Raw genomic sequence first — 288,358 nt, forward strand, 5'->3', positions numbered from 1 at the left:
CCTGGGCTACAACCTTATCTTACTGGTGATTTCTTTTTTCCTGCTTCAGGCTGCCTTCCTGAATAGTGTGGGGTTTAAAATAATTTTTGCTCAACTTTCTCTAATTAAAATATAGATCGGTATCACCAACCTAAATAATAGAATGGTCCCTTTTAAAAGAAATTCTGAGCTCTTAGAAAGATTATGAATACCTGTACTCATCACTAGCACATACAAAATAGAAAATTGATCAAGGAAGTTCCTATGATAAGAAAATATGGCAATAAGTGGCAGAAACTACTGATGAAATGGTGGTAAGGTCCAGTCTCTTGGACATAAATAACCACATAAAAGGAACAAGCAGGAAAGGCAAAAATTGGCAATGATCAATGCAGAGTCAAAAAAACACAAAAAACACAAGCAGGGAGTCTAAAGGGGTGGATGGTGGAAAGGAGATGGAAGAATCTAGAAATAACCCAAATTTCTGGAAGTGAGAGAAGGTAAGTCGGATAGAATCAGTGTTGCTGGTCTTTCCTAACAAATAAAAGGTCACCACCTTCACCATATTTTTTTCCAGAAATTTAGACTCAGTCTATGGAGAGTCTTTGTTTTGCTTGACTTTTCCTCCATGGGAGCGTATCTTTAATTTTGTTATGGTGGATGGGAACAGAAAATTCTCCGAACAGAATTGTGACATGTTTTCATGGTAGATTTAAGTGGGGCAAAAATCGTTAGTCCAAATTGATTCTTAAATTATTAAGTTGTTTGACTCTACAGCTTATATGGACGAAGTCAGAATTGGTGAAATATGGGTGAGAACACCATCCCCACCCCCTACTCCCCCCACCCCACCTCCCCGCCATGAATAGTACAAATGGATTGAGCATTGGGATAGAGATTGACAAGAGCCCAAAGGGTGTAGCTAACATTTTCTCAAGTATTTCAGCTTTGGCCGCCCTGGACCTCCTGGGGGGATCCCAGAGATTTTTCCAGAAAAAGCGAAAAATAAAGGTAAGCCAAAAGAAGAAATGAGGTAAAAGTTACCCCTAATCTCTGTTTCAGGGAAAACTTATGGTAGATTTTCAGAGTATATATAAAACAACGACAAAATCAGATCGTATTATTCATATTATCTTACACAGTATTTAAGCTGAGATATGACATTGTAGATACTTGACCACTTTTTGACCTTACCAAAAAATATGGCAATTCATAGATGGGTGAGCTGAAAAGCTTTTTCACTCAGGGATATATCATGAACCTCTTTCCTTTCCAATAAATAGGCAACCAAATCCATTTTTGGTGGTTTCAAATATGGTTTAGGAACTGTATGAACAAGTGTTCTCTGAAGGTTCTGAGTGTCTCAGCTCTTCTCAGGATTGGATTTAGAACCACACACAGATTTCACAGTAGAGTTAATCTATGTTGGAGAAAGTTTGTTAAACGTGGACTTAAAAACGTCATTCATTATTTTTTCCTCCTGCACCGAAATGGTAGCTTTCTTCCTACTGATGCATACACCCCTTCACACATCACGACTGAAAGCTTGCACGCTTTAGACCAGCTTCTCCACTTCTGGCAAAGGAGGGGTATAATGAGTGAGAATGTGCCTTAAGAAGGAGGCATGCAAAGATACCCAAATGACCTAAGTGCTACCTACTCAAACAATGACAATGACCACAAGCAACGCACTTAAAAACAACGCGAACAAAACGCCAAACCAACAAGTCACAAAACATCAAACACCAATAAAGCGATAAAGCCTGTGGTATGGAATTCAGAGACAGGCCATTTCTTTAGGGGCTTTGGGTGAAGAATGTAGTTGGTGGAACAGCCCGATTGTGGGCCCTGTTACGATTTGTGGGGCTAGGATCCCAACGTTGTATCTTTAAGACTCAAATTCTTAGGGTGTCTGAGCTCCCAGAGGAATATGTAACTGTTAATTTATTTACATCTACTTTATTTCCAATATTTCTTTTTCCTGTCAAATGCCAGGTGAGGCCTCATAGCTGCTTCTTCTAAACCTCCCTTGTTTTGCAGGGTTTTTGGGTTTTTTGTTTTGTTTTGTTTTGTTTCCCCACGGACTGTTATGAGGACCAGAAATGCCCATCTTCTCTATAGATGAATGCATTTTCTTTTCCCTTTCAAGAATCCTAGAGGAAAATTTCCTCCTCTTTTAATTATTCAGTTTTTGAGAACAGTTTTTGAAACTTGCTTTGCCATTGTAATCACTTTACATTTGCTCGCTCATGTGACTCAACTTTGTTCTCCTTTCTTGCGTTCAAAATTAATACACAGAGATTTTAAAAGCACACCAACAAAAGCAAATACACTTTAATGCTATGCTCCCCCCCCACCCTCCAGTTCTTACAAACTCAGGTCTTGTAGGGTTAGCTGATCTCTGGGTTTTATTATTTTCCCTCCCTTTTCTTTCTTTAAAAAAAAATGCATGGAAAGTAAAAGTTTATTGGGGGCAAAGAGGTTCAATGACGATTTTTCCCTCCAACAAATTAATCTTGTATAACCTGCGTTAGAAAGGCCATTTTTAAAAAGAGGAGGAAATACTCATTGGAGCCTTATTTGGAACTCTTGTGGGTTTGAGTTCACATTTGCACCGGCCAGAGATTTTCAATTAGCAGTGCCTTAGGAAACGGGGACCCCTGCCTTTGTCAGTGTCCTGTGCAAGAAGAAGGGCAAATAGATTGGAAATGGTCTCTTCTGGCTCAAGCTCCTGGGAAAATGTAACAGGTGTTACAGCTCAGCTGGGTGTGAGATTTATGAAAAAAGCCCACTCAGACTTTGCCCATAGAATTCTGCTTTCTAGCCAGGGCTTCAAGTAGGAAGAAACTAATGCCTTCATTACCATCTCAATTCTGGGAAATGCCTGGTCCAGACCTGAATCATTAAAGGAAAGGTATAGCACTCTGGGTGACCTTGCGAGATCAAAATGTTATTTAGAGCAATTCCATTAGTCAGAGCCATAAGCCCAAAAGAACACACCCTTTAACCATAACGCTTTGGCCCTAAAGGGAGAAAACAAAAACACAAACAAAAACAAAACGAATCCATACGGCAAAGGAGGGGGAAAGAAGAAAAGAACCCCACCAGATTCTGTAATCATCATGCGACACTATTTCCCCCCCTCTCTTTGAAAAGCCTTCACTTCCAGCCCTTCTTCCCCCTCACTCTTGTTGTGACACATTAAATGGCTCTTGTCGCTTTCCCATTTCCAGTGGATTATAATTGGGGGGTGAGATGGAAGCCAGGAATGATGTCAAATTTCCAAGCAGAGGAAGGTGAAATAAATCTCTTCAGTCCAAATAGTACTTAATAGCTCTAACAGTAGTACTGCTTAACTGGGGGCAATTAACAGTACATTTTTTTATTAGATAATTGCCTCTTTTATTCATCTGCAGTGGGAAAAACGTGGCACATGTGAGTCTGTCTCCTGTCCTGTTTATCCCTGCAAACAATCCTTCCTGGTCCTTGTGTTGCGTTTTTATTTGACGTTGCTATTCCGCGGAGAAAGGACTTGGCCAGTGGAAATGCAATTTGGGTAACCTTCTCACAGTGTCTTTATCTCTAAATGCCAGGCCCCTCCTGGGGGGTCCTCCACCCCCATATGACTCATTTGTATTATGTTCTCACACGCTCTGCTTTCCAGAACACCTTTGAGGGGGGGGAAGAAAAGCAAGTCCAAAGACAGATTGTTTATAAGGCCCAAGCTTTAAGGCTGCAAACTTGTTTCAGAAAAGCAAGGAGCTCTTTCCTACAACCCCATTCCTGAGAAAATCAACTTCACATTTAAGTCTCTAATTCACAGTCTCTCTTACGAAGTATGTGGTGGTGCCTCCCTGGTAGATCTGAGACCCTCAGTGGCCTGGGGGACATGCGGACTTTTGAACTGGAGCGCGTCACCTCCAAGAAAGCATTAGGCTGGATTGTTCCGAGTCTGTAGGCATGAAAGGGACTACGGGCGTTTGAGCAAAGTCATTTGGATGGCGAGGGCCACAAATACCGCTGAGCATGGCAAAATTACCCCTTAAGGGTTGGAATTCTCGGTCAACATACACCAACCTAGGGTCTGCCCACCACTTCCAGGATTGATTAGGGCTTGAATATAATTGGGGGTGTATTATAGGGACCGTGAAGGGGCCTCTTTAGTAGTCAAAACAAATTGGTTATGATGTTTGGGACGTTATTTCACGACAAGGGCTTTAGGTTAGAGACTGGAATTTTCCTGAAGGAAGTAGAATATATTGCCGAAGAACTATGTCAAAAGAAATCTTGCAGAGACTTCTTAGCATACCTGCAATATTCCTCCACGTCCCTTTTCAGATCTTCTATTTTCTTTTTCATTTTTAGTGTTTATTATTTTATATTTGTGAGAGAGGGGGTGAGCTGTGAGCGGGGGAGGGGCGGAGAAAGAGGGAGACGGAGGATCTGAAGCAGGCCCCCCACCGTCAGCAAGGAGGCTGACCTGGGGCTCAAACTCCGGAACTGGGAGATCCAGACCTGAGCCGAAGTCGCACGCTTAGCCGACTGGGCCCCCCGGGCACCCCTATTTCTCTTTTTCAGTGTAAACATGTATGCATAAGAAGGTTGAAGAATCTTACATGAGTGTTACCGTTTATAAACGCATTTCTCTGCATTATTTCACCCAGCTTTGACACCAGTCGCTGGAGGCAGAAAGGTGAGGAAACCAGACTTCGGAACGTGTTACACCTAAAACCAGATCTCCTGGCAATTGGTCCCATGCCCTTGCATGGACCTGATTCCTGGGGACAGTCTGGTCTTTGGTCACGTTAGCCATCTATGGTTTTGATACTGTCTTAAAATACTGATTAGCACAATTTCACACAGCAATTTTTAATAATTTCTTTATGATGATGGGAAGAAAAAAAATGCCTAAAAAATAGATTTACTTACTAATCCTCCCTTAGACTCAGAAGCAGGGTTTTAAGCTAGAAGATGGTTAAGGATTATTATTAAGGGCACCTGAGCATGAGTAATTCATAAAAAAGCCTAAAAGATTCAAGGCAGTATATGAACGATAGGTAATTCAATGGATAAGGAACTAAGGGTGGGGGAGTGTTAGCTGGAGGAAAATGTTGTAATTGTAAAAAGAAAGTCCTGAAATACACCCTGAAAATGACCAGTATCATTCTGTCTTCCCTACTTCTGGCTGTGGAAATGTAAATATCCTTGGTGAACAATCAGGAAATTTGATCTAAAGTCTTTGCTGAGTTAGCAGAAAGCAGTCACAGGGTGAAATACCCTTGCCTGGGCTGTGAAATCCCCAGTGGAGAAAAAACAAAACAAAACAAAACAAAAAAACAAAAAGAAACTGCAGGAGTCTGGACAACTTTTGAAGGTGCTAAGAGAATCATGTAGCTATGGACAAGCTACAGATGGAAAAAAAAAGCCAAAACACACAAAAAAAAGAAAGAAAAAGAAAAAAAGAAAAAGGAAAAGGAAAGAAAGAGAAGAAAAAGAAAAAAAGAAAAAGGAAAAGGAAAGAAAGAGAAGAAAAAGAAAAAAAGAAAAAGGAAAGAAAGAGAAGAAAAAGAAAAAAAGAAAAAGGAAAAGGAAAGAAAGAGAAGAAAAAGAAAAAAAAAAGGAAAGAAAAAGGAAAAAGGACAACCTGAGATAGAAAAGTAGTTATGCAAAGCTGAGGTAAAATCTGGTTTATAAGATGAACGAATTAGGGTCCCAACTAAATAACATGAATATTTGCTATTTTTTGAATGTGTGCAACATTCCTGGCACTGCATTAGCACAAGGGAAACAGAGCACAAGGAAGACAGAGACCCTGCTTTGAAGGAGGTAAATGAGAGAAAGTTTGTAAAGCATTAAAAATTTCACAGCACTATGGGGTGCCTGGGTGGCTTAGTCGGTTGAGCTTCCTACTCTTGGTATCAGCTCAGATCATGATCTTATGGTTCATGAGTTCAAGTCCTGTGTTGGGCTCTGCCCTGACAGCTCAGAGCCTGCTTGGGATTCCCTCTCTCTCTCTCTCTCTCTCTCTCTCTCTCCTCCCCTACTCATGCTGCTCTCTTTCTCTCGAAATGAATAAACAAAAGAATTGCACAGCACTATTCGTACCAACACAAAGGATTAGTTTGTCGTTGTGTACTGGGATGAGCTTCAGACTGGATTTTGCAGATCAGCTTGCTAATGCTCCCACCCTCATCCTCGGAAGAAGAGGCTCGAGTCTGGCTCACACTGAATGTGCAAGGGTTACATTGTTAACTAAGTGGTAATGAGATGTGGGCGCCATTCCTGCTCTGCCCGATGTTTTGGGCCGGTCATGGAACCTTCCATGGAACCACACAGACCATGTATCTGAGCTACAGAGTAAGCTATCCTTGCATGAGAATCACCTGACCACTTCATAAAAGTGAAAACAATATTGGGGCACCCGTGTGGTTCAGTCAGTTAGGCGTCCAACTCTTGATTTTCGCTCAGGTTATGATCCCAGGGTCATGGGATTGAGCCCCCCACTGGGGCTCCTTGCAGGGTGTGGCGCCTGCTTCAGATTCTTTCTCTTTCTACCTCTGCCCCTCTCCGCCACACTCTCTCTCAAAACAAAACAACACAAAAAGCAGGGAAAACAACATCAATATGAGATTCCGGACGTTTATACTTTTACTAACGATGTGCTATTAAGTAGTGGAAAGCGATGCTACTGGCCAATTATCAGGATGCCAGTCTGATATTTAGAGGTGAGTTTGAGCCTTTTTTTTTTTTTTTAAAGGTATTACTTTATATCTGGCCGGCATGCTCGGTTCGAGTTAGTTTTTATTTTAGAAGTTGGTAGAACCAGGAACCATGCTGTTATTATTAGATATTATTTCTAAGCCGGAATTTTGGTGACATAATATAATGAATGTGAGTCATCTATTTCTCCTTTGTGCTTACTTTATCCTCACTTGCCAATAGAAATGATAAAACAACAAAATCAAACTGCAATTTTTTTCCAATAGCCATTTTATGTTAGTCGACATAGCTTTTCTACAGTTAATATTAGTTCAGATAATGAGGCACAGCGATAAGATCACTTTGTATTTACACAGTGCCTTTTCCTCTGAGGATTACAAAGTGGAGGTTTAAGATGCTGATTAAATTTATATTCCTCTGCAGGTGCACTGCAACATTGTTAATCCCATTTTAAGGATAGATAAACTGAGGTACAGAAGTTAGAAAGTTGCATCCGATATTTGGGGTCTTCTTGATTATATTTTTAGCTTCTTAAACCAACAAGTCTTTTTCAAAGTTTTACTTTCCCCCCACGAATTACAGGAAAAAGTAAGTTACGTTTACATGTCTGGTTTGAGATTTTTCCATTTCTTAAAAATCGGGACAAGATGTTAGGAGGAGTGACAAGTCACAGATTCTTAGAGGAAATGGTTAGATCTCTATTTATTAAAAAGCCACCCAACGTTGGATGAGTTTGAACAACCCAATACATTCATTGGTATTTCCCAGGTGTTAAATGTCTCCTGGGAGGTCACTCTTGGGGGAGGCACTGACGATTCACCTTTTGCCTCAGAATTCTGTCCAGACTCATTTCCTGGAAATATCACTGTACTTTGGATGTGCCCTCATGAATCGAGCTGGGTGTTATTTGCTATCTGGGAGGCTGTTTGTCGGTAAACAGATGGCACTGCGCCTGATGAATAGGTTGTGCTAAATACGGTGTTCATGTTTCTTGTTAATCACAGTCTCAGGGGCGTCTGGGTGACTCCAGCTGTTAAGCCCCCGACTCATGATCTCGCAATCCCGAGTTCGAGCCCTGTATTAGGATCCGCACTGATGGTGTGGAGCCTGCTTGGGATTTTCTCTTTCTCCCTCCCTCCCTCTCTCTCTCTCAAAACAAATAAAACTGAAAAAAAAAAAATTAACAATCTCAGTTTCTCTCTCCATTCTGAATCTGCGAAGGCCCAGGATTCGATAACTGAGAGCCGAGTTCTAGTGGCCTTTGTAGAATCCTGTAGCCAAAGGGATAGGGATTGAAAAGGCCATTTCTTTGGGTTTCTTTCCCCCTAATTCCATTCCCCTTTTCTGCAGCTTTGTGTAAACTTGGCCATTTTAACTGCCTCTCTAGACTGCCTCCAACTGGTAAGTTCTTGGCCTGGTAAGACATTACTAAAACCCAATATACATCATCACAAGACGTGAATGTATAAATGCCTGATATCTTGAGAAGATAAATGCTTTTCCAAAGCATGGCATGATGTGGGGGTCAGGGGTGAGAATTCCATAAAATGTCCATGTAGATTTCATGTACTCTCATCACACACACAGAAATGGTAACTATGTGAGAAGGTATGTTAATTAGCTTGACTGTAGTAAAATCTTTACTATGTGTCTCAAATCATCATGCTGTATGTCTTAGATAAATACAATTTTCATTTAAAAACTGGCCATGTACAAGAAATCTTTGAAAGCTATGAGATTTTCTGTATCCGGTTGTCCTTATTTGAAGATGCAAATATATATACATGGTCTTTATCTGTCCGTTTGCTTCTTCTGGGAACTGTGGGGATACTAGTATCTCAGATATTTGTTTGGAAAACTCATTGCTTAATTTGTGTTATACCCAAGTAAATTAAGCTTTGCTTAAGTGATGCTTTTGGATCAACTTTCTGAGATTACTACTGAAATAATAACCCATTCCTGGGTCTAGATGTGGATCCAAATCTTCCACTCACTGTGTCATTTCCTGTGTATGAATGTCTGGTGTAGCCAGAAGGAAAAGACTGAAAATAAAAAATTCAGAATCACAGATACTTAGAAAACAATGAGAAGTCATAATAGTGGGAATGCAGTAATACAGATAGAGTCCCGTAAAACGGAAGGCTTCCACATTGAAAGAGGAGATGCCAAGATATATGTGAAGTAATGGGAGTTTTGCTGAGACGGCAAAATTGGCAAAGGATATGATCTTTTAGAGTGTCACTTTTGACGATAGTGAAGAGAATTTCATACCCGCTGCAAAACCACATCATGTGTGGAAGGAGCACGCAGCTTGCAACGTGGTGTTCTGGGCTACAGTTCTAGCTTAGAGAACTCCCTGGTTCTGTAATCCTGGAAAGATACTTTTTGACCCTTGGAAATATACTTTATCTGAGCCATTTTTCTGATCTCTACTCTAGGGGAAATAATTCCTACTTGTCTCAGGAGGATTGGGGGAATAAGTGTACCGTATTGTCCTGTCACGTACCGTATAAAATGTGTTTTAATTACTATATCATTTTGGATTTAGGCAAGAGAAGGAGGTACCAAAAGGTGAACGGTACTTAAAGTTTGCTACCAAATGTCAGGGCGCCTGGGGGGCTCAGTCGGTTGAGCGTCCAACTTCGACTCAGGTCATGATCTCATGGTTCGTGGGTTCGAGCCCCGCGTCGGGTTCTGTGCTGACAGCTCACAGCCTGGAGCCTGCTTCGGATTCCGTGTCTCCCTCTTTCTCCGCCCCTCCCCACCCTTATTCTCTGTCTCTTTCAAAAATAAACATTAAAAAAACCCCAAAAACTTGGGGCGCCTGGGTGGCTCAGTCAGTTGAGCGTCCGACTTCAGCTCCGGTCATGATCTCGCAGTTCGTAAGTTCGAGCCCCGCGACGGGCTCTGTGCTGCTGACGGCTCCCAGCCTGGAGCCTGCTGCAGATTCTGTCTCCCTCTCCCACTCACGCTCTGCCTCTCTCTCTCTCAAAAATAAATAAACATTAAATTTTTTTTAAGAAGTTTGCTACCAAATGTGGAAAAATGATTTTATTTCTGTACATTTCCACATATCTTTTTCACCTAGCCAGTAAGTTGTTCCATACCTGGTTACCAATATTTGCTTCATCTACGATGGAAAATAGTTATCATTCAGATTTATAGATACTACTTTCCAGAAGGGGAAAACAGAGTTGGCTTTTGACAACAGAAGACCATCTGAGGGTAAGGAGGGTTCTTATCGGCCTGGCCCTGTTGAGCCCCAGCTGATCTCCTGAGCAGGGCATTTTGAGAAACTGATCACCAAGTTTTGAGAAACTGTCACCAATGTGTGACAGTATGCATGCATAGAAAGTGAACAGTCTTATCCCCAAGCTTCTGGGTTTTTTTCATGTTCATTTCTGAGAGAGAGCCAGAGCGTGAAGGGGGAGGCGCAGAGAGAGAGGGAGACACAGAATCGGAAGCAGGCCCCAGGCCCTGAGCTGTCAGCCCAGAGCCTGACCCGGGCTTGAACCCTTGACCTGTGAGGTCACGACCTGAGCCGAAATGGGTCACTTCACCGACTGAGCCACCCAGGTGCAGCTCCAAACTTTTAACCTAAGTAACTGCGACACTGTGTTCCAATGTATTTCTAAGTTGTTCTGCTTCATGCCAAGCTGGTGGGTAGGAAGGGACTCATTTGTGTGGGGGGTCAAGGGGAAGGGAGGATCAAGTTCTTATCTCTTTCCTCAAAACTCATATGGCAATTGAAAATGTTCTCGTCCTGTTATACTTATCACCTTGAATTCTAGTTGTCCAAGGAACTGTCTTTTCATCCACATTAAGATCGCTCTATATTCTGGAGTCAGAAGGTTCTATCTCTACTGCTTGAGCGAGGGAGAGAAATTCACTGAGCCTCCGTTTCTTCATCTGTGAAACAGGAATAATATTCCCCAGCTCAAAAAGCTGTTGTAAGGATTAGCCGGGATAATGTACGTAAAATACGGCACCTGTTAGTCGTTTCATAATATCAGATTTTTTCTTAAAAAGTGTCATATCGACTTCTTCCCTGTTGCCTCAGTCATGGAGATTCCCAATAAATGTTTGTTAAATTGAAGAATGGTGGTGACTTCCAGAGATCCCCATCTGGGCAGTGGTAGTCTTCCTTTCTCAGTTAAGAAAGGACGATCATTATGAGATGGTTGCTGTGGGTGTTTCTTCGACTGCCATGATTTCCCTCTTGAATGATTCCATGGACTCTCTAGAGTGAAGCAGACAGGGCGGAAAGCCGCTGTGACTCTTGGGCTGGAAACATGCAACGCAGCCCTGAGAACTCTCTGAAAATGCCACGTAAGTGTCGGTAGTGAGTAAAACAAAACACACTCACTCAATGGCACTGAATGCTGCAGCGCCTGAAAAGAAAGATCTGACACAGGCTAGGCTCAAGTTTGCTCACATAATCCCAGCCGTGGACTCCCCACCCACCAGGAAATATGCTCCAAATCCTTCCCAGAAGCACGGCCATCTAACACCATTCAAGAGAGCGGGTATGGATTTGAAGAATCCATACATGTCCAAAGGCTTGGGACAATCTCAAGAGTGGTCTCCTAGAACAGGAGTCCCTGTCTGAGGGTTCAAGAGAGCTCAATCTCAAAACTCATGGAAGCAAATGGAAGTAAATCTGTCAAAGTGTGTTGCAAAGCAAATCAAATTTTCCCGTGAAGCGTAAAGAGACAGGATGGAGTCACAGTGGGAGAGGTCACTCTGTGGGTAGAAAGTGTGGGATGGGAAGTGAGGTGTGGAGGTGATCTGACTTCATAAAGCCTTCTCTGACCTTTGGCTTCTGTTTTCCCTCCTCCAAACAAAACACTCCTAACGTCTCAGGAATTCTTTCAATAGAGAGCCGCAGTGGTCCTTAATAAAAACGTCAGTAGTGGGGCTCCTGGGTGGCTCACTTGGTTATGATTGGACTTCGGCTCAGGTCACGATCTCACGGTTCATGAGTTCGAGCCCCGTGTCAAACTCTGTGCTCACAGCTGAGAGCCTGGATCCTGCTTCGGATTCTGTATCTCCCTCTCTCTCTCTGCCCCTTCCCCACTCATTCTCTCTCTTCCCCCCTCTCTCTCTCTCAAAAATGAATAAACATTAAAAAAATTAAGAAAATAAAATCAAAATTAAGTAGAAGAATCATGAAGCCTGCTGTGATCTGACACCATAGCCAGGAGACTGATTTTTCGATACATCATTAAGGTCCTCAGAATGATGAAGGCAAGGAGAGCACTCAGTATCGAGCATCTGATGCCAAGTGGAATGTTCTAGCTTTATGACACAGCAATTGTTCTCACTATCTTTGCATAGACCCCAGACTTACTCTCAGTGAATGGTTAGGACCCTTGGTGGAATGATCAACGATGTATGATTAAAACTGGTGCAGACCATTGGTTCCATACTCACTTAGGGAAGAACAGAGCACCTGAAAGGCAACTCAGAGCACCTGCAGGGCCAGGTGCCCCACATTTGAAGACAGGACCCAGGTACTAACTGTCCCTACCTGGCCCCTTTTAAAAACTAGCTTAACTACCCAGTAATGCCCCTGTCGGTTTATCTTTTCATCAGAGCGAGTGTCAACCTTAGAATCTGTTCCACTGAAGTGTCTCACGTCTAACAACATCTTTTTTTGTGTGCCTACTCCAAGTTCTGCATAAGGTCCCCTCCAATTTCTCTCCCGGCTGCTGTGTAGGGCTCATCTCCCAAGGTCAGGCCCTGCTGAGGGCCTCTGACTCCAGGACGCCTCCTACCTGTGATCTCTTCTCATGGCTATCTCCTCTTCTCCCGGGGGAAGTCTGTCTACACTCGTGCAGCAAAGTGCATGGTCTTCCTCCTAGACTCGGGGGCGCAGGGAAATATACTTTGTTTTGAAAAGCGAGGTGTTGGTATTTCCTCTACCCCAGAAGCCCGCGCCTCTCAGAAACCCCAGTGACTGAAATTCCTGGGTCTAGGTATGACATGAGTCTGCTGACAAGATTTTTATAATGTAACAGACACAAGAGAGACGATGGGAAATGATCACAGCAGTTGGTGGTTCTGTAAAGCTGTTCGGCATCCTGAGGCTTATGCCTGGCAGTTACCCATCTTTTTGTTTCCTTAAGATGATTATGCAAAACATATCTTTTTGGATAACCGAAACAAAAAAAACCCACAAAACTGCTACATATTTTAAATATTTAATTTTTTTTTTTAACATTTATTCACTTTTGAGAGTGAGAGAGACAGAGCATGAGTGGAGGAGGGGCAGAGAGAGGGGGAGACACAGAATCCGAAGCAGGCTCCAGGCTCTGAGCCATCAGTACAGAGCCCGACGCGGGACTGGAACTCACACACCCCAAGATCATGACCTGAGCCGAAGTCGGATGCCCAACCGACTGAGCCACCCAGGTGCCCCTAAAACTGCTACATATTTTGGAGATAATAGTAAAATTTAAACAAAGTGTGGATTTAATAATATATTTATAATGATAGGACTCATGATAATGATAGGACTCATTATTAACCAGCAATACGCTGTTTAATTTCTCATAATAATCAACATTTGCTACTTATTTACCTTACAATGTAGCAAGCACATCACACACATTAGCTCACTTAATATTTAGAACAAGCCCAGATGGCTATTATGGTTACTATCTTCCTTTTCCAGATTAGGAAACTGAAGTGTATAGGGTTTAAATAAAATGGCCAAGATCTTGCCCCTTGAAAGTTCGCGAGTGGGGTACCTCATTGAGGTATTATAATTGCAGAGCCTGCATCTCTGATAAGCAGGTGGCAGTTGTTCTAAAAGGGTGATTTCAATACTAAAGACAGTTACACCATAGAACAGTAGAGGAAGACGGGAACAAGGAAGTCTATGCCTTGTGACTTATCTTCCTGTAATCTTTTTCTCCCCCAGTTTTACTGAGATACAGTTGACCTATAACATTGTATTAGTTTAAGGTGAGCAGCGTAATGATTTGCTACCTGGGAAATGATTATGGCAAAATAGTATATGCTGCAAAATGACTGCCACAGTAAGTTTGATTAACACCCATCACCTCACATTGTTACATCTTTTTCTTGTGATAAACACTTTTTTAAGTCCTACTTTTATTTTTAGAAATGTTCACATGGACTCAACAGCATTGTTAACTATGGTCACCATGCTGTACGTTACATTTCCAGATCTTGTATGTTGTGTAACTGGAAGTTTGCACCTTTGGAGTCCCTTCACCCATGTCCCCCCACCCCTGAACCCCCCACCTCTGGCAACCACCAATTTACCCTCTGTTTCTATGAATTTGGTTTCCTTAGATTTCACCTGTATGCAAGACAATACAGTATTTATCTTTCTCAGACTTCTCTCACTCAGCATAATGCCCTCAAGGTCTACGCATGTTGTCCCAAATGGCAGCATATTCAACCTTTTCTTCTTTTTTATAGCTGAATGATATTCATACATATATGGATATGTGAGTTATATGCATATGGATGCATATACATATGCATGTGTGTGTGTGTGTGTGTGTGTATATATATATATATATATATATATATATATATATACACATCTCACATTTTCCTTATCCATTCATCTATCAGTGGACACTTTATTTCTATGTCTTGACGATTGTAAATAATGTTGAAATGAACAAGGTGATATAGATACTTCTTTGAGAGAGTGATTTCATTTCCTTTGGGTGTATGCCTAGAAGAGGAATCGGTGGGTCATATGGTATTTCTATTTTTAGTTATTTGAGGACATTCCATAGTGTTTCTCAGAATGGCTGCACCCATTACATTCCAACAGTGCACAACTGTTCCTTTTTCTCCACAGCCTTGCCAATATGTGTTATCGCTTATCTTTTTGATAATAACCACTCCAACAGGTGCGAGATGATGTCGCACTGTGGTTTTGACTTGTATTCCTCTGATGATTAGTGATGTTGAGCACCTTTTTATGTACCTGTTGGGCATTAGGATGTCTTCTTTGGAAAAAAAAAATGTCTGTTCAGATTCTCAGCCTGTTTTAATATAATCTTTTTTTTTTTTTTACTATTGAATTATATGAGTTCTTTATATACTTTGAATCTTAACTCCCCACACCTTATCAGCTATATGATTTACAAATATTTGCCTTGCATCTGGTAGGTTGCATTTTCATTTTGTTGATGGTTTCCTTGGCTGTGTGGAAGCTTTTCACTTTGAGGTAGGCCCACTTGTTTATTTTGGCTTTTGTCACCTTTTGCTTTTGGTCTCACATCCAAAGGGTCATGGCCAAGGAGCTTACCACCTATGTTTTCTTATAGGAGCTTTACGGTTTTCAGTTTGCTTTTACTCATACAGGTATTTAAAAACTCTGGGGTTGAGAAGTCAGTATTCCTAAAGAGGGAGTGATTGATTACAAATCTCTACTCTTCATCAAATTGGGACATTTAAGTACAGTATCACTTGTGTGAGAACATAATGTCACTTGCATGAGCTGTTCTATGACCTCTCCCCTCCCCACTGGGCCACAGCGCTCTGAGAAACAGCGGATGAGATGTATAGGTAGCGGAGGGTAGTGTGTCCAAACCTGGACAGAAGTACATTTAAGTAACGAAAGCAATGCTATTTAGTGGCAAAGGGAAAGAGGCTGAGTAGCAGATTGTTGGAACCCTTCACGGAACCCTGAACTTCCTACCTGTGAGGATGAAGGGATCGTTCTGAAGGACAGAAAACTGGCTTTCTATTTTTTTAGGTTTACTTATTTATTTTGAGAGAGAGAGAGAGAGAGAGAGAGCAGGGGAGGGGCAGAGAGAGGGGGAGAGAGAGAATCCCAAGCAGTCTCTGCACTGTCAGTGCACAGCCCGATGCAGGGCTCAAACCCATGAATCATGAGATCATGACCTGAGCTGAAGTCGGACGCCTAACGGACTGGGACTGAGCCACCCAGGCGCCCTGCCTTTCTATTTTAATTCTGCATATACAATGATGCTTCCTGAAGAGTTTGTTCATTCCTTTAGCTTTGTCCTCAAACGGCAGACCAAGACGAGTCTCTTCTAGATGTGTCATTTTGAGTTAACACCACCCATCCCCACCCCAAATTGGTTCCTATTCTTCCCTCCATCCTCTAACCCCCACCCATCTGTCCCACCATGTAGCATCACATACTAACAATGGGCTTGTACGAGATTTGGAAAGCATGATCCTAAGAAGTATAAGTAATTATGTGTGGTTGTATCGTTACCAGATCACATCCTCCTTTTCTGCTCGGCTTAGATGCTGGAGGGGAGAACACCGTGTCTGTAGTCCAGAGAAGGGAAGCTGATGTGCCCAGCTGGAGCCCTTCCACACAGACCAGATCCTGAACCCGAGCCATAGGAATATTCTGGTTAGAAACAAAACTGTGTAGAAAGCATTGATCAAAAGGACAAAATGGCAAATACGTCTAAGTGGTTGAAATAAGTATTTCTGGTCTCTCTTAAGTACTTTTTCATGGCAGACAGTTGCTATCTAATTGTGGTGTGCTCCCAGGTGGTCAGAAGGAGAAGTAGCTATACTTTAGGAGAGGAGGCCATTGAACGAATAAATAAACTTCTCCTTTCTTTTCTTTTCAGGAATATTTCAGTCGTCTAAGGTTATTTTTTTAAGTTCATTTATTTATTTTGAAGGAGAAAGAGACATAGAGAGTGTGAGTGGGGGAGGGACAGAGAAGAGAGGGAAAAAGAATCCCACGCACTGATGTCGCAGAGCCCAGTGCGGGCTTGAACTCATGAACTATGAGAATATGAACTGAGCCGAAGTTGGACACTTAACCAACTGAGCCACCCAGGTTCCCCTAAACATCTCCCTTTCAAAACTTCCAGAATAACAGGTCACCAGGTATCTATTACATACGTGGGTGTATGTGTATAAATATAAATAATATAAATATAAATATAAATATAATGTAAGTGTGTGTGTGTGTGTGTGTGTGGTCACTTACTTACTCTTTTCCCAATCCTGGACTAAGGAGTAATTTTTTTAGAGAAAGGAAAAGAAAATTCAAAGAAAAATTCCTTTGAATTCTAGAATTTGATTTATCATGAAGTAGAAAAGCCATTTAATATTTTTCTTTCAATTTGATAATACGACTGTCATGAAACCATTGTCTAGTAAAGGCAAAAATTGTACCTACCTAGATTTTGCATATTTGTTCATTGTCGTTCCATGGAAACACAGGTAAACGTTTGGACAGGATTTGAGCAGTGGCTATCTGATATGATGTACGATTTCTTGCTCATTAGTTCATGTATGTTGAGTAGAAAGCCTGTCACTTTCCACAACACGTGGCCACACTGATATTCTGTTGTGTGTATTACATTTATGGAAGCCTTTTTAAAACTCTTTTAGCAGTTTGGAAGTACAAGTCCATATTTCCAAGATTTGGATGATTTCGTCTACTAAATAACCCCCTGATCACTGATCATTTTAATTTTCTTTTGATACTCAAAGAGACTCTTCATAAAAAAGCATCCAAGTAAAAACAAAGTGAAACAAAACAAGAAAAGATTATATAAGAGAAAAAAACATATGCTGAGCATTTTTACGAGAATAATAAGCATGTCTCTGTTAAGAGATTCATTATAATAAAATAGCTTCTTTTTCCCCCCTTCACCTACCGAGACGCTAGCAGTTTGGGACTCCTGAATTATATTACATTTGATAACTTCCTATTGCATTAGTGAATTTCCATTCGGTTATAAAAATTTCCTGATAAAGCCCCATTATTTCTATGGCTATGAGGCAAAGTATAATCTGATTATGTAGCTACTTTTATTATAACTGTAGCTAACGTGATAATATACACCATGTTATTATAGAAATGCTCTGTGGTGTTTTCTCTTTTGAAAAAAGGCAGACAGGCTCAGAGAAGGAACAACAGAAGAGACAAGGAAGACTTGAACAGGTCAACAAAGTATGCCCTTAAAAAGCATGTTGTTCCCACGGTTGTGTAATGCAATTTATTCCCCTGAGAAAGTGAAGAAAACAGGGGTTGTTCTTTTCCTCACAAATCAGGAGACATACCCTGTGCCTGAAATTAGAAATCCCCTCTCCCTTATGTCGAAGATGATGCCTGTCCTGGATAATGAAGGGGTAGACGATGAAGATGAGCTCATTAGACCATTTTAGACTGAGTTCATCACTGAGCCATTCAATTCCAACACATCGGTTGAGTACCCACTGAGTTACAAGTACTATGCTAGATAGTGCATATCTATCTAATATCTAGCATATCTTTCTAATGGTGAAAACACCATCGTCCCTATCTCATGTCTTTTAGTAATTGTCACACAATATAGGGGGAGATGTGTAAATTAACAATTATGATTCAATGTAATAAGTGCATAAAAGAGATATTGACAAAGTGCCTTGACGGTTAAATAGCAGTTCTAGGGGTAACGAGACAGGAGTGAGTTGAGCAGAAAGCAGGAGGTGGTGTTTGTTAGGTGTGTGTGCAAAGGCATTGCGGGGGGCGGGGGGTGGGTGTGACAAGTTAAGGCCGGAGGTGAAGGACATGGCATGCTCTGAAAAATAATTCTGGACTTTATTTTATGGGTTGGGTCGAGGACGTGGTCCCCAGAGATGCAGGTGGTGGTCCACCAAGGAGGAGCAGTATAATAGTTCAAATCTGTGTTTTGGAGAGATGCCCCTGTGCAAAGTGTGTGCAATGCACCAGAGCAGTGAACAGGTGGAAAGAGGAAAGCCAGAGGGGAAGTTTGCAGATGTGAACTAAGGTTATACACCAGCTTCGAGGAAAGGACGGGTTTGCTGTCTGTCTGAGCTAGAATCAATGGAGTGAGGGAAAAATGGGATTCCAGGGGACTGACCTGAGTGACCAGGTAACTAACTGGCCTGTTAAGTGATAAGGGAAAACCTTGGCCTAATGAGCTTCCTTTGGATGCGTTAACTTCTAGGTCACTTCCAGAATATGCAGGTAGACTTGCCCGGGAGGCTGCTTAGATATACACATTTGGAGCTTAGTAGAGATCCTGAACTTCTGAGTTGTCAGTGGATCCGTGGCAGCTAGAGTCTGGGAAGTGGATGAAATTACTGAGGGAAGAAATGGAGGAAAAGGACGAATGAGCTGAGGGGCACAAGGAGAAGGGTTAGTGAGGGAGACTAAGGTCTGGCCGGAGCAGGAGGATGAGGGAAAAGAAGAAAAAGTAAAGTAGTAGCTTGGGGAAGAGAGTTTCCAAATGGAAGGATCCAGCTGTATCAGAGACCCCACGGAGGAGTTAAGAAAAATAAAGATGGAAAGCCCTGGAGATGAACACGTGTGAAAGTTTGCCTCTTTGTGGCCACAGACTCGTCGCCCCGGACTGATCATCTTGGGAACGTCATTTCTTGTGAATGTGAATTATCATTGTTCATAACAATTTCTAAGTGAGGACTTATGGCAGGGTCAGCACAAACCCACCAGCGATGTTACAACAACAACAACAAGACCCGAAATCAAAATCCTTCAATATATGCTGTATTTCTCTTAGGAGTTAACAGTACTGTATAATCTTAGTGGACAAGAGATCAAAACTGGGTGATAAAACCTGAATTAGCAGATAATCTCATTACTTGAAGTGTTTAGGCTACTCAACTTTTCGCAAAAGGAGGCAAATCGTAAGTAAACATATTTCTGCAAAGTTCATGGAAATATACTTTGTAAAATTCCCTTCCCTCCATTGGCTCTATCTATGAGTAAGTCCTGGATAGGTATTGTGAGATGGTATTGAACATAATGCCCCGAAGCACTGAAAAATACTGAGTCATTAAGAAAAAGACCAAATTATGTTTAATTTCCTACACAGTAAGGAAAGAAGATGTAGGCATTTAAGGGAGATTTTCAGTGGAGCTGGAACACAGAGTGTCCGTTTTGTTGACCTCAGGTTAAGCAGAATATAAAATTTACAAGAACCTCTCATTTCTACCCTTCTCTGAGCACTCCAGGTAATTTAATTTTTGTACATGGAAAGAGTAATTACCCAGAGTTGTTTTCTATTCTATGTAGAGAAGTCATATGTGGTCACAGGTATGAAAGTTGTAGGCGTGAAGTGCAGATGGGTGTTCATCGTTGAACATGAATCTCTTTGCGAGTATTATCCAATTCACAGAGAATTACGGAAGCTACTCCAGTGGAGACACTCAGTCATTGTATACCAGCGGCACGTAAGATCATTTTCACTCGATGAGTGGGATTTTCTGTAGGAAAATAGTGTGCTTCATTCTAGAACACTAACAGGCAAACCCCTCCGTGATTGTGCCACTGTGTTTGCTCAGAGCTGTAAGATTGTCCTGGTTAAAATTTTTTGTTTGAGTGCCGACCTTGGAAGTACAATGCCAAACAAATACCTTAGAGAGGAGCTACTTGACTTACGAGTGGATATTGCTTTAGTAATTTGGATAGTATTTTCCTTTACATCAGCTGGCTAATTTGGGTATTTTCCCCTACAGAGGGGTGATTTCCAAGCAAAAAGTTTATGATTGTGAGGCCATCTGATATATTGAAAAGACTATGTGCTTTGGCTCCAAGCAGTTACATATATGAGTAGCTAAAACTCTCAAAATTTTGCTTTCCTAATTTGTAAAACCAGTGTGATACCTATCTACGTCATGGGATTATTCCATGAATCACTATTAATATATGTAAAATACCAGACACATAGCACACCGTATTCAGTAAGTGTTAGGTATTCTTTTTATATGTTCGCTCTTAATGGACCATTAATAATCACATAAACATTCTGCTTATGAGAGGAAAAATATTTGGGGTTAAATATATTAGGATTCGGATATGTTCTTCTCTGCGGAAATGAGATTATGTAATCTCATTGGAGACCATGCAATCATCTGTAGACCATGTTTCTGGTTCTGGTTTCCGATCTGTTGTAGGATACTGACAAATCCTTCACCTGCTTGGGCCTCAAAGTCCTTATTTATAATGTCCAAGATGAACTTCAAGGGCCCTTTCAGATTCAAAATGCTAAGCTTCTATACTCTTTGTATTTAGCCTACATTTCCCAATTTGGGGCTTTCTTTGATGGTTTCCTTCAGCTTTCAAAATCCCTCCCACCTTTAATTTTTTCTCTCGCCTCTGTGACCAGCAAGTATCCCATTTCTCATAGCAGGCATTCTTGAGAGGGTTATCTATATTGGCTGTCTGTACTTCTTTATATTCTGACTTAAACTGTCTACATTTGACCTTCTGTCCACACGTTTCTCACAAGCCACCCTTCTCAAGGTTAAGTGTGATCTCCATCTTGCCAAATCTTTGGTCAATTTTCCATCTTCATATTACTCACACGATCTAGTTAACTGTTCTCTCCTACTGGGCACAATTATTTCTCTCATCTTCCATGCACCATACTTGCTTGATATTTTCTCTGGCTCACTGGACACTATCCCCTGCTGGCTTTTCTTCTTCTAAGTCTCGAGAGCGATGTGTCTAACAGAAATATCACAGGAGCCACATTTATGATTTTAAACTTCCTAGTATTTAATCTTCCCATTAAAAAAAAAAGTAGAAGTCAATGGGTGAAATCAATTTTAAGAACATATTTTAACTAACCCAGTATATCCAAAACATTATTTCAACAATCAGTATGAATAATTAATGAGATACTTTACATTCTTCACAGTTTGGTGGGTTATTAAAAAAAAAAATGTTTATTTACTTTGAGGGAGAGAGAAGCAAGCAGGGGAGAGGCGGAGAGAACGAGAGAGAATCCCAAGCAGGATCCCCACTGTCTGTGAAGAGGCTGATATAGTGCTTCAACGCCGAAATCTCGAGTCGGGCTCTTAACCGATGGAGCCACCCAGGTGCCCCTGGTGGGTATTTTATACTTAATTTGGACTAGCATATTTCAAAAGTTCAAAAACCAAGTGTGGCTACCATATTGGACAGGGGAGCTCTGTGCATTGGCGAGACCCAAGGCTCAGTCCTGGGGGCTCTTCTATTGTCTGTGTACAGTCTTTCTAGGTGATCCAGGTGAGCATATATTATCTGTCTTCTGATTCAGTTATTCCATATTTACTGGGTACCTACTGTGTGCCAAGCTACTGTGTTCTTGATACTAGAGGACACAATAGCGAACAAAGTAGACATAAATCCCCACACTCATAAAAGCCTACTTCCTAGTAAGGGAGAGCAGGCAACAAACAAGATTGCTGAGTTAATTTTGTTGCACAAAAGAAGTGAAAATGCTGCAGCAGAGACAGAGGAGGGGCGCAGGAAGGCAGGAAAATTGGAGGAGCAAAGAAAGGGTCAGATGATGCAGGTTTTTTTGTGTCCCAGACAAAGGACTTCGGCTTTTACTATACTGACAAGGGGAACCGTTAGAAGGCTTTAAGCAAAGGAATCCACAATACGACTCAAACTGTAAAAAGATGGTTGTAGGGGCTGTTTTGAGAATATACGATGGAAGGTCAGGGAGAAACAAGGTGACCAGTAATCTAATGTTGCAGTAATCCAAGCCGAAGAAGACAGAGGCTTTGATCTGTTGCCGGGGAGGTGATGAGAAGGTGTCCCAGTCTGAAAGAAGAGGTTCAGGCCAGATATACGGATACGGGCATCGTCAACACGTACCTGCATTTTGCCAACAGGGAAGCAGCCACTGGCCACGCAGAGCTCTTTCCGTCAATGAATTTCCATTACTTAAAACAGAACAAAAATGCAGCGCCCGTCACGCCAGCTTAGCCTTATTTCGAGGGTTCGACATCTGTGTGTGGTGAGTGGCTACTGCTTCGGACCGCGCAGGAAGATCTGTTGGGTGACACTGATACATTTAGGGTTCTGACCTACTGTCTCTCAAATCGACTGTCTGCTAGATGCCTCCACAGCATAATTCGCCTGTGGTACTGATGTCAGATAAGCGTTGTGTACAAAACCCGGTGAGTAATTCTTGCCTGCAGTCTTCAGCAACCCGGCTTCCCGTTTGCCAGCCTGCTTCAGCTTCATTTCTGCTCTCCCGGTGAATGCAATCACCGTCCGTCCTGCTGCTGTCCCAACCTCGAGGTCATTCCTTAAATCTTCCTGTCCCCGCCGACCTCTGTCACTTCCCGTTCAACAGGCTGACCGGCTCTCCCTCCAAGTCGTATCCTGACCATGACCACCTCTTGCCACTCCTACTTCTAGCATATCATCCTTTGCTGGACAATCCAAACGCCTAAATTAGTGCTTTTCAAGTTTCGCTGTATATTAGAATCCCTTGGGAGTTTAAAGCCGAAACAGAGTAAGAAAAAAATAAAACCCAACAAAAACGTGTGGGCGCTACTCTACGCACCCAGGTGGGGTTTGGCTTTGTAAAAGCTTCCCGGGCGCAACCAGGCCTGAAGACCGCCTTCACCCTATCATCCTCCACCCCTTTCCATGGTCTACTCTTTCACATAGGAGCCAGGGTGACCTTCCTAAATAATACATCGGATCACGTCATTCCCTCTCTTGAAACTCCGGGCGGTGTCTCATTGCCCCGGGAAGAATTTGAAACTCCTGACCCTATGAGATCTGGCACTGCTTAGTTTCTCCGGCCTGCTTCTGCTTGGCTGACCCCCATCATTGTCACCGTCTCTGAGAGGTCCTGCGTCCACCTCGTGGTAACCAGCCCTTTGCGCCCCCTGAACCTGTCCCAATCACCCCCCTTCCCCATGCCCAGGATCCTTTTCTTGATGGAACATATTGCCGGTTGCAGTGATTGTATTCCTTCCTTTCCTTGCCCGTCCATCCCCCTAGCTTGAAAAAAAGCTCCGTGAGAGCAAGGAACTTTGCGGTCTTTTATCCATTTCCTCCCGACAGGAACTGGCTGTCGACAAATCAATATTTTTGAACGCTCCCTTCATTTAATACATATTTTTAAAGATTTCATTTCAGAGTCTTCAGAGAAAAGATAATGACAGCTACGATGAGGATGATAAGGATGATGATGATGCAGGAATTGCTCTGATTTATAAAGAGCTTACTCTGTGCCAGGCTGTGTTTATTCCATCATGGCAACAGCCCTCTGAGATGGAGATCATGCACCCATTTTACAGATGAGAATATTGGGATTGCAACAAGCTAAGTAATTTGAGTAAGACCACCAAGGTGGTAAGTGTGAGAAGCCAAAAGGGAACCTGGGTCTGCCTGAGAACAAGGCCCCGACTCTTCAAACACACACACACACACACACACACACACACACACACACACACTTGCGGCCATTGAATAAATACTTATGAAATAAACAGAACACTTAGTGCTTATGTTGGACAGTTGTCAAACACTGATGCTTTGTTTATGACTAGGAAAAACAATAACCTTCGCCTCACATCCCACCGTTGCCTCTTTCTTGCCCCGTGGGGGACTCCAGGGCTGTCCCTCATTCTTGTCGCCAGTTATTCCTGCAATAAGCAGTCGTAGCCTAAAGAATTCCATCTCCTAGCAGCAACCAGGGTTACTTGCAGCCTCAATGATCTTCTTTTGAGCGTCGGAAAAAATCCCCTAACTTTGTAACACAGCCCAGCGATGCATGAGAAGCCTTTGTCAAACCCTGGGCAGGGGGAAAAGGAAAATAAAAATACCGTTCTCCTCTGGAATGTCTCCTAGGACTAGTGAAAAATGCTAATTCTGACAACAGCACCATCATTTAAAAATCAAAGCACCTTTGAATTATATTAGAAATGAGAAGAAAATGGGAAGTGGTGAAAGAAAATAATTATGTCCTCGGAATCTGGCAATATCTTAGCCCCTCCAGCTCTGCTCTCCTGCTGTATGCCGCCGTAGATACCCTCCCAGGAGGGATTCCCCCCCTCCCCCCCCCCCCCCCCCCCCCCGCCCCGGGTCCGGAGACCTGCTTTGTGTTCAGGTTGCACGAAGAGGGAGAGGGACGCCTGGCTTTTCTTTATTCCCCCCAGAACAGGCTGATGGGAAGTTGGAGCCTTCCTTCCTGTCTTGAAACAGCTCCCACGGTGCGGTGTTTCTATTTCTAATTGCTCCGAGATGAACGTGCAGCCGTGCGCTTTGCAAGAGCAGCCTCGCCTCGACGGGCTCCAGGGCCGAGCGGGCCCGAAGATGTGAATTTCTGCTTCCGGGAGCAAGCAGCTCTGCGCCCCCGGCCGGGCTCGCGTGGCCCCCCGCGCGACGTGGGCGCTTTGGAGCGCGCTTCGGGCAACGGGAGCGGAGCCCGCGGCGCGCTGCCTGTCCCCGGGCACGGCCGGCTCCCACGTCCCCGGCCCCATTCAGGCCGCCGAGGCCGCGCCGCCTCGCTCGGCCCCCAGATTACGGCCCCGGCGGCGCCCCCAGCCGGGGAGCGGGGGGCGGGGGCTGCGCGCCCAGCCTGCGGCCCAGATGGCGGGCCAGCCCCGCGCGGGGACACTTTCTCAGGCTTTCAAAAAGAGCACTTTCTTTCCTGCCTAATATTTAGCTCCTTCAAATGCAAATGGAGAGGTTTCGCTCCAAGGTTAGCATAACAATTATGGGAAAGCTTTAAATCTGATGCGTTTGTTTACACGATGAAAGGCGGGCAGGATCCGCGAGCCGGAGGCCCCGGCTTCTCAGCAACTATTTTCCAACTAGTGAGCTGCAAGTCAATTTGAGATCACAAAGAAAACCAATTTATGTGACGGCGTGGGCTAATTTTGGAGGGAGTTCTCCATTGTTGTCGATGTGCGGGTTTTTTTTTTTTTTTTCTTCTTCTTGTTTTTAAATGACCGCTGCTGAAATAGTGATTTCCCCCCCTCCCCCCTTTTTAACGGTGAAGTCTGGGTGAGGTAATTGGTGTTGGTGACAGGCAGGAAGGTCTTCATTACCCGGGACGGTGGGAACGGGGGTGGGGTGGGCACAGGTAGAGGATTTTCCAGGCACTTGGTGGGGTGTTGGCCCAGCGTGCAGAAAAGTCTCTTTTAGTTTGCTAGAGTTTAGAACATTTTCTTAAAAAAAAAAAAAAAATATATATATATATATATATATATAATCATTTTTCTGCGATTCAGTCTTAGACATTTTCTTTTATTATTTTATTTTATTCTAATTTTTCGTATTTCGACAAGGTGTTGTTAAGTACCACTGATGGGTATCAGACTAAGACTTAAGGGGAATGACATTTTCTCACTATAAGTCCATTCATTTCCAGATGCTGACAGTGAGGCCTGGGCCCGCCCACTGGAGGTGACCCAGATCTGCCTGGAGAAAGGCCTGGTGACCAGCAAGAAAGAAATCTCAGGCCTAGTTTCCTTTTTTAAAACTGTCTCTCTCTCTCTCTTTTTTTTTTTTTTTTTACTCTTAGATGTTCCAGGAGACTTTTCTAGACCTTCCTCCTGGGGCCATCCTCCACCTGTCACTTCGGGAGATGCGGTGAGGTCTCAGCCTCCTAGGTCTTCCTCACCTGAGACCCAAGAGAGACTGGAGACCCTTGGGAGCTCATTAAATCTTTCAGCCGCATTGACAATATATTGGCAAATGCTTCGCGACCCACTAGGATCTACAGTGCCTAGGTATTTAACAACATTATACCATTTGGGGAGTATTTATTGACCAACATACATATGCCGTTATCAATGTTGAGATGAAGCTACAAAACCTCCCCCTTCCCCCTGCAGTGTTTCTACAGATGAGCGGTAATGCGTGTCCTAACAGTGGGACCACAGCAAGCATGTGTGTGCTATTCCTAACAGGTACAAAGCTGTGGTTTGCAACTCGAGTGAGGCCTGGAGTTGCCCGAGGGCCTTGTTAAAACACAGATGGCCGCACGTCCCCTCCAGAGCGTCTGCCCAAGCAGGTCTGAGGTGCAGCCTGGGAATTTCCATCCTCACAAGTTACTTGGGAACGCTGATGCCTTCTTTCCGAGACCAGTCTCGGAGAAGCCCAGCCTAAAAGATTCATAGAAGTGTATAATTGTGAGTGAACCCAACATGATAAAAGAGTTGCCTTTGTACAAGAATAGCTTAGAGGAAAACAATAGCGACTGATGAACCATCCACGCTAGAAATTAAGTGAGATTAAGGAACTATTCTTAAACTTAAATATTTCTCAAATATAGGTGTTTAAAGATTGTTGGCTTGACCTACTTGGGAACTCAAAATGAGTCAGATCTTCCTGAGTAATAGATAAGCGTGTTTTTGTGAACACCATTCAGGTCTGCTAGGCAGGTGAATGGGGTTCCTGAGGGATGGTGGTATATATTTGTTTTCTCATATTGAGACGCTCGAGGTCCGCTGCACTGAACTTGCCCCTTGGCCGTCTTAGCACTCATGCCTCTTTTCTTAATTATCCTACGTCTTGGTTTCTTCCTGAATGTTCTCTTTCCCTGAAATCCTCCTCAGGCTCCTTCTCCTTTGTTAAGACAGCTCTTCAAACCCAACTCCTGAATAAACCTTCAAGACAGAGAGAGATTTTCATGAAAACTTAACCATTAAAAAAAAAAAAACAAAACCTCTTATAACTCCCTTATTTATCTAACCATTTGATATAATTGAACATACTTACTGGCTTATGTTTTAGTGTCTGTATTTGATCTTGGGGTCTTTAATATGTACATTTTCTCTCTGTGTCTCTTTAAGACACAGTGTGAACAAGGGAGGGGGCAGAGAATCTTTTTTTCTAAGTTTATTTATTTATTTTGAGAGAGAGAGCCCTAGCAGGGGAGGGGTCAGAGAGGAGCAGAGAGAGAGGGAGAGAGAATCCCAAGCAGGCTTCGAGCTGTCAGTGCAGAGTCTGACATGGGGCTTGAACTCATAAACCGTGAGATCATGACCTGAGCTGAGATCAAGAGTTGGACACTCAACCAACTGAGCCACCCAGGCTCCTTAGAGAGAGAGGGAGAGAGAAAGAGAGAATCTAAAGCAGGCTTGACCCGTAGTGCAGAGCCTGACATGGGGCTTGATCCCATGACCCTGGGTCATGATCTGAGCCGAAATCAAGAGTTCCCAGGTGCCCCTTCTATTTGACTTTAAATTGCATATCCTATGAGGGAGAGACATTTTATTTATTTATTTATTTATTTATTTAGTGTGTTATTTACTTATTTATTCAAATTCAGGGTAGTTAACAAGTTAATTAACATTGGTTCAGGAGTAGAATGCAGTTACACTTACATATAACATCCGGCGTTCATCCCAGCAAGTGCCCTCCTTCATACCCATCACCCGTCTAACCGCCCCCCCCACCCTCGTCCCCTCCAGCAACCCTCAGTTGTTCTCTGTATGTAAGAGTCTCTTATGGTTTGCCTCAATCTCTGTTCTTATCTTATTTTTCTTTTCTTCCCCTATGTTCATCTGGTTTGTTTCCTGAATTCCACATATGAGTGAAATCATACGATGTTTTAATTCTGAGGTTTCATAGTCACCAGTACAGAGCCACACATAAAGAGACACATAAAAACAAGTTATTTTGATGATGACGTCTCAATTAGGAACTTGACATTAAGTTCGGTTCTGTTTACCTGCTAGGAAAACACGGTTGAAGATAGATCTTCTGTATAAAGTCATACTGTGTTAGCCACTTGACCATGGACACGTGCCATTCAAGTTGCAAGACAAATAGTAACCTGAAATTACAGGAGGAATTTTTCTCAAATCATATTTTTATATGCATTGAGGAAATATAAAGCTCAGGAAATCATATGTAAATTGTTCCGTGAAATAAATGAACCGCTAAAATTGATCTTGGTTGACCAGGTATCATGACATGCCGGAGAACGTTGTTCTGGGGACCAGGTGCTTCCCCCGTGACTAGTTTTGTGATATTATATGTTGCGGGTGGAGGGAGATGCTGTTGAATGTACTTTGTTGAATAAGTCATGCCACCCGTCTTTCAATGACAAGCACGAGGGGTGGGTGATCCTTGGGGTTCTTTCTGGATTACGTGTATAGCATCTGCTTGGATTTCCTTCAACCACATAATGCAAGAGGGTCAGCTCTGGTTTAAACAGGTGCCTCTATTATGATAATATTGTCAACACCTTTTAAAATTATTGTCATCTCCTCTACATATGTTGTAGTCTCCTTGGATTTGAGGAAAATGCTATGTTGATTGTTTTTCATTGTAAAGGAGCCAATTTCTTTGAGCAACTGCTATTTCTACCTGAGCACTCAAGTCATTGAGGAGACATTTAATTTAGGGACGGAGCAGAATTTCTTTACCCTTGCTGTTATCCTGTGTTACAGCTGACTGCTTTAGTGCCAATAAAATGCTAAGGGCTCTGGTTTTTACTGGGCGAAGCACTGAGTGGCAAAGTCATTCCTATTAAATATTAACATCATTTACTAAGAATATAATTAGAAATAAAATAAACTGGCACATAAAATTTGTATCTTAATCATCCTCTGCTCTTGGTTCAGGTGTTGAAAAATTGTTTTCTTCGTCCTAAATATAGAGTTAGGGTTTTAAAAGGATTAAGCTGTCATCCCAGGGAGGCAGTGGACATTTCCACAGGTATCTTAAGAGACTTGAATTTTTTGGAAGTCAAGTGCAGCTCGTGACAAGAAACGTGTGTGTGTGTGTGTGTGTGTGTGTGTGTGTGTCTTTGTTGTGTGGCGGGGAGATGGAGGTGAGAAGCCGATGAGAGAAAGTGGAAAATGAGGAAATAAATGGGGCTCTAGAGTATTTTCTAGTTTTGAAATAAAACTGTGGTTTGAGTCCGGTGGGTCAGTTATATATAAATATAGCGTAGAGGGCAGATATCCAGAAATAACAGATTTTAATCTCCAGAGGGAGAGGGAGAATTAACCAGAGAAGAAGCCTTTGAACCAGGGTACTCCTTTAGCTAAGAATGGTGAGCCTTGAGTGCGCTTATTCCAATGTATTTCTGTTTTATCTACCAATACTCCCGATGGTAGACATCTTCGTTGTTTTCATTGATTTTTGCTGTTATAAATAATGCTACAATGATCATCACTGTGCTTATTTCCTGGTGCAAAGACGTCATATTATCTCTAGGGCATCTTCCTTTTATGATGTATTATTAATTTCTATTCTGCTTGATCTATAATTTTTGTTAGCAAATTAGTAATCCGTAAACTGATACTGTGTATTTTTCTTTCCCACGTAATTTTCTACCCTTCTACTTTTTTTTCTTTTTGAGGGAGAGAGAGGGCGCGGTGGGAGGGACCGGCAGAGGGAGAGAGAGAGACAGAGAATCCTCAGCAGGCTGCACACCCAGCACAGAGTCCGACGCAGGGTTGCATCCTTCCACCCTTAGATCATGACCTGAGTTGGAATCAAACATCAGATGCTTAACAGACTGGGCCACCCCAGTGCCCTATGTTTAAAATCAATTATTAGGAACATTCTCATACAAATCCTATGATGACTGTATGCATTACAAGTAATCATTCTCACTCTGTGACTGGGATTTTCATCCTTTTTTAGGCATCTTTTGATAAACAAGTTCTTAGCTATAAATGACTTACCAATCATTTTCTTTATGGTTTCATTTTTTTGTGTCTTGCTTCAGAAATCCTTTTTCTCAAAAAGACATTGTCACATTCTTTTTATAAAAGTAGTAAGCCCTCGATCAGTCTGAAATTGTTTTTTTTACGAGGTGTGAAGGAGAGATCAGGTTCCATTGTTTGCCCTATGGGAACAACTGGCTACCCCAGCGTGATTTATGAAATAGCTCCCGCTTTTCTGTTGGTGTCTGATGTCACTTCTGTCGTATACTCAGTGTGCACGTTCATCTGGGTCTGTTTCGTGGCTCTCAGTTGTGTAGTGTTAGTTTATTTGACGATACGTGCCCTAATTCTGTGCCGTTTTAATTAAAAACTGGCTTCTTAGTGTTTTGGCAGAGGATAAATTCTCACCTGACTCCTCTTCCAGAGTGTCTTGACCGTTTTTGGTCTTTTGCTCTTTCATGCACACTTCAGAATTAGTGTGTTAATTCCTGTATAAGGCCTCTTCTGAATTTTGGTTGAAATTGCCGTGACTGTGTGGCCCAAACTGGGGAGAAGGGACATTCTCGCCATGTTACCATATTGAATGATGTGGTCTGTAAATATGATAAATCTCTCCATTTACTTACATCTGCCTTAATGTCTTTGGACAAAAGTTGGTAAGTTTTTCCGAAAGGTCTCATGTGACTTTCGTTCTGGATACTTTATATTCGGTGCTACTAAAAATGGCATATTTGAAATAATGAAAGGCTCTACGTGTCGCTGTTGTACAGAAAGGTAGTTGGCTTTTATGTAACAACCACATCTAGCAACTCTGAACTGTCTCACTAAAGTTGGTAATTTATTTGTAGATTCATTTGATTACTTGTAAACCATATGAAAATCATCACACAAGACAAAAATAGTTTTATTTTTTCCTTTCTTTATGGCTTTAACATTTCATTTCCTTTTTCTCTTTTTCTCCTGCTTTTCTTCTTCCCTTCCTCTGTGCACCTCTCCCTTGCTGCCTCCCTTCCAAATCTTTCCTTCTCCTGCTGTATACCTTCCTGACCCCCACTACCCTGTCCAATCATTTTTATTGCACTAGATAGGACCTTAGGGATAGCATTAAATAGAAATACTGACAGCAGGCAAATATACCTTATCCGTGATTTCCAAAGGAATCCTTAACGTTTTGCCATTAAATATGATGTGAGTTGGAAGCTTCATGTGTGCACATGCGTAGAAGACAGCCTTTGATAAGAAGGTTCGTTAGGCCTTTTTGCAGAATGAATGAAGAATGAATATTGAGTTTTATCAAACTTTCGTCTTTTGAGATAATCTTATTTCCTTTGTTACTGTGGTAAATTACGTTAATCAAATTTCTAATATTGAACCAACTATACGTTTCCTGGCTAAACTAAATTGGCATTTAAAGAATTTTAATTGTGTTCAGAAACATAAAATTTACTATTTTAGCCATTTTTATTTTTATTTATTTTTTAAAACATTTATTTGTTTTTAGAGAAACAGAGAGCGTGAGTGGGGGAAGAACAAAGACAGAGGGAGAGAGAGAATCCCAAGCAGGGTTCTTGCTGTTAGCACAGAACCCGACATAGGACTTGATCTCATGAACAGTGAGATCATGACCTGAGCCGAAATCAAGAGTCAGATGCTTGGATACTGAGCCTCCCAGGTGCCCCTTAACAATTTTTAAACGTACCATTCAGTAGCGTGAAGTATGTTCACATTGTTGTGAAACAGATCTCTGGAACTTTTTCATGTTGCCAGACTCTGTCCCCGTTAAATGACTCCCCATGTTCTCCTTCTCTAGGTCGTTGGCAACCCCCATTCTACTTTCTGTTTGCATGAGTTTGACTATTCTGGATACCGCAAGTAAATGGAATCGCAGTGCTTGTGTTTTGTGACTAGTTTATTTCACTGAGCAGAATGTCCTTTAGGTGCATTCATGTTGCAGCATGGGTCAAAATTTTCTTCCTTTTGGGGCACATGGGTGGCTCAGTCGGTTAAGCATCCAACTTCGGTTCAGGTCATGATCTTATGGTTCATGGGTTCGAGCCCCGTGTCAGACTCTGTACTGACAGCTCAGAGCCTGGAGCCTGCTTCGGATTCTGTGTCTCCCCCTCTCTCTGCCCCTCCCCTGCTCGTGCTCTGTGTGTGTCTCTCTCTCTCAAAAAAAAAAAAAAAATTACAAAACATTTAAAAAAGTTTTCTTCCTTTTAAAGATGGAATAATATTCCATTGTATGTACATATCACATTTTGTTTATACATTCATCTGTCTTTGGACTGTATCCACCTCTTGGCCATTGTGAATAGTGCTGCTGTGAATATTGGTTGTGCACACACCTCTTAAGATCCTGCTTTCAGATCTTTTGGATAAATACCCAGAAGCGGAATTGCCGGATCATATGGTAATTCTATTTTTAATTTTTGAGGAACAACTATACTATTTTCCATAGCAGCTATACCATTTAAATTCCTGCTAGCACCGTAAGAGGGTTCCGATTTCTCTCCGTCCTTGCCAACAATTGTTATTTTCTGTTGTATCAATAGGTGCAGTTCTAAGATGTCTGAGATAATATCTTGTGGTTTTGACTTGCCTTTCTCTAATGATTAGTGATCGTAAGCTTCTCTTCATATGCTTGTAGCACATTTGCAGATCCTCTATTCGAGTTCTTCCCACATTTTTAAATCAGGTTATTTGTGAGTTGTTGTTATTGTTGCTGTTGTTTCATTGTAGGAATTCTTTATATATTCTGTGTATTGACCTCTCATCGGATATATGATTTGCAAATAAATATTTTCTTTCGTTTTGTAGCATGCCATTTTCACTCTGTTGATTGTTGTCTCTGATGAAGAAGTTTTTACTTTTGGTATAGTCCATTTTGGCTGTGTTTACTTTTTTTGTCTGTGCTTGCTGCATTTGTTTTCTTTTTTTTTTTTTTAATTTTTTTTTTTCAACGTTTATTTATTTTTGGGACAGAGAGAGACAGAGCATGAACGGGGGAGGGGCAGAGAGAGAGAGAGAGACACAGAATCGGAAACAGGCTCCAGGCTCTGAGCCATCAGCCCAGAGCCCGACGCGGGGCTCGAACTCACGGACCGCGAGATCGTGACCTGGCTGAAGTCGGACGCTTAACCGACTGCGCCACCCAGGCGCCCCTGCATTTGTTTTCTTAATACTTTGTTGAGGGAGATTGTATACCCGTATTTATGAGTGCAATTGGCCTGTAATTTTCCTTTTTTATACTTTCCTCTCCTGGGTTTGTATCAAAATCATACTAGCCACATAAAATAAGTTGAGGAATGTTTCTTCCTTTTATATTTTCTGAAATATTATGTGTAAGACTGGAATTATCCGTCTATGAATAATGACTAGAACTTCCCTGGGCCCGGTGTTTCATTTATGGGGATATTTTAAACTGTTGATTAAATTTATTTAATGGTTTTAAAACTATTCATGTGGTCTAGTTCTTTAGTCCATTCGACAAGATTTATATATATATGTATGTATGTAAATATATGTAAATATATACACATTAATAAATATATTTATAATAATAAATATATATTTATATTTGCATATATACATACATGTATACATATATATTTCCCTAAGAATCTATTTCAATGTTTTTGATAGCATAAAGTAGATAATTTTTTTTTTTTAATTTTTTTTTTTTTCAACGTTTATTTATTTTTGGGACAGAGAGAGACAGAGCATGAACGGGGGAGGGGCAGAGAGAAAGGGAGGCACAGAATCGGAAACAGGCTCCAGGCTCTGAGCCATCAACCCAGAGCCTGACGCAGGGCTCGAACTCACGGACCGCGAGATCGTGACCTGGCTGAAGTCGGACGCTTAACCGACTGCGCCACCCAGGCGCCCCGATAATTTTTTTTTACTACTTTTTAAATGTTTGAAGCACCTGTAGTTATGCACCCTTTCCATTTCCGTATTGTTTATTTGCTCTCTTTTATTACTCAAACTTTCCTGAGGTTTGTCAATTGAATTGGTCTTCTCTCAAAGGTCAGCTTCTGTTTGTGATCCTCTATTGTTTGTTTGTTTTTCCTATTTTATTATTTTCTGATTTTTGTTATTTCACCCCATATACTTTATTCGAGTCCATTCTGTCTTTGAAACTTAAGTTATCTTCTTAGTTCAGTATTTTTTAGCTTTTCCTTCTTTAAAAATACATTTTTTTAATGTTTATTTATTTTTGAGAGAGAGAGAGAGACAGAGTATGAGCAGGGGAGGAGCAGAGAGAGAGGGAGACACAGAATCCAAAGCAGGCTCCAGGCTCTGAGCTGTCAGCACAGAGCCTGACGCGGGACTCGAACTCCCAAGGCATGAGATCATGACCTGAGCCGAAGCCACCCAAGTGCCCCTCCTTTTTAATATAGGCATTGAATGCATTAATTTTCTCTCTGCGTATCATTTTACCAACATCCCTGAGTTACTTAGCATTTTTGTATTGTCTAAGTATATGGTCATTTAAATAAGTTTTCTGCTACTGTTGATTTTTGTGATAATATTATATTTCTATAAAATAACATTTTATGTTTTTGTCAATGTTCTACATGCGGTTTCAGAAAATGTGTATTTTCCAATTGTTAGGAATAATTTTATGTAACTCATAATACTGAGGCTACTATTTATGTTCTGTATTCTTATTCACCTCTTTATTTTTGTTTATTAATGGGGAAGGTTTTGTTTTTAATGATTATTATTTATTTTTGAGAGAGAGAGAGAGAGAGAGAGAGATACAGAGTGTGAGCGACGGAGGGGCAGAGAGAGAGCGAGACACAGAACATGAAGCAGGCTCCATGCTCCAAGCTGTCAGCACAGAACCCGATGCGGGGCTCGAACTCACGGACTGTGAGATCATGACCTGAGCCCAAGTCACACGTTCAACTGACTGAGCCCCTCAGGTACCACTTCGCTTGGCTAATAAATGGATGATGTTCTCTAAATGGGAGCATCATGTCATCTGCATATCATGAAAGTTTGACTCCTTTCTTATCAATTTGGATGCCTTTTATTTCTTTTTGTTGTCTGATTACTGTGGCTAAGACTTCCAATATTATATTTAATAAAAGTGTTGATAGTGGACATCCTTGTCTTGTTCCTGACCTTAGGGGAAAAGCGCTCAGTTTTTCCCCATTGAGCATCATGTTCGACGTGGGTTTTTCATATACGGCTTTTATTATGTTGAGATGCGTTCCCTCTAAATCTACTTTGTTGAGGGTTTTTATTAGGAATGGATGTTGTCCTTTGTCGAATGCTTTTTCCGCATCTGTTGAAATGATCGTATGGTTTTCATCCTTTGTCTCATGAATGTGATGTATCATGTTGATCGATTTGAGAATACGGAACCACCCTTGCATCCCAGGAATAGATCCAACTTGATTGTGGTGAGTGCTAGTATTTTATTAAGGATTTTTCCATCGATGTTCGTCAGAGATACTGGTCCGTAGTTCTTTTTTTTGTCGTGTCTCTGCCTGGCTTTGCTATCAGGGTAAAGCTAGCCTCATAGAATGAATTTGGGAGTTTTCCTTTGTCTTCTATTTTTTTGAATAGTTTGAGAAGAATAGATTTGAACTCTTCTTTAAATGTTTGGTAGAAATCATCTGTGAAGCCGTCTGGTCCTGGACTTTTGTTGGTTGGAAGTTTTTTCATTACTGATTACTGATTCAGTTTCATTCAATTTCATTGCTGGTAATCAGTCTTCCTACTTCAGGTTTGGTGGAGTATATGCTTCTAGGAACTTACCCATTTCTTCTAGGTTGTCCAGTATTCTGTATGTTTAACTTAAGAATCTTGGGGCATCTGGGTGGTTCAGTCGATTAAGTGACCCATTTTGGCTCGGGTCCAGATCTTGTCGTTGGTGAGTTTGAGCCCCACATCAGGCTCTGTGCTAACAGCTCAGAGCCTGGAGCCTGCTTCAGATTCTGTGTCTCCCTCCCTCTCTGCCCCTCCCCCGCTTGCTTATGCCCACTTGTGAGCTCTCTCTCTCTCTCAAAAATAAATAAACATTGGGGCGCCTGGGTGGCGCAGTCGGTTGAGCGTCCGACTTCAGCCAGGTCACGATCTTGCGGTCCGTGAGTTCGAGCCCCGCGTCAGGCTCTGGGCTGATGGCTCAGAGCCTGGAGCCTGTTTCCGATTCTGTGTGTCCCTCTCTCTCTGCCCCTCCCCCGTTCATGCTCTGTCTCTCTCTGTCCCAAAAATAAATAAACGTTGAAAAAAAAATTTAAAAAAAATAATAAATAAATAAATAAATAAACATTAAAAATTTTTTTACAGAATCTTAATCACTCTCTCACTTAATAATATAGTTATTTTAAAATACTTGAAGTCTCATTACTTTCCTATTGCCTTATTTGCTATTATTTTTCAGTGTTTTTCAGACCCCATAAAATAGATGTTATAGTTTTATATATTCAGTGTCCTTTCTTTATTGTTTAGGTAACCCAGGTTTGCTTTTATTTCTCTTCTTGGGTTTCTCACTGTTATTTTCTGTCTTTCAGACTTTCTTTTTCTCTCAGTTTTATTTTTTCGAAATTAAATCCTATTGGTATGTCTTCAGTGAGTCTCTTTTAATAGTACATACTCAAAATTTGCTTGATGCTTTTATTCTGTACACATTCTTAAATTGTAATGTCAGTGAATATAGAATTCTGGCTTGGCATTTATTTTTCCTTAGCGTGTGCTGATTCATTTTGCTCTTTTCTGACTTGTGTCATTACTACTGAGAAGTCAGCCACCTGTCTAATTCTTACTTTCGTTAATTCACCTTTTAACCTCTGGATTGTTTTAAGATAATCTTTTGTCTTTGGTACTCTGCAGACTTTTGATATATGTCCAGGTATGAGTTTCTGTTTATTTATCCTGCTCTGGATATATTGAGAATCTGAGAATTGGCATTTTTAAAAAATTCCAAAACAAACTTTAGCCAATATTTCCTTAAATATTATCTCACCCACATTCTCCTTCTATTTCTTTCTAGTACGCTTATTAATAAATATTAGCTTATCTCTTTTTATCACCCATTACTTCGACCTCTTATATTTTCTCTCTCTTTATCCTTCAGGGCTTTATTCTGCATAATTTCTCCAGATTTTTCTTGCCATGTATTGATTTTGTCTTTAGTTTTCTCTTTCCAGTTGTTTAACTTTTCTATTAAATTTTTATTTTCAACTACTATGTACTTCCTTCTTTTTTTTGTGATTGAATAATTCTTTATGGAAGCATGCCTCTATTTGGAGAAAATTACATATAATACACATATACGTACGTTTTTATAGTTGCTTTTGTAAATAATGGGCTATTTTAATTACTTTCACAAATAATGTACTATGGAATTTACAACAGCTTATTTTATTATTTTTGTTTGGTTGGTTTTTGTTTGTTGTTGTTACTGTTTTAGTTTCAAGGTTTTATTTAAAGGATTCCAGTTAGTTAACGTACAATGTAATGGTGATTTTAGGAGTAGAATTTAGTGATTCGTCACTTATGTGCAACACCTGGTGCTAGTCACAAGTGCCCCTTCTTAATCCCCATCGCCTACTTTACCCATCTCCCTGCCCATCTCCCCTCCTGCAACCATCAGTTTGTTCTCTGGAGTTAAGAGTCTACCTCCTGGTGGGGCACCTGGGTGGCTCAGTCAGTTAAACATCCGACTTCAGCTCAGGTCATGATCTCACGGTCTGTGAGTTCGAGCCCCGCGTCGGGCTCTGTGCTGACAGCTCAGAGCCTGGAGCCTGCTTTGGACTCTGTGTCTCCCTCTCTCTCTGCCCCTCCCCCCACTCACACTCTGTCTCTCTCTCTCTCTGTCTGTCTCTCTCAAAGATAAACAAACATTAAAAAAACCCAGAGCCCGTTTCTTGGTTTGCCTCTCTCTCTCACTTTTCCCTTTGCTCGTGTATTGTGTTTCTTAAACTCCAAATATGAGTGAAATCCCATGGTATTGGTCTTCCTCTGACTTCTTGTGCTTAGCATCTATGTGGTTATTTTTCTTTCTTTTTTTTTTTTTTTCAACGTTTATTTATTTTTGGGACAGAGAGAGACAGAGCATGAACGGGCGAGGGGCAGAGAGAGAGGGACACACAGAATCGGAAACAGGCTCCAGGCTCTGAGCCATCAGCCCAGAGCCCGACGCGGGGCTCGAACTCACGGACCGTGAGATTGTGACCTGGTTGAAGTCGGACGCTTAACCGACTGCGCCACCCAGGCGCCCCTATGTGGTTATTTTTCAAATGCCTCTCATTGTGATCATCTCTTGTCCTTGTGAAACAATCCCAGCACCCTCTATAGTCTCTGTAGTGTCCAGAGGCCTGAATTGTGATTTGTTATTTCTCTGAGGCCTAGTACCTGGTTCAGAAAATGTGTATTTTCTTTTCCGTTGTGGGAATTTAACTTGATTGTGCCTGTTCTAGGAGGTCTAGGTTGAAAATGGTTCCTCTTAGTGAGGCTTTACCTTTGTTTATGCCAGGTTCCCAGAGTCACTGCAATGAAGCCCAACTTAATAATTTTCAGCTTGAGGTTTTCAGAGTTATGCACATAGCATGAATTCCAGCCCGAATGCTGCATGAACTGTGGTTTATGATTATGAAATCTTAGTGGAGACTTTACCCTCTTTATCCCAAGTCAAAAACCTGGTGAGCACATTTGAACACCATCTTCCTTTGTGGGTTTTCTCTTTTTCTCTCTCAGTTTGTTCTTTGCTATCCGTTCACAAGAGGATCTGCTCTAGCTTCTATCCTGGGGCCAACTGTAGGCTTTGTCTCCTACTTCCCATGAAGGTGTGGAACCATATGACGTCATGATTTAGCAGATGGTCTTAAGGGTATTGCTAATTTCAGTGCTTGGCTCACTACAAATTCAAGATTTCTAGATGTTTTCAGCCTTCAGAGATACCGCTCAATTGTTTCTTTGTAAGTTTAGTTATATACCTAAATATTTAGAATATGGATTATACTTTTGCACCTGAAATGGTTTTTTTCCATGATATTTAGTTCTACCGTACACACGCATTTTTTTTTTTTAAAGAAATAAGACACATAGAATTTATGTTGTATGATTCAGAGGAATTCACTAGCTCCTAGGTACTGGTTTAAACAATCACGCTTACAACAAAAACATGTTAAAACAATTTCAACACGAATTTTCTAAACATATTACTGTTATTTCCATTTAGGGGTATAAGCAACTATGACAAGTTTGTTTTCAAGTATTATAGAGAGGGCCCTTTAGAATCTCAGATGTAGCTAGAGGGAAAGCAAAATAAAATAAAACAAAACAAAACAACTAAAACTCTTCCCCGTTTGCTGACCACAAGGAGAACGATGCCCTTATCTGGGCAGGGAAAATCAAGTCCATACACTAGTTCTGAGAATCAAATTTTTATCTGGAATGGTTTTTTGTTTTTTGTTTTTTTAACCACATTTCACGTATGTCTTCACTTTGGTATACTTAGTTTCTAGAACACAGGGAAGGGATAAGAATGACTTTTCCCGGTAAACTCGAATGCCTTGTTTCTTTAAAACTGAAATTGTGGGGCGCCTGGGTGGCTCAGTCGGTTAAGCGTCTGATTTTGACTCAGGACTTCGGCTCAGGTCCATGATCTCAGGGTTCGTGTGTTTGAGCCCCACGTGGGGCTCTGGGCTGACAGCTCGGAGCCTGGAGCTGTTTTGGATTCTGTGTCTCCCTTTCTCTCTGCCCCCCCCCCCACCCCCACTCACACTCTGTCTCTCTCTCTCTCTCTCTCTCTCTCAAAAATAAATAAACATTAAAAAAAAATTAAAATTGACATTGTTTACTCTGAAGACTAGCTCTCACTGCAGGGACTTTTAAGTGTTTACAAATGTTTGCGTTTATTTCTTTATTTGTGGGGGGGAGAAAGAGAAATCACTTGTGACAGAGAAAGTACTTTCACAGTGAAGGAAAAGAAATCCACCATCAGCCTCGCAAAATGGTGTGTATTTCTGATTTTCTTTGAAGCAATTTCAGATGGCTGGATATGTTTATAATGGGTGGCGATTTTTAGTCATTGAAGATAATCTCATGGTTTTTATTAGTTCCTTGGCTTTAATAGGCCATTCAGATAATGCTTTCGCTAATAGTTTTGTTGTTTTCAGAGGGAAAGAGACAACATTTTGTCATTCAAGAAAAGCATATTGCGTCTTAATGATCTATTATCGTAGTGGTTCTTATCTTTCCTTATTCTGCTTCGTGTCTGCCATTTAGAATTCAGAAGATTAATTATTATCTTTATAGAATCAATCATAAAATTCTAGTTTGGCTATATGGGAATCATCTGGTCCTTCGTTCTTTTTGTCTTTTAGGATGACCATATTTTTAGCTTGCATTGGTTTAATAGAAACTATGAGATTCGGTCCAGAAGAAAAAAATATTGATTACTTGGAAAGGTAAAATGCAAAATTATAGTGAACTATTTTATAGTTTGAATTTAGTGGCCTATATTTTTCTTGTTACTGTAACTTTGGTGTTGGAAATGTCAGTCTCTCTTAGACTGGATAGGCTGGCATTGGTAGGATTGGACACACCCATTGCTTTGTTGGAACCTGACCAGTGTGTGTCTGGGGGAATTATGGGATGTTGGTTGTTTTGAATAAAGTATAACTCGGATTCTGGTTTCACTTACCTTTGTAACAGTACATAGTATCCCAGTAAAATTTTGATAATCTAATAAAATACGCAGGTTTTTAATCGGTTGTTCTTTGTTTCTTTTATGAACTGTCCCATTTTTTAAAAAATTTTTTTTTTCAACGTTTATTTATTTTTGGGACAGAGAGAGACAGAGCATGAACAGGCGAGAGGCAAAGAGAGAGGGAGACACAGAATCGGAAACAGGCTCCAGGCTCTGAGCCATCAGCCCAGAGCCCGACGCGGGGCTCGAACTCACGGACCGCGAGATCGTGACCTGGCTGAAGTTGGACGCTTAACCGACTGCGCCACCCAGGCGCCCCTGAACTGTCCCATTTTTAAAAATTTTTAATGTTTATATATTTTTGAGAGAGAGAGAGAGAGAGAGACAGAGCGTGAGTGGAGGAGGGGCAGAGAGAGAGGGAGACAGAATCTGAAGCAGGCTCCAGACTCTGAGCTGTCAGCACAGAGCCCCACACGGGGCTGGAAGTCATGAACCATGAGATCATGAGCCAAAAATATTGCATCTCCAAGCTAACTATATTTATTTATTATTATTTTTTTTATTTGAGAGCGTGTGTGAGTGGGGGGGAGGAGGGGCAGAGAGAGAGAGAGAGAGAGAGAGAGAGAGAGAGAGAGAGAATCTTATGCAGGCTCCATGCTCGGTGCAGAGCCCAGTGTGGATCTCCCTCCCATGGTGCTGGGACCATGACCTGAGCTGAAACCATGAGTCAGACGCTCAACAGACTGAGCCACCTAGGCGCTCCCCCCTCCCCCAGTTAACTATTGTTGTAATCTACACATTGTAGGATCTTCCCTGAGTGACGAAATACACAATAATAAGTAATATCCCAAATAAAGAATAAAGTTTTGATTCTCATGTCTAAATAGATCTAGGTAAGGAAAGTCATAATCCTGATTTTGGAAACTTGCAAAGCAAATTCTTCATCGAGTTTTTGCACCTTCACATGAACATCTATTGTTCGTGTCAGTTTTCTAAGTAGAAAACAAAGTTATTTAGGAAATATGCGGGATTTTCACACAGAGCCCTGTTCAGCAGGAACCTCACGAAGAAAATTCACATTTTGGGTATAGTTCTGTGTATATGGAACTCCGTCATGAGAGAAGTGCATTCTTGGAAAAATACTAACAATATTCAAATAATTTTCAATTTTCTCTTTTTAATGTATTCAACTGGAACTTGTCAGCATTTCAAGGGAAAGAAGTCACTTACTAATTAGTGCTGGAGGTGGTGAGTGAAATAGTGTGTGTGTGTGTGTGTGTGTGTGTGTGTGTGTGTGTGTGTCTGTGTGTGTACAGGAGGAGACAGACATTAAGAAGGAGCAGGCTTTTTCTTTATTTAATTCCCATATTCCCACACTGTTTTTCCCCAATTTATTCTTCTTTGTGATGAACCCTGTCAGATGCATTAATAAGACCTGATTTTTTTTGTGTGTGTGCAGAATCTGGTGTTTATTTAGTTGATTTACAGAGTGCCAAACTGTTGGTTCTAATCTCATTTTATTTATACACCTACTGGATCTTTGATAAAAATGTAGTCTCTTGTCTCTGGACTTTTCCCCAGATTTTGTAAAATATCATAGCGCTTTTAGAATGAATGCGATTTATCATGTGAAGAAGTTCTAAATTAAGGGCTTCTCTAGTCGTAGTGCACGCTGACGAGATCGAGGAAGTTTTGATGACCTCTGGAGTAGGTCAGTGCTTGAGGATTGTAAGAGGCTCGCAAAGCCCAGGGAGAGCTTCTTCCTCAAACTATTGTATTTAAATAGGAAAGGACTGTCATTCAGGCCATCAATAAAACAAAAACCAAAATACAACTAAGTGTTACTGGGTAGGTAAACGATAAGAACTCTCAGGCTTTGCTGGTGGGATGGAGACTTTGGAAATTGTTTGCTTGTGTCTGGTAAAGGTAATCATATGTATACCCTGTGATTCAGTAATTTCACTCTTTTTTAAAATTCTTCTTAATGTTTCTTTATTTATGAGACAGAGAAAGAGCACAAGTGCAAAGGAGACACAGAATCGGAAGCAGGTTCCAGGTTCTGAGCTGTCAGCCCAGAGCCCGGCGCGGGGCTCAAACCCATAAGCTGTGAGGTCATGACCTGAGCCGAAGTGGGATGCTTAACCAACCGAGCCACCTGGGCACCCCTCTGTAATTTCACTTTTATGCATACATCCCCAATATATTCCTATATACGCATCCCGGCATATATCTGACATACCAGACTTTTCACAGCGGCAGTCAATGTATATATTGAATATATATAAATATATTGTATATATATATATATATAGATATATTGTGTATATATGTAAATATATTGTGTGTATATATATATATATATATATAGAGAGAGAGAGAGAGAGAGAGAGTCCAAATGTCAATTTATAATCAAAGAAGCAAGTCAATCATGACATATTTATACATTGGAACAGTATGCAATAATAAAAAATGAACAAACTGCCAATTCACAAAAGAAGGTGGGTCAGTCTTAAAGATATACTATTGAACACCAACAACAAAAAAAGCCAGGCATGATGGGATATATTCTATGTGAATTGAATCACATCATTAAAAACAGGTGTACTTCAACCATATTTTAGGCATATAAAATCATATAACCTCAAAGAAAGTCAAGGAAGTAAATACGATGCATTTCAGGAATACTGGTGACGGCTGCAGGGAGGGAGGTATTTATGTTTCAGAAGAAGGGGCAAGTCTGGGAGTCTGTTACGTCTTGCCAGGAGTGTGGGTTACGGTAGCTGTTTATTTGTTTTACCCACTTTCCCGCCCTGTGTATTGCATTTGCTATTTTAAAATAAAGTTCTTGAACTCTTTTTTAAAAAGGAGGTTAAGGCACGACCGCAGGTGTTGAAGTACAGAAAGTTTCAGGGTCTGACTCGAATTAACAAAAGCAGGGACAGCCTCTGTTAATTGCATGTTGCTCCCGCTCTTCCTGCTGCGCCTAGTTATTCCGGAACATGCGGCAAGCTGTGGGGCGCTGAGAGGGGCCCCCGCAATAGTTCAGGGCAGTGAAATAAGGTTGAGGAAGAAGCCTAAGTCTGAATCTCCTTCCTTGGGCCAGGGTAAGTCATATGCTTCCATGTTACTATAGCATAGCTGTGAGTGTGTGTGGTGTTCATATGTTAATTCTATTCCAGTATAATGAGGGGAGTGCTGGAATTCAGCACCAGCCAAATACCCAGTGTGCACTTCAACCTCTGACCATAATGAATGTAAAATGCTGGTAGTAATAGGTTGCAATGAAAAATCTCTTCATCTTGGCATGCGGGAGATTTGCAATCACATTTGGATTCTCAGAGTGCTGCTTGATTGGAGATTAACGTGTGGGTAGATTGACCTTTCTTGCAAGAGTGGTTGTTTTTGCACAAAATGTGTGAAAAACAAATTTCAAATAGCTGCCCTATTGCATTTCTCTCGTGATTCACATTATCACCCTTTTAGATTTCTCGGCAATAATGGCACTTATTAAACTCACTGGGGCTTTCTTTCCCCTTCCTCGCCCCCAAGCACTTTTATTTTCCCTCCATGGAGGCGGGCTTTCTCCTAGCAGAAACGTTAATTTCTTCACCCGTCTCATATTGTCAGCATCTGATTCCTTGACTGACTTGTGTTTGAGTCCCAAGAATGTCCACGTTAGAAAATAAAGGAAACCTTTGAGATACTTTGTGAAGACGTTGTTCACCAATTCTAGGGTAGGGGGAGGGATATTTTATTTTTCTTAATTTTAAGTCTTAGTGGTAACATGTTTCCTAAAGATAGATTTTTTTCCCCATAATAAATGTGTCCCATGGGTTGCCTTGTACGCGAACATGATGATTTTTCTCATTAAAATTATCAGATTGCAACAGGGTAGGTTTAGGATCTCATGAAATTCTTAAATTACTTACAACGATTAAGAAAATGAAACGGAGGGGTGATCAAATCTGACCCACGCTTTGTAGAATCTCGGAGAACAAAGTTCTCCAAAAAGATTTTCCACACTGTGCTGTAGTTGTAGGTGGTTTCACTTTATTTTAAATGCTATTTTGAGTTGGGGCTGGGATGGGCTGTGGGAAGAGCAAATAATAGTCTCCCAAATCAGGGGCGGGCAGTGATACTGCTCCTTATGTTTTCTGAAAGTCCTCTCTATTTTATTTTATTTTTAAAAATTTTTAATGGTTTTATTTATTTTTGAGACAGAGACAGAGCATGAGCGGGGGAGGGGCAGGAAGAGAGGGAGACACAGAATCCAAAGCAGGCTCCAGGCTCCCAGCTGTCAGCACAGAGCCGGATGCGGGGCTCGAACCCATGGACTGTGAGACCATGACCTGAGCTGAAGTCGGACGCTTGACCGTCTGAGCCACTCAGGAGCCCCGAAAGTCCTCTGTATTTTATGTAGGCTAGGATGGAAGTAACTTTTTTTCCATCGTGTGCTATGTTTGATCACATACACGACCTTTACATTTGTACTTGACTTGAACTTGTTTTAAATATTTGGAAGATAATTAAGGGTATTGGAAAGTTCCTACTCAATGGTAATGAACATCAACACAAAAGCCAAATATACATAAGAAATCTCTCACCAAGTCTAATCAACTAATGAACAGTAATATGTTCCTTGTGGTAAATTTTGAGATGTTTGATTGTGAGATGGTATCTTTTTCTGTCTTATGGCAACATCTGATTTTGAAGACTGGGATGGGGCAGAAGTGATTTAAAAAGGCATTAAAATGTTTACGTTTTAATTCTGGGGTTCAGGGTTCTTAAGTAGCATCTGAGAAGGCAGGCATCCTGTTTCAGTGTTTCATCTGTGTTTTAAGAGCATGGCACAGAGAGTGTTATCCCAATAGCTACATACTGAGTTTGTTCCAGGAGAAACTTTATCTGAGAAAGTAGCTTTTGTTCTGTTCTGTTTTGCTTTGTTTTCTTTAAGGCCAGCTTACAAAACAATATCCTCTTAGTTGGTTCCTTTTCTTTTCATAAACTACTTGGGAAGAGGGTATGTCAGTCACCCTACTTTTTTAAAAATGTTTATTTATTTTTGAGACAGAGAGAGAGAGACAGAGTGTGAGCAGGGGAGGGGCAGAGAGAGAGGGAGACACAGAATCCGAAGCAGGCTCCAGGCTCTGAGCTGTCAGCACGGGGCCTGACGTGGGCTTGAACTCAAGAACCTCGAGATCATGACCTGAACCGACGTCAGACGCTTAACTGACTGAGCCACCCAGGCACCCAGCCACCCTATGTTTAAAAAGGGCTCCTTGTTCCTGAAGAATCATACAGACAAGAGCACATACCAACTTAAAAGGGTCCCGTGAGCAGACTGGTGGAACATTGGTACCACAGAAAACCCATCTCACAGGGGATGTGTCGAGGTTCTTCTTCAGAGAATAGGTGAAAGTATGCACATTCTTCAGGGTCACGGGGGACTCTGAGTAAGATGCCATCAAGCCTGATCGTACCTGCCAAGTGCAGTCTACACTTTTGCCATCTGGTCGACTACGAGACAGAGTGACCAACTTCCCGTGGTCCTGCTTAGGCATTGGCCTTTGTCATCTGTAAACATGTCTTACTGTGGAGGGAAGCCAGGTGAGCTGCCCCTAGCATCAGGCTGTCGTACATTCTGGATTCGTCGAGATTTTTCAAAGGCAGAAGCTAAGTGCCGAAAGACATACTTGAAACTCACAGCAGAAATAGGGAGAATAACACGTGGGCCACAGAGGAGGGAAGCAGGATCTCGGAGGATTCCCGTGTGTTTCAACACCAATTGAACCACACTTGAAACCTATGTGAGAACATAAGCCTTAGATTGAGTTAACAACGGACACCAGAAGAAGTAGAGATTCCCTGTGGGGCAGGGACAGTGGTGAGATAAGGATGTCGACCGTCTAGGGAGATGAGAAATAGACTCGGAAGGGCATCTTCTGGCCCTGCCGACATGAGCGGTGTTAATTATGAGCTTAAAGGTACTTGAAATGATGTGCTGTGATGCAGCCAGATTTCTCTGGACAGTGTGCATCCACTGGTATGTGAGAGAGAACCTCTTATACAGGAACACACACAACCTCACGGTGCTCACGAGATGGGGGTGAGGTCTGGCAATGCAGTTGGTCAACTTGTTAGGAATAGCTCTGCTTCTGTCGTCGCGTGTGTATTTATGTTTAGTTAGATATCAACGCGCACACGCACACATCTACACCCATACACACGTTCAGAAGCCACGTGGTGGCGACACATAGGGGTTTTCAAGATGCTAAAGAAAAGTGGGCAGAGCACACATCCTATTTGTCATGTGTGTCACGGGCAGCATGCCTGAGGCCCGGGGGCCTGCTCTGCACCTGGGGGTGAATCTGGGGTGATCTGTCTGAGGTGGCCAGCCTAGTTCGACTCGTGACCCCTCTCAGCCCGTGCACCTGACTGATAAGTAATTGTCTTCTAACCAGGTGTTGAACTCCGTCCAGGTGGATGGAAGCCTCGCCTGTTTCCCCTCCAGGAGTTCAAGGCTCAAACAAGTTTCTCTCTGCTTTCTATGATGCATGAAGAGATAAACAAGTTTTTCTGAAAGCTTGTTGGCACGTTCATCTGGAAGGAAGTACAGTAGGTCCTTTGAACGATGCTCACCCTCTCTGTGCCCTCCGTGAGGTGTGAGGGCCCCGACTCTGCAGAGGACTGATTTGGCAATGAGGGAGCAATGACTAGATGGAGGGCCTGTGTCTGGGTCCCGAACTGCCTCCCTCCTCTGCTCCTGCAAAACTGAGAGCCAGAAATAATGGGGGGAGACCAATCACTCACTCTCCAGTTATGAATAGTAGCAGGACAAGTAGAACTTGACCAGCAGCGCTCAGTGGATGCTGGTTTTCATCAGAGCTACAGAAAACTCCTTATTTCTTTATTCTTGTGCTCGGATCTTTCGAACAACCCAGGGTGATTCGAAGCAAAGTCTTGGAATGAATGGCTTTGGTCTGGGGGCGTGCTGCTTCCTTTTATTTATTTATTTTTTAAATTTTAAAATGGCTTTTACTTTGTTTTGATGCCACCCCCGTTTTTCAGATGACAGATCATTCCAGGTGGCCAGGGATCCGTCTTCAAAGGGGACAAAGCCACCACAGATAACAAAACCACAGCTCTTGGGGTGGGGGGGGGGGCGTGCAAAGATATTTGAACTTCTTGATCACATCCCGAAGCATTTGCATTTGAAGACAAGAGAGCTGGTTGCTGGGAAATCCAGAGGAATACACCTTTAAGGACAGGTTGCTGGGTATTTTTCACATTGGGGCAAAGGAGGTATTTGGCGGGGGGAGGAAAGTTTCTTGAACTATACCACTTTGGCACACTGTCTTTATCTACTTGTAAGGTTGGTCTAAGTCATAGATGCCACGTCTTCAAATGAATGGCGTTGTTGGCAACCAGGATGCAGAGATCAAAATCCTGAGGTCAGATGAAAGTTACTCTTAATCATTTAGTTCTGCTTTTCGTTTTATCAGCAACCTCTCAAATGCTTTCCAGGGGTTATTTTAAATGACCATTAATTACTGGTAAGCCTTAATGAGATTTGCAAACGGCCTGGGCCCCATCCAGGCAGATAGTTCCAGCTAAGGAGGTCTTAAGTGAAAGCAATCACTGTGCTCTTCTTCCTCACCACCATCACCATCACTAGAACAGTTTGCATTTAAATAGCACCTCTCTCCGGAGATGTCAGCATCTGACACAGTGCAATCGCTGTCACAAATCCTGTTGATGGCGGAGGGCAGTTGTGGTTTCAGAAGTCATGATTCTCACTCTCTGGATTCTGGTTGTCTAGCCATGGGGACGCCCCAGCCTTCTCTCCTTGCCTTTCCTCCCCGCCTAGGGTCGTGTAGCCACAGTTCAGCAGGTGGAAAGATCTGGGCAATCCTGAGTCTGTGCCCAGCAGAGCTGTCTTCCTCCCTCAGTTGCCACTGACCCTCATCTTGGAGGAGCATTATGGTACGTCTCGGCTCATCCTGTCATCTCGTCCTTTGTCCCCTCTTTAATCTGTCTCTCTCTCTTTCTCTCTCTCCTTCCTAGCGTTATGCTGCCTTTTCCACCCCCATTCTCTGCCCCTTTTCAGTTTTCGTCTGCCAGCTCAGCTCTCTGCTGTCTCTTAGTCTGCTTTGCCTTGGAAGTTTATACAGGATAAACTAGGGACCTAGAGAGGCATGTAGGGGACAGCTCTTTAACTGTCAAAGTGGGGAAGGATGTGCTTTGCTCTGTTTTTAGTATAGGTGTTTTGTGTTTTCATTTTTTAAAAATTATATGCCTCTACCTTTGGTGACTGTATTAGCATGGTTTGGCCACTTCGGTTAGGTGGGCGTGACTGATTGCTTTTCTAGGGCAGCTCTCTTGTTCTTCCTCCATTAAAGTCCCACAGAGATTGGAATAGGAGAGGAAATCCTGAGGGTTTCAAGGTAGAGCTTTGGGGGCACATGATTTAAGAGAAAGGTAAGGAAGGATTGATGGCTCTGAGAAGGCCAAGCGTGTGCATCCAAACCTTAGCAGAATAATAGCCAGTAGCCTATATGTGTTGAAAACACACTATGTACCAAGCACTGTTGAAAGCATTTTACACCTAGTAACTAATGTGGGAAGTAGGCATGATCTTCCTTTTTGTATTTGCTTTATTTCCCCCGAAGTTCTTGGTAAAAAATTTCCTTTCCATCATTTCAAAGTCATCATGCCTAAAATACAAGGAGAAGGCCTATCCACATCCTGGTGGAGAAGGTCACTACCACAGTGAGATGAGGTTCCCCTGAGGAAGTGAATTGCAGCCGTAAAGAATTAACTTAGATGAAAAATAAATAAGCCTTTATTAAAATATTCTTTCTAGCCTACCCTTTTTAGTATTTCTGAAGATGTTCCAAAGGATCATTCTTCGGTTAAAAACTGAATTTGTCCCGACTCTGACAGCCACTGGGAAATCGGGAAGGACTGATAAATCTGTCAGGAAAAGTTCCCATGGTAATGGGTGGGTGGTGGGGTACAGACAGACAAATGGTCCTGCCTGTCAGCTGCAGCTCATTCTGGCCACTTTCAAAGCAAACAGCTCCTGAGACATGCTTTTGGCCGATACATTCACTTGTGTCACTTTTTCTTTCGATGGTCACAAGTTCGCATAGAGCTCTTGTTGTTGAGAAATGGTATATTTTAAAATACCAAACCAAACAAAAATAAGTAGAAACCCGAAGTACTTTTAAAATCTCACAATTTTTTCCCTTACACGATAGAGACTTGATTTTCTTGGCCCCTACTGGGGAGATGTTTTCATGTTCCCTTCTTTACTTCTTTTTAAAATAACCTTTTATATTCTAGCACTTGCAAAAAAATAAAAAAAATACCTTTGATTCTCACTTGGCCTTTTCCACTGAATTGGAAAATTTGGTTCCATTCTCTTAGCAGGTAAATAGCCTTAAAACCATTCATGGTTCTGTCAGGGTAGAGGAGAGCTGAAAAGCATTACATATGTTCCAAGTTAAGAGAGGCCAATCTTTTGCTGTTTTCAAGTGGTTCCGTCCCCTCCCTTCTTCTATTAAGGGCTCTCCCACAATGGAGCCTTAATCAGCTTCATTGATTTAAAGCTAATTTGCACTTGGCTTCAAGGTTAAGGTCCACAGCACAAGCTGAAGACCTTTAAATCAGAAGTCAGAATGAAAAGCCTTAGGTATATCATATTGTCTGCTGTGCATAAGAATGACATCTCCTGATGGCTGTTGAATTAACTATTGGGGAAAAAAGGCACAAAGCCAGTTTTTCTTCTGTGTTAATATAACCTCTGCTAGCTGAGTTATACCGCGTTGCTATCAACATTTCTGCTTCATCATGTAAATTGATGGAGTTGGCTGAAAATACTTTGGTATTGTGATGTTTGCAGCCATCAATTTCTGCTTGGTTTCAGTTGGATTTCAACCTAATTGCCAAACTGATTCCATCTGTAATAACTTTTAACATTTATTTTTCCCAAAGGGAAAAAAATGTCTTGTCTGTATTCTGCAATTAAGAAGGTGATGAAATATTCAGTGTATGTCTCCACTCTAAATTCTTTTGTTAACTTTATCAGATAAACTATAAAATATTAACCAGGCTTGCTGTTTGAGCATGTGCAGATGGCATAATATTTACCAGGCATATTTTCAGTACACATTTAATTTTATAAATTGAATTAACTATTACATGGCTAATTTTTCCCTCTCTTTTCCAAATTGAGGCAGCAAGCAATTGTGTTGTTGGCTGTATGTACTACACCAGAACATTTGAGGGTAATTACATAAGCTTAGCTGTGTATATAATAAATAACATTTCCTCCGAACCTAACCACACAAAATCAAATCAAGCAGAAATAATGCTATTTTCTAAGCAAAATTATGCTGACTAGCAATGTGTGGGTTCTTTGCTTTTTTTTTTTTTTTTTTTTTGGACAGTTCAGTTTTTCAAATTTTCTGGAACATTTCAATCGGTAAGTTTACCCAGCTCTCCTATCCTTTGTACAACTGACCTTAAATACATATAGGCTTATTCTCTCTGCTATTCTCAAATATCCTCATTTAGTAGCCACATAATATTTCACTTCAAGCAGATTTTCTCAGAATGTGGTTGGGACTGAATCGAGGTCAAATTCTAAATCATGGTATAAAGCTCATTCTAGTTAAGAACTATTTTTTTTTTCTTAAGTAGCCTTTTGTCTTTCTTATCTATCATCTATCTACCTATCTTGCCAATTAACCAGAGTCTTGGTTGTTGGTGAATTGGTAAAATATCTAAATGGGTCTGCCTAGCTGAGCACAGATTTCTACAGATCTGGTCTTCTTCCAATGTTACCGTGGTTCGTATGATCTATTTAGTAAGAAGAAAAGCATGACCAAAAAAAAAGTTCTAATCCAATGTGCTACATACTATATTGGAGATGCACCGTGAGGATTGGAGAAAGGAGGGTATATGGCTAATTCTGGGAGTCAGGGATAAGGTGATGGCAGAGACAAGGATTTAGCTGAGATTTAGGTGTTTGCCCGTGTGAACAAGGGAGATACAGGGAGTAAAGGACATTCTAGGCAGAGGGAACAGCGTACGTGAAGTGATGGATGTTTGAATGCTATGGCCGGTGTATGAAGGTGCACTGAACATAAAGTAAGAAGTGGTGAGAGAAAGGGGTGTCTGGGTGGCTCAGTCGGTTAAGTGTCCAACTCTTGATTTTGGCTCAGGTCACGATCTCAAGGGCTCTGAGTTTGAGCCCCGGGTCCGGCTCTGGGCTGATGGCACAGAGCCTGCCTGGGATTCTCTCCCTCTCCTCTTTCTTTGCCCCTCCCCCACTTGCTCTCTCTCTCAAAAACAAACACACACACACATACACACACACACACACAATCTTTAAAAATATTGAGATAAGAAAAAAGAAGTGGTGGGAGAAGAAACCGGGAAGGCAGTTGTAGCCATTAACAGGACCAGAGATGGTGTTACCAGTACAATCTACTGGTGTCATGATTCCGTGGTCCATGCAGCCATAGGAGCAGGGTGTGCTAGAAACTGTGACAGGCCGAAGGCCAGCAGTGGAGAGGACAGAAGCAGGAACGGTGACTGAATTCCTTGAGGTCCGCCCCCCAAAATTACTTAGAGACTTACATCTTCAGGGGAGAATGGAATTCAGCTCTGAGTAGGACGGGGACGGCACAGGAGTTGAAAAGAATTCGGTTTGAAGATGGGACCTTATTTTGGACCATAAGTTGATGAATAGGGACTCAACAGCAATACGTGTGAACCATGTTCCATTTTGCACCAACTTCGAAGTTTGGAATTTGATTCAATCGCATCTCACTAGGCACTCAAAAGCGGTTTGAATGTCCTTTATCACCCCTCCCCCATTAAGGCGTGTAATTACTTGAAGTGTCACACAATGCAAAATGATCACTTCCAAAAAAGAGGAGGCCATCCCACCCGTGACGAGGAGTTTGTGGTTAAGCCTAGAAAACTCCAGTCCCTTCCTAAGTGAAGGGATAGGGGGCATGGTATGAGGGCCGCAGAGGTGATGGAGGCGTCCGAGACCCTACCCTGGAGCAGGGGGTTCAGATCGTGAACGCATCACATTTTAAATAACAAAAGCATTAAGTTGTTCAGAACGTATTTTGGCATTGGTAGGGATGGCTGCAGATATAAAGAGGGTGCTTACCACTCTGCGGCAATATCACTGCATGCACTTAGTGTGGAATGTATCCATCCGCAATGATGTTGACAACTCACTTCAATTTGTACGTGGAAGTCGAACATAAAACACATGTTTCATAGATAAGCTGAGACAATAATGATGGGTTATCTCAAGTGAAGGGAGATGAAGCTAAAAAGACATTTGCGCAATGGAAGTGTGGTGCAAAACAGGATCGAAGCTACAACTCGTTCACACAAAGGCCCGGGACGGGGTCGGGGGGGGGGGGGGGGGCGGGGGTTGGCATGCCCAAGGACTGAATAGCGCGAAAAACAAAAAGGGTGACTTTGGGGGGAACACTGTGTTAACATCACTGTTTATTTATAACATACATTATAGCATTAGTTTTTAATTCCCAAGGTAACTAACATAACCTCTCACTACCACATTTAATTACTCATAACGTTATTGGCCCCACCATCATCACCACCCTGGAGGGCAGCCCCAGACACAAGCTTGCCTTACTCAGTCTCCCAAGACCCTCCGCTCAGATCCTTCTCTGCTTTAGTCCTGGCTGCCTGCCCCCTAGGGGCTCAGAGCTGTTCCCACCTTGCTGACAATCCCTTAGGGACATCTGCTTTAGGAAAAACAAATAGGTTCACACTGAGGTGCTAAAATGTGAGAAGTTTCATTCTAACTCTCTCTGTGCACAACGTTCACATGATCACTACGGACAGAGCCTCTCACTAAAGGCAGAGGGTTGGTTTGGACATCTAGGCTCCAGCAGTTCCACCCCTGAGCTCACATCATGGACAGAGTCACCTGCTGTGCCTACCGCCCTCCTCACCTCTTACCTGTCCTGTGACAACAGCCTTCTGGTTGGCCATTTCATTTTTCAAGCCTTTCCCTCCAACAGGACCTCATTAAGCTAAAAAAATTATACAAGCGCATGTGTCCGAAAAAATTTCAAATTACTACCCGTTTAGTTGTTCCAGAATCCTCGAGAGCTTCAAATTGTCCATGAGGACAAATCTGAACATCTTAAGCTAGTGATGGTTGAAGATTCTTCTTCGACTGCTCTGAATAGCCCTTCTGGTACCTCATTTCTCTACACCGTCGAAGCCAACACTTACCCACTAAATCCCCAAGTTCCCCTATAGTCTCACTTCTGTTACCACCTCTGCTCCGTATCTGGTCTTTCAGGGCACATACTTTTCCTCAAGCATCATTTCTCTCTAACCCTGCCATTCGGATCACCCACCTTTCCCGTACAGTTTCATGGCTTTGTTAAATCTGAAGTCTGATCGCTAGGTATTTCCTGATGTGTGACTTCAGATGTGTGATTTTTAATATTGCTATTGCCTTGCAGTTCTTGGTAAACAAGGGATAATCAACATCAGTGCGACAGCTTCCTTTCACAGGGCTCTGACTACACGCTGGATGTCTCCCCTACATTATCAAGAATCTCACCAGGGCGTTGTCATTATTCCTGCTTTGTAAATGGGAGAACGGAGGCAAAAAGGGGTTAGGAAATGGGACCGAATTTAGCTGTAAGTGACAGGAGCCGGGACTTGAGCCCCACTTTCTTTGTGGAAGTGCTGCCTCTCTGTCACTTTCATCTTGCCCACGTTTGTACTGGTCTGTGTGGGGAGAAGGCTTCCTTTTGTTGTCAGGGTTTCTTTATGAGTCTTGAAAGCCTAGTAAACATGACTTTCTTAGGACCTGCCCTTTAAAATTAAGAACAGAAGATTTAGATACTATTAATGTGACAGGCATTTGCAAGCACTGCTTAATTCACTTCACATCAGTCTCTGGTCACATGACAGTAATATAATTTCGCCCGATGGCAGCCCCACGCGAAACGGACAAGCTGATGCCCTGGGAACGGAGTCGTACAGTGAAATTCCCCATCCCTCACTTTGAAGATTTATGGCGCTGTATCATGAAAATGTGTCTCGTAGCATCAAGAATGCAAAATTGTTTGTGGTAGTTATTAGACATTTCTACTTATTGACTGCCTATTGACGCACAGTCAGGCTTGTCGGGGTTAAGCAAAGGATAGAGTAGGAGATAAAATTAAAAGGAATAAAGTACAACCCTTTAATTGCATTTGTGGCCAAGGGACCTGCATTATACAGCAACCAGCGTGTAACAGTGTACTTCCTGTTCCATGATTTACCTTGCTGATAATTGCTTTGCACTCCTAATAAATTAACCCGCAGAAAATCCATTCATCTGCGTCTTCTTTTTATGCAGAGCTAGAGGAAAAAGGACCAGTATAGCAATTTGAGTGGCAATCATGCGCTGATTGTAGCGAGGAAAGTAGCATGGTGAGAGTCTTAAGCATTCTGAAAGCATTTCTTTGTAAGAAAAGAGGAAGGAGAAAAGAGAGCGCTTTGTTAATGAAGTTCTGTTTTTTGTCTTATTTGCTATGGGGAATGTATTATATTCTAGGTCAAAATTCTTGTTTCAAACGGTCTATTTCGGACCAGATATTTTATTTCAATATTGTTAGCTTGTTTGTCTTAAATATTCATAGAAAATTCTCATTGTTATGTTTGAGATTCCTGGAAGAAGAGAGTGTGTAAGCACGATATTCTATTCCGAGGAGATTCCTTCCCTGAATGTTGGTCCACGGTCAGTCTCACATTTTAGGCTGCCTAATTTTTTTTTTTTTTTGAGACCCTGTAATCACAACCATTTTTTTAGTATTTTATCTACTTTTATTCTAACACTTTATCTGTTTTCAATACTTTGTGTTCTGCCCAGTGCCTTGATGCCCTTAGCTCGCCGGGCCCTTACAGTCAATAAGGTACAGTGGCAGGAATGCTGGGGACGGTTTCTGCTTCCCAGCCTGCCACCAAATTGGGTGTCCTATTGGCCTTATTGTTCTACTTATCTGAGTCTTAGTTTTCCTTATGTTAGCATATGGGATTACCAGAGATGATCTCTAAGATCCTTTACAAATTCCAGGATATGCGGAGAAAAGATTGTGGTTCACAGAGGCAGGTGACTTCCCCAGTTTCACAAAGGTGGGGAGGTGGGGGGAGAGGCACAGGAGCTGCTTTTGTTTCTGGAAGCATGGCGAACTTGGTAACTTGACTGATCTTACTGAAGGAAGCAGCTAAAAGTGCTACTTAGTATAGTTTTTTAAAAAGGCTTTTTAGAGGCGTCAATGAACCAGCAAGAAAATGAGAACTCCACTGGTGGGGTGTTGCAAGATAAAACACAGGAAATCCAGGTATCCTTGAATTCCAGATAAGCAACAAATAATTTCTCCGTATGATTATATCCCAAATATTGATGGGATAGACTTATGCTAAAATTATTTACTGGTTGTCTAAAATTCAAATCGAATTGGGCATCCAATTTTTATTTTACCAATAAAAAATTGGGTATTTTTATTTGCTAAATCTGACAACCTACTCAGAGGTTCAAAACTAAGTGAAAGCAGGACTCTGGAGAAGTAACCTAGCACTGAAGCAGTTTTTAAAACGAAAATATTTACCGAATCCAGGTGACCTCGAGCTTTGGTTTTTACATCCCCACAGGAGAGGGGAGAGAGAGGGGATTTAGTGGGAGATTCATTCTAGGATCCCAGAAAGCTACATCCTCCCTGTTGAGTTAGACAGAATTAAACTTTAACCCTATCCTGGATTGTATGTGTAGAAGAAGGTAGTGTTAATAGCAAATAAAATTTCCTGTCTCAACTTAGTGTTTGCTGAGAGAAAGAGAGGAAGTCCACCATAAGAGTTCATATCTGGATTACATATTGATGATTTCAGTAAACTCAAACAGTAACTTAAAGTGAAACCATGTGACCAGGCATCCGGGGAAAAGCGAAGGCAAACCCACTAGGGAAAATCCCATGCAATCCAGTTCTCAAAGAATTCCCACATATACACCTCTGAGGAAAGTAAGCTCACAAACACAACAAAACATACAAGGAAATATGGAAAGAGTCAGCAGAAAAAAAGTTTAATAGAACCCCAGAGACTTCAAATATTGGAATTAACAAACAGGGAATATAAACTATATGCACTTCCAATATGCTTAAAGAGATAAAAAGGAGATTGAATATAAGCAAGAGTCTTAACAATAATCAAATAGAGTTTTTTCAGGGGCGCCTGGGTGGCTCAGTCGGTTGAGCCTCCGACTTCCGCTCAGGTCATGGTCTCACGGTTCATGGGTTCGAGCCCCGCATCGGGCTCTGTGCTGACAGCTCGGAGCCTGGAGCCTGCTTCAGATTCTGTGTCTCCCTCTCTCTCAGACCCTCCCCCATTCATGCTCTGTCTGTCTCTGTCTCAAAAATAAATAAACACTAAAAAAAAAAAAAAAATCAAGTAGGGTTTTTTAAAAAATTCCAATACAGTTTTTGAAATGAAAGAATATGTAATATTTGAAATTAAATATTTGACAAATGATACAAACAGAAGATTACATCTAAGCACATTTGGATATGTAATGACATGATATATCTGAAGAGTATTTATAATCCAGAAAAAGGAAAAACAGATGTAAAATAAAAAAGAGAGGTTAAAAGAAGTTGGAGTTCTTAAAGAAAGGAAAGAAAATGGAGGAAAGGCAATCAGTAAAAAAAATAATGCTTGAGAATTTTCCAGAAAAGTTTAAGGTCAACAGTCTTCAGAGTCAGAGGCCGTAATAAATGCCACAGGATACTTAAAAGAAATGCAGCTCTGAAGACTTTACAGTGCACGGGTGCCTGGTTGGCTTAGTTGGTTAAGCATCTGACTTCGGCTGAGATCATGATCTCACCATTCGTGGGTTTGAGCCCAAGTCAGGCTCTGTGCTGACAGCTCAGAGCTTGGAGCCCGCTTCGGATTCTGTGTCTCCCTCTCTCTCCCGACTCGTATTCTCTCTTCTCTCAAAAATAAATAAAACGTTAAAAAAAAAAAGACTTTACAGTGCACTCATGACAGCAAAGACAAACAGAAGATCTTAAAAGTAGACAGAAAAAGACAGATCATATATAAAGAAGTAACCAGATAAGTAATAGTCAAAAGAAAGTTGAGATAGTTATAATAATATCAGATAAGATGACCATTAAGTCAAATAGTTAATTAGAGATAAAGGGTGATGATGAAATAGTAAAAATTTCTAGTTAACCAAGTCTATCATTATGATAGGAGATTTGAAAATGTATCACTTTGTAGTTGACAGACCAAGCAGATATAGAAATCAGTAAAGATGGAAAAGATCTGAAGAGCAGAATTAATAAGTGTTAATTGTGAACCTCGTATTTATTTTAAATATTCATGGAAAAGAAATAGACCATATACTGGGCCATGAAATAAGGCTTAACAAATTACAGAGGATTGAGTTCATTCAGACAATTTTTTGAGCACAAAACAGTTGAGTTGGAAATTAAGAACCATCTACAGCCAGCAGCAATGCAGACATTTGAAGAGCAAGAAATATATTTATAGGTAAAGTACAGGCCCCAAAGAAGTTATAATAAAATTAGAAAATATTTAGAACAGAACAAAAGCAAATACATTGGATATAATAACGTATGGCCTATAGCAAAGTTGATACTTAGAGGAAAGTTTATACTTTTAAATGATTATATTAGAAAAGAAAAAAAAGAACATTAATGAGCTAATATTTTAACTTATAACACTACAAGAAAAAAACCCAGAATAGCACCTAAAAATGTAGATCAAATGGAAATTATAATAAAATGTAAAACAAATGCTTAATAGAATACACAAAGCCAAAAGTTTGTTCTTTGCAAAGAATTCACTGGCCAAATTGATTAAGAAAAAAAGAGAACACAAAAATAATAATTTAGGAATAAAAGAGGCCAGTACCACAAAATCTGCATACATTCAAAGAACAATGAACATTATACCAGTGTTGAAGCCTTATTAGAATCAGAAAATTTCCCCCAAATATAATTTACCACAATTAACAGAATAAGAATAGATAATCATAATAATTGTATAACCATTAAAGAAATTGATTCATCAAAAAAAAAAAAAAAAAAAAGAAATTGATTCATCAGTTAAAAACCTCTCCGTTCCACACCCACATTCACACATACAACACAAAACAATCCAAAAATAAAACATTAATACAGATGGTTTAGTCAATGAGGTTTATGTAATATTCAAGGAATAAATTATTCCAATTTCATACAAACTAGGGAACAGAAGAAAAAGATCCCACCTTGCTCATAGAGATGACTATGTCCTAAAGAAAATAGTACTAAAATAAATCACACAGTGTATAAAGAAGACAATACATAAAAAAAGCTGGCATTCTTCCAACTACAAGGAATTCAAGGCTGGTTTTATGTAAAAAATTAATTTGTAATTTATCCTATTGATAATTAAGAGAAGTATATATTATGATCTCAATATATGGAGGAAAAAATATTTGATAAAATTTAGAATTTATCCATTATAAAACTTGTTGTAAACAAAAAGCAGATAAAGTTTATCTTCAAGAAATAGATGTCATTTTAGCAGAATAGTTCATAGTTAATGGAAAAACATTAAAATGAACTACCTTATGATTAGTAACAGGACAGATTTGCATAGTATACTATTTCTTTTTTACATTGTACTAGAAGTTGTAACTGGCACATTAAGAAAATTAAATAAATCAGTTGTGTAAATATAGGAAGACATAGTTACTATTTGCATATAATTGTTCATATAGAAAACAATATACTAGGGGCACCTGTGTGGCTCAGTTGTTCCTATGTCTGATTTTGGTTTAGGTCCTGTCCAGGCTTTGCAACAGGGGGGAGCCTATTTGGGGTTCTGTTTCCCTTTCTTTCTGCACCTCCCCGGCTTGCATGCTCTCCCCTCCTCTCTCTCTCAAAATAAATAAATAAACTTTTAATAAAAGAAAACAACACAGTATATAAATAATTTATTTGAATTCACCAGATAATTTCACAATATCTATATATATAGATCTATATATCAAAATATATACATATTTTTATATATATCTATATGTCAAAATATATCTATAATTTTAAACATAAAAAATATTTAAAAGTAGAATACAATTTACAATGGCTTCAAAAATATTAAGCATTTAGGGAAAAAATCTATAAAAGGTATGCATAAACTTTACAGAGAAAATGTTAAAACTTTATGGGAGCACATTGAAAAAGCCCCAAGTAAATGGAAGACTATATGATACTTATAGACTGAAATATTCAATGTTATAAAGATTCAAGTTCTACCAAAATTTCTGTATAGGCTAAAAGCAATTCTGATAAAAATCATGACATGATTTTCTTTGTGATGCTTTGCATGCTGATTCTTAAGTCTATATGGAAAAATCAAAAGCTATGTTGAGCCCTGCTAACTGGTCAATAACACAAAACTTAGGTGAAGAGACCTTCTTCCCAGAAGCCAAGAATTCACATAAAAAGAGTAATTAAGACAATATGATACTGGCAAATGGACCCACAGAGAGAATAATGGAGTTGAACAGAGGGCCTCACATCTATGGAAATTTGATTTATGACCCAGTTGGCATTACGGAACATCAAGAAAAACACAGAATTTCCCACAAATAGCAGTAGAACCACATACATGTAGTAATATAATTAAATCAGACCTCCTGTTTTACACCACATACAGATACCTGTTCCAGGCTGGTTGAAGACCTAAGTGTGCAAGAAAAACTGTGAAACTTGTAAAAGGTAATGTCGAAGCTGAACTTTACGATCTTCACAGGGACAGATTTGCTTGAAAAGAAGCAAGAGAACAAACCACAATAAAAAATAAATTTGATTTCAGTAAAATTTGGAACTTTTGTTCATAAAAGATCTGCTAGAGAATATGAAGATCCGAGCCTCTGACCGAGAAGATATTTAGCACCTCAAGCTAAAAATAGATTCCTATTCAGAATATAGAAAAAATACACACGAATCAGAGTGGAAAAAGCAAACAACCTGGTACAGTAATGGACAAAAGTCTTGAACAGGTACTTCGCAGAAGAAATTTGGTGTTTAAACAAATGAAAAGATGTTCAATCTCTTTAGTTTTCAGGGAGATACAAATCGAAACCTCAACGAATCACCATTTCACACTCAGCAGACAGCCAAAGAATAGGAGGCTAACAGAACAATTATTGGGAAGTGTGTGGGGCAACTGTTAACATTTCCACGCTGCATGAGGAGGGCACACTTGTACAAACACTTTGGAACATCATTGGACGCTATCCAGCCACTGGATGGTATGCTGAGATTATAAACCAGCCAGTCTGCCCATAGGTATATGTATTCTAGAGAATTCTTGCACCAGAAGAAAGGTAGAAAAATCTTTACAGTGGTAATTTTCATACTAGCAAAAACCTGGAAGTACGGCAAAAACCCATTAAAATTAGCATGCATAAATACATTGTGATATAATCGTGCACATGACAAATGTATCCATATACATAGAGCAATCACGAAGAATGAGCTGCAAATACAAAAATAATAGGAACACATCTCAGAAATGTAATGTTGAGTGAAAAAAGCAAGTCACACAAGACTGCAGATGCGTACAGAAAAATCCGTGTTCCCAAATATGCACAACTAAGCAATGCATTGTTTAGGTATGCAAATTGTGTGGTAAAACGACAAAGAAACAAAGGGAATGATAAACAAGGAATCCAGGAGCCTGGTTACCTGTGCAGGGGGAGAAGCGGAAGCTATGCGCATAACGGTAACGCTCTTTTTCTGTAACTGGATGGTGGAGAGATAGGTCTTAATTTTACTGGGATTCTTTGTACTACAAATTATTTATACAAATGTTCCTTTGCGTCCATTCCATGATTAAAAAGGGATCTGAGAAAATGGGCTAAGACCCAAGTTTCTTGATTCTTCTCCCGATGCTCATTCCAGTGCGCTGTGTACGTGGTCCCTGGGTTCTCTCTATTTTATGTATTAGAGAAAAATGAATTACACACATCTACCCACACTATTGTCATTGCATGATGGTTGTCTTCAGTTCTCCATCACCCGGCTAATTTACCATGCCCTCGCAAACGCAAACCTTTGCTTGCTTTCCAAAACCGTCTCCCTGTTTCTTGAGAACGGAAAACATGAATTAAAACAGCAGTTTTGGAAAAGCAACCTGCAGCACAGAGTGGAAAGACTGGCTGCTGGGACAGTACAGAGGAACGGTTAGAGGAGTAGGTTTGGAAGTTGGACACCTGCGAGTTTTGCTCTGCTACCTACTACATGACTGACCTAGGCATGCTATTCACTTTCTGAGCCTTTGATTCTTCATGATTAGGCTGTCGTGAGGATTTCACAGGCTCACATAGAGACAGCATTTGTCTGGATGTCTAGTAGAACTTAGTATCAGACCAACGACAGCTATTACTATGAATAATATTATTATCTTAATTATTATTTTTAAGATTATTTATTTTGAGAGAGAAAGTGCAAGTCAGGGAGGGGCAGAGAGAGAGAGAGGGGGAGAGAGAGAGAGAGAGAGAGAGAGAGAATCCCAAGCAGGCTCTGCGCTATCCGTGCAGAGCCTGTCCTGGGGCTCGAACCAACCAACGGCAAGATCATGACCTGAGCCAAAGTCGGACGGTTAACCGCCTGAGCCACCCAGGGGCCCCTATTTTAATTATCATGAAAGAGTAAGAAGATGCAAGGGTAGCAGATAGAGGTCGGGGAAGTAAAAATATACTTTTAAATGAGATTTTATGACAGGTGTCAAACTCTCAGCCTTCAGATGCTTCAGAGAGCAGTTTGTTATTTTCCGGGTGGGAAGTCAAATGAGGAGACCTCACTTCCTATCATCGCCATGGGTTCACCGTCTGACCCCACCTTTCAGGATCTCATGTGTCTCTCCTGAAATATGACAAGGATGATGGTGTTGGTGCTGATACTTCCCCTCGGCATTTCACTGCATCGTGAATCTCCAATGGAGTATTATATAGAAAAACGTATTTAATAGATATGACTATTAACCATTATTATATTCTAAAAAGATGTGGGCTGTTGGTACATTCTCTGTAGTTTTCCAGGAACAAAAAGGCAAGTGCTCTGGTTTTCAATGTGAATGATTATGTTTTTGTGACCTCTGGTCATTACTGTGGACACTGTATAAAAGTAGTCGTGTAAAATGTCACATAGCAACATGTCCCATCTGCTTAGCAACAGAAAGAGGAGAGGAAACAAAACATTAAAATAGACCATCTATAGAAAACTAGGGTTATGACCAAAAAAAAAAAAAAAAGAAAGAAAGAAAAGGCTCGAACCCTAAACCCATCAAAATTTTTTTTCCTTAAAAGGCAAAAACAAACCCTGAAATCATTGCCCGAAAGAAATTCAGTCAAGTTCCATAACAGTGGTGAAGCCATTTTTGTTATGAACCCCACTGTGCATTTCATTGAAATGGCAAAACATTAGAGGGTCATAGTCATCTAAATGCCTTCCTTAGCTTCCCCATGAGCGATATGAGGTAAGAGGAATAAAATGCCCCCTAGGAGAAAAATTCTCCTGTGTGGCAAATTAACGTCTCAGAACATCAGGGTCCAATTTAGCGCTCTGTAAGAAGCGATTTATTAAATGGTGTTGGGAAGGGTTAGTTTACCTCATAGCAGCAAGTAGTTTGCTCTAAGAGAATTGCTTACTCACCTTAGATACTTGGGAGTAAATTCGTTATAGGTTGACTCATCTTGGGCTAAAGGAATGATGGATAATTATACTATCCCCTTTCTGCATTGTTCCATTTTGCAGCTGTTGGACCACTGTTCTTAACAGGTTTCCCGGGTCTTTTGATATAGATTACGGAGCTTTAAAAGCATTTAAAGGTATTCTTCAGTAGTGTTTTATTTCATTGCCTCTTAACACCATTCATTGTAAGATGTACTGTTATATTATGTACCGAGACAGAAAAACAAAAAAATGCTGTTGATTAAATCCTGACGCGATGCATACATATTACTTAAGAATTTCCATTTTATACCTGTTGAAAGGACTCTCGTAGACTGATTCAGATACGGATATTTTAATCACATATCACTCTCACACATTCATAAAAAGGCAAATAGAAATAAAACATATTAAGATATGCCCAAAACGTCTTCACGTTCAGAGTTTGACTCTTCTGAATTAGTTTTGAACTCAGAGCCATTTATGTCCCTGTTTTCCTTCGGCGTTTTCCTCCGTGTAGCAACAAGGACTCATAGGTGTATCAGGGCTTTTACTAAATGTCAACGCGTATGTGGGCTCAGGTGGGGGAAAACATCAGGAAAAAAAATCCCCCCCAAATTAAAAGACAGGAATACTAGCAGTAAAGATGACCTCTTTTCCTTAAGAATTAAATGCAAGCATTGGCTTGCATGGTGTAAGTTTGAGAAATGAGTTTGCACATCACTATTCCTTAAATAGCCAACAAAAGGTTTTTGAGGCAGCCATTTTTAATTGGTCAAATCCTCATTCATATCTTTTGAAAAACCCTAACAATTTGTGTTGAACTGCATGTCTACCTTCTTGTGTTCCAACTCTTTGGTTCACTTTGTCTGTTGTCTTTCCCATATGGTTCAAAAAAGCACTATGCATAATGCTTTTCTCTAGTGTGCTCTTTGATTCCTAACATTCTTCGGAAGGCCTTAACTCTATAACCATTACCTGATCACGGTGCTTTCATCTAGGATTAGGTTTTGCACTTCTATTGACCTTCCTCTATTGGGTTGAATGTAGTAAATGAACCTCCTAGCTCCCAACAAATTTGCATGTAATTGCCTGTCCTGAACGCTGAATACTGGGCTGGAAGAATACACCAGCATTAACGGAGCCAAAAATGTTTTTCTTTCAAAGACTCAGCTCCTTTGTCAAAGTGGCCTATATGGGGAGAATCAGAAAGCTTTCTCAAGGTTTGAGAAAATGGTGAGGTTGGGGGATGTCTGGAAATCATTGCCATGCTATCTAAATCATTATGGCCTCACATGCACCTTCTTTGAAGAAGTCCAGAGCTGGCATTAACCTCTTTTTGACCGCTGGAAAGTATTGACCTACATTTGTATATCCCCCAAAGGAAACTGGACTACTTCAAATGTCCCTTCTTTTAACTTTAGTTTCTTCAGACAGATTTTACTACAGAGTGATAAAAATTTCAGTCTTGAACTATGACTCTGATAGATTTAATGCCAAACATATTTGAAGGGTTATAGTTGAATTCTTTTGAATCAAGAAGTAGTTTCATTTGAAGTCAGACAACTATTATATTTAATTTTTTAAGTGTTTATTTATTTTTGAGAGAGAAAGAAAGAGAGAGACAAATAGAGCGTGAGTAGGGGAGGGGCAAAGAGAGAGAGAGGAGACACAGAATCCAAAGCAGGCTCCAGGCTCTGAGCTGTCAGCACAGAGCCGGACGTGGGGCTCGAACCCATGAACTGTGAGATCATGGCCTGAGCTGAAGTCAGCCACTTAACTGACTGAGCCACCCAGGCGCCCCAACAACTATTATATTTAATGTGTTATATCAAGCTTCACACTTCTGAGTTCTGTCACCATGGATGAGATGGGGCATTTTGTTTTATTTTTTTTTTAATTTTTAATGTTTTTAAAATTTTTTTATATTTTTTATTTTTGAAGGAGAGAGAGACAGAGCATAAATGGGGGAGTGGCAAACAGAGAGGGAGACACAGAATCCGAAGCAGGCTCCAGGCTCTGAGCCATCAGCACAGAGCCCGACGTGGGGCTCCAACTCACGAGCTGTGAGATCATGACCTGGGCAGGAGACGGATGCTTAATGACTGAGCCACTCAGGTGCCCCTGAGATATGGGGCATTTTAGAAGGAGATATAAAATTTACTGCAGAGAAATGTCTAATTTTGATAGTTTGATCACAGTTAATTACTAAACTTTGTGTAAAAGCATCATGTCTGGGCTTGCTTTGTGACTTTTTTGAAGCGATGACTTCGTCAACATTTGTGTGGTACACATGGACTATCTCCCCAATACAAGCATATGACACGGCACATGCTCTATTTGCTTTCAAACATTCAGTGATGGATTTAGAAAAAAAAAAAAAAAGAAAGAAATGCAACAAGCTTAATTTTTTCCGTAATAACTGGAGATCCAATTGGGTATCTCATATCCAGGGGCTTGGGAATTATTATTCCCAAACATTCTATCTTATTTCTTGTTGGAGAACACAGAAGCTCTTCGATCTGATGGAATACGTGGTGTGTGTATTAGGAGAGGAGTGCACGCTTCTCTCCTTGTTTGTTCCTTTCAAGCTGACGAGTGGATCTAGCCAACAGGCTATCGGCATGCCTTGGAATGATCCAGAGGAATTCTCTAGGAGGAGGTGTGGTCTGTGCAGAAATGTTGAATGGATTTTTTAATTGCCCTCATAACTGATGAAGTTCAAGCATTATTAGCACTGACAGGAATCCAGCTGAGTCTTTAGTCACATCATCACTTTTTATACCATCTCTAGGAAAGTGGCAACGCTAATTTTAATGTGAGTTTTACTCTTAAGTCGCCTACTTTCTATTAGTTCAAAATGCAAGATATTAGCATCCTATCATAGAATTCTGTGAGACATAAAAAGCAGATAGATTTAAATTCATCTAGAATAAAGATTTCAGGAAAGAGAACACGTTCTATTGTTTTAGAACATAGCATTATACCAAAAAAATATTTCTGTCATTGTTGCTCTATTAGTCATGTAAAGGAGGCATCATATGCCTAATAATAATACCTACAGGCACAAGGCTAAGCTCTATGTATTGTAACTCATTTGATTTTACAAAAATACACCGTGAGGTGTGAACTACTTTCAGATGAGGAAATTAAATTTTTTTTTTAAATTTTTTTTTAACATTTATTTATTTTTGAGACAGAGAGAGACATAGCATGAACGGGGGAGGGTCAGAGAGAGAGGGAGACACAGAATCGGAAACAGGCTCCAGGCTCTGAGCCATCAGCCCAGAGCCTGACGCGGGGCTCGAACTCACAGACCGCGAGATCGTGACCTGAGCTGAAGTCGGACGCTCAACCGACTGAGCCACCCAGGCGCCCTGAGGAAATTAAATTTTTAAAAAATGTTTACTTATTTTTGAGACAGAGAGTACAGGTTGGGGAGGGAGAGAACGAGGGAGACAGATGGACAGATAGAGGATCCGAAGCAGGCTCTGTGCTGACAGCAGAGAGCCCGACATGGGGCTCAAACTCACAAACTCTGAAATCTTGACCTGAGCTGCAGTCGGCTGCTCAACAGACTGAGCCACCCAGGCGCCCCTCCACCAATGTTTGAACCCTGGTTGTAGGACACAATCTTTCTAATTTACCAAATGCTCACATTGGGGTTACATTAGCATTCTCCTGCCATGACACCTCGTAGTAAAGTGGGGAGGGTCCTGGATTTGTACTTGGAAGATCTGTGTTCTAATTCTGGCACTGATGTCACTTTGCTCATGGAATAAGCTTTTTTTTTTTTTTTTTTTAAACTAACAGAATTTATTTAAACTTACGTCCTGTAGGCTAAAAGAAGTCAAACTTTTAAGATGTAATATTTATCTCTGCACACCCTATGTGACGTATATACTCCTTCCCTCTGGATTATGCATTTAGAAAAAAAATGCATAATTTTTGGCTGACTTGCCAACTCTTCTTATTAGTTTTTTTTAATGTTTATTTATTTTTGAGAGAGAGAGAGAGACAGAGACAGAGACAGAGCACAGGCAGGGGAGGGGCAGAGAGAGAGGGAGACACAGAATCCAAAACAGGCTTCAGGCTCCAAGCTGTCTGCACAGAGACTGATGCGGGGCTCGAACCCACGAACCACAAGATCATGACCTGAGCCCAAGTTGATCGCCTAACCGACTGAGCCACCCAGGCGCCCTGTGAGTTGCCAGTTCTTCAATAAGTTGACCTGAAGAAACATGTTTAAAAACAAAATATGGGGGCGCCTGGGTGGCTCAGTTGGTTAAGCGTCCGACTTCAGCTCAGGTCATGATCTCACACTCTGTGAGTTCGAGCCCCGCGTTGGGCTCTGTGCTGACAGCTCAGAGCTTGGAGCCTGCTTGGGATTCTGTGTCTCCCTCTCTCTCTGACCCTCCCCCGTTCATGCTCTGTCTCTCTCTGTCTCAAAAATAAATAACAACATTTAAAAAAATAAAACTAGAATAAAATAAATATATGAATGACATAGTTCACATAAAATGTCATTTAGAAAATAATATGGATCTTAGTCAACAGAAGATAATATTTGAAGAAATAATATTACAAAGCTCTCCATCATTTAAAACGATGGGACAAACATCTTTAGGACGGAGAAAGCACCCAGATTGTTGAAATGAGTTCCACACACTAGGTTCAGATGCATTTGCATATTATGATACAGAAGTCACGTGCAGAATGACTGCTAGAAATATTTAGAGCATTTGTACGGAAACAGAATACCATTGAATGGAAAATTTTGCCTCAGTCATCATAACGGAGACACAGAGTTTTAAAACTGCAAGCTGAGAACCTGAAGACTTTCCGCAGTGGGTCATGAAAGGGATGGTTTGGGGAACAGTGGTCCCTGGGAGTCGGCATGGGTTCGCCCACAATGAGAATTGCCACAGCTGCTTACTGTACCTTCCAAGAGATTTATTAGCCTAGGAGGTTTGGGGCATTTTGGGGACATAGCATATTTGCATCTCTAGATTGGAATCAAAATAGCAGTGCATGTTTAAAATTCCCAGAAGTTTTGCATGTACTTTAAATCAATGCTCCTGTTATTTTTGGAAGGCTGGTTCAGTAGATCTTGTTTGAGGCCAGGAATTTGTATTTTATTTTCTTTTCTTCAGCTTTATTGAGTTGTAATGGACAAATATAATGATAAGATATTTGAAGGGTATGTGATGGTTTGATAAGTATATACACTGGGAAAAGGTTCCCCAGTCGAGTCCATTGAAACGTCTATCACCCCGCATATTTATCCCTCCCATTTTTTGGTGAGAACATTTAAGTTCTACTTTCTTAGCAAACTTCAATGATACAAGACAAAGATATTGATTATAGATACCATGTTATACATTACAAACTTTATCTCCTAACTGACAGTTTATACCCTTTTACCAACCTCTCCTTATTTCTACCATCCCCAAGCCCCTGGCAACCACTTTTCTACTGTTTCTGTGAATTCCATTTTTTTTTTCAGTTCCACATATAAGTGATACTATATAGTATTTATTTCTTTCTGTCTGGCTTATTTCACTTCGTATCATGCCTTCAAGATTCATTCATGTTGTTGCAAATGACAGATTCTCCTTAAGGCTGAATATATATAATAATATTATATCTATATCCATATCCATATCCATATCCTTACCTATGTCTGTATCTGTTTTCTATCTATATCTATATATCTATGTCTGCCTATCTATCTGTCTATCTATCTATCTATCTATCTATCTATCTATCTATCTATCTATCTGCAGAGAGAGAGAGAAAGAGGGAGAGATTGTTTCCCATACCTTGGCTATTGTGAATAATGTTGCAACGATCATGGAAGTACAGATATCTCTTTGAGATGACGGATAATCCCAGAAGTAGGATTGCTGGATCATATGATAGTTCTGTTTTTAATTTCTTGAGAAAACCGTGTACTGGTTTGCACTGTGGCTGGACCAGTTCACATTCCCACCAACAGTGCAAAAAGGTTCCCATGTCTCTGCATGGTTGCCAGCATTTGTTATGTCTTATCTTTTTGATAATACATGTCCTAACAAAAGCGAGGTGACATCTCATTGTGGTTTTGATTTGCATTTCCCTGATGGTTGGCTGTTGAACACGTTTTCACGTACCCGTTGGCCATTTGTAATGTCCTCTCTGGAATAATGTCTATTCAGGTATTTTGCCCATTTTTTTTTTAATTGAGTTATTTGTGATTTTGTTATTTTTTTGTACGAGTTCCTTGTGTATTTTAGATACTAACTTTTTATTGGATATGCTGTTTGCAAATATTTCTTCCCATTCCATAGGTTGCCTTTTTATTTTATTGATGGTTTCCTTTACTGAGCAGAAGTTCCTTAGTTTGATGTAGCCCTACTTGTTTATTTTTTGCTTTTGTTGCTTTTGCTTTTGCTACCAAATCCAAAAACTCACTGCCAAGACCAATGTTAAATGTTAACTCCACATTTCCTTCTAGGAGTTTTACCATTTCAAGTCTTAGCATCCATTTTGAGTTGATTTTATGTACAGTATAGTATGGGGGTCCACTTTTATTCTTCCATTATACTCAACATAATTTATTGAAGACACTATCCTCCCACTAGTGTGTATTTTTAGCTCCTTTGTCAAAAAAATAATTAGCCATATGTACTTGGTTTTATTTGGGGGCTCTTTATTTTGTTCCATTGATCTGTGTGTCTGTTTTTATGAGAATATCATACTGCTTTGATTTCTATCGCTTTGTAATATAGTTTGAAATCAGGAAGTGTGATACCTCCAGCTTTATTTTTTTTCCTTAAGATTGCTTTGACTATTCAGGGACTTTTGTAGTTCTATAGAAATTTTATAATTATTATACCCACTTCTATGAAAAATGTCATTGGAATATTGATGAAAATTGCACTGACTCTGTAGGGAGTTTTTGGTAGTATGGACATTTTAACAATATTAATTCTTCTAATTGATGAACGTGGAATTTTTTTTTCATTTTTTTGTGTCTTTAATTTCTTTTACTAACATCTTTTAGTTTTCAGTGTACCTATTTTTCACCTCTTTGGTTAAGTATATTCCTATGTATTTTATTCTTTTTGATGTACTTGTAAACGAGATTGTTTTCCTAATTTATCTTTTTGGTAGTTTATTGTTAGTATATAGAAATGCAACTGATTTTTGCATGTTGACTTTGTATCCTGCAATTTACTGAAATTTTAAAATAGTCTAACAGTTTTTTTGGTGGAGTTTTTAGGGGTTTCTATATATAATAGTATGTCATCTGCAAATTGTAACAGTTTTACTTCTTCCCTCCTGATTTGGACCCTTTCGATTTCTTTTTCTTGCCTAATTCCTCTGGATAAGACTTGAAATATTGTGATGAGTAAAAGTGGGACGAATGGGCATCTTTGTCTAGTTTGTGATCTTAGAGAAAAAGCTTTCATTTTTTCACCATCAAGCATGATGTTGGCTGTGGGCCTATCATAAGGCTTTTGTTGTGTTGAGGTACATTTCCTCTATTTCCACTTTGTTGAGAATTTTATCAGAAATGGGTGTTGAATTTTGTCAAATGCTTTTTCTGCGTCTATTGAGATGATTATAGGATTTTCATATTTCATTTTGTTAATGTGGTATATCATATTGATCTGTATATGTTGAACTATCTTTGCATTCCTAGAATAAGTCGCAGTTGATCATAGTGTGTTATATTTTCAACGTATTGGTGAATTTTGTTTGCTAATATTTTGTTGAGGATTTTTACATCTATGTTCATCAGGGATATTGGCCTACAATTTTCTTTTCTTGTAGTGTCTTCTCCTGGTTTTGGAATCAGGATAATAGTGGCCTCATTAAGTGAGTTTAGAAGTATTCCCTCCTATTCTGTTTTTTGGAAGAGTTTGAGAAGGATTGATATTCATTCTTTTTTGAATGTCTGGTAGAATTCACTAGTAAAGTCATCTGGTCATGGACTTTTGTTTCCTGGGAGTTTTTTGTTTGTTTTTTGTTTTTAAGTTTATTTATTTATTTTGAGAGAGACAGAGAATGCATGAGTAGAAGGAGGGGCAGAGAGAGGAGAGCGAGAATCCCAATGTGGGGCCTGATCCCACAAACTGTGGGATCATGACCCAAGCCAAAATCAAGAGTTGGATGCCCAACTGACTGAGCCACCCAGGCGTGTTTATTGGGAGGTTTTTGATTACTAATTCAATCTCCTTACTACTAATCAGTCTGTTAAGGTTTTCTATTTCTTTATGATTCAGTCTTGGCAAATTGTATGCTTCTAGGAATTTATCCATTACTTCTAGGTTGTCCAATATGTTGATATATAATTGTTCATAGTAGTTCTTTTATAATCCTTTGTATTTGTATAGCATCAATTTTAATGTCTCCTCTGTCATTTATAGTTTTATTCAGTTGAGCCCTTTCTTTTTGTCTTGGTAATATAGTTAAAGATTTGTCTGTTTTATCTTTTCAGAAAACAGTTCTTACTTTTATTGATCTCTTCTATTTTTAGACTCTATATCATTTATTTCTGCTCTGCTCTTTTTTTTGTCTGTTTATTTTTGAGAGAGAGAGACAGAGAGACAGACAGAGATAGAGAAAGAGCACAAGCAGGGGAGGGGTAAAGAGAGGGAGACACAGAATCCGAAGCAGGCTCCAGGCTCTGAGCTGTCAGCACAGAGCCCGACTCACGGGTCGAACTCACGAGCTGGGAGATCATGACCTGAGACGAAGTCGGACGCTTAATCGACTGAGCCACCCAGGCGCCCCTATTTCTGTTTTGCCCTTTATTGGAGCCTCCCTTCTACTAATTTTTGGCTCAGTTGGTTCTTCTTCTAGTTCTTTGAGAAGCAGTGTCTCCTCTTTGGTTGTTATGACGATTCACTGAGATACAAATAAAGTATCTAGAACAGTGTCAGCATGCAGTAAATTCTTAATTAGTGTTAGCTGTTATTACCACCATTGCAGTAAATACCTATTCTTTTCTGGGCAGTGGGACTACCAAGATGAAAAGATTCAACAACATCACAGTTTATTATAGGAGTCAAAGGCGCAAATAAACAATTGCCAGGCAATTTGAAAAGCGCAACTTTAAAGATATGTCTGAATTTTATTGACCAGATGTCAGTAACAGCTTCACAGCAGTATTGTCATCTGAGCTGCACATTTAGATGAATTTTCTGAGCACGTAAGTAGGGAGGTCATTCCAGGTGAGAGATGCAGTATGGTAAAGAAGCAGAAGCCTGGAAAAGACTGGCTTTCCAGAGGCAATTGTTTTAGTGGGCAAAGGAAGGAGCTGGTGAAGGGACATGTATTAGGAGTTATATTAGGGGAATCAGCGCTTACTAGATCCCCAAGGGCCTTGCCTACTACGCCAAGGAATTTGGCAGTTTGGCTTTATTTCATTCTTGATGGGAGCCACAGAAAGATTTTAGGCAGGAATATGATGCATTCAGATTTTAATGTGCGATTGTAGAAGTTAATAGAGTTGAGATGCAGGCATACCAGTTAAGAGGCTGTTACTCTAATTCAGGGAAAGCTTGGTGAGAGCCAAAACCAGAATGGCAGAAATAGGGGTGAAGAGAAATAGCAGGGAAGACCCTAGAAGCCTTGGAAGAGTGATGCTGGTTACTGGCAGATGATGAGGATGTGGGAGGAGAAAAGATGTTCTAGATATTTCACTTGGCTAATAAATGGGATGTTCTCTCAATGGGAGCTGGGAAATATAGAATAAAGACCCTATTTTTTTGAGGAAATATAAGTTTTGTGCTATTCTCGTCAGGTTTTGTTTGTTTTATTTTGTTTGTTTTTAATCCATTCAAGTAAACTATCCAGGAGGTGGCTGGATACTTAGGGGAAAACTTTTGTGGAAAAAGCAGGGCAGGGAATATTGATTGTGGAGTTACTGCCTAAAGTGACGTTTATAAGTCAGAATATTTTTTTGCTACATATACTCAGGGAACGGTGACTTAATGAAGCAAAGAAAAAAAACCCACGTGTATTTCTCTCTCGTGTAAAGAATTCTAGGGATACATAATTCAGACGGAGAATGGCAGCTCTACAAATATCTGGTCTCCTTCCAGCTCACTGCTCACCTATTTCTAGGTCAAAAACTGCTATTGGAGTTCTACCATTCACATCCCCACATATTATTTATTCATTGCAGGGAAGAAAGAAGGCTTTGACCATCCTTTTAAAAGAAAGATGTTAAGGGGCACCGGGTGGCTCAGTCAGTTAAGCGTCTGACTTTGGCTCAGGTCATGATCTCCCAGTTCCTGAGTTTAAGCCCCACATCAGGCTCTGCACTGACCGTGTGGAGCTTGCTTGGGATTCTCTCTCTCTCAGCCTCCCTCTCCGCCCCTCCCCCACTTGTGCGCGCCCTCTCTTTCAATAAATAAATAAATAAATAAATAAATAAATAAATCCATACACTTAAAAAATTTTTTAAAGAAAAACATGAGGCTGACTAATGTACGGGATTGTTGAATCACTCTATTGTACACCTGAATCTAGGATAATGTTGTATGTTAACTATAGTGGAATAAAAACCAAAGGCCTTAGAAGTATCACACCTCTGATTATACCTCGTTGGCTAGAATGTAGTCATGTGGCTTAAATTAGGTTGAAAAGACCCTAGGTAATGTAGAAGTTCAACTGATGGACATGTGCCCGGCTAAAAATGGGAGGTTTTGTTTGGTTTTTAGAGGTGGGGAGTGGAGGGTATTTGGAGGCAATCATCAGTCTCTGTGATACCAGAGAAGTGGATGAGTTCACCTAGGGACAGTATGCAAAATGAGAGAGGAAAGGGGCTAAACATGGAACCTTGAAGAACGTTTGAACATCCCAGCCATTTGTAGATACTTCTTGTAGACTCTGTCCCCTTGCTCATCCCCCTGGTGTAACATCTGACTGGTCTTCTCTTGTTTCTCTCTAACTTTTGCTCTGCACTCTTCCCAATACCTGGTTTCTCAACTCAGAATAATAGGTCTACACACTGCCAAAGGTAGGAGTGGAAAAATAAAAATAGGTTCATTCTAAGTGTTGCCAACATGCACACAAAAGAAGATGATAACTACGAGGTGATGGATATGTTAATCAGCTTGATTGTGGCGATTATTTCACAAGGTATATCAAATCATCAAGTTGTCACCTTAAATATATACAAGGCTTAATCATCAGTTTATACTCAGGAAAGCTAGAGGGGAAATAAAGAACTAATAAATATGTTCACCAATGTGGCAGGATATAAGATCAGTAGATAAAAATCAATTGCATTTGTGTACATTGACAATGAACAATCTGGAAATAAATAAGAAAACAATTCCACTTACAATAGCATCAATAATGAATAAAATCCTTAGGAATAAATTCTAAAACAATTGCAAGCCTTTTTGGTATGGTTTCAATGTTTGCGTCCCCCCAAAATTCATATACTGAAATGCTAATGCCCAATGTGATGGTATTGGAAGGTGGGGTCCAAAGGAGGTGAAGTCCTGGGGGCAGAACTCTCATGAATGGGATCAGTGGCTTATAAAATAGGCTCCAGAGAGATCCCTAGCCCATTCCACCATGCAGGTTCACAGCCAGAGGGTGTCGACTGTGAACTTGGCACCATGATGACCTTCTAGCCTCCGGAACTGTGAGAAATAAATATTTATTGTTGATAAGCTGCCGAGCCCGTGGTATTTTTATAGTAGCCTGAACAAATTTGTACACTGAAAATGAAAACATCCTTAAAAGAAATTAAAGAAGATCTAATAATGGAAGGGCTTCCTATGTTCATGGATAGGACAATTCAATATTGTTAGGATGATAATAGTCCCCAAATGGATCTACAGATAGAATACAATCCTTATCAAAATCCAAGCTTCATTTAAATTAACTGATTCTGGGGCGCCTGGGTGGCGCAGTTGGTTAAGCGTCCGACTTCAGCCAGGTCACGATCTCGCGGTCCGTGAGTTCGAGCCCCGCGTCAGGCTCTGGGCTGATGGCTCAGAGCCTGGAGCCTGTTTCCGATTCTGTGTCTCCCTCTCTCTCTGCCCCTCCCCCGTTCATGCTCTGTCTCTCTCTGTCCCAAAAATAAATAAACGTTGAAAAAAAAAATTTTTTTTAAATTAACTGATTCTAAAATTCATATGGAAATGCAAAGGACTAAAAAAAGATCTTGAGAAATAGGACAAAGCTGAAGGAATCACACTTCTTAATTTCAAATCTTAATGGAAAGCTACAGCATTCAACACAGTGTGGTATTGGCATAAAGACAGACATATATATATCAATGGAATATTCTTGATAGTTCAGAAGTAAACCCATTTATGGTCAATAGCTTTTCTTCAAGAGTGCCATGGGAGAAAGAATAGTCTTTTCAACAAATGGTGCTGGGTTAGGATAGGACAACTAGATGTCCACATGCAGAAAAATAAACACCAATCTCACACCATATGTAAAAATTAACTCAAATTTCTAATTTAAAGTGCTAAAACAGACAACGTTTGGAAGAAAACATAGTCATAAATCTTTTTGATTCTGGATTAGGTGATTGATTTTTAGATATAATACCACCAAAAGCACAAACAACAAAAGGAAAGAAATAATGTATTCGACTTCATCAAAATTTAAAAATTTTGTGCTTCAAAGAATGCTATTAAGAAAGTGAAAAGGCAACCCACATAATGGGAGAAAATGTTTGCTAATCATGTATCTGATAAGCGACTTATATCTAGAATAAAGGACTCTTACAACTCAATAATAAAAAGACAAATAACCTAATTAAAAAAATAGGTTCATTAAACATCTGGGTATTTTCCTACATGATACTCAAAATGAATTTGCATTTTGAATGATATTTTCACTTTAAGTATATGTACTCTGAGCACTTTAGATGATGAACAGTCAGAAACGGACTTCCCTCACTTGGTCATAAATTTGGTTACAAATTTTAAAGATGCCATCTCAACCTTCTATAGACCTTGACCGGACTTTCATGGTAATGAGTCTTGTAAGGAGGTTGCTGATAAAACTCCAACAAGCAGGGAAAACAATGCCATCATTTTCCCTTTCTCAAAACCAAACAAACAAAACCCTCACACTTTAAAAGCTTAAATAAAATCTCACTCATGACACCGCTCTCAAATTCAGGTCACATAGAACTTCATTTTTTTTAGTTCTTGACTTTTGAGTGGTTCTGTTTTGCAAAGAGTTAGCGGTCGCCCTTCGTCTGGAATTACTAATCCAGAGTAGGCACCGTGGAAAGGCTAATACGGAGAGTCTTTTTTATTTGTTTCAAATTGGAATTTTTTATTGCCACAACATCTGTTACAAATTGGCAATAGACGGTAACAGAAGTTTTTGTAGGGCTCCTCGTCCACTGATCACATGCAATGGATTTGGAAAAGGCCTATTCTAATGTACTTCATATGTATAGTACATTCATATCAATGCTTGCAATCAGGAATTTCAAAATAAGCTGACTCCAAGGCAGTCAATTAATATACTTTAAGCAGTGTACCACAGAATTTCCAGTAACCAGATTTATTATAACATCATGTGCATTACAATGAAATCTCATAAGATAACTGTCAATTATATTTCCCTTCATTTCATTAGCAGAGAGGCCTGATATTTTTGTATAGCTAACTGAGAATTCATGGCACTTAGTATACAATTGTATTGGAAATTGCTTTATTTTTAAAAAAGCCTGTTTGTGTCATAGCATGATTGACATTTTGGCAGAACTGTGTAGAACTCTGGAAATAATGTTTATTACTTAACTGATGCATTTACGGGAAAGGCTCAAAATGAAAAAAGCATTTCTTGTGGAAAAACTGGTAATTGCTTTTGGGACCTGTATGGTTTCATGGCTAGAGCTGGGTAGGGGATCTTTCTGAATTAGCTTTATATATTTTCATGAATAAGTTAAAAAAAATGTGTTCATGCATTCATTCACTGTACAAATATTGTATGAATGCCTATTAAGTGCCACATACTGGAATAAATGCTGTGTATACTGTGATGAATGTAACAGACCTAGTCAATGCCATTGGCGAACTGATAGTTCTATAGAGGAATCGGAAATAAACATAAAGATGTCTTTATATATAAATGCACATGCACACACAATATTTTAGGTACCAAATTCCAAAATGAGTTGGTGCTACACCAAGATATAAAAAGTAGGTGGCAAAAGTCGTTTAGAAAACGCTTAACTCCCTCTACCAAATAAGGGAGATAAATGGGTACAGGAAGTTGAGAATGGGCAGAGAGAGAATTTGGGGAGACACTTTTGGGTGTCCTGTGAGTACTCCTTTTCTGCCCCAACTCAATAAGACACTAAACTGGGTTCAATTCTTCAGCTTAATAAGAAGGCTTTCACTGAGCCAATGAAATATGTTCTCCATAGTGGGGAGACCCTGTGGATGGTCTAATTCCTATCTGAAAAATACAACAGCACAAACAGACGGCCAGCTCCTGTTGGACAAGTGGAACAACAATGACCGCAGTGCGCCGTTATCTGGTGTTGTGTTTCTCATGAACTAAATGTGGCCCAAGCGAGAAAGGGAATCGACCTGGGACCATCTGAGCCTCTAAGATCAGGGCATTCCTGAAGAGGCAAACTTCAACAAACAGAATCTCTTTATCACTTGTCACCTGCAGTCCCCAATTCCCCTCTACCCCAAAAGCCCTAGGCAACCACTCATCTGCCTTCAGTCTACACAGATCTATACAGATTTGCCTACTTGAGACACTTCATATAAATGCAATTGCATAATATGTTGCCTTTTGTGGCTGGCTTCTTTCACTTAGCACAATGTCTTCAAGTTTTATCCATGTTGTACAATTCCAGTACTTTATTCCTTTTTATTGCTGAAAAATATCCCATATGTGGATATACCATGTCTGTTTATCCCTTCATTCATTGATGGACATTTCCAACATTGTTCAGTAAATTTTTTAATGTTGATTTATTTTTAAGAGAGAGAGAGACAGAGTGTGAACGGGGGCGGGGCAGAGAGAGAGAGGGAGACAGAATCTGAAGCAGGCTCCAGGCTCTGAGCCCCCAGCTGTCAGCACAGAGCCGGATACAGGGCTCGAACTCACGAACCATGAGACATGACCTGAGCCAAAGTCGGGCATTTAACTGACTGAACCACCCAGGCGCCCCTCAGGCTTTTTTTTTTTTTTTTTGATCATCCCATCTCAACTATGCAATGTTCCAAACCATATAATTAACTTTATTTTGGATGAAATCAATGGATTATCGATGTCTATACGTGTACCCAACTAACTTGAATGGTATACCTTAAGAATTTATAAACAATGATGGAGATGTCACCATAACCATTAATGAGATGTAGGGCTAATCAAATGCTAAAAAGTGAATATAGAGCCAGCAAAACTGGAAAGAGTTAGCAGTGTTAACAAACTTTTCTGGCTTCTCCGAGCCCTGCAGTCAGTTTGCTCCTATCCTGGCTGTTAACCAGCACTGACACTTTATTTGCAGATTGAAGAGCAGGTAAGGTTTAGATCATCAAGATTTAAAAAAAAAAAAAAAAACAAAACAGAAATGGATTCTTTACTTATTTATAGCAATCAATTTCAACTTGAACAAACATTTCTTTCTCAAAACATAGCAGCTTTTAAACCATTGCCAAAATATTAGGGCAAATAGGCTTTTTTTTTTTTTTTTTGTCTTGGCGAGTGTACATAAACATACAATGCCTTGCTTAAATATTCATAGACTCCCAGCTCACAGTACAGTAACTTAATAATAAAATATTTTGAAGAGGGAACGATTCTGTGGAGCTTGTGATACCACTAATGGATGTGAAGAGGTTTGCTAATGCATTGTAGGAGGAAGTGAATTGAGCTCTCGTGTGTAAAGGAGGATTATAAAATATAATTATGAAAAAGCAATAGTGGCAGGCTTGAGGAAGTTCTGTTGATGTGTGGGTACTACAAACGACATGTTTTGTTGATGAGAACGAAGGCTTAGATGGATATTTACTGTGCTAGCAATCTTCTCTATCCGGAAACATGGAATGCATTATAGAAAAGGCCATTTTGTGAACTCCAGAGTGAAAATTAAATAGCGTAAGATGGAGGCTGGCAAGACCCGGCAGCTTCTCATTTCCAATAACCGCCATCAAGGAAGGCTAAGCTTCCACAGCAGGAACTTCATGAAGGCACTGGAAGAAAAAAAAAAAGTGATATGACTGTTAAAGTGGAGGACAAACTTTTTTTTTTTTTTTGTATAAAGATTAAGGAATTCTAGGAAATTAAATAATTCATGGTATCCTGCTGGGAGTGGAGGAAGCATGGGGACCTTTCTAAATATCATTTCCCAGGTGCGGCATTGACAACTTACAATGCATTGTGGGCATCAGTGGGGGCAAGTAACCCCGGAACGTACAGTGAGAGCCTCAGCTTCTCAAGCTTCCAGTTCTAATGTCATTTCTTTACCTAAGGCTCTACCCCCTCGAGCAAATTAATTAATATTCTTAGAACATTCATCTGATATTTACTGAAAGAAATGCATGATGCCCAGTAACCAATATATGTCAGAACATCGAAGAGACCTCGTAATCAAGGTACCCAATCCATAACCCCTTCCCTTCACCCTGAACTCTATAGCTCAGTGTTTTACCCCAATCTTTCACCAAGGAGTATATATGAAATAGCAAAAAAGTTTTTTTTCAGAAACATATAAAGTAAATGAGAGTTGCCCTTTAATGGAACTATTTTGGAAGACAGATGTGGGTTCTAATAATTTCGACATTGTTTAACACATTTATGAAATGCTATGTCTCTGCAGAGAAATTGTTTAAAGATTATGAAAAAATTCAAACAGAAAATAGGCGCACCACCAAGTTTAAATAGTTGTTAACGTTTGCCATTTTTAGTGCACAACTCTCTCCCTCTCCACCCCCACCCCCTTCTCATACAAGTAGAACTCTACTCATACACCCAAATTTTCGTCCCATTTATTCTGTCTCTCTCCTCAGAAGACACCACTCTTGAGAAAATGGTGTGAACCTTTTCCATGTCTTTTTTTTAAAAAAAGAGTTCCGTAGAGCGGTTTTAGGCTTACAACCAAGTTGAGAGGTACAGAGACTTCCCACACACCCCCTGCCCACCCTAGTGCCCCATTATCAACATCAGTCACCAGAGTGTTTTTTCTTTTTTGTTGTTGTTATTTTTAAACCAAGGATGAACCTACACTGACACCTCCTAATCATCCAAAGTCCCTAGCGTATCTTAGGGTTCACACTTGGTGGCGTACATTCTGTGGGTTTCGACAAATGTATGATGACACGTATCCATCATTACAGTTTCAAACACAGTGTCGTTTCTTCCCTAAAAATTCCTCTGTACTCCACCTGTCCATCTCTCTGCCCTCTCACTCCCGGCAACCGTTGGTCTTGTTATCTCCATCGTTTTGCCTTTTCCAGAATGCCACGTAGTTGGAATCACACGTACGTACGTAACCGTTTCAGACTGGCTCCTTTCATTTGATAATATACAGTTAAGGTACCTCCACGTCTTGTCATGGCTTGATAGTTTATTTCTTTTTCATGCTGCATAATATTCCATTGTGTGGGCGGATCAAGTGGATTTGTTCACTCACCTGCTGAAGACCACCTTGGTTGCTTCTGAGTGTTGGCAGTTATAAACAAAGCTGCTGTAAGCATCTGTGTGCAGGTGTTTGTGTGGACGTAGGTTTTCAACTCCTTTGGACAAATGCCAAGGACATGGGTTGCTGGATCACATGGTAAGAGTATGTTTCGTTTGGTAAGAAACTTTCTTCCTAAGTGGCTGGGCCGTTCTTCATCCCCACAGAGAACCGGTCCTCGCTCTTACCAGCATTTGGTGCTCTAAGTGTTCCTTCATGCAGTTCTGATGCTTTTAGTACTTACGAATGTATATGTATATAATACTTATTTATAATGTGATTTTAAAATGTACGTGTTTGATGTTTCTTTTAGAGGTGTACTTTTGCAACTTGCCTTTTTCACTCAACAGTAGGTTTTAGAGTTTTATTTCTGAAGCTATATACTCATTTATATAAATTGCTATATAGGGGGCGCCTGGGGGGCTCAGTCGGTTGAGCGTCCGACTTCGGCTCAGGTCATGATCTCGCAGCTTGTGAGTTCAAGCCCCGCATGGGGCTCTGTGCTGACAGCTCTGAGCCTGGAGCCTGCTTCCTATTCTGTGTCTTCCTTCTCTCTCTCTCTGCCCCTCCCCTGCTCGTGCTCTGTCTCCCTCTCTCTCTCCCAAAATAAACATTTAAAAAATAAAAAAAATAAATTGCTATATAGTATTCCATTGTATTAATAAGCCATAGTTTTTAAATAAGTTTCTCTCCTGAAGGACTAAATATAAATATGAATATATTTCACATGTTGACGGCAGTTCAGATTTTTATTAAATTTTAATCACCTTTGTTCACTTTTTGACTGAAATTTTCGTTTCTTGGTTTTTTAAAAGGAATTTTTTCTATGTCCTGAATAGTATTAATGTGTCAGTTATATGTGCTGCAAAGATCTCCCAATCTGTGGACCTTTTTTTTTCCCTTTTACTTAGAGTGTTTTTTCACATTGAAGTTTATTTTTGGAATGTTCTCAAACTTAGCATTTTTTCTTTTATCTTTTATGGTTTTGTGTTTATTTAAAAATTCCCTTTTACTTTGATACCATATAGATCTATTATATTTTGCCATAAAAATTACTAAGTTAATTCTCGATGTTTAGGGCTTAATCCATTTGTGTGTGCACACCTGCATGTGTATGCCATGGGGGGAAAGATCTAGACACATTTTTTACCACATATCGCTAATTTTCATTATCATTTTATTGAACAGTCAGTCCATCATTTTCCCTGTGATATGTAACACATCTCTGTCGTATATCAAACTCACTTATATTTAATAGCCTGCTTCTAATTGAGCGAATAAGAGTGAAATATCTCAACTATATGATAAGTGTGTGTTTAACCTTCTAAGAGGCTATTGAACAGACTTTTATGGTAGTTGTACAATTTTGCATTTCCACCAGCAATGTATGAGAGTTTCCGTTGCTCTGTCCTTACCAGCATTTGGTATGATCAGTTTCTATTTATGAATTTTTAATGTTTGCCATTCTAATATGTAGTAGTACCTCATTGTGCTTCATGTGTTTGCCATCTGTATATCATTTTTGAAGATATGTCTGTTCAAATTTTTGTCCACTCTTTCATCGGTCTGTGTGTTTCATTACTGTTGACTTTTGAGATTTCTTTATATATTCTGGATACAAGCCCTTGGTCAGATACGTGACTTACAAATACTGTCTCTCGGTTGGTGGTTAGCTCTACATTCTACTAGCCAACTCATCAAAATTGTTCATTATGATAAAGTCCACATGTATCATTTTTCTCTCTTTTACTGGTTGTGTCTATAGTTTTGTGTCCACAAATTCTTTGCCTAACCCAACCAAGGTTAAAAGACTTGTTTCCTATGTTATGTTTAAAAATTTTAGTTGTCCACTTTACATTTAGACCTATGACCCCTTTCAATTTAATTTTTGTAATGGGGCACGAGGAATAGGTTGATGTTCAGTTTCTTGAATACGAATGTCCAACTATTTCAAAATGTGTTGAAAAGGCTATTCTTTCCCATTAACTGTCTTTACCCCTTTGTGAACACAATTAGGCATATTTGTGTGGGTCTATTTTGATAGTACACTGTTTGATAACTTAGCTTTATGTAGATGATGAAATTACATAGCGTGAACCCTCCAACCTTTGCTTTGTCAAAATTGTTTCAACTTTTCTAATTCCTTTGTGTTTCCACATACATTTTAGATTCACTTATTAGCTGCAAAAATGCTAGTGGGGTTTTGATTGGGATCATATTGATTCATAGATTAATTTCAGGGAAATTTTCATATCAATAATACCATGTTTTCCAAAACATAAGCATGACATATCTCTGTATTTTACATAGGTTTTCTTTGATTTTTTGTATCCGTGTTTCATGGTTTTGAGCATACAGATTCTGCACATATTTTGTTAGGTTTATATCTAAGTCTAAATGGCACAGATTTTAAATTTGTGCCTCCAAATGTTCATGTCTAGTATACAGAAACATTGAATTGCACTGAATTTATACATTTATTTGGACAGCATTATCGTCTTTAAGATGCTTAAACTTTTAATTGACTTATATGAAATATCTCTCCTTTTATCTACGTATACTTTTATCTATTTCAGTACTTTTTCTCCTAGTTATAATGTTGTGGCAATTGTATCCTAATAAAATTTTATTTGTAATTCTTTTGTTGCATAGAAATGCTATTACATTTTATATTTTATTCTTGTACTCAATAATGTTGCTAAACTCTGTAAGGCAGCGCTGTTCAATAGAAATGTAATATGAACCACATAAATAATTTAAAATCTTCTGGTAGCCACACTCAAACACAGGGGAAAAAAAAAAACTCAGGTGAAATTAAGTTTAATAATGCACAGTAAAACCTTGCTTGGCGAGCAAAAATTGTTCTGTACCCATGCTTATAATCCAAAGCACTTGTATATCAAAGCGAATTTCAAGAACCATTGGCTCAGTTGTGATCATGTGATGTTTAGCATCATGTACTATTCGTATTGCAAGACATCTCTGTTTATCAAGTTAAAATTTATTAGAAATGTTTTTGTCTTATAGAACACTCGCAGAACAAGTTACTCATAATCCAAGGTTTTGCTGTATTCTATTTAATGCAATATATCTAAAATATTATCACTTTTAACATATACCAATATGCAAATTACGAATGAGATATTTTCTTCTTTTTTATACTAAGTCACCAAAATCTGGTGTGTATTTTATATTCAAAGGAGATCTCAAATTGGATGATTCATTTCCAATGGTTAAAGTGAAATATAGCTTTTCTAAAGCAATAAATTCTACCAAAACAATGTCACTGGATGAAAAGCTACTTTGTATTGCTTCATTTTGAAAATGTATATGTAAATTAATTAAAATTAAATTAAAAATTCAGTTTCATAGCCACACTAGTCTCATTTCAGGTGCTTGATAGACACACAAAGCGAGGGGCTGCCTAGTTGGACAGTGTAGATGTAATTAGTCCTGGTGTTTTTCATTTCTCTCTATAACATTTTGACCATATTTTAACATTTTTCTCACTTCTGTTTTCTTCAAGTATATTCCATTGTTCATTTTTTTCCAACTGGATGATTATTTCATTAACTTTTAATTTTCCTTTCATGTTAGTATAATCAATATAAGAAGATTATAATTTTTTTTCAAAGTATTGCTTTGCATATATCTCATTGTCGTTCAGTTTTACATTTGTTCTCTTCCATTTTCATATTTTCCATGACTCATGAATAATTTAGGGGTGCTTTTCCAAATTTCCAAATGTATGAGAGGACTTAGTAATATTTTCATTATTTTAATTTTATTGCATCACAGAGAACTTAGCTGATATGTACTGTTTGGTATTTATAGAAACTTCATTTGTGGTCTAGTATGTTCTAGCTATGTTTCTAAGGTCAAACTGTAAATTTATTTACTATCTTTACTGATTTTTAGTCAGCATGGTCTCTCAATTACTAAAAGACATCCTTTCTACAAGCTGCTGCTATAATTGCTACTTTGCCAGCTACTTTGTAATTTTAGGAATTCTTGAATATATTTGAGACTATATTTTAGAGAGCACATAGTTCAGAATTATTCTTATCTTTTACAGAGATATCTATCTATCTATCTTTGTATCTATCATTTGTCTATCCATCCATCCACTTCTCCATCCATCCACCCATCATCCATCCATCCATCCATCCATCCATCCATCCATTTGGTCTGTTGTTTAGTAGGTCTTTTGTTTTGCCTGATAAACCTTCCTTGATTTATTTTCCTTTAAATATATGTGTCTTTACACCTGTTTGTTGTTTAAACATTTTTTTAATGTTTATTTATTTTTGAGAGAGAGAAAGAGGGACAGAGTGTGAGCAGGGGAAGGGCAGAGAGAGAGAGAGAGGGAGATACAGAATCCAAAGCAGGCTCCAGGCTCTGAGCTGTCAGCACAGAGCCCGATGTAGGGCTCGAACTCACAAACCACAAGATGGTGACCTGAGCTGAAGTTGGATGTTTAACCGACTGAGCCACCCAGGTGCCCCAACACCCATTCGTTGTTTAAAGTATTTCTTTTTTATGGTACGAGGAAGATTACTTCCCCCAAAGCAAACCCTGCAACTCAGATTTGGGTGCAGCTATTTTATTTGGGGATCGAGGACAGGAAGCTTAAATGAGAAAATGAGGGAGGTGAGATGAGAAGAAAGACAATGAACTTTGTGCAAATAAAGAGTAGAGAACTGAGGTTCAGTTGCCTTGAGGACTCTCTGAGAAACCTCCTGGGGGGCTGTGCAGTTTGTACAATGACTCTGTGCCTTTGAGGGTTCCTGAATGTTATATCCCTCATACATCCTGATTGATCCTCTGTGGAAGGAAGCTTACAAAAGCCCTCAAACAGGGGAGAAGGGAACAGGTGTTTGACAGGTGGGGAGTTCTCTGGGTCAGGTGATCGACAATAGCTATGGAGGAACTCAGGTAGAAGGTGGGCTGGGCATTGACAGTGCCCAGAGTTAATTTAATAATATCTGTGTTTAATTTTTAAAATGCAATCTGACAGTCACTGTTTTTCGGCTATTGGTTTTTGTCTGTTTAGATTTATTTGGATTTTTTTCCCCACTACTTATTTTTATGCTATTAATTAGTTACATTTTTCTTGGCTTCTTTTTTTCCCCTTTCCTCCTAATATTTATTAAATGTATTGAATTTTGTTTATGCTCATTTTTCCCCTACTATGGGTTTTGAAAATAAAGGTTTTGTTTGTATTTTTAATGGCTACCCTTAAAATTTGAATAGAAGATATTAACCTGAAGTTATTTGTCTCTAACTTGTTCAAGATAGTAGAAGAAACTAGACTACTTTTTCTTCAACCCACCCTCTCGCACCTACCATATGTGGTAATTGTTGGGCGGTATATTAATGTGCATTTTGTCTTTATTGTATCATATTTAGGTATTTTTTTATGTAGTTAATGCTTGCTTACTAATTTATTTGTTTGCCATTGTTTCTTTGGATAAAATGATTTATTTTTCTCTTACTCTTCAAAAATTATGGGTTTGATGCAAACTCTTGCTCAACAATTTTCTGTAAATGTTATCAAGGTATTGTTCCCTTGTTATGTAGCTTCTATTCTCTACCATCGAATTTTTGTCCTTTTGTAGATAATTTGCTCTTTCTTCTATTGGGTTTTAAATTTGCTACTCTTTTTTCATATTCTTTGGTTTCACAATAATGTGTTTGGGTGAGGATTGATTTTTGTTTATGCCGCTCCACAGCCATTGGGCACACACTTTCAATCTGAAGACTTATGTCTTTCATCATTTCCAAAAAAATTTCAGCCATTATCTCCTTGCATTCTGTCTCTCTTTTCTTTTGGAACTTACGTTATTCATATGTTGCAATTCCTCATTTTATCTAATATATTTCTTTGTCACCTGTTAATATTTTCTATCTTTGTGACTTTCAGTCCTTTATACTGTGTAATTTCCTGAGATACATATTCCAGTTCACATATTCTCTCAGCTATTTCTAATCTGTTCTTTAACTTATACATTGAGTTTTTAATTTCAGTGATTATATTTTTTATTTCTATGACTTCTAATTGGCTTATTTCTAATGTCTTACTTCTAGACTAAGCAACTTGGCAATTGGGTTTTATAGCTTAATTACAGTTGACTCTTGAACAACACGGGTTTAAACCATGTGGGTCCACTTATGTGTGGATTTTTTTTCAATAAATACCATACAGTAGTGTAAATATATTTTCCTTATGATTTTCTTAATAACCTTTTTCTCTATCTTACTTTATTGTAAGAATATAGAATATGATTCATGTACAAAATACGTGTGACTGTTTATGTTATTGGTAAGGCTTCTGACCAACAGTAGGCTATCAGTAGTTAAGTTTTGGGGGAGTTAAATGTTATGCATGCAGGGGCACCTTGGTGGCTCAGTTGGTTAATTTTCTGCTTCGACTCAGGTCATGATCTCACAGTTCAAGGGCTCAAGCCCCTGTGTCATTGGGCTCTGTGCTGACAGCTCAGAGCCTGGAACCTGCTTTGGATTCTGTGTCTCCCTCTCTCTGCCCCTCTCACACTTACACTCTGTCTCTCTCTCTCTCAAAAATAAATAAACATTAAAAATTAATAAAAGTTATGCATGGAATTGTGACTGCACAGGGGTTGATACTTGTAACCCCTACATTGTCCAAGAGCCAAATGTACTTTACTTTATAAAATTTACTTTCTGGTTGTTGTTTTATCATCTAAAGTCCTTGCACTCCTAATCCTCCTTAGCCTTGCAAATGTTGGAGCAGTTTTTTTGTGTTTGGTGATTTTCACTGTGACCACATCTTTTAGGTGGGGCTTATTATTTCCATGACAGTCCTTTGGGCCTGAGTTTTGGAAGGCTCTAGTTTTGGCTAATGACCAAATTTTGTATGAATTTTTAGCTTGAAGTTTCCCAGACCATGTGGTAATATCTGACCATGAAGAAAGTGAATGTGGGTTTGCATTTCCAAGAGGCTTTCGGTTCGTGTGTATTGCTTTTGCAGCAGAGCCTAGGCAAAGACAGATAACTTTTCTTCTTTCTTGTTCTTTTCCTCTGCCTATTGGCAGATTTTCCCCCTTGTCTTCTCTTCTTTGTCTGTCTCCAACGATCCCAGTTTTACGAGCTAACTTCTTTTCTAGCTTCCTTTTTTACATACATTCATTCAGTCATTACGTGGATGTTAACATCCAGCCCCTTGGTCACGAAGACAGAGGCCTCCCCACAGAGTTCACCCAGGTCCTACCACTTTGGGTTTTAATTCCTCTTTTTTTTCCCCCCTAACCTCTAGAGATCACCTTCTAATTCCTGAAAGCCAACTAAGCATTCAGAAGACTTTTGGTTCTCTTTTATCCATTATTTCTAAGAATTTGTGTTGGGAGAGCCTTCAGACTTAGTCAGTCATATTGTTGGAACTGGAAATCCTGAAGTAATTCTTTTGAAACAGATTTCAGAACACTTTCATGATCTGTAGACTAAATAATCTTATTAGTGAATAGTCACATATTACATGCCCAAAGTTGCAGAGTTCAAATAACAGCCCATAGGGACAATATCACTAGATTTGCCTTTGCCTTAAAATTTGAAATAGGGTTTTATGAGACTAAAGTGAGCAGCACATGTATTTTTCCACTGTACATTATGCAATACTGTCACATTATACAGAATTTGTGACATTAAGTAGACCAAATATAAAAACTCAATATTTGCCCATTTTTCCCTGTGTCCAAAAGTGCTGCTGAATAATTCAGAATCATAACAAATAGAACGAATACATCACATTTTAACTTCTACTTTTAGCCGATCCAGGGTTCTGGGAATTCATGTCTTTCTTTTTGCTTTTTTTTTTTTTTTTTCTTCTGTGTATACCCTTTCTGAGATAACCTGACATGTGGCTGACAATGATTTAAATAGGACTTAATCTGGTCAGCAGAAAAAGTTTGGAGTAGGAACTCGTCTTACTTGAACTCTGAAATCCTATATTTTCTATCTGTGACGGTAATGTGCACACCTGTGGCAGAGGAATGAAGTCTCAGGTGTGTATTTACTTGTCTGAAATGAGGAAAAGAAGTCAGAAGTTGCTCATTACATCACATGGAATAATCACCATATAATTGTGTTTTAAACCAGTTCTTGAAGTGACAAAGAAAAGAAGAAAAGCCTTGGAGAGTCGGAGGAACTCAATTGTTCATATGTTAAACGTGTTAGTATTGTTGGGGGCAGCGAGATTCTACCGACCTTTCGAGAGGGTCTTCTCTAAAGGAGTCGGTCCTGAATAACTGGGGGTTCTCCTATCTGACCTTAGAAGTGTATGTCTGACCAGGAAGGTTTCCCGGGAGGCTTTGGTCAGCTGGCCTGGAAGAGACAAAGTATAGAAATGGGGAAATACGCACAAAGCTTCTCACCTTGAATAGGAATAGAATTGTGTCAAACACTAGAAAAGCAGTATGGAGAAAACCAAATCAAACTGTGATAAGGCAGGAGCATATAACAGAGGATGGACAGGTCAGGTACAACTTTTGAACCCTAACATTAAAGTGTATTTGTCGGGGCGCCTGGGTGGCGCAGTCGGTTAAGCGTCCGACTTCAACCAGGTCACGATCTCGCGGTCCGTGAGTTTGAGCCCCGCGTCGGGCTCTGGGCTGATGGCTCAGAGCCTGGAGCCTGTTTCCGATTCTGTGTCTCCCTCTCTCTCTGCCCCTCCCCCGTTCATGCTCTGTCTCTCTCTGTCCCAAAAATAAATAAACGTTGAAAAAAAAATAAAAAAAAAAAAATAAAAAAAAAAAATAAAGTGTATTTGTACCTAAGACAGTTACAAATGCTATATAACTCATAAAATCCTTGAAGGCAAAAACTACTTAATTTACTTTTCTGTTCTTCATGTCCAGAAAAGTGCCTTATATACAGCAGTGACTTGTTAAATTTGTTGGATTGAATAAATGATAAGAAATAGTTGGGTAGAGGCAGCACCCCATTGTACTTAAATGTATTATAGATTTGTATAAATGCACTATTAGATCTCCCTCCCCAGTGCATCTCTTTATTTGTCCATATTTTCAGAGTTGACTAGGATATTCTAATATCACCCAAGATGGTACATTTTCTACTCTTTTTTCCTCTTCCCATAATTATCTACAACTGGAGAAAGTCTACCTGTTGGAACTTTACAATTTTAAATAGCACCATCTACTTAACAGAAGTGGCCTGCATGGGACGGAGGGTATATTTTCAAACCCGATTCCATGTCACTGACAAATGGATCACATTGATTTAGCACATGTTTCTTTATTTAAGACATCACCTTTATTTTAAGATAACATGAAGGAATAAGGACTGGCAGATATGGTCTGAGCATTGATTAATAATTGATACAAGACTCTGTATATATGGAAACAATTTTTCTCATAGTCCAAGAGCAGTGCATAGATACTAATCATGTCATCAACCCCTATTTATTGCACTTTAGAGAAACAGGAGACTTTGAACAGGAACTTGTGATTAGTAGGTTACTATACCTGGGACTAAATTTGGTTCTGGTTTCACAAAGGACAAAGCACAATACAGGTTTGGCACAAAAACAATAGAGGAAACCCAAGGGTTAGGATGGTATTTATTGAATGGTAATTAAGAAGGCTACAAGTTATTTTGGAAAGACAATTACAATAAATTTTGGATGGAGTCTATCACTTGGATCTCTACGTAAGGGATATTGGGTAATACAATAAACAATGTATGTATTCAGTTATTTTCTTACAGATGCAGAGTCCTTCCAAAAATGGAAACTCGTGTACATGAACTATAAAAGCTAAAGTTATAACATGAAATTAACTCAGAGAAGGCATTTTTCTAAAATGTAGGATAATAAAAACGATGTATTTTATTTGTGATGACCAAACTTATTTTAGCAAGAAAGTTTCCATTTGCTCTTTAGTTCAAACATTAGAGTTCTAATCAACTTCAGTATCAAAATGAAGGTCTGATTAAGTGAACTGGTCAGACTAAGGGGAGAGCCTTAGCATTGTTTAATAAAAAGATGTCCATATGCTGTATGTATGTGTGTATGTATGTATTTTTAATTTCAGTATAGTTAACATATAGTGTTATATTACTTTCAGGTGTACAATACGGTGATTTAACATTTCCACACAACACCCAGTGCTCATCATGACAAGTGCACTCTTTCCTACCTATCCCCTATTTAACCCATCCCTCCCCCATCTCCTTTCTGGTAACCACCAGTTTGTTCTCTATATTTAAGCATATGTTTCTTGATTTGTCTCTCTTTCTCTGTTTTTCCCTTTGCTCATTTTTTTTTTGTTTCTTAAATTCCACATATGAGTGACATCATATGGTATTTGTTTTTCTCTGACTGACTTCGCTTAGCATGATACTCTAGCTTCATCCACGTCTTTGCAAATGGCAAGATTTCATTCTTTTTTTTTTTTTTTATGGTTATGTAACATTCCACTGTATGTTCTCTTCCATTCATCAATCAATGGACATTTGAAGAAGCCCATATGATTTAGATGCCAGGCATACAGATGTTGCGAAATGTTTGGACACCACTTTGATTCTTACCTAAGGAGTTGGACCGTAGAAATGGTTATAACTAAGGCCATTATTAATTAAAAAAAAAAAAAAAAAGAGTTCTGTCTCTTCATGTGCTCAAACAAGTACTCAGAGAAGATGTAGCATTCTGGACACATAGTATAAAAGTTTTTAATCTAAAGAATAAATGCAACCACTTGACTTTAGAAAAACTCTAGATCCTTCTAGTGGGTTCAGAGGGGAACGAATCGGCTCATCAGAAACAACGTTGCTTAGCCCTTAGACCCATATGTGGTTAAGTCAGAGGAACCAAAAATCAAATCTACATTCATCATTTATGAGCTGTGGGATCCTGGACAAGGTACTCTTTTAATCCTGACTTTTCTTATCTATAAAATAAAAACAACAGTAGTCCTCAGTCCATGGTGCTGTGTGAGAATTATATACAGTAATGCACTTAGCATACTGCCAGGTCTGAGTTAGGAGCTCAACATCTGTCACTTGTAATTATGAAGTGAAAAAGTAGTCTCACAACTGGGAATGTAACTGAACGAGGTTACCTATTTTTAAAAATCCTGCTCCATTGGAAAATGTTTGTGAAATAGACTCATTTTATTTTAACAGCGCACGTCAAAGTGTTATTTCTGACAACAATTACCCACCAGGTCCGGTTATTTGTTCAACTCTAAGCTGTACTTAAGTCCGCTGCATCAGCCTAAGGAGGGATTTGCTACTTTTTAAGGATTGGTATGCTTGGAACCAGTTCATATAAAAAGTTTCATCAAGTTACTTAAAAAGAAAAACAAAAGGAAGCAATAAGTCTGCAACCTTATTCTACTTAATTTAGAAACTCTATGGATGCTAGCTGAGTTTTAAAAAGTTTGGATGCTGGGCAGAGTGGTGTAGGTGGGCACCGTCCTTATGAAGGGCGGGTTTCATGTACTCGGTATAAGGGAAGCTTAGAGGTTCGGGAATATTCCAGTGCTGTGATTAGGTCTGAATCTACTGTTTCATCGGAGGCTGGCAAGCGTGTGTGTGCAAGATGGAGGGGAAAGTAGGAATTTGCTGCACAATTCAGTCTGTGCTTTTGTACGGAGTGGTCGTTGTTTGAAAGGCGTCTTAGTCCAGTTGGGCTGTTACAACAAACTACTATAGCCTGGGTGGCTTATAAACAACAGGAGTGTATTTCCTAGGGTTCTAGAGGCTGGGGATTCGAAGATCAAGGTGCCGGCTGATTTGGTGTCTGGTGAGAGCCAGCTTTCTGGTTCAGGGATGGCTATCTTCTCACCATATCTACACATAGTGGAAGAAGACCTGAGAAAGGTCTCTTCATACGGGCACTAATCCCATATATGAGGGCTCTACACTCATGACCTAATCAGCTCCCAAAGGCCCCATGTCCAAATACCATCCCATTGGGGATTAGGTTTCAACATATGAATTTGGGGGGCAGGGGGAAGCAAACATTCAGTCTATAGCCAAAGGATTATTCTCAGGCAAAGAGTACTAACCCAAATCAGAAAAGGAGATCTTTTTAGGGGACTGACATTCCCAAGAAAAGGAGAGAAGGGGGATCTATATTTATGTTTCTCTTCTTTGGGGCATAAGCTATGGGCAAGACTATCTCCCATATATATGGCCTTTCTGTTTCTTTTTAAAATAATAAAAAGGATGAATGAGTATGTAATATAGGCAAGATTAAACAGTAAATACCGGGGCGCCTGGGTGGCGCAGTCGGTTAAGCGTCCGACTTCAGCCAGGTCACAATCTCGCGGTCTGTGAGTTCGAGCCCCGCGTCAGGCTCTGGGCTGATCTCGGAGCCTGCAGCCTGCTTCCGATTCTGTGTCTCCCTCTCTCTCTGCCCCTCCCCCGTTCATGCTCTGTCTATCTCTGTCCCAAAAATAAATAAAAAACATTGAAAAAAAATTTTTTAAACAGTAAATACCAAAGTAATAACGATAGTAATAATAAAATTCTAACTTAAAAATGTTGAGCAACCAGTCAACCAAACAAACACCTTTACTTTAAGGGCACCGAAAAGTGCCCTGATCCAAATTAAAATGGAAGAACAATCTTTCAGATTCCCTGTGCACCCTGTATGGCAAAGCTGATTTGTTTACAGCAGCCAGTATGGAGTGAATTCTATTGGCTAGGAGCAGGCTGGGTATTTTATGAGCATCGTTTGTAGTCCTGGCAATAACACCAAGAGGGAGGGAGTTTCAATCTCATTTAACAGATGAGGAACAATGCCATTAAGAGCAGGTGAGACATACTTCTGTGGTCTCCAACAATTGTCTAGCTTCCTGTTGAGACATAATGTAGTCAAACCCAAAGCTCTCCTTGTACCCCTGAGCCTGGAGGTACATAATTTATATGGGTTTCTTTTCCTCTTATTAACCCGGATGGGAATAGAGTGATCTACAGACTCTCTGTAGACCCCAGGCCTCCCCATGTAGACCAGGGGTTGCCAAAGTAGAGCCCATGGACCAAATCTGGCCTACCTCCTGTTTTTTGTATGGTTTGTGAGAGAAGAATGGTTCTTACATTTTTAAGACATTCATGTCTTAAAAAAAGTCAAAAGAAGAATGATAGTTTGTCACATGTGAACATTGTATGAAATTCAAGTTTTAGATCCGTTAAAAAAAGTTTCGTTGGAACTCGGCTACTTATTCGCGTATGATTTATGACAGCTTTGGTGTTACCATGACGGTTAACGAATTGCAGCAGAAACCTGATGGCCTGCAGAGCTTAAAAGATTTACTATCTTGTTTCTACAGAAAAGGTGTGTTAAGCCCTGTTGAGGTAGTAAACTCTTTGAGGACAGAAAAAATGTCTCCAACAGACGTTAGACCCTTGGAGTCTAGCACACTACCTACACTGTGAACTCTAAATATAGTTTATGTAAATGGATGCATGAGCGCATAAACAAACAAATGAATAATCTAAAAAGTCTTCAAAAAGTCTTTTTAAAAAAATTTTAGACAGAGGGAATGAGTGCAAGCAGGGAGGGTGCAGGGGGGCAGGGGAGAGAGAGGGGGGCGGGTCTCAAGCTGGTTACATACTCAGCAGAGATCAAGGCAGTGGGGGAAGGGGGACTTGATCCCATGACCCTGGGATCATGACCTGGACCAAAATCAAGACTCAGACAGTGAACCCATCGAGTCACCCAGGCACTCCAAGGACTGTTTTTTGTTTTTGTTTTTTTGCAAATTGGCTTTGTAATTTATTTTTGTGAATAGTCTGTAAGACATCTTTCCCAGAAGTATGTAGGATTTGCCAGTATCGGACTGGTAGAGTTGACGCGGTATTATCTGAAGCAGAGCCAGAATGTCCCTTGCACATAAATTGAATTCGATTCTGACACTTAGCTACCTGGAGTCAGCACAGATCCCGCAGGTTAAGGACTTGGTCCCAGAAACCCGCCCCCACTTCACAGGCCAATCGCAAGTGTAGGCCTCCTGTCCCATACTTCTGACTGACAGGGGTCCCCATGACCCTTCCCTGGGTTGGATAATTTGCTAGAATGGCTCACAGAACTCAGGGAAACAATACTCCCTGTTACTGATGTATTATAAAGGATATAGCTCAGGAAGAACCACACGGAAGGGATGCATAGAGCAAAGTATAGGGAAGGGGCACAGAGCTTCAAGCCCCATTCGGGTGCACCCCCGTTCGCACCTTGATGCGTCCACCAACCCAGAAGCTCTCACAAACCTGTCACGTAGGGATTTTTACAGAGTTTCTGTTAAGTAGGCATGATTCTTTATGTCATTGGCAGTAGGTGATTGAGCCCCCAGAGGCTGGGGGTGGGAAAGAAAGTTCCAACCCCTTAGTCACATGATTGGTTCCTCAGCAACCAGCCTCCAACCTCCAAGAGTCACCTCATCAGCATAAACCCAGGTGTGGTGGAAAGGGACTTGTTATGAATAACAGAAGATGCTCTAGGAACCGTCGTCATTGGAGAAATTCCAAGGGTCTTAGGAGCCAGGGACACAAACCAAATATATATTTCATATTATGTCACAATATCACTATGTGGTGCGGGAAGAAAGGGGGAAAGGGAGGGAAGGAAGAGCTTTGGTCTTTGGGGATTTTGTCAGGTAGGGCATGTGGCGCGTCCCGTGGTCACAGCATGGAAGGACAGCCAGAGATCAGCGGTTGGCCTGTGTCTCATCCAGCCAGACCACCGATGAGCTGTGTACGATGAGCTGTGTTTCTGGCTCTCACCTCAGTACCGTAGGGCACCTGGTCCAGACTTCCACGTTGGGTTTTAGGAGAGTGACCAAAAGAAGGCAAGGAAGAGAAGGGAAGTGAAGGGCATGTTCATGAGAGAAGTCTACAGTGTTTCCAGTATGGGTATTTTTTTTTTTAACCTGGGTTCCTTCTAATGACTCATCTTTGAAGTCCTGATTTGTCCCCCGGAGCTTCGAACCAGCTGTCTGCACCCGAGTGCTTTGACGCATTATTGTACCATACACCGGGTTGCTCATTTAATCAGCCGTGGCGCTGCTCTTCACACAGAGCATGTCACATTTGACAGATTTATCACAAGACTGTGGGCTCTATTTTCCGCAGCGCTGTGGAACCCTATCCCATTAGTGATAGCAGGAGTAATGTTTATGCATGAAGAGAGACTATTCGATTGGGCAATTGTAGCCCTCCACTGCAGCCCTGAGCACAGCCCCCACTTATCAAGTGGGGCTAATAGGGGATATTCATATGCACTGGAGAATCAATTCTCTGTACATGGACCTCTACTACAAAAATAATTGCTACTCACTGGTGGTAAAGATCTCAGCAGTGTCAGGGCCTTAATGGTGAGATTAATGCTTTGCCGCTCCCAGACTGGGCCATTGCTCTACAAAAAAAAAAAAAAAAAAAAAAAAAAAAAAAAAAATCCTGGCTTGAGAGCCTGATGAGATGCTTTTTAGGTGAAATCTGGAGCTGTGCTGATTTGCTATGCTATGTGGGTGAACCTGTTCTCTCCATGGGCTGTAATGAATTGAAGCAACCAATGGATGGCTTGGGGTCCAGTAGCAGGTTCTGCTGCCTAAATATACACGTAACTGTGGACCAGCTGCTTGTTGCTTTCTGAGCCTTGGTGTCTTCAGCTTTAAAATAAAGAAATGCATGAGATGGTTTCTAAGTATTTTGCTTTTTTTCTGTTATACAAGTATCCTGCTGTACCAACAGGACATTTAATTTTTGTTTTGTTTTGTTTTTCCCCTGCCAGATTGTCATCTCATCTCTCATTTTAACTCCAGAGTCTAGTCCAGCTCTTGGTACATATCGTAGGACTTCAATAGATGTTTTGTTATTGAAAATAAAATGTTGTGATTCTGTCACTATAAGTTATTTGTGTACTGATTGGATAGCAGTGCAGTTCCTTGGATGTTATATTTATTATTCCTCTTCATATCAGCAAAATTTAGAAACAAAATTAATAGAAATGAGTTTATTGCAATAGTATCATTGACCTTAGGTTGCTTTATCGTATTATGAAGTATTTAATGAAGGTGTACCGAGCACTTGGTGGTGGCAAAAATGGAGAATTCAGAGATGAACTTGACTGATTGATAGATAGAGCTTGCGTTACTCTGTGAAGGATCAGTACATTTGGTGAACAGACAGAGGAAAAAAAATTGTAGATGAGAAGAAAATAAACAGGGCTACAAAGCAGGAACAGTGTGAGATTCTGTAGAACTAAAGTGACGTGTTGATTGTAACCAGCGTTGTAGATGGAGAATTGAGGGAAATAAGGTTAAGTGTGGTGGCCAAGGTTTGGTCGAGACCCAGATACTCTTTAGACTGTTAGAGTAACGACCAGGTAGCCACAAGAATTAATTAATGGTCCTTTCTGAAAATCAGAATGTCATAGTGAAAGTGGGTTTAGAGAAAAGATGATTTATTAATTTTTTTAAATTTTATTTTAATGTTTATTTTTGAGAGAGACAGAGAGAGACAGAGCATGAGTAGGGGAGGGGCAGAGAGAGAAGGAGACACAAATCCAAAGCAGGCTCCAGGCTCTAAGCTGTCAGCACAGAGCCCGACACAGGGCTCAAACCCATGAACCGTGAGATCATGACTTGAGCCAAAGTCAGACGCTTAACTGAGCCACCTATGCGCCCTGAGAAAAGATACTTTAAAATATTCACTTGATTCAGGAAACAGGTGGACCTGATACTCTTCTCTCTCTCTCTTTTTAAGTTTATTTATTTATTTTGAAAGAGAGAGAGACAAAGAGGGTGAGAGGCAGAGATAGGATCTCAAGCAGGCTCCACATGCTGTCAGCCTAATGTGGGGCTCAAACTCATGAACCGTGAGATCATGACCAGAGCCAAAATCAAGAGTTAGATGCTTAACTGACTGAGCCACCCAGACACCCTGATACCTGTCTTTTTGACAGAAAGCTCCGCTTCCACCCACTGTAGAACAACCGCGTGCAATTGACAGTCCCAACTTTTGTTATTGAGTGGTACATTTTGAAAAAAATTATCTTCATTATGACACCATTTCATCATCTGAGTCACTTTTACTCTCTCTTGTGTACTCTTGGCATTTTGTGAAGTGTTTGCTTTTTGTGATGGTTAGTTTTACCTGTCAACTTGACTTATCTGTGATATCCAAATGTTTGGCCAACATCAGTCTGGATGTTGCTGTGAGGTCATTTTTAGATATGATTCACATTTAAACCAATAAAATTCAAGTACAGCAGATTACCTTCCATAATGTGGTGAGCCTCATCCAATCAGTGGAAGGTTCAGGAGAAAAAGACTGAGGTCTCCTGATGAAGAAGGAATTCTGGAGGAAGACTGCCTTAGGACTCTAGATGCAATATCACTTCTTCCCTGGCTCTCCAATCTGACCACACTCTCTGCAGAGTTTGAATTTTCCAGTCCCCATAGTAGGATGAATTGATTTTTTAAAATCGCTAGATAGGGGCGCCTGGGTGGCTCAGTCGGTTAAGCGTCCGACTTCTGCTCAGGTCGTGATCTCACGGTCCGCGAGTTTGAGCCCCGCGTCGGGCTCTGTGCTGACAGCTCAGAGCCTGGAGCCTGTTTCAGATTCTGTGTCTTCCTCTCTCTCTGACCCTCCCCCATTCATGCTCTGTCTCTCTCTGTCTCAAAAATAAATAAACATTAAAAAATAAAATAAAATAAAATCTCTAGATAGATAGATGATAGATAGATACATAGATACATAGATACATAGACACACACACACACACACACACACACACACACACACACATCCTATTGATTCTGTCTCTCTGGGGAAGACTGACTAATTCACTTGGCTTTTCATAGTAAAGTTCCTCTGAAGTGATAGTTTTAAAATCCAGTTGATGAACCCAGAAGGAGTCGTAGTCTTCTGTCTTGATCCCAATCGCCCTGTCTTCCCTGCCTTTGACCTTCAACTGCTTGATGAAAGACTGTATATTTCTCATTTTCACTCATGAGTCCAAGAGAAACAAATTTATGTATTTTGAGCCCTTAGGATAAATGGGTTGGAAACATCCTTATCATGAAAGATGCTCACCCCACTTTCATGGCACCCAAAGAGACCCCACGCTTCCTGTGAAGCACCAGATATCATTGTTACTCAGTGAGTTACGACTGCCTTCTTCTCTTTCTTCTTTTTGTTGTCTTTTCTGAAAACAAAATTTTGACTTATTTTCACTCCCTCTGTTCCTTCTTCCTCTGACCTCACCCTAGAATCTACCCCTTCCAGAGATGGAAAAGGAAGATGGATACGGTTGGCAAATGTTTTATTTGTTTTCTTTATTTCATAGAAAGCTTAATTTCACTGGAATAAGAGTAAAGCCCTATTTGTGGAGTCAGTACCGGAGTAATCTTCTATCCGTTGACAGTAGTGAGAGCAGAAAGTAAGCGTGCTGAGTAAGAGCCGCTGGCTGCGATTGTCAACACTGGGTGGGAAGTTCTTCTCTACTTCGACTGTTTTGGCTACGGTCATGCTGCTCTGTCTAGAAACTCATTTCCTTGGACCTCGCGTAGAGCCATGTGCCTGGTCCTGGATCAAGGGGGATTCCTGGGGAGTAGAATACACTTTAGGTTTTTGCTTGTTATCTAATTAGGTTCTATTTTGTCCTATCCTTTTGCAATTTTGCAATTAATGTATGGTCACTGCCAAAAAAAAAAAAAAAAAAAAGAAAGAAAGAAAACAAGAAGGAAAAACCCTGAAAAATGTAACAATGTCAGCCATCATTTAACAGCATATAAATCATGATTGTTAATAGTTATAGTATGTTTTTCTTCTATTCCTTGCGTGTGTTTGCGTGTGTGTGTGTGACAGAGAAAGAGAGAGAGACAGAGAGAGATAGAGAAAAAGAAGAGAAGAAGAAGAAGAAGAAGAAGAAGAAGAAGAAGAAGAAGAAGAAGAAGAAAGAAAAGAAAGAAAGAAAAAGAAAGAAAGGAAAGAAAGAAAGAAAAAGAAAGGAAGGAAGGAAGGAAGGAAAGGTCTGAATTGCTCTTCAGCTAAAAGTCAACTCACATTTCTTAATACTGGGTACAATCAAATTTCGTCTGGCTCTATTCTCATTCATTGGGGCTGAAATCCAGTCTTAGTTATTTTCAGCCTCTTCTCTCTCTTTCCTTAGGCTGGCACAGAACGGCAACATCCTGCCATCCAGGAAATCAGGAAGAGCCTCCGTTCTTCAGTTTATTTAGAGACCATGCTCCCCTCTGCCTCTTGCCCTGTCCCATCCCCGGACCTGCTATGGTTTTCAGACCCGTGGAGCTTAATGCCCCCAGGGGCCTCCCACATACCCCACGCAAAGGCCCCTCCACCTGCGGTTTGCTCTTCCATTAGACTTAAACTTGCAACCTACACTCCCTCCCTGGACGTATTGTCAACCTTCTCATGCTTTTCTCGAAATTCTGAAGAACCTCCCACTCTTCCAGCCCTTCGGAGCGGACACCCTGGCTCTGACCCTCGTAAATACCCAGGCGTTCTTTCTCGCTTGTTTGTATCACGACATTCGAAGGCTCACCTGGGCAACTCCATGTTTAAGATGGCCAGGTCCCAGGTCCTCGGACCGGCCACAGAGCATTTAGCTTCCCAGGAGCTCAGAAGCTCCAGTCTTGACATTTAATCTCTGGAAACCATCCCCAAGGATATACAGTACGCTGCCTCTAGGAGCAGCAGAAGATAGTGAACTTGAACCTTCATATACTATTGCATTAAATGCCAACTCTTTGAAAAACATACAAGCAAAAGCAGTATCAGAATGATGGTATAAATACAAGTTTATAACCCTCTCTCTTTTTAACTAAATCATGATCCTTTTCCCATGCAACTTTTTTTTTCAATTTGCATTGGATAAAATAAGGGGGCAGTTGTTTAGGATGGTAGCTGGCATATGTGTAACCAACTTGCACTCTTAAGTTGGGTTGTCTCAAGTACTTCACAAAGAAATGATACAAGGGGCGCCTGGGTGGCGCAGTCGGTTAAGCGTCCGACTTCAGCCAGGTCACGATCTCGCGGTCCGGGAGTTCGAGCCCCGCATCAGGCTCTGGGCTGATGGCTCAGAGCCTGGAGCCTGTTTCCAATTCTGTGTCTCCCTCTCTCTCTGCCCCTCCGCCGTTCATGCTCTGTGTCTCTCTGTCCCCAAAATAAAAATAAACGTTGAAAAAAAAAAAGAAATGATACAAATCCCTTTTGTAGGGCACCCTGACCTACTGACAACTGGGGAAGATCAGGTTTCCCTTTTTTTTTTTTTTTAAGTTTAGAGAAAGAGAGAGAGCACGTGAGCAGGGGAGAGGGGCAGAGGAAGAGAAATTTTTTTTTTTAATTTTTTTTTTTTTCAACATTTATTTATTTTTGGGACAGAGAGAGACAGAGCATGAACGGGGGAGGGGCAGAGAGAGAGGGAGACACAGAATCGGAAACAGGCTCCAGGCTCTGAGCCGTCAGCCCAGAGCCCGACGCGGGGCTCGAACTCACGGACCGCGAGATCGTGACCTGGCTGAAGTCGGACGCTCAACCGACTGCGCCACCCAGGCGCCCCGAGAAATTTTTTTTTAATGTTTATTTTTGAGAGAGAGAGAGAGAGAGAGCATGAGTGGGGGAGGAGCAGAGAGAGAGGAAGATACAGAATCCGAAGCAGGCTCCAGGCTCTGAGCTGTCAGCACAGAGCCCGACGTGGGGCTGGAACTCACAAACTGTGAGATCATGACCTGAGCCAAGTTGGATGCCTAACCGCCCTTGAAGAGAGAGAATCTTAAGCAGACTCCACACTGAGTCACAACTCTGGGGTCATGACCTGAGGTGAAATCAAGAGTCAGATGCTCAACCAACTGAGCCACCCAGAAACGGGTTTAAAGTTACTGAACACTGAATCAAGAGTTCAGAACTTTTGCTTTGAGCTTTGCTTAACCAACTGTGTTGTGTCTGATGAGCCTAACTGTTCACGAACAGAAGTTGTACCAAAATAGTTTCAATTTGTGTTTTCTTTCTCACTATCCATTCTTGACTGCTCCCCTTTGAGAGTGAAACTGCTTTTCTCCACTCTAGAATCTCAAAGGTGCTGTGACGGCTTAACCAGTTGAATATGGCCGATATTGGACCGTGGCAATTCTGAGTCAAGTTTTGTGAGGGCTGGCAGCTTTCATTTATTGTCTCTGGGGATGCTTGCTCTGGGATACTGCCTCTCAGAACCCAGCCTCCATGCTGTGGGATGCTTGAGTCGCTGGGAGAGGTTCTCTGTAGATGTTGTAGTCAGCTGACCATCTGAGCTCCCAGTTAAAAACCAGCATCTGGGGCCAGCCATGGGAGCCCTCTTGGTGGTTCCAGATCAACCGAGTTCTCAGACCACTACAGGTCCAGCCAATATCAGAACTGCCTACTCAACATATAGAATCTCAAATAATAATGAAACATTTGTTTTTTTGAAGTCAGAAGCTTTTGGGGCACCTGGATGCCTCAGTTGGTTAAGCCCCCAATGTCGGCTCAGGTCATGATCTCGTGGTTCTTGGGTTCAAGCCCCGTGTCGGGTTCTGACAGCTGGGAGCCTGGAGCCTGCTTTGGATTCTGTGTCTCCCTCTCTGCCCCTCCCCCACTCACTCTCTCTCTCTCTCTCTCTCTCTCTCTCTCTCAAACATAAATAAACATTAGAAAAAATAAAGAATGGCATGTAAAAGATGCTAAATGAATTTTAAATCCCACCCTCCTCCTTGGATACTGTGACAGATTGACTTTTCCTAAGATGGCCACGACATCTCCCATCCCTCAGGCTCTTCAGCAATGTGACCTTGCCACTCCCCCATCAAAGACAAAGTCTCATTGCTCTTCCTTTGAAACTGGGCTGGCCTTTGGGACTCACTTGCAAAGAACAGGATTTAGTGGAAGAGATACTATATGATCTGAGGCTGGGCCAGAAAAGGCTGAGCAATGTCTGCCTTGATCTCCTGTTTACCAGATGTTCCATCTCAGAGGGCTTTTTCTGAGGCCCAGGGGCCATGCTGGGGTAAAACAGGGCCACGTGGAGAGACTATCTGCAGGCATGCTGGTCAGCAGCCCTAGCTGAGCTCAGGCACCAGTTATGTGAGTGAAGAAGATTCCAGATGAGTCCAGTCCCCAACGATTGAGTCACTCTCAACCCACTTGAGTCTTCAAGCAGAGACCCAGGATGCTTTGGAGCAGAGACAAGCCTTCCCCAGTGTGCTCTGCTCAAAATCCTGACCTACAGACTCCGTGGCCGTGAGAACATGGTCATTATTTTTATGTCACTAGGTTTGGAGAGTGCTTCGTTACACAGCAGTAGATAGTTAGAACAAATGGGTTCTGAGAAAGAACTACTTTTCAATGAATAATATTATTTTTGAATAGTGTCTGTGGTGAGATTCCAGTATTCTTGGACACAGGTCTTTCTGTTAACTCGGAAACTGAGAGAACACGTAGTTACTAATTGCTTTCTGAATTCATATCACAGGGTTTGGGGAGCTCATCCCTGACTGAAATACTTCTCCACATTTCTAAAATGATGGGTCTACTTTCTTGAAGAATATTTTATTACTTATGGAGAGGATTACTTCTCTTCATCCAGATTTAGTGCAAATGGAAATGTTGGAAAGAAGTGATTTGTTTGATACTCATATCATACATCTGTGAGATACATTTTATTTATTTATTTGTTTTAAAATTTTTTTTAGTGTTTATTTATTTTTGAGACAGAGAGAGAGACAGAGCATGAACAGGGGAGGGTCAGAGAGAGAGGGAGACACAGAATCTGAAGCAGGCTCCAGGCTCCGAGCTGTCAGCACAGAGCCCGACGCAGGGCTCGAACTCACATACCATGAGATCATGACCTGAGCCTAAGTCAGAAGCTCAACTGACTGAGCCACCCAGGCGCCCCTTATTTATTTATTTTTTAATGTTTATTTATTTTCAGAGAGAGAGAGAAAGTGGGGGAGGGGCAGACAGAGAAAGAGAGAGAGAGAGAGGGAGAGAATTTCAAGCAGACTCCGTGCTGTTAGCACAGAGCCTGACGCGGGGCTCAGTCTTGTGAACTGTGAGAACATGACCTGAGCTGAAATCAAGAGTCGGGCACTTAATCAAATGAGTCACCCAGGTATCCTGAGACACAATATTTTAGTAATTAATCAGTGGGAGAGAATGCCTTGGCATATCCAGAGACACTGGCTACCTCAAACATGATGTGTTTTGTGACTTTTAATTACCAGTTATCATTTGTAGGAATAGTTTGCTTCTATGAGGAGGAGTTGGACAAAAACACATCATCACACTGTATGATTCACCCCCACTTTAGTTATTTGTCCCATCGTACCACTTGTTAACAATTAGGCCATGTACGGTTCTTAGATTGGCGACTTGAAAATTATCTAAGGAAGATACTCTTTTTAATTATGTAACTGAGAAGCACTTTTTTTTCTTTTTTTTTTGCTATTTTTCTATCTTGCAGTAATGGAGAAATCATTAAAAATTGGAACACAGTTCGGTTCAATTTAGAGGGGGAATAAGAGGCTGCGTTAATATCCAAAACATTTCCTTTCTTAGACTGTAGTCTTGACAGCCGAGATAATGAAATCTGAGTCTCTGTGGTAGTAAAATAGGTGATGTGGAGGGAAAACAAAGAGGTTCAACAAATGGTTAATGCACGGCTGCCAATTCCGTCTCAGCCGGGACTGAGTACAGGTCCTCAGAAAGTGAGGGGACTGTGGGTAAAGAAAGGGAAAGAGTGGCACTGGAGGGGACACAATGTATGCCAGGCTGATGTCGCCCCTCTTGAAAGCCCAGTGCTGCTCATCCTAGACCAGGAGGAAAGGAAAAAAAAAACTCCAATATTGCCTATCTGGAATCCGAGAATTCTGGCAGTGAGAGCCTATTGCCTGCACCGAAGTCCTGCTTCTGGATCCCCAACTTTCTGATTCTTTGCAACGCTGCCGGGACAAAAGGATTAGATGGGCAGGAAGAAAGTGGCCATGGATCCCAGATCCAGGAAGTCTTTCCAGGTCTCAGACTTCCTGGCGTCATTCTGGTCGCTTCCTGTCCCAATCCTCAGATTTCTCTATCACTTCCTGTCAGGCTGTTTGCTCGGCCGCTAATAATACGCTTTTGTATGAACCTCTCAGATTTTACCTAAGTTGCCTAACTGCAAATTTTTTTAAAAGATGGATATGTGGGGCACCTGGGTGGTTCAGGAGGTTAAGCATCTGACTTGATTTTGGCTCAGGTCACGATCTCACGGTTCATGAGTTCAAGCCCTGCATTGGGCTGGGCTCTGCCCTGCAAGCGTGGAGTCCGCTTGGGATTCTCTCTCTCTTTCTCTCTCTGCCCCTCCCCATGAGTGCACGTGTGCACTCTCTCTCTTCCTCAACATAAATAAATGAACTTAAAAAAAACAAAAAAGAGATGGCTATGGAAAGTTACTTCCTCAGTTGTCCCTTCTATGCCTTGTTCAGGTAGTTCATTAAACTCTGTCAGCTTTTTTTGAATGAAGGGTGTTCCCTGAGGCAAGAAAAGTTCAGTCAACTTAGGATTTTGGCCCTTCCACCATGAAAGCAAGTTGGAATATATTTATACTTTTCTATGTTCTTTTGGGGATATGTGCGCATAGTAAAAATAATCAAAAACCAAATCAAATATTCTCAGGAATGTTTTTTTAATAAAAAATTAAACGTCTTCCTTTAACATTAAATTTGGATTTCTTTTGAGGAGATAATACACGCCTAAGTATTGGTATGTGAGAGCGCGTGTTTGCAGTTATTTTTGTTCCATTAAACATTTCTTTCTGAGCTTGCTTGTCAGTTCAGTCACCAAGCTTCACTAAGCTTTGCTAATTTTGTGAAATTTGGAATAGTGTTTTGCCACGTTAGAGATAATCCCTGAAAGCTTCCTTCTTGCAGATGGCAATAAATCATTCTCTCCACTAAAAGCCTCGATGTCATTTGAAATTTATTACACAGAGTAGGTAGTGGACTTAAAAGCCATTTCACGTGTCTTATTACTTCAATCATCTAATTTATGGGTTTCAGCCGCAATTGCAGTTGGAAAAAGTATTTTCCTTCCCTTGATCAATATGAGTATGGTTTTGCATTCATCCCCACTAACCCTCCTTGCCCGATTTCACCCACTATCTCTCTTGGATTTTATGGCTTCTGCGGCCATTGTTCAGTTTCCATTATTCAAGGTAAGGCAGGTCTAAAATGGAAAGGAAGTGCCAACAAGGCGATGTAGATTGACTAAGCTTTACCAGCTCTTAGCTGCACTTGTCAAAAGATATCTTAGTTATTATTAGTTGAGCAAGCTGCCCTAGGGAAGAGGAAGCTGTCAAAAACTCCTGTGTTTAATATGTACCTCTCTGGCTTCATGGAGAGAAAAATAGGAAGGAAGCCGATTAAACACTGATGAGGTAAGCCTCAGTAACACACTTAACACAAAGAATGATAAGGAATTGCTACTCTTTATTTTGCCATATTGGAGACAGATCTCTTTTCCTTCCGCAATAAATAATCTCTATTCCCATACGCCAGGCATTGTCATCCCTGTGATGAAAGGTAGTATTAGTGGATTAACAAAATGAAGAGGGATATAGGACAGCATGAGTCCCCGTAACAGTCTGAGGTCCCATACCTAAAATATCCCATGTGGGCGTAACAATGATTGAACTACTACAGTGTCCAGGCTTCGCCCTGCCTGGTCTTTGATCACCACCGGGATGGTGGTAAAAGTTAACTGCTATATTCTTTGAGTTCAATGTCAGAAAAATAAGATGTGCTCTCAAATATTCCTATCCTGGGCTGGCCTGAGTACATCCAGACCTTATTGACCTTACCTTTTCCATCCATTCAACCTTATGGGAAAATTCAAAATGTATTCAAAGCCCAGCCCATGCACAATACTGAAAGGCAACTACACTTTCCTCTGTAATTCTCAGCCCTGGGACATGAACATGCTTGTGTTTTGTAGCCCAATACTCCCTTCTTTGTTGCTCTTTCCTCTCATCCCCAATGGGTCTTACCTGGGCGCCCATCGCCCCCTATTCTCCTGTGACCAAAGTTTTGATGGCCTTCAGAACAGCTCTTTCTCCTTCATTTCTTGCTTTGCTGAGAGAGCAAACTCCTACAATAGATGCTGAAAATGCCTTGTACTTGTGTTCTCATCTCCGTTGCATCTATGACATGGACACAAGATACATTTCCTGGTAAAAGGGACAGGAGGGGATGTCTACTAAGAGCTCTTGGAAAATGTTTTACCTAATAGAGTAGACATCGGGGAAGAAATACCTTCCTTCCTCTCTGGATATTGTCATGTGAGCCTGTGGCAGCCGGGACTGCTGTGGCAGCTTGCTAACATGTGGAAAGGGCAAAGTCAGAAAATCACAGCGCCTGGGTCCTTGGTAGAGAGCTGCCTTGTACCTGGAACATGTTGTGTATGAAAAGCAACGTGTGTTTACAGAGGCAGGTGGTATTTAGCAGTTTGGCAAATTGTCTGGAATTTCTAGTGCTGAGATGCACACACCCTGGTCCCTCCATTTGGAGAGGTACGGTTCCTTCTTAGTGGCTCTTGTCCCCTTGGAGTTAAGTCGACTCCTCAGTTTAGGTGGAGAGGTTAAGGCAGAAGTTTCATGGTTCAGATCCATCTGGAAGTTTGCTCATTAAAGACAAGACTCACAGTCTTTAGATATAGGAAGCTCTACTTCTTCTGTTTTTTCTTTTTCTTACGTTGTTGGGTGAATTCTCGCCCCCAATTTAAGGAATACATGATTCCACAATTGTTTGAAGTGTTATAAAGTATAGACAAATGCTTTTTTCTTAAAGTGAACATTGGAAACCAAACATTGCATAATAACATAGTAAAGCTGTGGGCTGATTCACTTATGAATAAATGCAAACATTCTAGATAAACTATAAACAAATTGAATCCAACAACATATTAAGAGAAAAAGCACCTTGACCGCACAGTATCCACACCAGTAACTTAAGAACGGTTTAATATTTTGAGGTATTTAAAATAATTCTCATACTTTAAACTGGAAGAGAAAAATCATGTAAAGCATTCCTAGTCGTGCCAAAAAAAAAAAAAAAAGTCATTGAACAACGTTTTGTACTATTCTGCATAAGATAGGAACAATGAACATGATGTATAAATAGATAAGTGGAGATCCTGATAATAATCCAGTGTAATAAGAAACTGTCATGAGTTAAAGAGAAGAAAGATAAAACTTGAACTTTTTGGAGAAGGATGTATGCTATATGTGAAAGTTACCATTTTACAACCAGAAGATGGATTTGCATTTCAATTCTCCCACCTGCAATCTGTAGTAAGACCCTACATCACTTCACCCTTGGATTTCAGACATTTCATCTGAAAAATGAGGCTCATGACGGCTGCCATAGAAGGATTAATGTGATTAAAAATATATCTAATTTATACTGGGTTTGCATAAATGGGTGTTTAAAAAATATATTACCTATTCTGGAGTTTTAGCCACTCAAACATATTGAAAAAAAATGGCGGGGGGAGGGATTGGAATTTGAACATATACTTAGCTGAAGTCAATAAATGTGTAACATGTCTTGCAAATAATCCAGTCCCATGAGTACTTTCTCCTTCTGATAATTCCAGATAAGGTCTTCAGTGATAAAAGTTTCAAAAACTTTGTTGGATACATACTTTTTGTCACTGGTTTCCAGCTGAAAGAAGATATACGTACTTGGAGAATGTGCTGCAATCTGTTGATGTGGGGTCCATGTCATTGCCCAGATGATAGACACATTCAGCTCCCTGGATGATCATCTATGGAGCCCCTTCCCCTTCCTTTGGTTTCACTGGCCTCTGCCTCTCCAGTCAAGCACTGATAATTTATGGAAGATTGGAGAAGCAGTTAATTTTTTTTCCTTCCTCCCACAACTCTCTTCTGAAACTGCAAATTAATTTCCATAACATAGCTCCACAATTTTTCTGAGACTGTGATTCTATTTACCCAGAGTGCAGCATGGAGAGGAAGGAGGAATGCAGATCACTCCATCCAGGGGTCCACGTTGAGTTTAGACACGTTCATATTTTCATGAAAGCAAATCGTGTGTTTTGTATTTCCATAGTTTTAATTTCGTTTTGTTCGGATACCTTATCACATCAATAAGCATGATCTCTTTTACGAGCCAATAGTGATCCAAGAAATTGGGCATCTGAGGATCTTTGGGTCTAAAAAATGTCTTCATTTTAGGGAAGATATTTAGTAAATTTCTCCAACAAAATTTTATAATGTCTGAATATAGTAAAATGAAATAAATGACCACATTCTACTCTAATTCCTTAACAATATCCCCTAAATTCTCCTTGGTAATTTATAGTTTTTATCTCGTTGTTCATCCCATCATGTAAAGAGTAGGTCTTGCAAAGTTGGCAAAACACAGTCTCTTGGCAAGCCATGAAATATAAACTGTGGCCACCAACCATCACTTTTGAGCATAATACATTTTTTTCTTTTTGTTCTTGGTGCCTCATCCACGACGTGAATTGAATTCAGCTTTTCTGTATTTAGATCAAACTTCTCATATTTCTTGCTCATAGGCACATTGGCCATAGATATTCTTGTATGCTAAAATTATTTAACATTTCTTCTTGCTAAAACTCTCGAGCAGACCACATCCAGGGGTCTATTAATAGAAACAAATCCATTGTATCAAAATATCTTTTCCTGATGATAAATAAGAGGAAATTTAGGGAATGCATAAAAAGAGAAGAAAACAGCAATTGTTTGTGGTTTCACTATTCAGAGGTAACTGAAAGGTGTTTCATCTTTTTTCCCACCTTTTATGCAATGGACATGTTTAGGGTATACGAATATCTCTATCTACACATCTATACTTTCTATTTATGTCGGAAAGTGTGAGAAGAGGGCCTCTCTTGGCTTTTCCCAAACAGTAAATCTTAGCTTGCCGTGTGCTTCATGAATTCACTGACAAACACTAGCTTTCTGTCATACCTTCACTATTTTTTTGAGTAATTCATTTTGCTAATATTTTATTCAGGGGTCCGAAAGTCATAGGAATCTTCTCAACAACTAATCTCTAAATCTCCTCTACGTTATTAGCTCATTTATGTAATTCTTTTAGAAAAATAGGAGACGTTCAGACTCCCAGTATTACATACTGGCTGCGTAAGGAAGCACACACTATCTTCACATATGGGTAGACAAATATTTTACCTGATTCTTGGGCATCAAGACCTCATAAACATAAGAGCTGGATCTCACCGATGATCAAGTTTAATGTTCCCATTTTACAGATAAAATTACTCCGGGAAAAGTCTCTTTTTTTTTTTTCTTCAAGCTTTTATTTAAATTCTAGTTAGTTCGCGTATATGGTATAATTTCGGACTCAACTCCAAAGCATAAGTTACAGTGAAAAAATGGTTGCTAAATCTTCTCTTTTATGGGGTTAGAAGAACTCTGAGAGGATGCATTGATCAAGAGGTTTATCTGATCTCCAAGGGGCTTCTTTTCTTTTTTTTTTTTTTTTTATTTAAGTTTACTTATTTATTTTGAGGGAGAGACAGTGGGGGGGGGGCGCGGAGAGAGAGAATCCCAAGCAGGCTCCCCTCCATTAGTGCAGAGCCCGATGTGGGGCCCAAAACCACAAATCATGAGATCATGACCTGAGCTGAAATCAAGAGTCGGATGCTTAACCAACTGAGCCACCCAGGTGCCCCTCCAAGGGACTTTCTTAAGTGCCACGTTCATTTGGACTGCCATTTAGCCCTGTCTCCTGTCTGGTTGCTTGACTGCAGTTTATGGGGATACTGAGTTAGGAACAGAGTGGATGGGAACAGAGATGCAGGGAAGGGTTAGTCCTGAAGTCTACCCATGAAGAAAAGACCAGTTGCCACAGTACAAACTGAGAGTCCTTTATTATCCTGCGTTGGGTCTCTTGATAGTATGACAATATGTTTGCACAGCGTATTTAAAAATCCCTGAAGTAGATAACAAAACATTTTAATGAAAAATTCCTTAAGGTGGAACAAATATTTGAGAGCCACCATCACTTTATTTGGAACAAGAAGATAATAAGGATTTAATTAAAAATTCCTTAAGAAGGTACCAACTTTTGAGTGCTCCTCCTCAGTAGTCAGATTTCATTTATGTTGAAAAAAATGTGCTTTCTGTGTGAGAGCTAATTATAATCTTAAATATTCCTAGCATCATTAATAAAATATCATTTTAATATTCTGTAGTTTATACATAAACATTCAAAATATTATTAGATATTTCCACAGGGCAGAAGCAAGTTTGTATTCAGCTGCTTAAGACTTTCATGAACCTATGACTAAAAGAAAAATTCCCACCACAGTTTGACCTACTTTTCTTTTCCAAAAAGGACTACCTATGTTGGGTGACTTAGACACATTTCCTTCCAGAGTAGCTAGACTGTCTTAGCTTGTTTGTTCAGTACTCTCAGTGATGGTGGTATTAACAACAATAACACTTAAAAACTCCCCTATTTGGGAATTTATGAAAATTTATGTTAAAATTCTGTACAAACGGTATGTAGTAAAAAGCTTGCCTAAAAATATTAATCTTGCAAACAGGCTTTTAAATGCCATCTTCTTTCTGCCGAAGCACTTTGAACCCTGAAAGCATGGTATTTAGCACGGTATATTGTAAACATATGTTTATTTGTTTTTCTCCTCCATTGGACTGACCTACTCGAGGACCTGAAAAACCTTTTATTCATCCTTTTGTCCTGATGTCTTAGTACGGTGCCCACCACAAAGTACACATTCAATATGCATTGATTGACTTGAAATAAATGAGTATTTTTAAGCACTTGGGAAATAACCATTTGTATATATAAAACACCATAATTGAGTGAGCAGAAACTAACCCTCATAAGCTGGTGCTTTGATATGTTAATGTAAGACAATTCTTACCTATTCATCACAAAAGAGAGGATTCAGTATCAGACAGATCTGGCATCTCCTTCGGTGTCTATTAGCTGTGTAGGTGGACAAATTAGCAAAGCACTATAAACCTTAGTTTTTTCATATATGAAATGTAGTTATTAATTGTACCTTACTGATTTGTAAGGACCAAGTGAATTAATGTGTGTAAAGTGTTTAGCATCATATCTGCCACCTAATAAGCTCTCAATAAATGTCATTACCTGGACATTCTACTTGCATATCCAAGTTAATTCATTTATAATTTTTGTCTTTTAACATTTTTTTGGGCAAATGGCTAGTAATTAGAATATTCATATGTCACATTGTTAGAAATACTCTTTATATGGGGATTCTCCAGGTTCTAGATAAACTTCATATGTATACCCATATATATGTATATGTGTATATATATGTATACGTATGTATACATATGTACGTATGTATATATATGTATATACAAATATACACATATATTTCTGTATGAGGCTGTATTGTATTTATGATTATATTTGATGTTTCCTTTTTTTAAGTTTTTTTTTTTTTTGGTTTGTTTATTTAAGTAATCTCTGCAACCAATGTGGGGTTCGAACTCACTACCCCGAGATCAAGAGTCACTCTTTGAACTGAGCCAGCCAGGTGCCCCTTGATGTTTTCTCACATAAGACTGTGACTACTGTGCTCTTTTGACAAGTTGCATAAAATTGCACAAAATATTTGTTTCCGTATTTTCTTTTCCTTTCTCTTATAGTGTGAATTTTTAAAAGTATACCTTTAAATCATCTGATACTCATTTTGTGCATGCTGAAAGGTCCGGCTGATGGAAGGCTTGTGCGTTACTTTGTCAGTCTTGTACCTGCTTAGACGTACAAGGAGGTTCGTCACCCAGCAGTCACATTACCATAGAAGAATGCCTGATACTTTAAGTCATCAAAGGTATACTCGTCGTTGAATGGTTGAATTTTCTTAAGGAATAAATGGAAACGAGATTTCCAGGCTGATAACAATTGTGATGCCAAATCACAAATTAGTGCCCCTCCTCCCAAATCTTAATAAGTAGACATTTCAGTAAGAACCAAATTGAATCATTTTCCTTCAGGCTTTTTTTTTTTTTTTCCTATTTAAATTGATAGTCTCTCTTTTATATAAATGTGATCCTCTTGATCATAAGAAAGGACACAATTTCTTCCAGTCTGAATTGATGCTTTTGGAGAATTTCTCCTTTAATATGTCTGCTTTAAAAGCAACTTCTGGGGAATCACTGGAATCTACTCTTGAAATGATTATAGCCCTGATGCTAACTTACAAATTAAAAAATAAATAAGTAAATAATAATAAAAAACTAAAGTAAATAAAATAAAAAATAAGTAAATAAAATAAATAAAACAAAAAATGGTGAATTTTATGTTATGTGAATTTCACCTCAGTAAGATTTTTTAATCTTAAAATAAAATAAAATAAAATAAAATAAAATAAAATAAAATAAAATAAAAACAACTTCTCTGGATGCCTGGGGATTCAGTCAGTTGAGCATCTGACTTCGGCTCAGGTCATGATCTCGTGGTTCAGGAGTTCAAGCACCCTGTTGGGCTCTGTGCTGACAGCTCAAAGCCTGGAACCTGCTTCAGATTCTGTGTTTCCCTCTCTCTCTGCCCCTCCCCCACTCACGTTCTGTCTCTCACTCACAAATAAACATTAAAAAAAAAAATTAAAAAAAAACCAACTTCTGTTTTTATACCACCAACTCATGGATATCCCAGAAAATAGAACAAAACTTTACACAGATTATTGAAAAATCAGTTCGTCAACGAGACTTCCGTTTTAACCAATGTATGCCATGAGCATTGCTAACAAAGCTGAAAAAGATTTGCATTTTTTTTCTTTGCTTTGGAAATAGGGCCAAAACTCCATACAAAAGTCTAAAATGAAGCAAAGCTCTCAGACAGCTCCCAACCTGGGATCAACCTCCGTGTAACTTCACAGCGGCTGAACCAGAGTTTTCAATGTGGAGATTTAGATGGATAAGCTTGGAAATCTTTATAGAATTCAACCTTCCAAATAGAAAGTTGGAGTTACAGCAGATCTCAAACTTCATTTCCTGTGAGCAAAAGAATACATTTTTCTCCTAGGGACAGAGTGCACTAGGAATTTATGCAGGGGACAGGCAAGGGTCTAAGAATGACAAATGGTATTTCTTAAATCCTCAAGAGACTTGCAGAATCGTGCAGCCCGAAGGAGCCTTCCGTGTGTCTTCTGATTTTCAGGAAAACATATTTTTTAAGCCACTGCAGGAGAGGTGACATTTCATTTTCTCCATAAAAGACTCTCTTGGAAGGTTATTTTATAGTTTCTTTCTCAGAACCATTCCAAAGAGGTTTTTCTTAGTCCAGACAGGACTCATATCTCTTATGAAAGATGGAGAGAGGGTGGGCTAGGTTATTCAGGGCTTGGGGAACGTGTAAGAGAGTAATTTAAAGTTTTTCCTTTTATCACTGGAGTTCCATCTATCTCCTTCTAAAGTTACAGAGCCAAAGCTGAAGGGTGATTTTCAGGTAGTCCAGGGGATATGAAACATACCATTGCCTGCTTCGAAATTGTTTTCCTGGTGCCTGTGTATCTTCCCACTGTGCGTGTGCTTATTAGTTGCACGCGAATGCTTGTAGTGATAGAAAATGCCCAGCAAGCGTGACATCAGCTCTTGACCTGCAAGCCATCATTAACACATCAAGCCACTTTTTCTCTCTGAGCTCAGGAGCCCGAATCAAGCAGCTATTACAAATCAGTCAGCACTGTCATAGTGGATAAAATCTGATCATCCCGGCCCTAGATTTCAATCAGCCACATACTCTTGTCAGGGACCAGAAGTCTAAGGATTTCAATCCAGCATGGACCTCAGAATCTAGACGAAAGCCCTGAGTGATCTTCCTCAACTTTCCAAGCATTAGTAATAATGCCCGGGTAATAATAAGTGTTGATACATTTATTTTTGGACATCCTTTGCAGTCTACAGTTGTACAAAAAGGCTAAGACATTGGGTCAAGAAAATAGCATCTTTTGTGGATAAAGATAATTACAGGGACAACTATAGATGTGCTATTCAATCGAACTCTCTGTGATGACCACATGATTCTGTGCTGTCTGGCCACATGTAGCTCTTGAGCACTTGAAATGTGGTTAGTACAACTGAGGAACTGAGTTCTTAATTTTAGAGAATTTAAATTTAAATAGCCTCATATTGCTAGTGACTCTACTCTAGTATTGGACGGGGAATTTCTATAGAATGCTTCCATGGAACGCATCCCACGATCTGATCTACAATATTCTGATTGGGGCACCTGGGTGGCTCAGCGGGTTAAGCGACTGATTTCAGCTCAGGTCATGATCTCACAGCTCGTGGGTTCTAGCCCCGAGTCGGGCTCTGTGCTGACAGCTCAGAGCCTGGAGCCTGCTTCCGATTCTGTGTCTCCCTGTCTCTCTTCCCCTCCCCTGCTCATGCTCTGTCTCTCTCTCTCTCTCTCTCACAACTAAATAAACAGTAAAAAAATAAAGTAAAATATTCTGATTAAAGTATGTTTCCTTTTCTGATAGAAGCCTATTTAAAATGTATGTTACAAAAAAAATAATCATAAAGCCTGGAATTGTATGCTTTGAAAGTGTTTGGAAATGGGTGATATATATATATATATATATATATATATATATATATATATATATATATATATATTTTTTTTTTTTTTTTTTTAATCATGAAATACAAAAGTTGTGGGCTAGTTCCTAAGAAATGATTCATGTGAATTTGTTAAAAAAGAAAGAGAGAGAGAGACATGGTATTTCCAAATGTATTCTGCTTATTATAAAGGTATATGCAGTCTCCTTATAAGCTGTGAGAACATACGATTTGCAGCAGAAACTCTTCCGTATTTTTGTTCTTATATCATCTGGTACATGGTAAGCATTCATTTTCTATTTTTAAAAGAATGAATAGAATTTATCAGGCTCTCTCCCCCACAGAAGGTATCTCTCCCAATCTGCTAAGGAACAGTGAGAGATTAAACAGGAAAGGAAAGAATGGTTCTGTAACAACACATCATTTTCTTGTTGCCAAACTGCCCGCTGGATGATCCGCTCACTGCAGGAATTCAAAAGAAATTAAAGCACAAACTTTGACCAGCAGCATTTCTTGCCATACATACAACCTTTGCCCCAGGAGTAACGTCAAGCTGTAGCCAGTTAATTTGTGCTTTGTTATCAGGTTGTCCCTGTGCTGAACAGAAATTCCAAGCAGCTAGGCTTTAACTGAAAACGAACTAAGGGGAGGGGCTGCCTGAGAAAAACGTAATGTGGGATGATTAAACAGAAAATGTTGCTTGTAGTTTTCTTCACCAGGAAGAACGGCTCTGCAATTCATCTCCTTGAAGAGGTGAACTCTTAATGAGCAAATGATTAGCATGAATCCTAGACTAGACCTAACATGTTCTGGACCAAATTAACACAGGCTTGGAACCCTCTCCTACTGAGGCAGAAATCCAGGTTCCTGTCTAACAGCAGAGGGGTTATGGAACGTTCTCAGGGTAGGTGCCTCCAGCCCTCCATGGACGGAGACTGGATATGCTTGCAAGTCTGTTCAGGACTGAGTCCTGTTCGTGATTATTGAGCAACACATTGATTCTCAACTCCGTCTATTAAGTCATCTCCAGAACTTGTTTGTTTATATCATCCTTATAGTCTGACCTAAAACTTCAGACACTTAGTATCCAGCTAAAAAAATATTCCTAGGCTGTTTGCATATGATGTCTCTAGGATCATGTGATGACAAAAATCTGTAATAATACATACCTTTCAAAAAAGCCAGACTTATGGCAAAGAATTCATGTTGATGATGGGTGAATAGCTTGAATTTCTTAGAAAGTTTTTCTACCTTCCGAATTGTATACCTGGTGTCAGATACAAACTAATATGTCAGATACAAACTAATATGAAATGTGAAATGGTAAAATCTGCCTTTTTATCAAGGTGTGGATGCAAGTTAGGGAGACCTTATGCCATCAAAATTTTCTAAGGAGGTTGCATAATATAATTGGGTATTTCTAAGGGCAGATGGCTGAGAGGCTCAGCATTTCAAATTGCTTTAATGACTGGTAATGTGTCATAGATAATGAAGATGATTTCAGCACTGCCTAGTAGTGGCATAATTTAGGGCACAGACTCACAATTGGACAAAAATCCTGAAATAGGCTCATGGTCAGTTTAAATAAAAAAAATCGCGGACTTTCACACGGTCACGTAATGTCTTGTCTCCCATTTTAACATCAGGGATTCCTAAATTTTTGCTTACCTCTATGTTTTAGATGACACTGTAAGCGGTTGGTGTCCCGATGCCATCTGGCACATAAGAGCGAACGTGGATCCATTACCATATGGTGTAATGCTAGCAGAACAAAGAATGGTTTCATTTCTTCGTAACTTGCTGACGCAAGTAAAGCCAAGGCTGATGTTTTGGAAAGTTCTTCATACTGGTGAGTCTGATATTGGGGGATGACCCTCTAAGTCCTGGGGATAGTCCTCAGGAAGATTTGAGCACCCACTCTTTTGTGGGGGAGAGTAAGATCACTGCATCTTTGTATCTGTTATTTTCGTTGGTGGTTGTATTCATTTTCTCTTGCTGCAAAAATTCCCACAAACTCAGTGACGTAAAACAATATTCATTTGATTGTTTGTTTCTCATCTCCACGGGTCCTGTGGGTCAGAAGCCTGGACACAGCTGGTTCCAGTGCAGCCAGCTGTGGCTCAGCTGGTTTCTCTACTTAGGATCCCACAAGACTGAAATCAAGGTGATGGGAGGGCTGCATTCCTTTCTGAAGGCTCTGGGGAAGAATCTGTCCAAGCACATTTGGGTTGTGGGTGGAATTCTGCTGCCTCAGTATTTGAGAGCTGCTGGCTGGCTGTCAGCCAGGGGCAGCCCTTAGCATCTAGAAATCTCTCTTCCACTATTGTGCATGGTCCCTTCACATCTCAGAACCACAGTGGCGACGTGTCAAGTCCTTCTCACACTTGGGATCTCTCTGATCTTTCTTTCTACTGAATCTCTCTGACTCTAGCTAGGGAAGGCTCTTTGTGCTGTAAGGGCTCATGTGATAAGGCTGGATCCACCTGGACAGTTCAGGTCTACCTGTCTGTCTGCGTTCTGTCTACCTTGAAGTTCTTAACGTTAACCTATCTGCAAGTCCTTTTGCCATGTAAGGTAACACATTCTGTGTTTTAGGGATTGGGGCATGGTCATTGGGAAGCCATTATTCTGGCCACCACCGCAATGATCAGGATCAATAGTTTATATTAATCGTAGCTTTAAAAGTTTACTTTTACCTCTCACAGTCTCTGTCTCACTCTGTCTTTCATTTAGAAACCTGGAGTAAAACCTGGAAAAAAAAAAAAGCAAGAGCTTTTCTGTCTCGTTCTATAAGTTTATTCGCTTACAGTTTCCTCATCAACACAATTTAGGCATTTGTTATTAAATCTGGAATCTGAGAATCAAGCTCCCTGTGAAATAACGAACAATTCAAGGCCAAGAAAATTATAAATTTAATGAGATTAAATAAGAATGCCCCTGGATATGGAAACAATTCCTGTATTACAGCCATTGTTACAGTTATTAGCGTTTTAAAAACTACAAATTTAGTAAAGGCTGCCATATTTGCAAGAACAACCAGGAGTTAATTATCCATAGGCATGAAATTTGGGTGCCGATTAAATTCCTATTCATAGTTTATTTCAGTGTCCATAGAACCTCACTTCTAGAAATGAGTATAGGGCCAGGTTAAGCGTATTTACGGTGATACAACCTTGCTTGGAAGGATACCAGTGACATTGGGACACTGGGATGCTGGCATTTTGTTTTTTTCAAGCTATACTTTGTGCTAATTAGTGTGTGCAGGCTTTCTACTTCTCTTTGGTAATTTATATTTTTCTAGAAAACTGTCCCTATCATACAAGTTTTCAAGATTCTTGGTAATTTTGAAATGTTCTGTTACAACTTAAAGGATTAAAACTTTTTTGTTGTTGTTGTTTTTAAGTGTTTATTTATTTATTTTTGAGAGAGACAGCATAAGCCCGGGAGGACAGAGAGAGATGGAGACAGAGAATCTGAAGCAGGCTCCAGGCTCTGAGCTGTCAGTTCAGAGCCCATGGGCGTGGCTCAAACCCAGGAACTGTGAGATCATGACCTGAGCCGAAGTCGGATGCTTAACTGACTGAGACACCCAGGCACCCCCAAAATTAAAAATATCTTGATTTGGGGCACCCTGGACAGCTCAGTTGGTTAAGTTGGTTAAGAGCCAACTTTTTATCTTGGCTCAGGTCTTGATCTCAGTGCTCATGAGATAGAGCCCTGTATGAGGCTCTGCACTAACAGTTACAGAGCCTGCCTGGAGTTAATTCTCTCTCTCTCCCTCTCTCTCTCCCCCTCCTCCACTAGTGTTAGCTCTCTCTCTCTCTCTTTCAAAATAAATAAATACGCTTAAAAAATATTTTGATTTGGGGCGCCTGGGTGGCGCAGTCGGTTAAGCGTCCGACTTCAGCCAGGTCACGATCTCGCGGTCCGTGAGTTCGAGCCCCGCATCAGGCTCTGGGCTGATGGCTCAGAGCCTGGAGCCTGTTTCCGATTCTGTGTCTCCCTCTCTCTCTGCCCCTCCCCCGTTCATGCTCTGTCTCTCTCTGTCCCAAAAATAAATAAAAAAACGTTGAAAAAAAAAATATTTTGATTTGTAGAGACATTTATTTACTTGTGTTTCATTTTGAACTTATTTATTGTTGTTCTTATTACCACTTAATGTTCTTTTCTTTAACATATTCACAAAAGTATTTCATTAGTGTTTTAAGTGATGCACGGGTTTGCTTTAATTCATTCTTTTTTTTTTTTTTTTTGGTATGCTTATTATCATTTCGGGGTTTTATCTTTACTTCTTACCATTGCTTTACTTGGGTTCATTTTGTTACTCCTTTTGTAGTATATTCTGTAGAAATATCAATTTATTTAATCTGTAGTGTTTTTTTTTTTTTTTTTTTAATTTTTTTTTTTTCAACGTTTATTTATTTTTGGGACAGAGAGAGACAGAGCATGAACGGGGGAGGGGCAGAGAGAGAGGGAGACACAGAATCGGAAATAGGCTCCAGGCTCCGAGCCATCAGCCCAGAGCCTGACGCGGGGCTCGAACTCACGGACCGCGAGATCGTGACCTGGCTGAAGTCGGACGCTTAACCGACTGCGCCACCCAGGCGCCCCTAATCTGTAGTGTTTTGAAGAAGTTATTTTATGTGTGTAAATTCTCCTCCAAGGGCCATATACAGCCTTTATCCCACTGGCTTTGATATAGAGTATTTTTTCACATTATTAAATATTATGCAATTTTCATTTTGTTTTCCTGCTCAACTCATTAATTACTGACACACGGGAAAAATCTTAGGGATATGGAGTTAGGAGGGAAGAGGTTGTTTTCTTTTTTTTTTTTTTTAACGTTTATTTATTTTTGAGACAGAGAGAGACAGAGCATGAACGGGGGAGGGGCAGAGAGAGGGAGACACAGAATCTGAAACAGGCTCCAGGCTCTGAGCTGTCAGCACAGAGCCCGACGCGGGGCTCGAACTCATGGACCACGAGATCCTGACCTGAGCCAAAGTCAGCCGCTTAACCGACTGAGCCACCCAGGCGCCCCAGAGGTTGTTTTCTTGTTGATTTCTAGTTTTATTTTGTGTAATGTAGCCATCTTGGTACTAATAGTGTGGAATTTGTTGAGACTTCCTTTGTGTCTAGAGCAGTCTTTGTGAATGGTCTTTGTGTATCTGAGAAGAATGTACATTCCTTGTTTCTAGGGATGCAAAGTTCTATTACAAATCGTTACAGCAAATTTGTTCATTATTTTGTTCAAATCTTCTACATCCTTGCTTTTTTTGGCTACTTGATCTGTCAGTATATGACAGATATGCACTATGATTATGGATTTGTCTGTTTCTCCTTGTGTTTCTATCAGGTTTTGCTTTATATATATGTCTTAAGCTTTATTTGGGTTCATTCCAGTTCAAAAATTTCTATCATTATTACATTTTTCCATTTATTGATATATAAGATGTCTCTCTGTGTTCCTTGGATTCTGTTTTGTCAGATTTAATATCATTATACCTTCTCCTTTTTTTTAGTATTTGACTGGTTTGCACTTTTTTCCATTCCCTTGTTTTCAGTCTCCCAGATTCCCCTCTCCTTCAGCTATGTGCATTTTATAAAAGCCTCTTTTTGCCTACTATTTTATATTCTGAGATTCTCTCAGAATGAACATTTACTACAGTTATTAAGATCTTTAGTCTTATGTCTGGTGTCTTTTTTCCTGTGTTTTCAATGTATAGGAACAGCTTAGAGCTATTTCAGGTTGGGTTCGAGACCACCACAATAAAGCAAATATTGCAATAAAATGAGTTAAATGAATTTTTTGGTTTCCCAGTGTGTATAGAAGTTGTATTTACTCTATACGGTAGTGTATTAGGTGTGAAATAACATTATGTCTGAAAAACCAGTGTAGGTAGCTTAATTTAAAAAGACTTTATTGCTGGGGCGCCTGGGTTGCTCAGTTGGGTAGGCGTCCAACTCTTCGTTTTGGCTCCAGTCATAAGGATGCTGTGTGTTACCACTTCACCCACAGTAGAACTTCTTTGAGAATTGGAGTCCATTCTCTCAAACCCTGCCGCTGCTTGATCAACAAAGTTTATGTGATATTCTACATCCCTCGTTATCATTTCAACAATCTTCACAGCGTTTTCCCCAGGAGGAGATTCCATCTCAAGAAGCCACTTTCTTTGTTCACCCTTCAGAAGCACCTCCTCACCCATTAAAGTTTCATCATGAGGTTGTGGTAATTCAGACTCAACTTGAGGCTCCACTTCTGGCTGTTTCCATTACATGCGCGGTTCTTTCCTCCCCTGGAGTCAGGAACCCCTCAAAGTTATCCGTGCAGGTTGGAATCAACTGCTTCCAAAGTCCTGTTCATGTTGATATTTTGACCCCTTCCTATGAATCATGAATGTTCTTCGTGGCATCTAGAATAGTGAATCCTTTCCAGAAGATTTTTAATTTACTTCATTAAGATCCACCAAAGGAATTACCATCTGTAGCAGCCTTATAAAATGTATTTCTTCAATAAGAAGATTTGAAAGTCAAAATGACCCCTTGGTCCTTGGACTGCAGAATGGATATTGTGTTAGCAGACATGAAAATAATATTTATCTCACCGTCCATCTCCACCAGCTCTGGGTAACCAAGTGCGTTGTCAACAAAAAGTAATATTTTGAATGGGATCATTTTTTTCTGAGCATTAGATGATTACAGTGGGCTTAAGATATGCAGGAAACCAGCTCGTAAGCAGATTTGCTGTCATCCAAGCTTTGTTGTTCCTTTTCTAGAGCACAGGCAGAGTAGATTTTAGCATCATTCTTAAGGGCCTTATGATTTTTGGAATGGTGAATGAGCATTGGCTTCAACTTCAAGTCAGCAGCGGCATTAGCCCTAACAAGAGAGTCAGCCTGTCCTTTGAGGCCAGGCATTGACTTCTCTCCAGCTCTGAAAGTCCTGGATGGCATCTTCTTCTAATAGAAGGTTGTCTTGTCTATATTGAAATTCTTATGGTAACCACCTTCGTTAACTGTCTTAGCTAGATCTTCTGGATAACTTGCTGCAGCATCTCCATCAGCGTTCGATGATTTACCTTACACTTTGCTGATTGGAAGATGGCTTCTTTCCTTAAACCTCCTGAACCAACCTCCCCTAGCTTCAAACTTTCCTCCTGCGGCTTCCTCACCTCTCTCAGCATTCACAGAACTGAAGAGAGTTAGGGCCTTACTTTGGATGAGGCTTTGGCTTAAGGAAATGTTGGGGCTGGTTTGCTCTTCTGTCCAGACCACTCAAAGTTTCTCCCTATCAGCAAAAAGCCTGTTTCCCTTTCTTATCATTTGTGTGTTCACGGGCGTAGCACTTTTCACTTCCGTCAAGAAGTTTTCTTTGTGTTCATGACATGGCTGACTGGTTGGTGCAAGAGGCCCCACTCTCAGTCTGTCTCAGCTTTCAACACGCCTTCCTCACTGAGCTTAATCATTTCTAGCTTTCGATTTCAAGTGAAAGATGTGTGATTCTTCTTTCATTTGAACACGTAGAGCCCACTGTTGGATGATTAATTGGCCTAGTTTCAATACTGTCGTGTCTCAGAGAATAGGGAAGGGAGAGAGAATGGGAGAATGGTTGGTCAGTGGAGCAGTCAGAACACACGCATTTATCAATCAATTCTGCCATCTTACGTGGGTACGGTTCGTGGTGCCCCAGAACAATTACAAGAGTAACGTGAAAGATCAGAGCCGCTGATCATAAATCACCACAACAAATATAATAAGGAACAAGTTTGCAATGTTGCAAGAATCACCAAAACCCGACACAGAGACATGAAGTGAGCAAACGCTATTGGAAAAATGGCGCTGAAAGACTGGTCGGATCCAAGGTTGCCACAAACCTTGTAAAGCAAAACAAAACAAAACAAAACAAAACACAACAAAACACTGCAGCATCTGTAGAGTACAATAAAATGAGGTATGCCTGTAGTGTGCTTTGTCATTGTTTCCTTTTCTTCTCCATTGTGTTTTTGTTGAATTGTTCAAGATTTCTTTGTTCTACTTTTTCCTGTATTGGTTTAAAGCCATACTTTCAATTTTCATCCTCCTATTTTTACGTGTACGTTTTTTAAATGTTTATTTATTTTTGAGAGAGAGAGAGAGAGAAAGGATCTGCAGTGGGTTCTGCACTGAGAGCAGAGAGCCTGATGTGGGGCTCGAACTCATGAACCCCGAGATCATGACCTGAGTGGGAAGTTGGACGCTCAACTGACTGAGCCACCCAGGCGCCCCTTCACCTGTACGTTTTTAACAAACATAAATAAACATGAGCATTTCGAATAAAGTCTGGTTACTTTCTCACCCTCTTAAGGATGTTAAAATTGTTAGAATGTTTTTACTCTGGATTCCCCTCGCTAACCACCACCCCCCTCAAAAAAAACAAAAACAGAAACCCACCATAGCCCATGCTATCATCTGGAATTTTAATGTCAACTAATTATTCAAATAGTTTTATTATTTTATTAATTTGTTCAACTTACTACTCATATATTGTTTACCAGTACATTTTTTTTAAATCTATGTTGTTCCCTTTTGTGTTTACTTCTTTTCTTATTGGAAGAGTTTATTTCTGTGAGAGTCTACGGATGGCACAATTTCGAAGTGCTTAAACATATTAAAATACCTTCATTTAACTTTTACTCTTGCATTTTTATTGTGCCTTGAATTCTAGGCTCAAAGTTGTTTTCTACCAGGACCTAGAAATATTTTTCCACTGCTTTCTTACATTCTGTGGTACTGAGAAGCAGTCTGATGCCAGTCTCATTCTTATTTTTGAAGATAATCTTTCTTTTCTCTCTGGTGGATTTTGTGATTTTTTTCCTCCTCTTTATAGTTGTGTTTGTGCTTATGGCATTTTGAGTGAGACTTTATATTTGTTTTCCTTCCTGGCCCTTAGTGAGCACTGTCAGCCTAAAGGCTCATGTTTTTTTCCTACTAGTTCTGGGAAATAATTGGCTATTATTTTTTTCCGAGCATTGCCTATCTTTCATGCTGTCTCCTGTTTGCTTCTAGAAAGATAATTATACGAATATCAAGTTTAGGGGGTTTTCTATTATTAATGTTTTAAATTTTCTTATGGCTTTTAATCTTTTTTCCCCCTCTTTTGTGCTACATTTAAAATACTTCTTCAGTCCAATCTTACAAGTGACTGATTTACTCTACAGCTGGGAGGACCATGCCCTGAGGTTTTATTTTAAGGATTTGGGTACACCGAATTGGGTTCATTTTAATTCTTGGTTCATGAACACTTTAACAGCATGCTCTAGCCAATATATTTTTTTAAATTAAACAATAATACAGTGGACATATGTGAATATGACACCAAAGTAAGTTGTTAACAGAACTTACGCAATAACTTACATATGCCCCTATGTTCCCTTTTTGTCTCTGTTCCTCTAACCCAACTGTCATAGGTTTTGTGTTTTTCATTTGGTTTTTAAGAATTTTTATAACACGCAGGGATATATGCCTAAAGTAAATGGTTTACTTTTGCCTATTTGTGTATCTTATTCAAAGGGTACTTGTGTACGAAATCTTCTGGGACTTTCTTTTCGTTCATTATTAAGATTCTGAGATTTGTCCATTTTGGTGATATGAAATCTGTAGTTTCTGTCAGTCAAAATCTGTTTTTTCTTGTTCATACTTACTGATGTTACTAGTAGTGGTTTTGGTAATTTTGTTTGTGAGTTAATTATTTGATCTGAACTGGGGTGAGTCCTTCAGGACTAACACATTGATTCAATCCAGTGTGATTCTCTTTTTCCTTAAACCTGGTTTTGGTCCATTTGGTAGTTTTTATTGTTGTTCTCGTCAACTTTATCCATTAATTTCTAACCGCCCCGTTTTTCTTTCCTCTTACTCTTTTTGGATTGAAATTTTTTTAACTTTTTTTTCTTCCTCAATTTTTTCTCTCATTCAAAATTACACATTCTATTTTTTTTTAATTAAAAAAAAAATTTTTTTTTTGAGAGAGACGGAGCGCGAGTGGGGCAGGGGCAGAGAGAGAGGGAGACACAGAATCTGAAACCCAAAAACTGTGAGGTCATGACCTGAACTGAATTTGAACACGTAACTGACTGAGCCACCCAGGCGCCCGTATACATTCTATTTTTAATCTCTTACTGGTAATTGAACTTTACAGTGCATATTTAACAGTAAAATGTAAAGCTAAACAATACCTTTATCTATATCCTAAATGATACATGAAATTTAGAACACTTTCCATCTGATTGTCTTCCCTCAGACTTACCTATTAGACCTTTTCGTTATACTACTTCCTCTCTGGCTCCATGATACTTCGGCACTTTTCTGCTTCTAGCGAATTTCCTCAACTCTGGCCTCGGCTCCTGTGTTCCTATCCTGACTCCTGAGTTCTCCCGACTCAGATGCTAGCCTCAGAATCCCCCAGCCCCTGTTGGCCAGGCTGTGCACATGCTTCTTTCTCTGAGGGCTTCCTGAGAATGCTTCCACCTTTTCTAGGGCCAGCAATACATCCAATCCCCCCATAGCAATGTTGATTTCTGATCCATTGATTGTAAATCTTTTATTTCAATGATGATTCCACTCACATCTAAGACATCTAGTTAGTTCTTACAAAAACTTGCTCTTATTTCATAACCACTACTCTTGTTTGATAACCTACTGTTGGGACACCTGGGTGGCTTAGTCAGTTGAGCATCTGACTTTTGATTTCCGCTCAGGTCATGATCCCAGGGTCGTGGGATCCAGCCCTGCATCGGGCTCTGCACTGGGCGAGGAGCCTGCTTAAGATTCTCTCTCTCTTTCCCTCTGCTTCTGCCCTGCCCCTGGCTCGCTTGTGCATGCACACGCGTACTCTCTCTCTCTAAAAAAATTAAAAAAAAAAAATAACCTACTGTTAATTTTTCACACGTGCAATTATCTAATGTATCCTTTCCTCTGAAAATTGGTTGTTTACGTCTTACTGTATATAAGAAATGCTTCTAGGTGCTAGAGAATATAGCAGTAAATAAATACTCTGCCTTCACGAAGCAAATACTGTAGTGAATGAAAATAATGGCTAACCTTCATAGCAGGCTTCGTATGTGTCAGACCCTAGTCAAAGTTATATTTTCCACATTCTGTAAAAAAAACAAAAAGCTATGTCTATCTTTACTTACCATCTCCCTGGATACAAAACATACATATTAAAAAAATTCCTTTTGGGCTGCTCCATTATTTCTAGTCTTTCCATTTTAAAGTCTTCCATAAGTAGACCTTGTTTTCTTTACTTCATGTGTGACATTTCTAGATGTTTGGTTGATGTTTTGCTGCTGTGTTTTTATTCTCTAAGAATGACTTCTGCCCTGTCCGTTATGGATTATGATAACCTCCTTATGATAACCTCCTTATAAGACCTCCTTGTAGCAACATTAACCCAAATCTTGAGAAGTTCAAGGGGTTTTTTTTGTTTGTTTCTTTTAATGTTTATTTTATTTTTGACAGAGAGAGAGAGAGAGAGAGAGAGAGAGAGAGAGAGACAGAGCATGAGCAGGCGAGGGGCAGAGAGAGAGGAAGACACAGAATCCCAAGCAGGCTCCAGGCTCTGAGCTGTCAGCACAGAGCCCAACCCGGTGCTTGAACCCATGAACTGTGAGATCATGACCTGAGTTGAAGTCGGGCGCTTAACAGACTGAGCCACCCAGGCACCCCGAGAGGTCCGAGTTTTATGTGATTCTTAATTAAAGATCAAGTTTTAAATAACTAGATGGAATGTTACATAAAATCTGCCCTGCAAACACACACACACATACACACACACACACGTATTTACGCATATACAACAATAAATCTTTCTCTCTTTCTTTCTCTTTCTTTCTTTCTTTCTTTCTTTCTTTCTTTCTTTTCTTTCTTCTCTTCTCTTCTCTTTTCTTTTTTCTTTTTTTTTTTTTTAGCAATAAAGTCTTTTGAAAGCATTGGTCTCTTTTTACCACTGTGGCTTCCTGTTTGTTTCCTATTTTGAGGTACGTCTTTCTAATCCAAGGTGATGCTCTTCTTTGGTTTTCAAGAATAAATATTTATTTAATCATGTTCTTCACTTTGTGAGTTTTGTGAGAAAGGAGGAGATTCTATGCTATGCTTGACCGGCAGGTTAAGTCCAGTGTAGATATTCTGTGTCATTTTAGATCCCCTGAGAAAAATTTGCCTGTGTGTTATTAATAGTTTGTTTGTTTTTTTTAATTAGAAGTCCCCCTCCACCTTTTTGGCATGCATTGACATCGGTTTACTAAAGCAGTTTCTTGTGTTGTTATAAGTAATAAGGTACAGTTTAGTAAGTAAAGCCACCGGAACACTTCATAACTAATTTTATATTTGGAGAGGAATCATAGCTGATGAAATTTCAAGATGGCTGTGCGCTGAGTCACAACTGCGACCGTGTCACCACTCGCCACTATCAAGTCTTTGCAGCACAAATATCACTGTTCCTGCTTGGTTTTCGGTTCTGTTTATGTTATTTAAACCCTTGAACATCGACCCCGGTGTCATTGTAAAATGGACTTCACATCATCCTGTGGCTCCTCAAACATTTTTCGTGTCAAGCGAGCAGGAGGTGATCAAAATAATCTTATCACAGCTACCATTTGAGCCCAATTAAATGCCAGAAGCATAGAGAATGCCGATTCAAGGACCTCTATGCCAATTATTTTGTGATAGAATGAAGTCCACCCAGCACGGGCTTCGTCTGAAGTCGGGTGAATACCAGCAAATTCTTCACCGGAGCCCTAAGCACATTTTCATTTCCCTCACACAGATAATGGAAAATGTACAGACCCCCGGGGAGCACCACTTGTTATTTTCTGCTCCTTCTTTACCTGAAGATGCCTTTCCATGAATTTCTGCTCAGAATAGGAACCTCCAGTTCACTAAGTAGCCACCTCATAGCCGCGCATTATTCCAACTGTGCAAGCAACAGCTGTGAACAAGAGAAATGCGTTTCATCACAGAGCTTATGGAGCTCAATATGTTAGTTCTGTTTATTCAAAAGACCACCTGTGTTTCTGGGGAAATTGGAGACGTTCCAAAGGAGAATGAAGACACAACAGACAGTAATGAAACCTTCAGAGTTGTAAGGCGAGGCATCGTAGCTTTGGGTTAAAAACAATGTGACAGTCCTGTGGGAAGCTCGATTTCTAATATCTATAGCAGAGCATTTTGTTGGTTTTGGTTTTTTTTGGTTAGAATATTAATTAGCAAGTAGATGGCTGAAATTCCCAGCTCCTGTTTCTCACCTACAGAAAGGATACAAAGTCATGGCTATCACTGGAGGAAAAAAGTTACATTGGTACTTGAGAGGAAGTGCTCCTAGTGGTCCATCTTTGAAAGCAATGCTTTTCCATGTTTCCATTAACATTGGCGGAGGTTGTTTTATTGACCCTCAACTTCATATTTGTGTTCTTGTCTCTCTTGTATAGATAATTCCTATGTCTCCTTCAAGTTGTGGAGGGAAATTGAGTTACATCGGGGCTCTTCAGCAAACTTTTCCCATCAATAATTTTGTTGTCACCATGATGGTTTCTGACGTAAGAGGAGAACACCAGAGGGAAAGGTGGAGCAGTGAATGAATGGGTGAATAATGCACTGTGATACCTGGTGTTATAATATAAGCTGCTGCAGACCGGAAAGGGCAGACTTTGCCTGACAGGATGTCTGAATTGAGTATAGCCTCAGGATAAGAAAAATGCAAGTAGCTCCTTCTTCCTCCTTCCGGGTTGTGTCCGGGATGAGACTGTTTGAAAGACACCCTTCCAGGGGCGCCCGGGGGGCCGAGTCGGTTAAGCCTCCGACTTCAGCTCAGGTCATGACTTCACGGTTCATGAGTTCGAGCCCCACGTCGGGCTCTGTGCTGACAGCTCAGAGCCTGGAACCTGCTATGGATTCTGTGTCTCCCACTCTCCTGCCCCTCCCTTGCTATCTCTCTCTCTCTCTCTCAAAAATAAACATTAAAAAAAAAAAATTAAAGAAAAAAGAAAGATACCCTGCCATAATCCCACAGAGATGCTCTGGGCGAATGTTGCCTTTATTGTCGGTGGATCTTTCTCCGACTTTCTCCTGCCCCACTCAGAGTTCTACAGCAATGCTGAGGGCGTGCCTGCACCCCTGCACCCCCATGCCTGCACCCCTGCACCCCCGTGCATCTACTCGAGCCTGGTGTTGTACTAACTTTTTTCGGGTTGTTTGTTTACATGAACTCTAAGTGCAACGTAGAATCCCCAGAGAAGCTTCACGTTACTTTACATTCGAGAAAACGGCTACCTGGGACTGAGGTGATTTACAAGTTTCTTGTTTTGAGCACTTCCAGAACACTCTTGGTCTGGTTTTCCTAGCACTGTTATGAAAGCATCGATCTATTGTAGGGAGGAGAAAACTTTCCAGATAACGGGCCATGCTCTCTGCTCAAGTTCTTTTTTTCTTTCCTCGCACATCCTCTACAGCATTTCTTGCAGAACTCATGAACCTTTTGTTGTTGTTGTCGTTGTTCTAAAATGAGGTTTGGTGAAGGTTCAGGTGGTGAAAGGGGGTATTAGATGTACATGTGTGTTCTTCCAGGCTCCTTCTTGCCGGAAGCCGGCAGAACATCGAAGAAAACAGAATATAGCCTCGGCGGAATATGGTAGTGGAAGGCAGAGGTCAGACGCACACAGGATTAGAGCGCAGTGCAGAAAAGAAGTGTGAAACATGCACGGTGGCAAGCCGGAGCTCTCGGTTTCTGCAATGTGTTATACGTATGTGTATATACACATGTGTTTTCTTCTCTGGCTTCCCTCCTACACTTGCACTTGCAGTATGAAATGCTTGATGGTGCCAGAGACACGCGGCCACACAATGAGTATTTGTGTTGCTTGCATTCTGTGCTGGGGCAGCTGAGCTTTCCACTTGTGACTAGTTAACTGGTAGCGAAAAGCAAATGCCCGGACTTGCCTGGGAGAAATTTCCCAATTGTTCCTCTTGCCACGGGTCTACCCGAGCACGGGTCTGTAAGGCGAGATCTGGGCTGGGAAGGCAGCCCCCGTTCCAAGGTCCCACCACGGAAGCCCCTCTCAGACGAGCATCCGGCACCTGGTTCAGGAAATCAAATGCCCTTCGTTATTTTCTCCCTCTTCTGTCTTCACTAGTGTGACCGCATGAGTTACTGAAAAATTAATTGGGGTCCTATCCTTTTTGCTGCCCTATACCCTTTCACAAATGGAATGAGAAGATAACTTCGTTCTCCCTTTTAAGCAAAAGTAACACAAGCCGTGCGACTCCAAGGGTGGTCTGGGGACCAGTAGCATTAGCACCCCCTAGGAGTCTGTTAGAAATGTATATTCTTTGGCCCTACCTCAGGCCTGCTGAATCAGAGTCCCTGAGGTGGGGCCCAGCAATCTGTGCTCTGATAAATTCTCCGGGTGAGTTTTGGGCACCCAAAGTTTGAGAAGGAGTGGGGAGAGAGGAGACGAACTTTGGGTTTTGAGCTCATTCAAGTGTATCTTCCTGGATTATTCCCAGGGAGAGGAGGCCACTTGGCAACTGGCGCCCATTTGCACGGAATGCCCCCCCCCCCCCCGCCCCATAGGTGGCAGAGCCTTTGAGGAGATGCTCTGGGGATGCCTGGAGACTGATCACCAAATGTGTGGCCTTGAGAGTGGCAGTGAAGACCCTGGCTTATGAGTTTGGCTTGGAAAGTACAGATGCTGCCACCAGAGCCATCCAAATATTTGTATGCCATGTGAGCATGGGCAACGAGCATCTGGGGGAGGGGACCATCAATAATAGAAGGCCAGAGGTCCTTCTCCAGGGTTCCTGGACTGTGTCAGCCCAGGGCTCTCAGATAATCCCAGGAAAGTAGGGACATCAGTTGGGATTTTCTTCCAATTTTGGCTCGTATGGAACAAGCACAATTTAGTTCAGTTTCAAAAACTAATAAAACATACACTTGAGCCTACCATAGAAACCATTCATATACTCAACAGTAGGAAGAATCATATTTGAGAAGGCATGTCCAGTATGGGAATGTCTCCCTCCCTCCCCTTTTTTGGTAAAAATGGGCATCCTTATATTTGGCATCCTTTCTGAACTACCCCATAGGAAGTGTTTAGTAAATTCTTTCTGGTTAAACTAGCTGGCAAAAGGGAAAGTGTGTATTGCTTTTATTTGTTTCTATATGAAAATTGTCTTTTGAAAGCACTTGTGGAGGATAAAAGAAAACGAAAGCGGCATGGCTGATTGGTTTAAGGTTGACCTGTAGAAACCCCTGTGTGCTGTCGTGGAAAGAAGGCAGGGCTTGGAGACTTGGCTTTGATTCCCTGTTCTGCCACTGACTAGCTATGTGACCTCAGGTAGGGCTATTTTATTTTTCTATGGTTTGGTTTCATCATAATCTTGTAAGGCTTCGTTTTATCAAGATTCATATAGCTCACTCTTTGTCATCATAGAGGTTTCTTTCCGCGTAGACATCACCTGCTGAGAACTTCCATTTGCTTTACAGTTCATTTTGTTCTATTATTTTTGAGAGATAGAGCATGAGTGAGCAAGGGGCAGAGGGAGAGAAAGAGAATTCCATGCAGGCTCCACATTGTCAGCGTAGATGCCAAAGCAGGACTGGAGGTCACTCCAAGCGAGGCTGGAGCTCACCCAACACGGGGCTGGAACTCACAAACCATGAGATCACGACCTGAGCCAAAGTCGGATCCTTAACCGATTGAGCCACCCAGGTGCCCCTGACCTCCGCATTTAAAATGTCCCCCATTCCCAGTGCCATTGTATCATCTTGTTCTGCTCGATTTCCTTCTTGGCACTCACCTGGATATTGTGTTGTTTATTTATACAATGGCTTGCTTGCAGCCTGTTTCCCTCCTAGAAAGTAAGCTCCGTGAGATCAGGAACTTTACACATCTTGTTCATCCATGACCAGAAGAGTGCTTGGCAACAGTAGGCATGCCTACATATTTGTTGAATGAATGAATGAATGAATGACCTGTAAAATGGTAACAACAACACAGACCTTCTGATAATTTTGTGGCAATTAGCTCACCTAATCTAGGTGGACGTACACATGTGTCACTGCAGAGGTCACACGGCAGTGTGGTTAAGAACTTTGGCTTTGGAGTTAGAAAGACCCGGGTTTGATCCCTGGTTCTGCTATGGACCAGTAACAGTAACCCGGGTCAAGCAGCTTGACTCCTGTTGGCCTGCGTCTTGTCTGCAAAACAGACTAGGAGCACTTCCTCAGGGGCCTGATCTGAGCATTAAAATAAAACAATGTAGATGAAGGCTTAGGAAGTAGTAGCTGGGTGAGTGAGTGAGTGAGTGAGTGTGAATGGAACTCAGGAAAGTACTTTGACAAAGGCCCAAGCCTGTAGCAACACAAAATGTTATTATTCATATGATTAAGAATAAGCCCCAAAGAGCTTTTTTGTATGAGGTCTTCATGCCTGTCTCCTGCTGGCAGGAAACATACCCAGCGAGGGTCCGAAGAGGTGTCACGGCATGTACTGGGAAACATGGCCGGACACACCTTTCTCAGCGTCATTTTCCTGGGTAAACGTTGACTGCAACCCAGCTCACATGGGGAGAAAAGAACAACCTCAGACTTGACATGAGTGCGTGTCAAGCGACCTCTATCCTGGTTCTGGTCCTGTCACTAACAAGCTTTGTAATTCTGGCAAGGAATAACCTCGAGATGCCAGGTTATTTATCTTCAAAATGAGAATGAAGGCCCAGGGTTGGATGATCTTGAAAGCTTATCTCAGTTGTGAGCACGCCATGGACTTATTTACTTTCTTACAGCTTATCTATAAGGATTTTTGATTTCCTGAACCCCATTCTAACCATGACATGGACAATCACGAGTTAGCACCTCCCCTAAAAACACCGGCGCATCTCAGGTCTTCATGCCCTATGCCATGACTTTTCTTAAGATCTCTTATGGAGGCGGGGGGTGGGGGTGCGCCTGGGTGGCTCAGTCGGTTGAGCGTCCCACTTCGGCTCAGGTCATGATCTCACGGTTCGTGAGTTCGAGCCCCACGTCGGGCCCTGTGCTGACAGCTCAGAGCCTGGAGCCTGCTTCGGATTCTGTGTCTCCCTCTCTCTCTGCTTGTCCCCTGCTCACACTCTGACTCTCTTTCTAAAAAATAAACTTTAAAAAAAAGAAGATGTCTTATGGAGGGGTGCCTGGGTGTCTCAGTCAACTGAGCATAGAACTCTCGATTTTGGCTCAGGTCATGGTCTCCTGGTTCATAGGATTGAGCTCCACATCCAGCCCCACATTGGGCTCTGTACTGACAGCACAGAGCCTGCTTGGAATTCTCTCCTTTCCTCTCTCTATGCCCTACCCTAGCTTGTGCACACATGTGCACACGGTCTCTCTCTAAATAAATAACTTTTTTCAAAAAGATGTCTTGTTGAAATTGTACATTGTCAGTATTGAAGCTACCATAATTCAGTTTCCAGTTTTACTAATACTAGGAGGACACTGAAATATTGACATTTGTGAAAAGGACAAAGAAGGGTTGTCCTTTTTCTTTTGATAAATGAAGGTTAATTTTATTCCATTTTAATAATTTTAAAGTATATATAAAATATACATTAAAAATTTTAATATATATAATTCATAAAATATAAATATCAAATGTTTATATTGTAGGAATATTATAAATTTCTAAGGAAATTTATAAACACATTTATATGTAAATATATAACTAAAATGTATAAATATGTAAAACGTATATATGTGTGTGTGTGTGTGTGTATATATATATATATATATATATATATATATATATATTCTGTAAAAGGAATGATAATAACTAGGAAGTAAGAGTGAGGGGCACCTGCCCAAATGGACTTAGCATCAACCCTTAAGTCAGTTTCCAATGCTTCAGTACTATCTGAATGGAATGAAATGAAGTTAAAAGAGTGCATAGAACATGTCTTATAACATAAATTTTTGAAAAGGAGAAACTTTGAAAGGATCTCTCTAAGCTCCCCATCTGCCTGACTGTTTTCAACTCAGAAGTGCTCTGCCTGAAAGGCTTCCTGGCCGACCATTAGCCCTTCTGGCAACGGATGGAGAAATCCTATGGAGTCCAGGGTGCACTGAGGCTTCTGGAACCGGCCTCTGGCCCTCCTAAGCTGCAAGTCTCAGCTCCTGGTTTGGCTGATGCCCTCCTCTGAGAGGGCTTAAACCAGGTTTACTCTTAAGCCCATAACAATACCAAGACTCTCCATGGCTTCGTGGAAACAGATTAGTTACTTTCTTGAAGCGATTTTCCCTTCCAGTCATCCAGTTCTACAATTGCCTGAATCACATAAATCGGTACCCAGAACACAATCCCAATTTATGTATACAAGCCTATCTCTTCGCCTACATCGGAATTTCTTGTATTTCGTTTGGTCTTTCCGTTCACGTCAAAAGTTACTATATTTTATTTTTACCCCCTACCACCAGAACCTTCTGTTTAGGATCGTAAGGGGTTGAGGAGGGGGGGAAACTCTTGAAAAGCAGGTTGATGAAGTGATTGTATCTGTAAAGAGCCAGCATAATGTTCCGTGTCGCGTGGGTACCCAATGTTAATGTGTACTGATGGGCGCCAAGGTGATCGAGGTCTTTTTAAAAAATGAGATAGGAGACTCAACAGAGCATTTTAATGCAGTCTCATCTCTCACTCATGCTCAATTATTAGGACTACATTCACTACTGTTTTTAAAAATGTGCATGCAAATGGCATCATTAGTCTATAATTAATGCTGCTTGTCCCCGGGAGCTCTGGTGTGGCCTCTGGGTGATGTGAAGGACACTGTCTGTGTTGGCTGCCCTGTGTTCTCGCTACTGTTATTTACTGTGTGCAGAGAGCACGGGCATTACGTGGGCTTCTGTTCCCTGTCATGCTTCAGTGCTCCCTTCCGGTGAGCAGGCAATAAAGTCAAATTTAAAGGAATCCTGCTCTTCCAAAGAGGTCAAAATAAGGGCTCAGAGAGCATTTTATACTTTCCTTGTGCATATCAGATGCCTTGCTAAGTGCCTTCCTGTATAGAATTGAATCAGGGCTGTTGTCCATTTGGGGGAAAAAGTGTCCATCCACAAACAAAGGCTCACACTTGTTAGCATATGATTTTGCATATGATTTGCATGTTAATGGTCTAATGTCAAAACATACAGTTATCTACCTGTCCCTGTTCCTTCCCCTTTATTGTCAAGATGGGCTGATTAGTCTTATTAAAATTAACTCTTGGGTTTCACCAGCCTCAATTGCAGCAAAATGAAAAGCTGCTACAATGACACGAGATGTTGTAAATTGTTCTGATTCTACTGGAAGATCTGTCATGTTGTTGGCAATAAGCTTAAGTGAAGAAGTCAGTTGCATGGGTGAAATTTTCAGTTTGTGAGATGGGAGATGGATTGTTATTTATCTTGGTCTCCAAGCCCAGGAAGATTTTTCTTTCTCGTTGCCCTGAAGCTCCAAACAACAGCTATTTGAATGTTCTGTCACTTATCCCTTCCAAATGGATTTATTCTAAACAAACAAATAAACAAATAAGTCTGTGATCACATGTATCAGAGGGGCTCCTATTCTTATGCAAGGAAATATTTCAGATGCTTAGGAATAAAAGGAACAAAATGCAGTACATATCAGGTAGAAAATTTTAATGAAGAGCATATTTGTCCAAAGATGGCATCCCAGACATCATTTTGATGGGTGAAATGAAGGTTTGTTAGTGAAAGGTATTTTCCTCAAATTAGTAGCAGAGAGAGACGCTGCGTCTGGAAATACTTGCTAATAAGGGTGAGATGTTTGATTTCAGAGTCCAATTAATTCAGAAGTGATGTAGCTCTCTGGTCTAGTTAGATCTGGTACATACAACCACACACACACACACACACACACACACACACACACACACACACGCTCCTCTCCGATAATTTAAAGAATTGTTCAGAGAAAATGGCAATGTTTGTGTACTATTGCTAAGAGATTTAAGGTTACTGTTAAGTATAAGCACTCTGCAGAAACACAAAGAAGTGGAATGAAGTCCCTTCCCTCAATTCAACTATGATCTAGCTGAGGTGACAAGTCTAATTTATATGAAAACGTTGCTAAATTCTACAGACCACAAATGCCTAAGAGTCACAGGAATGAAGTCATGGTGTTAGGGAAGTTCTTCATGAGTCTCAGGAGACAGCCAAGATGATTGTATTATCATCCATTTATCCATTTACTCAGCTAGTATTTATTAAGGACCTAGGTATTAGGCACTAGGCCTGGTGCTGGATATAAAGCAATGAGTGGGGCACATTTCCGATTTCCTGATTCAATGATAAGTAATAAATCCTTTAAATTGCATAGTATGGAAGGATTTATGGAACTCTTCTTGTGTTTGATATTTAACCCCATAATCGGCACAACCTTACGATGATGGTATTTGTTACCCCTATTTTTGATGAAAGTACTTTCAGAGAGGGGAATGAGTGTTTCAAGTCTCACAGAAATCAGGCAGCTGAGGCAGACTTGAACTCTTGTCTTCCGGTTTCAGGCCCTCTACCAACTCAAAGCATACCAGACTAGAATAATCTAACTGGAGTGAAGGTTTCATGTATAGGAAAATTAGGAAAGGTATCTAGGGAATTTGCTAAGACTAAGACTGCACAAGCTCTTCAAGGGTAGGCCAAGAAATTTGACAGCGGGAACCAGTAAAGTTTGAATGAAGAAATCTTAGTAAAGAGAGCAATACCTTAATTAAATGAATCTTACGATGGAAATGCAGAGTAGCACACGATGGGGAAACTGTTGGCAACAGATTAGCCACTATCCCACCACAAAGTGACAACCCAGTTTACCCCAACATTGATTAAGCAGAGCTGACTTTCTGGCTAGACATTGCCAGAGAATGGGAAAAAGGGCAAATGTGAGAATGCTTATTACAAAATAATTGGCATATTGATGACTGCTTGGTTATGAAATTAGGGAAAAAAGAAAGAATAAAGTTGGTGTCTACCATACACAAATATAAATTCAGAATGAATTAAAGACCCAAATATGGGACCTGAAACCATAAAAATCCTAGAAAAGAACAAAGACAGTAACTTCTTTGACATGAGTCTCAGCAACTTCTTTCTAGATATGTCTCCTAAGGCAAGGGAAACCACAACAAAAATAAAACTATTAGGACTATGTCAAGATAAAAAGTTTCTGCCCAGTGAAAGGAGCAATCGACAAAACTAAAAGGCAGCCTATGGAAGGGGAGAAGATATTTTTGCAAATGACATATCTGATAAAGATCCAAAATATCCAACATGTATGAAGAACTTATAAAACTCACACCGAAAAAAACAAACAATCCAATTAAAAACCAGGCAGAGGCCATGAACAGACATTTCTCCAAAGAAGTCTTCCAGATGGCCAACAGACCCATGAAATGATGCTCATCGTCACTCATCATCAGGGAAACACAAATCAAAACTACAATGAGATATCACCTCACACCTATCAGAACGGTTAAAGTCAGAAACACCAGAAATAATGAGTTGACGAGGATGTGGAGAAAAAGGAACGCTCTTGCACCGTTGGTGGGAATGCCCGCTGGTGCAGCCACTGTGGAAGACAATACAGAGGTTCCTCAAAAAGTTAAAAATAGAACTACCTTATGATTCAACAATCACAGCTCCGCGTATTTTCCCAGAGAATACAAAAACACTAAATCAAAGGGATACATGCACCCCTAAGGTTAAAGCAGCAGTATTTACAATAGCCAAAATATGGAAGCAGCCCAAGTGTTCATCGATTGATAAATGGATAAAGGAGATGTGGTATAGACATACGATGGAATGTTGTTCAGCCATAATAAAGAATGAAACCTTGCCATTTGCAACAACATGGATGGAGCTAGAGAGTATAGTGCTAAGTGAAATAAGTCAGGCAGAGAAAGAGAAATACCCTATGATCTCACACGTGTGGAATTTAAGACACAAAACAAGTAAAGGGGAAAATAATAAGAGAGAGAAATCAAGAAACAGGCTTTTAACTATAGAGAATAAACTGATGGTTACCAACGGGGAGGCAGGTGGGGGGCTGGGTGAAATAGGTGACGGGAACTGAGGAGTGCCCTTGTCATGAGGAGCACAGGGTGATGTACGGAAGTGTTGAATCCCTATAGTGTGCACCTTAGACTAATACTACACTGTATGTTAACCGCCTTAAATTAAAATAAAAACTTAAAAAAATAAAGTTGGTGTCCAGATTTGGAACTTGAAAAATTGAGAATCAGAGTTGTCCTGATTCCAATAAAAGAAAAAAAAAAAAAAACAGAAAAAGTAGGAACAATTGGGAAGAATCTTATCTCAGGGGAGATGATAAGTTTTGGAGTGTGGAGAAGGACATGATATTGTAATAATCAATAGATAAGACACTGTCGTCAGCTGATGTTGAAGCCTGGGCTTCAGGGGAGAGGGTTAGAAATATGGATTTGAGAAACTTTTTCAGAGAGAACATCATTTCCACAGCGGCAACCTTGCTGTTAGGAGGGATCTATAGGAAACATGGAGGGTGACATGAGCAGAGGGCTAAGGACTGAACATTGTCCAAACAACCTGGCTTCTTGGTGACTAATTTTCCTTTTTTTGATCAATCCTCAATCTTTCAGAAGTGCCAACTTAGCTGTAGTTATGGCTCTGAGAGCTTCAGGCAGCTAGTGAATAGGATCTTGGATGGAGGGATCACTATGCGCAGTAACATTTCTCCTGGGTCATCCTGGGCTTACCTCTGGACCAGAAGTGCTTTTCTGAAGAGCCAGGCGGTAGCATCAGACACGCCCTGATAATGTTAGATAGGATGCGTGTGGTCTAAAAAGAAATAAAAATTTGATCTTTGGCCCCAGCTCCTGTCACAGATATCCTAAATTGTTCGAAATCCCTTGAGTGATAACAGTGTTTATATGTGCTGATGAGATGGCTCCTGGCTGGGACCCCTAGATAGCTTCTGGATGAGGACTGGTCACCAGAAAGACCGAGCTGTGATTAGAAGTTTGCAAATTTTAGCACCTTGTCCATCTCTGGGGAGAAGAGGAGAATTCAGTACCAATGGCCAATGAAGATTGAGTTCAATACCGATGGCCAATGATTTGATTAATCATGCTATGTAATGAAACCTCCATAAAAACTCCTGAACAGTAGGGTTTGAGAATCAGAGAATTAATTGGTGTTTTGTAAAGATACTATGGATGTGGTGTCTGGGGAGAGGGGAAAAACAAAACAAAACAAAACTTCTCTGTAGGCCTGGAGGGTGTGGAGTTGATAAATAACATTCATTAGTTCCAGGAATTCACCATTCTCGGCTCTCTGTCCTGACCAATGGAAGTGTTTATCTGGCTCTTGGACATGAATGTCACCTTCCTGGAGCCCTATGTCAACAAGTAAATGCTGCAGAGAACTCACAGAGAATGGTGATGAGAACATTATCAAAAATCTCTGCTAGTAGGTTCTAGTAAAATATGGGGTGGCAGAAACCCACTCTGAGGGTAAGGGATGAATCTCCAGTTTGAAGATATGGAGACCAGGGAGGCGATCACTTGTCTGAAAAGCACTGGCAGAAAAGACAGAAGCTACGTGGTCATGTGGTCTGTGGGCATCCTCAGCTTGGCGGACTGGTACTTGGGCATCCTCTGTGGGGAGTCCTGTAATCCCGCCTCAAGTATGTGATTGAGAGCAATATTGTAAGTTTTATTGCTATGAAATGACTTGGTCCAGCATGGGAAATCAATCCCAATTAGGGATGTTAAGAGGTATGGAGGAAACCAGGAAGGTGTACCAAGATTTTTTAAAAGAGTAAAAAAAAAAAAAAAAAAAAAAAGGAAAAGAAAGATTTATAAGCTTGTAACATGGCAAACTTCAATTTCAACCCACAGGATTTGTATGCATGTGGGGAGGACATAGGGATTGTCCAAATGAAACTGTTCATTTTACATGGAAGCTGAGGAGGCTTTTCTGGATCTCAGACCAGTTATCAGCAAGGGCAGGGACAGAGCCTTGGGACCTCAGTTCCCGACTCATTTCCTCCCCGCTGCCGTCCTGATTTTGTATGTGGCCACCAGGCTTTAGGCCTATTTTCTCACAAACTTGCCACCTTATGCTTTCCGTCATGGTGTTTCTTAACGCTTTTCTACGCTTTGTCTCGCTTCTCTGTGTTACATGCTCTCCTTCCTTTGAGATGTATTATAATGCCATCTCCCCCATGAAGACTTCCTTGAAGACCCTCGCTACCAGTCCTCTCCCCCGCTGAGCTCTTACAGAGCATTGACTCATCCTTGTATTGTCCTTACACGGGCCACTCCGAATGTCCGGACAGTCTGTGGGCACTGTCGGAAGGAAATTGCCCTATACGCATTTACTCTACTCATAGGATCTATCACAACTTTCCATATGGTCTTTATTCCTCTCTCTCTCTCTCTCGCTCTCTCTCTCTGATGGAAGGGATATTTTTGATCTACTTGGCTTAAAGATTTTAACACCAGCAAACTAGAGGGAACGTATTCCTCCCCTGTATGTGTCTTCCTGGACCACTGCCCACATAGATCTGTGTTATAGAAAGTTTAGTATCTTTGGGTAACGATAACAGGAAGTGAAGAGTAAATATCAGCAGTTTGAATTGAAGACTGAAGTTAATGTAAAACCTAATTCTCAGGGACTTCCTCGAGACAGAGGGTGTGACTTAAGTTAATATACTTCTCATAAAAGGCACTCCTGAAATGGAAAGGCTTTTGCTCCTGCATAACACACTTTATTGACTCTTCTGTGGGCTACATTCACAGAAAACTGGATTAGGACTGAAAAATTCAGAGGGCTTAATTCACGGGAGTGTTTCAATACTAGAAACAACCTTTTGTTGAGGAAGAACGTTATTGAACTCATGTGGTTTTAGGAGGCACCGACAAGGCTCTCTGCCCACCCAGCCCTCCATCCTGCAAAATACCATTTCTCAACTTGACTCTTAATAACACAAATGGTATTAAAAGTTGTAATCGTTTCAGAAGGCCTAAAACTTTACATGGAAAATCATACAGAAAACTTATACTTAATATCCACACGTGACTTAAGTTAAAGCTGCTTTAAGATAAAAGGTAGAAGGGGAGCCTGGGTGACTTAGTCGGCTGAGCCTCCGACTTTGGCTCAGGTCATGCTCTCGTGGTCCATGAGTTCGAGCCTCGCGTCGGGCTCTGTGCTGACAGCTCAGAGCCTGGAGCCTGCTTTGGAGTCTGTGTCTCCCCCTCTCTCTCTCTGCAAATCCCCTGCTCACACTCTGTCTCTCTTTCTGTCTCTGTCTCTCTCAAAAATAAACATTAAAAAAATGAAAGCCTTTTAATTAAAAAAAAAAAAGAAAAAGATAGAGGGTAGGAGGTCTGTGACTCTGAAAGGTGGTGGAGGAGGAAGAAGCATTATGTAAAGAAGATGGGATGGGTGAGCCCTGCCGAAAGCTCCAGAGAAAATTCAATGCACTTGATGCCATTGCCCTGCTTAGTGAGATACGCCAAGGATGAGATAAGGACTCTCTGTCTCCAACTCTCACATGCCAGTTTCTTACAAAAAGCAAATACACGTGCTCCACAGAAACTCTTTGTAAAACTGGGCCCAATTAATTTGCTCTGAAAGTGTTCCCCAATACAAGGTCCGGGTCTTGAGACTATAACCTGATTTTTATCCGTGTGAGTGAAAACATGTTTTCCAGTTCATAAAGTTAATTTCTGAATCGCTTAAGAGTGATGCACCAAGTAAACTCTTGAAGATCAAAGTGACAAGGACTCCTTTTCTTATTTCCAGAGTCAGTAAAGGGTATAAAGTCCTATAGATACCTAAGGACTCGAAAGGTAAGAACGAAGTTCCATTGTCACATCTTACTCCACGCTGAATGGCGTCATTGAAATACTCCGCTAATGTGAGAGCTGTTTCGCAGTTCAGCCACCTCCAGATAGGAGTAGGAAGCAGGACAAAGGCCAGATACAGGAGGGCCATGTGGAAAGACACACAAAGCCACTCCAGGACTCTTATTAATTTCAGCCATCTCTGTTCAGAAATTTTGTGACGTGACAACAATCTTGACCAATGTTGCCTGTTTCTTCTTAAACACCCGTGAAGCTCGGATCCCTCTGGGAGTAGGGCCATGACATCTCCCCGACTTGACAAGCTCAAGGAGTGTTCTAGGCAGATCCCTCATATTAATGTTTTTGTAACAATTAAATTAAAAAAAAAAAAGATATAAAATAGAGAAAACTCATTCTCAAAGGCAAGCTTCGTTTCTTTTAAAAAAATGTCCAAATTTCTCTCTCTCTTATTTCCTTTGCTTCCAGCCAGTGTTCTTGGTCATATTTTGAATAGCTGTTGCATAGATTTTTTTTTGCAAAAAAAAAAAAAAAAAAAAAAAATCAGAACCACCTTATTCTTTCTCTGAGCGGGCTTTGCACATTTCGTCTACCCCCTGGCGCAGAATTGCTTTGAAGAGCATAGTGGTAGGACTTCCTCTCCTTCTTTGCCTGGTGGGTGCTTCAGCCCTTAAACCTGCCCCCCAGCCGAGCCTCCCGCTAAAGGAGTTATCCCCCCTCCAACCCCACCTCTTTCCTCCGTGGTTGACTACGATGGGAAAAAATAGGCATACGAGGCATTTTGCATTCTCTGGATGTACCACACAGTAATTCTGCTGTCTGAAAACTCTGTAATGTCAATAATTGATGCACTTGAGAAGTGGTAATTAAATTAGTTAATTATGCTGGTAAAATTACATGCAATTATGTGACTGCAGGGTATGTTTAGTAAATTAGGCTTTCCCATACTTGCTACATATTGTGGTGCCAATTTTGTTCCTTGATGATTAGGTAGCTTTTGATACTTCTTAATTGATTTAATACCTGGATCTTCATTAGCCCTTGATTGCTATGCTATGTATGTCTGACATTTTTTCTCTCTGATATTTTACTGAGATGGTACATCAGGGGAAAATAACATGTACATGCTTGGGAATGATACATGTACATGTGTGAATATATTCACACGTTTTTCATTGAAAATGTTGAGATGTTGAAGTATCACCTCCCCCCATCGCCCTCCCACCTTCTGAGAAATAGCTAATCCTAAATGTTGACTCAGGTAGAATCTAGGAGCTTAACTCTTCTTGGACACTCTTAAAAACAAACAAGAAAAAAAAAGGCAGGGTTTAATTATTTTGCTTCTGAAATATCAATACAAATAGTACTAAGCAGTAATAGAAGCAGAACACCAAAATTTTTAGGGAAGTTAATCATTTTATGTCTTGACACAGAAGATTTAAATAAGATCCTCTATCCATGAGGAGTCAACTGAAAGGTTACACTTAATAGAAATTGCAAAGCTGTCATTTGACCTTTAGAGGGTTATAGTCCATTACGGGCTTCTTACTTGCATTAGTACATCTCGATGGAGGAACGAGAGTGAAGGGGACCATCAGTGCTGTGGGTGGAGCTCATGGACGGAGCTTCTTGGTTCAAGATTTCGAATGGCCAAGAGTGAAAAGGAAGTCTGGGAATTGCTTGGTTGACTCCCCACACGCAGGTGAAGGAATGAAGATCCCACTGAATGCTTTGCGGGTGTTCTCGCAGTGAAGGAGGCCAGTGGTTGGGTCCAGAATTCAGGTCTTCTCCCCCTCTGGCCAGTTGTAATACACCATTTACGATCACTGCATGTTTCAATTTTTGTCAATTTCTTGTCCGTCACTCTACACCTTTGTGTTGCTTTTACTCAGACAGAGACTAGGCATTTTTTTTTTTTTCAGAAGAGCTCCTTCTTTAACCATAACCTGAGGGTCAGGAGACAACTTGAGTTATTTAGAAGAAAGCATATCGATTGTGATGATTTATCTGTATTGGGGAAGTAGAAATTTAGTCTCTCCTGTTTGCTTGTTTCTTAGGAAGTTGACACAACTGCCAGCATCTGTTGTATATCCCACCCATAATGTGCCAACGAGACACCCCTAATGCAGAAGAAGCTTCTGGAGAGGGAAATAGTCTTACTGGAGCTGGAAGGAATGGGAAGATGTGCACATTACTGGGGGCTTCTGTCGTCCCTTTGAAGCTAGACAGATGGGCAGACATAAAGCCCGTGCTGGTGCTAAGTAAGATTCCATGATTATGTAGAAAACGTCATTTCTGAAATAGATAAGCAGAGACCACTCATTACATTCTTTGAAGTTTTTTTTTCTTTTTCTTTTCTTTTTTGACCTTTTCTTTCCTTCAGTAGATGAGAAGGAATATTGAAAATAAATGATACTAATTTTCATTTATATAATGCTGTGCACTTCCTTCATCTGTGTGGATTTTTATATACATCCTGTGGTGACAGAAAACAAGAATGAATTAGTCCCATTCCATATATTCTTTTTAATCTAACCCAGAAATTTAGCCAGATTTCAATAGTAAATGCATGAATAGAATCAACCAACCTCTTGAGTAAGGATAAGTGATATGATTTCAGACTCTTTTTTTTTAATTTTTAAAAAATGTTTATTTATTTTTGAGAGGTGGGGAGGGGCAGAGAGAGAGGGAGACACAGAATCGGAAGCAGGCTCCAGGCTCCGAGATGTCAGCCCAGAGCCCGGGGCTGGAACTCACGAACCGTGAGATCATGACCCGAGCTGAAGTTGGACGCTTAGCCAACTGAGCCACCCAGGCACCCCTATGAATTCAAACTCTTAATGAAACTGCCTCGGATCTCTCCCAAGAAGTTTTCCCTAATTCCCTCCAGGCTGCAGGAAATAGTCTCATAATAGCTGTGTGTTTCCCCGTCACTGCATTTCTGCTTTGTTTTATGTTTATTTGGTCACAGGTACACACACGACTCTAGATAGTAAAATTCTTGACTGAGGGTGTTTTGGTTGATTTGCCTTCTTATCATTAACCTTAAGCCCAATGCCTTATCCTATGCTCAATGCCCGGTCCATAGTTGTTGAAGGACGAATAAGTGAATATTGGCCTAAAATCAACATTCTTATCATCCGGTGACATTTAAACTCTTACCTCTGCACTTTCTCCTTAACAGGTGCAAATATCTATTAGGACTACCCAAGGTGTTTTTGTTGAACTTATTACCACAGGTTCTAGATGTTTGAGTACACTTCTCTATTTTTTTTTTTTTTTAAAGCTATTACTGGAATGCCTGGGTGGCATGTGGTGCCCAGTTGAGCATGTGGCTTCGGCTCGGGTCATGATCTCACAGTTTGTGGGTTCGAGCCCTGCATCGGCCTCTGTGCTGACAGCTCGGAACCTGGAGCCTGCTTCGAATTCTGTGTCTCCCTCTCTCTCTGCCCCTCTCCCACTTGTGCTCTGTCTCTCAAAAATGGTTAAACGTTAAAATAAATAAGTAAATAAATAAATAAATAAATAAATAAATAAATAAAAAGCTATTACTAAAGGGTGTCTGGGTGGCTCAGTCGGTTACACCTCTCACTTCGGTTTAGGTCGTGATCTCATGGTTCATGAGTTCAAGCCATCCACCAGGCTCTCTGCTGTCACTGCAGAGCCCAGTTTAGATCCTCTGTGCTCTCTCTCTCTCTCTGTCCCTCTCCCACTTGCTCTCTCTCTCTCTCTCTCTCTGTCTCTCTCAAAAATAAGCATTTAAAAAAGCTATTACCTACTAGAATATAAACTGAAAATGCTCTTGGTCATTAGGTTGAAAACTTTTAGTTTACTAACTTAAAAGGACCTTTACTCTTCTGGTTCTATCAGCTCCAAAGGGTACATGATCCTTAATATACTTATAAAATACATTCTAGTCTCACACAAGCATTGGTTTAAAACACCAAATGTACTTAAAACTTTTTTTCTATATCTTATGAGAATAACTTCTATGTATCTTTTTCAAATTTTTTGTTTAACATTTATTTATTTTGAGAAGAGACAGAGCATGAATGGGGGAGGAGAGAGAAAGAAGGAGACACAGAATCTGAAACAGGCTCCAGGCTCTGAGCTGTCAGCACAGAGCCCGACGCAGGGCTCGAACTCACGGACGGTGAGATCATGACCTGAGCTGAAGTGGGATGCTCGATCGACTGAGCCACCCAGGAGCCCCTCTATGTATCTATTTTAATGTCTTCCAATTAAACTAACGTGGATACAGGTGGAAGACAAGTAAGCCAAAGAAACCTTTGCCAATTCTTACAGATAATGTAAGGGTTGGGAAGCAGGAAGTATCATGGAGGAAAAAGGAGAACGTTAGGGGATTAGAGACGACACTAGCAGAGTATTGATAGAAATCCTGCCGCTTCCCATTAGCCCTGCCAAGAAGCAGGCAATAACACCACCTGTCTGTTTGGCAGCCACAGGTACCGATGCATGGCTCAGGTTTTTTTTCTCTCCAGATTTCAAGATTTAGATGGGAGACCCAGCGAGTTAAATCCACAGGTCAAACAAAATGTCATGAAGTGAAAATCACCATCAGCATAGTGTGTGGGGAGGAGAGGCAACCAGGAGCTCTCTCCAGGCACCCTTGTGGGTTTCAAAAGGGCTTCTTGCTGAAAACCTTTTCTTGGCCCCTGGGCTTCAGCAGAGCCAGCAAGCTATCCTGTGAGCTGGCGTGCTGCCATTAGAGCAGATGGCTGGCAGCGTAGACAGCAAAGAGACCATGTAGGAGCATCACAAGTGAGTACCGAGGGCGAGATCTCTAGGTACAAGTCTGCAGTCTGTCTGTCCATTAGTTAGCTCCGAGCTCCTGAACAAGGTGGGGAGAGGGAATTTTCTGTCTAGATCTTTGGCTATTACTCACTTCAGGCAGAAATGCTAGCATTTCTTATTTGTGTGCTAGTATTAAGTTTGCTGATGTGTGTGTGTTTGGGGGGGGGGATATTGCAAGAGGGCAATGGAAAAGATAGAGATATTCTTAACAAAACCATCAATGTTTCTAGTTTGCTTGTCCTCTCCAGTTTATTCTGAGCACTTCTGTCAAAGTCATCTCCTGAGGCATGGCGTGGATCGTCTCTCCTGCTCTGCAAAAGTTCTTATGAACATGATGATGATGATCATTGTCATGGCCATGATTTTGAGAATGATGATGATATTGATGATGATAGTGGTAGTGTTAGACACTTACTATGTGTATACTTTTCTTACTTCAGAGGCAATCAGGGCTCAGAATCTGACTTCCTTCGAAAGGTCACATAGCTGTTAAGCATCAGAGCTGAGATCCGTACCTCTATCTGTCCGACACTAGAGTAAGAGCCAAAACAACTGTGCTCATTATTTGCAAATAGAAGAAAATTCATGCAAATATTCTTTGACAATTTCTTGGTTCTCACCAATGTATAATTTAATAAAATAAAAGCTCTTAATTTAGCTCAATGTTTGGTTTAAAAGATTTTTTTAGTTTTGATGTGTTTCCCTGTCTTTCAGCTTATTGAGAGAAGGTTTGTTCCGAGAAACTGGGTTCAAGTTAATGAGGGCCAGTTAAATCACATGCCCTTAGCCAAGTACTGGATGAACTCTCTATAACATGGTGGAATGGGTTGGCATAAAGGAAGCATTTCTTAACCTATTTCAGGAAACTGCCAGAGAGTCTGTTTTTAATCAGGTAGAATTTCTGTTTTCTATGATTTTTTGTTTGGCATCAAATAAGAAAGAAGGAACAAAGATCAGTTGGTTTGTTTCTTCTAGAGGCTAATTGAGGCTCCAGCACGTATCTTTGCCATCCCTGAAAGTCTTTTTTTGAAAAAGGTGTTAATGATTCTATCTTCCTCATCTGTACCCTGAATGTCTTTTAGCAGCTTCTTATTTCCAGGAAAGAAAGGAAATTTCTTCCCATACTTGAATGGAATTACTCTCTGTCAGTTAGCTATTGCTGCATAAGAAATAACACAGCAATCTAAGCGACTTGCAAAATAAACTTTCCTTGTCCCCAGCGGAGGGTAGACAGGGTTTGGCTTCTGCCACAGATACTGGCTCCCACTGTCTCTTACGCTCTAGGTGGAGTCAGTGGTTAGCTTGGGCAAGTACTTTATTTTATTAGTTCTCTTAACAGTGGCAGAAATGCAAAAAGACAGCCCGACCACTGAAACCTTTTTAAAAGCCTTTGATCCTATCACTTCCATTAACATTCCATCTGTAAAAGCAGGTCCCACGATCAAGCCCCAAATGAGGAAGTACCTTCTGCTTCTTTCTTTGGGTGCAGGGAAGGAAATGCAGTCCCCATGGCAAGAAGGAATGATAAAGGAAAGGGTGAGGAATTGGTGCCATCAGTCCAGTTTCTTTTCACTTGGCACCGCATGCCCTCATGCAGTTCTGGCTTGATCCGAGCATGTGCCGAGATGGTTATATTCCTTCTATCGGACATTTTATTACTATTTCCGCAAAATTGCAAGGCTCAGCTTTTGTGTCTGCTCACAGTCCATTGTTAACATGTTTTGGATGGCATTTTCCTCTTTCGGGGCCATCTGATAAAACCCTTTTCCAGGAAGTACTTAATCACCATGGAAATTGCACTGTTCTCTCAGTGCGTGATGAGGCCCTCTGCTCCAGCTCTCTGGATTCTAAGCGCTATGAGTTCTATAGCCATGGATAAAACATGCCCTTTCGGTGTGAAGAACTTTTTGATTGAAATTGATCTACCAACGGCTCCTCTTTGGGGCAGAAACGTGAACAGCCTCATACTTCCTGCAAAATACACTCAGGTCTTCCCTGGCTGCGTCACCTCAAGGTTTTGCTTTGTAATCAATTTCCCAACCACTGTTTGTGCTCTCATTTTTCTTTATTAAGGATCAAATGAGATGTTGGTGGGGGAAGGGCAGGGAACGCAAACTTGTGTGTATATACGCACCTTGTGTGTATGTATGATTGAGTAGAGCATATTCATTTTATTCTACGATTAAACAGAATATTTACCTTTTTCCATAAAGAGGAAATATTAGTCTGTGTTTATGTTACATTTTAGAGTGAATACACACACACACACACACACACACACACACACACACACACACGTTTATGACCACTGCTTATGTTTCCACAAATGCATGTTTAAAATTCCAGATTTGAGGACCTGTGAGAAAAGTTATACTTTAAGATCTCTGTGCACATCTTATTTTCATGTTAACCAGGCAGAACAGGCTGATTCAGATCTTTGGGAGCATGACAGCACTTAATCTGTTACCATTGCTTTGCATCATATCATGTTCTAGACTTCTTCGGAGCAATCTTTATTTATTTTTGGAGCTCACAGATTGCATTTCAACGAGTCAGGAATATTTTCCAGCTTATTTTAGTGAACTTACGCATATTTTGCCCAAATGGAGAAAAAAAAATACGCTATTTTCCAAAGAGTTGCTATTAGTGCTATTCTAGTGCTAGACTGTCATGTGACTTGATCACCCCAAGGATAAAGAAATTCACCTGTCTGGTTCTGTATATGCACATGAAGGACATGCCAAAATAGCACATTGCTTTTCTTTTCTTTTTAATGTTTATTTATTTTTGAGAGATTGAGAGACAGGGCGCGAGCAGGGGAGGGGCAGAGAGAGGGAGACACAGAATCCGAAGCAGGCTCCAGGCTCCGAGCTGTCAACACAGAGCCCCAGGCGGGGCTCAAACTCACGGACGGCAAGATCACGACCTGAGCCGAAGTCGGCCGCTTAACTGACTGAGCCACCCAGGCGCCCCAAAATAGCACATTTCTATTGGTTAGAGGAATCACAAAGAAGCTCTCACTGAAGCCTTTTGTTAACTGGACTCCTGATACCGAAATACTTTGTCTTCTTAGATAATCCTTCTTTGTCGAGCCCTTGAGTAAGCCCCTGTGCATTACTTCATCTTTAAGAGCTACTTAGGGTGATAAATACACGTATTTGACTCAAAGCTTGCACAGCCAGTGATGATGGGGTTAGTTGCCTGATTATTTGTGGTTATTTGTGTTGCACCTGTGGATTACAAGATTGGGAGTCTGTTTCATTACAAACACGTGCCATACATTTTTAGCAACTCACTGAACACAGGTGTCTCCTGATGATCTACTTGATTAACATAGTGACCCAAATTAAAACAGAATAAATAAACCCTACTATATCTACTTTCGCTTCCCATACCTATTTCCGTTGTCATATCCGTGGGCACTATTGAAGGTCGAGTGAAATGGTTGGTCACCACCTCATTTTGATTTAGCAGAACCTGAAATCATTACAGAGTCCTCCCAGTACCAGGCATCATTCCTGGTGCAAATAGTCTGTCGAATGAATAAATGAGTATATGACTGAGCATCTACACGTACGTACGAATACATTTCGTGTAAGTGGTTGCCACAAATACCACGATCATGGATACACCATCCCACTTTTATTTTTACTCTTATTTTAAACTCCTCTTTGCAGTTATGGTTCTCAAGTATTCAGAGACTGTTGGAAGCATCGTGCATCAGGAAGGAATAGAGATAAGGAAACTAAAAAGGACCAAATCTTTCAGCCCATTAATCAAACCCATAATTCCCTCTAAAGCAGGTAAAACAATGAATAGAGCCAAGGAAAAAAAAATTGCTCTATATTATGAGCGTATTTAGAAGCTAAAATCAGAGACTGTTGTCCCAGGGCACACTGGAGACATTTCTAAAAGGCAGAGAAATTTGAAGACCCTCATTAAGAAGATGTCGCCTGCAAGCTCAGATAAAACAGGAAAGAAAAATGTATCTGAAGTTCTAACGAAATGTAGCTCATATTCTTCCTCCCACTCTGTTTCTCTGAATGATTCTCTAAGTTACAATGTGAGCAAAATGGGGCTGGAAATAGACAAAATGGGACTAGGGCTTTTTTTCCCCCAGGTAATATCTTAATGGAATTGCTACTCCCTGCCTTCTGTGCAAAGATTATTTGGTTTTTCCATATAGTTAGGAAGGAAAATTTTAAGTTTCCAGTTATTGTACTTATTTTCAGTATATACCACCACTATGTTTCTAGACACTTCAGGTATTTAGGTACTAGAGTTTTTAGGGGATATACTTATTTGGTTGTGCCTTATCCAGTTGGATTGGGTACCATTAGAATTTGCACAGTTTGATGGAAATGATAGCTAAAATGTGAATGAGTGCCTCCTTTGTGGGTTACACTAAGCCTAGAAGCCAACAGCTATAGCAGTTAAACGTGTGCCAGTTCTCATAAAAAGAGCAGCCACAGGCGCTGAAGTCTGCCTCGAATGCACAGGATCGGAAAAAGCCTCCGTGAGTCTCCTTCCCCTAAATCTGTATGCCTGCCTAACCCTTTACGAACACGCTGCCCTTCACCGCATTAACAGATGCATGCACCCACGCACATCCTATAGCCAAAATTAGAGAAGATTTTTGCGTTTTCTCCCTTTCCTCTTTCGCAAAAGTATCAGCTTCTTTTTTTCCCTTTTAACTACAATTCTGAAGAATTATACACCACTATTTGGAATTCTCCAAATCACCACATTTCAGATCTCAGAGAAGAGGCAGGCTTAGAATGATTTGCACTTTAAGCATGAAGGGTGACAGCCAAATGGTTCACGTACCTAATTAACCATGTTAACTTCCAGTTTTTTTGTTAATTTCATTTTATTTTGTCGTTTACATCCAAGTTAGTTAGCATATAGTGCAACGATGATTTCAGGAGTAGATTCCTTAATGCCCCTTACCCGTTGAGCCCGTCTAACTTCCAGTTTTTTAGGCTCCTGAAACTGCAGCTCATTAAAAACCCAAACCAACCCAAAAAGACAAACACAAAACATGGTTTTTTTTTCATCCAATTGATGAATGCAAAACCTTCATGAATTACCCAGACTTGGCCATTCTCACGAGGGAAATGGTGAAAGGAGCCAGAAGCTCCTAATATTTTAGATCCTGTGCCTTGTCCAGCTTTGTCTCCGATGATGCAAGGTGATCCCTGGGCAACATCCAGTCATTCATTTTTTTATTGACTCAGTGAGCAGGTACCAGGTCCCGTGTTGGCTTTATAAAGACTACAGAATGAATCAAGGTAACATAAAGTCTTTCTCTTCAAGGAGTTCATCATGCAAGCATATAAAACTAAAAAATGATGTATATGTATATTATATGTAATATATTTGTTATAACATATCGTATCATATAATAACACAATGGAAGATGAGTTGTGGAAAGACAAAGGTGGAATCAGATCACTTAACCTGAGTTGTTGACAGGACTTCAGAGGAGGTGACAGTGGAGTCCCGGATGATAGTTGCCAACATGGTGGAGAGACATATTGTGTGAACAGCAAGAAGTTCATTAGGATTGGCCCATCAGGTACAGGGGACGTTAGATCTGGACCATCTGATAAGGTAGCCAGTACCACATGTGGCTATGTAAATGTACTAGAAGGAAATCAAATGAAAAATGTAGTTGCTCAGTAGCTGTGAACGGTTAGTGGGTACTGTGCTAGACTGTGTGGATGTAGAGAGTGATAGCAGAAAGTTCCATTGGCCAGTGTTGCTGTGGGCGTCAGGCAAGAAGTCGGGGTGGAGTTAGATTGGATGTACTGAACTCAGCGATGGAGCTGAAGCTGTGCGAGTGGACAGCTTCACCCAGAGAGTAAAGGGGGAGCAAGGAAGAGGAAGTCCTCTGGTATGCACCACCATTTAGAGGTGAATCGGGGAAGAGATTGTGCCCGCAGATGAGCCCGTAAAAGGATGGTGAGAAGAATGGAAACTGGAAATCCTAGAGGTTCAGCAAGGGAGTGGAGATGTCCGCAGCTGCTCAGGATGCCTGAAAATCTCATGAAAACCAAAAATTGACCTTGAGACCTAGAAAAGGGGAGGTCAACCATCCGTGCTATGAGTGAAGGTTGGTGAACAGGAGTCGTGTGTGTGTGTATGTGTGTGTGTGTGTGTGTGTGTGTGTGTTGGAGTAAATGTGGATCAAAGGTAGGTTGAAATACACATTGGACTGAACCGTGGTTCCAAAGTTGCATCCACCCGGCAGGCCCTCAGAAGCTCAAAGGGGCAAAAGTCGGATTCTCCCCTAGAGCCTCCAGGAGTGTGGCCCTGTTGCTCCCTTGATTTCTGACTCCTCCAAAAGGAGAGAGTCCACTTTGGAGAGAGTCCTCCAAAAGGGAGAATCCGCTTCCGTTGTTTCAGCCACCCCTTTTGTTTGAATTTGTTGCAGGAAACCAGTACATGGGCATTCTGGAGCCACGGGAGTAAAGGACGGAGATATAAAGTTTTGACAAATGGTTGCAAACACAGACATTCTCACGGGACAGGCAGGTAAAGTAAATGGTTAAAAATGAAAATGCAAGTGGTAACAAACAAAAAAACAACGGTGAATTTGAGCTTCTATGTCCAGCCACCAAATCGACACACAGATTGTATTCCCCGTGCATTCCTCTTGCCCCCCACACTTCCCGGATTTGCCGTCCATATTTATTGCAATCTTTTCTGTCCTTCTTCCCATTGTCTCTTACGTATATAAGCCTAGATTTATGTTTAGCCGTTTTGGCTAACTTCACATGTCATGTTAAAATCCCTCTCATTCTTTGGACTTGAGAGCATGTGTTTCCTGTTAGCCCCTAAACCTGGTCAGATTCTTCTATTTCTGGGCCCTGGGGAGAAATTCTGGCAGCTGCCGTGATTTTCCACTGCACGTTCAAGTCGTCTGAGCACACTTGGGTGTTCCGTGAACATCAGAGTCGTCTTGATCCATCCCGATTCCTCTCCTCTGACCTGCCCACAGTAGCCGTCCCCAAATGTTACTTCTGTGAACATCACCCGCCTCTTTCCTCTATCGTTCATGAGAACTTTGGGATAACCCAACAAGCATGGTCTCAGCCCTTGCTTCCTTCCACATTACGCTCTCTTCATGCCTTTACTACAGTGTTTTACTTTCATCTTCGAGCAACTAGTGATCTTTCTCTGTGTTACGGCTAATGTTCCCACTTCTTGAAATGGGACTGGACTTTTCCCCTCTTTCTGAATATCGGCGTTTTTTCCCCCAGCCTCCAGGTTTTCCTGAGATCCTAGTCACTCTCCATTTCCAGTCTGTCTTGTCCTTGGCCGGTCTCATCCAGTGTCCTGTATTAGCCTCGGCCTCCTTCCGTGCTCTCTGACTGGCCACCTACATAATTTACAAAATTTCAGACAGCGAGCTTAAGAACACATTTACCATCTTTTCCTCCAAACCCCACTTCTGCCTAAGAATTCCCTATTTGTGTAGATTCGTAACCCTGGAATCCGCTTCAAATCTGCCTTTTCCCTGAGCCACCCCCAGCTTTGGAGAATCAGGATAGATCACAGCGCTTTCCACATGGTAATTATTTACAGGACATTTTTAGTTCCTGAGATAGACACTGGAATAGAGGGAAGAACACTAGATCTGCCAGGGAAGACTTGAACCTGAACCGGGCTTTACCACTCAGGACTTCTCTGACCTCTGGCAAATCATTGAACTGCTTTTTGCCTTAGGGTCCCTATCTTTAAAAAGGTAATAGGAATATCTTTCTCAAAACATTGTTGGCGGGCGCCTGGGTGGCTCAGTTGGTTAAGCATCTGACTCTTGATTTCGCCTCAGGTCATGATCTCCAAGTTCATGAGTTCAAGCCCCACGTCAGGCTCTGCGCTGATGGCGTGGAGCCTGCTTGGGATTTTCTCTCTCCCTCTCTCTCTGCCCCAGCACACTCATGCTCTCTCTCTCTCTCTCTCTTAAAATAAATAAACATTAAAAAAGTATTGTTGGGAAGATTCCAGAGGTTAATATGCATAAAAGTTCTATACAAACCCTATAAAGTGACACACTGTGATTTAATCTTTGAGACAACCAGCTTTTTTTTTTTTTTTTTTTTAACGTTTATTTGAGAGGGACAGAGAGAGAGAGAGTCAGAGCACAAGCTGGGGAGGGGCAGAGAGAGAGGGAGACACAGAATCTGAAACAGGCTCCAGGCTCTGAGCTGTCAGCACAGAGTCCCGCTCAGGGCTTGAACCCACAAACCGTGAGATCATGACCTGAGCCGAAGTCAGATGCTTAACTGACTGAGCCACCCAGGCGCCCCTGAGATGACCAGTTTTGTAGTCCCATAGTTGTTCTCACTCTCAGAGAGAAGAGAGAAAGAGAGACAAAAAGTAGAACGAAATCAGTGTAGAACCTCGCCTTCGCAATAAGCAAACTATTCTCAGTGGGTCAAGCTCTGGACTGTCTGTAAACTGTTAGTTTTAATCCATGTGAAATTGCTGTATTTAGCAGGTTTTTAAAGGCAATTCTCGGAAAATGCATTTGATCCAAACTAATAGTGGTAGTGCTTCCCTTTCGTGGCTCCAGGAGAGTCCAGACGTTGGAGGGGCATATGGCACCCTTGATGCTGCATTCGGCCATCTTTTGCTAATGATACTGGGGTGGAGGCAAATATTATGCCAACCTCCACTGCCGTGTCTTCATTACCAGCATTCCTGCCCATCAGGTCCCCTAGTTTCCTCTGTTTCCCACAGAGTGTGAGGGGTGAAGCGCCTGGCCCGTACACTTTGGTTACTTGGTCTCATCAAAATACAAAACATACAGAAGATAAAACTATTTTATTATTGTCTTTATTAAGTTTGTTATCAACCCCATGATCTGCAAGGTTTGGCTGAGACTCAGAAGTCCTAAACTTGATGACTCGAGCTGATATTTTGTATAAATTGTGAAATCGGTTCTTTGCTGTTTCTTGGTCCTACGTGCTTAGGACTTAGGACTTAGAACTGTTGTGATTTCCTCTTAACGGACAACAGGTAAGTCCATCTTAAAAAAATCACTCTTCTGTAGTTTAATGAATATCAACAAAATAAAATGAGATCATATATTCCTTAACTAAAATATTTTTTATATGAAGAGTGTCCTGTTAGAATTACCTTTGGAAATGCCACTCTGCTTATCTTTCTATCTCGAAATGCCACCCTGCTTATATTTCCACATTTGTGTGCGAAATATAAAGCCATAAAAAGAATCCTGCTTTCAGATCGTGCATTGATATGTATATATGTGGATGTGTGCATTCAAAGAAAGGATTTTTTTTTTTTCAGTATGGAACGCTTTTTATTTAACAAGACATTACAGGTAACCTTGATGGTCCAATGTAAAGATACATAACCTCTTCAGATTCTGCGTCTTCCTGACTCTCTACTCAATTAGGTGCCAACACAAACTCTAATTCTTAGGCTCTTATGCAGTGTTTAATTGTACGGATTCCATAAAAAATCACTTAATATAAAGAAAACAAATACTCTCTTTTATTGCCACACTAAATACTTTTGCCAGCAAATGCTTTTGGGGGTGCTTTTTATTTATGGATTTTTCGCAATGCCGGAGAGCTTTTGTCTTTTTTAGTGCTTTATATTTATAGTTGTGGGATGATCATTTTCTGGTTGGTTTCACATTGAGCTCTTTTAGAACTAGTTGGAGTAGTAATAGTTTCACACAGTTTATACTTTCTCCCCCTGAGTCCTATGGTAAATCTTTTTCACTCTCTCAGTGACACTGCAGTATATTATGCTATACATTCTTAGGCTATTAACTTTGGGCATTGCTAATGATTTCTTCTTTATATATATACAGGACATAAAACATGTAAATGTTTCTTATTAAAACAAGAAAACTCAAAACACAATCAACCCTATCAGAAAAGAGAGACAGAGAGAGAGCGCAAGAGAGCTGGAGAGATTTTTTTCCTTCTTCAAGTAAGATTGCAAGACTGAAACAGGTTTGTAAAATCCCAGTGTTGGAAAACAAAGTAAATTATAAAAGACCCCTAAAGGGAGTGATTTAGTTTTCTTAAAAAACAGCTTGTTTGGTATTCCATTCCTTATCACTTATCATTTTTTTTTTTAAATAACACATTAGAAAAATCAACAATACCAACATAACAGGGTTTTGGTTTTGGTTTGGTTTGGTTTTGTTTTGTTTTTCTTGGCTAGAAGAAAATGCCTGAGTCTTTGTGAGAAGGCAGGAAGGAAAAAAAGGAAGGAACTTCAAAGTCACCTTGACCACATCATTGCCCGCAGATAAAGGAGCCCTGAGGAGTAAGTAGCTCCCTTTGTAAGTTCTACCAGCTCAAAGCCTCTGAGGATTCAACCTGAGGGTGATATGTATAAGATAGCTGGGAGAGGAGTACCCTTTGGGACGAAACCTAACATCAAAAGATTTAAGGGAGCAGGGTGATTCAGAAAGCCCCCCCTCCCACCCCCAATACAAGAAATGGACCTGATGGGGTGCGCCTGGTGGCTCAGCTGGTTAAGCGTCCCTGGGCTCAGGTCATGATCTCATGGCTTCGTGGGTTAGAGCCCGGCACGGGGCTCTCTGCTGTCATATCCGAGCCCGCTTTGAATCCTCTGGCCCCTCTCTCTCTCTGCTCCTCCCCACCCACATGCACTCTCTGCCTCAAAAATAAACATTAAAAAAAAAAAAAAAAATGGGGCTGATGACAGCAACAGCAACCAGCATTTGTGCCTCCACGTGGAGGGTTGCCTAAGCCCCAGAAGAAGTCTTTGGAAACCACTGGCCCCCTGGCTTACTTTGCAATTGGGCTTTCTTGATATGCCAGCTTATGCTTTCTTATAGATGCCGAGATGATTCCAAGAACACCTTTCACAGACGTTGAAACACCTAACTTGGCCGCTTTCAGGCCAAGCAGTCAATGGCTGAAGAATGGGATAAGTAAGGATGGACAGGATGGAGGAGCGAGAACAAAGCGAAGTGGGAGAAGATGACGGGTCCCCTGTGAGGAGAATGAGAGGGGAGAGTAAACAGGGGAGGGAGCGGGGAGATCGGGAAAGAAAACTGCAGGAACAAGGGAGGTCAGATTTCACTAGAGCCTACCCCATGCCTGGAACTACAAAGCTCGCGGTATGGTACACAGAAAAACGAGACGAGAATTTCTTTTACTGAATGCACTAAGGGGGATTGAAGAAACGTATACAAAATATTTCCTGGGGTTGCCCCAGCAGCACGCGGACATCCACATGTGGCTGGGCTCTTCCCCGCCCTGATTTACCCCCCTTGGGGCAACGAAGCCAGAGCCGCCACTGCAGCCCAGTTCTCTGCCCTTACAGAGGTTCATCTGTTTCCAGAAAACGGTGTCCCTGAGGAGCAAGGTCAGCAGACAGGAAGTGAGGTCGGCAGACAGGAAGTGAGGTCAGCATCAGGTCTCCATGCCCGGAACAGGACCTCTGGCTTCACTAGAGGGCGACTGCTGGTCCAACCCCAGCGCTGCTCACTGAGCCGGGCAGATAGGCCCGGCCCAGAGCCACTGGATCAACTTTCTCCCAGAATTTTGACACCAGGAGCCCCTCCTGGTGGACGCACGCTGGAGAGAAACAGATCAAAGCAACAAGCAAACAAACCCCGAAAACCAAAACCCAAAACGCCCTAATTGTTACATAACTTTTGTTTTCTTCTTTAAAGACATTTATTATAGCTCTTCAGAGTTCTTAAATTTCCCCAAGTGAAGGATCTGGTTTACTGGTGGAGATCTATGTCCCCAAATAAAACTGGACCCTTTCTGAAAAGCCACCTGTTCAAGGTTAACGCCGTGGTCTGTATCCCTTCACTTTTTTGAACCCTCAGCGGAGAGCCCATCAGCGGATCTGTTGTCTCCTGGAAACCGGGAAGGAAAGCAGTCAGTTCTGTTCTCTTCCCTGGGCCGGGGGAGTGAGCTATATAATAAGGGAGCCTGAGAACACACTGGAAGCCCACAAGCCGGAACACACAGGTTAGCACCGCCTGGCTGACCTGACTCACAGGTGCGCGGTTGCCAGGTAACGCTGGGGCCTCTGGGTTCTTTCCAAAGCCCAGCAGTGGGGCTGGGAGAGGTGTGGGCAAGGGCCCCGGGGTGGTTGTGGGGGCAGGGCGAGCGGAGAAGCAGAGTCACTCTCCGGGCAGCTGGTGGTGCAACTGCTTCTCACCTGCGTGGCCAGTGGAAACACGTCGGCTTTGGCCCCGAACGTTCTCCTTCCCCAGCTGCTTGTGCTGTGAAAGAGCCCCGATTCGCGGTGATCAGGCAGAAAGGAGGAGAGGACACAGAAAGCCCGCCAGTTTTCTTCTTCCGTGTGTACATCTACGTACATATACGTATACACGAAATACGTATACACGAAACACGTATACACGAAACACACCACCTGCCCTCTATAAAGTGATATTCTAAAACTTCTTCTCAATCCCGGGCAAGTTTACGGAGAGCATTTTCACATATGTGAAGGGCAAAAGGACCCGTGGACAGAGCTGTGGGGTGGTTGAAAACATCTGGAATCCAGCCCACGCTGTCGCTTCGCCTCCCGTGTTAGTTGGGAGTCACCTCTTTTGAGATTCATGGAGAAATTGCTCAAATCCCTATGTGTTGTGGGAGAACCAGGCATTCCTCTCGGTATTTTTAGGAATTCTTGAGGATTTACAGCTAAATCCTCTAGGATTTACCTTCCAGGACCCCTAGCTCTTTCTTGCACAGATTTAATTCTGATCAGGAGTTCACACAGTCCCTTGCATGTGGTCTGCATAGAGAGCCTACCATTTCCTAAACCATTTATCTGGCAAATTTGTAAATCTGGGCCGCCTTTTTCCCAAATAATGCCAGATGCGAAAGGACCTGCGTGGTCCTAAGCTCATGTTGATTTGTCTTCTAGTGGGTAATAGTGGGTCAATTTGAGTACTCCTAGGGATCTGTGTTTTATTTCGCTTGAGCAAAAAAGCTTTTAGTGAACGGACAGGTGCACCATGACTGTGTGCCGTAGAATAGGAGGTGATCCTAGCCTGAGGTTCATTTAAAAAGACAGGTCTGGTGTTTAAGTGCCAGCGTTTTTCAGAGTCTGCATCGGTGGCTGTGCTAGTGAGGTCCAGAGAGGGTTGAATATTCAGAATCAGCTGGCCTTTCCTGATACGTGGCCTGTCTTTCCAGCTATGTCTTTACCAAGCATAGAGTGTGCTTCCCCCCCCTGAAATATGCATCTGTTCCTGAATCTGTTTAGGGTGAAGAAAAGAGGAGGTATCTGATGAGACTCTAGGAAAGCTTAGAATTGGAGGTTGAAGCAGGCACAGCCACCCCACAATGTCACCACCTGGAATCAGGCAGGCAAATGGGGAGAGCACGCAGGCCAACCTTCCTAGCCCAGAGGCTACCATTCCACTTTATATGTTTGAGTCATTGTGAGGAGAGAAAGATTTATAGGCATTCTTTCAACACTTACTCCACAAGCATTTACTGAACACCTACCCTATTCTGAGCAGTGTATTCAGAGACCAGGACTGGAAACAAGTCATTTGTTCTCACTAGTCTGGAACACCGCTCTTTTTAACTGCCTGTAGATGACATTCTAAGTATCACTGTGTATTGATTAAATGCTTACATGTGTAAAGGATCTTACAGGGTTGATATTTGGGGGGGGGGGGGGGAGGAGGCCAAAAGCAAGCAAACTATTACATAGACAGTGCTCCAGACTGGGGAAAAGATGATAAGAGGCACTTACAAGAAGCTGATCTAACCTGTTGCCCTGGATTCTGATACCATAGGGTCTCAGCTTCAAACGTGTATTTAAATGGATGTCTGTTTAAAAAAACCACAAGTATTTGCATAGTGGTGTTAATAGTTCAGTAAATGTCATTTTTCCTGTTTGATCATAACCAGCTCCAGGATCTCACATGGGTAGGGATGCCTAGTTCATTAAGGAGATGCCATATTTGGCAGGTGAAAATGTGGTCTTTGGTACTAGTCATCACTCATGAAGTTATATCCGAAATGTGTGAATAAGGAAAATACAGCCCTTTTCAGAGCCTTTGGCACCCATCCAGAGGCTCATTCAATGCCACAGATGAAGAGCTTCTCTTTCTGAATGTGCCCCTCTCTTCAGGAGCCCCCCTTATCCCCCTGGAGTGAGAAGACTTGGCATCAAATGCAGCTCCCAGAGCTTGGGAGGCTCCCGGAAAGAATTTTGTCATGTTGATTCTAGAACGGTGTTAGTTGACGTTTCAAAAGTCGAAACTCCTACAATGCTTTTTCATTCTTCTTCCAGAGAAGGCAGGCCAACCAAATAGATGTTGACCACCGGAAGATTCTCTGTTACAAGGGCAGTAGATATATTACATATGATTTATCAAACTGCTTATGATCAACCTTTTGGAAATTCTAACCGTTTCTTTTTTTAACTTGGAGAGCCATAGTCCAGTTTGCCTTGGATAAGTCCCAGTTTATTCTTGTTCTGGTGTAAATATCACTAGTGTGGGTCCCTTTTATTCTCCTATGTGTCCTAGTTTGAATGTATATGGTCGCCTTATTTTTAATATGGATCCTAATCTCCCACCAGTTGACAATAACTCTTCCAGGATCATTCCAACTTTGTCTCTACATAGTTACGTGAATATGGAAAAGACATCTAATTTTCCTGTGGTTTCATGTGGTCCTTGAAATAATGGGGTTGTCTGGATAAATAGTATCTACTTCCTCCACAGTTCCAACACTTGCAAAGAATGTTAATCGTATCAGTCAAATTACTCTGGTTACCTTTTGAGGAACCCTTTTTTGTCCTCTCCGAGTGAGTTGGGACAACTGGATTTTGGAGGATCTTTCATAATCCATAACGAGGTGGTGAAGATCCTTCATGCCATTTTAAAACGTTCGGGCTTCCTGCTACACCAAGGAAAGTGACGAGTGACCAGGTTTGCCAATAGGTGAATGATGTGACCAAATGTTGGCTGCAAAAAATGTGTTTTGTAGTAATGCAAGTGAGAGGATTTGAAGCCCATTGGAAGGCCAGCAAGAACTCTGAAGGCTTGTACCTCGGGATCAGGGAAGTTGTGAAACTAACATCTTCCTGAATTGCAGTGGGAGCTTCTATTCTGAGTGAATTTGAATCAAGTTTCTATCTCCTTTACTCCAATCTCTCAAATCTAGGCTATTGGTATAGTATTTCCTTGGTTCTCATCTTTCAATATGGTTTTGTGTGTGCTATCAAAAAAAAAACACAACAACACAGCATCCCAGGGCAAGACGTCTTTCAGTGATGAATCAAGTGATTCCCATGTGTTAGTTTATAAATTGTTAACTGCTTTGGGATTCAAAGGGATGAAAGATGCTTTATTTATTGTCCTTTGAGATGAAAGATGCATAATTTATAACATGAGGATTACTATTTTATTCACTCTTGTGACGCTGAAATCAGATTCTTTTCTAGTGATGGAATTGCAGAATCCCCTTTAATTTGTGGGCAAGTGGCTTATTAAAAGTTTCGGTGTTGGAGGGTCTGGCTACACAAAAGTGGGTGTTGTATGAAGGAAGCAGTATGACCCTTTTGTTGTTCCACAAAGGCTTCATTCTCCTGCTCATGAGCGTTAGTAAGATGTTAAACATGTGTTTGCAGGAAGGGCATGTAAAGATGTTGGCTCTGATGTGTGCTCATGCAGGCTTACGATGACATAATTAGGTATATTCTGTGAAAGTATCTTAAAATATCACAGCTCTAGACCTTGCCTGGTCTTCTCTTCCAGTGGGCCTAGGACCTTTACATGGCATTATTGTACCTTTCCAGGTAATCACAAGTTTCCAGTATCCAAAAATATCAACAAGTATGTGCTTAGGAAAATGTCAGCTTCCTGGTCGATAGACCCTTTAGAATTCCCTTGGCTGGAAATCTTCCGTTTGCAACCTTGTAGGGAAGGCTAGGTTGACTTACTTGCTTTTAACTAAAAGGAAGGGCTCGCTTCTTGGCAGCCAGGTTTGGGACTGTTTCTCTAATTTAAAAAAAAAAAAACAAAAACAAAACATATCTGTCCTGGGTCGTCTCTGCATCAGACGGATTGCGGAGAACCATGGATTTGTGTGTAGACCGGGGTGATGCAGGAATGTTGAAGTCGTTTTTTACCCGGCTATTCCATCCTTCCTTTTGAGGGACTGATGTCACGGACTCGGCCTTTTTAGCAGTCACCACAGTGGTGGAACGTTTGGAAATGAGAGAGCAGAGTCAGGATGGCCATCAGCTTCTTCTTACTCCTTCTTTTCATCTTTATCAGATGAAATGTTCTTGCCCTTTGAATATTGGCCGTATAGCAACAGTAGGAAAGGAAAGAGACCTACAGATGGATGGTCCCGGGGGCGGTGGGACCTGGGCTGTGTAGCAATGCACAAAGGACCCACCATGAACTTTACAAAAAAAATCCAGGGAAACGGATGAACCCAAGCCAGAATTTTTCTTCTTAAAATGACTTTACCAACTTGGTCGCATGCTTCTGTTTTATTAGAATATGTATTTGCTTTCTTACCCATAGTCAGACTGAAGTTTCTAAGAATGTTCTTATACAGAAAGTATTTCCAGAAGCTATAATTCTCCCGTCCGCAGGGGGATGTGACTATATTTCTACTTGAGTGTAGAAGGCCATGAAGGAAGCTAGGACATAACCAATAACTGTCTTTTGTGTATATGGAAACCCTGGCAATTATGTCTTCCCTGGGGACAGAAATGGACTTCAGCTAACGTGAGTCCACTGAGTCGGGAGAGTCAGTCGGCCTGTTTCTCTCATTACCAGCATTACTAAGGCAATAGATGTTTTAGCAAAGGACCTATCTGGAGTGACTTAAAGAATATATGATTTTTTAATTTTATTTATTTCTTTCTTCGCCATTCAGACACGCTGCTTTGCAGATCAGAAACTAAGTCTGATTTACCCTCAGGTCCAAGCCCGCCCCCCACATTTTCCACGAGGCCTTGCGGCTCGCGCGGGTGGATCCCATGTAGCAGCCCATATGGGAGACAGTGAGCACTGTGATTATTACAAGGGGGCACGGGCTGTAGTCGTGTACAGCTTCCTGGTGGTTGACTCAGAGCCGTGGGACCCTGCAGTCAAGGATTCTGTACCCCAAGAATGCCTCCTCCTCGCACGTCCCATCTCCTGCCGGCCCTTGACTGCCTGGAGGGCTCATCTCTGGAACTCGGAGTCTGATGAGGAGAGTGACTGAGCCCAGCAAGTGCTGGAGACCAAGAGCCCCTGCCTTCGTGAGCTCTGGCCTTTGCCCCTCCGCCTGCAGCATCCAAACACCTTCTGACTCTGAAGCAGTGAGGGCGGGGCCCTCAGCCCTGTCCCACCAACCTCCAAAAGCCCCAGGCTGGGACCAGGACAGGAACCCCAGCTTCTCAGCAGCAGCAGCAAGGCACTGTCTGTTCAAGAAAGTTGGGCCATTTTCAGAAACTAAAGACCCAACTGAAGAACTCTGTAGGCTTCCTCCTCCTCTGGATACCTGAACCTAAAAAACAAACGACAAGCAAACGATGCTCTACATTTGTAAAACTTGAAATCGTATTTATTATATCAAAATGAAAAGTTTGTATTTCTTCAAACTGTGCATGGCATAAAATCTTTCACATTTTTTTCCCATGAGGTTTTGTTTTTGTTTTTGTTGTTTTGTTTTACTGTCCATTCATCTGTGTGAGAGAGAGACAGAGAGTGAGTGGGGAAGGGCCAGAGAGAGAGGGAGACACAGAATCCGAAGCAGGCTCCAGGCTCCAGGCTTCGAGCTGTCAGCACAGAGCCCGACACGTGGCTGGAACCTGCGAACCGTGAGATCATGACCTGAGCCGAAGTCGGATGCTTAACCGACTGAGCCACCCAGGCACGCCTTTTCTTCCTTCCTTCCTTCCTTCCTTCCTTCCTTCCTTCCTTCCTTCCTTCCTTCCTTCCTTCCTTCCTTCCTTCCTTCCTCCTTCTTTCTTTCTTTCTTTCTTTCTTTCTTTCTTTCTTTCTTTCTTTCTTTCTTTCTTTCTTTCTTCTTCTTCATGAGGTTTTTAAAACATTTACCTGGTGATGTGTGCTTTTGTTTTTTCTCCTTTCTATTATTATTTTTGCATTGAATCGGCCTCCGGAGGATGAAGTCTGCTTGCTGCTTTGAGAACTTGCTCTGGTTGGTGCAGAATGGCACTAAGTCACTGCGGGGTTAATAGAGCCGCTTGAAGTATAGCCATATGTTATTAAGGCTGTGACAAATGCATTTGTGTCTTTATCACTTGTGATGAATGTTTCATTTCATTGACATCAATTCTAATTCCGGAAAATAAATGCTCACCCAAGAGAGGCACATGGCATCTTTCTGAAGCTTAGAAAAAGGGGAAAAAAAAAACCATTTTGTTCCATAAGAGAGGAAGTCTGCTCCCCAAAGGCCTACGAGTCATCTCGGGAATAAAGATCTGTGTTCCTTTTCTTTTCTTTTAAAAAAAATGTCTGCAAGGTGTAAGCAATGCATTCTACTATCCCACACTCTGCTTATCTGAGGGGCTGGGCTTTCAAATGATGGAAACCTAGGACACTAGGACTAGAGGGATTTTAGGTGTCTGTTGGCCCAATATCTTTATTTTATAGATGAGAAATCTATGGCTCGGAGAAATCAGGTTATCTGTCCAGGGCCATATAGCTATTTAATTGAAGAAACAAGACTTGAAAATGGTGTCCCTTCTCTTTCATTACTATTATCTATTCCTGTAAATTTGTTTTATTTTATTTATTTAAAAAATTTTTAAGTTTATTTATTTTGAGAGAGAGAGAGGGTGAGCAGGGGAGGGGCAGATAGGGGGGTGGAGAGAGAGAGAGAGAGAGAGAGAGAGAGAGAGAGAGAGAGAGAGAGAATCCCAAGATCCCAAGCAGGCTCCATGCAGTCTGCGGGGATCCCGGTGCAGGGCTCGAACTCATGAACCGTGAGATCATGAGCTGAGCTGAAATCAAGGGTCAGACACTTAACCGGCTGAGCCACCCAGTCCCCTTATTTTGTTTTTAAAGTCTGTCTTCTTTATAGCACCTGTTCTAGAGTGCAGAAAAAAATGTTGTTTTCATTAGGCAGAAGCAAAGCAGAGACACTGTGCGGTAAAGAGATTCACGGTCAAGGTCAAGAGATCCTCAGTAGCAGAAACTATAATAGTCATGCATACACAATGAGAAAAGCCCTATACACATCACTGTAGGTACATCTGGGCCGCAAGTGTGGGGTTTTAGGACCACCATAGATTGAGACAATCACTGATTGTTGTCTACTGCCCAACACTGTGCCATCAACCTTGAGCCATATGGTAAAATGAACTATGCAAATCATAAATCAGATCAAAAAAGAGGTGTGGATGCATTTTCTAGTCATCTGTAGAAGGCCTCCCAGGTACCTGATGGTCACCTACAAAAGTGAAGATAATGTTTTTCCCTGGCTTTGCTGAACTGTCTGCCTGCTTATTGGTATAATTTTGCAGCACTTACTTGGCGGCTCTGGTAAAATGAAAGAGAAGCAAACATGAGATCTGGTCATTTGGAACAGTTGATCTCCTGTGTCTGGATAGCCGTTATAAACACTAAGCACAGACTAAGGAAAAGATGACGTGGAAAAAGGGATTGTCTGTGATGTTCAGACCTAAGAACTTATAAATTGCTTGGTGTTTCATTCGAACATAAAGCTATTCCCCTGTGTGTCTGCTGTTGTCTGGCTTTGTGTCTGAGATGCCTCCCTTAGGATGACCTCCGTTTCCAAGGCAGAGCCTGCAGTGTTCTGTGTTTCGGAAACCGACGGTATGTTTCAGCCTCCTTGGCAGGCAGAAGCGTATGAAGAATGGTCTCACCCAGCAGAGTCCTCAAGTCCTTTCCCGAACTTCTAAAGGTCCCAATTGCTCTTGTGGTCTCTGCTTTTGACTAGCAAATGAGTTTTGATGGCGTAGCATCCAAGTTGGAGTTGGGAGAGACCCTAGATTTTTTTTTTTTAATTAGTGATTTATCAATAATATATGTTGCCTACAGCAAACCAGGAATTTCACATACCTTTCTTTTCTGTTGTTTAATTCAAAGCTCTCAACTCTCAGGTAAAGATTACTATCCCATTTGAATGGAGGTTCAGAAAGATGGCCTGGTCACATTCCCACAGATCTGATATAAGATAACTATTTGTCCCCATTGCCATGGATAATCATTGACAGATCTTCCGTTGACTCTCAATAGCCGGTGTAGTCAATGTATTGTATGATCCCCCTAGTTAATTAGCACCAGAATTGATCTGGTGCAAAATTGTGAAGTGGCGGGAATTCATCTTTGGGACTTTCTTGCATCATTGATCTGACCTCCTTCATTCCTCCCTCCTGGCAACGTGATTTCCCAACCTCACCTTTGTGTTTTCCTCACTTATTCTGTCCCAGCTGGTTAGTGATTGATTGCTGTTAAACGTTGGTATGACTAGGAGCCTATGGGCCTTCCTCATCCATAAACCAGCCAAGAGTTCTCAACCATGTAGCTCTACAAACTTTAGTCTGGCCGCCACCTCCATGTTCGCAGAACGAGGTGAAAGCTTCTGGCTGTGAAGCAGTTACCAGGATTATCTCTTGTCATTGTGTCCTTGTATCATTTCTTCTCTGTACTTGCACAGGACTCTGTATATGGCTTTCCCTCTGTGATTTATCACTTGTATGGTGATCGCTTGCTCATCATTCTATCTTTCCTACAATATTATGAAATCGTAGAGAGCCAAGCTAGTATTTTGTTAATGCATTCTCAGTACCTAGTGGTGTGCCTGACATAAAATAAAATAAAATAAAATAAGATTAAAATAGAAGGCTTGACAAATAAGTAGAAGAATCTCTTTTGCTGCTGCTTTCCCTGGTTCTCCCAATTCTGTTTTTTTTTTTTTATTTATTTGTTGTTTGTTTGCTTGCTTGCTTAAAACAAAGAAATTTATTATCTTACAGTTCAGGAGCCAAGAAGTGTGGAATCTAGGGGTCAGCAGGATCAAACTCTCTCTGAAACCTATAAGGGAAAATCTTTCCGTGCCTCTCCCTACCTTGCAGAGATGGCTGGCAATCACATGGCCTTCTCCCGTGTGTGTGTGTGTGTGTGTGTGTGTGTGTGTGTGTGTGTCCTGTAATTTTCTGAGTGCTGACTTTTTTACAGGACTTTTGGTCATCCACTTTGTTTTTTGCTACTCCTTTTCTGAGGGTCTCTGATTCTCTATTATTTATTGAGTCTTCTGTTTCACATTTACTGGTATTTATATTGTTGTGATGTTTGTCTTTCTTCCTCGCTGTGAATCTACTTTGTAACCTCACTTGACAACAGGTCCAACTGTTTCAATACCCGGACTTTACTGGAGACAAACACAGCTTGCCTGCTTCAGCTGCTTTGACTCCTGATACCTGTCCAGACCCAACTATCTTTTCTCCTTTTTGCAACATTGGATCTTGGAGTTAAAAGATGTGGCTTTGAACCCTAACTCTGTATCCTTCTGGCTGTGTGACCTATAACTTAGCCTTTTGAACTCATGTTCCACATCTGTGTCAAATAGGTAGTAACAATACTCTTGTCTCCAGAATGAATGAGATAATATGTGTAGAAGGACTTTGTAAATGAACAGCAAGCTTGTAAATGAACACCAGAATTAGGGGGCCATCACTGCTTTGTGTTTAAGAAGTTCGTAAACACAGGAGTGCCTGGGTGGCTCAGTCCGTTAAGCACCTGGCTTCGACTCAGGTCATGATCTCGTGGTTTGTGGGTTCAAGCCCCGTGTCGGGCTTTGTGCTGACAGCTCAGAGCCTGGAGCCTGTTTCAGATTCTGTGTCTCCCTCTCTCTCTGCCCCTTTTCCCCTCACCTCTGTATTTCTCTCAAAAATAAGTAATTAAAAAAATTTAGTAAAAAAAAGAGAAGTTTTTAAACACAGAAAATCTCCCTCAAGCCATAATACTAAGACTCTTCTAAAGTAAAGAGTGAACACTTTAAGATTTGGCATATCACCTTGGAAGGATAGCCAACCTTGGACTAGGTCATCTTTGGAACCGGTGAGAAATGCTGTTTTATAGTTTGCTAAATTTAGGTCTGAGCCACATCGAACTAAAAGTTGAACATTCTCTAACTTAGATTCATGTTTGTAAATTATTTTTAAATTGGTTTCTTTGAATTTTAAGCAATTCTGGATGTTTAAGCCTGACAATATGTTTGTTATATCATATAATGAGTGAAAAAATTGCACAAAAATGGGCTACATCACACATTAGTGTTGGTTTGCAATAGCCTTTAGAAACAGGTAAAAAAAAAAATACTTAAGGAATTAAGCCAGATACCGTAAAGTCTTGGTATTAAAATTTCAGATGGGAGTGCCTGGATGGCTCAGTTGGTTAAGAGTCTGACTCTTGATCTCAGCTCAGGTCTTGATCTGAAGATTGTGAGTTCAAGCCTCACATTGGGCTCAACCTTTGGCTCTGTGCTGGGCATGAAGCTTACTAAAAAAAAAAAAAAAATCAGATTAGCAGGCCTGAAAACCTCAGATAATTCTGTCCATTGGAATTTGAAAATATTTTCCAAATTTTATTGATTTCATGCTCAAACTATTCCAACCACATTTCTGTTTTGTAAAATGTAGAACTTACAACATTGACATTTTCTATAAAAGAAGAATGCTATTTTTAAGAATATAGTTCTTTTCTACTTTGTGGGAAGGTTTCAAAGATTGTAGTCAAGGAACTGTTTATAGAAAATATGCAGTGAATGGGCAAGTCTGACACTCCCAAGTATGATTACAGATATTAAGATGCTGTATTAATACTAATTTTAAGAGCTTGTAAATAAATAAGTCGTAAAAAAAAAATAAGTCTCAGGGATGAAAAGCACACAGCATAGGGAATAGTCAATAATATTGTAATAACTTGTATGGTGACAGGTGGTGAGTATTTTGCAATGTATAGAATTGTTGAATCACTACATCATATACCTACGTCACAAGCCACTAGGTCATAAAACAATGTATGTCAACTACACTTCAGTTAAAAAATTTTAAAGAGTTTGAATTTCTTTTCTAACTTACATGTTTTTTTTAAAGTGCTTGCGGATGTCAGTCTTTGGTTGAAAATGCATTTGAAATGCACTCTAAGCTAAAGTGGTTTAAAGGGTTTTGAAATTTGGGGGGGGTTGCTGCTAACGGTTGTGTTATAAATACCTCTCGTGGTGCAGATGTGACTTACACCTTTTGCTTTGCTGCACTATTTCGTAAATCATAATCCTTTCTCATGATAATGATGTGTTGCTTCGAGCTGGCGAAATAATAGCTGAACACCTTTGAAGAGCTTATGTAATGTTTGCAACATACTCCACTGAAGATCTGTAGATTTTTGGAAGCCCTGTGCTCTGTTCAAAATGGCCAAAGGGAATTTAGAGAATCGCCATGCTGCCTTTGGTACATTCAAGTTTAAGTACACTCTGAATATTTATTTTTAATTCATGCTTCAGCTAGTCCCCACGCTAAGCATATTCTTATACCAGTAAACCGGTTAAGCATGATTGATGGCAAAGAACTGTACAAATTCAAGGAGGTCTGTACGGGAAAAGGTGAGGCTTCAGTCGTGAGCTGGGAAGCTTTTTGTAGAAAGGGCTAGATAGTAAATATTTTTGATTTTAAAGACCACATGATCTCTTTTGCAACTACTCGATTCTGCTGTTGTGGTGTGAAATCAGCCATACACGGTGCGTCAATGGGTAAGCATTGCCGTGTTCCAATTAAACTTTATAAAAAGAGACGACAGAGCAGATTGGGGCTGTGGGTTGTGAATCGCTCACACCTGTTCTAAGCAGAAGCTTTGTCATTGCTTACATTTTTTTTAACCTCTTTTTCTCCACAGAGAGGATTCAGAACAGCACAGAAGATTAGAGAGATGTTAATAATCATCAAAACTCGAGACAAGGCCTCCGACTTACTGCTGTAGCTGAAAGAGCTGCTTCGGGAGAGAGTAAGCGATTGCTCTTCTAATCCTACAGTCTTTATTAAGAACGAATAAACAGTTGAGGTGAGAAACTAAACTCAGAAGACAAGGTGGCCCTCTCCTTGGATGAGTCTCAAAGCCCGTCCTCTGTGGCAGTTACTGGTATTGGCTCTACACGGACAGATTGCCTATGAACCAAGCAGAGGCGTGAGTTGAAATCCAGGCCAAATGGACTCAGTTTCTAGGACTGAGGTGTCACAATGCCGAGTGGCTGATGACTCACGATCTTTGTCTCACTTCCTTTTCCTATGGCTTAAGTGTCACCCCTTTTGCTGCTTGTTTCCACATCTAGAGAAAGGAAAAAGTGGGGGGAAGGGTGGCTAAAACAAGTAATTGAAGATGTCTTGGGAGAATGGAACCTAAAGGGTGGAGCAGCAGAAATGGCACCAAAGAGAGAGAGAGAGAGAGAGAGAGAGAGAGAGAGAGAGAGAGGAAATAGACGATTGGAGACCAATCTGGCTCTAAGCAGAGATGCTGAATAAGTGGAATTATTTGGGGTGCCATCACTTTTGCCTCCCCTTGCTCCACCCCATTACTTCTCAAACGCTGGGCATGAGTGCCATTTGAGGGTCTGGAAAACCTTCTCCCTGCCTTGGGCAAGGCTGGAACGTCCAGGCTTCTCTTCTCTCTCCCCACTTGACTGGTTTCGAAATTTTCAGATAATCTCAGATAGCTTTTAAAAGGAAGGACCGGGGTGCCTGGGTGGCGCAGTCGGTTAAGCGTCCGACTTCAGCCAGGTCACGATCTCGCGGTCCGTGAGTTCGAGCCCCGCGTCGGGCTCTGGGCTGGTGGCTCGGAGCCTGGAGCCTGTTTCCGATTCTGTGTCTCCCTCTCTCTCTGCCCCTCCCCCGTTCATGCTCTGTCTCTCTCTGTCCCAAAAATAAAATAAAAACGTTGAAAAAAAAAATTAAAAGGAAGGACCATCATTTTTACACTAAGGTGGAATAATTGAGAGCCCCCAATTAATATATAATTTATGACATTCAGGAAGTGTAGGGAGATCATTTTCAGCAGAGAGGAGTCACACACAATCCCTTCAATGACACTAAGTAAGCCCTGAGTGCTTGCTTTTGGGTCAGGACAGGCGTCTGTTGCCAGTATGGGTTACGAAAACAAAAACACAAATGGTGAAACTCTTGGAGCCCAAGGGGTCACCTCCTTCTCTAGACTCTGTAGACCACCCTTCCTTTTAATATCCAAATATGGCAACTTGCGACTCCGCCCCATACCAGGATGAGACTATCCTTTGGTGTTCCTGCAGATTTCAGGGGGAATAGAAATCTTGATTGGCCTACTGAGCAGTTTGCTTCTTAAATGTCACTTGTCATCCCTGGGGATTCATTTTCTCTTGCTGGCCCACTCTCCTCTGAGGTGAACACCACCCTGGTTTCTCCATTTTTCGTGAATAACTCGAAAAAATAACTCGTGCATGGCAGACTTTTTCCAAGCTTGGCAGTAATCGTGGGCAATTCTAAGTATAGTACCATATGGACCTCAATTTAAATTTAATATTAGATATTAGCTTCCCAGTAGTCATTTCTGATAATAGGAGGTGAGCTTCTTCTTTTCTCAGGACCCTTCCCTTGGCACCGGGGGTCTTCCTTCCTTGCTTCCCGGCTCATTCTCGCATGCTTCATTATTCCTTTTATCCCTCTGCCCTTTGTCTTGTCTTTCTATAATATCTTTTTCACCTTCTCTGTAGAGCAATTTCATTCTTTGTTTTTCAAACCCTCTTCTAAAGGTGGAGAGGCTCTCTGTGCAGATGTATGCGCAAAAAGATTATTGAGGTAATTCTTTAAATACAGAGCTTTCTGGGGCACCTGGATGGCTCAGTCGGTTAGGTGTCCAACTCTTGATCCTGGTTCAAGTCACAATCTCTTGGTTCGTAAGTTCAAGCCCCATGTCGGGCTTTATGCTGACAGTGCAGAGCCTGCTTGGGATTCTCTCTCTCTCTCCCTCTCAAAACAAATAAATAAACTTAAAAAATAAATATAGAGCTTTCTCCCAAATATGAATTATACCATCCCCTAGAATGAAACAAAAAAGATGCAGTCAGGTCTTGTGCAATAATAGCGATTTTAATTATTGACTCTCTGGCAATTTAATGACAAATGCAATCACCTTTTTCTCAGTTCTACTTTTTGAAATCTCTTGGGTCTTTAAATCTTAAACAGTGGAACTATGTTCCACTCCCTCCTTCTTGAAGTTCTTACACATTTTGGTTTCCATGGCATTGTACTTGTTCGGCTTCTTAAAACTCATTGAGCATGTCTCTTCCATCTCATTTCTTGGCTTTTTTTTTTCCCCCTGGTAACCTAGCCCAAGGATTCTGGGTTAAAATACAAGCTGCAGTGTGGGAGTGTCAGGCAAGTTCATGGAACTCTGAGAGGGTCCCAAAAGGCAACGGGCAACATTATCCAACCTATTCTTTCATCTCTGATCACTCCCACATTAATTACGATGTAGACCAAGCATATATGTGGCTATTTGTTTTACCTCTCAAGTGATAGGCTCCATTAACAGCTTTTGTGATTTAGCCCCTCCCTACTTGTCTATCTGCCAGGGGTTCTAAAGGGCCAGTCACTCAAACTGGAAATGTGGCATCATCACTGAAACATCTTTGCCCCCATCCCTGAGATTCAGATGACAACTGGGTCCTTATCACATTTTCCTTCCCTTTCCAGCCTCATTTCTGTCTTCTCCGTTCTGTTTGTATTTGCCAGCACCCTCGTCCAGCCAGCCCCGTGTTGCCTTCATCTCCTCCAGTTACCCAGGGAGACCCAAAAGTTGTCTCTTCTCCGAGTAGGGAACCAGTGGAATGGATCCCTGAAACTCAGTGAACATAGCGTTGCTTCACTCCAGCATTTCCATGCACACAAGCATTCTGTTACCTCTGACCCAATTGCATCTGGTAAGTGTTTTAATGGGACGGAGCAAAATTGTTCTGAATTCCTCTCCCAACTGCTTGGCCAGTTGCGCCCTGGCTGGGCTTCGGGAAGCTGGATCTGGTGCGGAAGTGGACCGCAAAGCAGGAGGGCTCTCTGCTGCCAGGTATGGAGTGAACTGAAAACAGAACAGGGATTTGGGCGAACACAAGCGGTGGAACTTGCCCTATTGGGGGGGAGGGTCTGACCGCAGGTGACCACCTGCTGCCCAAAGTCACACTCAGGCCCACGTGCCTGATACTCTCTGGGGGCGAGGACCAGCCGTACAGGTCATTTTAAAGAAAATGGGCGTGACTATTAGAAGACACGTGGCCTGAAACTGCAGTCAGAAACCCAACACACATATGGCGGTTTTAGGGTCTCACTCACTTATTGTCATTTTACTCTGTTGATTTGATGGATAATTGAGAAACAATTCTGCCATTCACCATTTCAGTCAATGCACGTGCAGCACTACAGAAGATGCTTGACGTCTCCTCTTCTCTCATGGAAGGATATTCCGGTGGCAGGAAGTAGATCATGAAACAGGAAATAAGCTAATCACAGAGAAGGGGGATACAAGGAAGGAATGAAACCAGCCAGTGGGTAGAGAATGACGAGAAGAATCGTATTGTAGATTGGATGCTAAGGGGACAAGTACTATTTTATTTATTTATTTATAACATTTTTATTTATTTTGAGAGACAGAGAAGGAGGGAGAGAGGAACAGAGAGAGAGGGAGACACAGAATCCAAAGCAGACTCCAGGCTCTGAGCTGTCAGCACAGAGCCCGACACGGGGCTTGAACCCACAAACCGCGAGATCATGACCTGAGCTGAAGTCGGCCGCTTAACCTACTGAGCCACCCAGGCGCCCCAGGGACAAGTACTATTTTAAATGGAGATTTGACTAATGAGAAGGGGCCAACCACACAAGGAGGTTAATCCTAGATAAAAGGAATAGGAAGCACAGTATTCCAAGACAGGAACAAAGACAATAGAAAATTCAGTGTGATCAGGGAGTGGGGAGCAACTGTCAGAAGAGACAGAGATGAGAATTGAGAGACGGGCAAACGGCAGATGTTGGGAGACTTGCGGCAGGAGAATAACGTGTGAGTTTCAAAGGGAAACTACTGGGGCGCCTGGGTGGCTCAGTCGGTTGAGCGTCTGACTTTGGCTCAGGTCATGATCTCACACTCCTCAAGTTCGAGCCCGGTGTCAGGCTCTGTGCTGACAGCTCGGAGCCTGGAGCCTGCCTCGGATTCTGTGTCTCCCTCTCTCTCTGCCCCTCCCCACTTATGCTCTGTCTCTTTCTGTCTATCAAAAACAAATAAAATATAAGGCTGATGCCAATTTCAAAAATAAATAAATAAATGGAAAACTACTGATGGGTCATAAGGAAGGGAGGGGCACTCTCATTTTTTGTCTCCCTTCAGGCTCAGAGGGTCACTCTGACAGCAGTTTTGCCGTTCATTGCTCATCCTCTCTGTTTCCCTTTTCTTTGAGAATGGCTATATTTTTTCACTCAAAATTCCAGAGGAAACCAAGTAATTGGCAGGTAATTAATTGCTGTTAATTGGGCCACCTCCCGAGTTGCTGGACAAACCATGGAAGGACCACTCTTGGGTCAGCTTTCAAGTTTTGTTACAAGCACCTGTTCAGAGGAAAACTTACTTGCTTCTATGAATTGGGAGCTCGGGGCAGGTGCATTTCAACTAGAATGGAAAGAGTGTCAGGAATGGCAGACCAATGTGTTCAATTCATACCTTCTTCTGCATGCTTAAAATTAAGGGGCAAACTAATAAAACGTTATTGAAGTAAAGGGCGCCTGGGTGGCTCAGTCGGTTAAGCATCCGACTTCGGCTCAGGTCATGATCTCACTGTTCATGAGTTCAAGCCCTGGGTCGGGCTCTGTGCTGACAGCTCAGAGCCTGGGGCCCACTTTGGATTCTGTGTCTCCCTCTCTCTCTGCCCCTCCTCTGCTCACTCTCTCTCTCTCTCTCTCTCTCTCTCTCTCTCTTAAAAATAAATAAACATTAAAAAAAAATTTTAAAAAGTAATTGAAGTAAAATGCATGATATTATATGTTATATAATTATAATATTTTGTATATTATATTATGAATTGAAGTAAAATGCATATAACATTGTGTATTACATTACATAATTACATTTTATATATTATATTATATAATATATGACACATAATAATATATTATATAAAATAATTATATCACATAAAATTATTTCCTTTTTGGCCTACAGAATATATTTTCCTAGAAAACAGGGATGGTGGTTGATGTGAAATCAGACCCAGTTTTCTTGGCCCTGGATTCATGTCTGGCAACATGGCTAAAAGAGATTAGCGCCTGGGTTGTAGTCCTTGATGGAGATGTCTTTGTGCCCCTTTTTGGCAGCTCGGCAGATAATCTGCCCATATACATCTGGTGTATTGCTGTGAAATGTTGCACACAAAGCATCTGAAACACCTGTTCCTTGTTATTTTCCTTGCTGAGAAATATGTAGTTTCCATTTTACCTTACCCACATACTTCTGATGTGTCTTAGAGATCCTGGATCAACGTACTCAGTCGTAGGTTAATCTAACACCCACGGACTAAAAAGACATCTCTAAGATACCAAGCTAAATATCGACAAACCCCAGAATAGAACCTGTGTATTCTCTTTTCTATTTCAGTAATTGTTATAATTGTGTCTGGAGATGGGAAGGGGAGTAGAAAAAAAAAAAAAAACTAATGCAACATGTGGGAAAACTGAAATGTAGGAATTGAATTTGGTTGGGGAAAGGCAGTGGTGAGGATAATTAAGAGGAAAATAGCACATTCAGATAAAGAGAAAATGGGATGGAAAATGAGAAAAGGGAATACAATAAAAGGGAGGTATCCAACATAGAAAATTAGACAATATGGCCTGTAAGCCATTTTGAACCCAGTCAGTCCCTTTAAGTCTTAAGAGAATTTTGTATTTTTTAATTTTTTTTTAAATTTGAAAATTTTTCTAATGTTTTATTTTTGAGAGAGAGAGAGGCAGACAGAGTGTGAGTGTGGGAGGGGCAGAGAGAGAGGGAGACATGGAATCCAAAGCAGGCTCCAGGCTCTGAGCTGTCAGCACAGAGCCTGACACAGGGCTTGAACTCATGAACTTGAGCCAAAGCCAGATGCTTAACTGACTGAGCCACCCAGGTGCCCCTTAAGAGAGTTTTTTAATGTGGCCGTGTTTTAACTAGCTTGATTTCTTTGAAGGGCTTTTGTCATGAAAGTGAGAAGTAGTCAAGGATTTTCTTGACTGTGGTTCTATGTCAGATTGAGATGGCATGGCTTGACTTTTCTATAACTGCCTGATGGGTTCCCAAAGATGGCAAATGCAGAGTAAAGCAGGCTTACTGACCAGGGAACTATCACCCTTGAGTCAGCAACTGTCTGGACCTTGTGGGATGATCAGAGTTCAGCAGAAGCATAGAGGATACTCTTTCTTCTTTTCTACTGTGCTTTAATCATTTCTTCTTATAAGACATTGCTTTGAGGGGCACCTGGGTGGCTCAGTCGGCTGAGTGTCTGACTTCGGCTCAGGTCATGATCTCGCGGTCTGTGAGTTCAAGCCCCACACCAGGCTCTGTGCTGACAGCTCAGAGCCTGGAACCTGCTTCGGATTCTGTGTCTCCCTCTCTCTCTGCCTCTCCCCCGCTCATGCTCTGTCTCTCTCTGTGTCAAAAATAAACATTAGAAAAAATTTTTTATAACAAGACATTGCTTTGAGGATTAAAGAATCAGAATCCTTAGGGTGCTTACTCTCTATGAAAAATATTCTGTTGTTTCATAAACAGGATATGCTGCTCTAGGCAGGGATTATGAAGCTTTTTCTGTAAAGGGCCAGATAGTAAATATTTTAGGGTTTGCTGACCATACTTACTGTTGTGGGGTGACAAACAATTGCAACTACTCAACTTTGCCAATGTCATACAAAAGGTACAAAAAGGTTTTACAATACATAAAGGAATGGGGGCACCTTGGTGGCTCAGTTGGTTAAGCGTCTGACTTCGGCTCAGGTCATGATCTCACGGTTCGTGAGTTCAAACCCCACGTCAGGCTCTGTACTGACAGCTGAGAGCCTGAAGTCTTCTTCAGATTCTGTGTCTTTCTCTGCCCCTCATGTCTCCCTCTCAAAATAAATAGACATTAAAAACAAACAAACAATACATAAAGGAATGGGTGTAGCCATGTTCCAACAAATTTTATTTGCAAAAACAGGTTATGCCTATTTGAACCTACCAAGCTAGAGGAGCAAAAAAAAAAAAAAAAAAAAGAATAAAGAAAACTGAGGAGGGGCAAAGAACTTATGGATACAATCAAGTGGATTAATATATGCATAATGAGAGTCCCAGAAGGAGAAGGGAGAGGAATGGGAAGATAGTGTATCTGAAGAAATAATGGCCCAAAACTTTTCAAATTTGTGAAAATAAATGGACATACAAATTTAAGAAGCTCAGTGAACCTTAGCTGTGAAAAACCCAAGGAGGCTCACATTATGATGCATTATATTCACACTGTCAAAAGTTACAGATGAAGAGAACCTTAAAAGCAGCAAGACAAAAGTGGCTGATCATGTGCAAGGAAGCTCCTCTCAGATTATCACCTCTCAGGTGCCTCAGCAGAGAGCTTGTAGGTCAGAAGAGGGTGGGGTGACATATTCAATGTACAAAAAAAAAAAAGCTGTCAACCAAGAATACTATATCTAACAAAACTGTTTTTCAAAAATGAAAGCGTGATTAAGACTTCCCCAGATTAAAAAAATTTTTAAATGTTACCCAGATAAACAAAAGCTACAGGATTTCATCACCACCAGATTTGCCCTATAGTAAATGCTAAAGGGAATCCTTCAACTTGAAATGAAATGAAACTAAACAGCAACACAAAATCATATGAAAATATAGAGGTCTCTAGTAAAGGTAAACATATGGACAGACAGATATAAGATCTTGTAGAATTATAATGTTGATGTATAAGTCACTTTTAACTAGCATATGGAATTTAAAAGACAAAGCCCAAAAATATAAATCTATTGCTAATTGATATATAATATAAATGTAATTTGAGGGGGCATAGATGTAAGGGAGTAGAGTGCTTGTGATCAAAGTTATCATCAGTTTAAAGTAGATTTTACAACTTTATGATGTCTTATACAACACTCTTGGGAACCACAAAGAAGGTACCTATAGAAAATGCACAGAAAGAAATCAGAAGGGAATCAAAGCATGTCATTATATATTAAAATATATATATATATCAAAGAGACACAAAGGAAGGACCGTGAGAGAGGAAAAGAAGAACAAAAGAGCTACAAGAAGAAAACAGTAAAATGGCAAAAGTTATTCTCTGTCAGTAATTGCTTTCAATGTAAAGGGATTAAACTCCCCAATCTAAAGACAAAGATTGGCTGAATGAAACTAAAAACAAAATAAAATGAATTTAAAAACAAAGCAAAAGAAGATCTATTTGCTGTCCACAAGAGGCACACTTCAGATGTAAAGACACACAGGCAGAAACTGAAAGGAGAGAAAAAGATATTCCATGCAAATGGAAACCAAAAGATAGCAGAGTGTCCATACTAATATCAGACACAAGAGAAAAAGAAGGTCTTTCTCTGTCTCTATCTCTCCTTCTCTCTCTCTCTCAGTGTGTGTGTGTGTGTGTGTGTGTGTGTGTGTGTATACTATTTACCATAGCATCAAAAAGAATACTTAGGAACAAACTTAACCAGGGAGGCAAAAGACTTGTGTACTGGAAGTTAAAGAAGACAGAAATAAATGGAAAGACATCCTATGCTCATGGTTGGAGGACTTAATATTGGTAAAATGTCCATATTACTAAAAGAGACCTACAGGTTCCATGCAATCCCTATCAATATCCTAATGGCATTTTTTTTTTCAGAAATAGAAAAAAAAATCCTAAAATTTACATGGAATCTCAAGGGACATGAATAGCAAAACCAGTCTTGGAAAAAAAAAAAAACAACATTGAAGGTCTCATACTTCCTGATGTTAAAACATATTACAAAACTGCAGTATCGAAACAGCGTGGAACTGATATACAGACAGACATATAGACCAATGGAACCAACACTAATCCCAGAAATAAGCCCTAACATATATGGTCATATGATCTTCAGCCAGAGTGCCAAGTGGGGGAAAGCACCATCTTCAACAAATGGTGTTGGGAAAACTGAATTTTTACATGCAAAAGAATGAAATTAGACCTTACCTTCTACTATATACAAAAGTTAATTAAAAATGGGTATGAGACCTAAAAATATAAAACTCATAGGGGAAAATCTATGACATTGCATTTGGCAATAATTTCTTGGCTACGATGCCAAGAGCACAGGTGAAAAAGCATAATAGACAAATGAAACTGCCTCAATCTTAAAAAAGGAAGCAATAAACAGAGTGAAAAGGCAACCCACAGAATGGGAGAAAATGTTTGCAAATCATACATCTAATAAGGGGAAAAATCTAGAATATTTAAAAAACTACAATTCAACAAGAACAATATCATGGGCAGACTTGACTAGGACATTTCTCCAAAGAAGAACTGCAAATGGATAAGCATGTGACAAGATGCTCAATATCACTAATCATCACTGAAATACAAATCAAAACTGCGTTAAGATATCACCTCAGACCCATTAGGATGGCCATGATAGAAGAACAAAATAAAGAAACACAAACAAAAACGTAAAATAACTAGTGCTGGTGAGGATGAGGAGAAATGGAACCCTTGTACAGTGTTGGTAGGATTGTAAAATGGTGCAGCCATTATGGACAACAATATGGAGGTTTCTCAAAAAATTAAAACTTGAACTACTGTATGGTCCAGCAATTGTATTTCTGGATATATGTCTAAGGGAATTGAAAGCAGAGTCTGAAAGAGATATCGATACACTAATGTTCACTGGAACGTTATTCACAATAGCCAAGAGGTAGGTGCAATTCATGTGTCGTGGCTGGATGGATAAAAAAATATATGGTTTGTGCATACAATGGCATATTATTCAGCCTTAAAAAAGGAAATTTTGTCACATACTACAACATGCATGAACCTTAAGATCATTCTGTTAAGTAAAATAAGCCAGTCGCAGAAAGACAAACACTGTGTGATTCCACTCATACGAAGTATGTGAGTTAGTCAAATTCATAGCAGTAGAAAGTAGAATGATTATTACCGAGATCTAGGGGACAAGAAATGGGGAGTTCATGTTCAATGGATATAGAATTTTGGTTTTTCAAGATGAAGAAATTCTGAAGACCTGTCTCATAATAATGTAAATATACTCAACACACAGTAAACCATGAACATAAAATTTTAAGGTGGTAAATTTTATGTGCCTCTTTAAAAATGTTTTTATTCTACCTTCTTTCTTATAATGTATTTTCTTTGATTGTTTAAATAGGCTCCACACCAAACATGGGGCTCAAACTCACGACCCCAAGGTCAAGAGTCACATGCTGTATCAACTGAATTAGTCAAGGCACAGCATGGGCTTTTTTTTTTCTTTTCCAGAAAGCAGGTCATGGCGTAGACTTGGCCCTCGAACCATAGTTCGCTGACCCTTGCAGTAGAGCAAGCACTTCTGAAATAGAAGGAAAAATTAAAGTGGAGTGCTTTCTGTGTTTTCCGGGGACCATGCAACAAGGCATTGTCTTGTAAATTATCTTAAGTTGTGTTAGGAATAAAGACGGGGCATGTGACTAAATATTCTGTATTCGGGGGGGAAATATTCTGGGGATAAAGTACTTTGAACCTGGGGGTTGGAGGAGGTAATGATTTGCTGTTGGGAGTGAAGTAAGTAAGGAGAAAAATGACTGTGGTTTATGTTTGCTAAGTCTGCATAGTGTGGAGGGACTACATGACTTCTAAGAATGTAAACAAATCATAACTAAAAAAAATATGTCCAACTGGATTTTCCCTCTTGGGATGAGGTGGGTGATAGATTCCCATATGTTCTGTCTCACAGAGTTTTATTCCAATTTTTCTTCATGAAAGCAACTATTTTAAAAAATGTTGGGTTCCATAAGAAATACGTGGATATCTATAATTTTGGGGGGTTATGGTCCAATCCCTTATATGTTTTATTTGCCTAAACTAAATTGGATTGTAAAACCTTTGGCATGGGGACCAGATCTGTTACCTGCTGAAGAACAAAAATGTACAGACACAGTGCCCCGTGCATCATAGTTACTATAAACATTGCATTGAACATAGTAATCTGAGTGAGGAATTTGAAGTAATAGGATAAATAATATTTAAAGGAGGCCTATAGAAGAAGATTTGGGCACCTGGGTGGCTCAGTCGGTTAAGCATCTGACTCTTGATTTTGGCTCAGGTCATGATCTTACAGTTCGTGGATTTGAGCCCCAGCTCAGGCTCTGCACTGACAGTGTGGAGCTTACTTAGGATTCGCTCTCTGCTCTCTGCCCCTCCCCTGCTCATGCTCTCTCTCTCTCTCTCTCTCTGTCTCTCTAATAAGAAATACATAATTTTAATAAATAAATAATCTCTCTAATAAATAAATTTAAAAAAAAGATGCTAATTTTAAAATGGGATTAAACTGGACTGTCAAAGATGCAGTGTCCCATGTTCATGGTACTTCAAATAATGTGAAGATGTTTCATTTCTTGTTTCTACCTTTTCTGCAGTCACTTTTGATTGCCTTGGAGAAGTGTTACTATGTACACACACACACACAGTGCATTGTACTTATTTGCCCAATGGCAAAAATATTCCTATTGGGGCGCCTGGGTGGCGCAGTCGGTTAAGCGTCCGACTTCAGCCAGGTCACGATCTCGCGGTCCGTGAGTTCGAGCCCCGCGTCGGGCTCTGGGCTGATGGCTCAGAGCCTGGAGCCTGTTTCTGATTCTGTGTCTCCCTCTCTCTCTGCCCCTCCCCCGTTCATGCTCTGTCTCTCTCTGTCCCAAAAATAAAAAAATAAAAATAAATATTCCTATTAATTTGTATCTTCTAACTGCAGATTTTTCCTGGCTATTAGATCCAAGTGGATTATCTGGAAATGAAGCGGAGAAAAAGTTGCTGCTTTGGTAATTCACAAGCCCAGTTTTCTCCCATTTTCCCTAAATGCGGCACCTGGTACCTCCTGGTCCAGGGACAGGGCGGTGTTGTCCACCAGATTTCTCCATCACATAGAAAGGACCCCTTTAGGATCGAAAGGCACAGGCTTCACCCCCTCCAAATTCTGTCATTATGGGAGGCTCAGTAAATGGTCAGCATTTTCCTAAACGAATACATGGCACCACCACGAATATTCCTTGAGGGTAAATTCCTGGAAATGGACTTTTTTTGATAAAATCTTTTTATCCACGTTGCCAGCTTCCTCGGAATGGCTGTGCCGATAGATTCTCCACATGAGTGTAGGGATGTGGTTGCTTCCCAGGAAATGTTCCCTCTACATCTACATGACAGCAATTAATCCAGACCAATCAGTTTTGAAACAATGGCACAGCTCTCTGGTGAAACCACACACTTGGTGTTTTATGACGCCTGGATTAGGTGCACTGAGGCTTCCACGGCAGGGGACGGTTTATGAAATGGTGCCCCAGTACCTCCAAAGTCTTCTTTGTTGTTGTTTATTTATTTATTGGGGGTTGGGGGGAAGAGAGAGGGAGAGAGAGAATCCCAAGCAGGCTCTGTACTGTCGGCACAGAGTCCAATACCGAGCTTGACCCCGTGACCCTGAGGTCATGACCTGAGCTGAAATCAAGAACCAGACACTTAACCCGCTGAGCCACCCAGGCGCCCGTCAAAATCTTCTTCTGCTTTAACAGATTGGTCCCTGAACCAGAGAGACGATTTATTAAATGTGCCTTTTTATGAAGAAGCATCTTGGGGAGATAGAGAGCATCGCTTTTACAAAACAATTGGATGAACACTATTGTTTTCAAAAATACCATGGACCTGGGGCACCTGTCCCAGTCAGGTAAGCATCTGACTCTTCATCTCGTCTCAGGTCATGATCTCATGATTTGTGAGTTTGAGCCCCGCATCAGGCTCTGTGCTGATGGTACAGAACCTGCTTGGGATTCTGTCTCTCCTCCTCTCTGCCCCTACCCCACTTGTGTTTATGTGCGCGCGCTCTCTCTCTCTCAAATAAATAAAACTTAAAAAAAAATTTTAAATACCATGGAACTTATTTCATGACTAAGTTAGACACCCAGTCAAATATTTTTTATGCATTGCATTGCCAGGAACTCTGCTAGGAATTTGGAGTATAGGGAAGAATAAAACACTCACTTTGACTTAGGAGCTCACAGCCTCCTGGGGGTAGACAGACGTGTGAAGACTGGTAGCTGAAAACACTCAGGGACCCGACCCCTTGCAGTAGGCTCTCGCCTGCCCGTGTGGCCTGGGGGAAATGTGCTCTGTCCTCTCTCGAACACAGAAAGAAAGGGAAACATCAAGTCCCTTATTACTGCTTACCTCTCCCCCGTCCAGCTATTGGAATGAATGACCACAGTCATTTAGCATTTTTTCCATTTAAAAATGGCACATATTGACACCGATGTCACTTTAGTCTAAAATGTCAAGTATTTCTCCCGATCTATGAAAAAAAAAAAAAAAAAAAAAACATCACCAAAGCAGAACAAGTGTGATCACAAAATCCCAGATAAGAGTAAAGAATGAGAAGAATTTTGTCTTTAGCCAAATAGACCCATTTGCCTCTTTCTACTTACATCTTCTCTTTGAAAATCAGTGCCATATTTTTTAGGGGCTTTCATCCATGATTACTGATTTTGGATTGTCAATAAATGCTAGATTTAAAGGAAAAGGAATGATTTCCCCAACCCCATAGTGATTTAGAGTAGACGGGCTTGAACAGAAGATTTTCAGGTTAACTGTCGGTCTTTCAGGGGTTTTATTTCCTGAGCATCGTTCCCCCTGAACACTTCTTGTAGGAATGGCATGCTAATTAGGATGTTTACAGCATGGTGCTAAAGTGATAAAACAGAACTCAAAATTACAGTGATGCCCAGATTACATCTGTGTTAAAATACGTATGCATGTGAGAAAAACTGGAAGGGAATAACCCTAATATAAAACTGTTTATTATGTTAGAGGCAGGAAATTGACGTGATATATTTTTCACCTTTAAAACTTCTTTAATATTGCCATCAAGACTGTTTCTATCATTTTGAAAGTTTCGTGATAATAATGTCAAAACAAATACCTTATCTGAGAGGATCAAAGTTAACACCAAGCCCTGCCAAGGTTGTGCCCTGACTTTGAAATTCTACTGGTCAGTGAAATCATAAAAAATGTGAGCAGCTGACGTTGGGTGGCTGGCTTTTACATTTGCAAGTAAGAAATGTTTCTGCAATCTTCTGTCAGAATCTTTTTCAAAGAGGCTGTTTCAACGCCAGAAAACTATACTTAATGAAGCATCAGAGGCAACTGGGGTATGAGTGTTGAGCGTCGGTAATCAGCACGTGGCTGTGGGTACCTGGCTTCTGGTGCCCTAGTAGCTAAGCATCAACACTCCATCTGAACTTACAGGGCTGGAAGGTTTTACCAATGCTTCCCGTCATCAACACTGTCAGTTGCATATGAAACACTCATTTCCCCCCCTTTTTCTTTCCTATTATGACATTTACCCCATGTCCTCTTCCATTTAAAAAAAAAAAATTTAGGGGCGCCTGGGTGGCTCAGTCGGTTAAGCGGCCGACTTCGGCTCAGGTCATGATCTCGCTGTCTGTGAGTTCGAGCCCCGCGTCGGGCTCTGTGCTGACAGCTCAGAGCCTGGAGCCTACTTCAGATTCTGTGTCTCCCTCTCTCTGACCCTCCCCTGTTCATGCTCTGTCTCTCTCTGTCTCAAAAATAAATGTTAAAAAAATTTTTTTTTAAATAAAAAAAAAAATTAACATTTATTCATTTTTGAGAGACAGAGTGCAAGCGGAGGGAGGGGCAGAGAGAGAGGGAGACACAGAATCCGAAGCAGGCTCCAGGCTCTGAGCTGTCAGCACAGAGCCTGACGCGGGGCTTGAACTCACGAACTGTGAGATCATGACCTGAGCTGAAGTTGGATGTTTAACCGACTGAGCCACCCAGGCACCCCTGTCCTCTTCCATTTTTTTTTTTTTTTAATTTTTTTTTTTCCAACATTTATTTATTTTTCGGACAGAGAGAGAGAGACAGAGCATGAACGGGCGAGGGGCAGAGAGAGAGGGAGACACAGAATCGGAAACAGGCTCCAGGCTCTGAGCCATCAGCCCAGAGCCCGACGCGGGGCTCGAACTCACGGACCGCGAGATCGTGACCTGGCTGAAGTCGGACGCCCAACCGACTGCGCCACCCAGGCGCCCCTTCATTTTTAAAAGTTAACACCCATCCTGGTTCCAGCTACAGAATAGGATCCAAATTTCGTGTAAGTCAATTATGACATGGTATTCCCACAATTGCTGTTTATGTATACACTAGATATGTGACCTAATTTGACTGAAGGGAAAGACTTACAGATTTTATGTATAGGCTGACCAGTGACTATATGTCTTGGTTTGTCTGTGACAGTCTTAGTTTATGCTCATTTTCTTGGCATGACTATTAACAGTGCCTCCCTTTCATTCTTAAAAGCATGGTGGTTTGGAAAACAAATTATAGGTTTGTTCATCCTTATTGTAAACCATCCTTGGGGGAGATGTGTTTTTTTTTCTTTTCCCTCCCACTAAACATAAACAAAAATGTATGTAGCCTTGTTAACTGTTATCTTGAAAATCTGAGGGACACCTGTCGTAGGATGATTCTGACCCTGAGGTCTGAGAAGTGAGGACAAGAAGCCAAAGAACTCAATATTTAATGACACAGTTCAGTTCTTGATCATATAAAGCTGGATCCTACTCCGCCTTGGACTTCTATGAGTCAGCAAATAGTATTCTTGTGTATGACAGATTAATTTGTTGCCCTGTTACTTGCAGACCGGATGACCCTAGTGATATACATCCCGATGAATCGTGTGCTACATTCATACACATCAGACTTTCCTGGGATTTTAATGCTCTTGTAAGAACTTGGCCAATTCTATTGAAAGCACCGTATTTTTCCAAAAGGAAGTACAATTTCTTACCATTAAAGACAAATGGAATACTTCGAGAGCAATATTTCTCAAACTTCAATGTGCATAAGGATCATATGAAGGTCTTGCTAAAATGCAGTTTCTGATCGGGAGGTCTGGGTGGGGGCTGAGAGTTTGCATTTGTAACCAGCTCCCAGATAAAGTTGATGCTGACTGTCCCACTGACCCCATTAGGTCTAACAAGGTCCTAGAGGACTCACAATTTTAAAATATTAATACCATTGAATAATGTCTATGGATTTTAGCCTCCTAAATTCGTGAATTATTTGGTCTCCTAGTTTCTTTCCAACTCACAAAATCTGTGTAGCTATGTCTCTAGTAGATAGTTTCCCAAGGCTATCCAAAAGAGACAGCTATTTGATGGCAGGCCTGGAAGATACATTAAAGATATTATGAAATGGAATCAACGTCCCTATTTGTTTAGGACATAAAAGAATATTGACTTTTTATTTTTCCCGGGAAAAAAAAAAGGAAAGTCGCTCATTTTGACTTTTTGCTCGTTGGACAATGGAGTGTGATATAAACTGGTGGGCAGGTAGCGAATGTCAGTCCAGATTCTGGCTGCCAAGGAAACCCCATCCCATGATTTCACCTTGCCGAGTGTCTTGTTCTTATCTTTAACTATGTGGAGATCAGACGATTGCCAAATTCCTTTTCAGAACCAAAGCTCTGCCAACACAGTAAGCAACTTTCTGCCAGTGGTTTCAAAACCATTTGTGACTATGGTGTTTGAGGCAATACCAGCAGCTTTCCGTGGAATGATCCTTTCGGGCCCTCTGGCTTCAGTGCCTGTCCCAAAGCCAGCGTGGGATACACAGAATTCCCGGTGACTGGCCTGTGAAGCCACGAGGTTTCTTGTGTCAGCAAGATCAGTGATTCCCAAATTTCAGTATGCATCAGAAGCACCATGAGTCTTGTTAAAACACGGATTTCCTGGGCCTGACCCTCAGGAGGTCTGATTCAGTAAGTTTGGGGTGCGGGTGGGGGGGGTCCCTAAAAATTTGCATTTCTAAGTCCTCGGGTGATGCTGATGATCCTGGTTCTGGACCGCATGTTAAGAACCACCCAGCAAGGCCGTACTTGTTAACCCTCAAGTTCTTCCTGTTTGATTGGCCGATACTACCCTTCCCAATCCCCGTATCAACGTGTAAGGTTCCGCGTATGGGAGCTGACGTGCGTCCTAGAAGCCCCGAGTCTGTTTCTCTCTTGGAGCCTGTGTCACAGATTAATCGTTGTGTTTCTCCATGCCTCTCATTGAGCGAATTTTCAACGGACAAATTTTAAGGACACGACTTGTAAAAACAGAAGTAGCAAGATGAACATGAAAATTCCTTGCAATTCTCCCACAAGGATGGAGAAAATATGACCTGTTGATGTATTTTCTCTCGGCTTTCCTTCTTTGGGAATTTTGCTTTCTGTGTGATTTGGAACCCTGGGTCTTTTTCTTTCCTCTTCACATGACGGCACGATCGCTTTCTCATTTGTTTCAAATCATTGTATTTCGACACGACTCTTAGTATGATTTCACTATGCACCCCATGATGGAATGCTCTGTTTCTCAGTTTTTCGTAATTTTAAATGGCCAATGGCATACATCTTTATCCATAGGCTCTGAGTACTTTCTTAAGATGTATTCCTAAAAGTGAAGTTACTGGCCCAAATGATGAGCGTCTTTAAAGTTTGTAACTCTTGCTGAATGGCTTCCCAGACAGGCTCCACAAAACTTATCCTTCCCTGCGCAAAGCAGGAGAAATCTTTTACTTCCTGCCTCCAGTGAGTCATCTCTTAAAAATCTTTGTCAATTTGGCACATCTGGGTGGCTCAGTCAGTTAAGCCTCCGACTTCGTCTCAGGTCATGATCTCACTGCTTGTGAGTTTGAGCCCCACATCAGGCTCTCTGCTGACAGCTCAGAGCCTGGAGCCTGCTTCAGATTCTGTGTGTGTGTGTGTGTGTCTGCCTCTCCCCTGCTCACTCTCTCCCTGACTCTCCAAACAGTGAATAGGGTGTCTGGGTGTCTCAGTGGTTAAGTCTCTGACTTCGGCTCAGGTCATGATCTCACAGTCAACAAGTTGGAGCCCCGCGTGGGGCTCTGTGCTGACAGCTCAGAGCCTGGAGCCTGTTTCAGATTCTGTGTCTCCCTGTCTCTCTACCCCTCTCCCACTCACACTCTGTCTCTCCCTGTGTCTGAAAAATGAATAAACCTTAAAAAAAATTTTAAACAATGAAAAAACGTTAACAAATTTAAATATCTTTGCCAGTTTAATAGTGGCCTTTGGCATGTCATTATTGTTTTAAATTCGTATTTCTTTGGTTATCCCCCAGAATGTAAACCTTTTTGTTTGTTTCCTGAGCATTTCTATTTTTATTACTGTGATTATCAGTTTCTATACATCTGCTTTTTAAAAAAAAACATTTCACTTCATATCTTTTCAGGCTGTATATGCCTTCTGGGGAAAAAATAGAGTTAACATTAAACAAAAAGAGAAAAAAACACTCCTAATCCAACAATACAAAATTAACCACTGCTAACATGTTGCCAGACATTTTTCTTTGCATATGTGTATACATTTGTCTGCATTCATTCATATATTTTGCTTATAAACATAAGGAACATTTTTAGGAGTTGTTTGCCAAAGTGATGTTACACTGTCCATGCAGTTTATATTCTATCTAAATGTTAAAAATATATTATAAACATGTTTTAATTTTTTTATATGTAGTTAAAACCTCATTTCAAGGTACTGAACGGAATTTCATGCTATATATACATACCATATCAAACCCAGTCTCTAAATCGTTGTTTGTAACAGGAGCAAACTATTTATGATAGGGAAAAGTTTCTAGAAATAGAATTTCTACATATATACACATCTGTGTTTTTCTCTTGACTATAAGTAATTTTCTGAAATTTAACATTACAGAAAAGATAGGCTACTATGTATTATGATCAAATTAAAAATAGGTTATAGGTAGCATACTGCCAAACGATTTACTTTTTATCTTTCCACTTATCGTATATTGGCCAACTCTCCCATTGATGTACCCAGTTATATCTCAATTTTTTAGTGCCCTCTTACTTCTTCATCTTATGGAGGAATCATGGTTTAACACTTCCTTTACCGATAGATGTTGAGATTGTCATCCTAATTTCTCCATTATGTATCTATGTACATTTCTGAGAACAGATAGAGGTGGAAATGCCAGGTCATCAATATTTCAAATGCCAAAATATATTTCCAAATTGTCCGTCACAAAGTTTTACAAGTTATATTCCCATTCATAGTGTATTAGAATGTCCATCATCATACGGAGTTTGGACATTTAAAAGCTTTGACTATATGTTGTTAAAGGAATTGAGTCCAACTTAGAGAATTCGAACCAACCTGGGTTCCCTTTACCGATATAGAAGGAAAGAAAGGAAAATAAGGGAAGGAAAGAGAAAGGAAAATAAAAGGAAGAAAAAAAACCACTTGGCTATGTCGTTAATTATAACCTTAATGTTTTTGCTATTTTGACTAGTAGTAAAAGTTATTAAATTTAGTTTTGTATGTAACTTCTACACAGAAAAATACTATGGAAATGATATTGTGGTTTTTTTATTCCTGAGCACTTGATCTATTAATGAATACCCTTCGCCCATTCTCTTCCTGAAGGGCTGGTGTCATTCTTGCAGATTTATAGGAGACTTTTGAGGCCCAAGCTCTTTAAGTCACTAGCATTGATACCCTTGGTGGGATCCTAACAAGTAAAACTATGTACATTTTTATTACACATACATTAGAGTGGATATTTGCTCATAAATTATCGCTAAGACAGCTGATGCACGCCAACTTCTAGGTGAGTCTTTTCCTCCATCTTGTATGTCAGCAATGTGTTCACAGTTAAAAGGAGCCGCAGAGGCCCACTGAAGCTTCAGGGAAGGAGGGCAGCGAGACACAGAAGGCAGTGATCGAAGAACGTGGCGCAAACTCTTTTAAAAACTGACAGACTTTGAGGGGCGCCCGGGTGGCTCAGTCGGTTGAGCGTCTGACTTCGGCTCAGGCCATGATCTCGCAGTTTGTGAGTTCGAGCCCCACGTCGGACTCTGTGCTGACGGCTCGGAGCCCGGAGCTTGCTTTGGATTCTGTGTCTCCTCCTCTCTCTACCCCTCCCCTGCTCACGCTCTGTGTGTCTCTCTCTCTCTAAATAATAAATAAACGTTAAAAAAAATTTAATAAAGAAAAACCTGACAGACTTTGAGATGATTCAGGTCAAAGACTAATTAGTCAAATTAGTTTATTCTGCTTGCTTCCTCTTTCGGATCCATTCTTGTAGCCAATGGTATCTGGACTGCCTAGCACATGACAAGAACCATGCTAGTCACTTGTATACCGTGGAAGTGTAAGGGCATTATGTGACTGGCCCCCAATTAATACAATGCTTCTTAGGGTTCAGGTCAGCTGTGGTAAGGCAGATCTAACAAAAAGAGGATTATGCCAGTCAGTACCAATTGATCCTGTTGTTTCGTTTTCTACATATTTCGAGGAACAGAAAAATGCATTATGTGCTCATGGCCTTCAGAGTTCTCACGGGCCATTGTAGTGTCACATATAATTAAGCATAAGTAGTGTTTTGAAAGAATACTAACATCACATCTGGCTAACAGTCACGGTTGGCTTTGGCCTTCCAGGGTTTGGGGATAGTGTGTGACCCCTGTGATAATGAGATACATTCATCTTTCAAATATTAACTTCAGATGGAAGTTGTCACATGTGCCCTTTTGTTCCCATGGTGTTAGCATTTATGGAGAATTGAGTCACATGTTTATTTGGAAAATTAAAAAAAAACAGTAAATTCATTAAATAAGATTAAGCCACCTGAATTGTGAACTCTCTAATATTTTCCCTTTCATGTTTATTTGTTTGAGGCTTGAGTTTGGTTTTTATTTGCAGCCGTTCTTTATTTTGGAAACTATATCTATTGTTTGGCATCCTTTGAAATTTCAAAAGGCCAATCACAAATTATAATTTATCAGATGAAATAACATGGGGATATTTGACAAAAATCAGTGTATCTGATGACCTTTGAATAAGCCTGCAGCTATGAGATAATATAGAAAAAAGTATCTCTGGGAGAAAACCCGGTGGACGAGTTCAGAAACAGCACTTAACATTTGAGCAGATCTACTTTCAAAACAAAACAAAACAAAACAAAACAAAAAAAAAAAAAAACACCAAAAAAAGAAAAAACACGGATGTCAACGATTTAGAAAAGTCTTGTTTGCAAAAACAGATTCTTTTCAAGGTGCAATGGTAAATTAAAGACTTCAGAAATTCATCATCACACATTTTCTCTGGAACCAACAAACGGAAATAGTCTATTTTCTGTCATTAAAATTGGTTTGATTTTAATTTTGACAGTCACTGGAAGCTAATCTATCATCTTTACTTTTGACAGCAAAGCCAGAAAATGGGTTCTGCGAAAAGGATTTTTGTAGGATTCTGGTGGTTGTCATTACTAGAAGGCTTTTTGTGAATAATACGTGCCGAACTTGGCTTGACTCCTCATTTCCAGTCCTCTCTACTCCTTTTGTATCGAATTGCTAATAACTAGCTTCATCTTTTGTCACCAAAACAGAATGGCTTTTTTGTTTGCCCACAGAACTGTATTGCTCAGTGTTGAGCAATGAGTTATCACAAGATGCTAATCCACTTCTCTGGAAACAGGTCTGTGAATCCACAGGCACTTCCACAAATAACAGACTGCAGGCTTTTGAGCAGACACTTTTATACCCCTTTTGAAAGCTGTTTATTAAATCTGGGGAGAAACTGGCTGACTGAGAGAAAGCTACACCAAATACGCTTATTTCCCTGACCGTGGAAACCTTTTCTCCTGCCTCAGAGGGAACGGACCATGAGAAACTTGATAACTCACGTGCATTTTGGACAGTCCATCCATACATGTATGGTTCATTCCCAAGCCTTGTCTCGTAATGAAGGGAAAGATTTACAGAGCAATAGCCTAAGATTTTAAAAACATAACGATAGTTTGTACTGTAGTTTAATGTCCCCATAAGGAAATCATTTACAAAAAAAAATACTAGATAATCATTTTTCATGTTTCCTTTGTCACTTGGGATGTCTATGCATCCACTTGTATCAGTCAGGGAACCAGGACCAGTGTGCGTTATGGGATAAGGGATTCATTACAGGAATCGGGGCTTCCACCGGGTGGGGTGGCGGGAGCGGGGGGGGGGGGGGTGTTGGTGGTGGGGGTCCAGGCGGGGGTCCGAGGCGCAGTGAGTCAGATGCCAAGCACGGTGGACGGTGAAGGGGAAGGTCTTAGAGGCTCTGGGGAGCTGGGCCTCTGCGGGTTTGCGAGCACACATTCGGTGGTGGGCCTCGGGCTGCTGTTGGTCAACAGGGTCCGCTCGTCCAGAGTCGCTGGAAGCAGCTTGGGGGAGACTGAGGGTGAGCCGGAACCGGCCCGCGTCTCTGCCTCTTCTGTCCCCACTTCCGATCAGGACGACCTTCGTTTAGAGCGTAGTCTACTGTCTCTCTCCTGCTTCCAGATCTCCTGTGCTTTCCTCCCTGGGCTTTAACTCAGACCCACACAGGAAGGACTTGTAGGAAATTAAGTTCCAACTTATCCCAGTTGACTCATTGCAGACTCACGGGTATTTAGCAGACACAACAGAGACATTCTATAGGAACGTGATATCTCCACGCTGTATTGTCACCCCTACAATAAAAAAGAATGTCTTGAAAACATTTATCTTAGAAAGAGATATGGGAAGGTTTTAGAATATTATTGACAGCTTTTAAAGAATACCCTGACCGAAATGATATTCTAGCTTTCTTTATTTTTTTTTTCTTATAGCTTTCAAACTTTATATCTTTCCTTATGGCTCTCAACCTTTATATCTTGCTTTTCTTGTCCACAGATGACACTCAAAGTATCAAAAACCAAAGTGGAGTAAATACTTCAGGGTCGAATTTTCATGTAGGTGATTCTGAGTAGACTGTATTACATGCTGTCTCAGACATCTCTTCTCATGGCCAATCTTATAAAGAAGCATGGTTTCTCCAGGGTATGCATTTCTCTTTCATGGCACCATTTTACAGAACCACGAGTTTTTGAAAGATGGCGAAAGAAGATACATAGGCAAGTTGTGAGCCACGAATTCTGAGTTCTAATTCATTGAGTAAGAAAAAAAGAAGGCACCCTGGTTGGCTGTATTTCCCATCAATATTAAACTAGAAAATAAATATGTTTTCAATGTAAATGTTCAAGCAAATAAAAATTTCCCATATTAAGCGAAGTCGGTTTTTGCCGACTAATCGGCATAAAGATTGAGCACTATTTCTGAGCGCCGGTCTACCGAGTTTATTCAGTATATACCCCCATTGGGGGAGAGTGGTGGTCTTAGGTACAGTCTGGTGATTGACAAATAAAATTTTTCTGGCTCAGCCATTGTGGGAACATTTTGCACCCCAGGGACAAAATTACTGTGTAACTGAGCTTTCTGTAATGCTTTGCGTCTGGAGCAGCTTTTCCTGGACCCCCTACAAATTAGAACAGAAAAAAATGCACTCCTCATAAGCAATGAGACAGATCCCTCTCATCCGGGTCCCTAGCACTAAGTTGCAGTGATGTCTGATTCACCACAGCCTTGGAGTCAAGTTCATCAGCTACAGTGGTGATAACTGTCTGGCCACTTGTCACCTCCTCGAAGGTGCTGTTAGCACGTCAGACAGCAGAGCCCTGACTTGACCTACCAGAGCTGTGCACGGAAGTCAGATGCATGACTCGCGGACCCCTGGGGGGATTTCTAGAAACACATTAGGACATATCCTTAAAGTAACAGTTCGCCATAAGGAAAGAAAAGCTCAGAGGCATGGAGATTCATGCATAAGTTTACTGATGGTTTGGTGAAGACTGAGACATTTGGTTTTGTACCCAGTCCTCCTCCTGTTCCAGGAGCCACAGGTACGTCTCTCCCCCAACATGTGACGTCCCTGTCCTGTGCTGCGCTGGTGGAGCAGAGCTCCTTCCTACCTGTGACGACAAGAGTTTGAAAGCATGGATAGGTTGCGGGGGTGGGCAGACTCACTGGTATGAAAATACCTTTTGTCAAGTTCAAAAGCACTTCTCCTTGGAGGCTCTGCAGGAGTAGCTCGCTGGTGATGTGATGCAAGTTCCCCGCCCAGACAGAAGCTGGGGAAGTCATAGTCTGCCTTCTTTATTCTGGCAAGTTCCGTCAGGTCATCTCAGATGCAGAGATTCGTCCCAAAGTCATCTCCATGACTACTGCCAAGAGCCTCAGGGGTGGGAGCTGGGGGGCTTCATGTGGGTAGGGGTGTCCCTTCCCCCCCAAAGTTAGAAATGATGTATCTAAACATCCCTGAAGTCTCATTTTCGTCACAAAATCTTTCACTCTGGAAAATTCTCAGTTCCAGTGACTCTAATCACTTAACGAGCCCTTTTATCTTTTCTGCTCTCTCACCTTCAGAGTTGTTGATGGAGCGAGCCAACTTCAAATGCCCACTGATGGAATCTTTGAATGGAGACAGATGCAGACTCAAAAGTTTGCATGCCAACACAGAAAAGCAGCCTCCACACTTCTTAGGATTCAATTTGAAAATTTCGGTTAATTAATTTTAGCCTAAATAACTCTGACAATGTGGAAAATTCATTATGCAGTTTATCAGAAGAGATGCATAAGCCACTCCTCAGGAAAATTCCTTAAAATGTTCCTTTTTCTCTTAAGCATTTTGATTCTCAGAGTAACCTTTCCTATCTTTATACTCGGATGGAAGTAGAAGAACAGTATGACAGATTAGAGCCAAAGGATTTATCCGGAACAGACATTTTCGAGTCTTTGTAAGACTACGTGCAACTCCCACTGGAGTTCATTTTTCGTGGTTTTGTATAACATTAGAAAACAACATGGGGGCGCCCGGGTGACTCAGTCGGTTGGGCGTCCGACTTCGGCTCAGGCCATGATCTCACAGTCCGTGGGTTTGAGCCCCGCGTCGGGCTCTGTGCTGACAGCTCGGAGGCCGGAGCCTGCTTCAGATTCTGTGTCCCCCTCTCTCTCTGCCCCTTCTTGGCTCACACTCTGTCTCTCTCTCTCAAAAACAAATAAACATTAAAAAAATTTAATAAAAAAATGCAAAGAAAGAAAAAAGCATGGTTTGAGAGTGAAGGTTCTCCAAAGATCTCAAAAGCTGTGCCTGAATTTATGACATTGGAATCATTTGTATAAAATTTGTTTTATTTATCTATTTATTTATTTTTAACTTTTATTTATTTTTGAGAGACAGAGACAGAGCATGAGCAGGGGAGGGGCAGAGAGAGGGAGACCCAAATCCAGAGCAGGGCTCCAGGCTTTGAGCCATCAGCACAGAGCCCGATGTGGAGCTCGAACTCAAAAACCTCGAGATCGTGACCTGAGCTGAAGTCAGACGCTTAACCGGCTGAGCCAGCCGCCCCTCCCCCCATAAAATCTGTTTTAAATGAAATGTTATTTTAGTGTCAATTGTATTAAATAATATTACTTTATAGGGTTTAATAGTAAGAGTGGTTGTATATCTGTGTAATAGGCCTGTGTAAAGCAGGGAGCTCTGTGTGTGTGTGTGTGTGTGTGTGCACGCACGCGTGCATGCCAGGTAAGAGTCGCCAGGGAAAAAACATTTGTTAAAGATGAGAGTGGGCCTCTATAACCCCACAGACATCACTTCACGGACCTTGAGTCCCTTGCTCTTTCTTCTTTTGGGCTCCACACCTCAGGCCATAGGGCTGTTACCTGGCCTATTTCTCAGCGTGACCTGAATTTTCGTCAGACCCTCTGGATGTCACATTCATATGCCTCCTACATTCCTTCTCCCCATTACGTCCATTCTCTCTCTCTCTCTCTCTCTCTCTCTCTCTGTGTGTGTGTCTGTATTTCATATGTATGTCTCTGTCTCTCTCTCTCTCTCTCTCTCTCACACACACACACACACACACACACACACTGCCTCAGTTGTGCACACCTAGTTACTCTGCACTTGGCCCAAACTGCACAAGCAGTAGAAGCTGAAAGCTTGCTCTCCCGAGGAGAATTATAAATTTATGATCATTGCGGATGTGGTTTCTATGGATGCTTCATATTTTCTATCTTGGTGAGGGAAAAGGGGAGGATGGTAGGCAGATTTGAGAAAACTCAAGGCGGCCGTTAGAGAATTACAGTCCATGAAAAGAAAATCAGGGGCCAACAACGTGTTTACTATGAAAACCACAATCACAGGTAAGTCCCTGCGGGGAAGTTAGAGATAAAACTGAGACTTGAGATGGGGGGTGGAGGAGACCACAGGTCAGATGCTTGATAAGAAAGAAAGAGGCTTCTAGAATAAGAAGGCATCAAAGGGTGATTTAAGGTAAATATATGGATTTTTCAGGGAAAGACTCACATCCTATCAATTACAAATAAACTCGCTAAAGAAAAAGTATCGGGGCACCTGGGTGGCCCAGTTGGTTAAGCATCCGACTTCAGCTCAGGTCATGATCTCACAGTTTGTGAGTTCAAGCCCCACGTCAGGCTCTGTGCTGACAGCTCGGAGCTTGGAGCCTGCTTCAGATTCTGTGTCTCCTTCTCTCTCTCTGACCCTCCCCTGCCCCTGCTCACACTCTCTCTCTCTCTCAAAAATCAATAAACATTAAAAAAATTAAGAAAAATATCAAAAAGGGTGACCTATACTTGCTGTTTCCCAGATAATCTGCTCGTGGAGACAGAGGAGCTCAAAGTATCAAATCATTTCACTTTCGTAAAAGTTGCCAGACTACTTTTAAATATTTATATCATATGATAAGACTCAGTTTTTTTCTATGAACAAGCATCTTCAAAGGTATTCCCAAGTGACTTCCAAAGTCTGTGACAGTTATTTCGTTTCAAAGAAAAAGGGAGGGGGGTTCAGGAAAATTAAAAAAAAAAAAAAAAAGTGTGCTTGAGATATTAGCACACATTCACACACATTTTAATTACCAGAGTATCCTCTTTGTTTCCACTGAATAAGGACTGGATCCTAGCTTTACCGTAGATACTGGTTTCAAATCGAAAAATTGAGACAGTGTTGCTCAATATGGGCTCATGGGCTTTTAAAACCTGTAATTCATGAATGTCCAGAAAAGGGGCTTTGACCTCTGTGGAGAAGGATTTGCAATCTGACAATGTTGCCATCGATAATATTCTGTGTGCTACATTGTCTAAACACAACGATTGCACAGGTAAAGTGTGGTCTATAGCGATGCAGTAGCCTCAGTGAGAATTCCTGTTGTGTTCCATATTCTCTCCCCCCTCCCCAAGATATGCATCTCTCTGGGCAGATACACCACAGTCCGTCCCCGGGAGATAGGACTAGGCAAGTGAGGCCAGCAGAAATGGCAAGTAGAGGACAAAGCTGCTAAGCAGCAGAGACAACAGGTGACAGTGATACGCACCCAGCTGTGCCTGTGTGGGGAGCAGGGGGTGTCTGGCACAACTCTTTGAACAGCGTCTCCACTTTCACCTCCCTGGTAGGATTCCCACATGCCTACTGCACAGCTTTCTCCCTGACTATCCTTGCAATATTGGAATGTCCTTGCTCGGATTCCCTTCTCCTCCTCATTTTCCTACTGCCAGATGATGATTTTCATTACCTGCTCCTCTCTGCCCCAAACTCACCTCTGAGATCATGGATTGACCCCAAGGATCCCATTCCCCACCCAAGAACCTCTGATCCTGTACTTGAAACATCCTCCGGGTACACATTTGTCTGATTTTCCTGTGTCGGGCTGGCTGAGAGGTCTGTACTTACAGAAATATTATGATCAGCCTTCGAGGTGAATCAGCTCTCAAGAAGACAATTAGATGAGTATTGAGGAGACAGAAAGGGGCCAAGTCAAGGCAATTAGACAGCGAAATCCCTACATAAGTCAAGAGTTAGGTGATGTACACGTTCTGAGGTTAGGAACATAGGAGACTATAACCATTCTTCAGCAAGCATTTATTAAACATTTACAATGTTCCAGGCACCTTGATTATCAAGTCTGATCAGTTAATGATTGCTCATGTGTTTTTTGCAGGAGCAGTAATTAATTCAGGGCATTAACAGCCAAAGTCCTAGTCTGTGGACAGGTATTGTAAGCATGCCTGCAAGAAGAAGAAATGCTTATTATACTAAGGAAGCCATCTAGAAGTAGCCTCAGGACTGTTATTCCTCCCTTCTGACCTAAAAAGCAAGGCTGGCTGGGCTGAGAACAGTGTGGATGGACCCAGGGCTCTGTGCCTTTAAAAGGCACGTTACAAGTGATTCTGATGTGGGGCCAAATTTTGAATTACTGACTCAGCAAACCGTATTGATTTATACAACAGACACTTGTTAAACATTTGCTACAAGTTTATACGCAAGGATAAATTAGAAAGGAGTGCTACACCCAATGTAGTTTGTAGTCTGATAATACACAGATGTCTTTAAGGTAAGCTGAAATTTCAATGACGTAAAATAGATATAGATAGAATTAGAAAAAGAAGAATTTACTGATGAAGTTTCTGGAAAAGCTTTGGGTGGAAAAAAAGCATTTGAGCTGAAGTTTGAAACATGGTTCACGCTGAAATTATTTTTAATGCTAAGGCAATCCATCTGTACTTGTGAAAGACTACATAATATACACATTTGTACACGGATACACACAAAATTGTTCCCGGGTCCACAGAGAATCTACATGTATGCATAGGTGGGCGTTTCTAGTGTCTGTCTCAATATAAATAGGAATGTCAATACAAACATAAGTATAATTATAAATGGATATAGACATAATTGGGAATCGACATTTTTATAAAAATGGAACCATTTTATACACGACAGTTTGTGACTTATTTTTTTTTTTTTTCGAAAAAACGTACCATGGATATCACTCATGGGAATCAGTATTGATCAGAGCATCGTTTTTTGTTGCCTGAATGCTATCTTGTATATAGATGTATTATGATTTATTCAGCTAAGCCTATAATGTTGGGAATTTGAAGCTGTTGTCTTTTTTTAATTTTCTGTCATAAACATGCTGAAAAGTGGATTCCTTAAAGTGAATTCATTTCCTTAATGATGAATGTCTAGAAATGGAATTTTTAGGTCAATGCATATGCATTTTTTAACAAGTTGGTAGAAGGCTGAGATGCACCCCAGGAGGGAATTAATGTAAACAATAGCCAAGGTATAGGAAAGTGTGGGCCACCGGGATAGAGGGTAATGGGGATTATGTTTTGCCTGAAGAATAGGGTAAAGGGGGATGTCAGTCCATTCAGACTGCTAGACCAAGAATACCACAGACTGGGTGACTGACAAACAGAGACTTATTTCTCACAGCTCTGGTGGCTGGGAGGTCCAAGATCAAGGCGTCCACCAACAGATTCAGTATCTGGTGAGAGGCCCTTCCCTGGTTCATAGCTGCCAACTCCTGGTGTCATTACCTGGTGGCAGGGATGAAGGAGCTCTCCGGGGTGTCTTTTCTAGGGCACTAATCCATTCATGAGGGTTCCACCCTCATGACCTGATCACCTCTCAAAGACCCCACCTCCAAATACCATCACTTTGAGGGTTGGGGTTTCAACACATACATTTTGGGGCGGTGGTCGGGGGGCAGGGGGGACACAAGCCTTCAGACCAAAGCAGGGGAGTACTAAAAGGTAAAGAAATCTGGCTGAAAAGTTCAGATAGGGCCAGAATGTGCAGACTCCAATGTTAGATCAAGGAATGGAGGCATAACAGCATTCAGTGTTCAGTGGCTTTTCATCTAACACTGTGGATCCTTTCCTCAGAATCGCTAAGGATTTGGGATAATTCCAGAGTTTTTGACACTCTCGCTTTGGTGCTTTATATTGTTGAATAGTCTCATAAGTGCTTTGGGCAGACAACAAAACTACCCAGTTTTCAGAAACCATCAATGCTTGAGTGCATGGCCTCAAAGGGTGGAAGTTCCATCAATGGCTGCTGTCGACATGGGGGTGAGGTGCCCAGTGTCCAGGAAGCGAGCAGAAGGTGGCTGTCGTCGTATTAGTCTTTGCACCTCCACCCCAACCTACATGGCGGCCGACAGTGATTTATTTCAATGGAACAAAGGAACTGTCCTTCACATTTTCTCTCTTCATGTGCCGTGAAAGAGGCACCCAAAAGCTTCTCAAACCGTAGCAGGAAGGAGATGGGAGACAGATCCATGGGGATAGTCGGAGCTGGCTGTTCTCATTTGGGGAGAAGGTTCATTATCTTTCTTTAAATTTCCTCTCACACTGGGAAGTCGTTATGATTCTGGCACGCCTCCTGACATTTTTATGACTTCGTTTATTTTAATACATGGTTCATTGTTTGTTTTGGAACAGCCCTCAAAAAAATTCCTCCAAATGGCCCTTCAGCATAGCCGATGAGACATTTCATCATGTCCTCTCTTGTCACTTCTTACTAGCTGCCTAAACTTTTCTCTTGGGTGAGGGTATAAAGCTCTGTGAGAGCGCTTTAGGACCATGGCACTGGTGTGCCTCTTCCTCGGATGGTTCCATAACAGCTGATCTCTTTACACGGAGATTTGTGTCATGCCCCCCACTCTCAATAGGGGGAAATATGACGCGTCCCCTCAACTTGAAGAAGAAGAAGAAGGAGAAAAAAAAAAAAAACCTTTTAAATTCAATTAAGTAACAACCAGCAGCAGCAGAAGCAGGCCACTAAAAGGCATTTCTTTCTCTCGGAGTGCTTTTCCTTCCCGGGAGCAGAAGGGCTGCTGCGCAGTTAAGAGTCACATGTTTGATTGACTCGCTCCCAAGCTGATGTTCACACTGCTGTATTCATCTTGCTCCGTCGACTGTGACATGCCGCCCGGATGCGGCGAGGCTGACAGGGAATGTGAGGGGGACCAGACAGATGACGACGTCTCCGTTCTTCAGAGCCCGTGCTGGACGATCTGTCACCTGATGATAGGCCACAGCCTGTCATTTATTTACTTACAGCTTTAATGTGGGTAAAGTGAGCAGGAGAAGGGGAGGGGGGAGTGACAAGAGGCAAAGAGAAAGTGAGCGGTTGCAGGAAAGAGAAATCTGACAGACCCTTTTCGGCATCAAAATATCAACAGCCATCTCGTACGTCTCAGTGGGCATGCCTGCCCAGGAGCCAATTATCAGCAGCATCCTGGCCAAGAAAGCAGATTTGCAAAGCAGGAACTTCAGCCATGGAGCCTTCGGGGGTGGGGTCGACAAACCACACGGCCTCTTGATTCTATTAAGTGCCCTGAATTTCTTGCACATTTAATTTCGGCAATATTCGGCGATGGGTACACATCTTATGGAGTAATTTGTGTGCGCTATGGAAATCACCATCCGAGTGTCCCTTTAGCTTTAAAAGTGCTGCTAAAGATCTGGTCTTGACGACAACACCTTCGAAAGCCACTGACCTGGCTGTTTTATGAGATGACATCCTGGTTACGGGAAGGAGACACCTGAAATATACCCGGGCAAACAACAATAGATATTTTAACTACTGATTCTGCGGGAACAAAACTGACTGTTCATATTTTAAGAAAATCTTGTAAACCAAAATATTTGTCTTCTCCTGTGTCTAAACGAATAAGATATTCTTGAGTTAAACACATTTTTCATAAAGTTTATTTATTTATTTGGAGAGAGAAAGAGAGAGAGAGCATGGGAGGGCCAGAGAGAGAGGGGGAGACAGAGAATCCCAACCAGTCTCCGTGCTGTCATTGCCGAGCCCGACACGGGACTTGAACTCACAAACCGTGAGACCATGACCAGCAGAAACCAAGAGCCGGACGTTTAACCGACTGAGCCACTCAGGTGGCTCCCCCGACCCCCTACCTTTTTTTTCCATTTAAAGTTTATTTATTTATTTTGAGAGAGAGAGAGAGAGAGAGCTGAGTTAAATTTAATGAGTAAAGAATTTAATTAAAAAGGCATGAATTTATACAGATGTATAAATGTTTTCTGCACAAACGAATTTGAGCCATTATAACAGCTTTCGAAAGGCATCTAGAGTTTGGACATTCTTTTCTTATTTTACAACAGTAGGTCTGATTTTGCCACCCGGCCCTTGGCCGAGAGTCACAGGCATTTCCCACACGGTGAGGATCTCACGCTGGGCATGTGAAGTGAACAGGGAGAGTCTGACTGGAGGGCACCTCTATATGCCCAAAGACCAGAAAGCGTTCACAAATCATCACTAACGATGGCGTTGATGAGGCCCAGGTGTTGGGTCCAGCATTATGTCAATAAAACCCATTATGAAAAAATATCAAAGAACTGACATATTTCATCAGAAGCATCGCCCCTGGGAAATCAGAACTGTAACCCATAGTAGTCAAAGTCCAACAGCTCAAGACTGAGTGTTCTCGACGAGGCTCGGGCTCTTTGTGTGTTTTTCCAGATGCCTCCTTTGGCATGTCTAGATTTGCTGTGCATTCTCCGGATATGAGAGGAACCCCCTTTTAGGCTCTCAGATTTGCAGCGTCCAAGCAGGCACTCAGCGGGCAGCTTGGAATACAACAGGTGTCACCTTGGCCCAGTGAAGGCAAAATCTCCAAGGAAGTCAGGCACATACATGTGATTTTCCAGAGGGTGGAATTTTGCATTTTAATAGTGGGTGTCTGCTTTGGGAGAGGAAATGATTCCAGCCGATGCTGAGAAGGTCGTTGGAGAAGATTAGACACAGTTCACCCTGTGGATACATCAGCACGTCTTCCCTAAACGTCTCCCCTGCTCTTAGACATTCCGTGTGCTTTGTGGCGTCGGGCTCCAAGCTGGGATCAGAAAAGAGGAGGCTCCATATGGGGTCCCCTTACTGAACGTAGAAATCCAAGCTACACTCGATCTGTCACTCCTCCTGTAGAACTGCTGCCGGAGAAGGGAGATATTACCACGAAGCCTGATGATCAAAGGGTCGGGTGACATACAGCCGGCAGCTTTGTACTGTTTCTGGAGCTGGTACTGTCTTCACTTCCTGGCGCATGTGATTTGGCATATTCTGGCAAATGAGCCACATACTGAAGTAGAGTTGCTTGACCCCCCTGAACGGTTGGACATTTTCGGCGCACCTTCCGAGGTTTCATTTTGTATTGGCCAAGACTACCACTTTTTTTTTTTCCCTGAAGAATTTCGGGAGGGAAGAGAATTTTGTCCCCTTGTACGTAGTTGGCGATGTGTCTCAGACGTTTAAAGGGGCCAAATTACCTGTCCTTGGTTTCTTGCCTTGGCAGCAGTCGTGATGAATCCTATAACCTCGCTCACGACTTAGCTGGGTACTGTTTGCGTTGGATTTATGTGGACACAGGTGGTGCCCTAAGGGTCCAAGCCTTTATGGGCAACACCTGCTTCTATTTCTTTTGCCTGCGTTCTTGCCGGGTATGACATATGTGAGGTGGGGCCTTAAGTTCTATTTGCAAGATCAGCGAGGTGAAGAGTGTTAAACATTAGGATTTTATTACAGCTAAGCTTTATTGTTCTTCTCAACAGCCCCTCATGGTTCTTTAGCCTTTTTTATATCTCTGGTTAGATGTGGTTAATAATGGTGACTTGGGAGGAATTCGAACCAGAGGGAAGAAGGGCAAGAACATGCTTGGAGCTGACCTTACCTAGGAAATTTCCATTCCTGGTCCCCCGTAGAGCAGTCAGTGTTTTACCATTTACCAAATATTTTCAGTCTCGACGATTACACGTTGCAGTATAGCCTATAATAATTTTAATAATAGTTATAGAGAAAATTATTTCTTATTTGTTCTTCCATCAAATACTAAGGACCTCCCACCCATGGAGTCCTCAGTAAACTTCTTGAACCCTGGCCCTGATCTCAATCCCTTTAATACGTAAAAGGATTGCTCTTTCTTTTTCTTTTAATTTACATCCTCTCTGCTTTTCTAAGCTAAAACAGCTCTTTCCCATTTCCTGTCTATCGCATTCTTTTTGCGGCAAAGGTGAAAAGTAGAAGTAATTATTATCCGCTGGGACTGTTTCTGCAGAGACCATAAGCTATGTCCAAGTCTTGTGTAATTTTTATCGCTAACATTTTTATTCTTGACCCAGCTGCGACGCTGCGTCCTTCCAGCATTAGTCTATTTGCATGGAAAGCTCCAAACACAAAATTATATCAAACGTAATGATAGATAAGCAGTTAGCAGAGTCATATGGTTGCAACTGAATATTGCTTCCCTGTAATATCTGTGAGCAGGGGTAATATTTAAGATATTTATCCTATCAAGCAGCCAAGCACTGATCAGTGAGTGCGGGTTAGCTCTAAACAACGGATGCAGGCTGACAGATGCCATCCATTCCCTGAAGCTCCCCTGTATGGGGGAGCATCTCAAGGTGGGAATACAGGAGCGGCAGTCTCCATGGTGACATAAGAGCAGCACTCAGGAAGGCGCATCACCCTCTGTTTTAGTCTCCTAGTGTCCTTGAGTCCTCTCCTCTTCTTAGAAAGACACCAGTCATGGGTTCGACGGCCAACCCAAAGTCCACGATGATGATTTCATCTCAAGATCTTTAACTAATCTGCAAAGATCCTACCTCCAAATGAGGTCACGTTCTGAGGTACTGGGTAGACATGATTTTGGGGGTGCCACCATTCAACCCACTACATTCTCACTCTCACTATTTCTTGGAATGATATAAACGGCAGGAGATTCTCAAATGGCAGGTGCAAATCTTCTTAATGATCTCCTCCCTGAGCAACATAGTGTTCATTTTTTTAAAATTTTTAAAATTTTTAAAATTTTTTAAAATTTTATTTATTTATTTTGAGAGAGAAAGAGAGAGAGAGAGAGCAGGGGAGGGGCAGAGGGCGAGAGAGAAAATCACAACCAGGCCCCACAAGGTCACTGTAGAGCCCGTCTCAGGGCTTGATCTCACCACTGAGAGATGACAACCTGAGCTCCCATAAGAGTCCAACACTTAACCAACTGAGTCACCAGATGCCCCGAGAAGTGTTCGTTTTTCAGTTTTGTACTGATCCATCCATCAACTTAGTTAATTCTCCATTTGATGATGGCAAAGGCAGAGTGTTGAAACACTTTGCGCCGTGCTTAGAATTTGAAACGATCAGTCCTCTAATACCTGTCCGGAACTGTTTTCCTATTTGTCTTTCCCACTGGATCCTCCCAGCAGCCAGATGGAGGAGGATGGAGTGGATTCGAGTCCTGGCCTCAGCGAGCAGGATGCCGAGACCCAGAGGGGCGGGTTTGTGCAAGTGTTCCCCTCAGTTAGTGATTGACGGAGCAGGACTGGGGCTTCCGCGTCTAGGCGTGATTTTCTCCCATGAAGCCGATCCCATGACGGTCAAGAAACAGCCTGATCGTCACAATTTTTTCCTGTCACAGTCTTTAGGGAAACCCCTTCCTTCACTTCCGTTTCCAGATACAGATTTTCATTTGACTTGGAGATTTAGGGACATGGTAGCTTAGCCACTGTGGCTTTGAGATCAGTCTGAACTGTGCTCTTGTCCAGGCTGTGTCATGTTGGAGGTAACCTTTCTGGGCCTCGGCTTTCTCATCCAAATGGAGAGAGTAGAATGATCTTGTAGGGAGATAACGAGGACAGTTGATGTAATCCATGTAAAGCATCTAGCAAAGTGCCACCAAAACAGATGTATATTTTACTACAGTGCCGAAGAAAGAGGATACGGGACAAGGCAGCAGTGTGGGTTGGGTCCGCAGAACCAGCTGGATGGTTGTCGGGCAGATACCAGACAGTAGGTCTCAGTTGCACGTATGGTATGATGGGAGTCTCCAGGTACCGTCTAGCAAATTCTCGGGGTGGTTTCTGTGTGTCAGACATAAAGAGGTGAAAAAGGAAGCATCTCTTTCACAATTTTTTAAAGTTTTTTTAATGTTTGTTTATTTCTTAGAGAGACAGAGACAGAGTGCGAGCGGGGGAGGGCCAGAGAGAGAGAGAGGGAGACACAGAATCTGAAGCAGGTTCCAGGCTCCGAGCTGTCAGCCCAGAGCCGGACGCGGGGCTCAAACCCACGAACTGTGAGATCATGACCTGAGTCGAAGTCAGATGCTTAACCGACAGAGCCACCCAGGCGCCCTGTATAGTTTTTAACCATTAATGAAAACAGCTGTGTCAAGAGGCGCGTGGGTGGCTCCGTTGGTTAAGCGACGACTTTGGCTCAGGTCATGATCTCACGGTTCGCGGGTTTGAGCCCCGCGTCCGGCTCTGGGCTGACAGCTCGGAGCCTGGAGCCTGCTTCGGATTCTGTGTCTCCCTCTCTCTCTCTCTCTGCCCCTCCCCAGTTTGCTCTCTGTTTCTCTTTCTAAAAAATAAATAAACATTAAAAAAAAATACTTGACCTTTGACCAATTTGGGGGTTAGGGGCACTGACCTCCCCTCCCCACCCCCCCCCCCCCCCCCCGCCGCGCGGTCGGAAATCCACTTATAATTTTTGACTCCTCAAAAACTTAACTACTAAGAGCCTACTGTTGACCAGAAGCCTTACCAATAACACAAACAGTCAATGAACACATATTTTGTATGTTACATGTCTTACATACTGTAGTCTTATAATAAAGCAGGCTGGAGATAAGGAAACGTTCTTAAAAATTCATAAGGCAGAGAAAATACATTTACAGTGCTGTACTGTAAAAAATCCACATACAAGTGGACCCGCCCAGTTCAAACCTGCGCCATTCAAGGGTCAACTGTTATATTTAAGACTGAGTAGGAACTACCCTTTTATTAAAATTTACCTTTCCTTTCCACGTTTTCAAAAGATACTTGCACAAGCCTCCCATCCCTTGGAGTGCTTTGAAGGCAACGCGGGAATGAAAACTCTTCGTGTTTCCGAAGGAATTTAGAGGCACAGGGTATTGCGAGGGTCAGAACAAATAAAAATAGCTTTTCAGGTTTCCATATACTAAAAATGTACCTCTTGTTCTGAAGCATTTTCTTCCACAGCAGTTAACACACAGGCAGAACACAGTTTGAAACGTTTTAACTAGCCGTCTGCACAACTTCAAAGCTCGTTCTCAGGCCTGCATGTTGCTCCTTGGTTAAGCCTCCCAAGCAAATAAGCCAGAGACACACAGAGACAATAGGCCTTCCTGGTTGAAATGAACACGTTACTTTCCTTTGTCAGCTGAACACGTTACTTTCCTTTGTCAGCAAATGTAGACATTTTTGAGAAAGCCGGCCTGGAACGAAATCTACATGGGGAGCCCTGTCTGCCACTGACGCGCGCGCACGCGCGCGCGCGCGCGCGCACACACACACACACACACACACACACACACACGTGTAAAGCAACATTCACAAGAAATGGTCCCAAGTTTCCAAGTTTCCGTTCCATTGCAATCTACATCCTCTTCTGAGTCTCTTACGGCTCTGGACCATTTTCAAGACTTCTTTCTTATCCCAACACACTTTGTCTTATGGTTGGCATCTTTCCCTTTGAAAATTCAAGCCAGAGCCATCTCGACCCTTTCCTGGAATTTGGCCCGTCAAAATTTAGAGTAGGGTACATCATCCTTTTATTATGAAAGTACCCTTGCTCTTTTTTTTTTTTTTTTTAACATTTATTTATTTTTGAGAGTGAGAGAGGCAGAGCACGAGCAGGGGAGGGGCAGAGAGAGAGAGGGAGACACAGAATCCGAAGCAGGCTCCAGGCCCCGAGCTGTCAGCACAGGGCCCGACGCGGGACTCGAACTCACGGAGTGTGAGATCATGACCTGAGCTGAAGTCGGACACTTAACCGACTGAGCCACCCAGGCGCCCCAGTGCCCTTGCTTTTTTATCCCACCCAGAATAGACAGGAAGGAAGCAAAACACGAGCATTCTTTCACAGCTGGCTTTAGTGTGAGCGTTGCTACTACTCTGATAATTCCGTTTGGATTATGTTCCATGAGCCAGGTCTGTGCCAGCGAGAGAACACGGAACAGACACAGTCTCTACCTTCAATCAGGTTACAGTCTGTGCGGGAGAGATGAAATTAAACATAAGCTGCCTGAGCAGTGTCTTCCACAAAGTGTCTACTGAGAGGCAGGAAACTTCTGTTCCAACTCAGAGTTTTATCCGAGATTAATAAAAGACGAGATGAAAGATCCATTCTCTCTGTTTTCCGTGTTCATGAAATAATTCAACGTGATTAGGCTAGGAAATGGTTTCTGCTTGATTATCCTGTATTGGTCGAGTGATGAAGCCTGATGTTGGTTTCCTCACAGTCCAGTCATATTTTTCTGGGGTGGTGACATTCAGTGGCCCTTAGGGGAAATGGGAAGGGGAGAGGCAGTCAAGAGTTGAGGTCAAAGAACGGGAATGAAAATCAGAGCTCCGCGCTCAACTTTTCTGTATTTTTCTAGTTCAGGGAGGAGAAAGAATGAACCAAGTCAGGACGTCCCCTCAATTTCTCAAAGCAGGCTCTTTGAAAGCTCTGGCTTTGGAAGTTCAGTCAAGAAAATCTCTTCTCGGCCTCTCCGTCTTCGTGGCGATTGTAGCCGGTAACCATGGCGGGTGAAATGTTGCTCTCTGAATTCCAGTCGCGGGTCGTGGGCAGAGCCAGGATTCAATCTAGAAGCAGATGCCCTTTTGCAAACTCCTCCACCATTGAGGAGGAGTGTTCACAAACCGGAAATGGCATCTTAAAGGCGGGGATCCTCTTCCTTTTTGATGCCTGCTCACCGTCAGGCAGTGAGTGAAGGAGCCTCGACACAAAGATGTCGTCCAGTGGCTGTATTCCCTCCAGACATACTGTAAACAGGAAGCTGTTCACAGGGTGTCTCAAAAGCTTCCATTTACCTTTCGGCTTTTAAAATTTCAGAAGTATAAATGCACTACCTTAGAGAAATCTTGTGAAATAGTAATTATTTGTGTTCCTTTTGCAAGTATGCAATTTTGTGACTCTTGAATCATTTTTAATTTTTTAAGTTTATTTATTTATTTTGAGAGAGAGAGAGAGAGAGAGAGAGAGAGAGGTGGGGGGGACGGGGGGGGGGGGAGAGAGAGAGAGAATCCCAAGCAGGCTCCACGCTGTTAGCACAGAGCCCAGCGTGGGGCTCAATCTCACAAACAGTGAGATCGTGACCTGAGCAGAGATCAAGAGTCAGATGCTCAACTGACTGAATCACCCAGGCGCCCCTCGTTTTTAACTTTTGGTTTTTTTACATTTATTTATTTTTGAGAGACAGAGAGAGACAGAGCACAAGTGGGGGAGGGGCCGAGAGAGGAGGAGACCCAGAATCCGAAGCAGGCTCCAGCCTCCGAGCTGTCAGCACAGAGCCCGACGGGGGGCTCGAACCCACAAACCGCGAGGTCACGACCTGAGCCGAAGTCAGACGCTCAACCGACTGAGACCCCCGGGCGTCCCCATTTTTAACTTTTTTAAGCAGTATGTACCATCTTCCACAAGAGAGACTGGAAAAAAATTAAAATAAAAAAATTCTAAAAATTCACAAAACTGCGGCTCCTGGATGGCTCAGTCGGTTAAGTGTCCGACTTCAGCTCAGGTCATGATCTCACATTCCGTGGGTTCAAGCCTCGCGTCGGCCTCTGTGCTGACAGCTCAGAGCCTGGAGCCCGCTTCAGATCCTCTGTCCCCTTCTCTCTCTCTCTCTCTCTCTCAAAAAGAAACAAACATTAAATTTTTAAAAATAAAACAAATAAAATAAAAAAGAAATTCAGAGCAGAGCTGTGCTGGTTCTGGAGGTCGGGGGAGCTCATCTTGGAGATGGGGGGTGGGGAACGTGGGGGTGTGGGGGGATTCAGCAGGGCTGTGTGGATTTGCCAAGAGTGCCCAAGGAACCACACTCCCAAGTTCTTTTGATGCACTTTCTACTTCGAATACAATGCAGACTCGGTCACTGCTAAGTGTTCATGTCAGACGAAATGGATGTAAAGCATGAGGTGAAACCAGCAGGTCTTACATTTCCTTCTAGAAACGAAGGAGTTACACTCTCCTGTCCCGTCTGACGTTTGGTTTACAGAGTGCAGTGAACTGCGCAGGAGTGAGGCATTTGGCTAAGAGGCGGCACCGTGTGTCTGTAAAAGAGACTAACGTGTGCTCCTATTCTGTTTGTTTTGAGAACAAATATTTTCCCTGAAGTTAAGTCTGTTTGGCTGGATGGGCAGGGTGGGCATGTGAAGCGGGGTGCCATGCCTGGCTGCGTCCCTCGGAAGCCGTGCCCCCGAAGGAAGCCTGGGGTTCTGGAGAGCCACGGTCACTCTTCGGCCTGTCCCTGCGTCCTCCCTTCCCTGCGACACCGGATCAGTCTTCACGCCCTCCTGGGCTCCTCACCCACTTGGCAGGAATCGGCCGTTCTCAGACCCACTGCCAACACCCTGCTGCCTTCCCCAGTTCGGAATCCTGGTTCAGTCACGTGGCCGGTCTATCTTTGCCGACACAGCTTCCGTGAAGATGGTAGAAAAGTGCGATGAATCTGTGACGTGCGACGCCCCCGGCTTATTGGTACCTGTCATTTAGGGTTGTGCACCGTAATCGAGCTTGCCGTTGGGGTTTCCCAGCCTCGACCCAGCTGATAGAAACAGATCCAAATCTGGATACACCACTTAGGAAACCGAATATAATGCCCTTTGAGTTGTACTCTACCTCTCGTGGTTATAGTGAAACAGTGGTCCCTTTGAATGATCAAGGGATAGAGGGCTTAGTATGACTTTTGTAAAAGTGATTACTCTGATTTTGGCTCCATATAAGGATGCCCTTTCCAAAAGTTCATGTCATTCGACATTGGAATGAGCCGCCTGATAGGTGGTAAGCTTCCTGTCGCTGGGAGTATTCAAGGAAAGACTACATGGCCAGGAACGCACTGCACAGAAGAGGATATAATCCTCCCGAGAATCTCTTCCTGATCTAAGGTTCTCTGCTCGGACCAAGTCTCAGTCTTGCAAGATCGTAATGATTCCCGTTCCGGGGGCTCACCATTCACTTCCAGCTTCTCCCATCTCACTTTCCACAAATGCCCAAGTAACAGCAATCTTGATGTCGTTTCTCCCTTTTCCTTTTATAGCGTTAGTAACTGAGACGTAGAGGCAGTCAGGCGTTAGGGCTCCGGGCACAGCTGCAGTGTCAGATCCAGCACGGCCGGCAGTCTGACATGAGCAAGGTCCGAAACACCCCAACCTCAGGCTGCTTATCTGCCAAGTTCCAATTACCTACCTCACAGGGCTGCCGAAAAGGCTAACCAAGAAGGTAACTACGAAGGATCCCGTGCAAAGCATGGCACGTCCAGTGAAGACAATTACAAATATTCAGTATTTGTTAGCTGTGGTGGTTTTGATTAGTCACCTGGGTTGTCTGTTCCCAATTAGTCGGCACATCTGTCACTTGCCTGCCACAGACGGATGATGGATTCGATTTTGAGGGTTTTGCTAATTATTGGCGTTAAAAAAAGAAAAAGATGAATCAGTATAATCATCATTGCGATTCATGCCCTTTTACCGATCCTAACCTTCCTTTCTGTAATTCTATTAATGAAGTTATTTTTAAGAGTGGCTTTGAATAAAGTTTGAATGTACCCCTTTTTAAGAGTATGGTCAACTTAAAGCTCTTTAAAGAGCTCCTAATTCTGGCGCGCCTCCCCTAAATTCCAATTCCAATTTTAAAAGCCTGTGTTACCTACCGTCTCCCCCGATTACCATTGTCATCGGAAAGCTTGTTCTGTTTGTCTGTCCGAGAATGTTTGGACTTCAACGTTTCTCAGATTTTTGTTTTGTTTACAGAGTGCCGATTCACACAAAAGTGGTAGCTCCCGTTCTGACATATGAATTATGCTTGCCCACACGGCTTTCCTTTCCCTTTGAGACAGAAACGATCCCAGGGAGCGAAAAGCAAAGATAAGCTGAGAATAGACGTGCGATCTTAGTTTGTGCACGTTGCTGTTTTGTTAACGTCCTGGTGCATGGGCATTGTATTTTTTGCACACACAGTAATAGTCAATTTTTTTTTTTTTTTTTTAGAACCTGCATTACAATGTTCAGCTCATTACAAGTCATGACAAAGCCCCGTTGGAACCAAAGAGGACTGACGCTCTTTATATGCCGAGAAGCTGTTCCCATTGTAACTGAAAGAATTTTAGTTCAGGAAATATCAACTGGCGATTGGCTTCACGGGCTGTTTACAGACCAGCTACTTTTCGCCTTTTGTGTCTCACGTGCTGTACTGAGGCAGTCTTAGGCTTTGAAGTTAGTCTCCTCAAATGTGATCTAAGATGATAAAAATCACACCAGGCCCCAACTGGATCTTTATGTCACAAAACTGCCCCGTTTTCCTCTCTCCCTCCTGTCCTCCATTCAGAGCTAAAACAAACCACTTCATAAGAACCTCATAAATTTTTCCCTCTGTGCATTCTAGTTAAAAGACCCTCCTGTGCCGGTGCATTCTGCTCTGTGGGGACACTGTGTCACAAATCTGCTTGTGGGGAGATCAAAGTGGGACATTCTCAGCTCACAGAACGCCTGATGTGTCCCTGTAATGCATCTAGCGGGTCTTTGAGTGCACTCACTTTCAAAAGGCGAAGGGGAAAGGGGGCGTTTTATCACAGTCCATAACACATTCAAATTTCGATACAGTTTGTAAACTCAAAAGTAATTATACCTTCGGCAGATAAATGGCTTTGGTCGCTTTCTCCGGAACCACTCCCGTCGTAGAAATCGCTGGACTCTTTCTGGCATGGAATAATTCATTCTCTTTTCTTCCCAACAGAAAAGTTCTAACTTGATTTGTAAATTGTGAATACCACTTCCTGATCTTTAAAAATATCCTATATGGAGAGGTGTTCTGGAGTCAGAACAGCCTGGAGTCCGTTAAGCTGTTTCATACCTATTAACTTTGAGCCACAGCATCGTTTCTTCGCAGGATCATTCATCAATAACAATTCATTTCCTTTACCACACAATCTTTGCTGAGAATCCGCTATACGGTTTAGTAGGTATCAAAGGTGGGAGAAACTTGAAGAAATCACCTTCGCGTACTGCTGACCCTCATTTTTTATAGAGCCAGAATCTGAAATTCACCCAACAGTACACATTTATGAAGTGTTATATTTTATCTAGTCTCTAAACACCAAAGATTGTAAAATATACCATTGCTACATGGACCGGTAAGACAGAAAAAGAAATATGGCGGATTGAAATTATGAATTCACTTGGACAGTAAGACAGAAATTCACATCCCAGTTGCAGAGAGATTGTAAGTGTAAGTCTACCCCATTAATACAAACATACCTCTCGTTCATGAAATACATAATTTGCACCCTCATTTTTCGTAAACAGAACATTGTAGAGAATAGGCATATATCCTCTCCTAAGGGAAGGGGAAATCAGGATAGCTATTTAGGTTGGGGAGGCGGGCAGCCACCGGAAGAGGAAGTAGAAGATAGGACCTTCTAGCCAAAGAAGATTTAAGACATTCTTTGGCTAGAGGCTGTCCTAGAATCAGAAACATATTACTTGGGCCCATGCAAGGCATAAGTTTCCAATATCCTTGTCTGGTTATAGACCTTTCCTTCTCTGCAGCTTGTGATTTTTTTTTTTTTTTTTTTGTAGGACACCACCTCATTGACAGCAATTGGGCAAAGCTCCTATGCACCCGGGGTTGACTTCAGGGAGGCACTGATGGTGGCTGTTCCCCACTGCTCCCACTGCTGGTAGATGTGCCCTTGCGCATTTGGGAGAAGCGTGTACTTGGGAGCTGCCTCTCTCGTCCCCTCAGGGCTTGGCTTGATTGTCTCTAGCAAACCCGAGCCACCTCTGGGGCTCAGAGGAGTAATGCTAGCCTCTTCACAGGGAATGGCTGGGATCCTTGGCTTAAGAACAACAGTTGGTTATTAGAAATAAACATGATGTGGGGCTCCTGGGTGGCTCAGTTGGTTCAGCGTCTGACTTTGGGTCAGGTCACGATCACACGGCTGGTGGGTTCGAGCCCTGCGTAGGACTCTGCTGACAGCTCAGAGCCTGGAGCTTGTTTCAGATTCTGCGTCTTCTTCTCTCTCTACCCCTCTCACGCTCATGCTCTGTCTCTCTCAAAACTAAATAAACATTTTGAAAAAAGTAAATAAACAGGATGAGAAACAACAAAACCAATGATACGGCTTTTGTTTTGGAGTATACACCAAAGTATGGCCAAGTCTGTCAATGTGAAATAAAGCCATTATAATAATTTGCACTGGATACCTCTTCCCTCCATAGACCACGGGTTGTCCGTAGGTACAGCCTTCGGGGAGATCTGGCATTTGTCATTCAGGTTCTACTTGACTGCTAACTTGCTTTAAAACTTTTCCTTCCTTATACAGATGATTACTTTCTCCGAAGACGAAATGTAGTGTTCCAGTCTCCGATAAAAAAGGCAAGATGTGGTGTGTGCCCAAGTCTCAGAAATCACTATCATTTAGTTAACATCTTGCTTTTGCTACTCAGTATTTCTCATTCTATTCAAAATACCACAAAATTAAGATAATAGATTCACAAAACTGATTCAGAGATATTAATTACTTCTGAGCTTGTTTCCAGACTTATTACAATTCATTACTTTCTCCTGATGTGGTTAATGTTGTCATACTTTGGAGCTGGTATGCTATGCCATTATCAATTTCTAGAAAGCTCCACTTACATGATTATATCACTTTGATTTTTTACATGTCTTCATTTATTTCCTGGAAGTTATTGAGCTGACATAAAAAAAGCCATTCTCTAATGAGAGTGAATTTTCACAAGCTATTTCCATCAAGTCTCATGCTCAGATGCCGCCTTTGGCCCTGTGTCAGGCATTCGATTTCTTTGTTGGCGTTGTCTTTCTTCTCCTGAGCGTCTACAGGTGATCCATGTGCCGATTATGAGTCTAGTCAAATGTATACTATTTATATTGATTGTGCTTTAGCTTGTAATACATTATGTGTATTATTGATGGTGCTTGTCAAAGTTTTCCAACCAGAATTCAAGTAAATAGAAGCAAATATTTTAAAGCGAAATCTATGGATCACAGAGCAAAGAGGTGAAATGGGACGGTTATCCTCTTACGCCACGAGGCAATCGCTGCACAATTTCTGTCAAAAAATCCCCTCTGGCCACGGAATTGAGTCTACGGGGACTTCTGCAGTCTTGTCAGCTTCCTTCCTCCTTTGACTTGCGTTGGTTGGCCAGTTTGCTGGCTGGTTGTCTGTTGCCTCTCAGGTCCGTTCCCATGCATCTGCGTTCTTTTACAAGCAGGGTGGAAGTCTGCAAACTTTATTTAACAGACTCCCTTAGCCAGCGGCTTCCTCATGTTCTTCTAGCAGCAGGCCCTATAGCAGGAGACTGAAAGGTGGGAATAGGAGAGGGGACATTTTCTTTCCTTTTTGCTTCAGGCAGCTCTTCTGGCAACAGCTGCCGAACAATCAGCGTAGTCCCTGGTCTTGCAGAGAAGTGGCAGGGACAGCGGCTCAACCAGCGGCAGATTATCCAGCAGTTTCAATAACAGAGACCCGTGGGCTCTTGGCTTGTGTTTTTTCTTTTGCTCCTTCTCCAATGGACTGGCAATGTTGTCTCGCAGTTACTAATCAAACCCTCCCCTGTTACTCCTTTATCTTTTTTAATGTTTATTTATTTATTTTGAGAGAGAGAGGGGGAGGGAATGTGTGAGATTGGAGGAGGGGGAGAGAGAGAGAGAGGAAGGGAGAAAATCTCAAGCAGGTTCCTCACTCTTAGAGCCCGAAGCAGGGCTCCGTTGTGCAAACCATGAGATCCTGACCTGAGCTAAAATCAAGAGTCAGATGGTCAACTAACTGAGCCACCCTGGGGCCCTCAAGCCCTTGCCTGTTACTCCTTTAGCCTTCCCAATATTTAGTAACCAATTTCCTGTATTGTTAGCTCCATTTGAAATTCCAAAAGTTGTTTCTGTTTTCCTGACTGAGCCCTGACCCATGCATCTTGCAAAACTGTACAGTATCTTAGAATACAGAGGGGAAATACCCAAATGGGGAATCGTGGGGCAGTGATTGTTCGTGCAGGTCTCATTGAGCAAATATTATTAAATTTCCATTGGCAACACGTTGCACTAAGTCCTAATGAGGAACAGAGTACAAAGATTGTATATTCAGGCTACATAGGTTGCTAACTTATGATGCGAGAATTTTGTTTGGACTCTAGTCATTTATCTTCATTCCATTCACACCAATTTGATGGTAACAATAAACACCTCTGGCATTGTCACCCGTCTCCCCTCTTAGCACGGCGCTCTGAGTTATCACCTCATAGTTCCCATTTGCCACCATATTATTCCATCAAATACACGAGCGCTTATGGAAAGCCGGACTTCAGTGATATCGTAAAGCCCCTTCCTACCTCCCCTAATACACGGTATCTGCAAATTCTGTAAAGCTATCTTTTCTATTCGTCTGTACTTGGGTATAACCCCAACTAGATAGAGCATCCATCACCCCAATCTGTTGCAGAAATTTTAGTAACATATCTATTTCAAGTATTACTTTTTATTGCAACTTCTCCCTGGGGTTGAAGGTGTTGGTTGTACAAGTCATCACAGGCACGTGGTGCCTTCTAAACACTCCCTCCCCTTGGACTGGTTCTTCGCTTAAATGTCTACATGTGTCCTCCCTCAAGATGCCTTCTTACCAAAAAGGCTTCTTAGATTTTCACCTCTCCCTCCCACATCCCCCACAAACCAAACCGTAGTGAGTCTGACCCGGGCCCAAGCTGGAGCCCTAGCTACACACAATATTTTCAGTTCATCAAAGAGTCCAAGTTTCCATGGTATTGTCTGTGTCTACGTTGGAGGCCATTGTTTGAGATTTGGACCAACTGATTTCTCGGTGGCTGGATTTCCTTACGATGTTTAAAGAGAACAAAGACGGGAACAAGGCAGCACGTATGTGGGATGGTGACAGTCCACTCCTGATTGCAGTTGATTTCAAAGTACTTTCTGTAAATACTTGCTATATAAATGCTTAGTTAATGATAACAAAATTCCTTTCCCGGCTTTGCTTCCAGAACATGGCTCTCAAAGCCCCGCGGTTCCATTTTCTAGTCTGTTTCTTCGCAGTCACCTAATCTCATAGTTGCATGGAATTGAAGCCCCTTTAGTGTTAATTTAGGGAAACAATTACTTCGACTAACCTTGCAAGCTTCTAGCTCTTTTAATTTGCAAACCAAGGTTAAAGAGATTCTTACTGAAAGTCGTCTCCAGTAATGTTTAAAAGTAAAACACTCTAAGCTTTTTTTTTTAAGGTTACATAGTACTAAATCAAGTTTAACTAGAAGAAGATTAATATTAAGTAATGAACATGTACTGTCCATGAGCTACTGACTATTGTCTCCGTGCTGATTATTTAAGAATCATTCTTTGCGGTTAACTAAAGCGTGCCTCTGTGTGTGCGCGAGCAAATGCACAAATGAGTTGTGCATGAACCTCCTATTTTTTTATGCCATTCACTTTTGTGTGTGCCAGTAGGGACCTTTGAGGGATCCCATCCCTGGGATCTGAGAGAAACGTAAAAGAAGCTGATTTTTCCACCATTTTATTGTCGTTCTTGTGTCTGCGAATGCAGCCTCTATCGTAGCACAGGGCTTTAGGGCAAGGCTCACTGCAATACCGTTCCCTTGTATTAGAAGTCCATCTCAGAGTTAATCATTTCCTCCAAGGAGGCGATGCTGTCATAAAGATAATTAAATTGAAATTTAATATAGTGGGTCATCGCATGGTAGCTTTATATCAGTTGAGGGTTCTGAGAGGAACCGGAGCTGTGAGGGTGGAGCGTATGTTACGTAATTAACAATTATGTTTGTCAGGTTTATGAAACAGAAAATTAATACCACAGAGACGGTGAAACAGTGAACAAACCGCAAATTCTGAGTGAAGGGGGCTGGGCTATCCTTTACCCCTACAGAAGTGGGTATCTTTCTGTTTTGGAAGTAGAACGTTGGATCGTGTTGATTTACTCACATTTTTAACTCCTCTCACTCCCAGACTCAGTTTCTGTGTGTGTGCTTTTCGTTTGCTTGTTTGTTTGTTTGTTTGTTGGGTTTTTTTTTTTTTATTTTGTTTTTGTTTTTCTCCAAAGAGCGGTGATCCCTCAATCTTGGCTGTATATCACCTGGGGGAGTTTTTAAAACCCCTAATGCCCAGGCCCACCCCAGCCCAATCAAAGCAAAACCTCCGGGGGTGTGACCCAGGCACCTGTGTTTTGAAAAGTTCTCCAGGGGGTCCCAGTGTGTTTGAAGACCTCATTGGACAATGTTTAGGATGACTGATTTCCCTAGAGGAAGGTGTTGGGTTAAAAGAAAAAAAGGGAGGAGAAAGAACAGGTAAGAATGATTGCATAATACTTAAGTATTCACAGACCGTTTTCACCTTGACAAAAACCTGCAGAATTTGTCCATTAATAGGAGGCATTACTAAACCCAAATGGCCCTTGCTAATGTTTAGACACCTATGCTTCCAAGGAAATCATCTCTGAGAAATCTTAGCCCATCCCTATCAATCATTCACTCCCTGGCCTCCCAGAAACTATGAATGTGTTAAGATTTCTGAATGAGACCACAGAATCCCCCAAATTGCATGGGCAAATCCTGGCTCTGCCCTTGCCTATCAGGTCTCTGGTAAGCTCAATGGCATAATGAGAGGAAAGCATGGTCAGGGTGATTATCCCTTCCCTGGGGAACTGAAACATGGATGCTCGGCAAATCCCCCTTCTAACCATGCCTTAGGGTGTAGAGACAGGACCTGGGATCTCTGTTGAAAGTGAACGTTTCTAACATCAAATTAAGGAGTTCTTGCCCACAGAGGTAGGGTGAGAAGCTTATTTTATTCACATACACACACACACATATACGTATATGTAGGCACACACGTAGGTAACATCCCCCACACAAATAATTACATGATACCCCTGGATGAATAGTTTTTCTTCATTGTTCTCTTTCTGTTTAAGAGGTTTCCAGCTAGAGTGGATTAGGGGTGAGTTTACTATTCATTTATGTGCATCATTTCTCCATGGCAAAATACGCATTTTGAAGCTTCTCTTCGTGATTCTGAGAGGGCTTTAACTGGGAATCTCTGAATTTGACAGCAGTAAACCATCTAAATATGCTTCCCAAGAACTTATTACTAAGTAATTGAATTTTGCCGGTTTTCTGAGACTTGAGCATATCCTGTGTTTAAGAAGCTCGGAGGAAATTGTTGTGTGGGAGTCAGCCTGCATCCGGGGATCTGTATGCTGAAAACTTCTGTCTTTTCCTTCCCCTTTTCAATTTTGACACAAGCTATTCGAGTTAAAGGCTGACTAGATAAACGTTGTCTTGCTCTGCCATAATCACACTTGGAGAAAACAATGTCTTTCTCACCACAGTCAGACATGATTATAAATGTTTCTTTTTATACCTGGTCATATATGATGTACACAGAACATAATGGAAGAACTTTGGTAACAATTAATTGCACCCACTCAGATCAGTTTTTCCGACTGTGTATTTTTCTACAGAGATGATTCAGATTTTTCTGTTGTTAAGTCAAAGGAATGAGAACAGGGAATTATGTGTGTGACTAAGAACAAAAGACTTAAGCCTATTAAAATATTAGAGCCTTGACATTGAAATTGGGTTAATCACATCTATCAATACAACTCATTTTTAATCTGCTTTCTCTTTTATTAAATATTTCTGTTTATATTGCTGGACTATGGGGGTATCTAAGTAACCAAATAACTAGAGTGTAGCCTCACACTTTTGGCTCTTTTCAGCTCTTCTTGGTAGTTCCTGTGACGATTAACCAGACCTGACAAGTAGCTGTCTAAAGATTTCAGCTTCGTGAGACTGGATTTGATGTCCCCAGATTGTCCTGGGCTCATAGATCCTACCTAAAATCCCACACTGTCAAACTGATTTTAACTTTCTTACCATCAGAATATTGTTTGATGTTTATTTGTTTTTGAGAGAGAGCACATGAGTAGGGGAGGTGGGGGTGGGGCAGAAGATTTGCAACTGGCTCTGCACAGACAGCAGAGAGCTGGATGCGGGGCTTGAACTCATGAACTGCAAGATCACGACCTAAGCCTAAGTCAGACACTCAACCGACTGAGCCACCCAGACACCCCATCAGAATATCTTTTGAGCTTGTAAAGAATGGAGACTATTTTTAACAAGTACCTTGCATATATTAATGATGAAGAACACAAAAGAACAAATTTCTGATATTGCAATTACAAATGATCTAATTTTTACCTGATGCAAAACATACATTTTTTAATGTTTAATTCTAAATGTCACATGCTGACCAAGGTCAAAGTGAAACCTCTACGAACAATCTCTGGGGAAAGTAAAATTTAGGCAAGAGATGTAATTTACAGATGGTCCCTGACTTATGATGGTGCAACTTACGAGTTTTCAACTTTATAATGGCATGAAAGTGATACACGTTCACTAGGAACTGTACTTCGAATTTTGAATGTTGATCTTTTCTACGGTATATGCAGTATGATCCTCCCCGTTGATGTGGGACAGTGGCAGCCACAGCCCCAGCCACGTGATTAGGAATGTCAACCACGGATACACTTACAGTGGTTAGCACAACCCTTCTGTTTTTTACTTTCAGTACAAGGGTCCATAAAATACATAAGATATTCAACACTTTTTACCACATAAGCTTGGTGTTAGATGATTTTGCCCAACAGTAGCCTACTGTGAGTGTTCTGAGCACGTTAAGGTAAGTGAGGCTAAGCTGTGATGTTCAGTAAGTTAGGTGGATAAGTAAGTGTATCAACTTACTACATTTTCAACTTACGATGGGTTATCAGGATGTAACCCCATCATAAGTCAGGGAAACTCTGTATTTAAGACATACATTTTTTTGAGTTCTTCATAATTCAATGATAAGCTTGTGGTTTTTATAATATTAGCAAATCAAAACAAAATCCCTTTATATACAGAAAAGCATTTTCCAACCATTAGCAAGGTGTAAAGACGAACAAACAAACCTAATTTGTGGCTTTAGGTTGTGTTAGTGATGTTGATCAAACTGTTTTATTTGTTTGTTTGTTTTCACAATTGCCCCATGCTTAGAATAAGCTAGTGAAAAAGCCCAGGAATAAGCAATCGTAGCTTCCTTGGATGAAAGTGTAGTCAACTGGGATAATTTGTGATATAATGGCTGGAAAGGGGTTGACTCCCTTCTGCATGGAAAGACCTCTTAGTTCCAGGGCTGTATAGAAACCTCTTGCTTCACCTTTAAAGTTGGTTGCTTGGTAGATAGCAAATCTCTTTTATAGAAACTTTCAGTGGGCTTGGAGACCCTCATAATCCCAGTATATCTGAGGACGGAAAGCCATTTTCCAAGCTGGTGATTGGTTCTTTTGCTTGGGAGGTTGGAAAGTTGAGAGACACAAGCAGAACCTTGGTCAGGGCCTCTTGGGCCTTCTGGTATACTTCTATCCATTTGCTGGATATGCCTTCTGTTGACATATAAGCTACCCACAGAGTGAATACTCCAACAAATGTAGGCATGGTTTGCAAATTGGAGCCTCATTACTGAAATAATTGATATAGAAAAAGTTAACTTGGATTTGAAATCCAAACACAATAGCTCAAGAACGTTCAATATAATTGATAATTTAAGAAAAGAAAATCCTTTTAAAAAGTCAACTGCTGTAATTGAGAAGTTTTAAAGATGTTTTAAAAATACGTTATTTACTCATATAGATGTATCTCATAGATCACAAATACTAAGAATTTGAAGAAATCATCACTGCAAAGCTTTGGCTAGGAATTATGCATAGCTGTTTCAAGCTTAAAACCTGGCATGAAAAAAGATATTCACAGAATCAAGCTCAAATTTCTCTTTAAATATTTTCATATAATTGTACTGGAAACTTGATTTAAAATGGATCTCCTTCCTATTACTCTTACCACAATTTTATTTCTCTTACCACAACTCTACAATATGAGTAAAATAAGAGAATATCGGTAACCAATCCCTAAGTAGCATTCTCAAACTTCTTCCTGTTTACCACAGTGCATTTAAAAAATATTATCATTTTCTGGGGCGCCTGGGTGGCGCAGTCGGTTAAGCGTCCGACTTCAGCCAGGTCACGATCTCGCGGTCCGGGAGTTCGAGCCCCGCGTCAGGCTCTGGGCTGATGGCTCGGAGCCTGGAGCCTGTTTCCGATTCTGTGTCTCCCTCTGTCTCTGCTCCTTCCCCGTTCATGCTCTGTCTCTGTCTGTCCCATAAATAAATAAAAAAAGTTGAAAAAAAAAATTAAAAAAAAATATTATCATTTTCTGTGTGTTTCATGAAAAAAAAAAGGGTTAGGAAGAATTTATTTTTCAAACTGCAAATATCTGTTTCTGTGCTTAAGGGATGTATTGAAATTCTATTTACTATCTATCTATCTATCTATCTACCTATCTCTATCATCGATGTATCTATTGAGATGGGAGGAGTAAATTCATCCCTCTTCTGCAGATGGTCTTTCTTTCCTTTCTTTCTTTGCCTCCCTTACCCACTCACCATGAGTGCATGAATATGCATTTTCTCTTCAAAGGGTAGTGCAGAATATTCATTATGAGATGAGATATATTAATGTCATTCTGATGAAAGAATATCCCACAAGCCCATATGTGTGCGTACAAGCCCCCGGAGCTGAGGAAGTTCTTCAACTATAGACAGTAGGCAAATGTAAAACTAATAGCAATTTAAATACAGGCCCAGCATTTCATCTTTTTAGGTCAATTCCATGATGTCATAAAACCAACCAGAACAAAAAGAAAATGGGGACTATAAAAAATGATCAACCTCCTGTATCCAAAATCCAAAAAGTGAAAAATGTCCCAAAAAGAACGTATGTGTACATATACGTGGGTAGTCACTCAATTCCTTCCCTGTCTGTCTTCACTAATGTACATTCTCAAGTGTGTTTTTCTGAGGTCATCGATCACTCAGGCAATTAGCTCCTATTATTTTAGATCCGAGATACTTGAATAACTACGAGCTCTCAGGGAACTCAGATACGATTTTGAGGTTGTAAATGCCTCACAATTAACAAAGCCTTTTTATTTTTTTGAACTCTCCGCGTCACTGCCTTCATTTTCCAGAGAAGACAAAATGACAAAGTTTCGAAAACGCATTTTCTTATTTTCTACAATATGTATTTTTAAATCACACTGACAGTTTTATTCCACAGCACACCAGCAATTGCTCAACTTTCGGGAACATCTCTATCCCAACAAAATCACTCAGGGAAAAGAGGTTTAAGGAGACAGATTTCAGCTCCGTGCTTCAGAGGTGTGGCTGTAAATCATGGCATGGGAGGAGGAAAACAAATATAAAAATGATGAAATGTACCTTGATAGGAGTGTGTTTTTAATCACTATTTTTATAGGCAGGTGCAATTCTCAAAACTTTCTCTCGGTGGGGCCGTACTTTATGAAGCTTATCTGCCAGCGCCTTTGTAGAATCAATGGCTACTTTCTTCTGCTCATGACCATGTGTGTTTCACTCTGCGGGGTGGGGCCGGGGACAGAATTCCAAGTCTGGACTGTTTCAGGGGATCCCTAACCTCTCCAAGATCAGGTTTCTCCCAGTCTTTCTGCCTCGTGAAGGAACTGCGTGTAAGTAGATGTTAGCCTTGAAGCAATGGGACTGCTTCCTGAATTGCTTGGAGCCGGCTACAATTTACCAGCCTCTGAAGTGGCATTAAAGCAATGTTCATTTTTTAATGAGTATTAAATTTACTTTTAGCCAAACCCTCCAGCTGACAATGAAGTGTTCTTGGGGCTTGCTATTGGCTCTCTCTTTGCTAATTGCTCTGCTGACTGGGATTACTCTCTGTCTCTCTCTTCGGATGCTGAGGCTTAATGCTTGAGCCTTGTACTTAATTTCAAAAGTAGGAACGGCAGTAAAACTCTCCAGATTTCAAGTCTCAGAGTAGGGTCTCTCCTCAATTATGAAACAAAGCCACATCGCGCGGTGGGAAGAGCGGGGTTGTGGCAGAGGACCTAGGTCTGAGTCCTGACCGTACCACTTGTATCCGGGATTAGTCAACTACCACCCACCACCCGTCTGGTGCTAACTGCAGACTAAGAATGGGTTTTACCTTTTTTTTTTTTTAATGGCTGGGGAAAAGCAAAAGAACAATATTTCAGGACAAAAATGACACGAAATTCAAATTTCAGTGTCCATAAATAAAATCCCCTGGAATACAGCCCATACTCATTCATTGAGGCATGGTCTAAATGAATGCTACCACAGCAGAGCAGAGCTGAATTGTTGGAACAGCAACCATATGGCCCGCAAAGCCGAAAATATTCACTATCTGGCCCTTTACAGAAACGCTTTGCGGATCCCCAATTCATACAGTTGATTGATCATGGGCAAGTTAATTTACTCTCAGGGCCTCAGTGGCTCCATCCGGAGACCGGGATCAATAACAGCGGCGACATCACAGGGCTCCTGTGAAGAACAAAAGAGGTCGTTAATCTCTCAGTGTTTAGAAATCTCATTGTTGAAAAAAAAAAAAAAAAATCAAAACAGAATTACTAGTTACTGTTGCAAAAGTAAAAAACAGAATTATTGATTACCCGTTGGTTCACTCCGATCATTGTACTTGACCTTCTATCAGTTTGACTGAACTTACTTTTAAATAGATGATGTGTGGTCTACGTCATACATCTGTTTATGTGTGATTTAGAAATAGGCATCGAGAAGGATTTAAACAAATACTTACTGAATGTCTATCATAAACCAGGTGCTCTTCTCTGAAGACAGATTATATGAAAACGAAACTCCGTCATTCTCTCAAAATGCCTTCGGATAAGAGTTCTCAAGAGCGTTATCTATGTGTATAATTTTTTCCACTCAATCCTATTTATGACGCATCTATATATTCCTTTCAATTGTGCTTGGATCACTAAAAGGAGACAAAGTAAATCCACATTCTCCAAACGTATTTGGGCTGTATTGACAATTACCTAACAAAATAAAGGGAACAATAAAGTATTTATTCTACCTCTCAAATATAAATAATGTTTACCCTTATTACAAACTTTAATTAGTTAGAAGGTTGCTTAAATTTTCCGCCTCAAATTCTACCTCCCAAACAGGTTTTTGAATGAAAACCCAATAAAGATTTCTCTTCTGATGTGATGAAGGCATTTGCCATGTTGCTAATGAAGGAAGAAATAGAGGAAATCCATTTGGTTCTTTCCTGATTCTTGTCCAAAAGCAATTGCTTCCTGCTGTGGACTGCTCTTAGTGTTCAAACAGTGCTGGTCTAGGTCCAAACCTGCAGTCTATTTTGATCTAGGAGAGCTAACTTCTTTGATGTGTATCACTGGCTTCTAAAGTGCTGTGCCAGGTTTAATCAAAGGTACATAACTTCAGCAAAAATAAAGGACGAGAAATGATCACAGTGCCGCATGCAGGGTTTTTAAGCAGGCTTCCAGACTTTGCTGGGCTGCCCTCCCCCGCCCAGGGGACAAAATGCAGGAACCATAGAGGGTCACTCTCAGATGACATAATTTCAGAAAAACACAACAAAGGGAAGCAGGCCGATATTCTCAAGCCCTCTGATTTCACTGTGCGACCCACATTCCTCTTGGGGTGGTGGCCGAGCAGGATCCTCTCCGTGTGTGGGTGAACCGGGCATGGAATCGGAGCCCACACCAGGATCTCCAGGGCCTGGGCCGCGGGGTGGGGAAATTGCTAGAGGAGAAGTCAAGGCTTATGTGAGGGACCTACCCTTGCTGGGCCACGTGGTTGGCCACTTTCTGGCCCTTTAACTCACCTGTTTAAATATGAGGATGGCTACGGGTAGCCAGACGATCCATAACACAAGTAAGCAGTGAAAACACCTTCGCAGCTTTGTGCCGATGCTACCCCTATGGCACGGTGTTTTCCAAGCGTTTTAAATCTCTTGCCTTGAAAATTGTTTCACGTGTGTGCACACGTACATGCATATTACTGTCAATTCACCTAAAGCACATAATATAATATTATTATCATTACAATATATATTAGATTTTAACTTCTTGTAGAGTTGATGTCTGATGGTTTCTATGCAATCCTCAGTGTACTATTTGAGGCACTGCTAAAGGTCTCTACACGATATCTGGAGACCAAATACGGTGTATGTCATCCAGACAAATTAGCGTTATTTTCTGAAAAGTCCTTCTAGATATTAAACATCCAAAGCCACAGATGTTTTTATTTTTGAGACTAGCCTATGGTTGAGTAAACTCCTACTTAACCATCCCACCAATCTTATGTTGTTAATCACTCCTCTACGGTTCTCTTTTCTTGCTTTGCCCAAAAGAGACTGTCCCCCAATCCACCTGTCATCTCATCCCATTACATGTCAAATATTCCGATAAGTTATCAGAAATTACATGAAAATATTCTGATAATTATCAAAGGTTTATCTCAAGACTGGACCCCTCCCCTCAACTGTAGATTCAAATGTCCCTTTTAACTCGGCGTGTCTAAAACTGAACTTGGGGCCCCCTGACACATACCTGTCCTTCCCCGAGTCCTTGTCGTCTCAGGGAATGAGACAACATTGGACCAGACGCTTGGACCCAAGGTGGATTCCCTTTAACCTTCCACTTTCTCTCACATCCTCTTGTCTGGTCTTTCAAAATGCAAACACTTTACATCATCTTTACTTCTAATTCCCTAGTCCAAGCCACCATCATCTCTCACACAGATGATCACAACAGCCTCCTTCGGGTCCTCTGTACCCCGAGGTTCCAGAAGGGACTGTTTCAGACATAAGTAGGTCAGGGCAATTCTTTCCTCAACATCCTCCAGCGACTTCCATCTCGTGCAGAGAAAAATAAAGGGAATCTCACTGTCCTTGCCTTTTGGATCTCAACTTATACCCTCTTCATTCTGTCTGCTCTGGCCTCTTGCTATTGCTTGAATTCACTGGCTGACCTCTTACCTCAGGACCTTTGCACTCGCTCTTCTGCCAAATAGTCAAATATTTTCCCTTTCTCCTTCCTTCCTGTCTTTTTTCAAGCGTCCTGGTCCCCTGAACTCTCTTCTGACTTTGCTGTTTTACATTGCAACTCCCCCAACTCCCCGTGTGGCTTCTTCCTGCTTTCTTTCCCTCTCACTGTCAGACAAATGGCACATTTAAATTATTTACTTATTTTATGTTTAATGTGCCTGGAACGTAAAGCTTCGTCTCATTCACTGCTGGATTCCTAGCACAAACGATAGAGCCCGGAACATAACCGCTTCTCCAAAAGTGTGTCTGAACAAATGGATGAATGGGTGAATGTGGGACTGTGGGTGAAAAAGGCACACACCAGATGTGATTATTTCCATTGTGGAATTAATGATGATGTTTCGTCTTCCTTACATAGCTTTCCATAGTTTTTAAACAAAATAATTAAAATGTTACTTTTATCATCAGAAAAAAAGAGAATGTCTTATTAAATGTATTTTAGTGTTTAAACAAAGAAGGTATGAAAGAAACAAAGGGAAGAAGACAAAATCATGTGTGCATACAGAAGACTATATCATAAATATGTACAAATATAGGCACACAAATAAAACAAAAAGAAAACAAGCCAAAATGCCTACAGGGTCTTCAAGTGCCAAAACTATGAGTCATATTTTTTTTCTTATTCTCCTTTATTTCCTTTTATTAATGAGCATGCATTCTTTTACAATAAAACAAATCAACCTTTAAAATAGAGGTTAAATGACTTGCCATAAATTATACCCCCATATAAATGGAAGAAGGAGTTAGCACACAGTCTTACCTCTCAGTTGCTCGTGAACAGTCCTAATTAAGCTGCTGCTGATTTTGTTATTTAAATTTTTAAAATTCTTATTAAATCCTTCAGCTCTCTATCTTTCTATTCAGAGATCAAATTTGACTAAAAGAAGTCAAATTCATCTTTTTGCCTTGAGCTGATTTCTTAACTTTTGTGAGAATGTTTCACAAGTGTATATTCCTGGATAGCTAAATCAAAATCTTCAGGGGAATGTGGTGAGATCCCTTTGTGGTTTTCAATTCTGTAATTCTTTAAGGTGTAGCAAGCATTTGGTGACTCATCTTTAGAAACGGTTTTGATTAGTATTACATTCCCAAAATATTCTACATTTTATTTTTTAACTTTTTTTTAAAGGTTATCTATTTATTTTGGGAGAGGGAGCGCATGAGCAGGGGAGGGGCAGAGAGAGAAAGAGAGAGAATTCCAAGCAGGCTCTACACTGTCAATGCAGAACATGATGTGGGGGTTGAACCCACACACTGTGAGATCATGACCTGAGCTGAAATCCAGAGTCGGATGCTCAACGAACTGAGCCACCTGGGTGCCCCAATGTTCTATGACATTAAAAAAATACACTTAAATAACAGTCCTCTAAAATATTCTTCTGTTGCCATCAGGATATTTGCTAAAAGGAAAGGCTGTTCTTTCACGCTTGGCCTGGATAGCAATTAATCAGTACAACAATGTTGAAAGCCTTTTCTTGGTTGGCCTTTTGCTTGGTTTTTTCGCATTTGTTGCTGGGTATTGCATTTTGGAAAATAAGCTTGGATGTTTATCTTGCAGAACCCATTCTACTGTTACAAAGGATTATATTTCCTTCCCTATGTAAAATCAAACAAACAACATCCCTTCCAGATCTGGGGGAAATGGCTCACCTTCTCTTTCTCCTTCCTAGGCATGGAATTTGTCTTCTAAGCCCAACTCAGGGACATCCCAGGAGATACTCAAATGGATTTTGCTCAGAGTTGGTCCTGATCACATGTCATGAACGAGAAAGCGGTAGTGTGAGGGGAGCGGATTTACTCAGCACCTCTCTGACATCGTGGTGGCCCCCTTTGTCAGAGCAGGGAAGCCACACTTCGGGGCCTCAGCCACTCTGTGGTCATCTGGAAGGTCCTCAATTTCCATTGCTTTCAAAGTGTCAGTGATACCAAAGCCTATTATAAGATACCATTTCATATTAAACCATTTGTATAATACCTTCCATGGTCATAATAAAGGGCTCAAGTTTCCTTAAACAGCAGATAAGAAGGAGCTAATAAATATGATAGTAATAATAGATGTTCAACTCTTTCTTCATAAAACAATTAAAATTTAAATAAAAATCAATATTAAGTACTTTTTACTTTTATTAAAGCAAACTTAACAGAAACTTAATGGTTGCTGTGGGCTCCCCGTATGCTCCTTAGGAAAAAGGAACGTTCTTACAGTGAAGTATATCTTTGTTACATCCTCATCAGCATTATAAAGTTCTAATAAATCCCATTCCCTTTCTGCTTATAGTATAACGTTTGGGTTTGGTTTCTTCCTTAGGACAGAAGAGGTCAGTGTAAATTACATAAGGGACAGGGGAGAGGAGAGGACATTGGTTGTAAGAAATTGTCTTCTAGCTTCTCTCTTTAAAATGGTCTCAGGGTGCCTGGGTGGCTCCGTCGGCTGAGCGTCCAACTTTAGCTCAGGTCACGATCTCACAGTTCGTGGGTTCGAGCCCCGCGTGGGGCTCTGTGCTGACAGCTCAGAGCCTGGAGCCTGCTTTGGATTCTGTGCCTCCCTCGTGCTCTGCCCCTCCCCCGCTCATGCTGTCTGTCTCTCTCCTTCTCTCTCAAAAATAAATAAGCATTTAAAACATTTTTAATGTCTCAAACTGTTTATTTTTGTTCTCTCTCTCTATTTAATAAATATATGTTCTAAAAATGTGACCTATGCATGGCATACAGCTGGCCACAGTGGAAGGGTGGCCGGAAGAAAGGCTATAAATAAGCTGGCTATAATAAGAGAAGAATAAAAAAAAAAAGCCTGGACCACAGCTCTTCCTACTGTACCCCTCAGAACAGAAAAGACAAACTGCTCACAGCATGGCACCCAGCCAATCTCTAACTAGAATCAATTGCTTTGCCAACAAGGAACACAAAAGATGTTCATTGTTTGCAAACGGAGTTTCCTGCTAAGGCACCTTTTCTCCAGGCTAGCAAAACGGGACAGCTAGACCATTCCTTCTGCTGCCTCTTTCGATTTCTCTTCTCCCTACCATGGGAAACCCTTCTGAAGAAGGCCGAATCTAAATCTAATCCCAGAGGATCAGGAGACTTTTCAGTGCACAGCGTGATCTCTTCATTACAGCCGTGTGACCACAGCGTGCAATGGTTCTGAAAGACAGTGGCCAATATTATCATTATCTACATGAAACAATTCACTGGGTAGCCTTTGTTCTTGAAGTTTTTTGTTTGTATACAGTCTTTTTCTCTCCATGTGATGTGGCCAGGTTGGGGGAGGGGGTAGCTGGAACAGCCAGTTCTGGGAGGGGAGGATCGGGAGGGGGAAAAGAGAAGGAAAAAGCTCTCCTTCACTCCCAACTTCTCTCCTGTTCTTCATTCTCTCCTTCACTAGCCACCAGGGGATTAAAATGAAAGTGAACTCAGAGCAATGGACTGTGATGTAGTCCTGTCTGTCTGTCTCTTTCCCTACCTCACCCTTCCAAAAGTTCTCTCTCCACCTTGCTCACTATCCCTCCTTGCCCTTTATGGTTCCCTCTCTAGCCCTCCATCAGTGGTCTCACCCCTCCAGCAGGCCGGGTCTCAGGACCGCAAGCAGCCTGCCTTCTGGTTTTGCAGCACTGTTAGCTCCCACCAAATGGCAGATTGGTATTTGTGCATCAGCCCGGGAAGCTCCCAAACATTTAGGACGTTGTTTCTGGGGTAAAGATCTATTCTGGGCACCATACCGTCCACCCAGACTTTTAGGACACAGCCAGGTTACGATTGGTGATGTGCATCTCCATATTTAAAGGATCCACATACAGGGCGCCTGGGGGGCTCAGTCGGTTAAGCATCCGACTTTGGCTCAGGTCATGATCTTGCAGTTCATGAGTTCCAGCCCCCCGCCCCCCCCCTCAGTCTCTGTGCTGACAGCTCGGAGCCTGGAGCCTGCTTCGGATTCTGTGTCTCCCTCTCTCTCTGCCCCTCCCCTGCTTGCACTCTGTTTCTCTCTCTCTCTCAAAAAAAAATAAGTAAACATTAAAAAATTTTTTTAAATAGTTAAAAAAAAATAATAAAGGACCCATATACAAAAACTAGATTTTTGGTGTGGAAATTGCAAAGATGCATGTAAATCATTGGGAAAATGATGTGAAAAGTCCAAAGATTGATTTTAAACCAATGATCATTTTATTATTTGTGACTAAAATTGAGATGTGTTAAGTGGGTTATATTTCCCCATAAAGGGTTTTCGTTTAGATGTCAGACAGGAGTTTAGGACACTAACATAGTCATTGGGTAGGTTTGAAATGATTTTTCCTATTAGTATTTTGCATATTTTGATATGAGCCATAATTATTATCTGTAGAAACCTGGAATGGATTTATAAGTTTCCAGAATGAATTCTGAAACAATAAAAGTTCTTTTATACGGAGGAAAGGGATTGTAGGAGAGTAAATACTGATTACATTGGCAAGGAGAAGGACATTCATATTATGCTAACATTAAATCTATTTATACAGGACATCAGTCACTAGAATGCATCTTTGGAAAGACACTGTAATTTGGCATGTGAGAATTTACTAACCTCAAATTAATCCAAAGTATAACTAGTCCCAAAGTTTAAATAATTAATATGCTTTTCAAAGCATTATACAGTGATGTTTACCGTAAAACTTGCAAGCACTTTAAGGTCTTTATTATATCGGGGCACCTGAGTAGCTCAGTCAGTTAAGCGTCTGACTTCGGCTCAGGGCATGATCTCGCAGTTCATGGGTTCGAGCCCTGGGTCGGGCTCTGTGCTGACGGCTCAGAGCCTGGAGCCAGCTTGGATTCTGTGTCTCCCCTTCTCTCCACCCCTCCCCTGCTTGCGCCGCTGTCTCTTTGTCTCTCTCAAAAATAAACGTTAGAACAGTTTTTTAATAAAAAAATCTTTATTATATTACATTTAACAGTGTTTAGTATTGAATGTATTTAATTAAACCGGAATTCTCTGAGGTTGCAAGATGTCAACAGATGGTCACGAAATTTCTGCCCATGAATAGAAAAACTAAGAAAATGTGCCTAGGTGCCATTTTTGTTTCTTTCTCTGTTTGCTAATGGGCCCACAGAAGTCCTTGTTATGCATTTCTTCAACTTCACTGTCCCACAGGCAACTCAAACTCGCTGTCACTGGAATAGAGCAACACCTCCCAATCTTCACACCTGTTGTGGATGAGGGAGACCAACGTTCTCCCGTCTCTGCACTTGACCCAGGCACCAGGAAGCGGCTCTTCATACGCTTGCTTACTCTCACCTCCGATCACGTTTGTCTCCTCCTCCTAATTCCCTCACACTCTCTTCCTCATTTTTATCCTTTACTCTACTCAGCTTCTCTGCTCTTTCTCCTGAGCCGTGAGCCTCTCCACCTGTCGCAAGCACAGCTGTTAGAGTGACTTTTCTACGGGAATCTCATCACTCTACTCCCTGCTTAAAATTCTTCATCACTGAGTCCTCTTTACCTTTGGCTAAAAGCCAAACTACTTAACGCGACTTATAAGTCTCTTCAGCGACTCCGCAAAACCCCCCGATTCAGCAGCTCTGAATCTATAGTTGTGTGCCTGGTAGGATGGCCACTAGTCCTAGATGGCTGCTCGAATTTTTTTTTTTAATGAGTTTAAACGGAATAAAATTTAAAATTCCATCCCCCACACTTGCCACACTTCAAGGGATTAATCGTCATGTGTGGCTGGTGGCCCCGCATTGGTGAGAGGGGGAGCGGGTACCTTAGCATCGATGAGGACGGTCCCTTTGGGTGGCACTGGCTGGAGGTCCATCACACGGCCAGCCTTTGCTCAATCTGCTTGCGAGTTTCCCAACCACACACACTCCCCTCTCTTCCACGTTGTTGCCCAGCCTCTCCCCTCCATCCAGTGTCCCAGTGACCCTTCTCTCAGCCACATCCTACTCACCTTGTCCCAAACCCATCCCAACCTGGGGCGGGTGTTCTTTCTGTGGATTTTGTAGCCCTGTGGACCTCTCTTGCAGAACACTCACTGTGGTTGTGTTTTCTTGCCTGTTCCCACTAGAGTGTGAACTCCCTGCTATCAATATCAGTCTTTGGGGTGCCTGAGTGGCTCAGTCAGTTAAGCGGACTTCTGCTCAGGTCATGATCTCACGGTTCAAGAGTTCGAGTTTTGCATCGGGCTTTCTTTTCAATGAGGAGTCCGCTTCAGATCCTCTGCCCCCTCTCTCTGCCCCTCCCCTGCTCATGTGCTCTCTCTCTCTCTCTTTCTCCCCAAAATAAATAAACATTTCTTCAAAAAAAAAAAAAAAGAAGAAAAGAAAAACTGAATGCGGTTTCTCTTTAAAACAAAACGAAACACCCAAATCTGTCTTTTTAACCTCCAGTTCTCTGCCTGACTCCTAGAAGGCACTTGAAACCATATCTAAGGATAAATCAAACATTAAGTATCAACTCAAAGCGTTTCCTTTGGGGTCATGCTCCTAGTAAACATTTACAGTTAGAGGCAGCTGCATTACAAATGGCAACTTTATCTTTCCTTGTTCTTGCGACCAATTTATCCTGAAGTACTTATTTATCTTCCTCTGTGTCTTTAAGGCCAATTTAAAGTTAAAAGATTACATTTTTGAGAAGTAAATGACATAAAGTTCTAAGTTGTAGTAATGCATACTTAATGTTTTAATAGACCTCTCTATGTTGGACAAATCAGGTATAAGACATATAACACAGTCATTTCAACAATTCTAATTCTATAAATCTCCACATGCTGTGTTGTCAATGTCCTCTACTTAAAATAGGAGAACTTTAAATTAGAAACATTTTATCACTCTGAGCAGTTGAGTTGCTAATATTTCTAAGCCCAGTATGTAGACCGCGGAATCACTGTCATTTATTAAATAAGTCGACTCTGTAAGGAGGCAACAATGAAAATCAGTTTGATCTCTTTTTCTACCTTCAGCATATTTTTAAATTTATGATTCACAATTAGTGACAACACAAAGCATCGCTTCAGTGGTTAGATTTTTATCTTTCAACTTACTGGAAGAACTAACTTGTGAGTCACCTCACCTGTTACTCAAGAAATTGGCTGCTCTCAGTTGTCACTTACTCATGACAGTTTTATGCAGTATTCAGAGCTTTAGAGCTAGAGAAAAATTCAGGCTGATCCTGCCTGTGTCTACTTAACTCCTACTCTCTCGTGTTTTCTCCTCCACAGAGTTGTCTTTCCCTGCAACAGGCCAGTGCTAACATAACCGGAGAATGAAACTTTGAAGATCCTTGCAATTTCATTTTTTGTGTATTGAGGAGACGGGAGATACGTGTGTGATTGCGGAGGTCACGGCACAGCACGTGGGTATGGACATAATCGGGGGAATGGGGGACAAAGAACTCAGCTCCAAATTGAAGATCTTTGTTTGAAGTAACACTGGAAGGCAAACCAGGAGAGCATATTGGAGTGTATTCTTCTGATTAGAAAGACCTAGCCCAATATTGAGAAAATCACAGGCTGCCCTACTCCTACGTAGAAGATATCTAGTGTTTTCCTGAATGATACCATCTATAGAAACCTTAATATTCACATGACAACTTGCAAAGAGATAGATTTCTAATTCTGTTTTTTGTTTGTTTGTTTGTTCTTTCTACTGCAAAGAAGACACAAGAGCGAAAGACCACAAGAGCCTCACGATTACTGTGTGGCTCAGTCATACCAGGGTTAACTCATCAGCTCTGAAGTCTTGGTGGCTCAGCCAATGCTTTTCCCTCTCCTGCTGTATTCCAATATAGTTGTGTGTGTGGAGAGAGGTGGTATGAGAATTTTTACCCCTGGAAATAACCAACACGGCCGCTACCATATGGAAAAAACACAGACGAGGAACTCACACCTCTTCTGTGCTTTGACCTAAAAGTGACCCATGCCAGTTCTGCTCACAACCCACTGTCCACAGCCAGTCACATGCCCTGCTGTATTCAAAGAGGGCTGGGACATGAACATTTGACAAACACTACAATTCTGTCCTAATCAACCAGAGAAAGAGTCCAACCCAAGACTCTTCAATTCCCACTCATGTCAGTTAAAATAATTTGGAAATAAATATTAAACGGAGACAACTCTATTTTTAAATTAAATGCAAGATGAATTAACTTTTGGTCACCCAGTCTCCCTCCTTTTAAGTACTGGTTTACTCTGACTAGCTTTTGATTCTATATATCAGTTCAGGTGAGTGTCAGTTTGAGTGGAAAGTATTACTATTCTCTATACAAGAAAATTCAACTATTGGAGCCATAGTTCACCCAAGAGTCACAATGGAAAATGGTATCAATTTGAATGAATATGAATGAATTCTTCCATAGATCAGTTGTCAAAGTAAATTGGAGTTTGGTTCTGTAATAGGGCAGTTGTCTTTCAAATGGATGCATGCATATTTAATATACAGATTGATATTTACTCATTCATTAGATCTGCACATCAGTGTCTCTCATCATATATGATTTGAGAAGAAATCCTAGAAAAAGAGTGGGACCTCCATATCAGGGAGAGGTTGAGGATGATGACATTGTTTATTTATTTGCATCCTTTTATGTCTTCTAAATGAGAACACGTTCAAGTTTATATGGATTTGAACAAATTTGTTTTTTCTTAGACTTTCTATTTTCTGCTCACATCATCCATGTTTTCTTGCATGTTGTCTACCTTTTCCATTAGAGCCTCTAACATAGTGTACTATTTTTAAATTCTCTGACAGTTCCAAACACTAGGTTATAGCTTAGTCTGGTTCTGATGATTATTTTGTCTCTTGAGCCTGTGTTGTATTTTTTTTTTCATTGCCTTTTAGTATGCCTGGAATTGTTTTTTAAAAAGTAGAAATAGAGGCATCTGGGTGGCTCAGTTGGTTAAGCATCTGACTCGGGCTCAGGTCGCAATCTCACGGTTCATGGGTTCGAGCCCCGCATCGGGCTCTGTGCTGACAGCTCAGAGCCTGGAGCCTGCTTCGCATTCCGTGTCTCTGTCTCCCTCATGAGCCCCGCTCATGCTCTGTGTCCCTCTCTTTCTCTCAAAAAGTTAATAAACACTTAAAAAATAAAACAAATAAAAAAAAGGTAGACATATATTGAATGGAGAGAACTGGGGTCATTAGTGTAAAGATTTACGGTAATGGCTAGAGTCATGCTATGTTTACTGTCTGCTATAGATGTAGACAGTAACAGCCTTAAATTCCCACTACTGCCTACGTACTCTTCCTCGCTGCTTTTTCAGCTCTAAACTGCCGTTACCATACTTGAGTCCTGTGGGTATAGGGATAAGGTAGGAAAGGGAAAGTGTCTTACCATCCTATGATTAAACTTCAGGCTTGTAGCGGCCCGAGTCCCTGGGCTTTGACCTGTGCAAGTAATTTCTAGCTTTCGTTCTCCCCTTACATGAGGCGAGAAGACTGGAGAAGGCTATACTGGAAGAAATGCCCTTTCTCCGGATGGGATAAGACCCTTCTAAAGTGTTATCCTCCCTTGGAGAGTAGGCCTTTGTGACAGAGAACACTCTGGGTGCATTCCATGAGTGGATCTTTCCCGGCTCTCCATCTTGAGGAATGGTTGGACTTCCCAGATGTAGAAAGTGAGGGGCCCCCCTGAGACTGCAGCCACCAGAAGTGGCTCACCCTCCAGGTCATCTATGTTTAGCCTCCACTTAAGTGTTTCTCCTAGTGGCTCCTGTGGCCTCTGCTCTGGACACCAGACCTCAGCTGTGAGATTTCAGGGTCATGGTTTGCCTCATGACATCAGTTGTCTCCCAGATACAAGAAAAGTCATTGATTTTTTTTAGTTCGTTAAATTTTATCTTGTTGAAAGGATGACAGTGTTGCCTTGCAAGTGACAGAACTGGAAGACGGAGCCCGTTGTCTCATAATACGAGATAGCAGTATTTTAATATCTTCTGCTTAGTTTGTAAGAATGATTAGCTCAGGTCAGATGAGAGGAAAATTTTTGAACAGAATTTTAGTAGAAATTTTGCAGGGCACCTGAGTGGCTCAGTCAGTTAAGTGTCTGACTTTGGCTTGGGTCATGGGTCATGATCCCCCAGTTCATGGGTTTGAGTCCCGCGTCGGGACCTGTGCTGACAGCTCAGAGCCTGGAGCCTGCTTCGGATTCTGTGTCTCCCTCTCTCTCTCTCTCTCTCTGCCTCTCTCTCTCTCTGTCTCAAAAATAAATAAACATTGAAAAATTAAAAAAATAGAAAACTTTGCATAATTAGAGGTTGGACTTGAAAATGATCTCCACAATTTAATCAGTACGACCAACAACACACTTCTATTTTATTTACATATTAATGTTGAGTGACTTTACATTTTTATCTGGCCATAATACCAAGTGCCCAAATAAAATTAGCTTAAAACCAGAAATTCAGATGGCTAAAATACAAGAATAAATCAGAATTTTGAAAAAACAATAAACCATATTGAGCTATAGTTTTCTCAAAGTATAATTAATACTGTTTTTTTGTGTTAGCACAAATTTTTATTTCATTGGTAAGAATATGTAACCTAAACAATTCTTGGTTATTTTATCTTTATCTCGTCTTTAAAATTCCCATTTTGAAAGGAGGTTTTCTTTTTTTTTTTTTTTTTTAACATTTATTCATTTTTTGAGAGATAGAGCGTGAGCAGGGGAGGGGCAGAGAGAGAGGGAGACAGAATTCGAAGCAGGCTCCAGACTCCGAGCTGTCAGCACAGAGCCTGACACGGGGCTCAAACTCACAAACTGTGAGATCATGACCTGAGCTGAAGTTGGACGCTTAACCGACTGAGCCACTCAGGCGCCCTGGGAGTGAGTTTTCTAATATATTCCACATATTAACAGTGTCATGTATGTACAACTTATAAATAAGCATATGCATATGAAAATGAATATTTAGATTCTTGCCAATGGAATCCAAGGTTATAAGAGTTTGCCAATTGCTTCTTTGAGTAACCTTGGCCAAGTCATGTAACTTCATTGAGACTTTGTTTCTGATGTGCAAAATGGAAACAACGATTTCTGCTTGTATGGTTGTTGGAAGGGTCAAGTAAAGAGAATGTATATGAAAAAGGCTTTCTAACCTGTGAAATGCTAAGCAAGTGTAGCTATCTAACTTAACTGTTTCTGGGTTTCCGTTCTGTCAGTCCACATTGCTGTAAAATGAATGAAGGGTTTTATATTCAGCTAAATAATTCACAACCTGGGAGTGGATTAAAAACAACAACAAATGTATCTTTAAAGTAGCACTGTGGAACTACTCTGAGTATATGAAAAATACACACTTCCACTCCGGAGTATAGCTGTGCCACACAGTATCTGACTCCTGTACTCTTTTAGCATAAAAAATAAAATAATAAAATAAAATAAAATAAAATAAAATAAAATAAAATAAAAAGCAGAATTTCAGCAAGGTGGAAGACCACAAACTTAGACCCCTGATGGGTTGGTCAGGGCCAAAGAAACATGACTGCTAACTCACCTGTTGTCAGATAACTCTCTCCTACTTCTGCATCAAACCAGTGGCCAGCTTGGGAAACTCACTCAACTGTCCTTAACTGGAATTTCCTTCTCTACGAAAGGAGTCTCTTGCCCGGACCTTCAGGTTCTCATAAGAAGAGAAGAGTACAGCTGGAAAACAGTGAAGCCCACTGGCATGGGCTCCTCGTTGGGATTTTCCGTGGCCTTCCACTGAAGACATACACTTTGTGCAATATTTCTATCAAAAAACAATTTTTGTTTGTGTGACTAGAGCTGGCCCTACAAGAGCCAAAAATCTCTTGTCTCCACGGATGCCTTGATGTAACGTCTTGGAGCAAAGTGGAAATCTCAGAGCACCCCTGTTCCTGTTCTTGTGGGTCCCTGTTCTCTTGGGTCACTGCGAGCCAGGGTGTTCGGGACCATGCAAAGCTCAAAATGCAGTAAATCTTACTTTTAGCAGACAGAAACAAGGTGGTTGAGATCGGAAGGGAATTAATTACGTTTATTTATTAACATTTTTATTAGCTGTATACCATACTAACACCGATAAAATCAATGCGATCTTCTAACCAGACAACTGGTTAATGCATGGACAAGAAACCACATAAGACTTTTAAGAAAGATTAAGAAAAGAATACCCTTGGCGTGTACTGGCAAGAAAGCGATGCTTAAAACAAAAATGATGGACTTTGGGGAAACAGGAGAAATGGAGGCTGAACTGTGAAAATTTCACTCATCTGTCCCTCACACAAATGTTCTTATCTCTCTGGAGATGAAATTTATTTCAGGACCGTAGCTACCAAATATAAAATTAAAAAAAATGAACTCTCAGAAAACTACTCAAGGCTTCATAATTTTAAAAAGAAATCATATGATCAAGCACATCACTAATTAACATGGATACCTTTCTCAAAAGCAAAACTTGTTCATTTTTTCTCAGAGGTTCAAGCAAAAGAAAGACAAGGAGAGAACGGGAGAAACCGAGAGGGAAAGTGTCTAAGGAGACCATGAAGTGTCCCTGGAGTCATCATCCTCCAGCCCAGCGAGGCAAGCCTTTTTCTGAGTATCACCATAGCACCACCTTGGGAAGTCAAGGCATCTCCTGATATATCATTATTTTCCTAACAATCCCCCCAGGGCTTATTGTTTGGGAGGACAGCGACAATCAGATATGCACAGAGGGAAGTTGGGATTAGCATGATCAGAACAATTGTGTGCCCAAGTGTTTACCTGTCAATCCATTCCAAACATCCTTATCCACGAACAACGTGTTAAGAAATACATCAACAGCAGGGGCGCCTGGGTGGCTCAGTGGGTGAAGCATCCGACTTCGGCCCAGGTCATGATCTCACAGTTTGTGGGTTCAAACCCCGCATCGAGCTCTGTGCTGACAGCTCGGAGCCTGGAGCCTGCTTCGGATTCTGTGTCTCCCTCTCTCTGTGTACCCCCCCCCCCACTCTCTCTCTCTCTCTCTCTCTCTCTACCTCAAAAACAAATAAACATTTAAAAAAATTAAAAAAGATATGTCAACAGCAGCACCTACAATATATGGAAAAAAAGAAAAACAACAAATATATTTTTTTAAAGTGTGCCAGGCACTTTCTATGTAATAAAGCATTTGTTACTGACAATGATTTGTTGGATATTACTGTCCCCATGTTATAGAACACTAAGCTAAAGCTTAAAACATGTAAGTTGGTTTGTCAGGCCCCCAACCAGTATGTGTATGGTTGAGCCAGGATTGGAACTCAGGCTTATCTCTGCAGGGACTATTCAAAGACCCTTGTGAGTCCTGATACTCTTAATTTCGGGGGCCCCAGCCCATGTTCTTTCAAATATGTTCAAATCAACAGCCCGCTTCAAACAGTATTTATATATCACCAGCTCTGTTGGGTCACATTTGAAAAAGTCGAAACTGATGGCTTTAAAACAACTATAGTTTTTGAGTTTGCAGTTTTCTTCTTTTGCTTTTTGTCTTTTTCAGGGCTCGTACATTTCACATCGGATCTGTGGTACCTTACTGTCCAGACACAGGGGCCTGAGAATGAATGAGAAGATTCTATTCCTTCCACTTGGGCTGGCTGGATAAGCCTTCACAGCTTACCCAGAACTTTATCTTCAGTGGTGTATTTGCGTCATGACCAAGGTGCTCAGGCCCTGTGGTATTTCCTCTGACAGTGAGGAATGTGGTGCAAGAATGTGATTCCCTCTTGGCTAGCACAATACCTGCTGCCTGGTGCTACCCTAAAAACAAGACACACAGCAAATGTCTGTTATCTACACTAGCGGCTCATTGAGGTCGTTGGCCATTTTTAAGTAATCCTTGCAATCCAGAATGTACTATTATTGGTCAACACATAGTAATGAGCATTCCAAGAAAAAACTTATGGAAGGACCACAAAGGACGAATGAATGTGACTCAGTGACTATGATCTGGTCTCCTAGTGAGTTAATGGTGGTCCCCAACTTACAGCCTGGCACCAGTTCAATCATTTCACGCTGGATCGTGTGTGTTGTGTTGACCACATTTGTACATCAGAGTGCACTTTGCTGAATGCGGGTAGAAAGTCTTCAGAATAGTCTCACGATTCATCTGGCTGTCAAAACACGTAAGGTACATGCACGTAGATATTTTCCCCTCCATTCTTAAATATGTGTCTCTTTTCTGGTTTGAGAGCTTAACAGCTTCATATCAGCAGCTCATTCAAGATGATCCATTTGGCTATTTTTGGACTATAGGGTTTTTGTTTGTGTTTGCGTTTTTGTTTTTCTCCTCTGACTTCTTATCCTAGTAAATCATAGAAGCCCTTCCATTCACCATTCTGGTGACTTCTATACTTTCCCACTCTTCTTGCTTTGTCTTGCATATAATATATTATGTGTACATCTTTGGAGAGTTATGTCAGTGAGTGAAATGAAACAGATTAGTCACTTAATTTATAGAGAGAGGAATAAATGGAATAAATTTCAGAAAATAATAAATTACTGGTCCAAAATATTTTGCAGGTAATTCCCTTACATTATCAGAGTAACATGATGGAGTGTTTTGTTGTTTTTTGATGGCTAGGAATCTTAAAACATTGTATTGAAACATTAGCAACCGTTCATTTTCAACAATTTGAAAGACATTACTGAAAACATTTTCCTCCTCCTTCAAGATAAATGATTAGGAAAAGTCAAACCAGGCCAGCCTTGTATTAAGACTCAAATTGTTTTGTGCGTTCATTTTTGAAGTATTAATTGTTACTCGTGGAGTTATTGTTAGAGACAAAAGCAAGACAGGAGATAGTATGAGCTGGATGTGGTGTGAGGTTGGGGTATTACATGTGTGAAGTGACCAAGGCGGGGAGACAAAAATGACTTTTAAGAGTTGAGTGGCTGGGGAGCCTGGGTGGCTCAGTCGGTTAAGCATCCCGCTTCAGCTGAGGTCATGATCTCCCATTTGTGAGTTCAAGTCCTGCGTCAGATTCTGTGTCTCCCTCTCTCTCTGCCCCTGCCCCCTTCATACTCTATCTCTCTTTCTCTCAAAAATAAAAATAAAATAAAATAAAATAAAATAAAATAAATAAAATAAAGAGCTAGGTGGCTAATATTCAATTTGATGTTGTTTGGGTTGTGATCTAAGCCAACCCCACTTTCCATCTCTGAAAAACTTCAGTTAACTCTCCAACTACACTCGTCCGTGAAATATTTTAATGCTTCATTTCATGTTTGTGAAACTGAGGAGAGTCTAGGTAGATAGAATGCAGAGGAGAATAGCTTTCTTGAGAGTGTCTAAAAAGTTTCTTAATGTGGGATAATTCAATGGGATAAAGAACTAAACACCAGAGACAAACTCCACTACTAAGAATTAGTACAAATCTTGGATAGAAGTTTCAACTTCCAGAAGGTTTGGGATAGGAATTCAAGCAATATTTTGAAACTCTTAGGAGGGAGAGAGGAACCAGATAACACCTGGACTAGATATTTGTAGTAAATCAATGCTTTTCTTGTTACACACGTAATACCTTTTATAAACTTTAGGAATAAAATAGCAAAATTGTAAACATTTCTGTACACTTAAAAAAATAATTGTGGTGAACTTTTTCACACCACACACAAAAATAAACCCAAAATGAATTAAAGACCTAATGTGAGACCTGAAACCACAAAAATCTTGAAAGAGAACACAGGCAGTGATTTCTCTGACATCAGCCGTAGCCACACTTTTTGAGATGTGTCTCTTAAGGCAAGGGAGACAAAAGCAAAAACTATTAGGAGTGCTTTTGTGCAGTGAAGGAAACCATCAAAATGAAAGACAATTTATGGAATAATATATTTGCAAATAACATATCCAATAAGGGTTTAATATCCAAAACATATAAAGAACTTATACAACTTAACACCAAAACAACAACAAACAACAACAAACAACAACAACAGTATAATAATATAATTGAAAAAATAAGCATCTGGGGCGCCTGGTTGGCTCAGTCAGTTAGGCGTCCAACTTTAGCTCAGGTCATGATCTCATGGTTCATGAGTTCGAGCCCCGCGTCAGGTTCTGTGCTGACAGATCAGAGCCTGGAGCCTGCTTTGGATTCTGTGTCTCCCTCTCTCTCTGCCCCTCCCCCCCTCTCAAAAGTAAATAAATGTTAAAAAAAAATTTTAAATGAACAAAGGACCTAAATAGACATTTTTCCAAAGAAGGCATCCAGATGGCCAACAGACACATGAAAAGATGCTCAGCATCACTCATCATCAGGAAAATGCAGATTAAAACCACAGTAAGCTATCATCTTATACATATCAGAGTGGTTTAAATTAAAAAAAAAAAAAGATAAGAAATAACACGTATTGGTGAGGATGTGGGGAAAAAAGGAACCCTCGTGCACTATTGGTGAGAATGCAAACTGGTGTAGCCACTATGGAAAAACAGTATGGAGGTTCCTCACAAAGTTAAAAAGAGAAACCATGTGATCCAATGATTACCCTTCTGGATATTTACCCAAAGAAAATGGAAACACTAATTCAGAAAGCTAGATGCACCCCCATGTTTACTGCAGCATTAGTTATAATTTCCAAGACAGAAAACACAGCCCATGCATGTCCATTGATAGATACATGGATAAGGAAGATGTGAGACACACACACACACACACACACACACACACACACACACACCTGGAATACTACACAATCATAAAAAGATGTAATCTTTTTGTGATAACATGGATGGGCCTAGAAGGTATTATATTACATGAGATAAATCATATAAAGACAAATACTATAAGATTTCAGTCATAGGTGGAATCTGAAAAACAAGTGAATAAGCAGACAAACAAAAAGCAGAATCTGACCTATAAATACAGAGAATAAGCTGACAGCCAAAGAGATGGGGGGGTGGGAAGGTGGAGGGATGAAAACTGGGTGAAGGAGAGAGGGAGATACAGGCTTCCAGTTATGGGACGGCTAAGTTTCAGGAATAAAAGGCACAGTCTAGGGAATCTAGTCACTGATACTGTAATAAGGTAGTTAGGGACACTTAACGGTGAGCTTTGCACGATATAGTGATGTTTAATCACTATGTTGTACACCTGCAACTAATGTAACATTGTATGCCAAGTATACTCATAAAAAATTAGAAACCAAAATAAAAATGATACAATGCACTCAGAAAAGGCACTCAGCTAAGTTGATGAGTCCTATTTAGAAATGACAATTGAGTAACAGAGAAAAAGACTAGAGTATCAATAAAAACATTACAGAGAAGGAAAAGTAGAGGTAGAGAGGGACTTTTAATTTGGAATCTCAGATAGACTTTAAGGAGCTATGGAATGGCTCTAAAATGCAGACAAATTTTATGTGCTTGTGGGTGGATAGTATATGACATTTTAACTAATGTAGTTCCCTCCTTGCAGTTCTGCCCCATTCATTTGTTCAAGCTGTGCCATGACGGAAAATCTATATTGGTCTCTGCCCCCAGTTCCTGGCACAGAGCTCCCCAAACCCTTTAATTTCCCGGGTGATAGAGGTGTTTTTGGTTCTAATGAAGTGACTCGGGGTGGACTTCTGGATGGCTAATGGATGGGGGGCGGGCTGGTCACCCGGAAAACGAAGCCATGAGCAGAAGCTTAGAACTTTCGGTCCCCACCCCCTCTGTGTTATTCTCTAATGAAGAGAAGGTGGGTGGATGGACATGGAATTAATAATCAATCATGGCTACCTGACGAAGCATCCATAAAAATCCCAATAGTACAGGGCTCAGGGAGCTTCCTGATAGGTGAACACATCCATGTACCTACCTGAGAGGGCAATGTACTTCAACTTTATGGGGTCCTCTGCTTGGGACCCTTCCGGACCTCTCCTATGTATCTCTTTACCTGTTACTCACCTGTATCCTTATTAAATCCTTTAACTGCTAACTGCTTTAAAAAACTGGTCATATATGTATAACACAAAATTTACTGTCTTAACCATTTTTAAGTGTGCCGTTTGGTAGCATTAAGGACATTCACACGGTTATGCAATTATCACCACCATCCCTCTCCAGAACTTTTTTCATCGTCCCAAACCGAAACTCTATACACACCAAATAATAACTGCACATTCTGCCCTCTCTGGCCCTTGGCAACCACCATTCTATTTTCTGTCTCTCAACTTGACTACTCTTGGCACCTCATGTAAGTGGAATCATATAGTGTTTGTTTTTCTGTAATTGGCTTCCTTCACCCGTCATCATGTCCTCAAGGTTCATCCATGTTGCAGCATGTGTCAAAATTTTCTTCCTTTTTAAGGCTGATTATATTTCATTGTATGTATAGACCACATCTTCTTTATCCATTTATCCGTTGATGGACAGTTGGGTTGCTTCTGCCTTTTGGCCATTGTGAGTAATGCTGCTAGGAACATGGGTGTACAAATGCCTCTTTGAGACCCTGCTTTCAATCATTTTGGGTATATACATAAAAGTAGATATGATTTGCACATTTTAAATCAGGTTGTTTGGTTTTTTATTGTTGAGTTGTAGGAGTTCTTTACATCTCCTATATATTAATCCTTTTGCAGATATACTATTTGAAAATATTTCTGTTCTGTGTGTTGCCTTTTCACTGTTGATGGCATCTTTTGCTGAACACAAGTTTGTTTGTTTGTTTGTTTGTCTGTCTTTAATGTAGTCCAGTTTGTCTGTTTTTTTTTTTTTCTTTTTTTTTTTTTCTTTTCCTGGGCTTTTGGTGTCCTATCCGTGAAATTATTGCCAAATTCAATGTCATGAAGTCTTTTCCTTTAGCTCTTACATTTAGATCTTTGTGGACTTTGAGTTGATTTTTGTCTGAAGTGTAGGGTAAAATTACAATTCCATTCTTTTGGTTTTTTAAACCTGCTTAAAATATTATAAAATATTATAGCTTAAAGTATTATAAAATCTTCCTATGTATCTGTTCAAAACTCTTCTCTCAATGTTGTGTTTTATACGTACGCCTTGAACCATTCCTGCTTATATCATAGTTTTCATAATTTATAAAAAATTCATAACTTATCATGTCATAACTGATAGTTACCAAGTGAGCCAAATTCTCCCCATGAAATCTGTTTTGGAGAATTTCAATATTGTTCTAGGGGAAGATGAACCAGTGCCTTTGAATGAAATACAATTTAGAAACACTTTCTAGAATATTTATTAAAATGTGCTATTTTTAAGTGATGTACCACTGTCGATTGCCTCCTCAGCCCTTATTTCCTCCTCATAATTCTTTACAGAATCCCAGTTTTGTTCATGTGTCCTCTTGTCCCTCACATAACCCTTGCAACCTTCTCTTTTTTTCAGCTCCTGGAAAAGATCCTGATGAATCAAAGCCGGATCGTTTTAGGAATCCAGGTATAAGTCAATCATAGCATGGTTTGCCGATCATTGTTATTGGTCCAAGAATAGTTATAAGGCCTGGAATGAAATATTTCTATTTTCTCCCTGGATAAATAAAAGAGGCAAAGATTGCCTTACAACAGTGAGTTGGAGAACAAGCCGATGGGTTAAGCCAAAATCTGTCAACCACAGAAAAGAGACTTGGAAAGAACATCTGTTCCTAATGACATCATGGGGTTATTGAAGCAGTTGACCTCTAAGTTAGCCATTCCTCTGGAAGTCGTGTGAAGAGAAATTATCTGACTCTTCAAGCTAGGTTGGTTTCCTCAAAGCAGTTCAAAGCATCCCGCTTGACCTACAGGTATATTTTACTAGATTTTAATAATACATCTCTGTGAGGCAGGTAGGATAGGTATGATTATTATCATTTAAAAAATGAGAATGCAAGCAAGAAATGTGGAGATGAATTTACTGAGAGTACTAATCAAGATAAATTTTAGAAACTGCTCTGGAACCTAACTAGGTCTTTTGTGAATCCATATATATATATATATATATATATATATATATTTGTTTTGTTTTGTTTTCATGTTGCGGCCACTGGAAAAAAGACATTTAGAGTCATTCCAGCCAGGCTAAAAACAAAACAAAAGAGCAAAATCCACATCTACTTCAATATCCTAATTGTTTCTTTGTATATTCTACCAACCTGCCTCAGATTTCAAGATTTCCACTCAGTTTTTCTTTTGGATTCCAAAGGAAAGAGAGGCCGTTGGTTTTCATCTATTTCCAGACTCTATTTTTAATATATCTGATAGACCTACATTACTCAATTTATTCACATGCTGCATAAATTGAGTAATGTAGGAAGTTATCTGAAGTAAAGAAAACTTTGGTCATCTTGCATGCAGACAAGCTTTCTGCAATGCCTTGACTGCTACAGGCTGCTTATTCCTATGTAATTTGCATATTGAAATAGGTCTCATTTTTCTGGACACTTAAAAAAAATTTTTTTTAATGTTTATTTATTTCTGAGACAGAGAGAGACAGAGCATGAGTGGGGGAAGGGCAGAGAGAGAGAGGGAGACACAGAATCAGAAGCAGGCTCCAGGCTCCGAGCTGTCGGCCCAGAGCCCGACTCGGGGCTCAAATTCACAAACTGTGTGATCATGACCTGAGCCGAGGTCAGTCGCTCAACTGACTGAGCCACCTAGGCGCCCCTCATTTTTCTGGACACTTTAACAAAAACTGCCATAGGTTACTCAGAGTCAATTTGACTTATTACATTGTGTCATTGGACGTAACCCAGAAGACAGAGGAAGGGTAATGTAATGTAGGCGGGCATAGAGTCATTGGTAGCAGTAGCTCAGAGCCTAAAGCCACAGAAATCAAATTGGTATAAACGTCTCCTCCAGGATCAGAATGAGATTTTCCCTTTCAGCTCTAATCAAGTCTTTTTGGACTTCTTAATTCTGAGAAAGTTGTTTCTGTGTGTGATTTGAATCATCTTTCCAAGGTCATTCATAGGCCACCTGCTGCTCACAAAGAAGGAAATGTACTCCATGGGACAGCCAAGGTGATTCATCTGGGTGTGTACTGAGTCCAGACTAATAGAGGATCAGACCCGACTCCCATTAGAACTGGGTTTTTATTTCCTCTTTAGTACATGAACTCAAGTAGCTATTGCATTCTGTTCCAGATTTTTCTTTATAAGATGTTATCTCCTTGCTTTACAAAGTTCTTTCGAATTTTAAGGTAGGGAAGACTAGAAGTAAATATTTTAATAAACAGCCTTGCCTAAAGCTGCTTTTTGTGACAGCACACTGTGGTAAATTACAGACAGGCACGACTTCCTAAATTCTCTTTCTATAATTCCTCCTTTGCATTTGGGTGGGTTTTGTGACCGCTTGGCCAACAGAATATAATGGAAATGATGCTCTGTCAGCATCCAAGCCCAGGCCTAAGCCACTGGCAGCTTCCTGTGGCAGGCAGAATTCTAACATGTCCTCTAAAACCTTCCCCCCTAGAGTGTATGCCCTCCTCTTGATTATAAGTGGGACGTGTGTGTCTGTTGGGTATCACTCCAGTGAATATGTTACCTTATGTAGCAAAGGTGAATGGATTTGCGGATGTAATTAAGGTGCCTAATACGTTGACTTTGAGCTAATCAGAAGGAGATTATCCTGTCTAGGTCAGCCTTACTCAGGTGAGTCCTTTAAAAGAGGGCTTAGTTTTTCCAGCAAATGATGCTGGGACAACTGGATATTTACACAAAAGAATGAAGCTGAACTTCCCTTCATACTATACACAAAAATTAACTCCAGACGGATCATACACCTAAATGTGAGCATCAAATGTATAATACTCTTAGAAAACATAAGAGTACATTTTTATGAATTTGGGTGAAGCAACAATGGCTTAGATAAAACTTCAAAAGTGCAAAGGACAAAAAACAAAACAGACAAATTGTACATCATTAAAATTAAAACTTTTGTGACTCGAAGAACCCAGTCAAGAAAGTGAAAAGTCAACACATAGGAGGGAAGATATTTGCAAATTGTATATCTGGCAAAAGCCTTATGTCTGTAATATGTAAAAACCACAACACAATAATAAAAAATATACGTAACTCAACTAAAAAATGGTCAAAGACTTTGAATGGACATTTTCCCAAGGAAGTTATATAAACAGCACGTGAAAATAATGTTCAACAACACTAGTCATTAGGAAAATAAGATCAAAAGTGCAGTGAGATAATAAATACCCACTAAGATATTTAGAATAAAAACAACAGACAATAGTATTGATGAGGATAAGGAGAAATAGGAACCCTCACACATTGCTGGTGGAAACGTAAAATGGCACAGAGGCTTTGAAAATTGTCTGACAGTTCCTGGCCCAGCACTTCCATCCCTTGGTATAAAGGCAAGAGAAACGCAAACACGTATCCACAAAAACCTTCCAGATGAGTGTTCAGAGCAGCATTGTTCACAATAGCCCAAAGTAAAAGCAACCTGACTGTCCATCAATTGATGAATAGATGAATGAAATGTGCTGTGTCTATAAAGAGTAGTATTCAGCCGTAAAAAGGAATGAAGGGCTAATACAAGATACGATGCAGTTGAACCCGGAAAGCATTATGCTAATTTAAGGAGCCAGTCACAAAAAGCCACACATCAGATGATTCCATGAATATGGCCAGAAGGGTAAAATCTGTGCACAAAAATAGGTTTGTGATCGCCTAGGGCCAGAGATGGTGGGGGGGTGGGGAGTGTAGACTAACTGCTAATGCTTCTTTTGGAACAGCAACAATGTTCTAAACTCAGATTGTGCTGATAGTTGAATAAATGACAATATTAAAAACCACTGAATGACACATCTTACATGAGTGAATTGTATGAGATGTGACTGGTGCATCAATAAAGTTATTCTTTTTTAATTAATTAATTTATTTATTTTGAGAGAGAGACAGAGAAAGAGAGAGCATGTGCCAGCACGGGAGGGGAAGAGAGAGAGAGAGAATCCCAAGCAGGCTCTGTGCTAACACAGAGCCCCAACATGGGGCCCGATCTCATGAATCATGACATCATGACCTGAGCCGAAGTCGACAGTTGGACACTTAACTGACTGAGCCACTTAAGCACCCCAGCTATTCTTTTTTATTTTTTAAGTTTCAGGCCTTCCCCGAACCAAGATATATTCCCCATCAACCTTGAAGAAGCAAGTAGCCATCAGTTCCACAGCTGCAGAGAAATGGATTTTACCAACAACCATTAAACTTGGAAAAGGACCTTGGACCTCAGACGAGACTGTAGTCCTGACTGACACCCTGCCTGCAATCTTGGGAGATCCTGAGCAGAAGACCCAGCTAAGTAAGCTGTGTCTAGACTTCTGATATATAGCAATTATGAAATGATAAATGGGTGTTGTTTTAGACTGGTAAGTTTGTGGTAATTTGTTACCCCCCCAAGAGACAGCTAATATACCTCTACTTTTGGTCTCTTGGATACTTGCTTTTGGAACCTAGCTGCTGTGATGTGAGAAGCCCAGGTCGTATAGAAAGCCCTACTATGCTCACAGCCAGTAGCCAGCATCAGTTGCTAGTCACGGGAGGGTGGCACGTCGGCCACCCAAGTCAGCCGGGTTTCACCACAACTGCCAACAAGACCCCACACGGGAGCCATCCAGCTGTGCTCAGTGAATTCACAGAAATGTGAGAGACAACGGTAGCTTTAACTTTAAATTTAATTTAAAATGATTGAAATAAAGAAATCTATTTATTTAAATTTGAATTTAAATTTAAAATGTTTGTTATATAGCTATAGATTTTTTTTTTTTTTCAACGTTTTTTATTTATTTTTGGGACAGAGAGAGACAGAGTATGAACGGGGGAGGGGCAGAGAGAGAGGGAGACACAGAATCAGAAACAGGCTCCAGGCTCCGAGCCATCAGCCCAGAGCCTGACGCGGGGCTCGAACTCACGGACCGCGAGATCGTGACCTGACTGAAGTCGGACGCTTAACCAACTGCGCCACCCAGGCGCCCCTATAGCTATAGATTTTGTAAGTGCCTGTCTTAGAGGCACCTGGGTGGTGCAGTCAGTTGAGCGTCCAACTCCTGATTTTGGCTCAGGTCATGGTCCCAGAGTCGTGAGATCGAGCCCACGTTGGATCCTGTCTCTCTCTCTCTCTCTGTCTCAAAAATAAAAAAATAAAAAAATAAATAATTAAATGCCTATTTTATTCATTCAAATGGGTCTTTTATGTATTCTCTTAGTCCCAGAAGGGAAACTCTGCTTTCAGTTTTCTCTATTTTGCTCCTGGAACTCCGACTCTATTGACGGTTGACAGATGACTTCTCTTAGGAAGAGCGGAGAGACATTGTTAGATATATCTTCAATTCAACATGAAACATTTATTTTGGTGGAGTGGAGACAGGATTCCCGCTGGATTTGAAGAGAAACTATAATGAGGGCCATACTGGGGGGTGCTGTAGTTAATTCAAGAATGCCTTCTCGTTGTAGATATAAGCATAGATATAGGTATAGAATCAAATATAGTTTGATTCAGATAGAATCATAGAATCAAATATGAATAACTTGGATATATATATAGGTATAAAAAGATATTCGTATTCAGAAAGAAAAAGTGCAGACACACTGAATCTAAATTAAAAATGTATGATAAATACCATAAAAAAACACTCATTACTGTGATGTTATTAATATGGGGACATGGCAATAGCAAATGAATTCCTTATGTTTTTATAGTTCTGGCTTCTTAGTGTTCCCATACTAAACAAAAATACTGTGTAGCAACTCTTGTGCCCATATGCATTATTCATTGTGGCTAAAGCCAGTTTGTTCACGACTATGATAATTATCTAATTCTGCTTGGGAAAAGCTTTTCTCATTCCTGGAATAAAGTTTCCAACTCCAGTAAAAAGAATTTTCAAATCTTCTTGGGCAAAAGTCAATGCGTGAGCTTCAAATCTGCTTTGTTTTGTTAAAATTAGAATCAACAGTTTGAGAGAGCTACTGCTTCCTAAGGAAGTAATTGCCTTAGTCACCCTCTGGGCACTACATGGGCATTAATCTTTTCCTTTCATCAGCCTCTCTGACTCTTTCACAATTTTATAAGGTCCCCCGCAAAGCCAAATTAATAACATTTCTTTCATTAAAACTCATGAATGTGCAATTAATAACCAATGATCTTGGGAGAATGAAAGAAACAATTTTATAATTTCTGGATCATTTTGATGGGCAGATGCGTTCCATATGATATTTGAGGGAGTAGCCTCCTACCTGTGATACCTTTATTACAGACAGATTGGATGGGATGTTTATCTCCCAGATTTAATGATTGTTTTATTATTAAGTTTTATGAATGTACATAGGATTTTGTGATTTTTCAAAAAAAATTCAGTTTGAATATTTAATGATCTCTCCATTTGATTGTGTCTTTAGTATAAGTCAGTTGCAAGTCACGGTATAAGTCATTTGCAAGAAGGCAAAGATTTTGCAGCCCTTTATAAGAAATGTTCTCAAACTTTATTTTTTAAAAATCATTTTTACCATTTATGTATTGTTGAGAGACAGAGCACGAGCAAGGGAGGGGCAGAGAGGGGAGACACAGAATCGGAAGCAGGCTCCAGGCTCTGAGCTGTCAGCACACAGCCCGACGCGGGGCTCAAACCCACAAACCGTGAGATCATGACCTGAGCTGAAGTCAGATGCTTAACCACTGAGCCACCCAGGTGCCCTTCAAACTTTGATGTGTATATAAATCCCCTATGAAGCTTTTATTTGGGACTAGTTTTGGCTAGAGATAATGCGGTAACAGGAAATTTGCTTCCCAGCATAATCAAGGAAATGCATCAGAATCACCTGAAAAGATGATGAAACATGTTATTAAGCCCTTCCTCCTGATTTTGTCGTGGCTGACTTTTTCTCTCAGAGAGACCCCTGCTAAAGATGTCTTACCAGAGAGGTTGTCTTTGACCACACAACTGAAATGATCCACACATCCCTTCCCATCACCCCATGTTAACTCTTGGATGTTGTTCCTTTTAGTTGTTTAGTTTATAATTACTCTTTCCTCTCCAACCACAAGCTCTGCCAAAGCTTTATCTTATTTGCCATGATTGCTGATGAATCCCTAGCACCTACAATGGTGTCTGGCCCAAGAGCAGAGCTCAGGAATTGTGTCTTGAGTGAATAAATGTCCAACTTGCTCTTTGTTAATAAGAATGGATGGTGATGGTGACGATGATGGTGATGGTGACGATGATGGTGATGGTGATGAAACTCCAACTGGTCTTCATTAGTGGCAATCCAATGTGATCGATAATATGAAACACAAAATTGAACTGGACAATTTCTTTAGCTGAAGGGATGTGCTTGATCTGCCTTTCTAAGCCATATTTAATTCACAGTTAGGATCATTGATTTCCTTTGCTGGGCTCAACCGGCCAGGTGCATTGCAGCAGATCACAAACCAAATTTCCAATTTGACCTGTCCTCTGAATTCGGACCAAGTGCCCCATTATGACCAGAAGATGGTAGCAGGATAGTCTTGTGGATCAAAATTCAAGTATGCAAAATGTCACTCTCTTCAGTACGTTCAAGACCAAACTCAGCTCCCTGTCTTGAGCTTAGTCTTGCCACAATTACCATTAAATTCGATGATGGTGTAAAGTGAGAACTGGGGTAGGAGAGGCCACATGTGGGAATTTTTACGTGGAAAGCACTGCATACACATGACATTGTGTTTGTCAAGTGTGTGAGATTTAGAAGCAGACAGACCTGAGTTTCAATCCAGTTGTGCCACTTAACCTCTATGACCTTGGGCAAGTTAATTAGCATCTATAACCTTTGTTTATTTGTGCAATGAGTTGAACACTACCTGCGCCCGGGATCCTTTTAGAGATTAAATCAGACAGCCTCATGAAAAATGGTTAGCACAGCATCTGACACATAATAACACCTAATTATTATTGTCATCACTATTGCTTTTTTCTCATTTTCGATCAGTTCTGAGAAAATGGTTAAAATAGCTGAAGATTCGTTTTCATTTCTTTAAGTCATCCATCACTGAACTCGCCCTCTTCCAGTTGGAAATTCTTCTTTTCCCACCCTTTTTAGGTTTATTCTGTCACACTGCCAAAATATTTATGGAAAGATCTGATCGAGGTTAGTAATTCCTACGTATTATAACATCAAATCAATATGCTATTATCACTCCCTTCGCAGTTGAATTTTACCTCCTTCTACAATTCCCCAATTGTTTATATCCTTCTCCAGATGACCTTCTGTCCCAAACTGAAGGACTTAATGTCAGCAAGCCAGTAGTGGGGAGAGATTATCTTTGGCAGACAACCATATCTGTGAACACTTAGAGGGTTGGCCCTGATAGGAACTGAGAGACTCCAATATGGCAGGAGTACTAAGGCTTAGCAGTGAGCCTTATATCCCTAGTGGAATATACTAGCCCTCTTTATATCATTCATTCATTCAAATGCAAAAAATTTACTATGTAACAGCTGAGTGCAATGCTCCTTCTCAGACCAATTTCAGATCAAATAATAGAGGTCGTTACTGGGTACTTCTGAAAATAGAATACGCATGTATTCTAATATTGAGATAAACACAAGGCACTGGCTATGTTGGCTCCAGGATGCCATGAAGGGCTAGAGAGACAACGCCAGTGGGTTAAAATTGCAAAGGTACAACTATGACCCTTTGTTTTCTTTCTATACAGGCTCAACTCCTGGATCTTTAAATGAATGACATAGCATTTTTTTCAAGCAAGTACACGCTTCAGTTTTTGAAAGCTGTTTAGTTTTAATTCTCTCGGACACAGAACCATGTCTGATCAGTGAATTTCACTGTTGGAATAAATGAAATATAGCTACATGTATACGATGACATATTCTGTATGTGTATACCTACCTATTATTACCGATTCAGAGGATTGTGATACACTATAAATAGAGAAAAGATAAATAATTTTCAGGGAGAAAAACAGAATAAAGGTTGCCGGTGTCCCTACCTCAAGGCTCAATTATGTTAACATAGTTTGAAGTCTGTGCCAAATCATTTTTCATTTAACGGTGGGGTTAGGACTGTACCAGTTGTTACTTGCTCCTGCTTAGATAAACAACTATAGCCAGCACTCGAGCATGCCTTGTGCTGATCTCATCAGGCAATCATGTGTAGGTGGACTTCTTGGAGGCTTACGGTTCAAGGTCAGAAAAGTAAAAATTGTCCAAGTAATTCTCACAGATATAAAAACAACTCTTAACTGCTGTCTTCCTGTCCCATCTTTCAGCCCTTTGTCCTGTTTCATTGCAGACCTGGGTTTACGTAATCAAAATGCTTTGATCACTAGTTTTTTATGGTATATTAAAGTCTCCCAGAATTTTGGTGAACATATGCTTCCATTTCCTATTCAATTTAGACCTATGGTTTCTATTCTCACTATTCCAGATGAGGAGTTGCTTTGACACTTACACTGAATAGTCGCTCCTGTATGACTATGTGCTACAATCTGGCTGGACAGCAGAAACAGTAACAAATAAATGTAGCATGATTCCTCCCTTAAGGAACTCACAGTGCAGCCAACAAAATGGAATTTAAAATTAAAATTATATGATATTTCTTTGAAAGGGTGCTGAGCAAATTTCAAGGGACGTGCAAACTGGAAGAACCCATGGAAACTTCATGAAAGAGGTGTACTGAGTTGCCCTGCCATGAGACAAGGACAGTGGGAGGGGATTCTGGGCTAGGAGAAGGGCATGAGCAAATCAATGGGGAATGGGAGAATGAGTATCGTGTTTAAGAATGGAAGCTAGTCCAGTTGGGTATAACATAAGGCTTACAATGAAGAAATGGCAAATGGAGAGAAAGTAGACCCTTGGGTTGAAGACCATGTTAGAGTATAGAAGGCCAACAGGAGTTTTCACATGGATAAATGGTCTGATCAGATCTTCATTCTGGGGAGATAAACCCTTGTGGCAATGAGACGGATGGACTGCCCTGAAAAGACATAGACGTAAAAAGTCCATGGCAGAGACACTGCGAGTGGAGAAAAGAAGATGAGTTCCAGCATTGCTTCTGGACTAGAACTACAATGTTTGGTAACCTAATGGATAATAAGAGCAGGGAAAAACAATGAGTCAAGAATTTATTTATCTGTTGATTAAATATGAATTAAGCACCTGTGAGGTGCCAGGTACTTTGTTACACAACGGGTCTACAAGAGTTACCAAAACAAAGTCCTTGCAATCATGCAACTCAGAGCCTAGTGGAGGAGACAGAATGATCCCAAGTTTCTAGCTCAGTTTATGGACTAGATATACTCTTATGTGCTTGGAAATATGGGAAGAGATAAAAGCTTAAGGACAATGGGATTTTGAGTTTTATTTCAGACCTGGTAAGAATAAACTATCTGAAGGCCACAAGAGTGGAGATGAGTGGGAGGTCTGGCCCAGAAAAGAGAATGGAATTGATGCTCTCTATTTAAGAATCATGACTTTCAATATTAGTCATGGGAGTAAATCAAAGCATCCAAGGGGAGCAGATAGAAGAGAGTAAATGATGCGACACGGGGAAATGAGATCATATCTGAATAGAGGAAAGGAATCTAACATATGAGACTTAAAAACGTGGTAAGATAATTAAGAGGAGAGCTCTGGAGAAGAAAGCAAAGTAAAAGTTGAAAAAAAAAAGAATCAGGTACATCAGGTTTACTTAAGTTTTTCTTCTCCTTGCTTCTGGGTAAGAATGATCTCATTGGCCACAAATCACACCAAGGCTCACAGATATTTCTTCTACCCTGGATTCCATTTTGTGTGTCTTCTTCCTTTATTATAAACAGTCCTCTACTAGGAGGGGAGTATGCATAATGTAAAAACCAGACAAAATAAAACAAACAAACATTTCTAGGAACTTCCCCTTTTCTTTCTAGGAACTTACCCTAAATGAGTGGGTAGTTCTTGCTTCATAGGTGGTAAAGTTCAGTGACACACATTCAACCATGACAAACTACTGGGTCCAGCTAAAAATTTTGATTTGAAAAGATAGAAATGAACAGCTTTGGAAATCTGGACACGAATTCCTCTCTTCCAGAATTATCAGTAATTCCCCACCCAGTGTTCATTCAGACAAATGTGCTATATACTGGATGTAAAAAGTTCAAGGATATGTGTATGTCCTCTTACCAGTAATTATCAGCCACTATCCTTTGGAAAGGTCCTGGGTATCTCTAAGTGTCATTTGTGTGTTGCACGAAACAACATTACTACTTTTCTGAACCCCAAATAAGAATGTGGTTTAAAGAGGACATGGGATCATTTTTCATTGTGAGAGGAAATGTGCTTTAGATACTTAGAACACTTCAATGTTTATGGAGACAGGGATGTGGTATTGTACTAGTTAAGAGCATATGTTTTGTTTTGTTTTTAACGTTTATTTATTTTTGAGACAGAGAGAGACAGAGCATGAATGGGGGAAGGGCAGAGAGAGAGGGAGACACAGAATCGGAAGCAGGCTCCAGGCTCTGAGCCATCAGCCCAGAGCCCGACGCGGGGCTTGAACTCACGGACCGCAAGATCGTGACCTGAGCTGAAGTCGGACGCTCAACCGACTGAGCCACCCAGGCGCCCCAAGAGCATATGTTTTGAAGGGGCACATGCACCCCAATGTTTGTAGTAGCCCTATCAACAATAGCCAAAGTATGGAAAGAACCCAAATGTCCACTGATGGATGAATGGATAAAGAAGATGTGGCACACATATATATATATATATATATTTATATATATATATATATATATATATATATATAATGGAGTATTACTCGACCGTCAAAAAGAATGAAATCTTGCCATTCGCAACTACGTGGATGGAACTACATTATTATGCTAAGCGAAATTAGTCAGAGAAAAACAAATATCATATGACTTCACTCATATGAGGACTTTAAGATACAACACAGATGAACATAGGGAAGGGAAGCAAAAATAATATAAAAACAGGGAGGGGGCAAAAACATAAGAGACTCTTAAATATGGAGAACAAACAGAGGGTGACTGGAGGGGTTGTGGGCTAAACGGGTAAGCGGCATTAAGGAATCTACTCCTGAAATCATTGTTGTACTACATGCTAACTAACGTGGATGCAAATTAAAAAAATAAATTAAATAAAAATTTTTAAAAATAAAAATAAAATAAAATTATAAAAAAGAGCATAGACTGTTATAATAGGATGCAATACATATTTTTTTGAGAGAGAGAGAGAGGGCACAAGTGAGCGAGGGAGCAGAGAGAGAGAGAGCAAGAGAATCTCACAAGGTGCAGAGACAGAGAGGGAGAGAGAGAGGCGGGGCTCGTGCCCACCTGATGAGGGACTCGACCCCACAAACCATGAGATCATGACCTGAGGTGAAGTCGGATGCTTCACCAGCTGAGCCACCCAGGGGCCCTTAGAATGCAATATTTAAAACAGAGACTATCTTAGAGGATTTGGCTGAACATTGGTCGAGATCTTGTAAATCTCATTCTTGTGAAACAGGGGAGCCTGACGCTGGAAATCCTACCTATTGTTTTGGCAAACGGAGAATTATTCCAGCTTGCAAATCCCTCTTTGTGCCAGCTGAAACAAATCTGTGTACTTATGGTGCTAAAAGTAAGCCACTGAAGCCTCTTTTGCGTGACTGGATTCTAATGCTTAGACCACGATAACACCAAACAGGCAAACTCAGTTATGTTTAAAGCCTGACATCATCTGAATGGTTTGGATGTGGTGCCTCAGCATTGGGCCAGGCAGGGTTGGTTACCTTCTGGAAATACACGCAGCCACAGATGACACCATCTTGCTACCTGGTTCATTTCATCATGCTTAGGAACTAGAAAGAAGGCTGGGGTTATTGAAGACAGTCTTTCCTGTGTTTCTGTCGATGTGACAATGGACACGTGGTAATTTGAAGATGAAAACATGGAATTATGGTAAATTGCCCTGTCTGAACGTCAACAGGAAGTCAATAATAAAAGCAAGTTTCCGTTCTTTTTCAATCAAGGAAGGCGTTCCTAGGAGGAAGGTGGGACCCATTTCTTTTTAAAATTTTACTTATTTATTTTGAGAGAGACAAAGACAGTGGGAGTGGGGCAAGTGGCAGAGAGAAAGGAAGAGAGAGAATCCCAAGCAGGCTCTGTGCTGTCAGCATGGAGGCCAAAGCGGGGCTGGATCCCACAAACTGCGAGATCATGACCTGAGCCGAAATCAAGAGTCAGATGCTCAAGAGACTGAGCCTCCCAGGTGCCCTGGGGCCCATTTATTTTCATTTAAAAAGCACATCTTTGGATATAGTAGCCATGATATGGCTTCTGGGGGGGGGATGATATCCTATCCTTCTTTCCCTTCAGCCTACGTTTCAAAGAAAACCCCAAATCTTCTGGAAGAAATTTATCGTTACTATTCCACTCCTGGTGCTGGTGATCCCCAAAGGTGGGTTACCTGCTACTCTTAACGTAAACAATGTGGGGCGCCTGGGTGGCTCAGTCAGTTAAGCATCCATCCAACTTTGGCTCAGGCCATGATTTCGTAGTCTGGTCTGTGAGTTTGAGCCCCACGTCGGGCTCTGTGCTGACAACTCAGAGCCTGGATCCTGCTTCAGATTCTGTGTCTCCTTCTCTCTGCCCCTCCCCCATTCTCTCTCTCTCTCTCTCTCTCTCTCTCTCTCAAAAATAAACAGACATTAAAGTGAAGGATGTGACATCATGACCCCAAGCAGGTGCTTGTCACTAAACTGCATCCCGTCCCGCCCCAGGTGGGTAATGACTGAGCCAGATACACTGTATTTAAGGGAAGAGAAAACTTAAAAGGAATTTGGGTGTGAGATTGTACAGGTAGAAATCTTCCTCAACAATGCATTTAAACAAGGCAGAGGTATAGTGAGGTCTTTGTATCTTAAATACGGAGAATATTCTTAGCGTTTTTCAAAATAGAATTAGGATGCTGACTGAAATAATGATTTTTTGCAACTATTGTTGGAGATTTATAGAATCCTGATCCTTCCGGGACCATCCATCTTTTCTGACTGTTGCCACAGGATCCTATTGAAGGGCTGTATTGGGACAGCCGAAAGGATCTGGCCCCAAACTGATTTTTGATTCTCTCCCCTGCGCACTTAATTGCCCCCCCCCCCCAAAAAAAAGAGTTTCCACTGTTACCCTCCCCTGGGCCACACACAATACTGGGAAACAACACGTAAGAGCCAGAATGAAACTTTTCTGTTTAATCAAGAATGAATCAGATGTCAGAGATTCGGTGTTCTCGATCAACAATTTCCAGGATTGATACATCTTAATCAAGTAATTAGGTGACTTTTCCGGTGGTGTTTTCCACACCGGAGAGAGGAACAGATTTGCTGCTTTGCTCCGGCGGCTGCTAGCAGCAGTGCTGGTTGTTAACAGAGACATTTACACGGAACCACCAGTTGGCAGGGGCTTACACTTTGTTACTAGCTATTCCCACATGCTGAGGATTGTGGGAAGGCTGCCAAGCGCTCTGTCTCCTGCAGCTCCTCGGTGTAACAGCAACAAAAAGCCTTGGGAAAGAAAAAAGAAGAAGCAAAAGAAGAAAAATGAATAAAGGAAACAATGAAACCAAGTCCCCAGGCCTCTCATATTAAACATGGATGGACTGAGAGATTTTTAGTAGCATCTTTCTTTCTTTCTTTCTTTCTTTCTTTCTTTCTTTCTTTCTTTCTTTCTTTCTTTCTTTCTTTCTTTCTCTTTTCCCTCTTCCTTCCTTCCTTCCTTCCTTCCTTCCTTCCTTCCTTCCTTCCTCCCTCCCTCCCCACCCCTCTCAATTTAGAAAACATTTTAAGTTGAGGTTGATGCTTCTCAAACTTTGAAGTGTATTTAAATCCCTTCGAGGTCCCGTTGAAATGCAGATTCTGATTCTTCAGACTGGAGGTAGGCCCTGAGGATGTTGACTTCCAAATGGCTCAAGGTGGTGCTGATGCTGGCAGTCCTGGACTATTACTCGGATGGTGGCAAGGACTGGCAAGGACTGAAGAGGCAACAGAAGGAGTAAGGCATGACCAGATGTGGTAGAGATGGTTACGGTTGTCTGCTATGCAAGGGCATCTAAAATGATGCCTTTCTCCCCCACCCCTTCCAGGTACTTAGGACTGAACTTGTTGATATTGTGATCCCAATCAGAAATCTCATCTGTATTGGATAAAATATTAGAAGTTAGAAACTCTTGATCTTAATTCCCGTTCTGTGGCTAACTAGTTGTGCGGTAATGAGCTGGTCATGAATCCTCCCTAGGTATTAATTTGCTCATCTGTACCTAAGGGGATTGCGTGTTATTGTTTGACAGTTGTTTTAGTAACTAACCTGATAAGATGTCATGCCCTTTCTTTTGAAGAGGTAGAATCTGGGGTTGTTCCTGAAACCAGTAACATTTGAGTTTGCTCTTGGTTACTTTGTCTTTCATCTGATGTAAAAGAAGCGAAACCAGTTTGAAACAATGAATGAGACTTTTCCACTGTGAGTCCCTGACCACATAAATCCGTGAGCCTAAGGCACTGAGGGCAATCAAGACACAGGCCAGGAGCTGGTGACTAAGCACACACTATGTGTGGAGGGAAATGATACATAAGACGCCAGGAATCTCAAATAGGACGACTGGAAAGGTGAGGGGCATGTTGGTTTGGTCTTAGAAGAGTCAGAGGGCCAGGTGACCAGAGACGTCAACCAGCAGGTAGCAGGAGCTGACTGTAAGGACAGGTTGTCCTGGCTCCTGGGGGCATGAGTAATATCAAAGCAGGGCCCCTCCTAGATCAACCAGGAGAAAAAGTGGGAGATGCCACGGACAGGTGGCAGTTCAGGCTTCATAATTTACAAGCCAGGTGAAAAATGAAAACACAGAGCCCCTTGTCGAATAAGTAGGAGATAAGTGCCATTCATGTACTATAAGATAAAGCTTTACCTTTCCTCCATGATACCTCTCAACGTATTATAGTGTTTTTTTAAATATCATTCTACGTGAAGAAAAAGGCACCTTTTAAATTATTAGCATGAATTTTGTCATCTAAAAATTGGGCGATGCCCGTCCACAATGCAAATATGAGAGCACGTAACTCATGCAGAATCGCCAAAAATAGCGCATTCCATAGCTCACACGTGCATGTGTATTTTGTTCTCACCAGAACAGTGGAAACACTGCACAAAAATAATGTAGTTATTTTTGACTTCTTGATAGGCACATATTGTATCAAAACTCACTACCTTTCGGGGCGCCTGGGTGGCGCAGTCGGTTAAGCGTCCGACTTCAACCAGGTCACGATCTCACGGTCCGTGAGTTTGAGCCCCGCGTCGGGCTCTGGGCTGATGGCTCAGAGCCTGGAGCCTGTTTCCGATTCTGTGTCTCCCTCTCTCTCTGCCCCTCGCCCGTTCATGCTCTGTCTCTCTCTGTCCCAAAAATAAATAAACGTTGAAAAAAAAAATTAAAAAAAAAAAAAACAACTCACTACCTTTCTAATTCCAAGAATTAGATCATGGGTGAATTAGATCATGCTCAGGGTGTAGACAAAAAGTGCACTGAGAGCTGAAAATTTGACACTTTGGGTGTGCTTGTTTGTTTTTGCTGTATATTCAGTAGGTTCAGAGTGTGAAAGAAACACCAGAGATAGTTTTAACTCCAAACAATTTAGCAGAATAACATGAGGTCAATGCTCACTAGGTTCTGGAAATTTTACCGGGAAGAATGACCATGAATACGTTTTCCAGGTTCAAAATGAGGAAGAAGATTCTAGCAATACCCAAGATGACACTGAAAGAGGTCAAGAGAAAGTTGCAAACCATTTCTGTTGGAAAATAGTATTTCTGGCTAGAAGTAGCTTCATGACAGAATGGCTGGTAGATGTTTTTAAAAGAAAATAAAGAAAAAGGAATAATCATTAAAAGATATAAAAAAGATATAAAACACGGGACGACATTTACTATTACGAGTAATTAGAAGACAGTGAGGTGGCACCTGGGTGTCTCAGTCAACTGACAATGTCCAACCCTTGATTTTCCCTCAGGTCATGGTCTTGCGGTTTGCTCCCTAGTTGGGATTCTCTCTCTCTCCCTCTCTCTCTCTTTCTCTCTCAGAATAAATAAAAATTAAAAAAAAAAAAAAAGAAAAAATAACACAATGAAGAATTTCTCTAGACAATCTACAGAGTTTTGAGGGGAAAAGTTTTGGTTAAATAATTTAAAAGCCAATTTTTTTTTCCCTGTGAAGGCAATGGAGAGTATGTTTTGTTTTGTTTTGTTTTGTTTTGCTTTGTTTTGTTAGAGAAACAAGGCCTTAAAATGTGCTCCCTTCATGAGCCTTTTGGAAATAAATTATTTACCTGAGAAATGATTTCAAAAGAGAAACATGAAATGAGCAAATTATTGTATTAAATAATTTATTTGAGCCAGTTAAGTGTGAAGGTTAGTCTAAATAATTTTCATAAGTGTTTTGTAAATATTGTAAATCCAAATGTCAAAAAGTAATTATTGAAAGAACATGTACTCAAACTGTACATAAAAATAACATTTAAGACCTTAGATAACGCATCCAAACACTATAAAATGGAAGCATAAAAATTAAAAGTGTGTTAAATTCTATGAAGTAGTGTGTCAAATGATAGATTTTATTCTTGCTTTTAATCTTTAGACATAGAATAGTTTCAAAACTATTTTAAAAGATTTTAAAAGAAAACAGATAAAAGTGATAAATAATACCAACAAATCTCTACAAAAAAATAAAAGCAAATAAATTATAGTCCATAGAAAACTATTCAAAAACCACCAAAAAAAGCACAAAACACTGAAATCATTAAATCAAGACTGCATAAGTCTGATGAAATACTTCAATTTTTAAAAGTAATTTAAAGAATCTTATTAAAGGGGCAACTGGGTAGCTCAGTTGGTTAAGCATCCAACTTCAGCTCAGGTAATGATCTCATGGCTTGTGAGTTCAAGCCCTGCATGGGGCTCTGTGCTATCCCTCCCCCACTTTCACTCTGTCACTCTCTCTCTCAGAAATAAATAAATATTTACAAAAATTTAAAGCATCATATAATTTGTGAGATACGGCCAATGCAGTATGTAAAGGCAAATTTATATTAAATGTCGATTACTAGAAAGAAGAAAGTGTACAAAACAATGACTTCAGCCTTCACTTTAAGAAACTAACAAAAGAACAACAAATTAAACACAAAGAAAGACGAAAAGTAATGACAATTCTACTCAAACCCTTTCAGACAATGAAAAGGGAGGAATGTTTTGCAACTCATTCTAGGAGTGCAGCACTACTTCGGTACAGAAGCCAGACAAACACATTACAAGAAAAGAAAACTACAGACAATTATTTCTCATTAACTTAGATGTGAAATTTCTAAACAAAATTTTTACCAAATGGAATTCAATAATATATAAAAAGAATAATAGTAGACTGTGACCAAGTGAAGTTTACCCCAGGAATGGAAGGTTGCTTTAACATTTGAAAATCAATTACAACATTTCTTGTACCATACAACAAACTATAAAAGAAACCATGTAATTATTTCGATAAACACAGAAAAAACATTTGATAAAAATACAACATTTCTTTCTCATATAAACTCTCAGCAAACTAGGAATACATGGGAGCCCCCTCAACCTGAGAAAGAGCAACTAAGAAAAAACATATAACTAACATGATACTTAATGGTGAAAGACTGAATGAATTTCCCCTAAGATCTGAAATAGGCAAGAATGCTTATTCATCATTTCTACTCAACATTGTACCAGAGGGTCTACCCCGTGCAATTAGACAAGGAAAATAAATATAAGGGAAAAGATGAAGTAAAACTCATTACTCACAGACGACATGATTGTAGAAAACCAATGGCATCTACATGAAGCTACTAGAAAAATAAGTGAATTTAGCAACCTTGCATGATGTGAGACCAATGCACAAAAATCAATAGTATTTTTATTTACTATCAAGGAACATTGGAAAATGGAATGAGAAAAACAATGCCATTTACAGTAACATCAAAAACATGCGGGGTTAGATTTGACTTAAGATTTGCAAGATTTGCATAGCAAAAACTAGAAGGGAAAAATTAGAGAAGACCTAAATATATGGAAAGATAGGCCTTGTACGTGGATTGGGAGTCTCCATAGTTTTAATACTGTCATTTTTCCTTAAATTGATCTATAGTATAAGTGCCACAGTAATAAGATCCCAGGACTTCTTTTTTTTTTTTTTTCTCTTAGAAGTAGCCATTGACAAGTTGATTCTATGATTCATCCAGAGCACAAAGTACCCAGAAAAATAAGAACACCTTTGAAAAAGAATAAAGATTCTTTATTCTTTAGCATTACATGACTAGCATTACATGAGGATTAGCATTACATGACTTCAAAACGTGTGTTAAGGTGGAGTAGTCGAGGCAGTGCGGTATTGGAATTGAGAGAGAAAAATGGGTCAGTGTAACAAAACAGAGTTCAGGAATAGATTCACCTGGATTCAGACAACTAAGCTGTGATCATCTAGGTTTTCAGCAGGAAATGTAGAATATTTTTGTGACCTTGAAATAGACAAAGATTTTATAGATAAGATACAAAATAAAATTGGTAAATTGGAATTCAGCCAAACTTCTTATCACCTTAAGCAAGAAAACATAAGCTTCCATACATGAAAGGCGTGGAGGAATAAAATATTTGTAATGTATATATCACAACGTTTTATCTAAAATATGTAAGGAGCTCCTACAAAACAATAGAAAGCAAACACCTCGGTATAAAATGGTTAGTTTAAAAGACTTGCACGTACACTTCTCCAGAAAGAGCAATAAAGATACTAATAAATACCTGACATCATTAGCCATTAAATCAATGCAAAAGCAAATTAAATCAATAATGAAGTATTAGTTTATACTCATTGCAAAAAGAAAAGACTAGTGATTCAAATATTTGAAAAATAATATACATTTCTAATATGTTTCTGATAGAAGTGGTCCAATCATATTGCGAAACAGTTTGGCAGTTTCTTATGAAGCTAGATATGTACTGACAGTTAACTCAATAATTCCACCCCTACGTCTTTATCCAAGAGACCTAAAAACATATGTCCATACAACATCTTTTATACAATATTTGTAATAGCTTTATTCTTAATAGCTAGAAAAAAAACCAAATATTCATCAACGGGAACATGGACAATTTGTAGATTATTCATATACAAATTAAAAGGAAGAAATTGTGAAAAACTCACCAACATGAAATGATCTAAAAAATATTGTATTGAGTGAATGAAGCCAGATGCAAAAACAAACAAACAAACAAACAAACAAACCCATACTGTATTATTCCATTTTTCGAATTCCAAGGACAGGGAAAACTAATCCATAGTGATAGAACTTAGAAAATAGTCACCTTTGGAGGGTGGGAATTTGGAAAAGGAATCCAGAGTACTTTGTCCAGCGATGGAAATGTTCTAGACTTTGGACGGAATTTCATGCTTGGCTATGATTGCCAAAAACACCAACTGTGAGATCAGTGATAAATATTAAATCTTTAAAAAGAACACTAGACTGCACTTTTGGTATAACTTTCTTTTGCTTTGTTGGCATATATGTGTGTATATATACAAACACGTATGTAAACATACATATGCAGACACATATCTAAACCTGAATATAATGTCCTGCAAAATTAAAATGTTTCCTTTCTGGGGCACCTGGGTGACTGTTGGTTGAGCGTCCGACTTCGATTCAGGTCATGATCTCACAGTTCGTGGGTTCAAGCCCCGCATCAGCTCTGTGCTGACAGCTCAGAGCCTGGAGTCTGCTTCAGATTCTGTCTCTCTCTCTCTCTCTGCCCCTCCCCCACTCATGCTCTATCTCTCTGTCTCAGAAATAAATAAACGTTAAAAGTTTTTTTAAATAAATAAAATGGTTCCTTTCTTCCAGATCAATTTCGTTAGTTAAGATAGCTGGGTATAGCACAAAGATGCCAGATACTTGGCTTTTGTCGTTAGCATCCAGGTACCCCTGAATAGAAAGTGATACTATATAAGATAAATATGTTGCCCCCAGTAATATTAAGCACAGTGTTTTTCCCATAAGGGATAATGAGGAAACAGATAGTGGAGATTACAGTGTCTGAAGCTAAGTTCATTTTACTTTAATGGCTGAGCTGTTGCCCATAGTTGCCCAACACAAATGGCTTGGGAGTTAATTTTCTACTTTTGTTCTACTCCCACTCTCCTTCTTCTTTTTTTTTTTTTTTTTTTCTTTTTTGGCCGACCGATTAGACATTAAATAAGTCCAAAACACAAACAAAAAAAAGGAGTGTGTTTTTCTCAGACAAGAATCTCAATAAATTGCTCTTCTCTAGGTAGAAAATATTACTTTTTTCATTTTACTCTTTGCATTTTGTTTATAGGAAGTTAAAGGGAAAAAGAGAGAGACGGAGATAGGGAGAGACGGAGAGAGAGAGAGACTGAGACTGAAAGAGGTTGGACCACATGCATCATCCCAAGCTCACTGAAGGAAGGGTGGTGGGGAAGGAACACTCTACATGGCAAGAAACATCCGGCTTTGGAAATATATTATCCTTTATAGCTAACACCGTGAGCGTCATCTAATATGTGCCTGCTCATGATTCTTATTTTATCTATCTACCTCTTTGTATTTTTATTCTAACTTTGTTGATGTTGAATATTTCCTGTAATCCTAATGACAATCCCACGGGGTTCTCTGACTTTTTCAAATACCATCATGAATGTGGACTGTACCAAGAAAACAGTATATAAAATTCTGCTTTTGATTTATGAGAGAGGGGAGTCGCTCCTGGAAGAGTCGTCACCATAACTTGTTATTTGAATATGTTTCTTGACGAAGCTCACTAAGCATTACCCTGAAGTTCTACAGAAAACCAAAACAAACAACTCTCACCTCCGTGACACCAACAACAAAACATTGCTTCCTTACTGACACACTTTCAGTGCAAAGTTCTAGAATATGCTGCTGCGGTCCAGGGTCCAAATGAACCCCATTCCGTATCTAGCCCTCACTTGTCCACAGACTGTTAAATCGTCTTCTTCACGTGTGGAATACGACTTTCACGCTGGTGTGATTTTCACTCTCTCCTTCTGTACACAATCAATTCACTCTGCAGACCCGTAAAAATAGCTGTTTCTTGCTCAGCTTGCAATAGAAAATGATGTGTTTGTACTTTCCAGTGCTGATATTGCGTGAGTAATGTCTGTATTTGATCATCTGGGTGCTTATTAGCCGAGGCAGAACATTCAAATTTGCTTTTAAAAATTTACACGGAGCAACTACCCTTTCATTAGAGGTGGGTGGGGAGAACGGGGAACACAGGAGACCCCGGTTTATCGCTTTACACGGTGAACTTTTTTGGAGGATACCCAAAGTAAATTAGATGTTGCAGCTCAGAGAGTCCGTTCTTACGTCTTCGCTCGGCTAGCGGTTATGATGAAATACAGCTAACTCTCCATTACGAATATGCAAAGGCCACGGAGCATCTCAAACCTCGTTTCAGACCCTCCTTTTGATTTCGAGTACAGCTGATCCTTCTACCAAAACACCGACCAGCTTTCATTGTCCTTTGCTTCCTTTGTGGTCAGAGCGCGGGGGCTAATGAGGAGAACATGGGAGGAAAGTATGGGGAGCAAAGGGACCGGCGACGATAGATGAATCCCGCACAGTGCACACCACTATCCGGCGCATAATCGGTCCCTGAGCATTTTAACCGAGGCTGGACTGAGGGCAGAGCTAGAACTTGAAAACAATAGGGCTGGCGTCTGCCTTTCAGCGGGAGAGCGTGTCGGGAAAAGCAGGGCTAAGTGACCACGAGGTCCGAAAAACGAAGGCTGGACTTGGGGAGTTTGCTACTTTGCCCTTTTGAGGAAAGAGGAAGGAAGCATGATGTGGAAAGACCATAGGCAAAGGAACAAAAGCAAATCAGGAAACCTAATTTTCACTTTAAGAGAAGAAGTGGTCTTAGTTTGTCTTTGTCATGAGTTGTGTTCCTTTTGTTGAAATCTAATGAGGAAATATGTACATAAAATGCATAATTTCCGGGGTGTCTGGATGGCTCAGTCGGTTAAGCGTCTGACCTCCGCTCAGGTCATGATCTCACAGTCTGTGAGTTTGAGCCCCACGTCGGGCTCTGTGCTGACAGCTCGGAGCCTGGAGCCTGCTTCAGACTGTGTCTCACTCTCTTTCTGCCCCTTTCCTGCTCACACCTGTCTGTCTGTCTGTCTCTCTGTCTCTCTCTCAAAAGTAAATAAACATTTAAAAAATAAATAAATAATAATTTCCTATTTACCAAATCCATAGGATGTTTGCTGAAAACTCATTTTGTCTCAGATCCCAGGAAATGATCAATGAATTTCTTTTATCTCTTACTTAACCCATCTCTCTAATTTCTATATTTCTAAGAGTGGGTCTACACTAAGTCAACAAATAAGAAAGGAAAATTTCACACTCTTAATGGTTTTCTCTTCATATAGTTTGCCAGGCAGCTTTTCTGATAGATATCTTCATGGACCAGAATACTTATTAAGGAACAATTTATTAGTCATGGTTTTTATGCCTTACAGACATAGTCTTGGGTCTGTCTCTCGCTCTCAGTCTTTGCTCCCCGACATGCGACGTCTTGGCAGAAATTTCAAAGTGAAAGGCGATGGGTTGAAACCTTGTACTTAAACCTTGCAGAAAAGTCCTATCTTTGGGAATAGAGTCATCGGGCCCTTCTTGAATCACAAACTGCGGCTAGGGACACATGCCTAACGAATTTGCGTAAAGAAGTGCTGTATAGGCACAAGGGGAACTCCAAAGAAATGAAGCAAATCCCAAGGAATGAAAGAAGGAGATTCATTCAGTAGGAGAAATCAACAAGAGAAGCCACCCAGGTTTACACTGCGTTTTCACTTATCCTGAAACTAAGAGATAAGAGTCATAACAATTATTTTTGTTGTTTGATCGCCTCAAACCATTTTAGTGTCCCTATTTGTCTTGACACAAACAACCTTATTTTTAGGTGTAGTGCCAGATTGGCTGAGAAAGGGCATTTTGGACGAAAGTTGTCCTAAGTATTACTTGAGACCTTGCTTAGCAGCCTGGTTACAATGGCACGGCTGGGATGTCAGCTCAGGCACGTCACCGCCCTCCCTCCCTGCTCTCTTTATACTGCAATGCTCTCCAACATGTACTCCAGATTTCTCAACTTCAAAGTTGCCACCCTCCAAAATTACAAACATGACAGAGGCAAGATAAAAACAACCCCAGTGCCTCAACACTACTGTGATATGGTATGGGACCGGCCCCTCTATTGTTGAATCAATCGTTTGTCACAGCCTGTATCCTATGCTTTCTCAGCTCACAAAAGTGACACTGGGGCAAGCGGTGCTGAACACAGAACTGGACCACAGCGTGAAGGCCATAGGGAAGCTGGCACAATTTGAATTAAAAGGGGCAGGGGCACCTGGGTGGCTCAGTCCGTTAAGCGTCCGACTCTTGATTTCGGCTCAGGTTATGATCTCATGGTTTGTGGGTTCGAGACCCACGTCGGGCTCCGTGCTGACAGCACAGAGCCTGCTTGGGATCCTCTGTCTCCCTCTCTCTCTGCTCCTCCCCCACTCACTCTCTCTGTCTTTCAAAAATAAATAAAAATTTTAAAAACATCCCCTGGCAAAAAAAGGAGAAATACTTCTAGGCAAAATGAGACTTAGAGTTGGAAAACCTTTGTGGCTCTTCTGTCACCTCCTGAATACTCAGGGATGATAGGTTCGAATGTTTGGTCTTCCTACCTGACTCGCTTCCTGATTTGTACTAAATAGAGTAGAACCTACAGTCCAAGCCCTGAGTGGGAATTAACGGTTTTGTGGGGGTTTTCTTGTGTGCGTGTTTTGGGTGTGTGGGTTTTTTTTTTACGTGTATGTTTTTTCTAACGGCCACATCTTTGTGCAGATTCTTGGCATTTCTTCATAGAAGTGAAAAGAGACGCTGCAGTGGAAAAATAAAGAGAAGGGCAGGAGGGGTTTGCTGGGCTCAGAAGTTTCGAGGAGAGAAAATAATGCAACTGTCTTCGTAAATGTGTGTTAACACTAATCATTTAGAGCGCAGTTTCACAAAGATTAGCTGGGATTTGTTGTAAGCCTCTCTCGGTAGAGGAGTCATTTATGCTGCTTGCCTATGGGAACAGCTGCTATTTAGTTACTTGATGAGAGAATCACACCCTCCTTGCCCTTCTTCCGGGGGCTCTGAAACTACCGCGCTGGGGTGCTGGAATCAGAGCCCGGTTCTTTATATTTTATTCAAGCCAGTTTAGTGCCCAGACAAGCTCTTTAAAACACGGTATGGCTGTAGCAGCGCCGTTCATCTTTTGTCTGGAAAAGTGACTTGGCAGGTGGGTGGGGCCCCCACTGGTGTTGAAATGGAGGTTCCTGTCGTTGCAAATGAGAAGAGGTCATTGCACCTCTGGAGCGCATCCTGACCCACTCGGCTAAACTCTCCAGATGTCCCTGGCTCCCTGGCACACCTGTCTGGTGTCCACGGTGCTTTCCAGGAGGTCCGAACAGAAATCCGAATGGACCAGAAGCTCAGTGTCTACAGAAGGTCCTCTGTGGACTTACCCTCATCGAAATGCCAGCAGAGCACCCGTGGAGAGTCACTGGCCACCGGGAGCCAAGGCACACGCCTCGGCGCAGAAGAAGCCCATCGCAAGGGTCACCGGTCCTTCGGTGGGAATGTTAATGCTCCAGACTCTGGGGCTGACTCTCAATTATCTAGATTTTCAAGTTGAAGATTCCCGGGTGTCAGAGGGTAACTATTCCCAAAATAACCAAGAATGAATGTGAACTTCACTTCATCCCTCCTCCCCAAAACTTAAAAATCCCAAACTTGTTACATTAGGATAAATCATGCGGAAACATTCCAGCTGTTCATTACTTTGTGAATGCGGCATTCAGCATCCCTCCCCCCACCCACTTTTTTTTTTTTTTTTTACTTCGTTTTTTTGAGAGTAGTTGTAAAAGGCTGTATCTGGGATCTGGTGTTATCTGTCTATAATTCCCTCTAGAATCTTTCCTGTCTTCTGCCCTTCTCATTAAAAAAACAAAAACAAAAACAACAAGTAATATTTGGTTCAATCAAGTTTCCCAAACCCTTAGGAACCCCAGAGAAAATTCAAATTGCATTTTCAAAAAGCATGTGGCATCCCCCTTGCTGAGAGAAGGGGCACGTTGTTAGTTTGAGGAGACACAACAGTACAGGGTGAAGTACAGAGGCTTTAAGATCAGACCCGGTTCACGTCCAGCTTGGTTCAAATCTGTGACCTTGAACAAGCTATTTACTTTCTGAAGGCTTATTTTATTCAGCTTTCAAAGAGAGAGGGGAGAGACATAATACTCAGCTATGAGGGTTGTAAAAGTGAAATAAACTAACATGCATAACATGTAATGCATAAAATATATAATGTGTTTGGCCCGTCGTGGGAGGTCACCACATGTCAGCGGCCCTTCCGGGAGATCACTGGCTCTAGGTTGTTGGGCATACGCCCAGTCAAGTCTTGAGCTATCTTTTATTTCCGGTAGCTTTATTGTTCTTTAGTGCATATCTTCCTTAACAACGTGGGATATGCCAGAAAAGGAAGTGGCGCTGTGCCGGATTTGGTGAACCACAGCTCTGACGCATCGGCACCATGGAGGCCGTCCCTGAGCCACCTCTACCCCCAGCGGACCTCCAGGAAGCCCAGCAGCTGCCAAAAGCTGACCGGACATCACCAATTTAGACAAAAGCAGAATCGTGTGGTTTTAGAGCTGGAAGGTATCTCAGATGTCATCTAGACTGGTGGCTTTCAGATTCCCTCGTGACACACACTGACACCCCCACCAGGAGTACTCACGGACGTCGGTGCGCAAGTTATAGACGTACATAACGGAAGCGAAACTACCGAAATACTTCCTTTGACTGTGGACAACATGCGCCCATGTGTCCTATTCTATTTCACTTTAACGTAACGTCTGTCAGTGCCACTAAATTGACCGCGTGGCGGTGATTTGAGCCACACCAACAGACCCAGATTGAAGACAAAGAGATGGAAATCTAGAACTTTCCTTTTTCGATGTCATATTTCTAAAGGGGTCCTCTTAAATAAAATCTCTGTGGTTTATTTTTACTGCTTACACATAAATACTGTCCCTGAAGGGCTGCAGAGTTTAAATCTACGTGTTCTTTGTCACGCACTGATTGGCAAAGCTCATGAGGCCCGACAGAACACACATAAGATGCTTTCGTAAAAATTATTCGTGCTGTCGGTCCAGAACCTCCACATTAGTCCTTGGTCTCTGACATGTCACCAAGGCTACAGCGTCCCCTGACTTGTGACGAACACAAGGATATAACAGGTCTGAATTATGTTCTCTTGATAGACCATTTGGCAAAATCCTGAAAATGACTTCACGCTTTCATTGTTCCTATAACCCCCCTGGTTTGCTGGTTGAAATAAGACGGACTGAATGGAATGAATGCTGCCGCAGCTGTTGCCAACATCATGCCAGCTTCTGGTAATTCCTGAGCTTCTGCCTCTGCCCAGAGACTTGCCTGTTTCTGCCCCAGCTTGGAGTTCTTCTCAGCTTTCCTTTGAAAGTTGCCTCGTGGCAATAACAAAATTTTTAGCCCCAGGGAATTGGAAACACAACGTCAAGTAGCTGTCAGAAGCAAGAAAGATCACTGAAACATTGGTTTATTTTTAAAAATCCATGTGACTGCTGGATTCTACTCTACATATAGCTTGAAATTAAGTATTAGTCAAATGGCTTTATGTGTCTTTCTTTTTGTCTCATTCTTTTCTCTTATTGGGTTATGCCGTGGGTGTCCTTGTCCCTGTCACTCTGGCGAATTCTAGAAAAACAGACACCTCGTGTTGAGAAGTGAGGCAAGAGCCTGGGCTGTTGACTCACAAGGGTCTGGGTTCAAATCCCACTTCTGTTATTGACCAGCTCTGTGAACTCAGGGAAGAACTTTATTTATCAAATCTTCAGTTTCCTCATAACCAAGGCTAATGATAGTGTTGTGAGAACTGAGGGGGGGAAATGTGAAGTGTGCGGTATTTTAAATGTAGACAATAAATGAATGTTGATCTTTTCCCTTCTTCCTTGTCTTTTTACTTATTTATTTTGAGAAAGACAGAGACAACGTGAGTGTGGAAGGGGCAGAGAGAGGGAGAGAGAGAGAGAGAGAGAGAGAGAATCCCAAGCAGGCTCCACATTGGCAGCACAGAGCCCAATGCAGGGCTTGAACTCACGAAACATGAAATCATGACCTGAGCTGAAACCAAGAGTCAGATGCTAAACTGACTGAGCCCCCCAGGCACCCCCCCTTCCTTTTCTTTTTTAAAATTTTTTTTTCAACGTTTATTTATTTTTGGGACAGAGAGAGACAGAGCATGAACGGGGGAGGGGCAGAGAGAGAGGGAGACACAGAATCGGAAACAGGCTCCAGGCTCTGAGCCATCAGCCCAGAGCCCGACGCGGGGCTCGAACTCACGGACTGCGAGATCGTGACCTGGCTGAAGTCGGATGCTTAACCGACTGCGCCACCCAGGCGCCCCTATAGTGAACTAAGAAGTGTGAAATGTGATCTAGTCCGGCTGTTTTTGTTTTAAATGAATCCAGTTGTTAGATGTTCTAGACATAAAGTAGCAAGTTATTTTTGTAGTTTATAATCCACCGATCGTGTAAGTATATGTTGTTATAAACTGTGATTTCCAATGACTCTCCTTATACTAATATCACCCTGTAAGGAAAACCGACTAATGGGATAGAATTGACAGGCTCATCACTGGTGATAAAACGTGGATTTCAAACACACGCTTAATTTTTCTGGGTAATAATTATTGGGTCAAATAATCCCTAAGAATAGATACGTTTAATTGTTCAGATTTAATAATTATTACCCATCAAAATTCCAACCGTGCTTTTGACACTTGCATCTCTACAAGCTGATAGCACATCAATTCCAGCCTCACTGGCAAGGCAAGCCACCACCTTGTCTCTTATCACAACGGCCTCTTACCTGTGGAGTGATCCCGCTGCCTGCCTCGTCAAATGATCATGGAGAAGAAATATTGTACCTGTGTCCCCAGCTGGATTGGCTCATTGACTGCGACTTTTTGAAAAGTCTCCACGAGAGAAAACTCTTTGTTTCTTTTCATGTCAATCACATTCATCTGTATTCTTCTTCTGAGAATAGTAAGTCATTCGGCGTCAAAGAAGGATGCAAAAAGAAGGCTTTTTTTTTGGCCCCAGTTACACACATTTTCTCTTGCCACTTCCGACGTTACGGAGACCAAAGAACATGACCACAGCCTGTACTCATGTATCACTACAGATTCCTCTGCTCATGCTCTCCTCTGTGTCTCCCCACTGACCAAAACAAGCAGGAATATTTGAAAGAAGAAGTGAAGGCTCTTTAAGTTTTTCCAAGCTTATCTTTTTTTTTTTTTTAGGCTTCTCTAGAGTTCTCATATGTTCCTTGCAGTTGACCAAGTGCTGATTTAATTTGTAGGATAGGATCAAATGACGTTGGTGCGAGGTCCATTAATTAGTCAGTGTTGAAAATTCCTGTTAGAGAAGAAGAACTAATGAAGAAAAGTCACTCCTCTTTGGTGCTCATATATGGGGATGACTTTTGTGGCTATAAAGGGGATCCCAGACTGTAGATGCTGGAAATCTAAACATCTCAGGGAGTCCAGAGGCAAGCTAAGAGTATGGAGCCTAAAGGAAAACAACGATCTAAGGAATCTTCTCAAGAACATAATCAAGGTTGGGCAAGTGACATGAAGGAACGTTTCAAGTACATAGCGTTCAGATTGTTTTCAGACCCTGCTCTTTCCTCCGCAGATTTGTTCTAGAATTTTAGATAGAGATGCCTCTGGAAAACAAAAGAAAACAGAGAAATTTTAAAAAGAAGCAAAGAATCCCACAAGTCTCTACCAAGATATTGGGAACTCAAGGAGCCCCAGAGGAGTGGAGGGAAAGGGCATTTCTCCTCTTCAGGGAGAGGACTGGGGAAGCCTGGTAGAGGGCAGAGAAACTAGAATGCATGTGTTGCACACGTGGGACACAGCAGCCAGACGGAAGTGCAGCAAGCCGGGCCATAAGAGACCGCTGATGGGGCTGGACAACCCTGCCTTAATGTCAGGAGTGAGACAGAACAGAGTGGGAAGCAGAGAACCGGCGTCTTTCATGCTGGTGCTCCTGGAGGAGAAACGGTTATACCCAGAAACGTGCAAAATGCCAAGCCAGGTCCTTACATTCAAGATGACTTTGCACAGAGAAAACCCAAGACTCTCTGAAACCACGAACGTTCGAAACCTGATTCAGTGGGCAGGTGTGCATCCTGGCCCCAGCTGGTTCTCTTTTCTTTTCTTCTCATTTTTTTTCTTTTTTTTTTCTGTATTTTGAGATACAGAGAGAGTATGAGCAGGGGAGAGACAAAAAGAGAAAGAATCCCATGCAGGTTCCCCACTGTCAGCACAGAGCCCCATGTAGGGCTCGAACTCATGAACCGTGAGATCATGACCTGAGTTGAAACCAAGAGTTAGATGCTTAACCTACTGAGCCACCCAGGCGCCCCCCCTCCAACCCCCCAGCTGGGTCTTAATAGGTATTTTATTCCTCCTCTCTTGCCTGTGGCCGAGGATCATGCTTATCACTCTCTCTGCCACAAAGAGCTTTTCCTTGCTGGATTCTCCTCTGCCCAGACTACTGAAAAACCAAACACGGCACCCACCTTCCCCCCTCTCTTTGAAGCTGGGACTGCCCCTGCTTTTAATTTTTAGAAACTTTTACTGTCGGCAAATACAACAAAATCAGGCAGCAACAAGCAGAAAACAACAAGCACCAACCCAGTTATGAAGGTCTCAGAAATCTCAGTGCAAAAACTGTGAATGAGTCCTTCGTCTTTACTGAGATACCCCGGCTGCAAACTCGCCTTTCTCAAACCACAGTCTCTCACCCCCTTTGCCATCCTTTCTAAACAAAAATAAGTTTTATGTATTTAGTTAGAGAGAGCGAGCACAGGTGGGGAAGGAGAACAGAGAAGGACAGACAGAATCCTAAGCAGGCTCAGCACCATCAGTGCAGAGCCCAACTCGGGGCTCAAACTCAGGAACTGTGAGATCATGACCTGAGCAGGGATCAAGGGTGGGACACTTAATGGACTGCGCCACCCAGGTTTTTATGGTACTTTGGGTCCTCTGGGAAAAAGACACTAAGACAGGATTTGAAATGTACGAGATCTCTGGAGATGAGTATAAAGGGCAGAGGGAACAGGACTAAGGGCAAGCTTCCTGACCATGATGCAGGTGCAGCGTCTGTGGAAGAGGGAGAAGGATTGCACAGAAAGAGCCTCCCATAGCCGTCGGCTCCACAGACGTCTTGGCCAGGCCACCACCATCCCTGCATCACTGCGCGCACATTGGAGGAGTCCTGCACCAGATGGAAAGCCCGCCGACTCTGGCGGCCTGCTCCCTCCCACCCCACCGTGCGCACTCACTGGCTGGCAGCCGCCGGGCGGGAGCCGATCCTGAAGGTACAGCCACGGAACCATCCACTGGCTGCACTCTTGCCGGGACAAGGGAGCAGCTCCCCCCTCTCCCCCAGGGTCTGGAAGAGCCCAACTTGCCACCTCCCAGATCCACCACGCGTATCCTGGGAGCAGCTCGTGAGCCTCGGGCTTTCCCACTGCTATTAACAGGTCGAGAGCTGGGATTGCCTCTACCCTCAACCCTGACCTATGAGAACAGTTATGGCTGGACTTCTTAGTGATGCCGGTGCCCCTTCTGATGGCCTTGGGGGATGGGGTGTCCTCTGGGCCCTCCTGGGGAACATTCGGTTCTGGCTGGCATGGTATATCCACTCCAGGTGCCCACATGCTCAGGCTTCTTATTCCTTCCTGTGCTGCCTGTGCGACAGCTCAGACATCTCATTCATGCTCAACATGGCCAACAGCACCTTCTCTAGGCTTCTGAGAGCCATAAGTCCTCGGCATCCTTGCCAGAGTATTGTATCCTCTGTCCCAGGGAAGTGCCTCCAAATCAATAAATGTTTGCTTCTCCAGTTTTATCTTCTGGTTCCTTTGACCACCAACCTGTAAAATTCAACCATGGCTCCTACTAATTACCTTCTCTGAGATGCAGTCTCTTTCTTCTCTTACAAACATAAGCCATCCTCCAGCAGGATTGTGCTGGGGTTTATCCTTAATAATCAGTCATGGCAACCAGAAGAGAAGGTCCTGGGTGGACATGTGTTGCTTCATAGGGACAGAGACCTTCCCCCAGAAGGTCAGTGTCTTCCCCACATGGGAAATGCTAACTCTGACAAGGGAGTGGCACCTTTTAGAACCTGAGAGTATAGGTAAGTCTGCAGAGCAGTAATCATCAAGGCATCCACTCAACCCTATTCCGTGTTTCAGGGGCCCTGGTTTCCCAACCAGGACTCTGACCTTAGCATACCAGCCTTGCTCACATCTCTAACTATTAAACACTGCAACTCAGTGGTGTCTGTTTTCCTACTGCACAAGATAAGGACCTCTCTGCGAGCTAACTACAAAGTCCCCCAGTTCTCATACTTCATCTCTAACTGTTTGTTAATGGACCTCATAATCTCATTATCTCCACATTACAATGCAGTGCAACTGAGTAATGGCCAGCCAACTCCACTACCCTTATGAATATATGAACTATTTCTTCCACACCTTTCAAGTACCTGAGTCATTTTCTCAGGTTACCCTGGTGTAGCCTTGACCAACTGGGACACCATCTTGGGCTCATGAGACCATCTATATTCCACCCGACATGCTGAATGAGGCCCTTCTTAGCAGCTAGATATCGGGTGATCCACACCCCAATCCTGTGTTACCACTTCCAGGACTGGCTGAGTCATTTGGAGCCTTCTGGGAAGCAGTTGCCAAGCCTGAATTAAAAGTGCAAGGGACTTTGAGGGAGGACCACCTGTGAAGTGTAATGTCAGCATAAAGAGAGGTGGGCAAGAGGAGCTTCAGACCAGAATGCCCCCCACCTCGTGAGAGAGCAAGAGAATGATGGGAGATTGAGTTGAAAGAGCCTCAGACTGGAATGCAGCTCTGAGGAAGTCTCGGCCAAGCTGATGTGGGGCTCGCCTAGTAGAACAGGTCTACATTGGCATACGTGGCCTGACTCGAATGTTCTTGACCTGCTCAGACACGGGGTCAAATACGCCTGTGAGGAGGAGGAAAGCCGGTAAATGCAAACAAAAGGGGCCAGGCGGATGTCTGAGGCCGGATACTCCCCTTGCATGCTTTTGGCTTCTGCAATCTTGCTTGCCTCTTGCAGCAGCCAGCAGCCAGGAACCGGAAGCTTCACTACACTAGTCCCGCCCAACCCAGAAGCACATGTGTATAAAAAGACCAGTAAAACCCGAGCCGGATGCTCAGCCTTTGGAGGTGACTCTACCCTGCTAGGCCAGTGCCGGTGCGAAATGAACAGTCTTTTCTGATTCCCCAAGTGCTTGTCGCTCGTCTCTTCCTGGGTGCTGAGTATTTGAAGTTACACCGGGAAGAATGTGACCTCCACGTGCATCCTGCAGCAGTTCCCAAAGGGGTGACCCTGGAGGGTATCACCTAGCTCTACCCACAGCACCTTTGCATTTCGAGGGGGTTCTGAGCGGTTCACCTGCACGGCTGCCAAAGACGTGCAGAAGTCTCTCAGAGTCACTAGGGGGCCACCCCATCTAATCCCCCCTTGATAAAATCCAATCTCCTCAGATTGTCTGCATTAGATTGAAGTTGGCATTTCTGTAAGGTCTGGAGAATTCCCAGTGCCTTCAAGAATCTGCTTCCTAATCTCTTTTACTAATGAGGACATCCTATCCTCAACCCCCCAAGGCTCCTCCTGGTTGCCCGCTACCAACCTGGTACAGGTGTGTTGACTGGGCGGGAAGCTCTCCTAGGTGCTCGCCCCTAGAAGTCAGACAGAGCTAGGCTTGCATACTAGTGGTGTGATGTAAGCCTCAGAAAAATACGGAACCTGTGTCACCACAGATTTGCCATTGGTAATATGTGCACTATCATCCCTACCTCAGAAAGCTGTATTAGGTTAAATAATACGACATCTGGAAAGTGCCTACCCCAGTGCCGGGCACACAGCAGCCATTTAAATGTTGGTTTTCAGTGCCCTTCTTGCTCAGCTCGCCTGAAAAATATTCCTCTGGTCCACTGTTGTTGTTGTTGTTGTTGCTGTTTTTAATTTTTTTTTCCACGGGGCGCCTGGGTGGCTCAGTCGGTTAAGTGTCCAACTTTGGTTCAGGTCGTGATCTCACAGTTCATGGGTTCAAGCCCCATGTTGGGCTCTGTGCTGACCGCTCAGATCCTGGAGCCTGTTTCTGATTCTGTGTCTCCCTGTCTCCTCCCCTGCTCTGTCTCTCTCTCAAAAATAAATATTAATTTTTTTTAATTTTTTCATGTTTATTTATTTATTTTAAGAGAGAGAGTAGGATAGAGAGAATCACAAGCAGACTCCATACTGTCAGCACAGAGCCCAACTCAGGGCTCAATCTCATGAACCCATGAGATCAGGACCTGAGCCAAAATCAAGAGTCATCTGCTTAACCGATGGAGCCACCCAGGCGTCCCCGCTGGCCCATTGTTAAATCTAATTCTACCTTTTTGTGTGGAAGCTTCCTCATCCAACTTCCAAAGGTAATGCCTAGAATCATTGGCTTTACATTAGCCCCCTTCAAAATTCCTAGTTAAATTCTGCCTTTTCCTATTTAAAAGCTACTTTCTGTGTTTAGCCTATTTCCACATTTCTGTTCTATCCATGAGGGATATTTCTTGAGTGCAGCTCATCATTGTTGATATTACATTCCTGTGGGAGACTGAACCCACATGATTTAGGTCACCAGCTCGGCCATATTCTCTCAGATCGCTCACTGTAGTTAGTACCCACCTCAGCCCGCCTGTCTTCCGACCTCCTGAATCGATGCACGGTGTCATGATGTTAGAACACTTGAAACTTGCCAAAATTACAACAGACTTTTTATTTATTATTTTCTAAGGAAACAGTGTTGTTCCTTTGCTCATTACTCCTCATGCTTAGCACTCAAAATACACATGTTCTGGGCATATGCCGCCACAAATACACAGACATACTGACTTTAAAAGAGGCATATTTTTGCACTCCTTGACATCTGCTTATGTTGGTTAAACACACAACTCTTCTGTGTGTGTTTCAACATGGTCAGAAAACACACTTGAATGTGTCAGAGCCTGTGTGCTCCTTAATAACTGATGGAAATCGTTGCAGGCACAAGACAGCACCAGTTAGTTAGGTCATTTAGGGACTCCGGCTGGAGTGAATTGGGAAGGGTCGGGCAGAAGAGGCCAGCCCTTGCTGGGGTGTGGGTGGCAGACAGACAGAGTCATCGTTTCTCATATCCCCAGCCACCCTCGTTTCTCTTTCTGTCCCTTTTTATTCCTTAAGAAAAATCAGATCAATTTTCCATTCAAGACTCAAGCACATTAAGAAAAATCAGGACGGTTTCTCATTGTGGGTAGATGGAGGCATGAAAAGAAAAGGATCCTTTTCCACTCCACTCTGCCAGTTCGCCACCGGTCCACAAGCTAACACGGCTGCTGTGGTTACGTACACTTGAGCGGGGAGGCATAGCTTACGCGTTACACATTCTGATTTGGGAGCACCTCCATTTACAGCTGTCATATATGGCATCACCGCTGGCTTTCACGCACAGAGAGCGGCACAATTTTCTTCCATTTTCTTCATTTGCATGTTGAGGTTCTATTCACAACCAACAGCCATTTACATACATATATTCAAATGGTCCTTGGATTCTCTTCACAGCATTGCATTTTACGAGCAGGCCATCTTCATTCATGTTTTATTGCAGAAAGATTACCATTACTATTAGGCATTTTGAAATATGAGCAACGATGACTTACAGAACAGCAAGAATTAAACAACCGAAAGCACACAAAAACAACCCATCAAATTCAGATGCCCGGAAGTGTGGCTGGAAGGTTACGGCTCCTATCCAAACGAGACCTTTTAGCCATGATTGCATTGCCTTTCATGCTGTAAATGACAGTCCTCCAGCAGGGCTCCACTCCTCTGATCAGCCTCACATCCTCTCTGTAATTGGCTGCCCACGAAACCTTCCTCACAGACGGCCTTGTTAGCACATGGGGAAAGAATGGTACAGGCAACACATCAAAAGGTTGAATATGGAAAGAGAATGAAAAACCCACACAGCCTGCTGCATCCTGGTAATTGGAGAGCGGGAGAATCTTTGTGTGTGCGTATGTGTGTATACACAGCCACAGCAGCCCCTACGTTGAGGATTGCCAAATGGAGAGAAAATAATCAGGTGGGAGAATACAGATACTGTGGGACAAAAGCAGTTGAGTGAATGCACACTGGCAAAGAGCACGCATTTCGCAGAATAACTTCCCAGTCTTTAGATGAAATCTGCTGCTGCGGCTACCGAACACCTGTGCAATTGTCTCCCGATAACAGATAACAGTGATCAATGGATTTGATCACTGCAGTCCAGGGGCTCTGAGGCTGTGACTTTTGTCTTTCCTTTGACATGAAAAGCGTGACGGAGAATAAAAGCATTTGCCGTTGGAACTCCCATTTCCAACTGGCTGAAAGCACAGGAGAGTGTAAAGAAAAGTGCTCTTGGAGCCGAGGAGAACTGGGTTTGATCCCAGGTTTGTTGATTCTTGGCTGCATCACGTTGGGGAAAACTGTCAACCTTCCAACCGTCACTTGGCTCAGCCATTAATTGGAGATAATAATCTCTACTTCACGGAGTTTTCTGGGGATTGAATAACTTGACAGCCACCGTGGAGGATCATGCCCGTCTCTTACTAGACACTCAGTTCGTTGTAGCCATAGTTATTGCTATTTCTATTTGTTGTGAATAAAGCACTTTATAGGAACTATAAAGACTACAAAGACTCCCTCTGGCCTGACCTTGGGGCTGACTTCAGCATGGCTGAATAGTTGGTGATAGCCTTCCTGTCCCCACTTTTTTTTAACTTTATTTATTTTGAGTTGGTGGGGAGGAGGAGAGAGAGAGAGGGAGACAGAGAATCCCAAGCAGGCACCACACTTTCAGTGCAGAGCCCGATGCGGGGCTCAATCCCATGAACTGTGAGATCATGACCTGAGCCAAAATCAAGAGTCAGACATTCAACCGACTGAGCCCCCCAGGTGCCCCCTGTCCCCTTTATAAGGAGAAGAGGAAGAAACGTCTTCCCAGTGTGAACCAGAAACACTGAACGTCAGGAAGAAATCTCACCCCTACAAAGTACACTCCATCAACATGTGGTGTATCTCTTGCTCAGTCTGCTTATGAGATTCTCTTCCCCTGACCCTGCACTCATCTCAGAGACATGCTCTGTTCACCCACAGAGTTTTATGAAATGTTATATCCTCCCTTTATAAAGAGCACAGACATTATGACCAGTGTCCTTTCACTATAAGAATTGTCTTCCGTTTCCTCTTTGAAGTAGAAGTTGCGGGCTACCCAGATTATCCCCTTGGTGACCACGGCATTTATTCCCTCTGTTTCCAAGATTGTCTGCCGTAGTGGCTCACAGCTGAGTCTTTCCCTGGGAATTTCAGCCAATTGGCACTGGCTCACCCAGGTTTGTGTCCCTTCCACGTGACAGTCTTTATCCAGTGGGTATGCTCGTGTGGATACGAGTATAAACCGTCGGCCCTCTTGTCTCAATTAGTGAAAACTTTGAATGGTCCATCCCAGGTCCAGAAGTCCCTGTGAAATCAGACGATCCTCTGGAACTTCATCACAGTCTAATTTCTCCTCCTGCTCTCATCCTTCTCGATAAGAGTTGCTCCTGAGAACACCCCAGTGTCAGGGTCCTCTGTGAAGCAGATGCCGAACCAGAATTCGATATCCAAATATGTGTTCTGGGAAAATGCTTATGAAAGACACCAGGGTAAGCAGGAACAAGCAGTGGAGACTTCAGATGACACCACAAGGGGGACCTACAAGGGGGAGAAGAACGCAGGTGGGGTTGCATAAGAAAAGTCTCTGAAAAAGCCTTAGCCTGGCTGATAAGGGGCCCCAGAGCAATGACTGCCCATTAGAAGAGTCCTGAGTTGGCCAGAAACATCCTGTCTCTAGGACGCTTGCCATGGAGAAGCCCAAGGAGACCATGGTCACCATGTGAATGCTGGCAAAACCCAAAAACTGAAGATGTGGTATCTAGAATCTCTCGGTCAACCTTTTTCTTATGGCAGGTTGTTTTGTGGGCAGATCTGAGTGACACATCCCCATGGCCACCAGAGGTCCTTGATTACCTTCCTGCAGTGAAAATCTCCACCTCGTAGCCATTTTGGGGGGAATCTGACATAAGACAGTTGACATCAGGAGTGTTCTGAGGAAGCAGATCCTGAAATGGGATCGCAATGCTGGGTTACGTGTGGGCTGGCTGCTCACGGAGACCCCATGGCTGGGGGTGGGTAGAGTGCTCACAGCCTGTCAAGTGGCACTATGCCACTGTGAATTTTCCTCTGATGGTTAAAGGTGGGGATAGGGAGGCTGGGACATTGATGAAGGGAGCGCAATGGCAGGTGCAGTATCTCAGGCCTTTGAGAGGATGGAGCAGTAGTACTATAGAGACAAAGGAATCAGAGGACTGTTGCTGACACAATTTTGCAGGGAGAAAGACAATGAAAGGTTGAGAATGATTAATCACCAATTAAAGGTAAAGTGTGCAAGTCAGTGGAACTCTCCAAGCCAGCACTGAAAGAGGCTCTTATCTCCTGTAGCCAGAGGGCAGAACAGGGCAAAGATCAGTCCCAGGACTTAATTAGAAGGATAACAAAGCTCCAGAAATGGTTAAATTCGCAACTCCGGGAAAGCTGTTTCCCCAAGGTCAGGGCCCTTGTTGGTGGAAGACTAAACTATAAGTATCTAAATCAATACACTCAAATATATTAAAATCCCAGATGCTTATGAAATCTTGGGCCTGCAGAAGTGACCCACTCATCCCTATTAAACACCACAGCTACCTTCTTTGCTGAAGACAATGAGGAAACTTCTGAACGCCCTGCAGGACAGCATTCAGCCGGGTTAACATCTCCGCTCCTCTCTTTTCCTGGCCACTGCACCACAAATCAGGGCCAAGTCATTATATAACATGCTGGGAAGTGCTGGGCTTGGGTAAGGAAAGAACAAACTATACTTGGAAAGAATCATAGGACCTAATCTTCATATACTGGCAACTGCTAGGAGAGTATTGTGGAACTGAATCCTGGAGGTTCTAGATAACAGGGTTAGAACATAAAATTTGCTGGGGGAGAGTTTAATACTGGAGTACTTTCAAAGAACCGGAAATAGTTGGCCAGGCTAGAGTCTGGGGATAGAGATGTGCAGATATAAAAGTGGAGGAAGAAGAAAAGACACGGAGGGCTTCATAGGCCATGCTGAGAACTTTGGACTTGATTCTCCTTCATGGGGTAGATTTGAATTTTATACTGTTATATTTTAAGCTATTTCAATAACTAATAAAAGAAGGAAGCTCTTTCAAATGTGTAAGAAATTACACACTGGGCACGGCCAATACAATTAACTTCTCCTGTCATTTCTATTTAACCGAAAAACGATCTGAGATTGCAGAAGTAGCCAGTAAAAACATGTTCCTAATTCCAAGTATTTATTGGTGCAAGTTGGGGTTTATTTTAATTTCTCTAAATTCTAAACCAAACACAGAAATAAAACTGGACATGGAGGCTGATGTAAGACTAACATTTTATACAAAAACCCAATTTCAAATTTTGGTAGTAATCTTCATGTTCTCATTGACTGACGTTAATATCAACTGGTTGGGATTCATAAAATAAATTATTGTAATATAATGCTGTTGGATCCAACTACTTAATACTTTGAGGAACTTATTTATTTATTTATTTTTGTATTTTTTTAATGTGAACTCTACCCCCAGTGTGGGGCTCGAACTCAGGAGCCTGAGATCAAGAGTTGCATCCTCTATCAACTGAGCCAGCCAGGTGGCCCAATACTCTGAGGGAGTACTTTGTTTCCAAATAGTGTCTCATGTGCATAAAATATGAGTTGAAAATCTCAAGCATAGGTAATGGTGAGCTGACAAAGGATTTAAGAGGAACATGATGATATATTTGAAAACGCACAATCATCCTGATGGTGAAGTTAGAAAAGGAGAGAGTTGAGCCTGAAGCAGTTACTATAATCTGGGAAAAAGCTGGTCCTATGACTGTAAAAAGTCATGCTGAGACTGGGGAGGAGAGAGGGGAGAACCAGGTGGCAGGCATTGAGGCATAGAATCCGTCACGCGGGGGCGCTGTTCAGGGACAGAGGATGACGAAGGGATGGGGTGGTGGCTTCCATGACTGGGTGAACCTGACAGCTTGTTTGTCTTTGACTTGACCTGTAAGCTGGGCACAGTAGCCCCCACATAAAAAACGTTCAGTAAATACGTTCTGAAGGTTGAAACACATGCCAATTAACAGTGCTTTGGTTGGCTCATGATACTTTGAAAAGTCCCTTCCAGTAGACTTTTATGATCCCACACAGATTGTCCCCTTTTCTCTTAAAGGGGTTTGTCAAAAATAAGAACCGCGTCTAATGCCTGCAGTTTTCTTCATAGTGGTTTCTTCTGAATCAAAGAATGCCTTCTACCAAGAAATCCTTTTTACATCGTAATTTGGAGAGTATCTACATGGAAAATCCTCTTTTGCCCCCAAT

At 41.3% G+C, this 288,358-nt stretch overlaps 3 long non-coding RNA genes across 3 annotated transcripts; all 3 read left to right on the plus strand.

The window, feature by feature from the left end:
- Positions 1-24,786: 24,786 nt before the first annotated feature.
- LOC147580718 (uncharacterized) lies at positions 24,787-212,870 on the plus strand. The gene is made up of 6 exons (XR_015251032.1): positions 24,787-25,157; positions 25,983-26,190; positions 117,562-117,729; positions 171,480-171,587; positions 174,344-174,531; positions 212,703-212,870. It is a non-coding gene; the product is annotated as an uncharacterized LOC147580718 (long non-coding RNA).
- Positions 159,014-165,236, plus strand: LOC147580719 (uncharacterized). Its single transcript, XR_015251033.1, has 2 exons — positions 159,014-159,622; positions 164,491-165,236. It is a non-coding gene; the product is annotated as an uncharacterized LOC147580719 (long non-coding RNA).
- A 29,303-nt stretch (positions 212,871-242,173) lies between the features above and the next one.
- Positions 242,174-251,908, plus strand: LOC147580720 (uncharacterized). The gene is made up of 3 exons (XR_015250758.1): positions 242,174-242,752; positions 247,946-247,996; positions 251,653-251,908. It is a non-coding gene; the product is annotated as an uncharacterized LOC147580720 (long non-coding RNA).
- The last annotated feature ends 36,450 nt before the right edge of the window (positions 251,909-288,358 follow it).

This window comes from Puma concolor, chromosome B2 (genome assembly GCF_028749965.1).
Source record: "Puma concolor isolate L17-30 chromosome B2, mPumCon1.1.hap2, whole genome shotgun sequence".
NCBI lineage: Eukaryota > Metazoa > Chordata > Mammalia > Carnivora > Felidae > Puma > Puma concolor.